Source organism: Ammospiza nelsoni, chromosome 15, assembly GCF_027579445.1.
Source record: "Ammospiza nelsoni isolate bAmmNel1 chromosome 15, bAmmNel1.pri, whole genome shotgun sequence".
Classification (NCBI taxonomy): domain Eukaryota; kingdom Metazoa; phylum Chordata; class Aves; order Passeriformes; family Passerellidae; genus Ammospiza; species Ammospiza nelsoni.
Window position 1 is genome coordinate 10862454 of NC_080647.1, and position 257269 is coordinate 11119722.

General features: G+C 42.6%; 2 protein-coding genes and 3 long non-coding RNA genes across 8 annotated transcripts; 1 reads left to right on the forward strand and 4 right to left on the reverse strand.

Moving 5' to 3' along the window:
* Positions 1–38271: 38271 nt before the first annotated feature.
* Positions 38272–41625, reverse strand: LOC132080224 (uncharacterized). 2 transcript variants are annotated; one of them, XR_009419532.1, is made up of 2 exons: positions 41452–41625; positions 38272–39164 (listed from the first exon to the last, which is right to left on the reverse strand). It is a non-coding gene; the product is annotated as an uncharacterized LOC132080224 (long non-coding RNA). The 2 variants fall into 2 exon arrangements; XR_009419533.1 differs by having other exon boundaries at positions 38272–39161; positions 41452–41599.
* A 55706-nt stretch (positions 41626–97331) lies between these two features.
* On the reverse strand, positions 97332–110100 carry LOC132080222 (uncharacterized). Its single transcript, XR_009419531.1, has 5 exons — positions 110013–110100; positions 107247–107309; positions 102685–102754; positions 98314–98415; positions 97332–97529 (listed from the first exon to the last, which is right to left on the reverse strand). It is a non-coding gene; the product is annotated as an uncharacterized LOC132080222 (long non-coding RNA).
* Positions 110101–111836: 1736 nt separating this feature from the next.
* LOC132080214 (uncharacterized) lies at positions 111837–122957 on the reverse strand. Its single transcript, XR_009419528.1, has 3 exons — positions 122773–122957; positions 122353–122675; positions 111837–112272 (listed from the first exon to the last, which is right to left on the reverse strand). It is a non-coding gene; the product is annotated as an uncharacterized LOC132080214 (long non-coding RNA).
* An 8949-nt stretch (positions 122958–131906) lies between these two features.
* SMARCA1 (SWI/SNF related, matrix associated, actin dependent regulator of chromatin, subfamily a, member 1) lies at positions 131907–164898 on the reverse strand. Its single transcript, XM_059483247.1, has 24 exons — positions 164751–164898; positions 161114–161200; positions 158705–158871; positions 157678–157778; positions 157451–157551; positions 156992–157171; positions 155528–155683; positions 155151–155282; positions 154331–154399; positions 153499–153608; positions 152630–152856; positions 151957–152078; positions 151432–151584; positions 149935–150067; positions 148833–148981; positions 148122–148241; positions 146767–146877; positions 146486–146599; positions 144514–144636; positions 142849–142981; positions 141955–142073; positions 141541–141753; positions 136760–136870; positions 131907–136053 (listed from the first exon to the last, which is right to left on the reverse strand). Exons 1-24 carry the CDS (start codon positions 164829–164831, stop codon positions 135982–135984), a joined length of 3084 nt encoding a protein of 1027 aa, XP_059339230.1. The 5' UTR covers positions 164832–164898; the 3' UTR covers positions 131907–135981.
* A 12421-nt stretch (positions 164899–177319) lies between these two features.
* GAB3 (GRB2 associated binding protein 3) lies at positions 177320–242961 on the forward strand. Of its 3 annotated transcripts, none has more exons than XM_059482964.1 (10): positions 177320–177608; positions 221583–221886; positions 228296–228512; positions 228920–229392; positions 231883–231938; positions 233116–233365; positions 234486–234567; positions 236146–236248; positions 237476–237589; positions 238599–242961. In XM_059482964.1, the coding sequence occupies exons 1-10, from the start codon at positions 177537–177539 to the stop codon at positions 238713–238715; spliced, it is 1788 nt and encodes a 595-aa protein (XP_059338947.1). In that variant the 5' UTR covers positions 177320–177536; the 3' UTR covers positions 238716–242961. The 3 variants fall into 3 exon arrangements, with proteins under 3 accessions (XP_059338947.1, XP_059338948.1, XP_059338949.1); XM_059482965.1 differs by having other exon boundaries at positions 231886–231938; XM_059482966.1 differs by lacking the exon at positions 177320–177608 and adding an exon at positions 218030–218099.
* The last annotated feature ends 14308 nt before the right edge of the window (positions 242962–257269 follow it).

The window sequence follows — 257269 nt, forward strand, 5'->3', positions numbered from 1 at the left end:
TCTCAGAAAAACTCATGTTATGTATTCCTCAACTTCACCTTTTGTCAGTGATGTGAAGCTTTATTTGCTTTCATTTGGGCCTAAGAGAAGGCACATCACTTAGAAAGAGATTGGTAAATATGTTAACAGAAAAAGAGATTAGATATTCTTTTATCAGGATTTTTCATGTATCTCATTTCTGGAATAAGGGATGTCTGAGCAGCAAGTCATAAGGGCTTGAAATTGACTTCTAATATGGATTCACAAATTTATCTTTAATATTTCATTACCACGAGTGTTGATCATTTCTGGCTCAGAAGATGGTTTTGTAGACAATCAGTCTAGTGTCTTTATGAGAAACATTATTCATAAACATATGCAAAAAGCCTGTGCTTTCATTACAGCACAAGCAGTTAACATCTATCTATGTACACCCATCTGACCTTGCAATTACTGCCATATCTGTGTGATGTATTGCAACAGAATTATTAATTCTACATCCTTACACTTTTATTCTTTGGCTTGGCAGGTCTACCAGGAAGAATAACACATATTCCATTAATAACTATTATCAGTGACATGATAGGAACCTCAATAATATGCTATTCAAAAAGTGGTATTTTGTTGGTGGACAGAGGTAAATATAAGTACCTTGAATTCTGGGGAAGTATTTTCTCAATTTCATCAAAGAAATGTTACTATATGTAAGAAACAGAGACAATGTACCCTTTTTATAAGAGGAATAAAAATTCAACGTCTAAAATAAAATCTATATCCTCTCCACAAGTTCTCATCTTTTCTCTACATATGTGAATAAAAAGCAAATGCAGTGATGAAAAAAGAGGACAGCCCATTTGTTCTGTTCTTCAAGAGATGTCAGAATTCCAGAGGTCCCCATTTTGCATTTGCTTTCCTTGGGACAAGGCAGGAGCCAGCTGAACATCCCTGCCAGCCTTGGTGACAGCAGCCAAGGGCCAACACCCTGCCTGTCCTCACCTCTGCCTCTCCCATTTCCAGCACCCCACGGGGAGGAAACATCCCTTCCTACAAAAAATGAGAAACTCAGCTTGCACAAGGTGCTTTTGGCCCAGTTTTGGGGCCTGGCAGCTGCAGCCTGCTCCTGCAGCCAGATGTGATGTGGCAGAGCTGGAGGGAAGGCTCCCAGACCCTGCTCATGTGCCATGAACAGCTTCTGCAATTACTCTAAACAGACTTGGTTTCCTCTTTGCCTTTAAGAAAATAAATAGGAAATGACATCCAATAAACAACATTAAAATATTTAGATTGCAAATCACACGCTTCAGCTTAGGAAATGGCAGATTTATGCTGCCACACAGTCTTTATTCTGCCCTTCCAGGATTATGGCATGTTTTTTTCAAATTCCATGATCCGACCTTCTCTTCCAAACACTTTGGGCTTTGAGTAAGATAAGAGCTCAGGGCTGGAAGATAAGTGTGGGAAGAAATCCAGCATGCATAGAATTAAGGCTGCACAAAGAATTACAAATTTAGATTTTCTTAGTTCTCCAATTCTTGACCTTGCAATAGAGAGCCAGATTTTTAGTGTATAACTGTGGTGAATACATCTGCGTATACGCTAATGCCATTATACACATATCTCAAATATACAGACTAATCCATTTTCTCTGTTGAAAATGTTTCTATTAGGGAATAATTCTGAAAAATCCTTTGCCCATATAAGTAATCCTAACAGAAGGATCCTCTGCAAAGACACAACTCTGCCCTGTGCACTTTAAACGGAAAATCCCTAACAAAGCATCAGTTACCCCCCAGAACAACATCTTTGCTTCACACCCTGCAGTTTGCCCCTCTTGGTTCTCATGTACACCCCTAAAGAAGACTGAATAGAGGAGCAGAGCTTCTCTTAATATGGAGGTGGAAAAGATTGATTGTTCACATTAAGGAAAAATTACTAAGGTAGGACTTGATGAAAGGAATGTAAAAAAATATTGAGCTGGGGGCTTGCAATCTACCTAAGATGCGGGGGGGAAAGGCTTTCTTCTCCCTTAAAAGTAAATTCTAATTCTTGGAGACACCCTCAGCATTACAAGCAGCACAATCTCCAGTCCATGCCTTGTACCCTGTCAGGTGCACAGGGAACTGTATCAGTACTGGGATTTTCCATTCCAGCACTAATATACGAAAGAATAGTAAGATAAACAGCTTCCTCTCCAAAACACAATAGATTATTACAGCATGTGTTCACCTACTTTTCCCTTATTCCACAAGCTCTAGGTCTCCATCACCCTCATCTGGGTGTGCAGTATGAAGGAAGCCACATCGGAACCAGAAACAGGATGAAGGAAAATGTCCAGAGAGTGGAAGGCTCAGCCTGGCTCCCTGCACTGAAAATACCCCACCCAAAGTGCCCCTGTGAGCAGGGCTCAGCAGAGAGACCCAAAGCCCAGACACTGCTCTCTGCTGCATCCCTGACAGGCACCATCACGCCTCAGTTTGGAAGATTTTGGTTGCCTAAGCTTATCAATTGAACCCACTTTAAAAAACCATTTAATGCACACAGTTAAAACAAGAGGGTTGCAATAAACACATAAAAGCAGTACTGCTCCATCAGAAGTGAAAAGGAGGAATCAGATTACACAATCATTTATTTGTAAAATTATTGCTTTGACTGAAATACAGTGAATGAATAAAACAGAATTAAACTTCAAGCACCTACCATTTAGCCACCTCCATTCTCTAATCATCTGATGTTGCTATTTATCAATGAATTTGATAAAAATTATATTGATGAATAGAAATGTGTATCTTTCCAAAGCAGATGGAATTATCCAAATAAAAATGAAGCAAAGCACCTGTGGAGGGTGGGGAGAATCACAGCAAGATCTGCAGATCACACCAATGCAACAGATAGAAGATTTTTTTGGTCCAAGCTAGAATAACTATACCCTCATTGCAAGTCAATTTTGCAGGTTTATTCCAGTTAAAGGCCTTTCCCAGAGAAAGAAGAATAGCAAAAGAAAAATAACAATCTTAAAGAATATGTATCAATATCAGTGCTTTTGCACCATGTCCTTATTAAGGAGAAAGCTTTGCAGCTTCTCCCTTGCTTGATAACTCTCACACATCTTAATACATTTTGTTCATTTGAAATAATGAGTAATTCCAGCATTACCACTTTTGAGAGGGGAAGAGAAAAACAAGCAGAAGATTAAAGTAAGAAGATCTTAAATCTAGAGCTCCAAGTCTAAAAGATAGCCTAATCTCCTTCTAAAATAATAGCTCCTTTGGCACTCTTTGGGGACATACAGGACAGGAGAATTAATTTGGAAGCTCTTTTTTATATGTGATACATGAACAAAAAAGCCTTACACATACCTTATACAGGAGTACTAGAGTTTATCCACTTTGAAATAATCCTTTCAACCCTGCAATATTTTAGTTTTTACTGATTGTTGTTTTATTCACAATACAGTGTTTAGTGCAATTAAGCAATATAGAGGAAATCCAGTTGAAGCTCAAAGGTTTATTATAACAGAAACCATATACAGTTCACCACACAGAGAATAACTGCTACAAGGTCAAGATTAAAGACACATTACCCTTTTCATATGGTATAAAATAGAGCATTTTGATATATGTTTTGCATTTTATACCTGGAGCCATAAAGAAACAGGTAGCTCTAAGCAATGGCTCTAAAGAGCATGTTTCATATCCCTAGTGCTGTCAATAGCAACAAAAAACTAATCTTCACTCAATAAATGTATCTTTTATAAGAGTGCTTCCTTTTACAATTCTAGCATAGAAACTGCAAGAAAGGAACACAAGATTAGATGAGCACAACTTGACCTAATATTGAAAAACAGATTACTGCTCTCCTATATTACAGAGGTTATAAAACCATTTATTTCTGTGTGGAACAGCTCACAAATACTAATTTCTTGCAGTAGAAACTGGGAAGACAATAAGGCATCATGCCCTTTAGTCTGAAATAATGCAGGAATGTTAGGTTCTTTTTTCTCTCTCTCAAAATGCAAAGGTGACTTACAATCTCCTGTGCCTCAGCAATAAATTGAGAAAAAAATAAAAGAGGTGGCTTGCTACCTGTACACACATAAAGTGTTCTATCATAATTAATAATGATAGTTTTATTATGGCCCATGTAGCAGCTAATCAATAGGCTTTGATACTTGCACAGTCAACAACAGCTCCTGTGTGCTTGCATAATGTTCTCAATAAAACTTGCTGCTCCAGATAATGCATTTAGTACCAATGGCCCAAAGTCAGCAGAGAAATCTGTATTTACAGTCCATACATCACTCTTCACATTTGTTCAGATTCAGGCTGAATGCTCCAGAGCACAGGGGAGAATGGCAGAAGTGTGAAAAACAAAAGGCAGTGTAAGAGGCAGGATTGAGGTAGGATTACTGGATATCTGGAGATGAGAATCACAATTCTTCTACTTCTGAACCATTTTTATCTGAGTTAGCTCCAAAGAGCTATTCCATACTACCTCAGAATGAAAAATCCAGAAAGTAATCCTACTTCTCTCATAAGGACAAGGTCACATGTAAGACTTGGAGATGTCACCCAAAGGCACCAGGAGAGAGAAGCAAGTTTCCCAAGAGCCTTGGATAATCTCTGTTTTAGCTACTGCAGGCTCATAAGAGCTAGATTTTCCTATTTTTTCAGGGCATATTTCATTCATTCTCCAATCCTTTTCTTCTCAGTAACAAGTCACTAAGTGAGTGGGTATCTTGAGAACACATTGTGCTTGAAGTTCTTCAAATTACATACAAATGCTTGATGTGCATTATCATCTTCTTCAGATCTGGGATATCTCAAATATATTGAGAAGTGACTGTGGCCTTTCATTTGGAAGAGTCAATTTGGTTTTGAAATCACAAAGAGTGAATCCTATAAACCATACAGGGAATTCTAAAATCCAAAATTTCCATCTAAGTGTCTACACTGAAGCCAACTGCTTCAGTATCTTGAGTTTTCCTGTTCCTTTGCTTTCACCTCCTTCCTCCAGAAAACACAGTGTTGCTGAACTAATTATTATCAGAAATGTAGTTAGCTACAGGACAAAATGCAGTGTTCAATGTAATATATGTGTTTAAATGCAGAACCCCATTTTTTTGCAGCTGCTGTCTTGAGACTTTTACAATTTTCTAGTATGATAGAGGCCACAAAAATGACAGTAGTGGTGATTTATGCTCAAGGTTGGAAAACAGATGCATAAGAAATTATGTTCTGGTTGGTTATGAAGAACATCTTAGGAGCAATGACTTTCACAAACCTTTTCAAATTATTCAAGGACTATGAAAGGAAATTTCCTATCCTTCCTGCTTGCTGCACTCTTCAACCCCTGTAAAACACATGATCATTTTCTTTCATTTCTACAGGAGAATACAGATTCTTCCCCCCTATTTTCTCTTACTTTTTCACTCATTCACAAGTATCTTCCACTTGGACTTTCTCCCCTGTAATTCCTTAAATATTACAATAGATATGCATTTTCTACTTCAGATGGTGTTTTCAATTTCTTACCTTTCATCTTTCTTGCCAATTCCATCTTATCTTTTAATTCTTTTATTCTATATACCATTTTATATACGTCTATATTCTTTCTGGGGTGCTTTTCTGTACCTACAATTTAAACACTATTCTGTATTTTTGTGATATTTGTACCTAAAGAAACACCCACAATCTTTTTTCCCCTCTCTCATTTCCTTCATTGCTTGTTTTACCTGGCCATTTTACTCCTGACCTCTCCATTTTCCATTCTCATCCCTTGTAATTTATGGGCTCACCCTCTACTTTGCAATTAGCCTTTGACTATTTTTTACACAGCCCCAGAAAGCACTTAGCTCTAATCTTGTTTACTCTTCCAGCCTGTTAATTCATAACCCTTTTGCATTATCCAAAACACTTATTCAAGTGAGCACCTCTTGCAGTTCCAGCACACTTGACATCTCTGGGTAGATATTCCCACAATATTTGTGATGTTGAAGGAAATTTATTACATCGGATGACTACAAGCAACTCATGTAGCCCACAAAAACTTGGGATGTGGCCGCTGAAAGTAAAAGAGTGCAGCACAAATATTTGCTAGACCAGGTCACCAATTCCACCAGCCAGGGCAAAACCGAACTCTCCTTTACCCACCTGCCAAGACATTGTGCTGACCAACCATTTGTCCACAGTCACTTTTCCTCTTTTGTTTCCCCCCCTCCACTAAAAACATCAAGTTTTCCAGACTATAAATACCCAAAGTCGGTTTCATAGGAAGACATTTCTGATCTTCATTAGAATACATATGGGAATTAAATAAATTAATATATATTTTGCTTTAGTTTCACCACTCCTTCAAGCACAAACTGGCCTTCATTAGAGTAATGAATGATGCAGCATGCCTTTTACACACCAGGGAAATTTCCTGTGCTCTAAAGACATTTTCACCCCTGCAGAGAGTCTGAACAAGATGAACAATCTTTCTGACTGACAAGAAGGATTTGACAAGAGCTCTCACCTTCTCCTCCACTACCAGCAGTGGGCAGGGTTACCTGTGCTGGGGGAAATTTCACATGGGATGCACCAGGATGGGCACAGAAATGTGGAATATTTACATTTCTGATTGTGGCCTACAAAGACTGTGCTACTGGAAATAGCTGTAAAAGTGTTTCTAGACTTTGTTTGAATTCACAGAACACCAGGAGCCATATTTCCCCAAGTTCCTTTCAGAGGGATACGCAAACCCCAGTATTGTCAGGGCACTCCTGAAGAAGCTCCTTGCTGAATTACAGTGGATAATCACACACACCTCACACTATTGACTGTAAATCACCCATGCTAAGGCAGGAGGAAATGCATAATCAATGGCAGGAAAAGCAAATTCTACACTTTAAGTTGCCTTGGTATTGACTCCAGCTTTACTGGAACCCAGACTGTGTCAGTGTGGGAGTTACTTTTGCCTTGTTAGTGTGACTATTGCCATACAGGGTTGGTGCTGTTTTCTTTAGAACAACCACCTTAACAGCAGGTGCTGGGCAAAACCCACTGCACTGCTAGAAAACAAAGATAATGGGCAAGCAGCCATGCCTGATCCTCTCCAGAGCAAGCAGAACGAGTCAAGAGCTCAAGAATCTGTCCTGTGGCATGTGACAAGGTGCCTGCAGGGCTGCTCTCATTTTGGGTAACACACTCAATGCCCAAATCCCACTGGGCGATTCTGGGGTGTGCTCGGATCCACACCAGCTGGCAGATGATGTGTAGGCACCTGGATCCTGAGCATGTCAAGCACATCCTCTCCATCATCTTTGCTAAGGGGCGTTTCACACCAACATGAGGCCTCAGGCTGCAGGCATGACAGAGATGATGCACCACAGTGGTTACAGATGCATGGATAGCCTAATAGCCAAGATGACATTTCCTTAAGATTCTCAGGGGAGGAAAAAGGCAACACTTGCTAAAGTGAGAGAAAAAGCTATTTTTCCTGCAGCACAGGAACATGGAAATCAGGTACATTTGTACTGCACTACCTCACTACCTTAAGTCCTGGACCTGCATCAAGAAGAAATATTAAATTTTATTATATTTTTAATTTTACACTTACTATTTAATCCATTTAATGGGATTTCACCCTGTGATTCCTACGTCTCTGAAGGAGGTCAGAGTAGATGATCACAGTAATGTCTTCTGGCCTGCAAATCTAGGAAATCACTGGGCCATTATAACCTCTCAAAAATATGCAATTAAGAAGTACTTTTAACACCAGCAGCTGCCTGAGATTCAAAAAGCCTCTCTGGCTTATCTGGCTTAGGAAACTAGAGGAGTGGAAAAAAAAAAAATCAAACTTAAAACTTCCACAGTTTCCCAAGACTTCTCACAATGGAGGAAAAAATCTTCATATCGGAGATGACAAAATGGTACCCACCAATGTCTCCTATATACCTATCGTCATCAATTGTAAAAAAAAAACCCACACATTGAATTCAGTTTGAGTTAAAGGCTTGTCTAAAACCATTTTGAGGAAGAATTTCTATGAATGCTAGAAGTAGAAATTGGGTTGGATTCATTTGTGGTGGTGGGAGGTAGAAAATTGGATTTATCAGGGTCTGCTGCAGTTGCCACATGCCTGAGAGGCATTTTCACATTCCTGGTGAAACACAGGCTGGAGCAGGGGTAGCAGTGAACTCTATCTAGCCCTGGACTCAGAGGAAAGGAGGGCCACATGCCCTGAGGAAAGAAAATGATGAACAAGAACAGGAATGAGTTAATTCCTCTCAAAGTAGTTAAGGAAAAGGCACAGCTGGTCTATTGTGGCCCCTTACCTGGCTGAAGCAGGATTTTACCAGTTTCAGCAAAGAGAAATGCAGGCAGATGCTGAATTAGAGACAGAGGCTGGGTGACATTTCTAGTTCAGACCCATAAGAAAACTTTGCAGACACTTGGATCTGAAAGTTATCACCACCTTATCAAAAACACAAAGCTGGACTGATCCTAGAGCTACTCTCTGACTGTCACTCTTCTCCTGAAGAAAACATCGTGTTTCACCACCACAAGTGTTTTCTGATGAAGTGAGGAAACAGCTTTCTAAAGGGCCAGTAAGTGCAATTAGCAAGGTGCATACAAAACTTCAATCACCTAAATTGGCAATGAATCTTGTGGGAGTTAATGTCATTGAGGAACACTCAGCTACTCAAGTCCAAGCTAACAGAGCCCTTTTCCATCCCAGAAACCCCACACAGCAGTTCAGCTCCTCCCAGCACTTGGTGACCACACCAGAACAAGTTGTTTGTAGGAGCTGGGTACCACTGGCATTATGGTGCTGCACTTTTCTCCAGTACACAAACATTGCTCTGTGCTACAAGGGAAACACTGCTGCTGCTGCCTTGAAGGGTTTATTTTCCACTGATTTCTAGAGGTTACAGAGCACTCCAGTATCATCCTCACACTGACAGTAACAGCTCCTCTTGCTGACCCTGCAGAGCACCAGGGTTTGATAATAATGACTTGGCTTACTTTGCAGGTGAGATTTTATTTTATATACTATACACAACCTTTAACACGCTGTACAAGGTCAAAGAAGAGGCTGCCCAGAGCAGGGAAGTCTGCAAGTAGCTCACAGCCCTTAAAAGTGGAGAGAGAGGCTGTGTCCCAGGGAGCAGGGCAGGGTCAGCATGGCTCTGAGAGGAATTACTGGCAGTTTTGTTACTGAATTCAGTCAGAGGGGGAAGGCAAAAGCATAACAAACACAGGGAAGGAAAGGAGCTGCAGAAATGAAGGACTAGTAAAGAAATCTGGAGGTGCAAAGTATGTAGGAGAAAGGCTGTAAATGCAGGTTTTCAGGAGAAATAAAAGGGTCAGAATGAAATGGAAGAAATGTTGGGAAAAAATAGAATTAACTTCTCAGCAATTACTTCTCATCCCTCATAAAAATAATATGGAGGAAAACCACATGTACAAAAGCAAATACCAGCTGAGAAAGGAGTTATGTTTCAATAAAAATGTACTGTTCAGTTCCAGTTCTGTAAAAGGAAACTGGAACTGAATATACACAGCTCCTTCTCTTTGGGTTCCTACATTTCGGAGTGAGCAGGCAAAAGGCCACCTCACCAGCACCAATATTTGCCATCAGTGTATTCCTCAAGTTGAGGCACCAGCACCCCCCATTACAGTTTGTTTTTACAAACAACAGTTTCACAAATCTCTTTGTTCTCTAGAGGAGCTGAATCAAGCTCAGAAGCACCACACATCAAATGTTTTTATCTAAATCCACTACAAACCCTCAGAATGGCTTGTGTTGGAAGGAACCTGAAAAACCACCTGGTTCCAAGCCCTTGCCATGAGCAGGAACACCTCCCAGCAGGCCAGGCTGCTCAGAACCCCCTCCAGCCTGGTCTGTGAGAGATGCTCAGAGCAGCCCTAAGAGCACACACTCTTTAAAGGCAAGGAAAAAGGGGCAGCACCACCAAAAAGAAAGAACCTGCACTATTTACCATATATTCAGATCAGTAATACATTAAAAGCCATCAAGAAGAAACCACATGCAGCTCACATGGTTTTCAATGTGGTTTTCTGTCTTCTCTTTTATTACTGTCTTGGTTTGTATAAATGGTAGACCAACTACAGAGTGAAAATTATTTTTTGGGAGACATGGGTATGACAACCATTATATGCTGTGGATTCCAAGCTTGTAAGGGGTGGTGTTATGTAGGAAATTGCTGCAATGTTAAATTTCATTGCAATCCATTTGCTGTGAATTGATGTAGCCAAATAAAATCGAAGAGTTTATTACAAGTCCTTTCATAAGAGCTACTAATTAGAACTACCATTCACTCAATTACACATAGTGGAGTTTAGGTTTAGTCTTAGATGCTTGCAGCTGAGGTAATTCACCAACTGGGGGCAGAAATTTTCCTTCCCACCTCCCATCTCAGAGCCAGTTTTTACACCATTTGAATAATGTCTGTAAAAGACAAATGAAACCCATCCCTTGAAAAACAAAGCTAGATTCCTCTACAAAACAGAGATTATTACTTGCTCCCCACAGCCTGCTGCTCTTGCACTTGATGTGAACTGAAAAGGAAGAAACATCATCTTTGAAACTCTTATTTTTCCAGCCATCTCCTCCATTTATGGTTCACTTAATGCTTTTTGTGGCATTATGTAACAGAGATGAATTACCAGTGTGGCAGCAGAACTGGTCTTCCTATATTCCCAGTATCCCAGAGAACAACAGGCCCAGGTTTTGAGAGACAACTAAAATGGGAACCAAATGATGGCTCAGGGTCACTGGTAACTCCAGCTGCAGGATTGCCAGTGAGGAATCTAAACTGAGCTACAGCAACAATGCCAGGCACTTAATCAAATTACTGCTTTGGAAAATTATTTGCTTAACACATTTGCTTCTCTCAATCATGGTGGGATATTACTTGCAAAAATGTAGCTATTATATATTTCAGGTTTTAAAAATAACTTTAGTCTTCATTTTAACAGGCTGGATCCAATTCTAACTTGCTCTTTGTAAATCTCCTCCTTTAATACAACACTAAAAATGATTGCATAATCAGGCCACTTAGTTATGATATGACCATTTGTTTACATGGCATGTTTTAATGAATCATTAATATATTCTGTGGCCACTTTAAGTAATCTGCCCTTTACTTTGGTATTTCACAATACACCCCAGGCTTAATGGCCCATTAAAAGATGCCCTGTTGAATCTTGTGGCTTAATTGATGCACTTTTGCTGTTTTGATATTATTTTCAGGAAATTTGTTTTTGTATTCAGCAAGGAAGGACAGCATTAAATTGGCAATGAGCTCAAAAGGCCATCTATTAAATGGAAACGTGGGTGTTTTCTTTATCATTTTTTCTAATCCTCCCGGTGTTCAAGATTATGGCACATTTAGATTTAAATTACCAGATTGGTTGATCACAGCAGGAAACAGAGTAAGCACATTACTTCTGTTTTGACAGAACAATATAAGATTTTTATACATTTCATTAAACAGAACTACTTAAAGAAAAAAAAAGTTTCACTGTGTAGCACCATCTTTTACTCATGAACATCCTATTGAAAATCCAATTAGTATTTTCAGAAGGAAAAGAAGTCCTGCAGTCAAACTCCATTGTCACAGCAGACATCATATATATGAAATGAAGTTCCAATATTTAATTCTTTTCCACGATCAACCTTTGCAGTGCCAAAAATTTATCATAAATTATACTTTAAATTAGGATTTTTTTTAATCTGTTTTCTAATTCATGCAGAGAAAATGGAAGTACATAAATAAGCTTAATAAGAACTCTGAAAGCATTAGCCTATCTGCAAAGAGGAGCTGGTCAGGAAAAATGCTGATGAGTGGACTTTTCCTTCATAGCAATGTTTCATTTTTAGTGATTCAAATAATACATTGTGAGACTGTATTTGTCTTTTTCACAGGGAGCAGATAACTGGGAGCACAGCAATTTCTGTTAATTTTAGCATTTTAACGGATCAGCATGCAAATGTTAATGCCAAACAGATAGGTCTTGACACTAGAAGCTAAAGGTAAAAACAATTATTTCTCTGCAAAATTGTGTAAGGAACTCTTGTTAGTATTGTTATAAATATGAATGTGATGCACAACAAGAGCAAGTGCACTGACTGGTTACAAGAGAGATAACTATAAATAAATAAATATATATATAAATAAAACATCAAAGCAAGTGGCAAGAAATTTGGAGGTGGTCAATTTTACACCTATTCCATCCAGACACAAGGAAGTCCCAGTAACTCCAGTGTGGATGGCTCCTTCCCCAAATCCTGCTGCTGTTGTTTTACCTTACATTAAGGTAATGCTGTTTGCTACCACTCACATTTAACAAACAGCAGAGAATGTGCTCCAAGAAATGTTTAGTGCAGCACAGAACTTTCTCCCTAGAGAAAAGTGTCTCATAAGGAGGTACAGCAACAGACAGTTTGGGTGCCATGGGATATTAATTCTGCCTAATGCAGGGTAAAGACCCTTAAAATTACATCATAAAATACTATGCAAATTCCTAAGGCAGAGGCAAAGATAACACAGACAATAGCAGATACTTGAAATGAAGTGACATAAGGGCACAAACACTGATTTCTATTTGTTTCCATCCCCATTTTTTTTTCTCATTCATTCCCACTGAGAAACCATTAAAAATGAAACTACAATCCAGCGATTCAGACATTTAGTCTGAGCTGATCTTAGGCTCAGACTTAATTCCCTATGTTTTACAGACTGCCTCTTGCCTGAGCAAGTCATACATTCACACTGTCCCTTGCTCCCTGTGCCCCAAAATTGGTTATTCCCACTTCTCCCTGAGAGGTGTCAGAAGCTCCAGCCCTACAGGCATGTGGAGCAGAGCTGAGGCACTCAGCAGGATTCACCATGGCAGGCAGTCTTCGCTCATTAGCTGCTTTCACCTTCTAATGCTTTCAAAGGTGATACCTCTTCTGCCAGAAATCCAGCACAGTCTAAGCATAAACTAGAAAACTATTAATGAACCTCAGCCAAATTATGTGCAGCTGACTGTGTGAGATGGGACAAATGACTGCCAGTGACACAACACAGAACTAATAAAGGAAATTTGTCACTAAATAACACCACATAGCTAAGATAATATGCTATGAAATCTGCATTCACTGGGGGGAAAAAACCGACTCAAAAAACCTACAAGAATAATTCTTTTGGCAATGGATGCCACCAAAACACACAAGTGTCACAGAATCCTGTCTAATACACACACAGTCCAAGGTAACAAGTAATGCAGCACAGCAGAGGGATTGCTAAAGCAAACAGCTGGATTTGATGGACAAGATGCTGCTGTGTGCTTTGGGATGAGGGAGGCAGCTGGGACTGTCTGCTCTGATCCAGCACAGGGTACAGGCAGCACATCTCCCAGCCCACTGTGTCACAGAATAATGCAGCTGCTTTGCTCTCCAAGGCTGTTCTGTGAAGCAAATGAAAGAAACTGGGGATTGTTGAGAGACTCATTTCAGAATCCAGCTCCCAATCTGAGCTGCAACTTTAATGCAAACACATTTTGTAACACGTGCACGGTGGCATGAGCCAGCCTGGGGACCCAGTGGCCCCTTAGAATTGTCCCAACATGCTGTAAGACAGCACAAACAGCTTCCAAGCAGTTCAATAATGTGTTCCAGTTGGAATGCCAGGAGCAGGATTGCAGGTGAGCTCTAACATGAAAAGTTAAAAGCCCCACATTGCAGTGGCCCAGCAGGACCCTAACAGAGAAATGAATTAACAGCATCTCATCCTCCTGCAGCAGCACTGCTCTCATCTCTCCAGCATCCCAGAGAACAAGGAATAAAGGGTTTGTGAGGCAACTGCAATGATAATCAAATGACAGTTCAGGATCAATGGTGACTCCAGCCTTAACAGCAGTCCTAGCAAAAAGGAAAGCAAAGGATAAAGTAGGGCCAGAGTGCAGCAGGCATCAATGACTAGAATTTGGTTTCCTAACACCTGGGGCTCTGAAAGTTCAAAAAGCCCAGGCTCAGTGGCATTTAGGCCATCCATCAAGGCAGAAATTCTTACTGAGGTCGGCTGTGATAAAAATACCAACTTCTGTGATACCAAAGTTCATTAACATCCCTTCAGTCTCGCCCTCATCTCCCCTGAGCTTCCACCACAGCCACAGCTCAGACCCTGCCTGCTGCAATCCATGCTGGCACCTGCTCTGAAACCCAGCTCACCCTCCCTGCTGAATGCACAGCTGGGATCAGCTCCTGCAGCAGCTGCATCCATCCCAGACAGCCCAGGAAAGTGCTCCCAGGGGGGGAAATAGGAATTTTTCAGCCCAGAAGCCAGCACCACAGAGGAAAGCAAACATTTTACCTAATGGGTGTATAGCATGAACTTTTCAGAATTCACACTGTAATAAAAACAAACAAAAAAAAAAGACCCCCACTTTGTTTACAGCTCCAGCTAATGAAGTGCACACAGAATACTAAACTGAAGGCACTAGACCAAAAATATTCTGCTTTCCTCTGCCCTCATGTTTCTCATTAATATGCTGTAAAAGAAAGGATAACAGCCTGAGCCTATGACACAAATTTAAATTATATATACAAAGCCAAAGAGGAAATAACATACACACTGGGCTCAGAAATTATATTCAACAGCCAGATGAAAACTTGATACAGTGAGAAAAATATACTGCCATGTGAACCACCTCCTCTCCCCAAGGATAAAACAGGACTTCAAATTGCATCTACAGCCAGCATCTATATTCACACTAAGGCACAACAGAGCAGCTAACTACCTTGTGCAACTGAAAAAGCACAAAGGAATCCATGGCTGCTCCATACTCATAATTCTCTAAATCATGTGAACCACATGAAACCACCACCAGCCTGGTGACCTGCACAAATGATCTGGACTGCGGCATTTTTTTCAGCTCAATTTTTCCACCAGTGAAACCCAAATACCTTCCCCTCTTTCTCCTATGAGAGAGGAACTGTCAACTTTCTGCCCAGGCCTGATTTAAAAACATAAATTCAATTTATATTTTTCTCCTAGCAACACACAAAAGTATCTCTCTGCTCCAACATATCCTGTCTGAATTAAAATCTTTTCAGAGATATCTACTCATTAGTTTTAGCTTAACATAGCAAGACTGCTCAAATAATTTTTTCTCTTTTCTCAGTCACTGCCAACAGTACAGTGCCACTTGTTGCAATCCATAATCTGGGATAATCTACAGTTCCCATCCTTTTCTGTCCCTAAATCCACATTATGTGTAAATCCTGCAGGTGCTCTCTACATAACAAATTCAGATCTAGCTTTTCTTATCAGATCACACTGGAAAAGCTCTCTCTGGGCTCCAAACACCTTTTCTTCTTATTAAAACAACACTGAGTATTTTTCTTGGGGTTTGACAAATGCAATTCTGTCCCTGCTCACATCCATTTGCAATATTTTTGAAATTATGATTTTACTACTCTGTCACTTTGACCACATCAGCTGTCCTCTCTGTCATCTTTGGCATCATTTTGTCCTCCTTTTATGTTCCATCAAACAAAAAGCATCTTCATTTTCTGAGCTTTGCCTTGCCTGTCCCAGCCTTGTCATCTCTCATTCTGCACTGAGAAACAGGCTGTCACTTATCTCGGGCAGTGACTTCCCCCTTCAGCATCCACTCCCTGCAAAAACACAAAAGCAGCTTCATCCTCACTGCCACTGTGTCCTTCATTGCAGGAAACAACACATACTCTGAGCATCTCCAAAGTTACTTACAGTCCCTCAAATCTCTGCACAAAGATTTCCTTTCTGACACAGCCAGGGAGTGGCCAGCCTTGGAGAGCTGAATTCCAGGGATTAGAATGCCACCTATTGCCACCACTCTGCTTTGGTGGGAGATCTTTCAGCATTTTTTGTCTCATCTGCCTGCTCAGCCTCAGTGCAGAGCACACTTCCTTCCTGCACAGCCCAGGGCTGGGCTTTGGGCACTGTGCAAAGGCAAACAGCAGTAAACAAACTGCTGCCTTGTCCCTGTGTGCTGCTGCTGGGACAGCTCCATGTGGGGCTGTGCTCAGCCCTGCGGCTGCTCCAGCCTGGCACGGACACCTGAGAGTGCCCCCAGAGCTGTCCAGGGTCCTGCAGAGTGCTGGGGGCTCAAAGGATTGGCAGATCAGCAAGTACTGACAGCTTTATAAAAGCTTTATATTGGGGAAATATCAAACACAGCAGGTCTTGGTCTTCTCTTAAGAAACACCTATGCCACAAGGTTTTATTCTGTGTCATGAGAGCTTTGCTTCCATTGGCATTCACATTCACTGAACAGAGAGAGACATAATTCTCTCAGGCTTTTCCTGGAGAAGCACAGAGATCAAAACAATTCTTATCTCATTTACTTCTCCTGTGCTTTGGAAAATGTGGAATGTGTTGGAAGATTATTTACCTGAAAGAATTTACTTGATTCGATTCTGGTGTGTTTTGTTTTCTTGACCAATCTCTGCAATCTGTGTCCTGATGGTTGGTCAGGAGACAGTCAGGAGGTTTTGTTCAGTTGAGTGCTTGTGCAGTTTCAGTTTAGATGTAGTGAAATATAGTATGAAATAATATAGTATAATAAAGTAATTAATTAGCCTTCTGATATCATGGAGTCGTCCTCATCATTCCTCCCGCCAATCAGGCAAAATTTCTGATACTTCTAAAGATCAGCAATCTGCCAAAAGGCACATCTCTGCACAAGTAATAATTTCCAGAGCAACACACTTTCCTCTAAAGTTGAAGGTCTGTATGTCTTGCAGAATCAATTCTGCAGAGGTCTCAATTTCCCATCCTTGGCAAGTGATAGATGCTCAGGTAACTTATTATACATAGGCAATACAAATAAAATGGAATTGGATTAAAAATCTAGATACAGTAATGCTAATCTGGGTTATCAATTCAGACTGAAAATAAAACATCAAGAACCAAAAAGCAGGTCTTGCATCGTGAAATGAAGACTAATACACATGCCTGAGGACTAGTAAAAACACCATTAAGATATGGACTTCCAGTGTACTGGCACCCCAAGAGAAGAGGCTAAAAGAAAAGGGGAGTTTGGATAACCTAGAAAAAGCAGAGAGAGAGAGAGAGAAATGCCATTAGAAAAGTGCAAGAAAGTTTCAGATATTAAAAAGAAGAATCCTTGGAGCACTTCAATTTTTCTTTCCTAAGAGAACACAAAATGAACCAAATCTTGGTTCATAAATCTATGTTAAAATCGCTTGACCTAATACACTGAGCTTTGATCCACTCACATCAACTTCCATCTCCAACTAATCATTGTGCTCTGGATGGGGTGGCAGCAGGACAGGTTTATCTTTCCAAAACCTATTGGACAGTAACTAATTTTAAAGATTGGTTTGCAGTTTGTAATGACATGGTTCTTGTATATGCTCTGTATAAATCAGTACAGTCTCACATGCTACACTGAACAAATCAATAAATCACTTACCAGTAACACTTGCAGACCCTTTATTATCAAGTGCCCTTTGAAACACTTCCTGCCCCTTTCACATAATATTTCCTGTCTTCAGTTGTTACTGGAAAGGTATTTTATCATTTAACTGTCTGTCTTATTGGAGACATTTTATGCTTAACTGCTTAGTTGCTCAAGATGCAGCAGACTCACATGAATGTTTTTTTCCTTCTCCTCAGTACCCTTGAAAATTCTAGTAAATTCTAAACAAACAATGAGACAGGGAAGTGAACTAGGTGAAGTCTAAGACCAGCAAAAAAATATTATGGGATTTGTCCATTAAATAAAAAAAAAACCTTATAATTCCAATGGAACTCCCTTACAACTGCTTATGACTGAAGAGCATGTGGAGAATTATCCATCTTACTTATCTGGTGAATCATTTTGAAAAAAAAAAGATTTATTTATGGTAAATTTGTGAAAATGTGGGTTTTAGCAAATAAATTATCAATTACAATCTTTTTTAATTAGTAAATCACTTACAGGTGAATTTATATACATTTGAATGCAAAATGATTCTGAGATAGTAATGAAATTGTTTGTCTTCATAAACAAAAAAGCCCTTCAAGAAAGAGGGTAAACACATTTAGATACCTGAATAGGATAGAAATGAGTTCTGTTACTTAAACAGCACAGCCATTTTATAAAGCTTTCCTTTCCCAAAACACCTTTATACAGCAACAGCCAGGTCCAGATGTCTGCTGGGGAATGAGCAGAGGGAACTGGGGAAATGAGTTTTGTTTGGATATTCTCCTTTATCAGTTTTTCTACACTCAGTTCCACACTGTGCTTCTGCTCAGCCCACACCTGGGTTCACAAAGGCCCAGAGTGGCTCAGCACAGCTGGGACAGAACCAGAGCTGCCCAGGGCACTCATCTGGGCCTGCCTGGCACAGGTAATGCCAGAGATTTTACCTGAAAACACGAGAAACAGAAATACCAAAACACAATAACCAATATAATAAAAGCATATTCTTCAGACCTGCAGGTAGTTCTGACATTCCAACACCTGTCCCAAAGGACAGTGGGTTTGAAGAGCAGCATCAGTGGATCTGTCCAGTCTGCTCTTCCCATGCAGCCAATGCAGAGCATCACATGGAGCTGTGCACTCCAAATTTCACACGTCATTAGCAGAGGGAAGGGATTTCCATCACACTCAGCAGCAAGGACTGCATGATGGATTTTGTTACAGACTTTAAACTTCCAGCAGAAGCTACAGCAGCAAATCTGAGCTGAACCTGCTCCCAAGGGAGAGCATGCTGTGTACATGTTGCAGGCATGAGAGACAGACTTTGCACAGACCTTCTTTGATCCTTCTACCAGTTAGGAATTTGGCACAATGACATTTTAAATATCCATATATTTGACCTAATGTTTCAGAAAAAGCAATAGCCATCATCTCCAAGCAAAAATATATTAACAACCTTAAAATCTATATTGTTTTAAAGTAGTTTTAGTAATACAGTTAGAAGTTTCAGCCTTTCTGGATGGCACAACTTAAAACACTGGGAAAAATGCTCAAGGCTTTGTTAGGAATCATCTCTTCCTCAACACTTTAGTAAGCTGACACACCTAACTTCTCTTCTGCAAGGTAGTCAATAACTTTTTGTAATAGAAAGCTTTACAGAACCCATAGAAATCTCCTTATGTAAAAGTGTACATATTTCTCACGTGGCACTGGATGAACTACAGTGTGCTGGGGTGTGAAAAAAGCATTCATGACAAAGATGATGTAAGAAATAATGTTAACTAGGCCTTGTCTTTTCATCTGAAGAGAGCTGTGCCTGTGTAATGGGTATAAAATGCATAAAGTTTTATAACATGTTGCCTGCTCAGAATCTCTAACACTTACAGTACATTTCCATTATTATTTGCTGTAAATTGCCTATATCTTTTACACTAAACATAAGTGCTCCCAGGCAGACAGCTAAAAGGTTTGATTTCACTTGTAGTTGACAGTATCAAAGAGAAAAAGTCTAAAACTTTGAGCTTAAAACAGAAAAGAAAAACGTAACTTTGCCAAGATGATCACTAGTGAATGAACCTTGATTTATTTTCTGTCCTATTAATGCTAATTTTGGGGATTATTTCTCTACATTATTTTTGGAAACTTTGTCCCCCTCACTCACCAGAGAGCTGGAACAGTCAGCAGCAGTTTTTAATTTGCTTCAGTTTGTCAATACAACAACTGCAGCCCTCTAGAATCAGTACCCACATACAGCACAAAGAATTTCACTGTTTTTTGTGTTATTGGCAGGCAGGGGACAGGGACCTGGCCTTGCTTCCTGCAGCTCCTGGTACTGGGTGAGCAAAATCTAGAAACCAGCCTGGTCCTGCTTTGCTGAGGAGCCCTTTTCAAAAAGAGAAAAGACAGAAAATGGAGCAACAGAGACATCGGCTTTTGCCTGGCTCATCTTCTCCATGTCACATCCTCAGGGTACACAAGTGGCCCTACCAGCTCTGTGGGATAAGCCCTGTGAACAAGGAAATTACCCCATGTACATTGATAAAACATAAAAGGTTTGTGTGAAAGCTGAGCATCCACCCTGCACTGCTGAGCTGGGGATGCTGGAGCCCACTGTGCCCTCCTTCACCACCCCATTCCACCACCTGAAAGCAGGAGGAGTGCTGCCAAAGGAAGATAAATAATTGATGCTTACATAATGAACTTATAGCAGCAATCATGTCAACAGGGAACAACTGAAGCAAGAGTTCAACAGCAAATATGCTTTTGTAATCTCCTCTTATCTGTTGTTCTCCCTCATGGGCATGACCCAGTTTGTAACAACTCCATGGAGAGGTGAGTTGGGAGATCTGCCACAGAGCTGCCTGGGAAGGCTGATGCACAGGTCTGATGAAGATTTAGGCAGTTTTGTGCCCTGCAAGGTAAAAATAAAAGTTTTTCACCAGGGGAAATGGAATAAATCTTATCAAAATGCACCAAAGCTGGGTTTATGGGACAGTTATCCCATGGCATGCTAGCCTTACCAGGCTCCCTCTGCCTTGACCCACCATTGCTGAACTCAACTCAGCAAACTAAAGATGTCCCAAGTACTGGAACTAACACGGACTCATGCAGAGATTGTTGTGCTCCTAAAGCAGCTTGCTCATCTCTGCAGACTAGAGAAAATGCCTGGCTTTTGGAGACCAAGGGAAACAATTTTCCCTGTAACTCTTGATGTTTGGTCAGTGCCACAACAGAACAGAGCACTGGATTCCCCCACATATGAGCTAAACCAGCTGTTCTGAAAACACTGCTCCTCTTTAAAAGTACAGTTCAGGGGTAATCCCAAACTTTTTTCCTTCCCCTACTGAGTAGCAAGAAGTTAGTGAAATACTTTTGGTATTTGCATTTTTGTAACTGAACTTTTTGTTCAGTCGCATGACCCAGGAGTTCCTGCTCCAAGCAGAAGGTTAGAATCTCTGTCCTGCAGAGATTAGCACCCAATTAGTAACGAAATATTGTATAAAATATGTGAAAGAAAAAAACTCTTATCTTTCCAGGTTACCCAGAAGTCACATGGGGTTTGTGGGTTTTTTATTACTTGTCTGTTGGCTGCTTAAATGCTTATCATGTGACCCCAAGGCTGACAGCATCCCCCCGTTAAAGTCTCCATGGAAATTGAAGTTATCTCATGGCACATCCTGAATAAAGGTGTTTCATGACTGTTCCTGTCTTCCCTGCTTGACTGACAATTAAAAGAGGGGTCTGTAATTGACTTGTCTTGGATTACACTCTGCAAAGACAAACAAAGCCTTGATAACAGGTGAAAATAAGTAGTTTATTCAGCTGTCTACAAGCTCCAAGAATAATAACAGCCCTTCACATCTCATGCAGGAGAGCAGTGTAACTTTGCTGAGTGTCTGCAGCAATTCAGTGCTCAGTGTCTGGAAAACTTCTAAGATACCTATAAAGGATAAAATGTGAATTACATAAACTCAAAGCCTAAGATATGAGAGCAATTTTTTGCCAAATAATCTATTCTGGCTCAGAAGAGCTGTTAGCAGGAGCAGTGAGGGGAGCCTTTGCTTTATCCATGCCACAGCAGCTCAGTCCCAGCTGGGCACTGAGGCAGAAGCACAACCAGAGGTGCCATGGGCTGCCAGGGTCCCATGTGCCCAGCTGCAGGGACACACTGCAGTGCCAATTCCCACAGCTCCTGGCCCCAATCCCAGTGACCCCAAACCAGGTGCTGACACCCCTAACTCCCTGCTGAGTGCCACTGGAGCCTATGGAACCCTGCTGTTGGCCTGAGGAGCACTCCTGCATCCTGACCTTTACATTCACAGGTAAATACATTCTTCTAATTAACAAAAAAACTGCCATTTGTATGCCTTTGCCCACTGTAGGCACTGTCTAGAAGGTGTTCTGTGATAAAAATGTATTAATTTGGCACTGGTAATTCTATTTCTAGCAGTGTCTGAACTGTTCTCTGTGACCATGTTCACAGGAGTTCTTGGATAAGGGAAGAGACAGATCTGACTCCATGTTTCAGAAGGCTGATTTATTATTTTATGATATATATTACATTAAAACTATACTAAAAGAATAGAAGAAAAGGTTTCATGAGAAGGCTAGCTAAGCTAAGACTAGAAAGCAATGAATAACAAAGGTTTGTGGCTTGGACAGAGAGCCCTAGACTGCTGGGCTGTGATTGGCCATTAATTACAAACAACTCTATAAGATCAATCACAGATGCACCTGTTGCATTCCACTGCAGCAGACAATCATTGTTCACATTTTGTTCCTGAGGCCTCTCAGCTTCTCAGGAGGAAAAATCCTAAGGAAAGGATCTTTCATGAAAAGATGTCTGTGACAGTTCTCCATGCACTATCTCCAACAGGAAGCACTGAACCAGAGTAAGCAAACACTAATATCACACCAAACTCCCCTACCCTATCACCTTGTGTGCACATGCTCTTTGACACCAGATTTGAATGTCAGGTGTGTGCTGACAGCAGAGGCAGTCCTGAAATAATATTAAAATCATGCAAGGTCTTATAGTGAGGCAGAAAGAGCCATGTGCTCGCATGTACAACTGCCACCTTTGCCAATTTTATTCCTAGATGAGTAATGCAAACAATGCAATCATAAAATATTCTTTTGGTAACTCTTTTAACATTCATATTGTGCTCATGTGCTCTAAAAACAATTTAGACCAAGCAAAAACTAGGGCGGCTTTTCTGACTCTGATATTGAATTCTCTTTCCCTCTGCTATCCCCTCCATGAATACACAGTGAGTCAATCTGGCATGTCTTGTTGGTTGAATAAGCTCTTTGATTTTTGAATTATTTTGAGATTAACTGAATTTGAAATGTGTGCTGCATGCAATGTCTTGCTGACACAAAAAGATGAGCTTTGTTATTGACAGAGAAATGTTGCAAAGCCACATTTTTCATTGCTTGTCTCTGCTGCTGAACTTGTGTTCCTGTCAGACTGCTGCCTGCCAAGACAGCAGGGGCCACCAGGTTGAAAAGTTCAATTTCCAGTATTCTCTCCTGACCTCCCTGAACTTCAGAGAGTAACAAAGCAGCCTTTTCCAGCATGATAAAAAAACCCAAATGTCTTTTGTAAATAGTAAAAGACAGTGGGCATTAAATGAGGCTGCATGAAAGCTGAATAATGCCAAGAGTGCATCACACTCAACCTGAAAAACATGTTTTGGTCAGTATGATCTGTTCTAGAATCACAAAAATGTACTGCAATTTCTACAAGTTGCCCCTGTTGGTGCTCTGAGGTGCTGTCCATCAGGAGCCCTGGTTGCCACCTGAGAACTTCCAGGCTTGGAAAGTGAGGTAAGCGCAGGACAGCAGATCTTAATTCCAATGCTAATTTCCATGCAAATTGCTCCTAGTGTAATAATTGCCACTGGAAAAACGGCATGCAAAGACTAAGAAGTTGCCAGACTGAATGCAGGAAAGGACAGAGGGCAGAGTCCCATCAGATACTCCCCCCAGCAGCCAGAGGCAGGTCCAGGAGGCTTTGCCCTTGGGAAGGAGAGCCCTGGAGCAGCTGCTTTTGTTCCACACCCTAAACACACATTGGGAACAACGTTTCTAACAACATCCTTGTTTCCTGCCTCAAAATCACCCCAATTTTCCTCCACTGTTATTCCAAGCAGCCACTAAGGGAGTGTGCTGAGTCTGCTGCCCACAGTCAGTGCTGGTGACGCTCAGCCCCTGAGTGCCACCTCGGACCCTGCCACCAAAGCCAGCCAGAGCAAGGCACTTGACTCTGTATCCCCCAGAATTCAGGCACAGAATCCCAAAAGTGACCTGAGAGGCACCAGCAAGTGCATTTCCTCTCAGCCTGAGCTGCCCAAGCTCCAAATCTGCTGGAAGGGAGGGCATGGCTCAGAGACTGGGCTGCAAACCCAGGGTGAGAGGTAAAGCTGCTGAAAGCCTGGGAGTGTTACATTGCTTGAGCAGTGTAAATTAGGGGAAATTTGCTGTTAGCCCACAGATGTAGGAATCAGAGGGAAAACAGCCTTTTATTCTCCTCTGTTTATTATTGCCTTCCTTTCATTTTGTCTGGCCAAAAGTATTTTGTGCATAGAAAATGCATTTGTACTTTTCCTACAGGTATTGCAGCACTTTACACCATCTCTTTCTTAGCCTTTGTTCTCTGTCTGACCTCAGAAACTCCTCTCATGTTTCTTCTCTCCTCCCTGCTCTCTCAATTTCTCATTTCCCTCTCCCTCCTTCATCCCCCACTTCTTCCTTTTAGCTCAAATTCCTGGTACTGAGGTTGAAAGTATCTCAAGCCATCAAGATTAATTTTCCTTTCCTATTTAGACCTGATCAGCAGGTATATCAGGTGCTTTTGAGAGGCAGGAAAAGAGCTCTTGTCCCATAGATACCTGTCCATTTCCAGAAAATCTATGGTGGTACAGTAAAAGCAGCATTACTAATATCACATTTCACTACCTTCTCTGATGGCTGGTTTAATTGAAATAAATTATGAATCCCACATGTGCCACACTAGCAGAAAGCAATAAAACACAATATTTATGAATAAAGATAGCAATTATCTTATTAAATCAGACAGTAATGCTATTCTATCAGAGGACTCTTCATCTCACATTATAATCAATATGATTATGAGTGTAAAGAAAGGGCTCTTGCCATTACTATAACTAGGTCCCATAGAGTTGAACAAATAATGAAGGATGTTCTGTAGAAAGTAAAATTTGGCAGAGTTATATCTGAGATTTTGAAACAATCTATTTGGCTTTTGAGGTAGAAAGTCTTGGATACCAAGCCAGATTTTGACATCATTGACAAAAGTATCAAGCTGCTGTAATTGTATTGACACCAGTGTTGTTATCCAAGATTGATACCAGCATGACTGGGAGCAAGATCTCAATCTTTTAAAGGCTTTTGTTTTTAAAGGCTGAAAGAACTTTATAGGACACCCAGACATTTCCATAGTTCTGTTTCTGTAGATGATAATTTTCTAGAGGTCTAGCACACAAGCTTGAGTAAAAGAGTGATCCAAAATTTATGTCTATTTCTGGGACAACTATTTTACTCATTAAAGGTAAAAATTATCCCCAAGAACATACACTTTGTGCCTCAGTTTCATTTCTATATTCAGGGACAGGTTCCACCAAGATTTTTAAAAAATATTATTCTGACAATTCAACTTTGTGCCCATCTCCTCAAGATTTAACCTGGTTTTTCAACAGATGCACCCATTTAAAGTTGCTTTATAGAGCTCTAAAGCCACAAAAATGTTATTAATGTAAGAGGTAAATGTATTTATTGAGTAATCTATATGAATTACTTCCACCAAGACACAAAAAATTAAACCTGTATGCAACACTACTGCTCTTAGTCAAAAGAAGAAAAAAGTAATTCTAGGACAAAATAATTCTTTTTGAAGCTATTTTCTCCTTATTTTCTTATGGAGGAGAAAGGAAACTTCAGTCACTGATCAAAGTAAGCATTTCTCCACATGGTCCCAGTACAGGCACTCACCTAATCAGTAAGGAAACATTTCAATTCCAAAATACTCCATGACCATAAATGAGCAAGGAGGTAACAGAGACAGCACAGAGTCCTGTGGCATGGAGGCAGGGAATGACCCTGTCCACACTCCCTTGGGCTGATGCTTTGAACATGTCTCAACAGGAGATTTGGAACAGCAGTTTCCCAAAACAAACAGCACAATTCAAGGCTTGCTGCTGATGAAGACTAACAAGGACTAGGAGGGAGGGGAAGGAGAAGGGCAGCTTTTTAAAGGGAAAGTTATTGACCCCCAGGAGGGATTTAATCATCCAACGGTTTCATTTGCAGAATTGTCATGGCTACCATGGAGCATGAGGAAAATTTTCACTCAATCATAAGTGAAACATAAGCATTGCAAGGCAGCCATTTACAAACATTTCCTGGGCCATTTACACTGGGAAACAAGCAGCTGCCTCTGCATGGGCAGCGAGAGCAGAAAAGGAGCCCAAGGAAAGGTGTCAAGGTAGTGGCACTGCAGGCTCAGCCAGCAGCCAAGGACCCTGACTGACTGGGGAAACTTCCACTCCACACGGTGTGCAAACACTCACTGCGCCCCCCTTGCTCTGCCTGCCTTTTCCAGTTTGCCAACAGCCTTATAAGCACCACTCTACATTTATTATTTTTGCCTTGTTTTCACTCTCCTCTTTGAAATCAAGGGCGTTTTGGATAACGAGATTCATGAATGTTCCCTACTATAAATTCAGCACAAGTGTTTTGACCCCAGACAGCACCTGTGATGCAGCTGGACACAGACTTCATAACAGCAGAGCCCTGAAAAATTTTCCCAGCAACTTTGAAAATTCTGGAAAAGTCCCCTGATCTCGTGCTCCATTACTTTCAAGTAACAAGCTCAGCCAAAGTTCTCTGACATCTCTTGGAGTTTTCAATTCTTTCAAATAACCTTTCACTAAATTCTGTGGGAACTTACCCAGATTTACAGCTTTAGGATTAAATCACTCAAACCTCAATAGGCTCAGTGTAAAAATGAGGTGAAACCACAATGGTTTTGAGTTCTACTTGCAATTTCAGGCTTGCTTTGAACTCAATGCACAAAGCAAAATGCACTTTAAGCCCAAGCAAGCAGTCTTTTGAAATCCTGCTCTCCTGGAGACATGGTAGACAAGCCACCTCCTCATATTACTGGGAGCTTTCTTGTGTGATAAAGGGTCAAAAGGAGGGAAAACACATTCCTGCCCTTCTGACTGATGATTTCCATGTCCCAGTTTCAAATATGTGTCCATATCCTTTCGTTAGTTTTCTCAGCCAAGCTCAAAGTTTTATCTTTCAGAAAATTTCACTTTCTACAGCCTGATGTCAAAAATAACTTATTGTGAAGTCTTGAAAGACGCACTCATTTCCTCCACTCTTGGTATCTGTTTCCTCTCTCTTTTTTAACAGCCTACAATATATCATAAATCCAAGGAACAGACTGGTCATGTTATTCATATTCCCATTAAATACTCCAGCATTCAGAAGTTCAATACACCTCTCAGCAGATGCCTACAAGCAGGGCTTAACCTACAGGTGCCAACACTTCTTTCCTTTTGCAGACACAGACAAAATAGAAATCTTTCTGCTGATTCTTTTCCACTTCCACTAATACTCCAAATTTAGCATGTATTGATCTAACCTGTCATTGATGACTTACTGACCTTGGTATTTTAGCCTAACCAAATCCTTCTCTCCCTCCCCCTCTCTCTCAAAAAATATAAAGGAGAACACAGATCAAAATTAAGGGGAATAGTAGGATATTTTCCTCTGTCTTTCTAGCCTGTAATAAGTTTTGCCATTATTTTCAGATTTTCACATCCTAAGGCATTCTCCAGATCAGCTCACAGTCCAGAATGCACAGACCAAATGCTGAAACGACAGCTATTAATAGATGTAGCTCATGATTGCAAAGGATACCACAAAACCATCCAACTGCTCAGTAAGCCAGTTAAGACACCTTTGTTTTTTTACACACACAAAAACCTGCAGGTGCCAATCTTCAGGGATCTCTTTAGAGACTGTGCTGATGTATATGAAAGAATTGGGCATTTGATGATTCATTTAAGAACAAGTTTGACAACTTTCTTGTACCAAATCTGGGTTCTTCAAACTACCTAAATCCTTTTCTTAAAATACTGGCACATTTCTGTGACTTCTGCATAAGTATGTTCTGCTTGTGAATCTGTTTGACTGTAGCTATTTTACTCTTGCTTTAACTATAAATTAGAAATGCAACCTAGGAACTGAAAATGAAGTGATACTCCCACCCTATTTCACAAAGATCACTATCAACAAGTATTTAGGCAATAATAAAGAATTCATACTTAACTCATGGCTCCATTTGTACACAAAGCAGAACAGAATTCACCTCCCTCTCCCAAAGCTATATTGAGTTTACTGTGTTAACATTACCCAAGTGCAAAGTAATTTATTATCAAAGTCTATAGATATGACTTGAAAATGAATATATCAAACCTGATCTAATTCCCCCAAATCAGTTACATGATTCCTACTGACATCAATAGCTCAAGATGGGGATCATAAAGCAAGTTGAAGAAGTCACACTTTAGACATAAAGAACAAATTTTTGTGGCCTCCCCAGGTCAGAGATAAGCCTTGCCAGTTTGAAGGTGTGCTACTGGTCTGAAGTTTGCTCAGCCATCGGTCGATTTCCATCCAAGCAACTGTAATTATTTTCTGAAACAGGTACATGATCACTAACATTTCTGATTGGAAGGCTTAGATCTGTGGAGCATCCAAGTAAAAGCCTAAAAGGGAAAAGAGTCTGCAGTTCTGCTGGTGAAGAAGTGAAAATGCTTCCACTAAATAGAGTCTCCTCTTCTCTCCCACTAAATAGTCTCTCCTCTTTTAGTGTCAGATGAGAAAAGAGCTGTTTACAGCCAAAGGAAGCACTTGATTTGGATTTCCAGGACACTTTATAGACCATACAATAGACACTGACACTGGTCACAAGACCTTATCAGAACCCAAAAGTATTTTTCTGACTGAGATGGTCACTTAACCCAGTACTAATGCTTCGTCTGGTGACAAAGAAAAAGAAATCTTGGTTCTGCTTCTCCTGCATTGGAGCTCTGCAGTGCCAGGGGAGACAAGAGCCTGACACAGCACCTGGTGAGCCTGCAATCCACCTGATGCAGAGGTCAACATGTGGGGAAAGCAGATTTTGTGTACTTTTGACATCTGAGAGTTTTGAATTTGAGCAAACTTTGGGAGAAACCTGTCCTAGACAAAATACAAAGCTCAGAGACGTTTTACTCCAGTCAGAGAAGCATAAAGTATAGAAATATCACCAGGCACATGATAATAAGTAGTCCAACATGTTCTTTTATAAATTCAAGATTTTAAATGCAAGAAAAGCAAAGTGCTATGTAAAAGGGGGTGGAAAGATCAGGCAAAAGGTGCAAGAAGGTGCTTCCATTACAGTCCCACCACAGGTGTACAACAGCAGCTGCTAATAGGAACTGTCAGGGTGTAGAAACTCCAAGTGAACAGCATCAATGCTGAGGAGGAAGCAAAAGAACAGAGAATAAGAGAAAGCACAGGTAAATAGTGGTACAAAAGTGCCATCTACACTTATAAGCAAGGACAGCACTTGAAGTTAACAAATGCATTAACATTCTCAGGAGATAAGCTGGCACACTCATAGAATTAGAGGATTTTAACATGTCTTGAGTAGCCTGTTAAAGGAGGACAGGTACTGCTCCATAAATTAAAACAGATACATTATGTGATCACATTTATTTTTATCTGAGCCTACACCTCTTGAATATTTTATCAAATTTAAAAAAAGAATACAGACATGTCCTGCAAACCCATCAATTTGTCAAGTTTAGGTTTTGAAATGCATATAAAATTTAAACCCACCGAGGATATTTTTATACCCACATAAAAAAGTTATTCTGGCAGTGTTTTGCCAATATGTCATCTATAAAGTTTTGTTTAGACTATATATATATATAATATATATATATATTTTTAATATTTTTATATATATATTATATTTATATATAAAATATATTTCATATATTTATATATAATATATTCTATATAATTCATATATATATATATATATATATATATATATATGAGGGAGGAGTTCAATATAGGGGCTAACGTTGCCTCTCTGTTGAAGAAGTTTACATCTTAGTCACATGAGGCATGCTTTAAGCATCACTCTGCTCATATTTGAGTTATAACATCTTCCATCTGAAGACAAAGGGTGACCACAAGATCACTAAACTGGACTCTTGCAACAAATTCAGCTGCAGCTGAGCTCTGCACATTCCTCTCTGGGCAGGCAAATCTCAGGGTCACTGATGGCTCACAGGGGACATGGCCACCTGCCCACCTGCCTGCTCCATCTCCCAGCACAGGCACACAGGGACTGGACAAAGCTTTCACTGGCCACATCACTCGTTCCTACAAGGCAGATGACAGCTGAAATCTCCAGCAGCCTCAGCACTACAGCTGTGCCCCCTTCTCAAGGCAGGTTTAAAGCTGGGCACTCCAGACTCGGTGCCTTCACAGCGGAAATCATCACCAGAGAAGGATGCAATCTGCCCTCCTGGCTGCTCAGCACTGCAGGTGCACCTTTCCCCATCCCACCACCTGCCTGCAAACCTCCCAGGAAGGCTCTGCACTGCTGTGAGAAAGCAGAAACATGCCAGGCATATTGACTTGACGCTGTGTCTGCATCCAGAGAAAGTGTCACAAAGCTGCGACACCTTTTCCTGTGTCCCTGTACCTGCAGCCTCAGATCTCTCACTGGGCAGAAAGCAAAGCATCATCCCTACAAAACAAAAGCCCAAAATATACAAACATGTAATAGTTGATAAAAGATAAAGGAGGCAGATGCTCCTGATGGTAACTTGGGGGGAAGGGAAGGGTGTGGAAAGGCCCAATATGATAAACTAAAGATTCCCTACTTGAATGTAAGAGACAGAAAAATTCCTGTTATGATTACTCTGATTTCATAGTCATAGAAAACAATAGCAGAAGTCCACTTTCTCTTTCAGGTAAGTACCTCTCACATGCTGCTTGGTTCTTTTCATTCCCTCACAGGTTCCATTTGATTAGTGAGAGACACCTTACAGAAAACAATTTCAAAGGCTGTACAGTGCCACACTCATTTTTCCAAATGCTGCTTTTAATGGGTTCAGCACACTCTGTGGTGTCCAAGGTTTTGTATGAAATAACCACAGAAAGTCACTGTGATACTGCTTCAATGATGAACTAACACAGATCTGATTATATGATCAGGAAAAAAAAGCTTTTATGCTTCCTCTGGGCCACGGTCTGTGCTCTGCTTGCCTTTGCTGTTGTGTGCTTTGTTCTCCTGTCTGCTTACTACCACCAAGACAGCAATTTCACAGAATCTACATGCTAGGTAACTTGGCAAGCCTACCAGACAGTGAGAACTAGCTTCATGTTACAATTTGCCTCAGGCTGGAGAGATGCATGTGAATTTAGGGCTGGATTTAGAGCTGTGTCCATGTGTCTCCATGGACTTTACATATGGAGAAAGTAAGGTTACACTTATCAGCTTCCACAGAGGTCACCTAATTCCCATGGTATTGCAGGAACTTATTGCCATCCTTCAGCACTTAAGCCTCTTTTTTATCTCCTCCTCTTGTAGCAAAGATGACATTTGACACATAAGAAAGGAAAATGTGTCTTTGTCCACAGGATAAGCGAATACATGAGATAATATATGGGAAAAGTCACAAAGTGAGAATCCTTTCAAGCTGCTCTGATTCAGTGAGCAGACCCTTTAGTTCTCTCATTAATCTATTAGTAATTGAAAATGCTACAACCAACTTAACAGCATGTGCTTTCATTAATGTAAATCACACAGATAAGTTCCTGTCCTCCCCATTCCTATAGATTTTCTGCACTAAACAGTGCCTTTCACTTCCATATATCATCCATAAATATTTTCAGATCTGGCTTTTAGAACTGCAGTACAATTTCACCTGGGCAGTTTTTATGCTCCTTCATATCTGTGGTCTGTCAAAGGGTATACATGTATTAGGCAATTAAATGTTCAATTGCAATCAGATTTGGGTGCATAAACTGACTAAATAGTTTGAAGCCTGATTTTAACTGGCCTCTAAGGATGTACTATGAATCCAAACTTTAATTCTTGAAAAGGGGACTTCTAGCCTCAAGTTAAACATATTCAATAGCCAACTTCAAGAGGACTTAATTCTGCCCCCTCCCCTGCATTCTTTGATCCCAGAGGTTGTGTTTGTGAAGCTGAATTAACAGGAGACAATTCACTGGTTTTTTCCCTTCCCCTCCAAGACTCATCATTTTTCCACAACTTAGTTCAATGTATCAGACTGACTCCTGGAAACACAAGGAAATACACAGAGAAGAGCAAGACAATCATTACAGTAATTTAGGTTCATTGCCAAAATGAATGACAAAGAATCAAGGGTAAAACTGCTTTAAATTAGAACAAAACCCAGCCCAGCATAGGGCTTTCAAGCACAGATCCACTGTACTAACAGCAGCCTGAGAGGCAGGAACACTGCAGCTCATTCCTACCAGCACTGCTTTGACTGCATGTTTCTATGGCCTCTTCCCAGCACGAAGCTCACCTGCTCTCCTGGTATAACTTTTGAGGCTGTTACAGAGGCTCCAGTGTATAAATAATAATTAACTTCTGAAAGCAGAGGCTTACAAATGGCATTGTTTGATTTGCAATACATTTCACTCAATTTTTATTCTGCACAGAGAATTCTTAAGGAGAATGCTGACAAACAAGCAGCATAAGGTCTATGTATTATTAAAATTTAAAACACATGCTGCACACACAGAATGTCAAAAGAATATGTTAATCAAGTACAAGTAAGCCAGCTTGATCAGCTTTTCTCTGTGATGGTGCAAAGCTGGGGAAGTTGCCAATAGAAGAGTTACTCTGGCTCCTTGTAACCACAGAGGATTTAGCTAAACACATTAAAGAATGCACGCACATCTACTCTTGAAACTCATGCACTTCTTACTCTGATGGATTCACGCTGCTAATTCAGAAAACAATGTAAACATTTTCAATTTTGTTTCACTGTAGTGCATTTCCAGACCTGGGACATTCAGACTGTAACCCCAAGCTATGAGAGAGGAGGGAAGAAACAAACTGATCATGAGCTATGGCTCCATGCAGAGCTCACCAAAACATATCCAGAGCAGTCTTCAAAATATCCTTAATTAATGACACTCATATCCCTCTCCTCTGTTGCTTTGGCAGGAAACAATAGGAATCAAAACACATATTGGTTCCTAAGGACTGGATTCTTATTTGAAATAATTTGAAAGAGTTTTTTTTCACCTACAACAATTGAAAGTGCAGAGTTTAAATTCAGTTTCTTTCATTCAAGCCAGAAGCAGGTTCTGGGTTTGCATTTCCTTTGCCACATTTCTAATATTTGGGTCATCACATACCTGCAGTTAAAGGTGTTTGATCACTGAAGAACAGTTTTGTCTTATAAAGTGAAAACACAAAAAAGCTTTTCCTAGGTTTCAAATGTTTTGCTCTTATAAACCCCAAGAGCTGACTATAAATAATATTCATAGCTACCTCTAGTTTCAGTCTACAATCATTCATTTGTTGGGTCTAGGGTTGGTTTTTTCATTTGCTCACCTTTTCCACTAAACAAAGAAATCTCAGATTAATAGAGGCTTAGGCCCAACTGAGAATTGGTGGATGCCACTACTGGGAGCAGCAGAGTTGTATGTCACAGGTGTGATTCCCACTGATAGCAGCTCACAGCACAAAGGCACAGACGTGGTGGCACGTGCAGTGCTCAGACACCTGTCAGAGCCAATTCCCTGCACTGCACATTCATTCTGGGACTAAATGAAAATGGAATGGAATGGAATATCATTTTTATACAAATACCATGGGGAAATCTTGTTCTGCTGAAGCTAGGCATGTTCTGTGCCATCTAACAGCAGAATTCATTGGAATTTATAAATTCACTGCAAAGCTAATTACGTTTGGGTTGGAGGGGGGAATTGGGGGGGGGGGGGGTTGTTTGGGTTTGTTTGTGGGTTTTCCCCTCCAAAGGGTGAACAATGAGCATTAAAGTACAAGGCAGGTCACTGCCCCTTCACATTCATTTACATTATATTTACAATGTGCCTCTTAGAGTGGCATTTGCTCCTTTTAATCAAGTTCTCCTATTCTAAGTGTTCATTTCTATGGACTTCATGGAATTTTTGCTAAAAGTCTTTTTTTTTTTCCCATTGGAATGATTTGCTGTGCAGAAACTGGTTTTGCTGACAGTTCCTCTTTTCACAGGAGCTCCCTTGAGTGGACTCCAGTGAGTTAGTGCTTATCCTCCTGACCTGTGGCATGGCTTGGGAAAAGATGCACAAGGAGGCACAGAGAATACTAAAAAGGTGTGATCAGCCAGTTTTACTGCATAAATCCCTTTCAGACCTCAAATATCTCACTCTGTTAACATAAACTGTGCACAAAGGGAGGCATAAAAACTTCTTCAGCAATTCAGACCTCAAATGTTACTAGTACAGGGAATTTCAACTGGCAAAATACCAAGCAGGAAAACTAATGCAAAAAGAGATTTTTATAAGGGGACTGGTGCTTCAAGCATTACTATTGCATTTCTTTAAACAGTGTTGCTTTCACTAGGACTGTAATTGCTTTTTCTATTTGAATAACTGCCAGAAAATTCTCTGTACCAATAAACTCCATTGCCAATGTGAGATTGATATTACTCTTGATAACAGCTTTAAAAAACAAACACGATTTATTCATCAAAAAATTTTGATCAATACTTCCAAAATTTATATTCAGAAGACATCTTCACTTCGCCTTTAAACAAATAATTTCATCATAACCTACACTTCTTAGTAAAACTACAATAAGTTTTCACATTATATTACAGGAGCAATGGCTATTCAGTTCTAAATAATGGCTCCTTTGCTAGACAAGTCAATGGAAATTGATTTGTTTCAGCCTCCTGTGCTCACACACACAAAGCCTGTGTACAACAACCCTATTGACTTCAGCAAACAGTATTCAACCTTCCATCCTCAAGGACTCGTGGCAAAATTTTTAAATCATTCCCCTCCTGTATTGTAGCCTTTATGGAACAAGACTGCATTTAAATGTCAGTCTCCAGCAAAAATGCTATAAAGAGAAAATTTGGTCACAGAATTGAAAATCTACTTTATATTGAAACAGCTCAGGATGGGATATAGGAATGAAGAAAATTAAGCTGCATTGAGCTTCAAAATGAAAAGCATTGACTATCCATACAGTAAAAGGAAACAGACTCCAGCACCCTCTCTACACCACAGAGTTCTGGCACACCAGCCACCCTATGGCAAGCCAGGCTGCCTGCCATAAAGCTCCCATCTGCACACCAAGTGCTCTGCATGGCACACAGGCTTTTCCAGTCCTGTGTGTGCTGGATATTTTCTCTCTTCTATAAACAAGAACATTTAAAAACAATTAAAATAAAGATTAGGGATATTAGCATGGTAGAAGCACAAAGTGCAGTATCAGAGACAAGAGACCATATGGCCCATCAAAATCTGTGCTTATAAGCCTTGGAAATACAAATCAAGCATATTCCCATCCTTTTTTCCTATTTAAATCTGATTATCAACTTTACCCCTAAATATCCAAAAGTAAATGCCACATCTTGCATATCAAGCATATCCATAAACAAAAACAACTGTGAAAAGTCCATGTATGAATGTCTTCAAGGCTGATGCTTGAACTCAGCTTCTGAGCTAGTCACCATCTCACAAAGTATTGGTTCCTACTCGTTCCACTTGCCTTTGACTTTTTATATAGCATTTACAGAGCACCTTTGGCACCTGAGAGATTGCACAGCAGCAGCTTTGTTCATGCACATCATGGCAATGTTTTCACTTACATTTCACACAATGCCAAGAATGCTGTGACTGTTCCCCAGCAATTACTCTGAAGTAATAATAAGAAGAGTTATTTATGTGATAAAAACCTCTGAAGTGGGCACTTGAATATGTTTTATGTTGGCTAACCTTCCCCAAAAGGGATGACCAGGTGATTTTTGTGTTCTTGCCCCTGTTATACCAGTGTGAATAGCACATTATTTACCAGCCCACTGAGCTAAGTGACCCAACTAAAACCTGAAGCTTTGCAGAAATCAGTCCTGTTCTATCTCTTACATCTATTTGCTGGATTTTATTTTATAAACAGGAAAGGATTTGCCATGCACGGGTAGTACAGAGCACACCATGGCATTGGTGAGGTCTTGGTAAGATTTTTTTTTTTTAAAAGAAGGGGTTAAAAGGGTTTAAATGCAAAGTTTTTTCATTGGCTGTTCATTTGTTTTCTACTGTTACTCATTCTTATGTGTGATACAATCTCATTAGCACAATTTATCTACATTCCTTATAATGAAAGAGAGATTTGAACTTGTTTACCTGATTAAGGACATAAACATCCACCATCAGTGTATCATTGGGACACACATCAGAACAGAAGCAGCATCATATACACTAAAGACATGAGCTGAGAAGCAAAAGCATTCTTTTAAAAGTAATTAGAAGACTCTGCATCACCAGAGAAACATGGCAGCAGTAAAGATACAGAAAATCTTTTTTAACTATTTCCTTTTAAAACTGAGGCTTGATTATCTTAAAGAAGAAAATATATATCATACACCCTTGTAATAGCAGGGGATTTGGCATGGACATGGTGATCAAGGAGATCCTTACCCAGTGTTTACAGGAGGGAAAGGTGTGCAGGGTAAACATGAGGCTCCTGTAGCCAAACAAGATTATCCTGTTTGGTGTGGAGTATTTGCAAGAAATAACAGTTCAAGAAAGATAAAAGCCATCTATTTGTAAGGATGAAAGCCTTCTGCTCAGGGGGAAATAAATGCTGACTACTTTCAGAAGAAAGCATGAGAGAGTTGTTATTCCCAGTGTGCTGGATGAGATTCTGAGCATGCCAGCTCTGACACAGCCGTGGCTGCCAGTTCTGAGGGGCAGCAATAGGACACATTCCATTCCACAAATGAGACTACCTTTGAGAGGGATCCCCAACAAAATGTGCCACTTCTGAAAACACAAACTGTCTCCCAAAGGTTCTGACTGTGCTGTGACAGGTTTCCTGCTAGTCCTTCAGCACTGCAGTTTCATCAGTGCAGCTCAGAAAAACTTCAGACAAGCAAAAAACTGAAAAACATGGCTCAAAGTCCTTGCTTCAGTACAGCTCTTGTAGGAAAGCCCTGGATAAAGTGAATTCTATCTGTATTCAAAAGAAAAAACCACAAACTCTCATCTGCACTGCTTCATGAAATGTCCTGAAAAATGACCAAAGGTTAAGAGTAAATAGTCTTGATCTCACTGAAGTCAAATAGTCAAGATCCCATTAACTTCCAGGGGACAAGACTCAACCCAGGAATGATTGCAAGAGGGAATAAAGGAAAAACAGCAAAAGGTGGGCCTGGCAGAAGCACACAAGCTGAAACTAGGTCCTAAGGCCATAACATGGCATCACTGTCCTATACAGAACTTCACAAAGTCTGTAAAAAACTATAACTGTGCATCACAACTTTCTTTGCCTACCTTTCTGGTGTTTGAGGCTTTTCTACCATTAGAAGTCCAGGGGAATAAAACCCTGTCTGCAATAGCTGTGAAACAAGCAACATTCAATCCTGAATCTTCTATCTCCAACCATCTCCTTGTGGACCAACAAAACTGTTTCACAGAATCATTTGCCACTGACTGTCATCTTTAGGAGAGTTCAGTACCTGGAAGCTGCAGCAGAGACTTCCCCTACTGCCTCAACACATAGTATTTCATGAAATCAACTTGAATTTATAAATTAAATATTCAGTCCTTGAGCTGGCAAGAGAAAGATTGAGACAACTGTAACTAAAAGAACGTCAATGTAGAAAATAAGTGTGAATAAACTCACTAGAAAGAAATATGTAGGAAGGAAAATCTATGTAATGAAAACGAACGTTCAATTATGCAGAGCAGACTCAAAGCTTGGTTTGGGTAGCACTGGAGTGGAGCACAGAGGGGATACAGCAAGAAACTCACATGTATGAAACCAGGCAGAGCAGGTGAATATAAATTAGTTAATTAACAGCATGAATATTAACAAGATCAGTGGTGAAATCCAAAACTGGAACTGACAATAATCAGTGGGAAAAATAATAATATTCAAGTGCATCTAAGCTTAATTTTCTTTCCTTTTCTATGGTAAAAGATAAATCTTTAAATTAATTTTAATCACAATGTCACAAGCTGAGCAGTGTGTGAGCCTTAAGAAGAGGCAGCAGCTTCTTTATAGCTGCTGCCCTGGGTCATCATGCTTGCTTATTACTTAAAACCCTAAGTTAGAATTCAGGGCACAGCAGAGTTATCAGTCCAGGGTAAGCAACAAGAGACACACCTTGATCCTAGGACATGATGAACAACCAGTGGAAATGTTATTTCTCTCATTCTCTGAGGTGTTTTTGCAGTGTGACATGAAAAGGTGCCTTGCCATTAGAGGATGCTAATATTCCAACACTCGTGAGGAACACAACATTTGTATTGGATGGTCAGGACCAAAACCAGCTCACACTTTGTACAGTTCTCAACACAAACTGCAACCCGCTGCTCTAAAAGCATGAGCCCTGCATGCCCAATGATTCCACAGAACATTCCACCAGCCTTCATCCCTTCCCACCTCACATTTCTGGTGTTGATGGATAAAACACAAACTGCCCAGCAGTAGTAACAAAGGAGTTAACAAGCCAGCCACTGAGAAAAAGAAACAAAAACCTTTTATTTTCCTCCACTTTGTCACTGTTTTGCAATTTAACATTTGCCGTGAATTAATTACTGGAAGTCTCCGTTAAGACTCTTAACATTTAGAGTGAAAGGTCAGCATAAACTCAGGGTCACTGTTTACAGTGCTCTCTGAGCAAGCAGTCTCATTGCTTGGAAGTAACCGTGACTGTTAAAAGTACAAGGCAAGTATAACGAGGAAATGAAATACAGAACTCTAAAAATATCCCTCTGATCTATGCATGTAGTGTAGTGCCTGACAAATTCAATTAAATATGTCATACATCATTCCTACAATGTTACTGATAGAGACATAGCAGTATTGAATTTTAATTATTCAGCTGGTATTGATCCCACAATAATCTGGTGAAAATCATTCCAGGTTGTCAGTACCCCTAGGAGACAACAGCTATTATCTAATTATAAATCACACTGTGCCATTTGACAAAAGGTTAGGGCTTTCTTTTTAAATATTTTTGCAGTCAGATTCTCATGTATAAATCAGAGTGACATGATTGTCTGCAAATGCTAATTATTTTCTTCCCATTGAGCATCCATTCCATTACCATGATGGACTGGTAAAAGCGAGCTCTTAGTGCGTGTAACAAATTCCCAGACACGCAGCAATGATAAAGGAATTGGGATTTCCGATTTTTATTCCACACTGACCTTGAGCAAGCAATTGCAACGCTCACAGGGTTTGCATTTCCCCCAAGGAGAAGAGTGGGACAATATTTGCAGTGCCCACTCTTGTTAAACGCTTTCAGGTCCTCAGAGGAAAGCTGCTGAGCAGCAGCAAGCTTTGCTTTTCAGCTTTCGTGGAGGCAAGAGGCAGGCTAGTGCGGTAAACAGGCATGATTCCTGCTGACAAAATTGAAACAGTAATCAATATTGATACAGTAATTAATACTTGAAAATAATGAAACAGTTAAAAGGTGTAATGCCAAGAAAGAAAGGGAGAGGAGAGGTTCGAAGCAAGAGGTAACAGTCACTAAAAATTAACAGAAAAAAGGGAAAATCTGGTTGGGTCCCAGGAAAATGCTAATTTTAAGAGATTTATTGCTTTGATGCTTAAATATAGTATTATGTTAGTTTTGGCATATTATACTAGCTTGGTGCACATGCGTAACCCAAAGGTGAATTAAAGGAAATCAAGGAAGAGGAGAGGCCTTCATCAGTGACAACCCCCAAAAAGGAGTGTGACCACCAAAGAGTGGTGGAGCATGCACAGTAAAGGTGGTGATGAGGGTGGAGGTAGAAATGTGATAAATTGAAAATGGGAGGAGATGGCATTGACACATGACATATAAGGGGGGAATCTTCACTTGGCAAGCTCGTACGTGAGGTGGCAAGGGTCCAGAACCCTGCTCTCTGTACCCCGCGGTTATCTTTTGCTTATGCGCTGTTATTGGAACCAAATTATCCCTTATTTTAATCAAATTATATTGTCAATATTTCAAGTGTATCCAATTTTATATATTTTCTAAACTATTCAATTAAAATTGCTGCTACCTCTAATATTGTTTGGTTTTTCTGATGGTGGGATAATAGGGAAAATATAACACTAGTAATGGCACAGTGTTCTCCTGCAGGAATCTGTTTCCCTCCGCACTGCACTGCCATCATCAGGGGGCTGGCTGGCTGGGCCTTCCATCAGTTTTGTGTTCCCCCTTCAGACACTGGCCTTTTATCGAAGGCCCAGAGGAGGGAGCACACATTCCCAAATCATGGAGTTATTGCTAGCAAGCAGCTTTTTGCTCTGATGGCAGCTGGCTTTTGGCTCAGCACCCCGCACTGACCATCAGCAGCAGCACAAGCAGGAAGAGCCAAGGGCAGCCAGGGCAGCTCCCCGGGGAGGGCAGGCAGGGAATCTTCACTGGCATCCAACAGCCTCTGACAGATGCTGTCCCCACAGGGTACAGCTATGCATAGGGAAAGGCGGTGATAAAAGCGCCTGATCATTGCTCCCTAAAACACAATGACTTAAACAACTGCGCTGATGGTCTGTAATAAACACACCGTTCAGTGCCCTTCTGGGACTCCCTCCTTTCCCCACACATGCCTTGAACTTTATGATACAGAAATAAGGATAAAATAAATGATCGGCGACAAATGGCCTGAACCGAGGACATCAAATCTGAAAGGGGAGGTTAAATATTCAGGAAACTGTAAATGTCCTCCTTTAGATTCCAATTTTATCTGATTTGCAAATGTCACTGCTGAGTCAAGGACAGTTTAGAGACTAAAACAATCTTTCAGCTGAAACAAGGGACATTTTGGAAAATCAGGTTCAAATGAGAAACATACACATGAAAGCCATCACTTGGCACTCACTGCAGTCTGCAGGCCCTGGGTGGGCTTTGGGACTCACTCTAATCTGTAGGACAACATTTTCACACTTGCACCAGAGACCTGCAATATTGTGATATTTCCTGCAGTTCATGGATTTCAGAGACTCTGCAGGGAGAGTCACTACAGTCCTTCATTCCCTAGCACGCCCCTGAACTCAAGGATCTCTCAGAAAAAGACAGATATTATTAGCAGCAGTTGGATTAGAACCTCACTTCTGCAGGGGTGAGGAACTGCCAGGGTCTCCCATGCATGTTATTACCAGAGACTTCTAACAATACAAGAGATTTTAGGTACTCGGTGGCCTAAGTTCTAGTTTGAAAGGAGAATTGTCATGGAATAACCCCAAGACTCTTTCATTTCATTTCACAGAAAGCAAAAACATTAGGTAGCATTAAAAGCTCCTCTAGCTAACCTTTGCAAACTCTCTTAGTACACCTAGGTGAAGTCAGGACTCTGTTCACTCCCAATTACTTATTCACTCTTCATTTTCATTCAATTACCCCAAAACTCTCCCACCTAAAGAAATTCAACAAGACACTGCCAAAAAGAGAAAATCCTCAGCACGATTCACTTAAGCTGCCACACAATTCTTAGTCACTTTCCATTCCTGAGTTAAGTTCACCTCAGCCATCTAAAATAAAAAGCTCTATGTCCTAAGCTACCATGCTTCTTTTAAAATACTTTATTTTATTACTCTTTTCCAGCCTTGTATGTGCTTTCTAGGTTCAGGCTTTGCTTTATCAGACAGCAATCTGCGACCAGTCCTTTTCCATAATTAACCTCACATATTCATAACTACCTGTAGTTTTTTCTTACTCTGGAGCATATCTTCTCATTTTGCTTCATCTCTGGAGTATTCCGTGTTGTGCCCAAAACAGAACAAATAAAAGCCCTGGGAAGCACAGAGTCCCAGCAGGGTGAACAGGTTTGTGTGGTTACTCTGTGAGCATGAATGACACAAAGCCAGGGGGACCTCCCAAAGAGACCTAAAGGAAAAAAATGCCAAGAAATGCCAGGCTCACTCTGAACCATTTCTTGCTGTTCTGGCTGCAGAAACATTTGTCTTGCATGCCACAGCTGAGTCCAACAAGTCCAAGCCCACCTACAAGTCCAGATCAGACTCGCACCCCTGTCAGCACTGACTCACAGGACACAAGTGCTGAGGCAGAAAATCATTTCCCTCCCAGCATGGCAACCCAGGGACCCAAGGAAAAGACACAAATTGTCACAACTTGCCACCCCCAAAACTGAGGTGATGCCTAGCAACAAGGGGAAAATTCTGGGAACAAAACACAGAAGAAAACCTACCTGTTAATTCTGAGGTAAACACGAAGTTGCAAAAAACCTGTATTTTAAACAATCCAAGGGGTTTTGAGAAATTGAGGAACCTGTGTGGTTTGAAAAGCTATGTGCTACAAGGCTTGAATTATCCCAGACAAATGACTACGTGTCACAGGCAGTACAAAACCCACTGACTGGGTAATGGCAGCTCACAGGTGAACAGAAAACCTGCATCTGACCAAAGGTAAAAATAAAGGCAAAATTAGAGCAGGGATGTGAGGTTTTTAGCTTGGAGAACTTTCACATGAATGCCATCCATCAAATCCCCTACTGTGCATGAACACAATATCAGACCCAGGGAAAATGTCATATTTTATCACCATTGAGGCACTTGACTTTTTTCCACATGTCTGATTGTGTGATTTCTCCCCTGAAATTCCAGCTGCTGTTCAGTCATACATCTATCAAACCTTTTAATTAAAATACCACATTCAATATTCCATAAAGTGGAGTAGCAATGTTTTAAAGATTATCTGCACAAATAGTAAACATTTCCAAATGCATATGATAATGTTTAGTGAATAAAAAATGAGAAGCCATTGGTGCTTTTGAATCCTATTGTATAATAGTAACTTGTGCATTTACTCTAAAAACGTTGCTGCTACATCTCAGAGCGCTTTTATACTCACTTGTCTTCCTAGAATGTGTGATATGCTCACTTCATAACTGTGGAGGGCTCAGGAGAAGTTGAGTGAAACACTAAGTGTGACAAACCAGAAAAGACACATCCTGGCCTTAAGCTGCAGTACTCAAACTGGTCATAAAAACCTTTACTTCCTTTTCTTTTTCATATGTGTATATACTTTTTTTCTGAAGATTTCATCATTAATAAAAAAAGCTTACTTAGAAAAAATTAATTTGTTTCAACAAAACAACCTTAACATTATGGAGATAAAATGGAAATAACCAGAAAGATATTTTCCACTGAAATAAAACACTGGTACAGAAAGTGTAGCATGGTTTGCAAACTATAACAGCATATTTCTAAACCAAACACAAATCTGAATTCTGCTCAGATCTCATATTTGCTGGTAGAATGCACGAGCTTTTTCATGATACCTGTACTATCAATTGATCTGCTTTAGAGTGGTGCATATTGAACAAGTCACAAGATCCAAACAAACCACAAAGCCCCTCTAGCAAACCAAGTGGCTTTTGATGTCCTTGTTGACAGTGTTTCATGAGAATTATGAGAAGTGCTGGAGGCTCACAATGAGAGACAAAGACAAAAGATGTGGTTGGAAGGCAATAGCTGCCCCTCCTCCTTCCTGCTGGACACACAGGAAATATTAACCAGCCAGTTAATTAACTGGCCAGCTCACACTGACTGTGAAATCATCACATTTCAATCACTGAATTAACAAGTGCTTGTTTCCTGAGAAACATCCCAGTGAATTTATTCTCTGTACCTGGTGCTGGCCAGTTCTCTCTCACTGCCACAGAGTCAAAGCTCCAGGAGGAAGATCCAACAGAATCAGGAAATACAAGCAAGGTATGAAAGAGACCATCAGGGCACAACCCCAAGCCCTTGATGCATCTTCCTGGATACTCCCCTACTTTGAACAAAAGCAAAAGCATTACTGGATGAGCACTTTGTCCCAGCTCACTGCAGGGCCATGGGGAGGTGGAGAACATTTGCTGTCTGTGCCACTGATGAGCCAGCCTCATGATCCATGATGCATCACCTCTCAGTTTGCCTCAGAAGAACAAGGATGTTGTCATGCCCAAGGTGTGCCTAGTGCTAGCAATGATGCCCCAAGAGCTTACAGAGAAACAGACTCTGGGCAGAACGCATTGCTGGCATCAGTGTCTCAGGAAAAGAGCCCACCAAGTCAAACAAAGCTGATTTCAGAAAGGCAAACGCTTAGGAATGCTCTGTGATTACAGAGCAGGTTTAAAGGCACCACCAGTTTTATCAGGCTGGGCCTTAACCAAGGGCTTTATGAATTTTCACAGAGCAAACCTGATCCTATCAGTGCAGTATGCAAACTCTGATGGCAAAATTCACCAAGCATAAAATTTCTTTCAGCTCTATTTTCTGGAGCAGAGTGGACTAACCTGTGTTGGAATTCAGATTCTTCCCACACCCTCTGACAGGCTGCTTTAGGCTCACACAGTGACACCAGCTCCTCTCTCTGAACTGTGCTGTAATTCCCATTCTACATCTAGAGCTGGATTTGGTAGTTCCAAGATCAAGTCCATAAGAAGGGACACTCAAAAATTCTCCACAGGTGAAACGCAAGGGTTGCTGCCTGAATTCCAGCAAATCACATTCTTCAGCTTCTTGCACTGATTCAGCTAAAGGAAAGCCTCACACTCCAGCTTTATTCAAAGGCTGATGGATGAAACTTTTGTAAGACTTCATAATTCCTTTCTTTTTTAGCTCACACCACCTGCCATAAGACTCATGCTGATAAATAACAGACAGAAAATAGAAATACAACAAAGGAGCCAGACAAGATCGTTGCTCTATATTCCTACAAGGAACTGGTTGTGAGCTTTGACTGACCTTCAGAGCTTCACCTGATATTTCCTAACCCAAATTATTGTATTATTGGCAGGGCTGCTTTTCTCTCTGCTGATAACTATGGATATTGCTGGGAGATTCTCCAGGACTGTCCTGTGTGCACTGGACCTGCTGCACCCAAGAATCCCTTCCCAACGCCTCAACTGGATTTGCAGAACTTTGGGTCTTTTTACTATTAAAACCTTGTTAGACCACATTGTTCAGTGGGTGAACAATGATCTTGTTTACTGTCTTGTGCTCCAAGAGTCTTCCACCACAGGACAGGATAAAAAACACACAAAAAGCAGCAATGTTGATTAGCCCAGGGTGGACAAGGACAGCAGAACCTTGACTGTGCTCAGGTGATGCTTTATGACACAGGACAGGAAAAGGAAAAAGCTCCATTTCAACCATAATGATCAGCTGCATAAATTGGCTGAGCTGTTTTCTATAAAACAACTCATTTCTGCCTCTAAGTATTTATCTATAAACAATATCAATGCCATTCATGGGGTTACTTTTCCCCTTGGCTTATGATGCTGTCACACTCCCTTGACCCACTCATGTCCTCCAGCTGACCAGTGCAGCAGCTTCTGCAGTGACCCCAATTTCTCTGCCTTCTCCTCCCAGACCCCACCCAGCTGGAACGTGGGGAAATGGCTCTGCCACTCAGCTCAGAGGTGCAGCCAGAGATCCAAGTTCCTCTGGAACCCTCCACCATTACTTTGCTCAATCTGTTTCACCCCAGGTGTGAAGAAGAATGCTCTGCATTCACATCCTTCTTCCTTTCCTGTATTGAAGGAAATGAAGCCACATCCATTCTAATTATTAGTACTATCCAAAACCTTCCCAATAACGAGGCATATGGACAGCTAAACATGCACAAACTAATCAGCTTTTGCTGCTGCCTGATAAAGTGTCACACTTATCGTGTTCCCTGATCAGCTGAGCTTATTAGTTCACTGCATATGACAGTCACAAATTTGCATCTATTATACACTGTCTGGAGATTTAAAAGCTTCCTGTTATGCAGAGATTATCCATCAATGGAGGCAATTCTTGAGGGAGAGAAAAGAATATGTTAGCTCAGTGCTAGCTTTGCTAGGAAGGCCTTGTTGGATTTATCATCTTAATCTGTTACATTGACTGAAACCATTGCAGCTGTCTTTATCCAGCTGTCTCAGAAGTGATTGGCAATGTATTAGCACTAATTTTACTAAACATTCTTCTGAATCCTTAAGAGCCTAAGTCAAATGGATCTTCTTTTTTCTTTGCTTCAGCCATTTTTCAGTATGTGCTAGTAAAATCAAAAAGGTACCTGAGCAGGTGTGCAGTACCTTTGGGTGGTATAGTGCCTGGAAATCAAAAAATATCCTGCTTCATCCTGCCCATTGGGGAGGGAGGGAGGGAGCAGAGGTGGCAGGACAGGGCAGGCTCTGGCCCCACTACAGATCATGGGAAGCCAAGACAATTTACCTTGTTTATTAACCTTCCAAAGAGAGCAGTTAGGTCTTAATTCCTTATTTACACCTTAGAGAAATGGAATAAAGGGGGAAAATTGTTTTGAAGACTTGGCTAGAGCTTCTTGGTCTCCATCTCCCCAAAACAAGAGCCTACATCATCTCTGCTCCTCCACCGCAGCCAGTGGCTCCCACTGCCCACACTTTTGGTGAAGCATCTGTCCTCTCCTCAAGCATGAACTTCTACATCCTAAGGCACAGATGTGCAATCAGTCTCCAAAAATCAATTACAGATCATCTTTATCTACTTATTCATATATATTCCAAGCAGAGGAAGTAACAATTGGAAATTGAAGCCAAATAGTTTATCTTGCAAGCATCAGGGCTAACCCACGTGGGGTTCAACACTGTTATTTTATTTTCTTGACTGTGCCAGTCTCCTCCTCATTATTACCTTCAGCCAGGAGAGGGAGAGGAGTGGGGAAGAAAGAGGCTGATACTCATTCCTGCCATGAATCAGCAAACAGCAGATAGTACATGAGCATTCAGGCTGGCATCTTCCCTAAAGAGAATAATTGTGGCAGTTTCCTTGGCCTCCTGCCACTCCTTAGTCCTGCCTGAGAGTCACTGGTGGCGTTTGTTTGCCATCCTGCCCTCCAAGCAAGCTCGGGCAGTCAGTGTAATTGTGCTCCCTAGCAGGCTGAGCAGAGGGAATTGGCTGCCCTTTGCTTTCTGCTCAGGTCAGCTAATCCTGCAGGCTGCAGAGAGGATGTCACACAGAGCTCACAGCGGGCAGGAGTGAGCACAGCACTTGTACAAACTGCCCCCAAATCCAGAGTGGGGAGAAGGAGAGCTGGATTAACAGGGCTGGGGGTGTATGAGCATCCTTCCACACCCTACAGCCATGAAAAGCACAGCTGAGGAATTAAACTCATTCTCTTGACTGCTCAGAAAGAATTGGACTACAGACCAAAAACTAAAAAATGAGATGGCAACTGGCAGTGCAATTCTCAGTTGGATGTGCAAAGACTATAAAATCCCTGTTACATTTCTCCATTTCCTTCCCATATTTCCAAGATGCTTAATCCAAACAATGTTTGAGTAAAATAGCACATAGATTGCAAAGATGACCATGCTTAAAGTGATGTCTTCCATAAATATGTTAGAGCATCTAGTGATGTTAATTCAGGCCTGTGTAACATTGGTGCTGCTGCTGAATAAACCCCTGCTTGGGGTAATCACTGTCCCTCCCTTGCTTGTTCCAGTTGCACAAATCCTGACCATCACCGAACCAAATCAAAAGCTGCAGCAATCAGAGAGCACTTCTCTCTGGCATACAGTAAGACACAGGATTTCTGCCAAAAGCATGGATTCTCCATAATGGATTTTTGATAAACAGTAACAAAAGTAAAACAGCAGAAGCATCTATTTAAGCCTCAGCAACTTAAGTCTCCAAGACTGACAAATGAAAGAAATGGAGACAGCAGCAACAACTTTGTTGTGCTAAGCTGTGTTTTAATGCTTGGCAAGAGAATCCTTTGCCAGCTCTGTCTGTCATTCATAAATGCAGAGCCATGAAACTGCTGGAGAAAGGGAAATGTTACCTGCGCTGCACAGGTGCAGCCGAGTGCTCCAGCAAATAATGCACCAAAAGGTCACTGCTGCTCATAATCCTGTTCCCACAGCTGCGCTGTGCAGCTCAGGCACTGCCATCCTTGAGCACCAGGGACTTAAGAGTCCTTGAAGAATTACTGTAATTTTTTTTTTTTTTTGTAAATCTCTTCTAAAACCCACAAACCAAGCAGGAGGAACCAGACCTGCCATATACTACCATTTTTAATGAAAACTATAAGAGATGCCATGTGAAGAAATTAATTCCCTCTAATTTAACAATTGGGAAGCTGAAACAAAAAAAAAAAAATAAAGGTTGCTTTGTGGCTGCCACCCAGGTCCAAACAGCAGCCAGTGGCCTGGTGTCTCGCCCCTCTGCTCCACCAGTTTATTGCATTGCCCCTTGAGACCAAGCAACTAAATATTTATAAGCACAGAAGCATTGAGAAGAGGAGAACATTAAAGCAAGGGAAAAAAAGAAAAAGAAAGAAACGACATCTTTTGCAAATTAGAAACAAACCACCCCTGCTGTTAAATAGTCTGTAACCAAGAGTACTGTGCCATTCTCTCAGGTCTTTTTCACCCAAACTATTTATCTCCAGGGGCTATGCAGGTTTAGAGGTTTAATTCAGTCTGTGGAGGTAACAAAAAAGATAAGCCATTCACTGAGACCATTTCCCTTCTCTGTTCATGAGACTTGAGCCAAGTTCTGCCCTGGAGAAGAGGCACCAATCCCTATTGACAGCAAAAACACAGAGATGCAAGTCCCAATTTAATTGTGACTATTTAAATCACTGCAAAATAAACTGTTTTCCCAAGGGCTTCATGAAAGAAAATGGAAGTCAAAACTATTTTTTATTCGAGTAAACAAACTGGAAGAGTAGACAATCTCGTAAATGAAAAACACTGAAAATAGCTGAAAGAATAATGCCAAGAGTTGCAAACAAGACACGCTGTAGAATGTGGAGCAGCAGCTGATTAGCAGTCCCATCTTTATTTTCTAATGGTAATTAGCAGTTTCTTAAAGGAGATGCACATGGCATTTGTTCAAACCAAGCACAGGCTCTGTTTGCTAAAGACGTGGGGCTTCCTCCTTATCTCAAACGTGTTGCAGCACCAGGATGTGCCCTTTCTTAAGGCTGTGTTCTCAAATAACTGCTGCATTTCAACACCACTGGGCTCATTCTCTGAAGTCGTTTAGAATGTCACAGAAAGGACTATTTTTTAGCATTTCAGCCGTTATCTTTTAGTACAAAGGAATGCATAATACCAAGAGTATATTTGCCAAGGAAGCTGGCTGATTTATTTGAATATTTGCACAGCTTTTGCAGCAAATCTCCTTCACTGTTTCTTCTGCATTTTCAGATCAGAGGAAAAAAACCCAAGTATTCCAGTGGCATACAAATAGAGTAAACTGTATTAGTCCCAAAGGAGTGGGGAGGAAGAAAAAGTCTACAAACAAATGCAGGAAGAACAGAAATGAACTTTTTGACTGAGCAAGGGAACAATTCCATGTAATAATGGACCTTACTGCAACAGAATTAGAACAAAGCAACACAATATAAGTTATCATGCAACTAAATTAAACATCAGCAAAAAAGTAATGACTTAATACACCTCCCTGGTGAAGAGTGAGCAGAACACTCAGATTTACAGCATGGTGTGCACTTGAGTCCATGTCTGCACAAGTCATCTTACTGCTCACATTACCAATTATCTCAAGCAATATGGTTTTTCTACCCCAAAAGGAGTTTTTGCATTTATGTTGGAAGTGTCCCTGTGCATCCAACAAACAAAAGCAGCACACGTGCACCTGTGGCTCACTATTCCTCCCAGGGCACATTTCTTTGTTGAACACAGGCATTAAACCTCCTCACTGAGGTCCTCCATTCCACAGAATGATGGAACTATTGCTGTCCAAACTCAAATACTTCAAATGGTATGGAGCTTGTGTTTGGGCAAAAGTCAAATACATAGAAAGAATTTCAGCTTGGAAAAATCCCACAGAGAATTCAATTTGGAGTTAAGTTGGGTCTAAACAAACCAAGGAATGGAACATGTTCAAGTCTCAAATTTCTTCCTCCCCCTCCCTCACCAGGCATGCATAGCCCTCACATCTCCCAAATATTTGGGAGAAGGATGAGCATGAAAGCTGAAAAGCTACCCTGATCCCCAAATTTTCGTGCAAATAAGCACAGAAGTCCAAATCATTTTCATAGGTAGACAACAGAACAGAAGTGAAAATACCAACATCATGGCAGAATAGAGCTGAAAGATGGGAGACAGAAGAACTGAATGCCTTGGAGCTATCTTTTCCACAGTCTGCTTGCAATCTGTATTACCAACTTTTCTGTTGAGACATACCAGAATTTTGCATATTGTCAGGTATTTGAGGAAGCAAAACATGTCAAAGCACATAATATCACATTCTATCTAGCAGAATGCTTTATTCTACTGGCAGAAACATGCATTTTTCCTACTTCTTAAATTGTATGTGCAGCAGGCTGATTACATGTCTAACTAAACTTTTACTTCAGGCAGATGGAAAATGCTCTGAAATCATCCATCAAAGAGATGGAGTGAAGGACAGCCAGGGCAGTGAGGGGCATCCACACGTGCAGTGTCCCCCCGATGGGAAGGGGCACTGCAGGTTTCTAGCAGTGACATTGGGGCATTGGGCAGGGACTGGTTCTGCAGCAGTGGGATACAGGTCCATGGCCCCCAGGCTCACACCTCAAGTCCTGCTGGGGCACCATTTCTTCGCTCTCCTCCAGAAAATTCCCGTTTTACCTGGTAACACAGTGATGGCCTGCAGGAACTGCAAGGATAAAATCTTCCTTTGTGCCATATTGTGGAAGAGACTCTGACAGATAAGAAACCACCACCCTTTTAAAGGTGGGGCTTTGTCGCAGACATCTTTTCATGAAAAATCCTTTTGCTAGGATTTTTCCTCCTGAGAAGCTGAGAGGCCTCAGGAACAAAATGTGAACAATGATTATCTGCTGCTGTGGAATGCAACAGGAGCATCTGTGATTGGGCAGATGTGGGTGGTTGTAATTAATGGCCAATCACAGTCAGCTGGCTGGGGCTCTGTCCAAGACAACTGTCTTTGTTATCATTCTTTCTGATTCTAATCTTAGCTTAGCTAGCCTTCTGATGAAACCTTTTCTTCTATTCTTTTAGTATAGTTTTAATGTAATATATATAATAAAATAATAAATCAAGCCTTCTGAAACATGGAGTCAGATCCTCATCTCTTCCCTCATGTGAACACTGTCACAGGGCTTAAAAAGCATCAAATCCCTCTTGAAACACTTTCTCCACAGACACTCCTGCCTGCAGGGCTCCAGCAAAACTTGTGGAGCCAGAATTCACCAGAAGCAAAGCACCACAGTGTAGAAGTAGAAAACAAATGGATTTGCTGTTTAAGTCACCTGTTAGTGACCCAGGAAGCCCATTACAATGCTGGAGGCTTTCCTTTTGACTCTAAGCAGGTGCCCTACAAACACAGCCACAAGTGAACTCGTGGATAAAATCAGGTACTGCAGCCACACACCTGAGGTCTTGGCACCAGACTTAAAATCCTGCACTTTTCCCACATTGCTTGTGCAATACTCAGAAAGAAAGACCAGGCCAGCATGGATTTCACCACAGGAAGTTTTCATTCACTATGGACTTGTCATGTTCCAAGAGCTCATAAGAAGTCACAATTAAAAGGACACCTAACTTGGCGACACGTTTCACACAGAAGCAAACTGGATACACCATCTCAGCTCTGTGCTGAAACTGTTCAAAACTAAAATAGAAACATGAGTTAACCATAAAACTTCAACCATCCTCAGGGTTAGGTGGCATCTAAGGAGACTTTCAGGTTCATAAGTTTGGCTGGGCCACCCAACCCCTCACTAAGCACCTATTCCAAACTTGGGGTCTTTCTTGTCTGTGAAAGATGGTGAGCAGAATTTGCTGTGGGGATTGGGGTGGAATATTGAAAGAACATCAGTTATAAGTACCTGTGAAATCCTGAACAATTGTTCAACAAATGTAACATTAGTGCATAGGAAAAGGTTGTGTTGGCTTAGATATAGAGTATCCTACTGGTTAAAATTATTTCTGCTTTGTGGTGTTAGAATCTCTCTGTGCAGCAGCATATGAATTTTAAGACTAATTATTTTTAATGATTGTTTGCTTCCAGACGTAATACAACTATTATTACTCTAATTACCCATTATTACTGTAACAGTAGTCAAAAATCCAGCCTTCAAAAGCCACAAACCACTTAGCAAACAAACATTCTTTTCTCACTGGGCAGTGCTTTCATTATCTTGCCCTTCATGAAATTACTTACTGCCACTGCCTCATTCTTCACAGATATATTCTGCAGAAAGGAAAAAACCCCAAACAACAGCTAATCAGAATTACAATTTCTTCCTCTGGGTTTCTACCCTAAGGACCACTGTGTAACTACCCAAACCTGCCTGCCCTTCCAGGCTGTGCTCCTGCATTATTTGCCTATGCCATACCCAAGTCACCAGAAGGGAAAGGAAAGCTGGCTCTGATGGAAGAGAAATCTCCTGCCTGTGGAGCAGAAGCAGCTGCTGGGAGAGTTCTTGGTGGGCTGTGCACAGCAGAGCCAGAGGTGCTCTCCATCCACAGCAGGACACGAGGCTGCACAAGATGCTCTGCCAGGATTGGGGGCTTAAATCCTGCTTTTATCATAGGATTAGATACTACAACCACTGTGGGCCAGCTGTTTTTTATAAAGAAAAAAGAGGCAGCACAGCACTCCTCTAGGAATACAGTTAGCATGACAAACTCATTTATTCCCAGCAGTTGTTTACCACTCTGTGCCTTTCCTACAGCAAGCGAGAAAAAACACAGGGTTTTAATGTGGAAATGGCTTAAACATTGCAGTGGAAGAGGGGGCTGGGGTCCGGATTCACCCCCCAGATATACTATAGGAATTTTTGTTTCTCTCTTGCCCCTCTGCGGGGGAAGGGTAGATATGAGTCCAATGGTGTCAGGAACCCACGTGTTAAAATGGACCCCACTAGGCCGAGGCAAAATATCCAAATATGGATAACATTGTAACTAGACCAGTGAAGAGATTTTTGCTTTTATTTCCAGCACATCAGTCTCAAAATACAAAATGGAGACATGACAGCTCACTGATCCACACCAAAAATGTCTCCTCCAGCAGGACTGATACAGAAATACATAAAATCATCTCAGTCTAGAATTCAGCCAATCAGACACTGAAAACACGTATTGACAAGCATTCTATCCAATCTTATAAAACATACGTAATCGTAGCTAAAACAAAGACTGGTTCATAAGAGACAAAGAACAAAGTTCTATTCATGCTAACCTTTAAAGATATACATTAAATAACCTTGTTGCCATCCCAAAGCCAATTCTACAGAGGCCTATTGTTGTTTGTCACGTCTACTGCTGGGGAAACTTTTCTGCTTGCATGGGAAACTTTTCTGCAATGCTAACAAAACTCCAATCTAAGGCCTACATACTTCTTTTAACCATTTCTTAAAAATCCTCTAACCTTATGGATTCCAACACCCCTCCACAGTAAGCAGAGCCACTGGTGTGCAGTGGGATAATGCGCTCATGCCAGGGTTAAACTTCATCTGTGTGAGAATTCAGAGTGGAAGAGCTGCTGACCATCATTGTCCAATGTTATCAATTTCATTGCTTTTCACCAAGGAAGGTTCCAGTCATCCTCCTTCCTGTCCAGCCAACCTGCTGGGGCCACCAGTGTGTGAGTACAGGGTTGTGGCAGGATAAAAGCACCAGTGTCCCTTGGCCATGTCCTGCCTCTCAACTCTCTGCAAGGCTCTCCCACCTGCCACCAACACTCACCCATCCTGAGGAGAGGAAATCTGGCCATGAGGAGAAAAAATCAACAACAACTCAAAATCAGGTGGCTCAGCCAGGTCAACCCTTGGCTCCAAGGCTGTCACTGCCATCCTGGAAGGGGGAGAGGGTGAAACAGTCCCTGTCCCCAGGCACAAAGGCCAGATAAATCACACACCTGAAATAGAAGTAGCAGAAACGCACCAGTAAAAAAAATTGTATTTATATCTAAGAGTAGGAATTGGTGAGTTTATTCTCATTCATTTAAAACAGCAAAATAGGTTGTCCTGATTTCCAACATTGTGTGTCCATGAGGCCCTCCTGGCTTCCCACCTGTGGCTGGAAAACCAGGTCCATGCTCAGTCTGTTGAACCTGGACCAGCACAGCAGCCCTGAGGCAGGGGGTCCTTGATGCCCACTGTTAGGGAGCCCTCGAGCCCCTTCTTGATAACTTAGCCATGATTTAATTGTTCCATTCCTTTTGTGCAAAGAATTCATGTAAATCTGCAATTTGATTTCTAAATCAAGTGTGAGCCTGGCACAAGGGGCAGCACCAGGCAAGGTGTGGCTGGAGTGTGCTCTGCTCTCTGGCCCTGCCTCAGCAGATCAGAGCAGAGCCCATTCCAGCATTCCCTGGCACTGCAGCTCCACAGCTGATGGGATCCCTCAGCACAGACTGCACTGAGTGTAACTATGGGTAAATGAGGGTTGGTTATACAGAGTGACAGGAAAACTCTTCAGTCTGGATTTGCAAGAGCAGAAGCTGCTGGGGAAGCTGAGCAGCCCCATGAGAGCAGCTGGGCAGCGCTCTGGAGGGAGCCACAGGCAGGGACACAGCCTGACAAATGGCCTGACACGTGTTCCTCTCGTGGCCTCAGAGTCCCTCAAGGGCATTTTCACCCCAAGAAATCATCCTCTCCTCTGACACACCCTTTGAGCAGTACCTACAACCCCAGGGAAGGGAAAAGTGCAGAGAAGTAATAAATTACAGCTGTACATACTAGATATGCATACACATATGTATATGGATAAATTTGTCACACAGATTTGAGCTGTTGTGAGACTATTCCCTCTAAAAATAACTGAGGCACAGGAGTTTCAGCAGTCACCTTGCTCTGGATATAGAGAAGGTGGATTTATAGAGTTGTTTTATTTTCACCATGTTTTCTCCATGTTTCATAAAGCAGAACATGGTGTAATTTATTGCTTGTCTGGCATCTTTCACACCAAAAAGATTACAAAAATGTTTCACTGCCAATTACAGTTATCCAGTCTCACTCAAAGGCAGCACAGCTAGCACTGAACTCACACAAACTCACAAGTTCATGGACAGATGAAAGATCTCAAAGCCCAGTTACTTTTCATGGACAGAATCCTAAACATCTTCCTCCTAACCATATCCTTCTTGGGAAGAAAGCTGAAAAGCTCAACAAAAATGGCTTGAAAGGAAATCTCTGAGGCAGGCTGGCTCTGCAAATACATGTAACAGAGCATTCCCAGGCATTTCATGCAGGCAGGGGGAAAAAAAGAAGAGAAAAAAAGAATATGGCAACGATGGACCAGAACAATGAGCACAGTTAGAGTCATAGGATAAGAAATACTGGCTAGGGCAACACAGCAGGGACATTTTTAAATGAGCAGGATCATTTTTATTTGACTTAGAAAAGAGAGGATACGACCATCCTCAGCCTGGTGTGGAGATATTTTTATTGCTTGACTTTTCCATGAACCTTTAAAGCTGGTATTTGGACAGTAAGGATATATTTCAGAGATGTATCAATGTGTCTATAGTGTGGCTGGCAGGGACTTGCAGCTCCTCTGTTCCAAGCCTCAGGCAATGATGTCCTGGGTGACGCGTGCCTGTGTGAGCCCTCAACATCCATCAGAGGCAGGCAGCTCACAATGCTCACGTGTGATTTCAAAATCCATGAGGTGCAGATGGCACTGAGACCTTTTTCCCCCAAATAATGGGTTATTCTTCTTCTTTTAGAAGGTGGCTGAAGCCAGACAATATATAATGTTTTGAAGTCTCAGCTTTAATTAGAGAGCTAAAGAAGCATATCTTCTTTTGTTAAAAGGACAGGCTGCATTGAATGTGGGACAATGAACCTGCTTCCAGGACAACCACCAGAGATGTTCCTGCAAGGAACTGTGGAGAAGGATGATAAAGAGCTCACTCTTCACAAACATTGCCATCTTTGCACTTTTGTGACTCATCTCCTACTGATTTTAGCACTAAGCAGAAAACTTTAAATGCAAATTTTATTTCTCATCCAGTTTTATCAAAGACAACATCCAATGTTAAATCCATAGCTGGTCAATATTTAAACACTTTAAATACTGAGGAAAAGAAGAGATGTTCATGTGGAAACTTATGGGGCTATTATCACAAAGTAAAATATTATAACACATGAAAGACAGCAGGTCTTTGGGACAGGGCTGGTTTAGTTCTCACAAGTGCTGCTGATAAGGGTTAGAGCAGATACTTCTTTATTTAATAGAGTTCCCTGCAAAAATATGCCAGTCAAATGCTGTGCCTTGCATTGAGAGATGCCCTTGCCTAGCCCTGCCAGAGAACAGAGTAAACACCATTCAGTCTTCCTTGGCTCACAGCAAACAAACCCTAAAACAATCCTAAAGGGCAAACAATCCCAGCAAGCAGCGAGATGAGGTTTGCTCTGAAACATCTGCACAAAGAGACTGCAAGCTTCTGTTTCCCTCTCTGGCAAAAAGACAACACAAGACCTGGCAAAGACCATCCCTGGTGTCCTGAGCCACAAGGATGAAATGACCCACGCTGCAAGGAAATGTAAACAAGCAAAAAGAGATGACAAAAATCTTCTGTTTCATACTGCAGCCTAAGTGTGACAGTGTTCACAGGGGTCATAGGATCAGGGAAGAGACGAAAATGTTGACTCCATGTTTCAGAAGGCTTGATTTATTATTTTATTATTATATATTACATTAAAACTATACTAAAAGAATAGAAGAAAAGGTTTCATCAGAAGGCTAGCTAATAATAGAAAGGAAAGAGTGATAACAACGGTTTGTGGCTCAGGCTCTGTGTCCAAGCCAGCTGACTGTGATTGGCCATTAATTAGAAACACCCACATGAGACCAATCACAGATGCACCTGTAGCATTCCACAGCAGCAGATAATCAATATTTACATTTTGTTCCTGAGGCACTCTCAGCTTCTCAGGAGGAAAAATCCTAAGGAAAGGATTTTTCATTAAAAGATGTCTGCGACAGCCTCAGTTTTCTTGACTACAGATTTCAGAGTAGATTTTCAAAGGCTGGTGTCTAAATGAACAAATAACCATCTTGTCAATGCAACCTCAAAGGCTGTATCTGAAAAATAACGCAGAGAGGGTTTGGCTAAGGCTAGCTTGGAAATGCAGCCTCTGGGGGATCTGCTTTTTCATGAAATTTTAAAGACACACATAAAATAGCAGTTTAGGTTGTGTGCTTATAATTATGTGGATTCAAGCAAGAGTAAAAAAAAAACACTTTTTTTGTTTAAGTAACCCATTTGTTACTTAAAAGAGTGAGCCCTGGCAATCTAGATGCTTAAAAATAGCATTAACCCAAACCTGGGCAAAAATCCTTATCTTCCACTCATCCAAGGTGTTTGCTGGTTCTTTGTCCCAGCAGTCAGCCTGCATTAACTGAAGGTGCCCTGAATTTCAGAAGAATGTTATTTTCCTTGAGTGAAACACAAAATTTTACTTAAGGATGGAAGTTTTCAGAGTTGGGCACTTAGCTTTAGGGCCAGCAGTCTCGGGTGCACTGGCTGAGGCTGGAATTTGCTGCTGGAGAATGCAGGCTGGAGTTTGAAGCAGCTGCTGGGGCCATCTCTGGGCAGAGCTGGGGGTCCCAGGTGCTACTGGAGCTGACAGCAACCAGTGTTACTCTTCCCAAAGGAATCATTCCTTACTGTGCCAGAATTCCCCACCCCTGTCCTCTCAGCAGTTTCTGTGCCCTGCAGGAACCCCTGGGCTTTGGTACCCAGAGTGATGGGCTGGGGCAGAGGGAATCTCCTAAACTGGGCCCAGACTGAATCCCAGTGACAAAACCAGCACAAATCACTCTGCCTTGAGGACAAACAGCATCACTGTCTCAGCCCAAGCATCCTCAGTATTACTTAATTCTCACAATTTCACTATTATTCACATTATTCCACCTAATCTTGTAATTATTTACCTCCAAAAACAAAACCCCAAAAAACAGCAATGAAGCTCCTCAAACAAAACCAGAATGTTTCAGTTATTCCCTTTTGCCAGTTCATACATCACATGCAGCCTTGCTTTGATTTCCCTGCCTCAAAAATCATCCAATTTACTGCAATGCTGCACAAAATAAATCATTAACTCTGTAGAGCAACAAAAGGACATTTAATGAGTCAAAGACAATATTGCATTACCAAAACAAAGATTAAAGGAACTAAATTGTTCACTTAAAGTAAGAAAGTAAGATTTGAAAGCTTTACAGAGCCCAAGAAAGAAAAAAAGCCATACATGAAGGAAATGCAATAATTCTAACCATAGAAATACAAATGTTTTTGTTAGAAAACATAACAGGGCTTTTTGAAAGAACACCACTGAATGAAAGCAAGACAAGCAAAAACTGGATGAAAGGAAGAAAGGATGAGACAGATGAAAGAAGAGATGAGAGCTGGGTGAGAAAACAGGAAGGTCATTCCTTTATCTCCACTTGCTGACTTCAGTGCTCAGAAACGAAGGCAGCAACTGCTCTTCGCAAAATTGTCTCCAAGGACTCTGGAGCCCATTTGGTGATATTTTTAAAAATAGTTGGAAGAAAAAGAAAACTACATTCTTTAATGTCACTCAGCAGTAGTTCTGCAGCTGGGGATTTCTGTTCATACAATGGTTTTAAGTTTTTTCTGCTCTAGTTATTTCATTACAACCACAGGATTTATTACATGGTAATTCCCAGAGCTCTTATAAATCTATTTGGGAATAGGAGGGGAGTTGTCTTATGATTTCAGTCTGGCAACAAATTTTCCATATAAAATTTAATCTATTGTATCTCACTTTTGTATAATCAGATCATTAAAATGCATTGCTAACATGTAAATCTGAGCTAACCTCATTACCATAATTATGCTCCATAATTATTGAATAAACAAGCATTTTAGAGTTTCTGAAGTCTGCTGAGAATGCTTTTCCAGTTTGGGAGTGGCTTTAATTATGTGCTTCCTAATCATTATAATAAACCTTGGTGGCAACCCTGCTATGTGATTGTTTTAAATGCTGCTCCTGATCTGACTGGCAAGGAGCAAAGGTTTGTGTGTTGTGAGCACATCAGGCAGATCCCTCAGTCACATCCTGCCTGCCAGCCTCCACATCAATTAGCATTATTGTTTAATTTATAGACAGGCCTTCGCTCACAAGCCTTCATGCATTTCCAGGAATTACAGGCAATGAGTCAAATTCTGCTTTACCCTCCGGAAGGAGAATTAGTGAGTGAACATCTCTGTGTGTGACATAAGTTTATTTGATGCAAAGTGTTCTGAAAAAACATGTTCGCCATAGGTTTTACACCTGCACTGCACAGATGCCCAATGAAACAGCTTTCAAATGTGCTGCCTACTGGGTATTTATTATCTTTTTATTGCCCTTTTCTTCCTTTTTTTTTTTTTAGTGGTTTGGAGGTGGTATTTTATGATAGGTAAATATTATACAATAAATGAGGCATAGGGTAAACATCAGATCCTCAGCCAACACGAGCAGCGCCACTGAAGCTAATAAACTTTTGCCAATGTATGGAAGATTCAGTCCATTACCTTGGGAAGCCATCACAAGCAGAGCCCTGCTGACTTCTACAAGCCATTTTCATCTTTAATGAGCAGCACATTGTTCTAGGACTGCCATTGTCAGAACATGCTGCCACATCTTGATCCAAACAGAAAACGGAAAATTACTGTTTTTGCAGGTCCCCAGGAAAAGAGATCCACAATCTGTGACAGATCTGACCTTAGGACAAATGACTCATAAATTATCAATAAGGTCTTGGAAACATTTGAGTGTCCCTGACCCAGAGTGATATAAGCAAAAATACCCACAATATTGACATTTTCTCCTTTTATAAGAGACTTTGTTTAGGACACCTAATTAAAGCTTGTCTATCTTTAAGAAGGTCAATAAGAGCAACTTGTACAAATTTTCAGAGTGAAAATTTTAAAAAAATGTGTTTGATGTATGCATTAGAAAAAGCAAGTGTAAAAAGTGTGGCAGGCATACTAACAAACCTGCTAGAATAGAACAAACAACAGATTAACACCACCACTACAGTTCTCCACAGCTCAACAGAAAATATAAATCACATACCCTGGCAAAGGTCTTTCCATCCAAAAAAAAACCCTCTAACAAACAAAAAAAATCTCAACCAAACAGCCCAAGAATCAGATTACTTTAGTGCTTTTTATAGAGTCCCAGGGCTCAACTGATTTTCTAATAGCAAACAGGAGAAAAAAGAGACTGAAAATGCCCCATCCCTCAGAAGGTGGCTCTCTTTCTCCAGTCCTTTATAGTAACATCTCCCAACAGCCTGTCCTGGGCACATTCAGTCTCTCAGGGCTGCTTCCCCAGAAAGTGAACTAGAAAGGAAGCTCAAATTAGATTCAGGCAGTGATGAACATTACCATTTTGGTGAGCTGAAGCTTGTCAAGCTCTCTTATCCTTTAGGTGAACATCACATTACCGGACCACAGGACAAAGATTTGATGTGAAATTACACTTCACTGTGCATTTATAGGACAGACAGACTGTTTTATCTTAGATGGGGGAAGAAAGATCAGACCTTTACAGAAAAGAAAAAAGGATTATTCACATTCACTGACAATAGCATCACCTTGTAGGCAAAGACCAGCACTTTTTTCTTCTATGTATGGATTTTGTGCCCTTCTGCACAACCTTTTTTTAAGAGCATTGGAAAGAAAAGTGACAGGAGTAAATACCAGTGAAATAAATCATTTGCTCTTAAGGAATTCAAGATATAGAACAAGAGAAAACTTAAGTGATACAAGAAATATATTCACAGAAACATGTTAACCTGGGAATTAACCACAAGGAAATAGGAAATAAGGTTAGGAAAGGTTAGGAAATAAGCCTCAAGCTAAATTTAAATACCATTTAAATCCTGTTAAATCCTGAGTCCATCCTTTCCTTACACAAGAATTTCCAGTGCAAGGAAGCCAGTAGGGGAAAAGATAAGATCAGTGCTTTGTTCAGTAGAAAATCTCAGCACAATGCAGGGCTTAGAGCCCTCACCAAGAATGACACTGACTAATAACAATAATGCTTTTCATTTCTGTAGCGCTTTTCAGTAGAGAATCTGGAACTACTTTCAACTGTCCATTTATTAAACTTTACAATTGAAATTTTGTAGATTAAAAGAAAAGGCACATAAAGATCTGGGGCTAGATTCCTGTGTGAGAAAGGCAAAACAGCATGGTAGCTTTGTGTTTTTCTGGCAAGAATGCTCTTCCTCCTATTCCCTTTTTCTGCAACCAGAATCTTGGATCTCCACCTGCATTGTGCCATGGCTCAAACAGTCTGGATTGGAGCATTTATTTCTTTGGTGGGGGGCAGAATTGGTTTCACCATCTCTCAGGTAAGCCAAACTCCCATCTCCTGTCATCTCACGCAGCCTGGGGACCCCGGGAGAGCACAGGATGGTTCCACAGTGATACAGATTTCTAAAAGAAGCAGAAGGGCCCATGACTGAGGAGACACACTTGCTGCCATTGTTCAGAGACAGGAGGTGATTCATGGGGCAAGGAAGAGCTGAGGGAGTGAGCAGGATTTCAGGATTTGCCCTCCTCGGGAAGCAGAGCCCAGATCCCTGCAAAGCTGCCTCTGTCATGGAAGCCTTTGCTGGAACTGGAGCATTCAACTTAAAAGAATAAAAAGTTAAAAAAAAAATCAAAACAAAAACAACCCTCTGTTACTTAGAGGTTCATTTTAGCTGGAATCACTGCAGACCCAGCTCCAATCCCTGCACATGATGAGAGAAGCAGCAAAGAACAGCTCAGAGCCAGCAGCCAGTGACAGCAGAGGAAGGGAACCTCCTACATCTGCATCACAGAACATACAGGGATCCTCAGAAAATGCACAACCAGCAACACATCATTGCCCAGTGCATCATCTTGGCCACAAGATCAGTGTGTTTTAGGGTGCAATTTAACAGGAAATGTAAATTAGGGAGGTGGCAGGAATGGCTCCAGCAAGGACTCGGGTGGCCTGGCTCTCCCTGTGCCTGGTGCAGATGGAGCCAGAGGAGTGGGCCCAGCTGAAGAGCTTTCTCATGCTGGGACACCAGCTTGTTTGCTCCTCCTCTGCTCAGGGAGCTTATGGACTCTTCCTTGTCTCTGGAATACTGTCCCTGTGTCCCCATGGAGCCTGAGTGTGTGACAGCTTTGGTCACAGATAAGACGTAGGCATGCAGGCAAACACTCACTATCATCTCATGAATTTCATTTTCTCAAGTGCAAACCAGGGCTGATTCATCAGTAAAACCAGACATTTCTTGAATTGCAAATCTTGTATCACTAGGTGCAGACACACCCAACCTCTGAAACAAGAGGGGCCATTCTTTCACCTGTCTCTAGAGCCAAAGATGAAGAAGAGAAGGGTCTTTGAGCAAGGGCGCTGCACAGGGTGTGAAGCCACCACAGCACCTCCCATCTCCTGTCTCTCCCTCAGCCTTCACTCACAACCAGCAGGACGGGGGACACAGCCAAGAAGCTCCATCACACCAGCTCGCAGGATTTCTAACAACCCTCCTCTGACTCCAAGCAGCAGATTGCACAAACTCAATACATGCCATGAATCACTGGGATGAGAATCCTGAGCTGGCCTCACCTTTTCTTCTGCCTTCATCTCAGGATGAAATGTGCTCTTTATATTGGATGTTTACAGCCTGACCCTGGGGTGGCACACACACACAGGGACCTTCCCACTGGCCTGGAAATTATTACAAGATGGTTCAGAGCACCAAATTTAGTTTCAAATTCTATTTCACTGGCATTTTTATTTCAGCTGAGACATCTTTTTTTGGGGAGGTAAAATAAAAAAGAAAAGGAACTGAAATAACCCTTCTGTCCCAGCTGAAACCTTCTGTTTCCTTTCTGAAATAACCCTCTGTCCCCACCTTCTTCCTTTGTGTATCTCTCAAGTGCAAAAGAGCTGTTATTCCACCCTGCACATTTATGACACTTGACTTCAGAAAAAGAACTACAAACCTCTCTTCCTGAAGCAGCACTAAAACAGTTAATTACACTAAGCTAGTTAATAGCCTTTCATCAAGGACTGGTTCTTCTGCACACACAGAGGGACAGAATCCATTTATTTTTTATGTATATTCTTTTATTTATCTCACTCCTACCAGCTGTATGATAATTTATTCTCTGACACTCTTCTTAACTCATGAGTTCATTTAAAGTGCGATAACAGAGAAAATACATTAACAGTTTGAGAGAATAAAACTTTTCTGAAAATGGAATCCAGCACTTCTACAAATACAGAATTTACACATTTGCACTTGGTTTAATTAATTTAATCTATGCAGGAATTACTCAAGCCATTCAGAGGGGCACAATGTATATGCTGCTCCCTAATTATCATCAATTTAAGCAGGACAAAGCCAGAAAACTGTCTCAATATGAGAGATGTGCTGGGACTGGCCAAGGAATGAGCAGAGAAGCCCATGGTGACAGGAGCTGCTTTGAGGTGCCTGGGATGAGGGTTCTCAAGCCAAGGCTCCACTGTAATGAAGGAATGGACCCCTCCTCCCTCCATTTATCCCGGCACACACATCCCACATTCAGCTCATGGATCAGCTGAAGGTTGAACCAGCTTGGGAAGGGTTGGCTGAGCAGTGCTGGCAGCCAGAGGAGGGCTGGGGGCAGCTTGGCAGAACCTGAGCAGCTCCCATCACCACAGCGTTACAAAACCTCCGACTGCTTTAAATCGTACATTTCTAGGATCTCAAAAGAAATAACTGGGAACCTTTTTGCCATGCCTTTCCACTGTGTGAGAGGCAAATCCTCTTCTGTTTTTTCCTGGGGAAGTGAGTTGGCAAAGGAAGCATCTCCTTTAGCCCTTTAGGGATGCTGATGGTGCTCTGCCCTCAGCAGCAGCCCCGGCCCCGGGACATTAAAATCCCGAGCTAATAGATAGAAGGGGTGGGGTTTGCTTTTTGTTTTTAACTAACAAATTTTTCTACTCCCCATTCTCCTTTTTTCCTCAGCCTCTTCTGTGTAATTAAGAGCAGTTAGAAGAGAATTAGCCAGGAGAAAGCCATCGGATTGTCAGGTAAAGCAGCCACTGGGCAGCATCACCCCCAGATCTCAGCATGAGCCCTCAGCTGCTCTTTGGAAATGGCTTTTCAGAAGAGGCAGCTCTGACAGAAGCAGCCAGGACTGGAGGGACAAGTGATGGAAATGCTGCCAAGCTGAGAACACATCACCTGTGGGGCAGCTTGTGGGACATGCAGATCAGCAAAGAAAAACATGAACCTGGAAAAGTTAGGAAAGGACACACACACCCAGAATCCATTGTAACAATCATTATTATTGATTTTGCTGCTGCCTTTAAGGGAGGCATCTATTACAGGAACCAATAGTTAATGGAATCAGAAAGAAGCACACGTGCTTTCCCATAAACACGCCAAGACAATTGCCCGTCACCACCCATCGTTACAACTTCCTGCATTCAACCACAACCTGGAAATAACATTTCAATAGTGATGCTGCTCTTAAGAAAACACGTAGGGGGAAAAGAAAAAAAAAGAATTGTCCTTATTCCATGCCTGCTCAAAACAGATGAGTTTTCACCAGGAGCATTGAATAGAAACGTTGTCTTTCCACCAAGAAGCATGGCTTGCACAGCTAATTATATGCTGTAGTCAAAACCCCAGTGGAAAATTTGGAATCCCACAATGTATAAAAGATTATTTCAGTCTTCATGTTCACCTGTCATGGCCCTGCTTATAAACTGTTAACTTGATAAAGCACTTAAAAGTCAAAAGTGTCTCATTTAAAATCAAAGATCTACCAGTCAGTATCTTGTAGCTAGAAGTTTCTCCATGCATTTTAAAAAAGAGATGCAAATCATAGAATTGAGTATACAGGGCATATTGTTTTTCTGGAAAAGAAATTTAAATTAATTTTCCTAATTTCAGAAGTGTCTGCAAAAAGTATTTTAAAAACTTGAATTCTTGTTTTCAAATTAATGTGAAACATGGGCACAAGTTTCTTCTTTCCAGGTAATATCAGTGGAGCTCAGTACTGGACTCCTAAACCTGAAAGTCACCTGCCACAACCTCGACTCAGAAAGAAGGTGAAGTGTTCAACCTGAACTCTTTCACAAAGGCTTTTAACTACAATCCTCTCAAAGTTCCTGCATACTTTTTCAAGACAAGGTTTTTGACTTCAGCTGTTACACAGTTAAACAACATAGCTACCAGTGAGCTTTTTCAGATTAGCTCTGTGTACCAGGCAGAAGATCAAGATGCAAAACCATTTTATTTGATTTACTCTGAAATCAGGCTCCTGGGGCTTTTCAGGTTACAGAGGCAATTTCTGAAGTTCTGTTTGTATGTAATATAAAATTGCTGCACTTTAGTGCAGTTCTTATTCTCCAAAATACAATGTCACAAACACAGAGCTGGTACTATCATGAAAATCAGGCGCAGTGCAGACCTATCAAGCACTACATTATACTCCATTTCAAGTAGCATTATGGCAAACCTCAAAGGAATTTTATAAAACATAATAGGCTTTTTAAAAACAAAACTTTAGAGAAAGAATATGTTTCTATTAACTAGTACTGTTCTGTTTAAAAGTTACAAAGAGATCCCACAATCTATTCCATTCTGCCAGTTCTCAGAACCACTTCCACAGAACCATTTTTTAGATCCAGAGCTAGCCAAAAACACCAGGTTTAAACATAATGTATCACCCCATTTCCACAGAGCACCTCAGTGTGTGATAGAGTTTAGGCACATTTAAGACTGCAAACCTGGGCTGTTCTGCCCATGCCATTTTATAATTTAGGAAGCAGGAAGGTGGGAAGTGGAGCTATACACATCCATATTCCATCTCTGTACTGAAGCAGAACAAGCTCAAACCCAGACCATCAGGAGACCCTATGCAAAATTCCTGTAATGTGTGCACTTGCACACGTTTTAAATCATGAGAGTCCTGATGCCATCTGTGCCAGTGCTTTGTCACGCTGCCGCTGGCTCTCTGCTCTCAGCAGCTCCCCTTATTTGTGTGCTTGTGTGGGGAACTCCAGCATGTCCTCCTGGGCAGCAGGACACAGAGTGAAGAAAGCCTTTAGCAAATCAATCCTAAAGTGATTTATTTCCAAGTGGCAGATACCAAGCAGGCAGTGTATATTTATCATTTGGACAAGGCCTTAATAAAGATAGATTTGAAGTAGAAGTCTTCCTAAGAAACAGCTTCAGCTGGAGACACATGCCAAAGCTCCCCTCACTGTTTAATTAGACTCATATGCTTCAGCTGGGCTTTAATATTCATGATGTTTGCTTTCACCTATGAATATTACAACTAGTTCTCTAAAACTACAGGTTGTCCAGTCCAAACACATTAAACCCTTATGAGATATCTATTGATTATCAGTGTTGGAAAAAGTATTGCAAATCAATATATTCTCCCTGAGACAGTAATTGACATATATTTATTACCTCAATAAAGGTATTTTAAAACATCTTGTTAAAATAACATGAGCAATACTGAGTCTTGTGAAAGGCCCAGATAAATTAGCAGTCTAGGACAGTCAGAGCATTGCTTGAAAAGAATTTCTTCTCCTCTTCACAAACTGAGCAGTGTAAAATTAGGGTGGAGGGTAGGGAAGGAGGAAGCAGAAAATACACTAAGCCTCCTTTTATCTATACCTAGATAGCCATCCATCATATAAATCATCTATTATTTACTGTATTTACAATATTTTCTGTGCTGCATGGTAGTTTCCCAGTTTCTTTGAGACTAACCTAAAGCCAACCCCATCTTCTCACACTGATGATATTTCTTTCAAGTCAGTGGGAGGACACAGGTTGCAGAAATGAGGTTGAGCTGCTCAGAGGGATTTGGACACACATTGCATCAAAATGAATGAAAAGTAAACCTTCTGCATGCCTTGAAAATCTTATTTGCTCCTCTGAACTTAATTCAGCTGTACAAGTTCTCTCTGTTCAGGGGCTCAGTAATATTTTACCTATTCCTTTATGCAGAGCTGCCAGAGCATAGTGTGCTCTGTGGCTATGTCTATTTACCTTGTGAAATACAACCACAACAAACCTGGGGCTAATGTCAAATTTCAGCTATAAATAACTCCACACTACCAACTGACTGCTCAGTGCTCCTGCCCCACAGATGTAATGTGAACCAGGCACTTTGCTCAAGCACTCTGCCATCAGCCAGGAATAACCTTTCTGAAGTCAAGGGAACTAAGTAGAATAAACCCACTTCAAGTGCAAAAACACTTCAAAAAAGACCAGGAGGGAATGTCTGATCTGTGATTTCTCAGACACCAAACCCACTATTCCACTAAAGTCAAAAATCTGCCTTAATATTTCTTCCCTCCTTTCAACAAGGGAAGGTTAGAAGAGCCTCTCTGGGGACACAACCTGCCAAGCAAGGATGCCAGGCCACTGGAAAGGAGCACAGAAATTAGCCATGTCCCTCTCCCATTCACACAATTCCTACAAACATCAACTCAATCACCCAAATGGAGAGCAGAGGCACACTGCACCAGGCAGGCACTATCCCCCACTGCTGTGGAGGGCAGGAACATCTTTATAAACTGGAAGCCATGTTAAATTCAGATAAGACTTCTTAAAAACAGACACATAAAAACATTGTTTCAAACTGTTTCTAATGAAAACTAAACTTTTTGCTGGCATCTTCTATTTTTACATGCTCTCTCCAATCATTTTTCAACTGAGAAATCCACACAAGGGCTATCCATAAATGTTCTTTGCCCCAAGAGCCTCAAACATGTTTTAACACCCTGCGTTTCAAATCAGTTATGCAAATGAACATTTCTTTGAGGTGACTGTCTGGGGACCATCTCCAGAAATCCATGTTTTCCTAAAGCTTTTAGTGCATCTCAAAGTATGACAAGTGTTAATGGCTCTGATCAATATTGTGTTGTAGCACATCTCTTAATAGAGAGGTCAGAAGAAACCAAGAAAATCTCAGAAGAAAGTGTAAGGTTAAAACACACATCTGAACCTTCTCTTGGGAAAGGGGAGGCAAAGGAAAAGACAAAGGATGAAGTTCCCTGCAAGGTAAGAAAGGAAATCAAACAGCTTTCCATATTACATATTATCACAAAGCCCACTCAGATGCACAAAAACACATCAAAAAGAATTTGTAGATAATTTAGCCAGAGCTCCTACCTGTGTGCTGCTCAGTAGTTCCCCCAAGGTGTCACAGCAGAAAAGGCTCCTAAAGTGCAGGAGGACCTGCCTTAAGTTAGGGTGGAATTTGACTAAGGACTTCCACCTGATTCTCCTGTGAGGAACACAGCTGAAAGACTTTAATGGGCCGGGCAATTTGCAATTTTGGATGATCACATGCCACCTGACAGATTTTCAGCTTTCCTTGATGCACCTGTGTTAGACAAGAATGGGAACACAGGTTTGTTAACTTAAGCTAAATGCCTCAAGGTAGAACATTTGTGAAAAGGAACTTTTAAAATGTATTTATAAAGTACATTTTATTTTTGTCCTACTTTATAAAAAAAGAAATATATATTATTGGGGCAGCACTGAAACTCTGTAGCATTTATCTCAATTTGGTAATATTAGAAATTACCTTGCCCTCACTAGGAAACGAGTGTGGAATATCAGGGGTGAGAGATCAAAAACTGCAATGTTTTATACAGAGACTTTTTAAAGTCAGCTTGTGCTAGGCATTACAAAACAGTTCTCCATTACTAAGTCTGTATCTTAAAAATGGTATACTAAGTCTGTATCTTAAAAATGGTATACCACCTGGCATACTCCATCAACACTTAGAAAACCACCAAAATGAGGCTGCACTTTACATTTAGGCAGCACATCAGTAAGGGAGGGAAGATGTCCATGTGTTAATGTAGGCAGACACATGGAAAGAGAGAGACATGAAGTAGTTTAGAGGGCATTATACAATAATTGTTGGCAAGTGTTGGCTTTTTAACAGCAATGGCTTTAGAAACTGGGCAAGAACCAATCAGCCTGCAGGTGCTGAGTGGAGAATAAATTGCTTATCTGTCCCTGCTGCTCAGTCTCAGGAGAGATGCTGCATTGTGTCATTCAGCTTGCTGATCTCTTCAGGCAGGTTTCTCCAATGGCAGAATTTTAGTGCCAAAAGTGTTGGTTGACTAATAGGGAACCATGGCTCCCCTGAATTGGTGTTTCCATATGCTGAGCACATAGGGACACCCTTGGGTAGTCACAAGGAGAGCCATTTCCTAATTAATTCATCCACACATCTCCTCTTTGGGCTACAGCTGTATACATCAGTACTGACATCAAATTGTCTGTTAACTTTATCAGAAGTATTTCCTTTCTCCAAATTTCCCAGGGGCTGTATCAATACCTCTGTCCCTAAATAAAAGTGGCAGGTGGATGTAAAGTGAGTATCAACTGACTCCCCTATTTGGCATATCTCCAGTGCAGCCAACAGTTCAAAGTGGTTATTAAAAGGTCAGAGATCATTCCAATTGACAAGGCACCAACTCCAAGTGACACTCATCCAAAAGTGCTAATGGAAATAGAGACAGAAATTGGAAAATCTGTAGGAGACATTTTGACAAGCTCAGCTGAGTAAAGACCCCTGAAGGCAGACAAAGAACTAACATATACCAGTGTTTTAAAACACCTAAAAACAAACAGGGAAATGCACAAGTACAGGTATTGCCAGACCAGTATTCAACAGCATTTTGAAAATTTTCATTGTTCAGAGTATAAAAAGGCAAGTATCTTCCATTTGATACTGCAAGCTGTGTTATGTTTTCAAGAAAATGCAAGTTTCCCTTCCTTTACCACCTCTATACTCTATGCCTTTGCACACCTTTGCTTTCTTAGTGGAAAAAAAACAAAACACAACCCTGTTAAAAGGATCACATTTAATAAAAAGGGGCTGAAAGGGAATTCTGACAGCATCAGACGTCAACAGTGGATGCCATTCCTTATATATTATTGCATTCAGAAAATCCTACAAGTTCTCAGCCAGAGAAAATTCCCTGACTTAAAATCAATACCCAGCTAAAGTCCTTTATCCTGCCAGTAATTGCTGTTTGCATGCAAAGCTGCTGCATTCCCCTTCACTGGGAAAAAAAGCTAATAGGAGCTTCCTTAGATTGGCAGAAAAACAAAGAACTGGGATGGATGTCTGCTCTTAGCACTTGTGTGCTGGGCTGCGCTGGGAGGAGGTGGTAATGGCCACATCTCTGCAAGTCAGGTGGAAACAGCTCTCAGTTTCTTCAGCGAGTGCAAATCTCAGATTGCAGAAATTGTGTCAGCCCCTGCCAGGCAATTCCTGATGTGCTGCCCAATGCTCCTGCAAGGGATGCCCGGCTGCCTTGCAGGGAGGGGACACACAATGGATGGACATGGACTCTGTGAGCTGAGAATGGAGAGTATCACAAATATCTGTTTAAAGCCAAATTCTTCTGACAAAACCTTAGCAGGCTGAAACAAAGATGTGAAAATTTCACTGGTTCTCTGACCTGTCCAGACGGCATGAATTTGGAAAAGTGGATTGGGAATTTATTGTACTCAACCATTTACCACTGTGGTGATGCGTGTTTGAGGGTAGCAGTCCTGTCTGAAATCTGAAAAAATATCCAGGTTTCCAGTTCTTGCCCCTTAGATGTCTCAGCCTCTTCCTGTTGCCATGCCTGTCCCATGCGCTGAGCCCTGTGGCACAGCTGTGGGGGTACATATGTGCACCACAGCCCCTGCAATGCACTAAATCCCATGTGCTAAAAACCCCATTTCAAAGCAGCATCCTGGTGATTAGGTGAAAACATCTGCTGCAAAGCTGCCACACAGTTCTGTGGCCTCTCTTCCCCTTCTGGCTCCCCCAGCAGAGAGCTGGCTGGGGGAGAACAAACCTGCTGTACCTGTGTTCCCATACTTGTCTAACACAGATGCATCAAGGAAAGCTGAAAAGCTGCCAGGTGGCATGTGCTCATCCAAAACTGCAAACACCACACACCTCACCAGTGGTGCAGCAAGACGTGGGCAAGATCTGTTTGCAGCTCTACACTGAGTCCTTTGCATCCATCTTTCCCATTAGACACTTTGAAATGGAGAAAGAGGGGGAAAAAAGCTGCCTGAAGAAGATCAAGGGACATTTGTTCTATGTTTGTTCTAATGAAGTGACCAAATATTCATTTGCCAGCATTATCTGGGTAGAATCAGTTTTTATCACTTGTGATGAGACAGAAGGTGAGCCATGTCATCCTGAAAGCGTCCTGGCATGGAAAGGCCATGCTCATCAAGGTCAACGTGTGCTGAAGATGAACTGACTTTTCATCCACCTCATAGCTACCTTCTTTTTTTGCAGGAACACCTGACATTGATTCTTCCTCCAACCCTACTATGCTCTTCCTTTGAAATCGACTGATTTTAGTTTAAAGGAGAGTACAAATAAAAAGCACCGAATTCCACAGATCACATGTATTCCAAAACTTCATAGGATGTGTGCTCTCTGTGTTGAAATTGCAATCTATCCTCTATAACATTTTCACCTGACCAGGTGGTAGCTGGTATTTGATCACCTCTGTTTGAAAGATTCTGCCTTTTGTTCTGTGGGGTTGCAGGGCCATTTAAGATGTATTTTCTATCCAGCCTTTCCATAACATCTGCAGAAGCAGGTAATTTCCACCAGCACCTTTAATGCCAGCACTAATCCCCCTCTTAAATGCAGAGGAAGGCAATTTAGAAGCAAGTGAAAGTACCTGGATGAATGAAGAAAGAGCATGACCCAGTGTCAAAGCCTGAATTAATCAGTGTGCCTGCATGCATGTTGTTTTATTACAGCCTGACTATTAAAAATGGGCCAGTTGATAGCCATGGTGGAATGAGAGTTTGAGAACCTCATGAGCTCTCAGTGAATCAAAATCACACAATCCTTTAAGATCCCCTTAAGAAAGGGGAAACTGGTCTGTACCTTGGTCTGGTGGGGTTATTTTACCACCCCAGAGCTCTGCCCTACCCTTGAATTCTAGCAGTGGATCTCTCCATCAGAATCATTTACCCGTGAGCAGCAGCCTCATTTCTGCCTCAGTACCAATTTTACCTGTCCCTCACACCTTGCCAGCTTGTGCCATCTCCTCTCAGCCCTCGCTCTCATGCAGTACCATCAGCAATGCCTGTCCCAGGAGAGCCTGGCAGAGCCATGGCCACCACCTGCCCAGAGCATCCTTGGCAGCTGAGAGAGCACAGGGAGAGGGGGACATGGAGCCAGGAACTCTGCACGGCTGGGCTGCAGTGTGCTGGATCCTGCTTCACAAATCCACAGCCCTGTGTGCATGTTTTCTTCTTTTTTTTTTTTGTTTTTTTAATTACTCTTGAATTTCCCGTGCCTTGAGGAGCAAAGCATTAATGGCAGTTGTTTAAATATATAATTCTCCAAGGAAGCAGAAGTCCTGCCCTGCTCTGAACTGCATTTACCTGTGCTGACCCCACCCCAGGGAGGCAGCAGAGCTGAGCAGAGTCCAGTGGACTCCACTGAGGCTGTTTCAAGCTGATGTACCCAACTGAGCTCAGAACACAGCAGTCATGAGGGCCACAGACTCTGTATCTCCTTCCATGAGCCAGTCAGACAAATATTCACAACTACACTTTTGGCAATGCTGCTTCAAAAATGTTTTATGGAATTCAAGGACCTGTAAGACCTTTGAAAAGAAGAAAAAGACCCGTGGCCTCCTCAGGAATAATCTTTATCAAAGTAATGCAAGGGCAGGCACACACATCAACAAATCTATCTGATAACTACTTCTGTGTCGTGCACTGGATTTGGAAAACTCTGAGGACTGAGAGCAGGAACAGCATTGAATAACAACAATCAGCAGAAGCTCCACAGCAACTCTCTCAGTGACTGTAGGGAAGCAGGAGAGCAGCACCCCACAACAAAACCTGGGGTGATGCTGTCCAAAGGGAGCTGTGCTCCATCCTGTTCCTGCAGCACGGGGCTGAACTTTCCTTTACTGCACAATACCACTCTGAAGTGGTGCTTCACTTAATTAAGTCAAAACTGAAACTACCATGCATATTAATGAGCACCCTAATGAGCATTAATTTTTGATGTTCCTCATTAACAAGGATTATAAACTATGACAAATTTCTGTTTGACTGAATGCCAAAATTTGGATGTGCCGAGGTTTAGAATTGTAAATCAGCCTGCTTCCCCAGGGCATTAGAGCACCAGGCAGATAGGCTCTGAGAGCTTGCATGTCAAAGAAGAAATATAAATGTCACAACAGGCTATCATCCACTGCCCTGCTACACGTGCCAGCAGAAAAGCACTTGCATCTTTCAAAGAGAGACAATTCAGATTCAAAGAATAATAAAGGAAGTACCCAATTCTCAAATGGTAAAAATGAATTATTCTTCTCTCATTGAAAGCAATGAAAATACTTTAATACTGAGGGCTGTGTATGAGCAGAGGTGAACTCACCCCTCTGAGCTGTGCTTGTGCAAACACTCAGACTTCTCTAGTGAACAGGCAGGTTTGTATCTGTTGTCATGACATTGGCATGAATAAACTAAGTAGTTTTAAAAGATTAACATATCTCAAAAAAAGTCTGGGTCTGGCTCATGCAACACAGTTACAAGAAATTCTAGAGGACAACAAACCCATATGGATATTCCAGACAGATGTTTTAGAAGTGCAAGCCGGACTCGCATAGGCTCGAAATTGCATAGGTTTGTTGTTTTTGTAGGTCCCTTCCAACTAAGGACAAGCTGTGATTCCATGGCTCTGTTCCTGTGCTAATTTTTACAAAGGCTTCAGCTGGCTGACTCAAGCAATGAGCCATGGGGCCCCATCACTGCAACACACTCTTGATGTGTCTAAGACACTTGCATTTTGTTCCTTTGAAGATAATAAATTTTTTTTCTTGTTTTTAAATTCCTACCTTGCTTTTGCTCTAATTTTATCACAACCAAGCCCCACTTTGAAGATGATAAACGTAGCACACCAAGGAAGGCTCATAACACACCAGCTGGGGCTCATCTGCACTTCTTGCCCCTCGCTGGTTCAGATGCAACAAGCTGGTGGTGTAGGAATTCTATTCTTAATGAAAAAATATCAGGAAGACAATGGCAAATGAGAAGGAAGAATGCTGCAAAGTCAGGGAGCCTGCTGTGCTGCAGTTTCACCAAAATCCTGAAGCAACTCACTGCTACACTCCACCTTACCCATCCACCACCCTACGAGTGTGTGGTCCACACTGGTACTCACGTCACAATTCTTGTAACTAAAACTGAAACTTCATAAAAAGTGACTTTTCAAAGTTATTTCTATTTCAGAGTATTACAACTGAGAAACTTTGAGATGTTTTCCTCCTTTTTTTTCCCAGTATTTTCTTCTAAGCATCACTAAAATGTGTAGCGACATTTTGTTTTGTTATAATCTGTTGTTCAGAAAGGAAATGCACCTTTTTATTAAATTTTGAAAACAATACTTTTTTCCAAAAGAATAAATTCAGTAGTGTTGATATATGCCATCCACCCCCACTTTCCCAAAAACCTACCTAAACAAACAAAAACAACACACAACTTTCAAAAACCTATTCTCCATGGGCAAGCAACTGAGGGGGTGCCTGGCAGCCACACAAGGTCACTCAATTCACCATAACAGACATGGCAAAACTCTGTGATCACTGATCTGCTGTGCTGCACCTCCTGCTGACACCCCACAAAAGCCTTTGCCTTAATTTAATTGATTTTACCCTTGATGGGCTCGAATAGATTCACTCCCCTTACTGCTCTCACTGCTGTTAATAAATTAGAAAATGGATTTTTAAAAAACCCACTACTCTTCTCTCTATACACCAGCCAGTCCTGAATTGCCATCTGATTTTCTCTGTGATTGCTGACACTTGAGACAGCAGAAATATTTCTGACACTCACACTAAACCAACCTGGATGTTTTATACCTGCTGAGAATCTTACAGCCCTGTCTCCCCAGCTGGGAAGGTGGAAATAATGCTGGCCCTTTCCAGTGATCCATGACAAATTTTCATTTCTATTTTCAGTTCACTTTCTATTGGTGTGCCTTTGATTTCTGTTTTGATGTTATTTCAAATAATCAAAATAACAAATCCAGCTTTTTACTCGCATCTTTCAAAACTATCATCAAATTACGACAGTTTCAGCATCCCAACAGGACAATTCAGAAAGACCTTCCATCAATATTTACAGAGTAGGATCTCAGTCAAAAGAAAAATGTATTAACTTAGAACTGCTGCTGAGGGCAAGAAGGTAATTGTAATTGAAATATATCAGCATCCTTATTCTTCTGTCACAGTGAATGATAACTGATAGCAGGATTTTCTAACTGTACCCCATATTAGAAGTATTGTGGAGGGGTTAATTTTTTGTTTGTTGGTTTTTTTGGTTTTTTTGTTTTGCTTTGGGGTTTTTTTGGAGCTGGGGAAAAATTTGGTCTAACTAGATTAAATGGCAAATTAAAAAACACTGAGCTAAAAGTAAACCAGTTGTCCCAGGTGAATAATGATGCTTTTGCAGTCACTCACTCCGCCCTGGAATCTGTCATTAAAAAAAGCTCACACAACCTTAGCATGTGGGAATGCAAGCAATGGGGGACATTCCTCTCAGTCATCTCCCTCCTGCACTTCTGAAAAGGATGGAAAAGGAGATCAGTAATGACAAAAATCATATTTTGGACAACATTTTTCCAACTGACCTGGAAATAGACTTTTCATGAAACAACTGATAATAGCATTTTCCCAATTTTAGTGTTTTAGACTGTGATTTAATAGAAATGCGGAGAGGTCTTGGAAAAGTCATCAACTGCTGCTCAAAAAGGCCCCTCATTTTCAGATGGATGAAATCAGAATTGGTGTATCCTGCAGCAGATGGCTATTTTATCTGATCAAGGTTTGAATTATAAAAAGTATGAGTGTGTGTGTGTTTGTGTTTATTTGTGGAAGGGGGAAGGAATGTTCTCCACTAGGAAAAATCTCTCTTCAAGACCCAGGAAATTTGCCAAACCACCATGCAATTATCAAAATTTCACTTGTGTGTATTGCTTGGGAAGTGCCACTAGACCTAATATCAAAAAAAAGAAAACAAAAAAGGCAACAGAAAAGTAATGTTTTTATCTTGATTAACAGACTTTTACTGCTCAGGACAGCTCGAATCAACTCGAATGACCTTCACCTCTGTCAGCACATATAGGAATCCAGCTCTGAACATGCTGAAATTCATCACTTCACAGATGTCAGGAATCCAGGGCAACTTGGAGAAAAAACAACCCCAAGACAAGCAAAACAACAAACCCCAAACCCCATGCCTGCACTCTGCACTCTGCACGGGCTCACACCACAAAGACTGAAATCAGCCTGGCTGCCAGAGCAGGGGTCTGCCTGCCTCTGCCGCCCTCCATGAAAGCAAACAGGGGAGGCAGCAGGACAGACAGCATCTCCTGTCACTCCATACTTCAGATCCAATCTCTGTCACGGTGGGGAACAGCAGGGGCACACATCTGCCCGTGCTGCCAGGAGAATGGGATGAGCTGACCTGCTGGGTGCCCACCAGGCCTGGGGGACAGGTCAGCAGTGTGGCACTGGCAGAGGAACCTGAGCTGCAGACAAACACAGGGAAATGCAGGGAAGTGACAGGAGTGGCCTCTGGGACAGGAGGGCAGCCTGCTCCCCCCAGGGCTGGGGCTGCAGCAGCAGCAGGAATTGCAGCAGCATCCCCAGCCCCAGGCAGAGGATGCCCTGCTGTCCTTCCCCTCTTCCTCCCTCGCAGGTTCCCGCACAGCCCAGTGCTAATGAGCAATTTAATGTCATAGATAAACTGTGCTGGCACTGTGTGGACCAAACTGGCTTTTCTTAGCCAGCAATGACGGGTTCAGTGGTGCATTCCTGACTCCCACTGAAATCTGCCACCAGGCTGCCAGGGCAAGGAGAATGGGATCAGCACCAAAAGCTATTGTCATTCTCACCTCACCCCATTTAAATACACGTTTACAGGCAGCAGCAGAGGTTGCTCTCATTGTAGTCATTGAGAGGACACAAATAAACAATAATGAATTTTGCCACAGCCCAAGTCAATAGATAAATGATTGGTATTTAGGATAGCTCTCAGAGTGATTTCCAAAAGGAGAAACCCACATTTTATACCTCCTTTTGTTCATGAACAAAAGCTATAGTGAAATTTAGCTTGGCATTGGCTGGGCTTTGTGAGTTAAAGGGATAAACTCCATTAGTTTTCTGCTGATAAAATGTTATTTCAACTCATTCTATTGTCTACTTTTCCCTTGCCAAGATCTCCAATTCTTTTTTCCCTTACTACTCCTATCTGCACTAGAGGCTACATAAAACCAAAGCTAGGCAGTGGAATATTCCCTTTATTGCCTGTTGATAAACTGGCAGTCTGCAGGGACTGCTCCACACAGCCTGTTCCATACAACAGCCCTACAAAAGTTGCTGCTGATGTGCTGCCATGACTTTGCACAGCAGAGAAATGCAAGAAATGCCCCCAAACTTGCATCTATTCCAGTTTCCAAACAGTGAGATTACCCCAGTGTAAAGAAACACCACCAGACTTTTATATAAATGTGTACTATTTGGACTGGAAGCTTTTTTCTAAGATAAAAAATAACATTTTAACAACTAAAATATTCTGTTTTAACATTTGTGACCAAACAGTTGGGCTATTACATGAGATCACTGTGAATTATCCCAAAATTCATTTATCTGGTTTCCCTCACCAAGCTGAATGAGAAGCTGAAAACTGAAGCAAACAATTATGTTTTGAAAATAGTTGCCTCAAATAGTTGTCTTTCTAAAGCAGTTCCTCAGTCCATGAAGTAGAACAAAATTAAGATCAGCATCCCTCCAACTTGGCAGATATAGTCAGATAAAACCCCCTCTCTTGCAAAAGCCTCAAAAAAAGAATATCAATTCAGAATTCTGCTATTAGAAGAGAATGCAATTTGCACCTCTGAAAACTTGATGTTACAGAAAAAATATTAGTTAAGAGTGAGACACTACTGTAAGGAAAAGAAGATAGAACAGCTAAAGTGAAGAAAGGAAAACAAAGTTTTGCAAGAATCGCTCTGAGTGCTTTTCCTTACTTAATATATTTAAGTCTACCGGTAAGTGTGCTAATGAAAAATCATTAGCTGATGATATCAGGTTACAAGACCTGATCAATACTCAGAGGAGAACTGAGTTTCACACAAGAACTACAGGATGAAAGCTGAGCACCAAGCATTTAAGAGCTACAATGGTTTTGCTGTAAAGTGGAACCAGTGGAGAGAGTTGGGAAAGGTTTGGGTGTGTGGCTACAGATGTGGCAAACACAGGGCCAGGGGGCACCAGGCACCCTCAGCAGGACACACAGGTGCCAGTGCAACTCTCCAAGCACTGAAGGAAATTCAAGGCTCAGAACAGTGATTGTTATTGCCATTACATTTGCCTTTAAAGAAAATATCTGGCAGATAAATGGTATTTTTGCCCCTAAATAAATGGGTATATATTGACCAAAAACCAACTGAAAACAAAAACTAGGTGGGAAAAGATTATCAAGAAAAGCATTCAGCAACAGGCTTTGAACAAGGGAAACAGAAAAAGAAGAAAAGCAAGCAGAAAAGGAAATAGCTTGTGTTTAATATATTTGTGAATGGCAATGCTGTGTATGAGTGAATGGAGTCACAATTCCCTGCACTGGCAGGCTGCTGGACAGGGCTCTGGGAAGCACAGCCCAGCCCAGAGCTCATGTGCTCAATTGGCAGGAGTCACCTTGAGCTGGATGATTCTGCAGGATTAAGGCCTAAGGGAATTCATCATATTTAATATTAAAGACTTTACTTTGACACAATTTCAATTGACTACAACAAATCAAAGCAAACTCTGCAATAAATGTCTTCATAATGCCTTGTGCTGTAGCTGTACTTTGAAAGTCCAAAATCAATAAAGGCAAAATGGTGACATATGTTTGTATTATTTGGAAAGCTAAATGCATGCAAGGGATCTGTCACTGCAGGATTAATAGAGTACAAGATGTTCTGTTTGTTGGGCATCTGATTGTCTGTCTCATAATATGAATTTTGAAATAGCTAGGGATTTCTGCTAGTGCATTTGCAGGTTTATGCTGAATTTCATATTAACAGTAAATCATCCTGTATGTATAGTTCTCTTTTCCAATTTTCTGCAACATAACTTCATCAATCCACACGGGGAAGAGGGCCATATGCATAATAAGTAGAAATCAGATAATAAAATATTAAGTAAGACAACGAAACAAAAACATTTGAAATATTAATACCAAGGCTCCAAAATACCCCTCATTGCTATTCAGCCTACATTTGGTGAGCACATACCTCCTACATTTGGGTGGAGGGACAGCAGCAGAGTGCCAGGTAGCCCATCCTAATGACTGCAAAATCATCTTCTGGAAATTAGGAAATCCATCGACCAATGATGTAAATGAAAGTAAGATGCATTCTGTTGTGAGGTGACAGACATTGTTTTTACTCTAGTTGGCAAAATTACCTTTGACCAAGCAATTATTCTCCACCTTAGATCCTTTCCTACACACCCATGAAGGTGGATGTATTTGTCAAGGCTGGTCCTTGGCTGTCTCTGTCTGTGCTGATGAGGAACAGAGGAATTCCTGACCCAGCGAGGTCCCCGTGGTGCTGGACGCAGCATGGCCCATCCAAGGCTGTCCTTGAGCATTCCCTTGGCTTCCAGCACTGCTTCCCAGCAGGTACTGCAGCCCAGCCTTAGACTGGAACCCCTGCTGGCACAGGAGCTCTGCACATCCCCATGCCCTCACCCAAAATCAGGGCACACACCCTCACCCTCACCTTTTTGGTACCTCCTGCAGAGCCAGAGACTGAAACTCCTGGAATTAATCCAGTCTTGGTTTCCATTTTTAAATACATCTATATTCAAAACCTATAGGCAAGAGTTTTTCAAGATCAAATGCTTTTGGTATTCCACAAAATGCAGCTCTCCCATCCCATGTGTCATGCAAATAGGCTCACGAACTGAGTAATTCTCCTCAGCTAACCAGGATCATATTTACTTAACTGATGTGAACAGACAAAGAAAAATATACCAATTGCTCGATGTGTGCAAAATTTATGGTTTGTAGCTAACATAATGTGTTTAACAATTTTATCCAAGTTTCAATCTAGGACAAAACAAATATGTTCACATAATCCCAAGCAATATTGTAGCAGTTGCCTGCAGTAAGTGATTTAAAGTTTTAATTAATCATTAAATACACTTTACACATACAGGTTTATCTTTTTAAATAAAAATATGCAAAACTTCCAGAGTCATTAACAATTTAATAAGCTGTTTAAACAAGAGAAGTCTTTGAAATGCTTGATCTGTGCCTGTGCCTTCTAAGCAATCATGCAATTATTTATCATTTTCACAAATTGCTTGTCAGCTGGACCAAAAATACATGTTCTGCAATTATCTCCATTCTGAAAAGGGTCTATGTAATCTTCATATCAATGGGTACAAGAAGTATATGGAAACAGGTTAAATATATTTTTCATTGAAAAAATATTAACTGGCCTTACCTATGTCATTAAGAGTTACAGAGAATCCAAAGAAAATGTGTTCTATTGCCAGATCACAGCACTGCAACATCTACATTTTATTGGCAAGAACATAAACACACAACAGCAATAATGACCAAGTGGAGCATCCTGGAGATGACAGCCTAAAATGAACTGTGGGACACTGCTCATGCAACTTCACGTTACCAAAAGGTGATCACATACTTCACCTGCAGCTGGAGGGTATTTACCAGGGCATCTACCAGTTTTATCTCCAACTTAGGCTCAGTTTTTGCCAGAGGAGGGTGAGTTAATAATGAGGATGACCTTCATCATCATGATGCCATTTTCAGAGCCATTTTAGCTGTCCCCTAGTTGAGCTAGAGTTGGGTTGGCATGGCATGAATTTTCTATATAAGTGAAACAGCAGATGTGCAGCTCAGGGCTCCACTCTCCTTGTCTGGGCATTAAGGAACAAAGGCAGGGGAGATTCTCTCCAACCCTAGCATAAATTCAGTCATGATTTGTCCCATCTTATGAAGTTCATGGTGATGCAGCTGATGGCAGTCCATTAAATGAGTTATCTCACACACACAAGGGAGAATCCCCCACGACCTGCAGCAGAAACTCCTGAGTGTCAGCTCTCAGCTCACCACCTTCCCAGAGTAACCTACAGCCATGAGACTGTCTGTGGCCCACAGTAAAACATCCCACCAAGAGCAACAGCAGACTGAGTGAATATTGTGACTGAAGGCACCAATTGTCATAATTTCACTCTTGGCTCTGCCTGGCATCAGGGCAGGGTCACTGTGTAAAACTGAAGCACTGAGAGGTCCAGCTGCAGCCTGGAGAGAAGAACAGCACTGGAAATTTGACCAACCACAGGACCAGCCCCATCTGTCTTCAGAATCTGAGTAAAACCATTCAAGAAATTTGCCCTGTAGCACTCCCTTGCTTCAACAGGTAACCTTTTAATATCTTCCTATTATTTCCACATGGTATTTAGCTAATAGAGGAGAAGTCTTACTGCATTTGAATGTCTAACACCAGTTTCTAAGTAGTTCTTATGAAGACAGCTGACAAGTAGCCATTACTTTACTGGTTTACACTGAGACATGCATTCTAGTTTTATTGTATTTTTAATTATTTAATTAATATTGTTAAGGAGAAGCCAAACTAGTCTAAAAGTTGGCCCCATTGATTTCAATATCTAATTCTTGCTATGATACATGAAACATCTGGTGGAAATTTCTGGATAGAGTATAGTGATTAATCTCATCCAAATTCATGGACTTCAGTACACTGCACTCACAACTTAATAATTCAGTCCAAGTTCTATTTTCTGCAATAGCTTATAGAACCTTGTTTTGTAAGCATAAAGTTTAACCATTTTTAACTGCAGAGGCAATAATGTGCTTGTCAAGACTTGCTGGTTTCTAAATACCCACACTGGCACCTCACCATGCTGAATCATTACACCTCATTCCCAAATCATCATTCCACACTCCCAGAGTCACATTGCTTTGTTTTATGTTACTGAAGTATAAGAATGCAACACAATTCACCTGTCACAGAAAAGAAACTGGAAAACAACTTTGGTTTTAAAAATGCAGGTTAGGGAAGAATCTGCACGTCTCCAATCCTGTACCTTTCAAAATGTGCAGTTTGGGATGGCTTTCTAAAATGGCTTTGACATTTTATGAACACCCACAAACAAGCATTGTGAATTATTTTGTTCATTTCACATCCAAGACTCAATGGCTTTTCAAGCATTAAAAGCATACACTGCTGCATATAAACTTGAAATAACAGAGCTTTGAACTTCTCATTGCCTGCTATTGAAATTGCAGAATTACCACAGAATTGAAAGGCTTCAGAGATCAAAAATGTTCAGTCTTAACTAGAACAGCCACTCAAACCAGAGTGACACCTGTTGACAATGTCAGTGAAACAAGGGAAAGAGCAGTAGTTCTTGTAATACAGATGCAGCAGATAATATGTTTTATTGCGTGGTGGTAACAGAACAATGGCAAGGAAACAGCTGGGGAGGGAAGCTCTGGCTAGATGGCAAAAACAGGAATTCACCAGTGGAAGAAGCAACCTGCATCAATGGACATGCAAGGAACATGGCTCTACTCCTGGGGCCACAGAAGTGTTTCAATCCTGTGATCTCTAAGTTTTTTAGCCTGGAAAAATGGCACACTGAATTCATACAATGTTAATATTTCTAATTATATGATCTTGTCATGTAATTTGACATGTAGAATCATATAAAGACATTCTCTCTAACTTACATCCTACAGGTCTCAACAGCATATTCTAGACTCAGCAGTGAATTGCTGCAATGCCAGTGGGTGAGCTGCAGGGACCAAGTGAACAATCTATAGCAAAAAAAGTGGAATAAACTGACTGTCATTAGAGACTCCATCACTAGGATCAACTGGATTCAAAGTAAAGTTTGCCTTCATGAAGCTGAAGTCTTACTTGAGTTGCAGGAAATATCATTTTCTGTTTTTGCAGATACTTTGGAAAGATCTCTGAAGACAATGTGGTGCTTAACAGAGAGGTTTGTTCTTAGTTACCTCATCTATTTTTGTTCTAATTTTATTGTAATTGATTCAGTGTTCTGGGCATTATGAACCTTGATTTTTTTTCCCTGAACAGTGTTCCAATCTCTCATTAATATCAATGAGATATGTGTATGCCTCAAAAGCCACTCAGCACTTGGCAGGATTAAGATAAAGGAGTACTGAAACAGATTTTCAAACAAGACCTGTAGCATTTAGCACTGCAGTGCCATGTTCTGTGTTATTTGCATGCCTTGCTGAACCTTAACCACAAACTTCATTGAATATGATTCCCTACAGAGGAGAATGAGTATGCACCTTACTTGTATACATCAGAATTCTGAGGCCAGCAGAGGATTTATGTTTTCTGCAGAAGCAAGGGAGATAACTCCAGCTGGGTTGGAAAGGTAAAGCTAAACCAAGAGAGACAGAAGCAAAGTACTGCATCACTAAGGCAGTGACACCCAGTGAACAGATTGAAATGGGTTAGAAAAATAAATGGAAGTCTGAAAGCGCAGTGTGGAGCTATGGATCCAGGCTCTTATAAAAGAGTTATGCCATACAAACGAAATAAAACATCATTTGACTTACATTCGTCACCATGCCATCCATTACAGTGGTGTTGCCAGACAAGAGCTAGAACAGATTTAGCCCCATGCAAGTTGTCTTCCAAGTGCTAGTACATAAATTATGATCTTCTGTCCCCATTTGAACATTCAAGTGGCACTGAAGTAGATATTTGTGCCTCACAGTCTCATTCTTCCACCAATATGCAGAAATGGGAAACCTCAGGCACCCACATTTACAAATTAGGCAAACATTATTCTGTAACAAATGACTACACACTTGGAAATTATTTTAAAGCAATCTGAAAAACAGCCTACAGGGGTTCTACAGATTTATTGCAAAACAAAAACAACATTAAACCACAAAACATAGAGAAAAAAATAACATCATTTCCCATATGTTCAATGTGTGCAATGGATATACAGCCCTTTAGGTAGCAATTGTAATAAAGAAAAGTCATCTGGGTCAAATGGCATATTCCATTTATTATTAGCATTATTTAAACTATACTTTAGGTGTACAGAGTGCTCTAAAAACAAACAAAAATCTGACAGAGCCCTTCCCTGAAAATCACACAACATGCAGCAGGCAAATCAAAGCATAATAACTTTTAAGTTTTTGCATTGAGGAAAAATGTCACAACAAAAACAGGTTTCAAAGTTTTTGGCTGTGAAGTGAAAGGCTAATTTAAGGGGTTTTTTTTCTTTTTACTACAGAAAAAGCAGCAGTCTGCATTCAGATGGGCTCCTCCACTGACACAGCTGAAGCTACAAACAGGACTATCTCTAATACTCCCAAGCAAACATAAAACAACAAGGAGCCCCATAAAACAAGAGCAAGCTCAGATCTCATTTGTTGGGTGCCAGCAGCGCACTTTATATATTTCAGAGGAGCTCACACAGAATGAAGCAGAGTTTCAAGACAAGGCTCAGATGATCCCCTGTCGTTAAACTAACACAGAGTATTTTATTAACCACCCCTGCATTTGCTACAAACCCTGTCTGGGCTGTTCCCAAAGTGCTGGCTGGCCCACAGCTGCAGAAGAGACCCATGTCCCCCGTGCTTGGCCCTGGGCTGGGGACAGAGCAGCCAAACTCCTGCTCCCAGGGAGTTTGTACACAAACGTTGGGGCTGCTCCTCATCCCAAGGGGGTCCCTGGGGCACCCCTAAGGAGCCCTCACCCTGAAGGGGGGGGCAGCAGGGCACAGAACCTCTGCAGCACAGAGGGACCAGGTGACAACAGCAGGTCTGGGGGGCTGGAGGCCTCCACGAGCGTCTTATGTTCAAACCAGATAAGAATATGCAAGGACACTGAACTGCTCAGTATCAGGGCAGGCTTTGCTGAGCCTGGCACAATAAAGCCAGACTTCTTGTCTGAGCAACAAGTAGATTCTCTTGGATGCAGATGAGCCATAAACTCCTCCAAAATACGTAAAACTAATTTCTGATGCCTCAGGGCATAGCAAGATATAAAGGAAATCCAGAATAGATGGAAGTGCTACAATTTTACTATAAGAAACAGGTCACACAGACTGCAAGGGAGGGACTTGGGAGGAATAACAGACACAGCACACTTTTCTAGATCTGTGTAACATATATTTTTATATATATATATAGCACAAAGGGGCACACTCATGTATACATACATAAAACCAAAAATTACACACTAAAGCATACCTCTCCTATTTTTTCCTTCCTCTCTCATGCTAAAACACAATGCACAAAGAAATATTTTTCATTTACAGAAGTGCCATACATAAAAATAATTAAAACATTAAATTTTTCCAAATAGATGTGATGTAATAAACAAAACTTAGCATTTAGTGAAAGGAAAAAAAAATCCCTCAGACAAACCTTACTGATATGGAGAAGACCAGCTTCCAGGCCTTCTAACTGATTTTTATGGTACCATCATACTTTTGTCCACCTCATTGTTATCCTCTCCCCAGCAGCCTCCCATTTAGTTCACACCACTGGAAACATCACCTCCAGCCATGCTCACGGGTGCTGATTTTATTTCTCTCAGTAATTTCTTTAATGTTGTGTGTGAGTACAAAACCCAGTATTTCAGCTCAGATTTACACAACAACTCTGCTATTTCCTACATGCAAGTGCATTTCTCCAAATTGGATTTCTGAATATAATGCCAGAACATTTTGCTTACAAAAAAACTTTGTTTATTAGCAACATAAAATTGTCAGTTTTTTATGCCCCACTTGTAAATACTGGGGCACATTAACATAAACTTGCCAAATGGAGGGGGGGGGGAGAGTGGGATATTTTCCTTGCAATCCTTCAGCAGGAGACCAAAAAAAAAATTAATAAAATGAAGCATGGTGGGAAGAGTTAGTCTTCATTCTTGTAATTCATCCCTGGCTGTGAGGAGGAGACATGGCCTGGAGGACATGAGTGTGGCCAGATATCCTTATTTACTGCCCTGAGCCTCGGCCGTGTTTGCCAGCTTGACTTTACAGGAGAATGTGTTGGCTCATCTTGTGAAAATATATTGTTAGGCTATATATTTTAAATGCTGTCTACCCTCCTTGTAAGATTCAAGACCTAATCAATCCTTTATGTTATAACCAGGTGTAAGTCATAAAGGGGTTGTTATTACAAAATTTTATGAAGTGAGGCGCTTAGGTACTCATGTGGCAGAGAGGTTATAACACCACTGCACCCTCATGTTTTTCAGATACTGCTGGCAAGATTTCTACCTACTGGTCAATTTTAAATATTTTCCACTAATCTGAACTCACTGGTTTCAAATTTGAGAGCTGCCCCTGCTGCTGGTTCCTTAGAGCAGAATTCTTGGGGCACAGAGGGAGCTGTGTAACGCTCCCCAGGGTGTTTCAGCTGGAGGCCAAAGCTCACTGGAGTTTGCACCTCTGGGTTTAAAACCCAAACAAATTCCCTCCTAACTGGATTTTATATGCACCTTGTGGATGTACCTATGGTGTTCAAGCTGTCCTCTCACAAATTTCCTGCAACAGTCTTTGCTCCCCTCTCCAAATTCCAGCAAGCCCTTAAGCACCTTCAGTCCCCACCTTTGGTGCTGTCTCACTCTGCTATTTTTGTCCCAGGTGATTCTGACTCCTCTGTGATTTGACAGAGCAGTTGTAACTCAAAGGATCCAGTTCCCACCCACACAAATTGAAAAAAAAAATTTAGGGCAAGACAAGATACCAGGTATCCACAGTGCTATTACTATTATCTTGATAAAATAGCAGGGACACACATTCTGCCTGTCACAATTAAGGTGATAAATGCCTGTTTCTTTGAGGCTTGTTTGGAAGTCAATTATGCAGATTATTTCTAGAATACAGACAGATGGTGTTTTCCCCCATATGAGACAATCAAGTTGAACTTTGATATGTGCATAAAAATACTGTAATTTGTCAAGCTCCAATGGGGCCATTTTATCTCAGATAGCCAAAAGACTATATGGATTTTTGTATTTGCCTCTTTTCGATTAACACGGCCTATGTTTCTTTTTATTCCAATTTTTTTTTTAATGAAAGCTTTGCTATGTTTCATCTTGAAGCCAAATATTGATCTTTCAGTTTAGTCTTCAGGTTTTGATTAACGCAGAAGGTTGCCAAGTGAACGGTTTCTTGTTTGTTTTCTGTTAATTCTTTTTTTATTATTCACTTGCTGCAGTAAATCTTGCTTTTATTGTCCAACCACTGAAAAGAAAAAATTGACTGATTTGAGTCCCTAAATAATTTACAAAGCAGAGCTTTTAGAAAAGACTGATGCAATGTTGACCTTCAATTTTTCCCCTTCTCTTGTTGACAATAGAATATTTTTGATTGACTTGAAAGGCAAAAAAGGACAAAGATTGATTTTGACATGTTAATCATGGTTTAATTTGACTAAAGCTTTAGAAAACAAGTGTTTAGAAAGATATTTTTAACAAAAGAAAAATAAGCTGTTCTAAGTGTGAGAATTATTATAAATATTTTCCTTGCTATTATCATTCTCTATCAGGCTAAATTTCATGCTCCTGTTTAAAAACTGAGTTATATTCCTTTTTTTTTATTAACAAACGTTCTGACAGTCTGAATCCCTCTTCATCAGCTCCATAATAGGTTTGCTAAGCAACAAAAACAAGTAGAAAAGCTCTGACAAATGCAGGAAAGAATAGTCTGAAACAGACTGGGAGACACAGATCCTATTTCTTGTGGAGAGTTTTTTATATCATTGTGGGCAAATCCCTTGGGCTCCCAGGGAAACACAGCCAAGGCAAAGCTCCAGCTCCATTCCAATCCAAACCAGGGGTGCCTCTGCATCCCAAGGAAAACAAGACCCCATCCAGGCTGTACAAATTAACTGATGTGCAACTCAGAACATGTGCAGCCCACCATTGATGCTGTCCCTGCCTCTCTGAGCTCAGTGCTAGAGGGGTAAGGTAAAAAACTTCTGCCTACTCAAGGAGTGTTTTGAGGTCTCTTGATAGAAACACAAGGTATTATTCTGAGAACTTTTTAGGTACTTGGCAACACCAGCATAAATAGCTGGTTAAAAAATCACGTAGTTTGGATGCAGAGAGGCATCAAGCCAACAGGTATTTATGTGGAACATTGTACCTACTTCAGCTGTCAGAGGTGGATTATCAGGGTTCACAAGGAGCCATGGATATCAGAGTCACTAAAACCCACAGCATTTCTGCAAGACACATAAACAGGCACTTCAAACACCTGCTCTCCTCAATCTACTTGCCAAAGTACCTGAATATTTTAAAAGTTTCCACTCAGCCTGAAAGAGCAATTTCAACAACTTCAGCTTTGCCAATCAGAAAGTTGCTCTCAGGATATTAATGTTACCAGCTCTGAGCCCATCCACCTTCCAAACAGCAAAATGCTGCACAGTAACCTACCAGCCATGCTGGGCTGGGCACTCAGCAGTGAACCTGTCAATATTCCAGGTATCTTTTCTGTTCTGGTGATTGTTTAATGTCACTGATATGCACTACCTTCATTAAAGATCATGCAGTTCATTAAAGACCCTCCAGATTTTCACTGGCCTCAGATTTTCACTAAGAAACCTGGATCCATATAAATAAAACATTACGTGAAAGTAATAAATATTTAGGTTTTCTCTTGCAAATGTCCTACCTCTATTGTTTTCACTCCAATAGAATATAGTACAGTAAGTGCTCATGGGTCTGGAAATGCATTGTCACAGCTGCCAGATATGCAGGTGTATGAACTCCATGTGCTAAAGGGTATAATGGTCTCCTCTCAGAATACAAATTAAATTAGGCCATTGTCCCAGTAAAGTTCTGATCATCAATATGACTATTCTGATAGCAAATATCACCATAGAAGTAGTAAAAGCTGAAGACATGCCTAACTGTTCTGGACTGGAGCCTAAATTCCATTTCCAAACAGAGTAACATATGCCTTGAATGTTAAGCTGCCCCTGAAGTCAACACTATCCTTATGGGCCATTTTGTTTCAGACTTTGAATTTTCTTAATGAAATCATAATTATAACAAAACACAATCTCTCTTCTAGTCATTAACAACTGATAATCAAAAAAAAGCCCTAAAAATGAGTAACCCTTGTGTCTTTCAAACATGAACTCCTATTACCTCCATTCTATCCAGATGTTACTGGGACTAATAATTTTTCCCATACGAATAATATGTGTGCATGGTAAGCACAAATTTATTCTAGGACTGCTTCCCTTCCTGATGTTTGATGCTCACAAGAAACTTGTACAAGTGGTGAGATCTCTGCAAAGGTCAAGAAGGCTAAATAACAGGTTATACTAAATTTGGACCGTTTATATGCAGAACTAAGCCTGAAAAACATGATCTGTATGTCTATAAAAAGAAATACACCTGATTTTATTGAAACTGTTCATAGCAAAATAGTTGCAAACAGGACATCCCAGTGGACTTAACTTCTCCAGAAAATATCATCTTTACAATTGACTGTGTCCACTTTCTTTTGCATGCCTGTTTAGCTGGATTAGAATCTCATTTATGCTATTGGGTGTTGGATCAAACATCACAAACCCTTTCAGTTCCTTTCCTTCTCTGTTTTGTCTGAAGGATAGAGTTCACCACTGTCCTGAGATAAAAATGGACTTCATGTAAGCAGCTCTTCATGCAGGCTGTTAGTGCAGGCCAGTGAGCTAACTGGGAACATTCAAACGCAGACACAGCTGCTTTCTCTGCATTAACTTGGCAAGAAACAATATTTTAAAAAAACCAAAACCCAAATGTGGAGGGTGAGAAGGACCAGAAACTTCAACAGGGCAAGGGCAGTGCAGCAGCAACAAGGCACAGCCCCTGCTTGAGGCTCCTGTTCTGCTGCCGTCCTACTGTCCTGCTCCATCCTATGTCCATCTGTCCTGCTCCATCCTCCTGCCCTTCTGACCAGACACTGAGCCCCAGTCCCTCCATGCACAAACAACATTCAACTCAGCTGGAAAAGTCCATTCCAGTCCTTCAGTGTTTCAAGGAGAGAAAGCACAAAATATGAAAGGATAAAATACATGCTAACAGAGCAATCTACAAAGTGACAAATGTAAGTTTTTAATTGGCTTTTTTAAAACACACTCATTTTTTAAAAGCACACTGTAGATGGAAGAAGATGCTAGTGACGTGCATTTTCAATAAACCAAATTAATTATCATCAAGTGAAATAATAAAAAAATTGATTAATTTTGCACATCCTTAAAACAAGTTGTTCTATTTTCAACTGTGTGTAAGTTTACAAGGACAAATCAGACCTTTGAAATGAACAATTTCATTTTCAAGGGTGTCCTTGAAAGATTGCAGCCATATATAAGTTACAGGATACAAAAAAAAAAAAAAAAAAAAGCCCTGTAAATAACAAAAACTCAGGTTGAATGTCAGAAATTGAAAACATACATGCAAGTGCTGCAAAATAAATTACTATGGTCAAAGCTGCTCCTTAGACTCAAGAGCTCTATGGCAGTGTTTTAAAGGTCAACACTGAAGGCAGTCACATTACAAATGAAGTTGAAGAATATGAAATCCAGTGTTCAAATGATTTCTTTGCCCAGGGTCCTTATTAGAAAGGTAATCTCTTTTCTATCACTGTTTAACAACATATCATTAGTCTGTGAAGTGTTTTAAAATACCTGGAGTACTAAAGATTATATTTAAAACCAATTCATTCTATTACATCCCAAACAATACATAAAAATGGGAAAGAAATTATAAAGATGTTAATTTTACTGGCAATTTTGTAGCACTGCTTGAGAGAAAGGGCAAACAGCCCTAACTCCTAAAACGACATTGCAACTACAGGCCATTATACACCATGAAAATTACCAAGTGATGATAATTTCTCTGCTGATTTTAAATAAATCTTCTTGGACTCTCGCACACTCTCCTTCCCACTCTTTTTGCTATTAAAAACTACCTGTGAAGTTCCCACCCAGGTGAATTTTTCCAAATGCCTGTAGCTCCACCGTTAGAACCATGCCTTGCATAATGGAAAGTTTACATGAAAAGTCAAGGTTTTGATGAATGTCACACTTGAAAGCCAATTAAGTGGGCTGAAAGGAAGACACAATTTCCCATTGTCTAATTGCCTCACAGCACCTTCAAGGTAATAAATTTGTCACATTGAATTATTAATGAGGAACGAATATTTGACTTGAAGCCTTGAATAGAAAGTAGTTCATTATCAGCTGGCATTGTTCTTTCCAAATAAAAGAGGGGCACTATGGGAGTTAAAGAAAGTTGTCAGAGAAATCTGTCCCTCTCATCACTGTCTCAAATCCTGAATGCACCTTTTACATCCTGCAAATGTTCCAGTGAGGGGGGAAAATTATGGTGCATTTAATTCCTAATTCTCTTTGGCCCTTGCAGCCTGACAAATAAACTTCCATCTGGATTCCCCAAAACTCACTGCATCACTTCAGACACAGAGGTTGGAAAATTTTTAGAATTGGCCACATAAAAGTACAAGGAGCACAATAAAGCAGAGGTCAGTTTTGGGTTTATGTGGCTCTTAAAGGCTTTCTGTCTTATCTCCTCTGCAAAGCATTGCTCACACACCTGCTGAGGCTGGGCAAACAGGCAGAGCAGTATATTTATCCTTAATCCACAGTTTCTAAAGCAAATATGATGCCCTTGGAAAGCATTCATTTCAGCACAGACCTTTCTGGTGGAGGAAGAGTGTCTGCTACATATCCTGGGCACAATGAGAGAAGCCACAGGAAAAATGGAATTCAGGTCCTTGGTTTGGTGTTAGGTCAAATTATGGAATTGAGCTTATTTTGGGTATATCTTGGCTTTCTCAAGAAATATCTTTCCTGCCTGGCCATGCAGTGTGTGGGACCCTGCTCTCCCAGAGCTCAGGGGGGCTGGAGGGATCCAGCACCCAGCCTTGCTGCTGTGCACTGCAGCATCCTCCACTGCACTGGGGTGCTCCAGAACTTCACTGTGGGGCACAGGAGAGCAGTGGAGAAACCAAGTGCCTGTTCCAGAGTGAAGCAGCTTTGGGCATTGACCCTTGAGAAACCAAATGCCTTTAAAAGAGCTCACAGGTGGAGCATCTTTGGGCATTAACACTTGAGAAACCAAATTCCAGAGTGGAGCAGCTTTGGGCATTGACACTGGCGTGGGGGAGGCTTGGCTGCAGTCAAGTGTAAAGACCAAATCTTGTTCTCCTTGGGCAAAAGCTAAAGTGCTGCTAAGACTCTTCTCAGATGCAACATTTGCCAGAGAGGTTTGCTGATCTAAAGAGGTGTTTGAAAGGCTTATTCCAAATAGTGGTTTGAGCCCCTAGCAAGAAATCTCTCAGACACGGCGTTTCTGGCACTCTGTCAGGACTCTGCAGAGATGAGGATGCCTTGGGGCTCCAACAGCTTTAATTTTGCAATGAATTTGACTTGGTGTCTTTCATGTGTACGCCAGAAAGGTCTGCAGTAGAAACCTTAGATGTTAATGAATAAGACAGGGAGATTTAAAGATTTGGGCATATAATTACTATAGCAACATGTGCTCTTTCTTCCACTACCCCATGAGATCTATTAGGCATGCTACAGTAAACCAAATAAATCACAGGTCACAAAACACAGCAATAAATCCTACCCATATTAAATTGCAAAGTAATTAAAACTGGTATGATATTTACATTACAAATTCACTAATAACATCAGAAAAATTCTGATTACAAGTGCATCTAAAGCAACCTCTGTAGTGTTTCTCAACTACTCCTAACAGGAAGCCCTGCTTTTTCCAGCAGGATCAGACATACAAAGGTTTTTACACTCTTCCTAAGGCTTCACAAAAGTTTCTTTCTTGGTTAGATCCCTAATACCACTGAAATACTCTTATTCTAAAAGTAAATTCTACAAGAACACACCAAAATGGGCAACTATAGCTAAGTTTTTGTAAAACACTGAATAGTACCATTCAAACTGCTTAGTGCTACCTCTACCCAGGGTCAATTCAACAAACAACAAAAAAAAAAAAAAAAAAACAAAAAAACAAACAAAAAACAACAGCAACCCAGGTGCAGCCCTCAGTGACCCAGTACAAGTACTGTTGAAGGGCCTGAGTGGAGCCTGACCTCTCATTTCCACTGTGCCTTGCAAACAGAGAATCTCAACCCCCAGAAGCCCCCAGGCCAGAATCTTTCAATACTGCTGAAACAAGAAGCAAAACAAATGAATTCCCTCATATTAAACCTGACAGCAGTGAAACATTCATTATTATCCCTGACTTAGAGGGCAAGTCAAGCCCTTCGTCATCCTGGTCCTAATACACTGCTACAGATAGCAAACAGTTTCTATCCTTTTTCAGAATAAAGCATCTGCTGCAGATCATACTCTGAAATTAAACTGTGTGGTGGATTTTATTATTCCTTTTTTTTTCCTTTTGGTCACCTGGCAGTGGTTACAGGTCCTCCTCAGGATGTGGCAATTAGACATCTTGTGCTAGACACTGGCATTGCTCAGTCCTGGGCTTGCTCTCCATGCAGTGACTCCCAGTGCATCACAAAGCCTCTATAAACAGCAGGCAACACCTCCTGGCAGCCTATGAAAAATGTCCTATTTTGAAACAATTTTGCCTCTGCGTGATGTATGTTCTGTTTTTCCTTTCCCTCGCTCTTCATTACTAAGAACATTTGCATGAAAAATAGCATCTCTCTTTTTCAAAAAGTTCACTTCTTCCTGCTGCTGCTATTATTCTCCCTGCACTTGAACTCCTAATCCACTCTTTGTGTAGCTACAGTGGAATGCTGTGAAAATGACTGTGGTACCAGCAAAAAGAATAAAATGTGGCTGCTGATGAGTTCTCAGGAGGAAGGCTGGGGGCTTATGTTGCCCTGAGTACTCAGCACAGAAACGAAATGGGCAGATGCCAACATCTAAAATTTAGGCACCTTCAGTAGCAGTTCTGTGCCTGTCAGCCCTCACAGCTGCAAGTGGGGCTGGAATTTCAGCCTGGAGCCAGAAAACCTCCCCCTCTTTCCTTCTGCTTCTCTCTCAGGGCAGCACAGAGCACCAAAGTCTCTGGAGATGCCCCTCTGAAGTCATACACAAGCAGGAACCATCACAGGTGTGTGAGACAGCCCCTGAAACACCTTTTCCTTTGCATCTCTGCTCAAACCCACTCAGCAGACTGCAGCAGAAGTGATTCCCTAACCCACCACTTTCTCTCTGCAGAGGTTACTGACACTCAGCTCTCACCCCTTTCCTCTCTGTGCCTCTCACCTGCTACCAAAGCAGTCAGTCCCTTTTTTTTTAATTCCTCAGTGGCCACAAAGATCCTCAGCACAAGGAAGTCACTTCTCCTGGCTGATCTCAGCCTGTGCTGCCAGGACTGCATCCATCAGCTGGTTCATCTCCAGCCTGTGCCTTCTCCTGGGCAGACCCCATCCCCTTGCACACTGGAATTCTGGTGCATGGATAATGCTCTGGCTTGCTCTGGCACAAAAAGCAGTGCACGTACATAATAAGCAAGGATGTAATATGGAAAGCACAGGCACATGCTCATTTCACCCATTTCCCACTGTTTTTGCTGGCCTTTAATCCCCAAACATCAAGCCAAACAATGAAATTATGTTTATGGTGACATAAGATCTATTGGACTCTGTCCATTCATTTTTCCTGCTGTAAAACTAATACGCAAAAACGTTTCTAGTTTAGAGCTGGAACATTCAACTTCCCAGGGAGAACATTTCTGCAAGAATGCAGCCAAGGAAATTTATCCCAGCAGAGAGGGAGCAAGAACCACCTACATGTGGGGAAAATGAGCCCAGAGCACTGTAAGAGGTGCACAGAGCCTGTGCTGGCCTCCCCAGGGCTGGATTTCTCCTGTCCATTCCCACAAACAGAAATAGAGCAGGTTCCTACCCAAGGGCCTGCTCAGGGCATCACTGCAGCCATCACATTGCTGCTCTCTGTTTCCTTTTCCAGGATGAAATTACTCAGATTACAATTATGGCTCCAGAAGAAAGTGAGGGGGGAAAGAAGTCAGCAAGAGCTACACATGCTGTAAATCCTCCAAAGACACCTTCAGCAGTCACACTGTGCCTTTGCATTGCTCAGCAGGAGTCAGCTGCTGTCTGCTATGTTTTCTGTCCCTCCCACCTTCTTATCAGGATTACTATAATTGTTTGATTATTCCTCTCTATACAGCGGACAAAAACATCAATCACTTTAACCAAGTGCTTTAGGAAGTTGAGTTTCACTTTCAAAAGGTGGCTATCTGCATGAAATACTTATTATTCATAATGCCTTTAAACAGAATCTATGTTTCCTAAGTGCCTGAACACTAGTTGAGAGCTCTGATGTCTTCTGGTGATCACCAATTTTATTTTTTAAACACGTGGTGGGCTGTATTCACCCAAGCACCTCTGCAAAATAGAAGAGATCCATACATGATGAATTCACAGAGCAAGACTCCTCAAATCCAGTAACAGATGAACACAGGGTAGAAAAGAGCAGCAGCTAAAAAGCCACCAGAAAAGGTGAAGTCTGCAAATGGGGAGGGAAGAAATGGCAGAAAGCCACAGGCCCACACATCTGGGTGGAAAGGAATTCACAAAACCCTCCTTGCTGTGATGAAAGCAGCTTGAATGTGGGGGTGAGACTCCAACTCTGACCATGCCTTCCCACTAGTTTTACTCTCCCTGGTTAATAATGCAATAAACACAAAGACAGAAAAAACACTTTTAGGAAAATCAATGTTTTTAAGATAAAACATCAATGTAATTCAAACAGCCCGAGTCAACTGCCTATAGTAAATTAAGTTTAAAATTTTAACAAACTGTCATGTAAAACTGGTGGTGTCTGACAAATTCAATTACAACAGTAATACATCACTCACAAAAGTATTATTGATAGTGACAGGAAGATATTGAATTTAAATTATTCATTTTTATCGATTAAACAATATCTCTTCACCAAGAATGGGGCAAACCATCTGACAAACATTCAAGATTCATACTTTAGCTCCTAAAATAAATAGCTGCTCAGTACCAGCCACAAAATCCCATCCCTACTGCCAATTCCCTGTGTCCAGGACAGTCAGGGCATTCCAGCTGAGGGCTGCACCTTTGGTACAGCCAGCCTGAACTTCATTCCTTGCCAGCAGCAGCAGCATCCCAAACAGAATGAAAGGAGTAATTGCTTTCTGAGCTCCAAGACTGAGACACACTGAGAATATTGACCCTAAGCAGCTCTAACATGTGTATTCCAAGAAAAATAATCAGCGAACTGAAAGTCAGGCTGCCTTCAATGTGCAATCCTTCCCCTCAAACTATTACCTGTGGAAAGTCCAGGGGATTGTTATTTCATTTAAGTTCCTATTTCCTTGCCCAAATTCTGTCCTTTGAGGTTTTCACTCTGATGGCACTGAACATCACACATTTAACAGGAAAATAAATCTACACCAGCAAAGCAGGTGGAAGCAAAAGAAAAAAAATATAAAACACTGAGCCCTAAACCAAGCAACAATCTCTTATGGGAAGGAGGCCTCTTGCATCCAGACATGTGCATTTAATTGCTTTTGGAGACTCTTGGCCTTGAGAGTTTTGACACATCCATAAAAGCCCAAGCTATCTCCTACTGTAAGTAAGGGAATGTCAGGCTGAGAGTTTGGATATTTTTGTGCTGCTAATATTTTATTAATACATAAAAATATTATTATGTTTAATAATAAAATATTAATATTTATTAATAAATATTAATATTTATTAATAAAGCCATTAATAAAATAAATATTATTGTTTATTGTTTAATAAATAATATTTATTTTGCACAGTCTTAAGGGCTGGAGGAAGTAAAGGAGCACGAGTGTAGATCTGGGTGATCTTCATGCACAGTCAGGGTGGCAGGGCTGGTGGATACAATCTCTAGCTCCCTGTAGGAACTCCCTCTCACATCAAAGCACGGGAAATAAACACAATTTTCCACATGAATGTACACGGTAACCCACTCAGGGACTGTGCACACCATTAACGTATACATGAATAAATGTCAAGTAAACCTTTCACCATAATGCATTTTTGGTGGATTTATAGGAGAATTTGAAGTTCTATTGCCTTCATCTATATCCAAATCCACTGACACAATGATACAGTGCTACAGTTTGGTCTGAATAATCTTATTTCTCTATATCTGACTAGTTTTCTCCTCAGAAGATTAACTTTGAATCCTCATAGCTTGAGCACTGTTATCAACATAACTAACATTGCTACTAACATAAGAATACCATAAGATTATCCAGCCATGAAAAAAAAATTTCTTCTTATTCCAGACTGGCAAAATTTGTGTGCCAGTGCCAAGGAAGTGTTTGTCGTCTCACACATGTTGGGTCTGGAGCCACAACCAGCACTGGCTGTTTGAAAAGCCCACACAGACACGGCACGTGGTGGAGCCCAAGGCAAGGGCAGTTCATCACCTGCCCCAGGACTCACAGCCCACCACAGCCAAAACAGGCCTGGGAGATCGGTTTTGCCATTAGCCAGTGGCTCTTCCTGTGTTTAATGTTAATGTTTGATTTTTAATTCCAAAGGAAGTATTCACTCCTGCTCTGGGTATTCAGGAGGGAACGGCAACGCAGTGCCACAGCTCTGTGTCAGTGAAACATTCCAGTGGGGCAGTAATACAGGTGTAGCACCATTTATTCTTTTCACCGGTCTACAGAACAAGAGAGAAGTAAATAAGATTATACTAAAGAAAATTGCTACACAATTAACAAGTAAATTTATTTAGAAAACTGGCTGATTGTTATAGGGTTTGTGGTTTTCTCGGGAAAAAAAAAGTTCCTCTCCTGCCTCCAACTGACATTTTTATTTCTTTTACATGAAGTCTTTTTTGTCTTTTGGTACAAGAAAGTTCAGCCTAATACCTGGATTATTTCTGCCTACTTGAAACAAAAAGGAATTTGTTTTATGTATTTGACCTTTGATAAACTACTATACAGCAAATCCTTTTCATTTTCCTCTCCCTGCTGAGGTGTATTTGGCCCAGTGTAAATACAGCACCTTTCAGCAGCTCTGAGAAACTTCAACAAGGGACCAAGGAAAATTAGTTTGTTCCTAGCATTATTTTGCCCTTGTTTAAAAGCCCTGTGTGATCCACCAGAAAAATACATCAAATAAAGAACCTCAATGTTTAAATGGTTCACAGCCACTCTACCAAAAGCAGTGAATCCTAGGTGTTTCAATATCTCTTAACACCTTAACATCTAATTTAAATGCCTTTTTCTTAAATGTCCTAGTTTCAGCACATTTCAGCTACTCAACAGAAATATCCTGACCCATTAAAATAAATGGAACTTCTCATTCCTAATTCCCTACTCATATTTCCCAACTCATTCCCCTCATACCAAATGCACAGTGGAAACCTATAGGAGAGGCTCTGGATCAATCCCCAAAGGTCTACAACACTGGAATAAAAACTGGACAGGATTTCTTGGTACCTTTTTAACCCAGAGGCTAGAATATTCATTTTTTCCCCTCTGCAGAAGATCTTGGCACGGAGAAGTTGCTTCAAATCAGGAGGGACATGATAAGCAGTAAAGCTAGAACACACATGAAATTAGTGTATAATAAAATAACCCTTCATCCTTACCCCAGAACCAACGAGAACATAATCATTCCTGACTATGTTCCTGTTATTATGATCATTCCTGACTCAACTTTGCCAGAATTTCATCCTCAGAAATCCTTCAGCACGTAAACTTCTTACCTAGGTAGCCTGTCCCAAGGATGTGCCAACAACTTCACCCCAGGCTGCCCAGTTCAAACACTTGGAAGTCTTGTGTCAGGCTCTAAGATTGCTTTCCTTGAGTTCTTATCCTTTCCCATTCAGTTTTTGAACCTTGAAAGTTTGTATTACCCAGCCTCTCTGAAATAGGATTTTTTTTTCAGAAATTGATGGCTTTTCATAATCAGTGGAGTCTGGACACTGAAACTTGGGAAGCAAAAATACAGACTTCTTCCAAGTGCTGACAGCATTCATTTAATTTCTTGCAGCCAGGGTGGAGAGAATAACAGTCCATTGTCCTTTAACCTCCCAGAAATGCTGCCCTGTGCCCAGCACTGCTCTGGGCTCTGCTGCAGGGCAAGGGAAGCTCCCTCAGGGTCCCTGAGCCCCCTCCCCTGCCCCAGCCGTGGTACCCTCATCCCCTGGCTCCAAGGGGAGCAGCTGCTCTGCTCCTGCCCTGCCTCCTCCTCTGAGCACACTGACCCAGAGTATTTGTCTGGTCCTGTGCTCCATCTGCTGCTCAAACATTCAATGTGGAAGAAGGCAGAGCCCCCAGACCACAGCAGAAATGCTGTTCAGGGTATGATGCTACTGCAGTTCAGCTGTGTTATCAATTTGAAATGAAAGATGCTTTGCAGGGGATTGCAGGCACTGGAGATTTAACTTCACTTACATTTGGACAAAGAAAAAAAAATTAAATTTCCTTTTACTACCTCCCAATTTTCCAGAAATTCTTTAATTCTGTGCTAGACTACATGCCATAGATTTACATTCATGGGGATATTTTTCCTCTAGTTTGGACTTATTTATTTTCTTTGTTGATTCAAGAAATGAAATGGAAGCAAAACAGGACAGAAGAGATTTGCCTTTTCCTTTCCAGAATACAATCACAGCACCCACTGATTATTGGACTTTTGGTTCAAGGTTGCTTGTGTGAGCCAACTCTCTAAATACTCTTTAGTGTTTAGAGAAAGAAGGAGCTCTGTGCATTTACCACTTTTTGTTTAATGTGATCCCAGAACAGAACACAGATGAATTTTAGCGCTTTTGGGCACATGAATTTTAGTGGGTTTGGACACATCTTCTTCTGCATGAAAGGCAGTAAAAATTCAGTCACAGCCTCATTCATCACTGGCCTGATCCAGTCTACACTGAAATCTGTGGGCACATCTCCACAAAACTGGACCATGCACCAAACAATTCTCCTCTGACCAGGTTAAAAATAACAGAGGTCTTGTATGGAGCTAGATATAAATGGATATCAGAAAATAAATCACTGCAATAAATAATTTCAAGAGAAGAAAATGGGGATTCAAGTCAAGCTCTAGATTTATAAACTATAAGGGTAAGAGACCTGGCAGCTGCAAAGAAACAAATGGGTGCGATTGACTGCTTTGTTTTGTTTGCAGATAAACTTTGCAATTGCAGCTCCAGTTAATAACCATGCAGGAATCCTTAGTTGTGAGCACAAAGAGAACAATTAAACAGCAAAACCCCAAGTTACAATGGAAGATGGAAGTTGATGCAGCAGGGCTTTGTCTTCCTCCTTCCTTTGGCAGTGCTGTCAAAGTGGCATAAAAACTCAGAAAATAAAGAATACATAACTAAAATTATGTCAGAATAAGCAAGAAGGGGAAAACTATGGGTTTACCACCAGTCTCTCTCCCTACTAATTGCTGATTTTAATAGCTTTGAGCTCCTTAGCTGGCAACACACAGCAAGGGGAGGGGAGAAAATGTTTTATTCAGTGCTCAGTAAATGTTCTGCAGCTTGGTACTGACATGGCACTCAGGACAAAAGCTCCTCCCTGTGCCATCAGGCAGCTGAACTTCCAGTCCTGCCTTGTCTGAAAAAACAAGCTTGATGCCCCTTCTCCAGTCAAATGACACATGGGTTGCTGTCACTGCTGTCAGGGCTGAGCTACAATGACAGCATCACTGCTGGTACAGCTGCAGGGAAACCGAACAGCACCAGAGAGGGAGGCTGCCGGGAAGGGGCAGCCCCCACATCATCTGCCTGGTGAGAGGAGTCATGTTTTGTGCAGGAGATATTTCCCAAAGAGCAGTGATCCTTGCAAAGTGCCCTGAGAATCACCCCTGCCTTTCTGACCAGCCTCCTTTTCATCCCACAGATACAACAAATCAACCTTCACAGCTGATGACAGGGGTTTTCCTCATCAGGCTGAGGCTCTTTCTGTCACCCTCAGCCTCAGCAGACCATCCTGCTGGTGCTGTGCTTGGACACAGCTTTGGGGTGAGGTTTCTGACTCCCCATGCTCAACCCAGCCCTGATCATGGCTGAAATGTGTGAGAGCTGCAATGTGGAAATCAGCACAGGGCACAGAGCAGAGCTCTTCACCCCAAACAAAGGCAGGGTTGTGTCCAGTAGGATCATTGGGTATCTATGCTGGTGAGCAGGTTCAGCTAAACAGAGACCATTTTACATTTTCACCTCCTTCCCAACACTCAACATTTCTCCCAGGCCATCTGAGCTCCCTTTAAGGCTTCAATTCCTCTCCCCACTGCCAGGCAATGCACTCCCATTGTTTGTGAGTTCAATCCTCCTACTTTGCAATTTTTTTAGAAGCCAAGACTGGATTACAGTTTATTTTTTTATTGTTTGTTTGCTGACCAACTGGAACTTGCCCTGTCCAGGCTCTGTGCCCCCACCCAGAGCCAGATGTGGAGCAGGCAGGGACCAGCCTCACATCTCAGCATCTCCCTGAGCTGCTGCTGCAGCAAGAGCTCCCTGTCAGAGCACCTGTCCCACCAAAGCTCATTAGGGGGAAACAAGCAAGGAGTGCTGGGGAAGGATCTTGTCATCATTAATAATGTCAGACCCTTTCCTGCCTTGTCTTTTCATGTTAAAATTTTCAGAAGAACATGGAGGAGCTACATTTGACAGGTCCTAGAGTACCTTTGACACGCTGATCAAACTTGGCACCTACTACTTTGTGTCTGGAGTAAATGATCTTTGGAGCTCATGTACACATCATGTATTAGCATATGTAGCTTTTTTTTTATCTGTTTGATATGTATTATTCTGTTTGGCTGCATATGGATACACAGCTACCTATTCCTTGGCCTATTCTGATATCCAAAGGGATTCTCAGGCAAATTCCCACCAGGCTGGCCTCAAGGATCATATTTTCTGAACTGCACAGGGTCACAGCAGTTACTCTGAGCAGCTCATCAGTCTATCAAAGCAATAGGTGACTCCTGCTAGCCAGCCACACAGACCAACTATTTTCTCTTCCCCTTCGGACAGATAAATTATTGAACATATAACATGGAAATTTTCCTTTAAATTCATTAACAGTTCCTCCACACACTACAGAAAGCTGTTATATTTCGATACCTTCCTCTCATAAGCCTCAGACTGACTTCCTCAGTCTTAAAAATGGTTTCCCAGTGGACAGCAACATGGTTATGGTGGTGTAGAATCTCCTCCTAAGCGCAGTTCCTCCCTGTGTTTTATCCCCAGGGCAGCATGAGAAGTACCAGGCTCCTGAAGGACCCCAGAAGGTTCCTACCTTTGAGATTTTTACCCCAGACTCCCTGAGAGCCACAAGAACACCCTTGCAGTTTGAAATTACACCTGTCTGGCCCCTCAGTCTCACTGAATGCAGCAGGGTGGAGACTGCAGCATGCACTGCCCCAGCTGCAAACATCTGGCTGGGAACCTGCCAGCAGCAGGTTTCTGATGGGGCACAAAGGGAGTTCTTCACCAAAAACACTGACAGCAAACCCTGCCCCACAGCTGTGAGCAATTCCAGGCAGCCCCAGGTATAACAACCTCCCTTCCCTCTCCAGGATGCTGCACTCACCCTGGCAAGCTGCTGCCCATCCCACTGCACACTAGAAACAGACTTTCTACCTGTTGTGCAGAACCTAAGAGAGAAGTTTTGTTGGCAATCTATCTCCCATTATTCCTGCTGCAGATGTAAGGAAAGGTGGCCTGGTTCATTAAATGAGCACAGTGTCAAAGGCACCAGCCCAGGCAAGGGGGGCACTGGAGAAGTTCCTGCTCCCCTGGCACTGGAAGAGCTGTGAGTGCTGATTTCCTGGTGCATTCAGTGACTCACCTGGACAAGGTTTCACTGAGTTCCTCCAGGATCTGCATTTCCTCAGCTTTGTCACTGGAGCCATCAGAACCTGCAGCACAGAGTTTTCCCTGGATGCAATTATTTACCCACAAGGAACTCATCTGAAATTTTCTCCCAGACCTAAACCAGCACCTAGCACAGCAGCTGGATTTAATCCAAAACCCAAGAACTTCCATGGCATCACCTGGGGGCTGGCAGCCCTTGCTGCCTCCCACACCCTCCTCCTCCAGCTGTCTCACCCTTGCTTGCTCTTTTAACTACCAAGAATCCCTAATTCTTGCTGCTAGCTGTCCAAAGTCTCACATGTAGAGGAATCATCTCCCCATCTTGCTTGTATTACAAAACAAATTAGAGATATTGAAGTGAAGTGTGTTAATCCTGTAATTATCATGGTTATAATGAGGCAGTTTAATGATCTTGCTAATTGTCTGTTCAGCAAGACTGGATTGGAAAACATTCCTTACCCCATCCACCCTTTTAATTGTGCTTAGATCAGATGTTTCCTGTGAGTGTAGCTAGTGTGTATCACTACCCCATCACCAAATTAATCTTTAAAACTTCCTGCAGGTCTAACCAAAGGCCAAGTATTACACTGTAAGCAATGTCTATGGGGCCACAGTCAGTAGCTACTCAGCTATATATTAATTCAGACAAGATTGCCAGAGGAAGCAAAAAGAGAAATGAAAAAAAAAAAGTCATCACAGAAAAATCTCTGTGACAACTAAAATTTTGCTTATGGATTACCTGTTAAAGGTCTTAAAATTATCAGCTGAAATAAGCTGCCTGAAAGTTGTTTCTGCCTAATCAGCTGCTTTGCTGTTTATTGTGCTGCAAGAACCCCACTCAGCCTGTGGCCAAATTCAGGTGCTGTCCCAGAAACCACCTACAATGCCCCAGAAAACTTCATTCTCCAACTCCTGCACACCTCTGAGCAGCTCAGGACCCCCTGCCTGGGTCGTCAGAGATCATTAAAAATGATCTTTACAAAAGAAAGCAATCAGGAACGGGTACACAATAAATGTTCACTGCTGCAAAAAAAATCACATGCTTCAAGCACATCAGCTTCTCTGCAGGAGTTGTCATGCATATGCTAATCCTGGAGTAAACTGCAAGTAATTCCAAGCAATGAAGCAGTCATTTAGCCCATGTTTACTGTAAGCAGCTGATACAGCCGTGCTTTCCCTGCCATGGCTTGTTCAAAACCCCACATCTCATCCTTCCAGCTCTCAAGGCTGTAAAAAAGGTGAGCTAAGTGTTCCTGCAATAGGCAAAGTTTACCAAGCACCTCAATGCAGAATTCCTGTGTTTCCCCAGCAAATGATTGCAGGGGAATTGAAAAAGAATGAAGAGTCTGTACATTTGGCCAAAAACCTCTGAGCTACAGAGGTAACTGCAGAACTCCTCCCAGGTACTAACCATCTCTCTGAGATCCCCCCCTCACCTGCTGCTGCAAAACAAAGGTAACTTGTCATCAAGCCTGGTAATAATAGTGCTGTGAGCAGCCACCCCAAGCCCAGAGGTCAGATTTAAACTGATATTAAGCCAGCAAAACTCCACCAGTCAGAAAATACAGTGATTTACAAGCAGCTGGGGCCCCGACCTCTGCACCACAGGCACACAGCCCAGCACACACAGCCCAGGCTGCCCAGCCCAGCAGAGAACAGACAGAAATCAGGAGTTATCTCTTACTGCAGCCAGATCTTAATGCTCAGCACCTACCAGATTTTGTTTCTAGTGCATTTGACACGCTAGAGAAATAATGAATAGTGATTTGAATTAATCATTGCAAGTTCCATTGTAATTAACAGCAGTGGTTAGCATGCCATATTTATGAGTACAGAAGTGATGCATGGGATCAGCCCAAAGATTTAACTGAGCCACTGTCCTGTTTCCAGCAGCTGTCAGCAGCAAATGCCTGGAAATACATTTGCAAGGGCAAGGCAGGCATGGAGCAAAGCTTTCCCTGAACATCCTTCCAACCTCCAAGGCTCACAGCTGAGACATTTCCTGAGCCAAAGCCTGCCAGGGCTGTGCATCTGAGCAGCTGGCACCCAGCAGCACCCACCAACTCCTTGTGCTCTGCAGAACATCTCTGCCTGTGCCCCAAAGGCCAAGCCCCAGAGGATACAGGCAGGTTCTGCATGTAGCACTGTTTCTTTACTTCTTTGAGACACAATTCTCACATCACTGCATGAGCTCAAGCTATCACAGGACTAGAGCACTCCTTTAACCAAGTGCTGAATGTTACTCTGCTGAGGAAAGGGCTCACAAGTGAGACAACAGCAGGTAATGCATCTACTATAGTCTAATGATTCCCCATAGCTTTAAAATTTACTGTCACTGCAGCATCTGGCCATGACAACCAGAGGGTGCAATCAGGAGAAGGTCTGTAGATAAGCATTAGATTTCATTAAAACCAACCAGCAGAGATTAAAAATGAAGACAAGAGAAGCTTATCAAGGCACAAGTCCTCCTCTCAGCCCTACCAGCTCTGCTATTAAATGTCTCTCTGTCCCCAGGGATGTGCCTGACTGGGCAGTGCTGGGTGCAGGAGCAGCAGGGAGCAGCCAGCCCAGCGCACTGCCCTGCTCCCACCCTGCAGCACACACACACAGGATGGGCCCCACATGCCAAGCAAGACCTGGGAAATAAAGCTCATTCATCAGCAATGGGAAAAATATTCCCTTGGCAGGAGAAGGAGAGGTCAGGTTACTGTGGCATCTATTAAATGAGTCTGTTTCTCAGCACTCTTCAGAAGATAGAGTGGAAACAGCAGAGTGATGACATTGGGTGGAATCACCAGCGAGATGAGAATTGAGCACCAGGGAGACAGGAAAAAACCAAGGGGATATGGCTGAACTCATTTCCCTCAGACCTACACAGACTCTTATCCTGTGCTTCACACTCCTGATGGCACAGCCATCCACAGGGGGTGAACTGCAGGGTGCTCAACTCAAAGAAAAGATATTCAATAACTTCAGACAGGGTTTGGTGTGAGCTCCAAAAGCCCCTCCAACTCAGCTGTGTGCAAGTCAGCTGGTGCACCTGGAGAAGGCAGCCTTGTGAGAAATTCTAAATAAAATACACAATGATTATCAGACACATGTTACAGCAAGGAAACCACCGGAGATGATGAAGAGTCTTGCTTTTTTTTTGGCTTTTGGTTTTGTTTTGAAACAATTTTGCAATAACCCCACTTCAAAACAAGCTGCCATATAAGTGGCAGAGTCAATATTACATTTTAAATAAAACACTCATTTCTTTCTCATTGTGCCTTCAAAATCATAAGGTCAATCAAAAGCTTCTTGATTGCAAACACCTTTCTCAGAAAACCTCAGATTAAGAGGTGTGGTGCTGGCAGCCAGGATTGTTATCAGCTTTGTATGATCCTCAGCAATACAGCCACATTACAAATGAATTTGCATACCAGAGATATTTGGGGCCAAATAAAGCAGAACTGCTCATTATTCCTGAGCTCCAAACCATCCCTCTGTCCATTCACATTCCTCTATTTATTGGTCCATCTCCAATATGAACAACTCATGAAAAGTTTGGGGTAAAAACTCAGCAAAGGTGAATTTAAGTCAGAACCAATATTTATTCCAATATTCTTCCTCAGTCCATTTCATCTACTCCCCAGCTCTCCACAATAAATCACTTGGGCTCCCCATATACTGCAGCACATCAGATCTCAACAGCATAGATCAGAATACACAGCTGTGTTTATGAGAAAGAGAAACTAATAAATGAAAAATTATGAGTGGAAATTGAATCTGCTAGACAAATGCTCAGCAATAGATTAACATATGCTGCATTTGCAAAAAAAATAATACTGTAACTCCAGCTTATATTAAATATTGAGATCACTGAGTTTTCCTCAATGTTCTGCATGTCTTGATATATTGTAAACAGCATATTTGGTTAGTTGCATATATTCATATCTCTCTAATAACTTTCAAACTCCTGGACTCCTGTCATTTGGACTTATATTTGAAGAGACACTTGAGACCTATAAAAGAAGGGGAGAGAACCCAAAACCAATACTAAAAGCAATGTGTTTTCACTGCTTTTGTCAGTGGAAATTTTCTTTTGAGCTGTATAATTGAAAAGCAATGCAGCAGCACAAAATATTACATGAGATGAGGAACATTTCAGTGACAGCCTTGCAGCCCACAAATCAAAACATAATGCATTGTTTATCACAGATAATTTCAGGCTTTCCAACCCATTTTAATCTTTTTGTTAGCTTTTAAACAAACTCTCTGTCCCAATTTTAGAGACAGGAATAAGAAAAAACATTTGCATTCTCTTCTGAAGAATATTCATTATTCAGGGTAACAGAGAGAATAAACTGCAGAATATACTACTCTGCTCATGGTAGCTACTCTTTGCATGATAAGATACAAGCCAGTGAACCATCACAACACATTTTCTTTATTTAACTTTTAGGAAGCTGTAAGCTTCTCTGTTTCTATTCCTTGGCTTTGAATTCATTCTCTGCCTTATTTTAATATTTTCTAAATTAAAAAAAAAAGCCTCACCAAAGTCAAACCTTTTTCATGCAGATGACGATGCCAGGAAATAATTCAGTAGCAGATTTATCCCTGAGAACAGAAAGACATTTTAAAAGTCATATCTCCATTTTTAATCATTTTTACTGCCTAAGAGAGAGCATTTTCTAGCGAGGTGTGTTTCCTCCTGCTTGGAGTCGCAGTCTGTGTAACATCTGAGGTGCTGAAAAATGCACAAGAAGGTCAAAAATGTGATTCTGACACCAGTTTTAATTCAGCCAAAGTCATTCAAGGGAGAAAAAATCAAAACAACTTAGTGGTCTGTAGGTAAAGAGTGGTCAAATACTGGAATCATCTACCCAGAGAGGTGGTGGAGTCACCATCCCTCGATGTGTTTAAAAAAAGACTGGATGTGGCACTTGGTGCCACGATCTAGTTGTGGTGTTAGAACATGGGTTGGACTCTATGATCTTAAAGGTCTCTTCCAACCTAGAAATCTGTGATTCTGATTAGCCCACCCCTGTGTTACCAGGATATCAATGTTGGTGACAATTCTCATTTTCCTTACACATCTATCCATAGCCTGAATATTTGCACATATGAGTGATAGCACTCAGCTCCTGAAGTCAGCAGAACTCCTCATGCTCACCCACTACAGCTGAATTAATCTCACTGCCTACTGATATCTCACTGATATCAGCTCCTCTCCTCAGGTGACCCACTTTGACCTCAATTTCCACGTTTAACAAAATCCCAGCTCCCCTCCAAAGGGACCCCCGTGTGCTGTGCCAGTCACGCCCTGCAAGGACAAGGGCCAACTAACACAGAAAGGAAAACTCTGCAAAGCCAGCTCAGTTTCCTGACACCACTCAGGTGTTGCTCATTGCAGGCACCTCCTCTAACAAGATTTGCAGTGCATTTTTTACAAGAACATTTGGTTAAATTAGTATCTGCAAACTCCAGTGCCACACATGCATAATGCAGTGTGGCAGCTCCGAAGATTTAGTGAGGCTGCACAGAGAAGCACCCACAGTGATAAATGAAAAATGCAGGTTTTCAAAATACAAACTTTATGTCTCGAGACACCTGTTACTTGCTCAGAGGATGAATGGAAAACTACCAGAAATCAGAATAGGTGTTCTCATTAGGCTGTTCATCGTTTCTTACTCTATTCTGCACTGTCAGCCAACCAGGTCTCTCTGCCTGGGCCAAAACTGTTGCTGTCCCAAATTCAGTCAGTGGGAGAAAGCCAAGCAGACAGCAAAACCTGGAACCAATCTTAACTTGGTCAAGGTGTTTGAAGGACAGCCCAGAAGGTGATAAAGGACATTAAATGTCCCAGTCACTGATGTGACACTAAGGAGAGTGCAAGGTCTAAAGGAGTAAATTGTAATCCAGTCTTAGCCTCTAAAAAATTTGCAAAGTAGGGGGATTGCATTCCCACCCTTGTGCTTCAAAGGCATGAAACACTGCTGCTGAAATGGAGAAAGGACAGTCCTGCAGCTCTTTGTAATACCTGATGTAGCAAATTTTTCAAGATGACAGAAAAGCAAAGAAAAGAGCAATGCAGGAACACAACAGGGTTTGAAGACACAGATTAACAGATTTCAATATTAATCAAGTTAAGGTAGATGCTGTTATTAGAGACTTGCCTTCAAGTTGCTTCTGTTCATGTATTTAATAATTTAGGTATTATTTTTACACATTTTCTGTACAGGAAAAAAAAAAAAGAGAAATTGATTTTCGATTTCTGAACTCTGCTCTGTCCTACTTCACTATTTCCACAGAGCTCCAGATTGAAGCTGTCTGATTAAAATGCCAAGCCGGCATTTTGGCAATGAAGAGCAATAGAAATGCACAAGCAGGAATGGTGCCTTGGTAACTCATGGCCATGATGTGATTCTAACTTGGATCCTGCTGCCAGGAGCCCCAGGGACAGCCCTGCCATGGGTGGCACCACAACACAGGCCCTGTCCACAGCCCTTTCCCTAAATCTCCCTCTCTGTTCACACAGGTGAACGTTGTTCCCTCCCACCAACTCTCTCATCCAGCTGACAACTCCCAAAAGAGGAGCATTTGAATAATCAACCAGGCATTTGCACAGCTGAAACAGCAATAAGTCAATACCAGGGTCATAAGCAACCATCCAAGTTCTTTTTTGTGATAATTTTTGCAAACATTTCTACTGGGTCTAGCAGAATGAGGCTGGGAATCATGAGTGAGCAGAGCAATTCCCACTGCAGTTGGATAAACCCTCCCTTCCCAATCTGTTACAGCTATAACAAGATATACATGGAGAAATAGTGTTGACCAAGGTGGAATAATATTTAGAGCAGAATGTCAGGTTCAGCCACAAATAGATTTGCTTGTGGAAGCAGCTGCTACATCCATTAGAATCTTTTAATAAGCTGTTATGAAGATTGACACCTTGGAAGTAATTAAGTATTCAGTATTTTTAGGTAATTACTGCAGCAATAACATCAGACATGCTCATTTTCAGAATGAGGAATTATCTGTAGCTCCCATTGCTGTGCTCCTCTTAATAAGCCATAATAGTCTGACACCAATGATTATTACTCCAGGTTTCCAAGTTTCCAAACAAACTAATAGGAGCAAAAGAAACTGTTTACAGTCCAGGGGAATCCCATGAGCTGGTTGGATGGTGTTTCTAGGGGAAAGCACACAGAAGGCATGATGCCAAGGCACTGACAAACAGCAAAAAATCCACATTAAAGCTGTTGCCATCTTACTGCAAAAGTTCCATAGTGTTGTTTCCTTATCACAAAAGTTCCATACCTTCTGGGTGTTTCTCATGGGCAGCTCCTCAGAGCACTGACTCTTTCTCCTTCACAAAGCAGCCAAGTGACTGCAGCTCCCTTCTCACCCAGCCGCCCCACTCTTTTATAGCATCTTCTTCTCATTGCTTACACCTGTGGCCTGTTAAAGTCAGGCCTGCTCCTAATCCTTGATAATTGGCCCAGCTGCAACTCCTTAGGGGTGAGATTATTTTCTATACTATCTTTATTTTCTTATATTCTATCCCACTACATAAAGCAAATACCTCTAAGTCAAGATCCTGTGTAGAAGGACAGAAAAAACAGTACAGCAATGAAAGCAGCCATGAGAAAATGATGTCTGACTAACAGCCATGCTGCAGGTTTGTTAGGACACTCACAGCGACTGATGGGGAAGGGATGTCCTCATACCTCTGACTGAGTCAGAGCTCATGGGCCACCACCCAAAACAAGGTCCCCACCTTCTCTCTTGCACTCAAACCTGACCTCAGACTTGTTCCCCAAGCCCTTTGAAGGGCACAGGCCCATCCTGGATGTGAGACACCAGGGCCTCTCCTGGTTCCACACTGACACAGCACATCTCCACAACTGCACGCAGAGCCGGACTCAGGCTCACGCTGCTTCCAGGCACCATTTCACCCGCTAACTGCAAAAATCACAAATCCAAACCTTCCCACAGGCACACTGGTTACTGTTGCTCTGAGCTGCCCAGTTAAACCCCCCAGGTTTCCTGTGAGGGGACATTAACAGGATCTCAAGATGCAGATGGGATTTCTGAGTGCAGCAAAGCTTCACTGTGCTCCCCTGCACAGTGCCTGCCTGAGCTCATTTTAAGAGCAGAGTGCCCAGGCCAGGTTTCAGTGCTGTCCCACTCCTGCCCAGTGTCACCAGTCCAGAATTCAGCAGTGCCCCTGATCCCCCAGTGCCACTGGGCTGGAATGACATCCTTCAGGCCCTGACAGGTTGAGAACAGCTGCACTCAATGAAACTGCTCTGCCATCCTAAAAGAAATTTAGATAATCAAAAAATTAAATAAAAATAAACACACATCAATTAGACAACAAGGCCAAAGTCTAGAAAATGTTACTGAGTTAAAAAAAAAAAAAAAGACTGAAGTAATAAAGGTTAAAACAAAACGGTCTTGTCGATAAAAAATACTTCAGTAGCTTTAGAACTACCTAAGAGGGGCTTTGGCCTTATCATTTTCAGTAAATCTGGAGGTTTGTTTTGTATTTTAACTTAAATGTCAAGTTATAAATGCACTTTGAACTGAAAATGCATTTTTAAAAAACCTTTTCAAAATGGGATATTCACTACAACTAACCATTTTCCCATCAACAGGCTTGGCTTTGACAGAAAAATGTCAGCATAAAACGTTCCCACAACTCCATTCTGAGCTGTGTGGCCCCTAATGAGAGGATACTCCTGGTCTGGAGTATCTGAAAACATCTCTCAGTGCCCCACCATGCCCAGACAGCTTTTCCCACAGCCTGGTCAGAGCTGATGCTGCCTCATCAGGATTTTCAGCTGCTGCCTCACTCTGCCCTCCTAGCAGAGATGCTCATCAGGAACCTGAGGGTCCCTGTGTTCAAACACAGGGATATTGTTCTTGGACAGATAAATGCAGTTATTAACCCCCACTTTGTCTTCATTTGCTCCCATCACAGCTAAGACAGAAATACCTGGCCCATGCACAGCCTCTGCCCAACCCCATTAATATGTGGTTACAAGAGCCGCCAAAGGAGAGATTAACAGCTACTCATTTATTTTAAAGCATTTCCTGGTTTGTTTTTGAAATGCACCATCTGTGCTAATGAAACCTGGCTCTTGGCTCTTTCAGGGCACAAAAGTGATTTTAAGTGCCCCGGTGGGCTGGAGCCTGGACCAGAAGCTGCAGCAGTGAGTGTCAGTAGCTGTGGCAATAGCACATCCACCTTTCCACCTGGAAAACTCATCCCAAAGCTGCCAGGAGCTGTCTGAAGGAGGCTGTGAAAAAGCAACCAGCAACATCCAGCCTCCTTCACAACTCAGACAAAATGAGGCCAAGGAGAGTTTAGCAGCCATATATCTCAAGTAATGATGGGATTCAAACAGCTGGAATGGAGGCACTCTCTCACAGATGGTTCTTGCATTTGCTTTTGTTGTGGTTTAGCCAGTAGAATTTGGGATAACTGTGTCTTCAGGATCCCCAGGCTCTAATAAAGTTGCATTTGCCATCAGCTCTGGTTTTATTTGCATTGCTACAGGAGGTACATTGGCATCTGCAAGACAAGACAGAAAGGCTCACTAAGTGGATCAAAGTGTGGATTAGGGCATAAGTTGACTCTTTAGATAAACAGACAAAACCTGCAACTAAATTGTGCTTTGAAGAGGAACTTAAAATTTTATTAAATGTGTTTGGTGCTCCCTGACTGTGTACTCAAGACAGACACCCCAGACTTTTATCCTGCTTAAGCAAGCAGTAAAGGTAGTTAAATTCCACAGCAATTCTCTCAGACCAAAGCACATTTCCACAGCAGATAACTCAGATTATGCTAACAAAGCAACGGATTCACTTTCTTCCCTCAGATGGTAATGCTGTTAAAAACACAAAGACAAGTGACAGTGTCCTGGCTAGAAAAAGCCCATCAGCTTTGTGTTATTAAATAACAATATCTCCTTCTGCTCCGAATTTCCATCATCTGGGGAGACAGAGAAGGAAGGAAAGGAGGAGGAAATGAGAGTGGGACAGAGGTGTTAACCCCTGCCTTCAAAGAATTTGTTCCATTTGGTAAAAGTGACCCAGCTCTGTTTCTAGAGATTAAAATCTGAGCCTCATATCAACAGTCTGCCTTTTCCTGAGGAATAACACAGGTTTCAACATCTCCATCTGGTGAAGTGGTACCAGTTATCATGGGAGAAAAATCACAATGTTTCATGTCCAGACCAAAAATTAGGTAAACTCTGGAAACACAAAGTTTTATTCCACATTAAATATGAAACAAACCTACTAAAAACAGAGAAGTTAAAAAAAGTTTGAATTATGCCTGAAGAGACCTTGGCCATATGTGGTGCCATATTCAGAAATTTCTTTCTAGGCTGCTGTGCCCCTGTTCCATTTGTTAAATTATTTTTATGTTAGTGAGAATGATTAGGTTTCTTGTGCAGTTATTGGGGCCCGAAAGGCACCTTTATTTACCTCATTTATCATATACAGCAGCATTCAGCTGAAGTCTAGAGGTAAACAATCTTAAACAGCAATATTCTTGCTGGAATGCAGTCATCTTGACCACAGGAGCTTTGGAAAAATGCAGATTTAAACTGTTCACATTACTTTTTTATCTGCATTTCAGTCTGAATCACTAACTTATCATCAAGCTCAGCAATAAAGAAACATGGAGAGAAGATATTAAATATTTATGCCTACAGTACCTTACAAGTTTTCATTGAAATATTAATTGTAAAACAAAAGCACAACTGTTCCAGCTACCAGGAGCAGCAAAGGCAGTACTTAAAGCCAACTAACAGTGCCATAGACAATTAAGTTTGGTGTGCTAAAAGAATTGTTAGCTCAATTTAAATTTGTCAAGGGAAAAACTTTGAAAATATATATTCAAAATGTTTGTCAGTCACTCTGCAATCGGCACCTGCTAGAACTGTTACAGGATAAACATAAACTGAGGAAATATTTGCCTGCCCTGGCTCCCCAGGTGATGCAGAGTTTCTGTCACAGGATTCCTGCAGCTTTGCTCACTCACACCAGGACTGACACCCCAGCAGAGCTGCCCTCAATGGTCACAGCAGAGCAGGAGCCGCTTCTCACCAGCCCAGGCAGCCTTTTGTCAGGCCATTTTCTTAAAAGCTGGTCTGTTCCATCAGATAATGTCTTTTACAGATATTCATTTTATTTTTTACAAGAAATAAAAGCTTGCTGCAATCTGAGAGAAATAAAATCTGGTCCTTGCTGAAAGAGCTCATAATAAAAGGCAGCCTGTGTGGGTGAGGAGGGGAGAAAGCCAGCTAAAATGGGCTGAAGAGAAAAATCAAAGACTAGTTGGGATAAATGAAGAGAAGCCTCTCCTTCACAGAGATTAAATTATTAATTATCCTGGAGAAAGGCCAGTGTTTACCTCAAACATGTTCAGTGCCTTGACAAGGGCCACCATCAGTGCTGCCTTAAAGCAGCACAGCACACATGGAGCTGCTCAGCTTATTGCATTACAGAGGATTTTAAACACTGCTGCTCCTCAAAGGCAGCGAGATGGGGTCAAGAACATAATACCCATTGCAGAGAAATCTAATTCCAAAGCTGGGAAAGTCTCTTCCCACCCCAAAATGGCTTTAGGTATTGAAATGAATCCTGTATTACAGCTAAGCTTTGGTCAAAGCAGAAATTCTGACAGATTTATTACTACCTTATCAAGTGACTTCATGGCTTCAAAAAATACATATATTCTTCTAAAATCCATTTATCTAGGCAGAACTTAATAGTTGCAAGAAGTATGCTGGTTTAATTGAAATTTGCTCCTAGCATGTTACTCCAGGGCTCTCTCCATCTGCAGCACCCCACCAAGGCGAGCGTCCTTTTATTCCTGCTGTCTATCTTCCACATTCAGAGCCCACTTAAAATCATGCTAAGGCACTTTCCTTTATGCCTTTGCATTCTCAGAAAATTGCTTTTTAACTTGGGTCAGCTTCAATTTTAACTTTATTTTTTAGGAAATGTTTTTTAATCTGCAGCAGCTCAGCATTTATATACCTCATTTTGCAGCGCTGCTGGGGAAGAAATGAAGGAAGTGGCCGGGGCCTCATCACCCCAAAGCAGTGCACTGTGTTCATCAAACGTGCTGGGAGGCTCTGGGGGAAGCAGCAAAAATGGGCTGCAGTTCTGGCTCAGCCCAGCCTGCCTCCAGCACGAGGTGAAATCCCTGCTGGGTGTCAGGACCTGCTCTGTGCTCATGGCCCCACTGGACCATCTCAAAGCATTGCACTTCTGCAAATTTGCTGATTAATGAAAAATTCTAAAAGCCCTTCCAAGAGCTAAGGACAGCCCTGGAGAAGGGTAAGCAGAAATTATCACTCAGCTAAAAGCTTTCAGTTGCATTAGCAGACATCTGGGATAAGCTGTTCAGGGCACCTCAAAATGAACCAGCAAGATACCATGGGAGACCCAGGTGAGGTGACACCAGGGATCTGGGAGCACTCACTGACAGCACAGAGAGAGAGAAACATCTGGCAGAAAGGAAACCAGAGAGAGGATCTAAATTAGAAACTAGGAAGATGTTCTGGACTGTGAGACCAAGGCTGTCCAGAGGAGCTGTGGTCACCTCACCCCTGGAAGTGTCCAAGGCCAGGCTGGATGGAGCTCTGAGCAGCCTGGGATGGTGGAAAGGGTCCCTGCCCACGGAAAGAGGCTGGACTTGGGGATCTTCTATCATTCTGTGATGATTGTAAACATTAAACTGTAAACATTAAACAAATCTTTGCCTAAATGCATATTAGTAAAGAAACTCCTAACCAATTAATGCATGTAGGCTACACACTGAGCTTGTAAAAGTTAATGAAGAAGCATTTCAAATACATATTCTGCTGGGTTTGGTTCCCATAATAAATTCTTAGTGTAGAGGGGTTGATGCTCCATATTTCCTTTAGTCCACTTGCAATCACAATGCCAAGTGCACTTATCTGAAGGACATTATTTTAATGAAGTCATTTGTGCCCTTAAAAATTAATATGTCAGAGCAGTTAAAGTCTAGTGACTGTAACCAAACCAAATAATGTATAATGGAGAGATGCAGTGAGAAAAAATACAGCCTGAAATCAAGGTTAAAGTAGTTAACCTTAGGAAAAAGAGGGAAAAGAAAAGCCAACAGCAATTATATGTCCCCTTGACACACCATAAAGAATACCATTACATTGTCATCACCCTACAGCATAGACCTGTGAATTGAGATTATTAACCATCACTGCACTGTGCACTGAAGGCACCATTAAATTTATCCTCATTCAAGGAGATAAAATAATATTCTTGTGGTCTAGAGACACTTGACTTAAGAGAAGCCCCTTTAGCAGCACAGTGCCAGAGCTTCTCAGACAGAACAGTCCTTTTGGTTGTAAAGAGTTTTGTGCAAGCCAAATACATTACAAAAATATGATGCCACATTCACTTTTTCAGTTCTTTAAGCCAAGTTACACAGAAACTGCTATTTAGTTCCATCAGTTCAGGAAAACTCTTCCCTCATTTTTGCATAAAGCCATAACAGACTGTTTTGGCAGCAGACCCTTAAATTAGACCAGCTCCAACTCAGGGCTTCTTGCCTTTAAATAATTCATCTTTTCCCACATTCAGGTGAAAGTGAACCATGTATCATCTGAAATGCCAACCATATACAAGAACACAAAGTGCACTCGTTGATGTGCCACAGCTTCATCACTTTTCCTACTGGGAGATTTTCTCCAGTGAATCTGTGATTCCCATCAGCAGTGACAGAGCTGGTCCCTGAGAAATGACAGCAAATGTTCACAGACAGAACCGAGGCCCCTTCCTTCAGCATTCCAGCAGATTCCCTGCCCTTCGGGTGGTTGGAAGGGGATCCCTAGCTAAGCATACAAGAAATTTAAACACATGAAGAGTTAACCCAAATTTCCTGATACCCAACACCCCGATCTCACTTTTAGCAAATGGACAAGATGTTTCTCTCCTGCAGAGAAAGACCATGACCACTGAGCACCGCAACCTAACACCACAGCAGCTCACTTAAACTGCTGCTCACACAGGGGCCTCCTTCATTATCAGCTGCAAACATTTCCAGACAAGAAAAGCACAATCACATTTGCAGAACCCATCACAGATATTTATGTGTTCTTCTTCTTGGCCCATGGAATTTGCTGGTTTGATAAACTCCCTTCCCTTTTTAACACAACTTAGCAGTCTCCAAGGTGCACCTCCAAACTAGATTAATGTACCTCCAGAACATTCATAAGGTAAAGAAATGTAATTTAATTTGTGATTGCATAAACCAGTCACAGAAGCCTCCCAAGAAGCCTGAGTTTTCATTTCTTTCATAGTAGACATTTAATTATATGATAATTACTTACAGCTTGCAGCTCAGCTTCTACTTTTATGAAATATAAATTGCTCTTCACTCAAAAGTGCAGGATGAGCATTTAAAAGGCTTCATTAAGGAGGTTTTAAGATTTTTTTTGACAACTTTCTTTAAGCTGTGGAAGGGAAAGCAGATGTACCTGTAAACTGAAACTTGCTTCACAGAAGAACAAAGTAGAATTGCTAATGTAATACCAGGATGGATGAGCCTTTACAAGAAAAAAATATTAACTTTTAACAAACACATTTTTTTTAAATAACAAACAAAATATTTCTGTCAAGCTGCATGATAAAAGGGACCAGAAGGGAATAAGCAGCATTGCCAGATCTCAGACATGAACAACAAGGCTCTTTATCCTAAATTTCCACAGCTTGGAAACCTGAGTTTGTGTCAGACTCATACCATTATTAAAGCAGCCCAACCAAAAACCCACCAACTCAATTGTGGCTTCCTAAAAGCTGAAAAACAGGAATAATGAAAGGAGAGAGTGGAAGACAAGAAAAATACCTTCACATGAACTTATGTATTGTAATTCTGTGATGGTTTTGACCTTGGTTTTATACCATTAGGAGATGACAGTGCCGGTAATTCTGCTCTCTCATATCTCAACAGTGCTACAAGATCAGACCTAGGAACAAAGGGATGGGGACACAAAATAACCAAAGGCTGAGGTCCTGGCTGCTGCAAAATGTTGTGCTGGTGTTCCTGCAGCTCCCTGTTGGCCACTCAGACATCCCACAGTGGTGGCAGGAGGATGCTGCTGGCTGCACAGGAACCTGACCCAGGCAGGCACTGAGCTCTGCCCCAGGGCTGTGGCTCCATCCAGGCAGGGCAGGTGAGCTGAGAAAGCGCTGAGGTGGGAGCTCCACCTCCTGAGGCTCCTACAGGCCAGTTTTTCTGATTTCAGATTAGCAGCTGGGTATGCCCATACTATTGATCCTATCTGGATTCACGAAACATGAATATACAAAATGGGACAATGAATCTGGCACACACAACCTGCCTGTAAATTCTGCTTGGCAACTTTGTCTGCCGCCCTCCAAGCCAGTACCCCAGAAGGGAAATTCTCTCTGGAGCAGAGGAACACAAAACTTGAGATTTGCCTAGAGCAGTGCACTGCTAAGGAAGCTGAGCAGATCTGAAAAACACAGAATGAAAGGCTCAGTTAAACTGCACTAAGTCTTTGTATGGACACTCTCACTCAGAATTAAAAAGTACCCCTGATTCAAGTGAGGCTTATTAATTCCCAAGAGAAAACAAAGCTTATTATGATTTTTTGTCACTTAAATTCTGAAGTAACAAGCCTACTGAGAATTTGATCATTTGGTTTAAAAAGTACTTTGGAATAATTTTCCTATGGGCTCCCATCCACAGCAGCATTTGCAGTCTGCAGTGACTTTCCAGACACTGAGCACTCACACCAACCCAGAGCCACCTCTCTGCAGCTCATGAATTCAGTTTATGGTTTTTCCTTCTTCTGGAGATGACACACCCCAAATGGTCACTCTTAATTGTGGCCATGGGCAAGCAGTGCCCCAGACCCTGTCCTTACACAGAGGCTGTGAACAGTGCCCCTAACCCCAGCTGGCTGGAGTCTGCCATGGTCCAAGGGAAAACAAAGAGCCAACACCCTACAGCAAGCTGTGCCTTGGCTGAAATGAGCAGAAAAGTTCATCTTTATTTTATATAGTTTACAAAAGGGCAGAAAATGCCACGCCATTTCATTCTGAATAGCTTCTTCCATTATCTACTGCAGCACGTAGCACTTAGCAGCTAAATAACAGCAAAGGAAGGAAATTAGGAAGTATAGAGGAGCAAAAGGAGTTGTATTTGCAGCTGAGACATGGGGAGAATTGAGAGAGGGGGAAAGGCTGCTTTGTGTAGGACTGAGCATAACTTCTGTACCCTTACACCAACACAGTCTGCTGAGGTCAGGCTCTCAAACACCTTCATATTGATCAGTAATGGCTCAACCTGTAGAAATCAGCTTAATGCTGAAACAAAAGCTACGTGGCAGCACATAAAAAATTTAAAAGCATTTTTTGAGCACAGGTGCTGAAGGAAGGTGTGCCTAGGGGCTGTCCCAAAGGCAAAAGGCCACTTAGAGTTCCTGTGAGACCTTTTGGCTACACACTTTGCCTTGAAAGGGGACAATATTTTTACAGCTGCTTTTCTGAAACTTATCTCATGTCCAGAGAGGGAGAGGAGGGTCAGGAGACAGGGAGACATCACTGCCTTCTCTGTCCTGGCCTCTCTGCACTACACCTATTTCTACACTACACCAGTAAAATCATTCACTGAAATGGTTTGAAGGCAATGGGGAAGTAAGGAGAACACCTGATTACACAGTCCCATAAAAATAAAAGGTTTCTCTTTAAAGTTCCATTAAATCTGGGTGAAATTTTGCATCTGCAACAACTGCACAATTAAGACTGCAAGAGATAAAGTTATAATTTAAACCTATAATTAAAACAAAACTTTAAAAGAGCAATCTTTTATTCTTCCAATCTGTTCTTTTAACATTTTATCAGTTTAAGGCACTTTTAAAGCCCACAGCAAGATATAACACCACACTCTTCCCAGAAAGTGAAGTAGCAGGGCCTCAGAAAACATCTGCATCAGGCAGGTGCACTTTGTGCTCCAGTGAAGAATGCCCCATTTTTCATAGTTGGATACTGCTGGGGAACCTCATTAGAAACCAAATTACTACCTGCATCAGGTTTACACTAATGTATTGACATCTACAGCACTTGTTAAATGAACCGTAAATCCAATACACTAAAGTCATTTTCAACTGAATCAAATCAGGTTTCAGTCACAAGAATTACAATTGTCATATGCTTAAAGCTTGGCACTTTCCTGGTGTCTCCAGCTAGATCATTTCAGACACAGAGAGAAAATTGTGAACCTATGAAAGAGCACAAGCTAAATTGGACTCACTGCAAGCATACTAAACGCAGGGTGAGGAGTTTAAGGATGGTAATTGACTCTAATTGACTGCTTGGTAAAGCCACCCAGGCATCCACAGGCACTCCTCACTAATCTGGTTTCAACAGATGCTATTTTCTTCTCCTTAGTTAATTTATACTTTCTTATTATAAAGCACATTGTTTGCATTTCAGAGAATATTTTCATTTTAGATCTCCACCTCCTGGTACCCTGTAAGGTTTTCTGTGTTGCTGTTTAGGTGGCCTGGAAAGGCCCAGGGATGGCCTTGGAGAGACAACGCTTCAAAGGACGAGGAGAGACTTCTGATCTTGTCTCGGTCTTGGTGTTTATTAATTGTTTATCTAAAAGATTTTCTTTCAGCCCAACAGAGGTCTGCACAGCAAGTCAGCCATGGGCACACTGCCGAAGCCCCCGGGCGGTCACTTATCTTTATTCCCTAAGTTACGTGTACAATATTTATCATTTTACTCCAATACCTTCTACCCTTATTAACCGGTGCACTTCTAGTAATAACCAATCCCAAAGTGCCACCACCACCACAGAAGATGGAGGCCAAGAAGAAGAAGAAGAAGGACAGGACACGCCCCAATTCCTCCATCTTACTTCTTTAGACCCCCCTGTACCAAAATCCTAAACCCTGTGTTTTACACTTTAACTAACTTATCCCTTCACCATTCACCCAGTGAATTCCTCCCAGTCCTCATACAGGTCTCATCTCCTGTGTAGGATCAAAATTCTGCCACCAGACACTTCTGGCAACATTCCAGGATTCCCGAGCCCCCCAAGGGTGGTCTCGGCCTCTCTGCACCTCCATCCTGAGGTGCTGAGATCCCACAGCACCCCAGTGAAGCAATGGCTTTGTGGGAGTGTGGGTCCTGCTGCAGTTCACAGGGACTGTGCACAGCCCTGTCCAAAGTTCTTTCTCTACGGGAAGAAAAATGCCTTTCAGGCCTTGGGAAGCAAATTCACATTCAGGTGTTGCCTCTTCCCTTCACGTCCACCACTGGTCGTCTTTTAATACTGATATAAAAATGCTTGACCCAAATGTGAGTGAGGACAGCATTAACCCCAAATTCCCTTTTCTCCTGGGGTTGATGATTTCTCAGGAAATCATCCAGGTCTGTCATGCAGTGCCTGACCACATGCACAGTACAAAAGGGGATCTCAGCAAAAGGACAAAACCAGCCTACTCCTGCTCCTTCCCCCTGCTCCTCCAGCCTACCTTTTCAGCTTGCTTGAACCAAGACATTTGAAAGGCTAATTCAAATTCAGTACAGCTACAAATTTGAACCAGCAGATTTGTCCAGCTTGATTTTCCTCCAGACTCTCACAGACACTTTCCCTAAGTGGCCTTAGTTCTGCTTAATTCATTTCCCAGAAACAGAAAACAGCAAAATGCAAATTAAAAAGGAAATACATATGAGCCAGCTCCTCCATCAGCATAAATCGAACCTGGTACCAGCAAATCACTCTGACACTCAGAGTCTGAGGAACCAGCTCCTAATTACGAGTTTATATAGATTACATTCATTTACTAGGCCAGACTTTAAACAATCTCTTTTGGCCTCTCACTACCTAAATCCCAGGCAGGCTCTCTGTGCAAATCCTCCTCCCTTTCCTGGGAGCAGTGCTGCCTCCATGATCTGCTCCAGCAATAAAGAGATGCCCCTTGGAAGAAGTGGCCACACAACAGAACAAAAAGCCACATTAAATTTATGCAGCCTGGAAGAAATTCTGATCAGTCAGAAATAATTGGTGACCTTCTAATACTTCAGTGGAAGGGGGGGACACCACTTGCTTCCATTCATGCACAGAGCTGAGGCTGTCCAGTTGGATGGGGCTCTCACCCCTTTGGCCACTTTCTATCCCCATTTACCATTCCCCACAGTGTTTTCAGCCTGTTCCTGGAGGGCTCCAGCAGAAATTCATCCTGCCAGTGCATTCAAGGACACACTTTTGTGGCACACTGTTACTCGCCTGATGTATTCATAGGTTGATAGTGAAAGTGAGGATCACCCACAGAGCGCACCTCATTCCCATTTTGCGGCTGAAATGCTGGATCTGCCCCTGGCACAGGGCTCCTGAGCCTCCCCCAGCTGGCAGGGAGTCAGCCTGGCCCTGCACCCAGCACACAGGCAGGCCTGGACCAGGACAAGCTGGCACAGCTCAGCACAAGGCACTGGGCCGTTTGCTATCAAGTGAAAGGTCAGCAACTCACTGCAGAAAAACCGAGAAAATGCTGGTAAATTGAGGTGAAAACGCAGCCTCAAGCAGAGTGAAGATGGTTAGAGTGAAGATCACACTTACCTTGGAACAGATTCGTTCTCAATTGCTTCTTCCTTCCAATTCTCAATTTCTTTTTTGTCCCACTCATTTTTGCAGTATATTGTTAGTTTCTTACTCCCCTGTGAACAAGCATCTTGCTCACGAGTTTCATACAGGTGCAACTCCTTTCCACTGCTTCCCTGGAGTGCTCAGTGTGGCCATCAGTAGGTGGATGAGGATGCCATGGTGCTGGCATTGATTCACCTCAGCCATTCCTGCAGTGAGCTGGGAAAGCTGCACCCTCCTCACCACATCATTGGCAACTCCCCTACACTTTAACCACGGTCATTTTATCCCCCTCCAGCCTGCAAAATAAAAGAGTAGGTGTTAATTTAGCAGCTGTAAGGTTGCTTTGCACCCTCCAGAGCCAGCTGCCATGGGAAACCTTCCCAGGATGCTCACCAGACAATAAAAACACTGGTGGGGAAACCAGGGGTAACCTGCACTGGCTGATCCAGGAGCTCTGGAGATCTCCAAAACTAAACACATGAGAAAAAATAAAGTCTGATTTCACTGTAGCTGAGTCTGTAACACGCACCCTGTGTGAACCTCATGCTCTTCAGAGGATTAGGGAACCACACAACTGCACTGGGCTTCCCTTTACGGAAGACAGAAAACCTGCAGGGCAAGCAGAGAACAGAGTCAAAGAAAAGCCTGCTCCATTGGGTAAAGGGAAAAGGGGGTCCAAATACTCCCAATGAAAGGGCAACGCCAAGAAATTGAGATTAGTTCAGAGCCAGTTACATAAGCTCAGAACAGAGTGGCTCCATGAGCCTTTAAAAACTAGTAGCAGATACAGAAATAAAAGTCAATCTTAAAATTAGTTGTAAAGGAGATACATGAAATCCCCAACATTGTAACAGGTCAGAAAGGTCCTTTCACTGTAGAGCTCTCAAAATACAACACAACAAAGTTTGCTAATGCTGAGAGAGCCAGGATCATTTTCTTGTAGCACAGTCTGTGCCCAATCATAGTGCAAACCAGACAGAGCAAGTGCACCAAGCCACATAATCATCACAGAAAGATCAAAGCACCTTCCTCAAACATCTTTGATGAAGGCCTCTGACTCTTGAATTACCTCCTATGCTTCAATTTATTATTTTTGATGACAGTATTTTGTTTTCATCCAAACTAATTATGCCCAAATCAATAGTAATGCTAGATTTGGCATCAATTATCCCTGTAGATGCTCTCAACTTAAATCATCCCTTTGCACACAGATGATTCCCTTGGCTACCTCCTGCCAGAGCATCAACACCTGAGTATTTATTTCACTCATTATTTTTATGCCCACGACTGGAATTTGATAGAAACCACAGGAATGTAAACAGCTTCCCCCTCCTGTGCTGTCCAGGCATCAGAATTTGGGCTCCCTCAGCTGAGAGCCACTGTCCAACAGCCTGCTCAGAAACTGCCCTGAAACTGAGCTGTGCCCACAAAATCTCCCTGTCACAGACCCTGCACCAGACAAGGTGTCCCAGCAGGTCACTTGTGGAGCTTTGCAAGACCAGGTCTTGATGTACCAGACCAGCATCTCTTCATTTAAATTACTGGAGAGTCAAGAGTTCAAGAAAGCTGAAAACTGTTGGTTTTTGTTTTTGTTTTTTATAACATAATGACTTAGACAGTTTTGCAGCTGCCTCTCCAGTTGTCCACTTCTCCAAGTCTTCCCTGGCCTGGAAGGGATTACTCAATTCTGAAAGAGAAGCAAAGCCCACAGTGATTGGGGTGACAGATGGATCCACCTGCTGGCATAAAATCACATTTTCTGTCTATCCCACTTCCAAATCAGAAAACAAAAGGAAAATTGCTCATTGGAAGCAAAAGACTTCTACATTATCCTTATTTATTATTTACATTATTATGTTGCCCACCTTTTTTCCTCATATAAAAATCACCTAGGTAAAAGTAGTCACTTGACTTTCACAGGAAAAAAAAACATAATAAAATAGATGCAAACATTTTTTCTGACATTCTGACTCAGAATATAAAAAGCATCCTAAATAGCCCCTCTACATCTGAAAATTCTGTCTACTCTTGAGACAAGTAGGATTAGTCTCAGTGACAGATTAATTTGCTTTTTTGGTACAGAAAAAAGTGCTCTGTGGGGTGAACACAAACACTGCAGGCTCCAGAGGAGTGCAGGAGAGCATTTCACCTCCAGGTCACTGCTCCAGGCTCCATCTGGAGGTAGGGACAGAACTTTTAATGGCTGATGCTCGATGGTCTATGTGAAATGAGTTCTGTTGTTGTGCCTTCGAGTTAACACCACTGACAGTCTCAGTGCTGAGGCAAGAGCAGTGAGCAGCAAACCCTCCTGCACCCTGAGTTTCTGTTTTCATCTTATCACAGGGGTCCCATGCTGTTGTCTCCTATCACAAAAGTTCCATACCTTCTTGGCATTCCTCATGGTCAACTCCTCAGAGCACTGACTCTTTCCTCTTCACAAAGCAGCCACTGACAGCAGCTCCCTTCTCACCCAGCCACCCCACTCTTTTATAGCATCTTCTTCTCATTGCTTACACCTGTGGCCTGTTAAAGTCAGGCCTGTTCCTAATCTTTGATAATTGGCCCAGATGCAACTCCTTAGGGGTGAGATTACTTTCCACACCATCTTTATTTTCTTATATTCTGTCCCCCTACAAGTTTCCTTGCCATGGAGGAAAGTCTGCTCCTGAGCTGGCTGTGATGCAGTTCTCCAGGAACAAAACAAAGGTTTCTTGACATTGAGACTTATTAACTCATTGTGTGTCACCAGAATTAAAATTGTTCCAAGTGAATGCTGAAGGCAGCATTTATAACCCAAAAGACCCAGTTAAAACTCAGATCTGATGCAGAGATGAATAGGCTGCTCTCCTCTAGAAGTTTCTCCTTTTCTTCCTATTTGCAGACATGTGGCTTTCTCTAAAAGGAATGTATACAGTCCCAAAGCCTAGGAGCCTGCAGTTTTGGAGCATTTCCAGAAACACATTGCACCTGGAAAGGTCTGCTGTGGGCAGATGGAAATGAGCAATAAGCCATTTTTCCTTTAGGCAATCCCACAGCACCAATAACACTGCCCAGAGGCCTCATTCCCTGCCTGATCTGCATTTTGAGGTACTTTTTCTCCTGTGACATAACACACTTAATGTCTCTTAAAAGCAAAAGGCTACTTGAGATTTCCCAAGCTGAAACACCGTTTTAGGGGCCAGAACTGGAGACATTTGGTTGCAGGGAGAGCACTGCTGCTCCAGCACTGCTGCTCTGCAGAGCCCTGCAGCAGTGACAGCACTGCAGGCACAGGGGACAGCTGCTGACAGGGAAGGGGACACAGGGAGAGGGGATCAGGGACCCTGCCAGCCTCAGGGCTCCTAAAACCACACTGCAGACACCCCTGTGATTCTCTGATTCTGTGATCCAAGGCTGTTCTGGTCGCCTCTCACAAAGAGCATCCTTCCAGGACAGCTCCAGCCACACCTCTCCCCCAGTCTGTTCATATAAGATAGGAGATGGGAAGGAAAAAAGCAGCCTTTTTCTGCAATGCACTTTTCCTGCAATGAGTAGAGGAAGCAAGAAATCAACTAATGTGTTTTCCAGATCTTGCTGTGATGCTCTCTAAAAGAAAAACAGGTTCTTGCACCAGCTACCCACCCACAACAATTTATAGCACCTGATTTGGTGGCATTAACCTGTGCACACAAAATGTGTCAGTTCTTATTATTCACTGTAAACATGTCATCAGCATGGAAATATGCTCCACAAGGCTACTGAGGCTGGTCCTGAAATTGTAAACAGCCCATTAAATGGGAGCAGTAAATACTCCAAAGTGCTGTAGATCTTGGTCAGTTAAAAAAAAGCACTAGACAGACTTTAAACCACAAAAAAATCCTTGGCTCCATCTAAATCCCCTTCTTGCAATCCAACCCAACGCTGCCCTGCAGGAAATTGAGGGGAACAAAGCCAGCAGGTAAAACCCTCACAAGGACGGGAAATCCAGGAGCACTTTCACAGCTGCTGGAGCAAACACAACAGCAATGACAAACTCCTCTGAAGGAGTGCACAGGCAGGGGATGGATGCCTGTGAGCTCACAGCCTTGCTCAGATCAAAGGTTCACCCGAGCATCTCAGCCCACAGGAGCCAGGACAGCCTGCGCTGGTGGTAATGGTGACTTTGCACACAAACACAGGCTGTGGAGGAGGCAGAAACAAGATGTGCCATCTAGCTGACAGGAATATTTTTGCTAAGACAAAAACATCTGATGGATCTGATCCTGTGTAACCTGGTCCCTAGCATGGGATCTTACCTCCCTGAGTCTCACCACCACAGAGGAAATACCTGAGCTGATTTTTGCAGGGCTGGAACTCAGCTGATCCTCACAGCAATTTACACTCGAGGATAGAAACCACACTCTTCTTTCTTTACCAAAGACCACAAAACTTCATTTACTCCCCTGATTGTGTTAACCAATATGAAACAAAGTAATTTTTAATAAAGTGTGCCATGGCAGAGAAAAATTGATACAATCACAGAGCTGCTATAATAGGATTTAATTCTGCTTCAGATGTGCTAGTTTTAATAAAAAAGGATTGAGCAAATCTAAAATAAATTACAGTGAAAGGTCAGGCTTATTGCTTGTACAGTTATGTTAACTCTTCCACAGACATTTTTACAGACTGTATTTATGAGACCTTTTGATTTTCAGAAGAGGTATAAAATACGTCTGCAATTTTCTCATTATTTGCAGCAATGTTTCTTCTACAAGTGTCATTTCTTGGTACTTCAATATAGATTTATTTAATGGACATCTATAAAAAATTATGAGTTATTTATCAGGTGGTTTTGTTGAATTAGTGAAACTGTAATTCCCAACAGAAACTTAAAACCCAACTAGAAAAAAATTTGTTAAGGGAATGATGATTTCCATTTGTGTGCCACTGACACTCATGATTTCTTATTCATTAATCATTCCACTAGCATGTCATTTATTCAATAGAAAGCAAATAAATTACTTATTTTTATATATAGCTAAGGCCCTGATGCAGTGAACTACTCAGAACAGCCATGAATTGGAAAGAACTGTAGGCACTGAATCTTATTACAAGGCTCTTATTAATATTCCAGCAGCACCTTGAGACCCCAGCCAGCATCACAGCCCACATCCTTTAGTGCTGCATCACCCAGAGATAAATCTCCATCCTACCCCTAAAGGAAATACACATTAACAGACCCCAGCAGAGGAAACAATGGAGTCTGCAGAGAAAGGAGCTTGCTGCAGTCCCAGAGGAGACAGAACAGCATGGCAGTGTCCCAGCCCAGAGCCCAGGCTCTGCTCTCCTGCATGGCCTGACACAAATCCTGCAGCTCAGCCAGGACCCAGCCAGCTGCAGTGACACCATTGCATTCTTAGCCAGGTCCATCCTTACAGGAGTCCATCCTGTGTGAGCACTGAGGTTCTCTGCTGCTTCTCAGTGCTTTTACCCAGCTTGGGTGACCATGAGACCTCACACTTGGAAAAAGAACTGTCAGTCCTACATCAATATTGATATAACATCTAGACACCATGTCAATCCTACATCAATGTTGATATAACATCTAGACACCAAAAGCTCAATTCTCTACAGCCGCAGCAGAGAGATCCTGCTGAACTGGACCAAAGAAAATATTGGAAAGAACAAGAAATCCAAGCCAGTCTTGGTATCTGTCTGTATGCACAGCTACAGGGAACCTGGGCACCAGCCCACCAGCAGTGAGCACAAAGTGGCCTGGACTGTGTCACCACATTTGAAAGTAAAATCCTGGGTCCACTGTGAAGTTCTGCTCAACACTCACACCAGTAAAGTGTCTCTCCAGCATCAGGAAACTGCACACAACACTTCTGACAGCAGCAGGATCATGAAGACCTGACACAGCAGCCAAGGACTTTCCCAGGGGATCTTGGGTTTTAAGAGTCACTTCAATTCCAAACCACTGATTTTTATGTCATTCTAATGAGATGGATGGCTACTAGGTGACTAGGGAACTGGAAGAGAGTGTTGTCTTCATTTTTCTATTTGGAAAATATAGCAAACCTTAGAGACACCTCCTCAAATCTGCCTCAGCAGCTTGAACATCTACCAAGCTGGAGCTTGGTAGATGTATCAGCTCATACACACTTTTCCTTCTGATTCCACTGACTCTGGCATGATATCTGTATCTATTTCCCCCTATATAAGCAGATAGTAAGCAGATAGGCCCTGCTCCATACAACCTGGAGTTCCTGCTGCTGTGATTGATACAAATCCTCTCATGTCCCACAGGAATGTGGCCTCCTTCTGACAAAAACCATCTATTTTGTCTTTTATTTTAATCGGTTTCCTGCCAGCTGGGGTCTGTATCCATCTGATCAAGTGAACTATGTCCTCAATCAACCCTTCTCGATTTTTTCCTCTCTATTTTTAAAAGCAACGGCCCAAGATCATGAAAGCAGTAAAAAATATTGCATTTTCTCAACTTTTAGCTAATTCCTGATGAGAAAAACATTTCTATAGCAACTTTTAGACAAAGCCCTTTAAATTAAAAATAATTTATAAATGCAGAGAAACTGGCAATGCTGCTGATCTCAGGTTGTAGGCACCTTTGTTTAACCAAGGCACCTTTGTTTAAGCAAGAGCAGAAAACTGAAGTGCATAACCCAGGACCAGGGTCTGAGCAAGGCTGTGTTGAGCACACTCATCTGCTGAATTTGACCAATTTCATTCTCATCCTGCTGCATTAATTACTGAGGAGCCCCTCAGCTCTCCTGCACACACAGGCAGGCTGGGAGCGACACACATCACTTCACCTGGCCCACAGCAGAACGGCCAGCTCTGAGCAAGGACTGATAGATACAGCCACCCCAAACTCTGGGAACAAGGCAGGAATGGCACAGCCACTCCAAACTCTCAGAACAAGTTAGAGGGCAATCAATGGTTTCATTCAGAAGATTGTACTGATTTGTATCAATAGGGTGTTATTGGCTCCATATTATTTTCAGTTTCCTCCAGTGAGGAAGATTTTCCTTCTGCCCACCTCAGTTCTACACTGAACTCTGCAAGGAGCCCTCTGTGCAGAGGCATCCATTCTGCCTGTGTACAACGTTCATGGATGGCACTGGGACCTGGCATCAGACAGCCAAACAATCCCTGCACCCCAGGCTTCTAAACAAACTTTTAAACTAGTGGCTGACAGCCAGCATTTTAAGAAAATCCTGCAGCACCCAAGAAATAAATAGACTTCCATTACTCTTGTACTTCTGATTCTGCCTCAGGTTCACTACAAAGTAACTTGCAGCTCAATAAATTTTGACATGTTTTCATGTTATAAAAACAAAGACAAAAACTTATTTATTCACTTTTTACCTCATACATCCCAAATCAATAATTGCATCTATTGATCGATGACAAATTCAAAACTTTAATTTTCATTGAGCACCATAACATAATAAGATGGCAACAACTGAATTTGTTGAAATCGATTTTCGTTTCCAACAGAAAATCTTCAGGCCCGTAGCATAATAAGATGCAGTACATGGAGCAGTTAATTACCAGTGAGTATCACAAAAAGCTAAAATTAAATTTCTTTTTGAATATTGAAAGAAAATGCTGAGTCTCCAAGGCTGACACTTAAGAAAAAGAAATTTCTTGTACCTCTTCCACATGTTCAGTCACGTAACATTAATCAACCCTTTGTAACATAAATAAGTAAAATTATTTCAGAGATATGTATGTATAGCAGCCATAAATTAATGCTGACACACTTAGGGGGTTTTAGTTTGGTTTTTTTTTAATTACAGTGACATAGTTTTAATAGTAAGTCCCTGAAGAAAAGTCCTGCTTTTTGTGGTAGACATGCCTGCCTTCAAGCAGCCATTGAATGGGCTCTAATAAAAAGCCAACACAGACCTTGCAGGCTGGCTCTGAGTGCCACAGTGCCACACTGGCTACAGCTCAGTTTAAACTTTGAGAGAGGCCTTTTAAGCTGAACATGATGCAACTTCTGGATGGGAAAACCTCCCCAGATCACCTCTTACAGGCAACTAAGCAGCCAGCCAGGCAGTTTGTATGTTTGGAAGGGAATGGCAGCTCTGAGGAGGCAGCTGGACTGCAGCCCTGTAACACAGAGAGGAAGGAATTGCACAGAGCCCCTCGGTACTGCCACAGCACAGGTCCTGCTCACAGTGCATGGAGCTTCTCCAGCTCCACGCTCCCTCCTTTCAGATCCAGCACCACCACCTGGGGTCTGAAGGGGTAACAGCAGGGGAGCAGTGCAGGAGGAAAGGCAGAGAGCAAAGCCAGCAGTGCCCTCCCCAGCTGTGGGGCACAGGGACAGGGACAGTGCCTCCCGACCTGCACTCAGCAGCAAGTTACAGTGGCTGTACTTTCCATTTACTAGCAATAAAGATAGATAGATTTAGCCATCAATCTCCAGTTAATTACACACAGATTTTCCCAGCCCAGCTCTTACCCCTGCCCAGCACAGCCAATTTTTCCAGGATTCAGCCTTTTTGCTCCCCATTTCAAATGTTGGATGGGGAACCTGCTGTGAGAGCAAGGCTTGCACAGGGATGGGACACTGTGCCAAGACACCCCATCTGTTAGTCTGGACAGCTTTCTAAGGAGCCATGAAAACATGAAAATACCCATGATAACTGACCCATCAGGATTTGAAATAAGCCCTAGAAGCAAAAGCTTAGTCCCAGCTAAGAGCACATCATATACCTGTGCAAATTCCTGCTCCTGACTTCACCCCCCTTCCATTCTAACGCCAGTCAGGACTTAAAGCAGGTTATAACAACAACTGGCAACCTCTTGTCTTGCTATCTCCACATAGCAAAGCTATCTGGAAGAACTGTAGCTCTTGGAGTGAATCCAAACATTGTTCAGGCTGCTACTGAGGACCAGGTAAGGCGGAACCTCACATCTTTTCCCAGTTCCTCCATCCTGGTCTAGGTGCCTCACCTGAAAAAGAGTGAGGTCTATCAAAAGTTCATTGCGGAGCAGACAGAACTGCTATCAGCCAAAACCAGAGAAACTGTTCCTCCAGTCTGTCCTTTTTTTTTTTTTTTTTTTTTAGGTTATCCTGAGGAAAAAGAACTGCGCAGTCATTTAGGGGATGCACCTCCCCAAGCACAGCATCTAGCAAGGCTACTAGTGATCAAGTGCAACAAAATTCATGGCTCCTACCACTGAGTCAGCTGGACTTAAGCTCCAATGCATTTCATTTTAGGAACACACCAGAGGGATGAAAGAAAAGGGAACCAGCAATACACTTTAATATAGGATCAACACACATTGTGTAAAACTGTACTGAGACAACGCAGGCAAGGCTGTCACAAAAACATAGGCACTGCTAGTATAGTTTTAGATTACAAAAAAATATAATTTGAAAGCAGATGTGGAACAGCCACACACCTCCTTACATTCAGCCACCGTGGCCTGAAGGGTATGGGAGGCACAAGAGCAACAAAACCAAATCAAACTATCCTGAAAGTATCCAAGAAACAGACCCCTGTGTACCAGAATGACCAGAAGACATCAGGTTCATATTAACTTTTATTTCCATGTATGTACAACTTAAGAAACAAATCCCAGATTGAAAAAGTTCAGAAGTCATCTTGAACAACACAACACTGACATACCTTTGAGGCAGCAAATATTACTCCTATTAAGGCTCTCATGAAATGATGGATACCATGCAAATGCAATTAAAGAGTACATTACATTTCAAAATATGCAAACTAAGTTCAACTGTAAGTCTTTCAGAAAAAGAACATATCAAACATTAGAACTATGAGCCACAAACATATTTACATACATGCTTGGAGTATGTGTGAACCAGATAAAATTAAGTAAAATATAACAATTGTCAACCTCTCTTTAGTCAGATCAGAACTACAGTTGGTGATCAATCCCTTCCAGCAGCACAAGTGCCAATGTGTGCACCAACCTCAGCATTTTGCACTCACATAAACTGGTACTGACTGCAAAACTCCACCTTTTTTCAACCTGTGCTTTGGCATTTATTTCTCCTCACTGAAAGCACTTAATCCCCCCACTGAGCAGGAGGCATGTACAGAGTGCCTGTAACACAGCAGCACCTGCAGGCACTGCACAACCAAGTTACTTCCATTGATGCCAAACTAACTTTTGCTTTTATATATCCTTCATATAGCTACAAAGCTACAAATATATATGAAGAATATATAAAAGCAAAAATCAGTTTGGCAACACCATCAGGCACTTAGATTCTGATTCATTTCTGTATACTCCTTGCTCATCATTTCAAAGAGTGATAGGTGCTTTTTTTTAAACCCTAACCAGCATTAGCACTAAATCAAACAGCAATGCTAATCTACAAGAAAAACGTTTCTTACTTAATATTTTAGTATAGTAACACCACTTGTGCAAACCAGCATCTAAAGATGGTCTAATATTACCAGCAAGAAGACAGTTCATTTCTTCTCTGTGCCATTGTAACAAACTGAAATTAAACACAATCAAGGTGGCTAGCAGCATTGATTTTTTGGTGTCATCACTAACATAAATCAAAAATAAAAGGACTAATAAGTTGGAAGTGATGAATATGTGAAAAGGAAACCACCACAATTGCTGTGACCTCTCCCAGGATGTTATGTGCACTGCTGGGGAGTCAAAGGTGCTAAGTGACTTTCTTCAAGCCTGATGTTTACACAATCAAATTTTATTTGTCCACTGAAAAGGAACTAAATTAGCTTTCAAAATGTTTTATCTCACAGCATTTTTGGCAACTCTAAAATTGCCTAAAGGCTCAAACTTTTCGGAAGTTTTCTGTCACATTACATTCAGCACTTACTAATTTCTTGCAAACACTATTACCTCGCCTAAGAAAATAGCAGTTACAAGTAGAAAGATTCTTTCATTTCTGTCACCTAATTTTGAGTCACAGCAGCATATAATTTAAGATACTGCTAGGCACACACTGTGTGGGTATTGGCAACTGGAAGAATGAAAAAGGGAAGAGAAAGATCCATTTTCCTTTAATCCCAACCAGCAGCTGTTAGCAATTTTCCTTAGTTATCACTGTAGGACATGATGGATGGGAAGGCTCAATCTGCTAGGAACTGGTGTACAGTGTCCAAATGCTCTCAAGGACTGTTGTTCAACAGCACATTCAGTTTAACTGGGGACTACAGACTGCAAGAGGTAACAGAGAGCTCCTGGGAGAATCTATCATTCTTCAGAGAAGCTGTCTGATCAAGGGGTAACACCTGAAAGAACCATTGCATGATCTTTTGCTATATGGTTTGTGCATCAAGTCATTGAGAAGAAAGAACATTAACTCAAGTGGTAACTCAAACCAAAAAATCTGCATAAAACAACATGTTGAGATATTACCATTTTAAGACTCCATACACTTTGCAACACAGAGAAACTGGATACACAAAAACATGCAAGTCAAACAAAGCTAATCTACAATAAACAAAACCAGAATACACTTATTTCAAGACTTAAAACATTAAAATATTCATCCAATGCTAAATAGGAGCAATAGAATAAGCTCTAGACCTAGCCATGTAATTCCATAAACATTTCAATTGGCTCTTTCAGCCTTTATTCCCCATCTCTTTTAACCTGTTTTTATCATTTCAGGCCACAAACTTAGTAAATGGCACATGAGCCAAAATTCAGATGCAAATAAGGCATCTTCCTCTCTCTATTAATGGCAATGTCCCAGGATTTGTGGTTATATATGCATATAGCTGCATAGCCTTTTCCATAATTCCATGGGATGTCCTCCTCCCAAGGATAAAGCAGGATGTTAACTGCTCCAATAGCACATTCTGAGGAGGGATGCTTCTTCCTGAGCACACCTATCCCACCTGGGCTGCACACTCATTTAAGAGCATGCTCTGACTCCTGTGACCAATCTCCTGCCTGGAAGTTGTGCCCCATCATTATCAGATGTACCTCTCCACTCATCAGATGAAGTTCAGACAAATACCAAGTCTTAAAAATATAAACCCAGTGAAATAAAGAATGTGGTCCCTGGCCGAAAGCTACATTCCAAAATACAGAATCTAATCTTTTGAATTAACTTTTGAAATGCTCAACCAATCATCACAGCCATTTTGCCTCAAACCTTTAACAGACACTATGAAAAAAGCTGGAAAAACCTCATCAAACTTAGAGATACTAATCCCAAAAAACTTCAAAGACATACCAATATATTTTAAATGACATAGAAGAATATGGGCAAAGCTCAAGAACTTTATAAAGTCCTATGTTTTACAAACACAGAAGAAGGTAGCCAATGCAAAGCACAAAATACAAAGAGTAAAGAGGTTTCTTTATCTAAAAACACCTCAAACCACTGAAGGAAGCAAACTGCACTAGAAGAAGTTTACAAGTTGTCTTCAAGGGAAGTACCATGTAAAGCACACTGCATTAATCTAGACCTGACATTATGAGGGCATGTCTCACTGTAGCAAGGCCTGTACTAAACACCAGATCAGAGACAGAACATTAAAGTAAAACATAGATGTCACAGCCACTGTTCTACTGATCTGGGAAAGGCAGACTCCAAAGTGAGCAGGAACTGTGAACCTGCTTAATAAAGGCCATTCTTGCAAAGTCAAAAAATCATACATCCAACACTTTCATCCCTTCATTAAAATAGAAATACTAAAAAGGAGCACTCCATAACATATCCCCATTGCTTCTGACTGACATGTTGAATAAAAGGTAAAAGAAGAACTTCAGCAGAGATAATTAGAGCAACGAAGATCTTTCAGCACAGGGCAGCAGAGCTGAGGAGCCTGCCAACCAGAGAGTGAACTATTTTGTTTGCTACTTGAACAGCCAGAAGCTGTGAGATGACTACTTCCTTTTATGAGGCATAGAAAAGTTTTCATCTAGAGGCCATTGTGAGAAACACCTCACCCTGTGTTTAAGCAAGTAGCCCAGCAGAAATCACTGATAAAGAAAAACAAAAAGTGTGTATTTGCTGGGTTTCCTTCTGAATATTTCAGAGAAAATGTCCTTTTAATGCAGAGAGCAAACAAGGATGTCAGTCTAATTAGAATTTGTTCTGTCATGCTCCTGATCCTGTCTAAGTACTCCTCTGAAAAAAATCTGATTGATGATGAAGGCACAATTATACAAACCTTAACATTCTGTCTAAATGCAGCTATGCAAAAAAGGGAGAGAGGATAGGGAAAACAAAGGTGAAGTATATTTCTCTTCAAATAATTAAGTCAGTTTATTTTCCAACGCCATATAAATTTAAAATATGAAACAACAATAATACAGCTATAGAATTTAGGTTTTTTTCAAAGCAGCAGCATATAAAACATATAAAAGCTAAAACCTCAGCACAAGCTTCAAAAAATCAAGGACAGTGAATTTTGCGAAAGACATGAAATTCACAAAATACAGTACACAAAAATACTGGAATGCGTAAGATATAAAGCTACACATTTTAGGTAAAGAAAGGCATTGTAAAGGATACAAAATCTGCAAAATTAAAGCATGGGACTTGGGGAAGAGTACCATGAATACAAAGAAGCTGGCAATTAATACACATAGATGGAGTGAAGAAAGTGGCAGTTTCATATTTAGCATGTTCAGTTTTCAGGTTCATGACTTCACTTTCTTAGCATCTTTTTTTCCAGAGTTCTCAGCAGCCAAATCTGCTTTTCTCTTCTGTGACTAAAGAGAAAAAATAAATACAAATTTTACAAGATAGTGGCATTACAAACAAAAAACTTAAATACATAACTAATTATTCAGGGGGGAATGTACGACCCCAATGCATTCTAGATTTCAGTTCACTTTTGTAGGATACAATGGAAAGGCAAACATTAATCCCTGACATAGACACTTAATTCTCCTACCCTTTTTATATCCTTAAAATCATTACATGGTCTCAGTGGTGCAGGCACCACACACAGCCTGAATTGGATAAAAAAATCAGGACCTTGTCTCACACACAATTCTGTTCTAACGATGACAATCCTTCAAAATAAAAGAAGCACTTTCATTTCTTCTTCCAGCAACTACTATGTAGGGGAGGGAAAAATCTCAGAGAAGAAATTGAAGCAACATGTGATATACATAAGTAGGCAGAAAGTAGGCAGGGCAGCTTTCTAAAAAAAGTCTTCCTCTGCTGCTTAAACAAAAGACTTCTCAAAAAAAAAAAACAAAAAAAACCCAAAAAAGTCAAATCCTATGCATTGGGAATACCTACCTAAGCAAATCCAGGAGAGATGTGAACAGACAAATATTTCAGTTTAATCTCTCACCTCATGGTTTCTACTAATGCAATCAGTGCCTACATTTATCTTTTACATTTTTTAAAAAAATATATAATTGAATTCTACCCCACTGGAAGTAAAGTAAGTGCTGCTAAACATACCGCTGTAACTTTGGCTCCTCTTTTCTTCTTTTCAGCTCTTTCTTTTTCCTCAATTTCCATATTTTCTTTTTCTATTAATGATATGAGAGTATTGCAGCGTCTCTGAAACTCCTAAGGAAAGAGAACACATCAAATTTTTAAGCAAATTATACAACTTCTCTTGCTTACATAACTATGTTCAAAATCCATTCACTTCAAAGCACTTACATTTTCCTAAAGTATTCAATAATACTGATCATTAGCTTGGTTACTATTATCTGTCTTTCCTTCAGTGCAACCTTTAGAAACAGAAAAGGATTTACTGTCCTCCTGACAAGGAGTTTTCAGGATTCTGTCTTCCAAACTGACATTCCAAAGACTGATGTGATCTTTCATCTTGGTTAATGAAGCAAATTACAGCCTACCAGCACAGTATGCCAGATTTTAGGAAAGAGGTCTTCAAATATATCTTTAAAGCAGAGAAAAAAGGAAGCAAAGCTATCTTAAGCAACACTTTTCTGTGGCACACAGACTAGGGAGGTTTTTTTTTGTGAAGAGACACAGTAGAGCTGCAAATTGGCCAAAAATCTATTCAGTCTTAAATTGTAAACTCACTGTTGTATTTTTATTCAAACAGGATCCTAAATGCTCTAAATGCTTTTAGCATCAAGACTTGCAAGCCATCAGGACTAAATGCCATCAGCTTGTTTACACATTAAGAAGTGTTTCCAATACAACTCAAAATATCTGCATTGCAGTTACTAACGGCTGGCTAGCTTAATACAACTCACTCGACTTGGACAGTTTCTTGTACCCCATTTAAAAGATCCCTTACAAAACACCTAACAGTGCCTATTTTTATTATAATTATTCAGTATGTTCTATGTATTATTGAGAACATGATTCCATGGGTTTTTCTTTCCAACTCAAAGCAGGAAGCCCTCTTCTGAGGGAAAAAAAATCCCAAAAAATATGTCTCATCTCTGCTAAACTCAGTGAAGACATTTTTAGAACATAGGCTATCCTAGAATTGACTAGAAGCACGTATCTTAACCTACAATGGGTCCATTTGCAATGAAGGGAACAGGTGACCTTTTTGCCCACAAAGTAGTCTCTATTTTCTCAGCATCTGTAAGCTGGATATTGCTTCAGCCATCATAGTCCATCATGGATAAGGCAGCCTTGGTGCTTTCCTGATCTGAACCTTCCCAAACAGGCAGGCATGGGACTCATCTTTGAGACATTCAAACCCTCCAGCTTAACCAGTTTTTAAGTTCTACAGCTTCCACAGATTCCTCTCCAAAGGATGCTCCACCGCCTTGGGCAAAAGCAATGCCGTTCAGAATGGACACAAAGAATCCTACCACCACTTGAATTCTTTTTATCAGACACACACGCATAAAAATCCTCAGGACATTTTTCTTTACAAGTCCCCTCCAGAAATGTTCCAGTGTCATGCTTGTAGCTTCACCAACAGAGTAGTGGAATAAGTCACTTTTATCACATCCCTGTAGCAATAACCCCACACCCTAAAGTAAAGGTTAAATCATGAATTAGGGCGCCATGCTTGTGCCCTGTTATGTGACAGTCCTTCTGGAGCTAAAATAATCTCACTTCAATCATTAAACTCCCTCAAATTCTACCCAAACAACAAGGTTTAGATAAAAAAAGCAACAACTCAGAGCAAACTTGAGTTCAAGCCATCCCAATATACACTGCAACCCCGAACAGAACAACAGAGTGCCTCTGTCCCAAAAAGCAAATAAACAGAGATGAAAAAAGACCAAAACAGAACAATGACTGTCAACATGCCACAAGTATTTTACATCACTTAAATTTGTGAATATTGCACTCAGACTTAGGAGCTGAGGTAAAGAGTGATGACAAGCTGCTTCACCATCATAATCTGGATTTTTTCTAGCATATGAGAAATGGGATTGTGTTAAACTCAAGACAAGCAACTAACCTGAGACAACTAAGAAATAACCTTGATCCACTTGCCTAAAGCACTCAAAGATCCTCCTCTTTCCTGGGGACAAATGCTTGCATAAATATATATATTTATAAACTGTTCAGGTTCATGGTTAGACTTTCCAGATGGACTACTGCTCCAAAGCATCTGCTGTGGACAGAGGATGGACTCAAAAACAATTTTCTCTGGAGAATCACAGAATCAGATGACAGCAAGATGTGACATGCACACAGGTTTCTTGTACATCTACCATGAAAAATAATCTGAATGATAAATCCTGCACTAAGCTATTGAAATTTCAATATGGACTGCTGCATTCCATTTTAGTACTACAAAAACACACTTACTTAAAATGCCTTGCACTTTCAGAGATGACTTTGTATTCTGTGTGGCTTGATACTTTTCTCTTTTGGATGGAAAGAGAGAAGATACACTTTGTTCACCCCCTCACAGCTCTAAAGACCTGGATTGCAATAAATAAGATGGGAGCACTGAACCATTGCCTTCTGCATGACTGGAGGCAGAGATGCTGCCTTGGGAGCAAAGGCAGCCCTCAGCTCTGTCCACAGGCCTGGGTATTTACCAAGAAGCCATTTCTCTTATGCTGGGCAGTGTTTGCAGAAAGCTAAAAGAGAATATCCATAATTTATGACTTCAGAGAACAGATACATGCTTCACTACTGCCATGATATTTTGCATTCTTCCTGCATGGACAAATTTTTTTAAAAAACAAACAAACAAATCTGTGCTCAATACTGAAAGCAAAAAACAAATTGCAATCTTAGGCGTTCATGGTATCTTTAAGAATTTACATTTTGGGTAAACCATTTGATTTTGAAATAATTTAATGAAGCAGAATTTGCTTTTCGAAATCTTCAGGAGAACAAACAGAAATAGTAAGATGGAAGATAAATTAGCTATTTTTGTGGAATTCAAGAGACATCTAGTGGTTAGAACACAGAGCTTTCACAAAGAGCCTGCTAAGCCCTTTTCTGAATTATGCTGCCCTTTTTATCTTGTTTCATATGAGTTTAAATGATCACATGTGAATTTCAGCATTTCAGGAAGCCTTCTCCACTTTCACTTATTTACTCCTCTATAAATATTTGTATTTATACTTCATTCATTGTTATTATCATGTGATTTTCCAGCACATTTCTTCACCAAAAAAAATAAATAAAAATCACCAAACTAGTGCAAAATGGACCCATAGAAATTACAGCCTCCACAAATCTCAGGACATTAGAATATATCAGCTATATTACTCAAATGTACAGAGCATGGTAATTCAGAATATTTCAGAAAATTAAATGCACATTGAAAGTGAAAGATGGTTTTAAGTTTGTATTTCCATAATCTTTTTCAACCATGTAGTAGCAGAAAAACTAAAATTATTAAGGGACAGAGTTTTAAAAGGAAACCTAAGCCAAAAGATTCACTATATTCCCAGTGTCTCAGTTTCAGCATTGAGACACCACAGAACATATTTCTACACTTGAGCAAATGATTTCTATCCCCTTTAAAAAAAGGGTATACTGAACATAAGGATTTGCAAGACTTAAATTGAATATTTAACTCTACCCCTGACAACCATATATCAACTAATATTAAACACTGAGCTACATTTTTAATTTCTAGTACCCATTTCTGTGATTTATTTAAATGGATTCCTGCACAGACAACTTAAAGAAACTTCTTAATGTGCTAAATACTGCAGGCTTCTCTCTTTATAGACATAATGTTAAAATGCAGTATTTCTTCAAAAAGACATTTTATTAAGAAACACTTGAAATTCTTTTCAATGAAGGGCTAACTGCTGCACTAATCAGAAACACTTCAACTGCTGAAATATCAAGTAAAAAGTGTATTGCATAATTATAAGTAGTGCTGGGAAAAGCAAATATACCCACCTGTTCAAATACATATTTTAAATATTTTATTTTATGTTTTATTTATTCTTAGTACAGCACGCAGAACTCTGAAAGAACATTCTTTCAGACAAACAAATTCTGAGGTCAGGAAATGAAGACAAACAACAAGTAGAAGGAATTGAGCAAAAATTTTGGGGCAAATCCAACAGTTTTTTTCTCGCTGAAAGAGTCCCATACTCTGATGTTGGTACCTACATACCTTAATATTTGCAACCACCAAAGCTTCTGTTACCGTTATCAATTCCTGCTTAATACCTAAATTAAAAATGAATGGCTCTGCTCTAAAATTATGAGTGCTAGTCTACTTGCTATTAACCTTGTATTATATTCTCTAAACACAAACAAAATTTTCAGTAAAGTATACCTAAAGAAATTTAAGCACTTCCAGGGGATAATCCACATTCACAAACTACAAAGTGCATTTTAAACCTATTGCTGCAATTATTAATATCTATGTGAATCACTAACTTTCCTCATGCTGTTAGACATTAAATACTGCATTAGAAAAGCTGCTCCCTTCTCCAAGTGTATTATTCAGATGTCTTCAGACTTTAATGTTATGCAACAACTCTAAAAGAGTCATATTTTAAGAGACATTGTTCGGTAAAACACTCAGTTTGCAATAAAAGTAACAAGGATATTTGTAAGTCTAGTCTACCTCTGCCTTAATGCCTTGGGGTAACATGGGACTCAGTCTGGCAGGTTTTCTAATCTGTGTTTCAGTTGTATTGCATTTTTTCTGTACTAAGACAAAAGGTTACTATAAAAAAAAACAGAAATGAAAATCACACCTAAAGTTGTTCTTTCAGCACTTGTTTCCTAAACAAATTTTATGTGGTGGTGCTTTGAAAAGCACAAGGTGCCTCATGCCATGCCCAGTCCCTGTAAGTGGTACCCACCATGGCAGTTCTGGATTTGATGAACCAGTCGAACCGGAACTGAGGCGCGTTGCGCACGCACTGCCGCAGCTCCTCGTACACGTTCTCCTTGTCAAAGCCCATCTTGTGTAACATGCAGATCAAAAACCTGTCTTCCTCCTCTGTGTAATTCTTCCCTTTGTTTGTTCCATACTGAATACGCAGCTGATGAAAAGGTGCTTTGTACCTTGCAATCTGAATGCAAAACAAAAGTAAGGATTAATAAACGTACAATGCTACATCAAGGAATCATTACATGATACTGCAGATCACTGAGAGGTGGTATACTACCTATGCTGCATAGCAAGACAGAACACTCATCCCCCAATTATTCCTTTTCTGAAAGAATTTTTGGAAGAAGTCAGCTGCAGAAAACAAAAAACCTGGAATAATTACTTTGGCATCAAGGGCTTTCTTGATACTGATCCTCCGCTGAATTCTGGCTTCTCCTCGTTCAATCTGAGCCATAATCCTCTCAATGTCCTGTAGCTCATTACAACGCTCCCAGAAAACAGCTAAAAACACAAAACAAAATTGTTGAATATAATCTTTTCCTCTGCTATTATGACTTCACTGTTAAGATACTTGGGCAAAAAAAAAAAAAATTTAGCCTGTGGTTCCATTAATCTTAAACAATGAGCTAATGCTCTCCAGCTTACTGTGCTAGCCAAAAAATAAGCTTGCACTGACTCTTTATTCAGAATCCTTAAAAGTTAACTGTAAGTAAAGGCTTAGTAAAAATTCTAACAAAATTTACATGCAACATAATCAATTGTAAAATAATTTCAACACTGAAGGGAACTCTTGTGGAGCTCTTCCTCTTTAACTACAGGAAACAACATTGCAAAGTTGATTTTATGAAGGTGTTTAGTAAAATTACATCCAAGGCTGAAAGAGGAAGGAATCTCAAAAGCACTGTGTAAACACAAAAGACAAAGATACAGTGTAAAAGGTAAAATAGCAGAGATACAGCATAAAGAATCACACTGGCACTATAAGGCAAATTCACAATTTCACAAATCCATGTTGTCAGTGAGAATTAACTATGTCAAATTCTAAATCTTGACTAAGGAGGGCTAAAGGCAGCTGCAGGTGTTAGTTATGTGCTACAAAACCAACCTTTTATAGAATTTAGTCTTCTGAAAAAAAACCCAAGTTGCATACTTTAACAAAAAAAAAATTCTTAAATGCATCTAAATTCTCTACCTTGTAAATTTAAAAGAACATGTGGCAAAAATAATGATAATACTCTGGTATTAGGAAATAAATACATTTCAAAATATCACCAACCTGAGTATTCAATGACCTCCTCAGGTGACTTTCCTTCCACCTCACGGGCAATATTGTCTATATCATCACGGCCATATTTCTCATTAGCTTTAATAAACTGGTTAAAATCTCTTTTATTCCAGTTTGTAAAACCCTGTAAGCAACAAGAGATTAAGAAGGCATTATCAGGTCAGAGGAAAGCATTTTCCAAAATTGTGATTTATTTATGTACCATTTGCTCCTCTGCAATATCACATAATTACAGTGGCTAATGGTCCTTCAGGATTTCCATAGACTTGTGTTATCCAGGCTTATTACTGAACCTATAACAGTTATTTTTGGGCATGACTCCACATGCATTAATAACAGCTTTTTATCCTTTCTTTTTAAAGTTTTTGTGATACTTCTCCAAAGAAACAAGCTCAGTGACAGCTGCACTCCTGCAGATACAAGCACCACACTTCAGAGCAGTACAAGGTACAGCAATGCCTGTGTCATCACAAGTTCTTAGAGCAGTGCAAGTATCTAAAGCAAGAGCTCCTACTTCAGACGTTTACAAACCTGGAACCAGGCAAACAGCTGGATGAAAGCATAAGTATGTCAAGAAAAGATCTCTAGTCCAAAAAGATGCAATCAAATGGAAACTCTAAAGCACTGTCAAAGAGAGAATTTGTTATGTACCAAAGAAATCAATCCAAAACTGAACAAGCGAGATGCAATGCACAAAAATATTATCCAAGAAAGAGACATTACAATTTAAAGACATGGAAAGCAGAAAATGACAAGAACAAACAAGACAATCACATGCCTGGGCAATAATCTGTAGTGCACAGAGTTTCTTTCATCACAGAAATGTATCTACAAGGAACTTTGTCAGTTCAGCTAAATAAGCTCAGTCCACAATTAGCATGTCCAGAGTGAGTCTAACATACACAATACAACTATTTATTTTTAATCATTAACAGCAGTACTGATATGCATATCAGCACCAGCTGAAATATTTCCTCTGCTATACATAAGTGAAATTAATAGTGAAATTGTGACTTTGGAATTTTCTTCCAAAGTACACCAATTCCCAATTTTTCTATAGAAAATTTTCTGAATCAAAAAGTCCTGTTACTTTGAACACACCTTTGTCTTTAACAATCAGCTTTTAATAAGCCCAGTCAGCAGGATAATCTGTCAAAAGGTCAAGAAACTAGTCAGTGACAGAAATTCAGTCCCAGAATAAAAAGAACATGCCTAACAACTTGACTGGGACAAAAATTAATGGATGTGATATGCCTTAGGCACCTGCATAAATACCATGTATGTTGACATAGGGTTGTCCTGATTCAAACCCTTTTTGATTTAAAATCAACATTTAAAATCAACACAGAAGCTTTATGCCTGTACAAGGAACCCACTGATTGGATTTCTGCACATGTTGCTGGATAGTGCACCTACTATCCAAGCTGTTGCCTCAGAAATGTTCAAGGACTTTCAAGGAAACAGTAGATTACTAAAATGTAAACTTGTTCAAGGACAGGAAAGGTCCCTTAAAGCAAAACCAATCAAAATCATTACTTGTTCTATGCTTTCTTCTTTCAATAACATCAGCAGAGCTTTCCTGTGTGTATTTACCATTACTTATATTCCATACTAGCAAAAACATAGGATGAAATACTTCAGCTGATTTTATTTTACCTGTGTTAGAAGCTTTTCTTTCTCTTCACTTTCCTCAGTATTCAGAGGCATAGACTCATCTATCTTCTTTTGTTCCTCCTTTTGTACCTGAGCTGCATTTGGAAGGTCAGGATTCCTGGGGACCTAAAATCAGGGGTTTCAAAAAGCAGTAGTGCAGCAATGTTATTTCAAAGACTGCATTTTAAAAGCACTCATCTGTACAAAATGTGTTCTACCTAGATTCAGATCTTACTGCTTAAACCCCACCTCCCAAAAACAGGACCTGCTTTAAGTTCTAAGTTCGTTATGCCCTGAACCCACCACTCCTGCACACAATGACCTCAGGATACTGTGAGAGGCTGAGCTGTCACAGCTCACTGATTCCAGTGGTACTTGTCACCAGCAAAGCACCTGCTTTCCTACATTCATTGGTTTACAATGTTTTATAACTACAGTGAAACACTAAGTTCTGCCAGGTTTACTGTAAAGCCATGCACACTGCCCAAGTAAGGACCAGACACAACCTGATGTAAACAAGAACCAGCAACATTTTATCTGTCCCTCTCCACACTGATCAATTCAGTATTTGTGACCTTGGAACTGTACTCCAATTTCACTGCACAAAACAGCAAACAAGCCAGAAACAGTATCCAGTAAGGGTTTAGTAGACCTTACTTATTCCTGCAGCAAAAGGCAGTGGAAGATAAGAACTGTTAAGCTGCTTTTAATACATAAGAAATCTTCTTGACTTTACTGGTTTAAATTAAGACTGACACATAAAGCTTGGTCTCTGCCTATTGGTCATCTTCTCATACTGTTCATGGCTGTTTTCAGTATTTATTATAAACTCTCTTCAGTTTATATGAAATGGAAGTTATACTTCCATTTCACAGCTAAACAAATTTAATTATATTTATCACTTTCTCCACTAGTAAACAGTCATAGTAACCTTTTAAGATAACAACTACTTATGTTCAAACTTTCCAGGCTGACAGGTTTCATAACTGGTCTGAAACACCTCTTTTTACATGCATATTGTCAACACTAGCAATTCTCTCATCATTCTTTGTTGGAGCATTAATTGAATAAATTCTTTACCTAAACTAACTGCATACTCATCTTAATTCTATCCTGACATCCCCATGAAATTCTTTTGGCTGCAAACAGGATTCTAAAAAAAACTTTCTGCCTTTTCTTAAAAAAACCATTTTACTAATATTAATTCTACTCTCACCAATTTTCTATCTGTTGCTTTGTATGACAATTTTATGTCCTCCAACACATTTTTTAGATTATATTTTTTTCTTGCTGTGACCTGTCAGAAAACTTGAGGCTTTTTAAAGACATGTCTGGCTGGAAGTAGAGAATCCATTTGGTTTACTCAATCAATACTGGTCCAAGTGAGGCTAACAGAATGTGTTCACTGCTTGTCCAGTAATGTCAGCAGGGAAAAGAGAGAAATTAAGCTAAGGCACAGTACAAAAAAAAAAAAAATAGGGGAAAAATCTAGAAATCTGTTGTCTGGTTTCCTTTTTGTAGAAGTAATATATTCAGACTTCTCCACACCTTTAAACTTTTTATATCCCACCCAAATCCAAGGAAAACTGATGTAATTTGAATTACCTTCATATCAACACAAAGATATACAAAAAAAACCATCATACTTGGGAAGGTGATTTTATATTAGCCAATTGTCCTTACCTTAGACCACACCTTTGGTTTTGAGAATATGAAGCATGAGAACCATCTTTCCTTTTTCTACTCTATGTCATCATTAGGAATCCACCACAAAACACAAAGCTACACAGATACAGAATTTATTGTGAAGGAAAGAACAACAGATTATCTTTTCTGCTCCTCAGTAGAACAGAAACAGAAGAAGAGAAGCTTTAAGCCATTTCTTTCACAATAACTTGACAAGTCAAGACTGCAACAAATTTGCAAAATGGAATGCAAATACATTTCATTGATCTGAAAAGAAAAAATGCATTACCTTATATCCTATAGTTTTACGGTAATACAGAATTTCTTTTTCCAGAAGTTCAAATAACCGTGGTGGGAAAAACTGAAAATCCTGAATATTTGGTTGTTTTGGAGGTCGTGGAGCCTTCAAAAATACACAGATAAATCAACATTATAGAAGCTTAACTTTTCTACAAGTAAACTACCAAAAATCAGCAGCAGTGGCAACCAGGGGTAGAGCCAGGGATGCAGCATGGGAGAGGAGGAGCAAAAGAACCACATAAAACCCTTCCACACTTGCCAGCTCCTTACCTTTGGGACTTTTGGTTCACTGACACGTAGGGCCTCTCTGAAATAAGCATCCACTGCATAATTGGCTTTGCGTTCCCTTTTTGGAGGCTCAATCCATTCCATCATGCTCAGCTACAGAACAGACCAAAAAGCTACTCAAGTAACTGTTTGCTTCCCTAAAGTCACAAGAATAATGACTAATATGGCACTACAAACAGGAATGTATTTCTGCACAGCAAATCTAATGATTGTGCTCAGTAATTTGGATACTACAATAGAGCTCAAAAATCAGCTAGAAATTATAGCTGATTATAACAAATATTTAAGCACTTAGAAGATAATACACAAGTAAGGCAGTGCAGTGGCAAGAAGAGATTCTTTTACAGTATTCTAAGTATTCCAGACCCTGAGTAGGGTTATGATTCCATCTACCAAAACACAACAGAAGGGCTGAGGACTTGGGCTCTGAATTGTCTAATTTCTTGTGATATGAATAAATTGCTTCTTCTCTAAATATCACAATGAATAACCTCTATAAAGGCTACAACACAGACAAAAAATCCATTAGCAATCAATTAATCTAAAATCCTAATGTTATTTCATACTATGCAGTATTTAACTCACTTCTTGTAATGAAATTATCAACACAAAGAATTTTCTGCCTATATCCACACACTGCACTATATTCTCATCAAAAGTTATTTTTCTAAATGTTTTTTTCAAAATCAATAAAAACCTGAGTTAGAAGGGCATTTTGTAGTTAACAAGTAAGATGTCACACATCTGATTGGAGCTTAAGGATATATTCACTATACATCTGGTACAAAACAGAGATGCAAAGGGAACACTGTGGGACTGAGCAATACCTCTTTGTATGGATGATCCTTGTATTATTAGGTAAAATCAATGTACAAACTAAAACCTTGTTGAGGGCTAGGTTTCTTTTCCATTCCAAGGGAGGCTCATGCCTTCTTTAGCAGACACTTGTCTTTCAAACTAAGACAAATCTTCACTGCAAAAGCAGACTCAAGTCCAAGATCCACATAAAAAATTATTACCAGGCCTGTTTTTTCACCTTAGTTATGTGACAGCAAAATAATACTGACTGCAGCAGTATAGCAGCATGCAGCTCATTGGTTTTGTTGCAGAAGAGATAACATCTGAGCAATGTTATCGGATTTTGCCATGAAAAAAACAGTGGGGCTCAAAGCAGTTTAACAAAAATTCAGAATATTAATGCTTGGGCAGAGCCAAGTGAATTTTTTAATAGTTCCTTACTTCTCTAGAATCTAGAAACCTCCATAGTCATAACATTTATAGTATGGCTTTTATGTTAGCACCTTTAAAATGAAGTCTTAAATGCTACAAAAAATTACCTTCTGTTTTTCTCTGTAATCTTCACCTTCAAAGTTGTATAAGCTCATCTCTGTGTCCATAGTGAAATTTCGTAGGGAGCTCTCTCCCATTTTCTGCAATCGTTCATTCATTTCAGCTGTCTAAAGTGAGAGGCAGACATTTTTAGGCTCACTCAAGCTATTTAATCTTTTCTGAAAAAAAACAGCTTTCATCATTACTACAAGATACTCAATATCTTTTTCTGATTTTAACTTTTACTTACGCTTTGTTCTAAAGAGAGATACCCATTGTCCTTTCCAATTTAGAGTAATTTGACTTCAAGACTCTCCATTAAACAAAATTTATTAGGCTGGGATGTAGTCCTACAACTGTAGAATTTAACTTTAAAATTTAAATTAAATTTATGCCCATCTCCTTGGAGCTGAAATGGCAGTTCATTTTTTCATACAGCTATCTATTACCTAATGAAGTTCCATAAAGACTTTGTGTCTGTCAGAATTATTGGCATTAAATTTACATTTTTTTTAAAAGACCACAAAATAGGCAGTGCTTAAGACAGGATGCACACAGCATAAACTTTGAAAATAATTACAATCACTAACTCTACTTCTTCAAAAATTTCATAATATTTAAAATCCACAAATAGTAAAGTAATAATAGATTTATGTCATCAGATCTCATTCCCTTTTGTGCATAGGTATTTTGAATTCCATATGAAAAGGTTCTCTAACCTTCTTTTCACCTCTTTCTAAAATGGTGGTTATATCTTCTTCTGTCAGCTCACTGTCTTTGGAAGCAAACACGTGCGTGGCCCCGTGCCGGATCATCTGCAGCATTTCATCTTTTGCCAGTTTGTTGGACTGCTGGTCTATGAGCCTTCCTACAATCACAAGGAATATGCTGGAAGTTAGAATGTGGGAGTTCTAGTAGGACCAGGCAAGCAGTGCATTTTTTTACTTCACTGACAGAACAAGAAAGGAAAAACAGAACAACCATACAGAAAAAATACATTTCGCTCAAGATGAGAATAAACAGAAGTCAGGAACTTTGGGGAAAATTGAAAAAAACAACTTTGACTCAAGCCATAACAAAAAACATTTCACATTCAGATAATCTGAATTTTACACGTAAGATCTTATTCTTACAAAGTTATCTGAACTTTTAAGGTCACAATCTTATCTCAAGATGAAAAATTAAGAAGTATTCTATAACCACTAAGAAGTGCTTGACATTTTCAACATTTACATCACTGATTTCAACCCAATTTTCTCATTATTCTTCCCAAAATTTAATTGCTGTCCCAAAATTTCTCTTAAGCTATCCGCGTCTCTTCTCATGCTATCACAATTTTGACCATCATCCTTTCACTAGCCCACCCTGTAGTAAATACAAACAAGCCTAAAAACTTAGCTTGAGTACCTTAGTTTTGACAAACTATTCCTCTAAGTGCTTCCAAACAAAAATACACAAAGGTGTTTTATTTTTCAGTTAACTCTTATATGGTAAGAAGCATATGTATATCATTATTTCAACTGCCATGGAATATACCTGATTTTCATTTTTTTTCTTTCTAACACATCCCAAAACTAAATAACATCTACTCAGCTGTAGTTTACTGTCCTCATTTAGACTCTTTGTCTACATTAATCAGGAAAACAATTTTAAAATAATTCAGCTGAACAAGTGAATACCTTGCACATGAGGATGATTTAGTGCACTGCTATTATACACAAGGCCTGCTTTCACTAACACTGTACATTTGTACAGTTATTTAACCATACTTAAAGGGACTGAACAATTCTGTTGCAGACAAACATACATAGCAGTTGATACCTTGTTGTATAACTATAGAGTCCAGTCTCAGTTTTATTTCAGCTCTTTCTACAATCCTCTCTTCAACAGTATTATCAGTGATAAGTCGGAACACCCGTACTGGTTTCTTTTGACCAATACGATGCGCACGGTCCTAACAAACATAAATCAATGAGTGTTCAGCAACAAGAACTCACAAGCAATAGACAGTTAGCTTGCAGAAACAGCAGCCTCAAACTGGTATTGTACTTCTTGGTCCCTTGCCTATTCAAAAGCACAGATCACTGTAAAACCAGTATTCTAATATTTATTTATACCTGGCTATTACATTTCTGAGTCATTCCACAGTAATAAATGCCTCTCCCTCAATGTAAATGAAGATAACTGAATGTCTGTCAGACTGCAGCTGGGAAGTGGACATACAACAGTACATACATGCATACACTTGTACTGCTTTCAAATGAATTCTCTCACTTGACACAGGTATTGACATTCTGCATCCCTGGCCTGAGCACATTAATTCCATGTGCAGAGTTCCTGCAGTCACAGCTCCAACACTGCGCTTGTAAGCCAAGCAAACCAGGTTTATGACTGACACACTACACTCATTTGTGACAAAGCTTGTATTTATCCCCTCTGAAAAACATGTCCTTTTAAATTAAAAAAAAAAAAGTTAAAACAGCTGTCCTTCAAGCTGTGGGTACCACAGGATTTTCTCTTTAAACAGGAGTTGTTAAATCTTTTACTCTCCTGTATAATATTAATTTCTTCCTGAAAACCCCACTGAAGTTCACAAACCACACTTACAGTCTCCAGGAATTTGGTCAACTATTGGCAGTCAACATGCATATCTAAAGCATGAGCTATTGATATTAAATATTTGATGTGTTGACGTGCATTAAAAGAAAATTAAAAATTACAAACCACTGAACAAATACCCACCCTACTAATCGTTCAAGGAGGATCACATGAGTTTTATTCCACATGAAACAAACTACAGACTATTTTTTTTACATTCAGTACTGAGAAAGAGAAGATTGAAATAGGTTTAACCCAAAGGTAACTTCCCCCTCCCAGCATCACCACCAAATGCCTTTAGGCTTATGCAGAAACAAACAGTAAAACCATAAACTTCCAAAATGACAGAAATATAAAGCTGCATGCTTTTAGTTATCTGTTATAATTTTGAAAACAGTACTCTATTATTCGACTGTTCTCTCCTGAAAAGACAGAATTAAGAATAATGCTATAGTTCTATTAACAATATTGATACAGTATTTTGATAGAAGTAATCTCTCATTATGAAAATAATTAAGACAAATATTTACAGGCAAAAATCTACAATTTCCTCCACAAATTCTGTTCATGCCCTTTTATCCAACTCCTTTGTTTCTTGGTATTGCCTTGCGTAAACAAAAAATAAAGAAAAGTAATAAAAGTGCAAGTTCTGAAAACAGTTATACAAAATAGAATATTGACAACTTAAACAAACAAATGTGTATTAGAGAGTTAACTCACCATGGCTTGCAGATCTACTTGAGGGTTCCAATCTGAATCATAGAGAATAACCACATCAGCAGTTGCCAAATTAATTCCAAGACCTCCAGCTCTGGTACTCAGCATGAAAATGAATTTACTGCTGTTAGGAGCATTAAATGTGTCAATTGCTTCCTGAAAGAAAAAAAAAAAGGTGTCACTAAAGTATCAGATCTTTCAAACAAGTTTCCAGTATGTTGGTGGCTTTCCAATTAAATTCCGTCTAAATTTACACCGTTTTCATAGAAAAAAGAATTTTATCAAAGTAAGAAATGTATGTCTGGACAGGTGAGAAAATCTGTACTGACTCCATAATATACTGTATTTTTCATTTATGGATCAAATGAAACATACTGTTAGTCTAGCAGAAACATTCCCTTAGCAGCCTTTTAAAAACTGTACCATTTCTGCTTTACTTTGAACAATGATGTGGCTACATACATGTATGTAAATAATAACTTATTAACCTAACCAAAGGCTTTTCTTGTTTGCATACAACTTTCCCACCTCTCTCTCCTCATGTGGTGTCTGCCCATCAAGCCTGCAGTACTCATAACCACGCCACATGCAATAGTCTTCCAAAATATCCAGCAAACGAGTCATCTGACTGAAGAGCAGAACTCTGGAACCTGACAGAACACAGAAGGTTTTGATATTCATTTTATGTTTTCACATTGATCTGATCACAGAGCTACTCCAGAGCATGACTGAGAATTTATGTGAAATATTCTGTACTATGCCTAAATTAAATAAGTCTTTCTTCTCAAGTTATTTTTCTGGTAGTGATTAAACCACTCAAGAATATTACTTGATAAATTATAGAGGAGAAATGCACAACCAAAAAAGCAGAACACTTAAATCCATTGTAAGGGAATCTGGTGCAGGCTGATGCACATAGATGAAATAATCCTATCATCAGAAATTTTCTTACAGAAAGGAGAAGGGAGGCTCTACTTTTCCTTTCCTTCTGCTTCTCCATATTTTTAGTCTTATTTATCATTCCAGTAAGATTTCTTTCCCTTCATGTCTTACGATCTACAGAAAATTAATTTTCAACAAAAACCTCAGAGAAAGTGATGAATGCATTCACTGCAGGAGAGGCTAAACCTGTGCTGTTTTTGAAAGATACTTTAACTGAGAAAGAGAATTCAGATCACTGCTGTCCACAAACAGTACTCACCCTGCTCTCTGAGTTTTGCCAGCAGCTTATCCAGAACTAACATTTTGCCACTGTTGGTGATGAGATGAGTGTCAGTGGTGTAAGGAGGGCCAGGCTCAGCACCATCAAACAGGTAAGGGTGGTTACAGCACTTCCGCAGCTGCATCAGAATGTTCAGCAGGCGCATCTTATCCATCTTGCCAGCTGAGTTCAGGATATCAATGTCTTTCATCAGGATCCTGGTGTACCTGAGGTTTTAAGGGCAGTTTTGAACAATTTTCTGGTTTTTAATTCAATGAATGAATGAAACCCTGCAATTATGACCACTCTTATTTATGAGGGAGTTGGCTTTGTTTCTATAACAATGAGCTATATTACTATGAAACATCTCACTGATAATACAGATTTCCAAATTCATAGCTAAATACAAAAGGCAATCTCTCTGTGAGTGACAATGATCTGCCCTGGATTATTTTACACTTCCATTTTAGTAGTATAACGTGGATTAAAAATATTACTTATTTGACAGAAACTGCTACACTGACCTGGCGTCTCATGTCTCTTCCGGGTAGTTCCTCAGGGTTCTCTTCTAATTTCAGGTTAAGACTTTTTGGTGCATACATACTTGGATCAAAGGAGGAAGCTCAGGAGGCATTTGTTCTTTCACATAAACTTAAGGAAGGAAAAATTTTTCTCCTTTCTTCCTCCCAGCTCTTTTCATTACCCTTCCTGAGCTCTCTGAAACTTGTGCATTTTTTACAAAAGCCCTAAGACAGCTATAAATAAGTTTCTCTGACTGTCTCAACATGCAAATGTAAGGAAAAAAGTATCAGTGTGAAGAGCTATAGTGTTTATCAGAAAAGAAGCTTACTTTGATGTAAATAACTCACCATTCTCTCTGCATTTTGCTGAGCCCAAGATAAATTTTTACTTCCTTCTTTGGAGGCAAACTCTTTTCTACTTCACCTTTTATACGACGTAAGAGAAATGGCTTCAAAACCTACACAAATTAAGATGCTTTACATAGATAAATGTGTAAAATTGACTGTCACAAATACAAAACTAACAGATTCAATTATCTGATATTTATCCAGAACTAACCAGTATCTATTGCTGTCATGGTGACTCTATGAGAAAAATTCTGCAAAACAAAGTTGTCCAGCAATGACTAAACTCACACATGTGTATCCCTATATAAGGATTGCCGGAATCATCCCAGTTGTTATCTTAAGAAGGGGCAAAACTCTTAAGTTTATAAAATATAATCCTTTTTAACATAAGCTCTGTTTCATTTCCACTAGCAGGGACAAAACACACCAATATTTCAAGTATAAGCAATGCATGTTGTAGGTTCTCTGACCTCTTCTGCCACTGCAAAAAATGTCTTATCTCATGCACAGTAAAACAAAGGTAAAGGCATTACTCAGATTAGCATGACATGTACCAGTGTACTATTCACAATAATAAATGGTTTAAAAATATCTCAAAATTCTTCATTTTCACATCTTATGTTCAGATTTTGTCTGCTTCAAACAGTAACACACAAAAAGTACTACCTACGACAGGAAGTTTAATTAATGAAAATTCTGATAGGCATTCCTGTAACTAAAGACCTTCATGTTCATTTTTTTCAACTTTGAGATGAAGGGGAAACTAATCTGGTTTTCTTCTTTACAGTGTGCATGCTAATGATGACATGTGATTACAGCTTTAATTACTTACAGCATGAAGTCTTTCTACAAGTTTCTGATCACCGAGACAATTTTTAGTGTCAAACCACGAGTCAAAATCCTGGGATGAGAAACAGCACAATTGGTAAGAACAGTTTATCATCTGCACTTTTAACAGACACCTATTGACTCTCTTTCATTCCAGATGAGAGTGGCATAAATCTGGAGACAAATTACCTCTGTGAAAGAAAAACCAGTCTGCAATTCTGTGCCATCTCCCTGGTACGTTGTAACATTTGAGTCAAGTGCATCACTCTGCAGACAAAATACCACTACCCTCTGCTTAATATACAACAACTTTCCATGCTCATCACTGCAGTGCCCAAGGGCTTCCCTTTAGTGCTTATGTGATGATGGGGCAAAAAGTTTAAAAATCCCAACTTAAATCCTTAAGAAAATTAGATGGACAGCAGAGCAAAAATAACATAAGTAAGTAATACAAGCACAAAGAAACATTAACAGTAAAAGAGAAGAAAGATTACTCAAGTTCTAAATTTAAAAAAAAAGGCTTATGTCTATTTGGATGCTTCATATTCTTGCTACCTCATTGCTTTCTCAAATTCTGCATAATTCTTGATCTATTTAAGATATTGCATTTGCTGTTAATGGTCTGAGGCCTCATCCACACCAGCAGAATGCACTGTTTTAACTAGGCAGAGCAAGAAAAGCAGTCTACAGTAAGCCACAGAGCTTTCCCTTAACCTGGGTCATGCACAATGTCCATCTCCTCCCTAGTCTGGTCATTCTTCTCTTCTACTGACAGCAGCCTGGGAATCAAAATAACAACACTGTACCTCCAAACATCAACTTACATCTGCAGAATTGAAGACATCAGGTAAAAGGAAATTGAGTAATGCCCATAGCTCATGGAGGTTATTCTGTAAAGGAGTTCCTGTAAGCAGCAATCGATTTGTTGTCTTGAACTCACGTACAATCTCTGACAGCTGGAAACACAACATAGTTATCAACTTCATCTACACTAAAGCACAGTCAATCAGTTTTTGAAACCTAAAACAATGTCAGTTAAACTTAAAGACAGTGAGCTACCTATGAAATTCCCATTTACCTCCCAATAGCTTATTGTTTCTATTTAAAAAAAACACCACAGCTAACACTTGAAATCTGCTCAAATCAGATGCATCTTTTTGTATTGAACTAACTTCCAAGTATCAAACAATTTCAAATTTACCTTAGACTTCTCATTCTTTATTCTGTGGGCTTCATCGATTACCAGGTACCTCCAGTTAAATTTCTTGAAGACTGATTTCTCTTTAATTACCATTTCATATGATGTAACACAAACATCCCATTCACCAGGCATCATAACATCACGGATAAATGCAGCCTGGAGCAGAAGAACTGGATTAGTAAGCATTGATAACTATGAACAATTTTTATGGCATTCAGGGAATGTTGTCTCCACCACCATCACTGATGCACTAAACTAGCACACAAAGTTCATCTGAAACATCTTCTCAGTAACTGAAAGTCACTGTAACAAAAGCCTTCAATCCTTTGTACTTCAAGCACAGAGAAATCTGGAGTTAAGTAAAACACAAATTAGTTTCTACTCAAAATTAGCTACTTGCTCTTCAGCATCATTTTTCTGTAATTCAAATAGAGTACATACAACCAAAAGGGGGAAAAACCATCTGAATTAATTTGTCCAAAGACACAATTCACAGAAGTGTATCAAACCAACTTACATAGTCCACTCCCGACTATCTTCTCTCTTTCCCAGATAGCTCCCTCCTCTGTCCCATCTCTGTTTTCCAAGGCCCATATCAAAGGACATAAATCATTTCATATGAAAGAAAATCATCCCATAGGAAAACCATGCAGACAGGTCTCCCCCGGTACACCTGAAGCCATTTCCTCTTGTCCTATCACCTACAAAAACAATTTCCCTCAGCTGCCCCTCCTAATATCTGTTCCCTCTTCTGAACACACTCCAGCACCTCAATGTCACAGCATCCAGTACAGGGGACAGTCACTGCCCTGGTCCTGCTGGCCACACCATGGCTGGTACACACCAGGATGCCACTTGCCTTCCTGGCCCCACTGCCAGCTCCTATTCCCTTCCTAGAACCTTTCTACCCTCAAGCAGTAACAGCCATGCAATCCAAATGAGCAGCTACAGAATTCAGAGAAACATCCAGCTCATTCATCCCCTTCAGTTAGAAAAACATTCCGTATCTATTTTAAGGCCTTCACAATGAAAGCTGAAAAGCTCTACAGCAGAATCCTAGTTACAAGGCCAGGCAGGCTTATAAAATACAAGAGTGGGAAAAGTCACCTGAAAAAAAGTGAAGGGAGAAGTAACAAAGTGAGTGCAATAAAGAAAAATGAGTACACACTGTCACATTACAAATATGGAAGAGAGATAAAAAATAGGTGCAAAAGTCAAAGAGAAAGACAACAGAAAACCAGACAACTCAAAGGGCTGTACCCAGATCCCAGTCTATTATTTCATCTACTGATTTTCAGTTTTTCCTCCTAGTCACAAGCATAACATTTTGTACTTTCAACATTAATGCAGTAAAGATTACTAAAATATACTGTAATTAAGGAAATAGCTTAGGGAGAATTCCACATACCCAACTGATATTTTTTGCTAAATAATGCATAAATTTCTGAAATGTGAAGCACTTACTCTGGCATCTTTATCTCCAATAAGGCAAACAGCACGTAAGGATGGAACCCAGCGCTTGAATTCATTCATCCAGTTATGCAAAGTTGATTTTGGAACCAGGACCATGTGTGGCCCAGGAATGTTCCTGTAATGCTTCAGATAGCCCAATAAAGCTATTGTCTGCAGAGTCTTACCAAGCCCCTGCATTGACAAAGAGGGAGGAAAGAAACTTGCTGAAGTGAAATAACACAGAGAAATACTTTCAAACCATTTTCTTACTATATAATTCTGCCATTTGTTTAAAGCAAACTATACAAAAAATGTTGCAGTAGAATTTCTTACATTACAATTTCAGATTTGAAAAACCAGACTGCTGTAGAATGAAGCATACTACTGCATGTACACAAAATACTATAAGCACTTCAATGTTGTATTTCGTTCAATAATTACTACAAAAAAATCCAAAAGATTACTGCTTACCATTTCATCTGCCAGAATGCCATTAACTCCATTTTCATACAATGAGATCATCCAGTTCAAACCTCTAACCTGATAATCTCTCAGTGTTCCTCCTTTCACATCTGTAAATGTAAGATTCCTCTAAGTAGAAAAATACTAATTCGAAGTGGAAAATTCCAACTGCAATCTGCTCAGATTTTCATTACATGAACTCAATCAGAGAACTGAGCTGTTATCACCATGCTTACATGAAGGGGACTCCTCAAACCGAATGCACACGTTGGAGCTTTTCCGGCTCTCGGACAAGAGCTCCTCATCCTCCTCCTGCTCCGTGCGCCTGTGGCGGTACCTGAGGAAACAGCCCAACACTGACGTGTGAACAAACCACTTCAAAACACTGCTACAAACTCCAAATCACAACAGAACCTCACACTGACACACAGTGTGAACGTTCTGGCATCCTGACCCAACTCTCATTCTGTTAGAATGTAATTCCTCAGGAGTCATTCCAGCTTGAATTAGAACTGCTGATATGAATCCCTCTCTTTCAGAGCCACGGCTATTATCTGACAATATCATGAGTTCTCTGAGGCACTTTTTAATGAGCAACACAGATATACAAGACACATCAGTGGTGGCCTTAGACTCAATTACTTGATATTTACAAAGTTCAGAAAAATCACATATTCGCATTTTTAAATAATTAAAATTTCTAAAATAGAATGTAATTTTGCAAGCATTACAAAAAAACAGTTGTTTGTTATTTAAGACCTCTCAGAGGCACTACAGGCAGGCTCTGCTGCAATACCAACACAGACAGACCAGTGGGGAGAGCCAGTTGGTGCTGAGGATCCAACATCCCCACTACATGGGTACTGCCTTGTCACAACCTGGTCTAGCCCCACCCTGGTCCCACTGACTGGTGCACGACCAGCTGGGTCACATCAGGTGGATTTCTGATGCCCCTTCTGCATCATGCAAAAGAAATTCAATTTGTGTGCTCCAAACTCACCCCACAATACAGACCAAAGCATTTTACGTGGCAAGAATCAGGCAACTTGCTTTAAGAGTGCATTTCTGATCCAAGGTCACACTTATGTTAATGGAGCTGATGCTTTCAAACTAATCAGCATTTAAAGAAATTGATACCCTACTAATAGGAAACTGTCTGCATTTACTGAAAGTACAATTTCTATCTACAATCTCTAAACAAATTATGTTAAAAGTCAAAGTTGTTTGAACATGTAAGAAGTCTGAAATAAAAATAAAACATACTCCCCAGCTGAAATCAAACTCTGTTTTTCATCTTTCTTCAACCGTGGCCGTCCCAGCTTGACTTTCAGTGGAGATGTTGGTGATTTTTGTGCTGCAGGTTGAATAAAATGTGCAAAAAGTTCTGTCTGCTTCAGGAGGAACTCAAACCTCTTCGCTCGATCTGCTTTCTAGTTTCCAAAGTGGAGAAGAGAATAAAAAAAGAAGTAATACGTTTTTACAAAAACGTATTTTTGTTAAGAAACAGAATTCAGACACTCATGAGAACAACTTATATGAGAAAAGACTGATCTGTTAGACGACTCAGAGGGCTACAAGCATTGTGAAACAGAGCTGGAGCTGCTTCATGGCACACCAGCAGTCGTGAAGGGATGCTTTAATCTTTGTCTACAAAAGATAAAGACAAAACTAAAGTTATGACTTGCAGGAAGGGATGAAATCCTAACCTTGCTCGTCAGGGGCAGAACTTTCAACAGCTTTGAGGCTATCAGGATTTGATCAAAGACAACAATGTAGTAGCTCTGCTTTTAGAATTATTCCTGAAGTAATGGTTGAACTGCTTTCACTCAGGATTGTGAATTTTGCTGTCAGATTTCAAATTTTGAGCATTTCAGTTTTGCCATCTCAATGGGGCACACACACATCACTATGTCACACAGCAAAACAGGGCCTTCCTTCCTTATACTTAGAAGATAAGATGTTACATCATTTTAAATAAAAATATGAAAAAATGCAAATTCTATCTGAGAGAATGCAACTGTTATCAGCTTGTCTATGAGAAATCTAAGCACCATGTAACACTGTACCATGTAAGGCAATGTCCATGTGACCTCATTGACATATCATGATATCAAGGATAGAAGTGAATCCGTAGTTCGGTATCGTTTCCAAGGAATACCCGGCCCCAGAACGCCTTCCTGCAGGTCCCTTACAACAACAAAGTCTCCCCCAAGAGCAGGATCGGCACCCAAAGGGCAGCAGAGCGCTCCGGGCGTGCAATGCACGATGGCGCCACACGAGGGCACCGCGTTCCTTTAACAGCTCCACCGAGATCTTGGAAAAAATTACTGCTTTCCCCTTGCATTATTATCGGACCGTTTCTGCAAATAACTTGACAACCGAATACAATGTAAATAAAAAGTAAAACCTTTATGAAAAAGAAATTATAGAAGGGGGAAGTAGCGGCATTGATGTTTATGATCATCGGAATAAAAACAAATCCATTCAGAGGATTCACAGTTTACAAACAAAGCATGATCGTTTTGGCAAAATAATCGCTGTTGGTAACGACCTATATTGAATAAACAATATCATTTCCTGCCTGCAATATCATAGCCTTAGCATAAACAGTATGTCTTGATAAAACAGTAAAAGTCTAGCTCACAACTGCACAATTGATAAAAGGTAGATTTTTTGGTATCTAATCCCCTTTGCCTCTTAGGACAACTCAACTAACACTGGAACTTAGAGAAGTTGTAAAGTCAAGTATTATTGTGAAACAAGTTTAGCTGTTTACTCAATTCATTCTCAAAGAACAGATTCACTGTGGCTCTTCAGCTATAAATTAGGTGTTCATACATGTAGGCATCAATTCTTCTATGTCTAACAGTTATATTCTTCCCTGACTTCTGTGATATTGAGTCCTTTCAGATTCTACTGTAATTACTTTACATCCATTTAACATTAAAGCCTTTAAAAACAATGCAAGACAAAGGTACCAGCTTAAACCAAGAAGTTACTACAAATGTCATCCAAGGAGTCATTATAATGTCCTGCAGGTTTTTGCCTCTTTGTACCACAGAAGTTACCCTGTCACATCTCCTCTCCAGCATTACAAGTTCCCAGCACTGGTGTCATGGACAAATCCTCTTTTGCATTGTTATGGCACACATATTATGGGACATTTAAATATTTAAAGCCTTGTTTTTATATGAGAGAAACTGGCAGCTTCAATTATTTCAATTAAGTAAGAAGTAGCTTAAGGATGCCTCTGACATGACCCAAGGAGTCACCAAATAAAACTGACAGAGACAATTCAAAACAAAATGGGGAGAGCTGTAAATATAAAATGTCATTGAACAGTAACTCCTTACCACAGATGGGTGTGGATAACTAAAAAAGAAACCACAATACCAAAAATCCACTGACAACTATGAGTATAAAAACCACAGGGTACAACTCCAAAAACCATGCAGACAAAAACACTTGGAAGAATGGGACAGCATTTAACAGAACCACCACTGCCTGACCTGTCAGTCACTGTGAGACACAACATGGACACGTAAATTAATCTTGATTTGGTTTTTTTCTGACACATCCAGGCTGCAGTAACTCCTCGTAACTGTGCTGATCCTGCTCCAACGACCAAGTGCCATAAAAAGCTGCAGTACATTTTCTCATGAAAGCACTTACCATCTTCTCTTCATATTCTGGGTCAACTTCTTTTTCAGGTCTCGCTGCTTTTGGAGGAAGTTTGAGTTGGAATGGGGGATCATTTTTCTGGAATTCAGAAGTTAGACATTTAATAAATACCGTTTATTTACTTTTTTAGCAAAATGCATCAAACTGAGCAGACCTAAAATCTGCAAGACAAGCATGCTACTTTTTAAAAATAATTATTTCAAAATAAAATGAGTGCATTAATCATATCACTTCACCTAAAGCAAAACTTCATGTCCACAATGAAACTGAAGAACCTCATATTCATCTCTACACACAGGATCCAAATTGAAAGAAATTACTGAAAGAACATTAATCTTTCACAGAGATTTCACTGTAAATGCATAATTAAGTTTAATACTTTGAAAAGATATTTTTAAAAAAATAACAGTTTTGATTTCTAAATGCCAGATTCCTAATTCTAAGTTGCTGACACTTGCATTTTGGTTGGGTTTTGTCTGTTTCCACTTCTAGATGAATAGTCACAAGTTCAATTGGAAACAGCTTAACTACAAACCTAGGAAGATACACAGCCAACCAATTCAATCCATGCAGCAACAATCCCCTGGTACACTCTCAGACAGCAGAACCACCTTATTTACTATATATGAAAGAAATCTAAGGAATTGTAACTAATTGTAACTTTTGTAGTTTATGAGATTCATACCTGTCTTCAATTGAGAAGCTCAAAGCAGGTTTTCCACAACTATATTGGTAAAATGATGAAGTGGTAGATTTTTTTCCCCCCTAACTAAGGAAAACTTTCCTAATTGGTCTTTGAAATATGCCAATAAAAAATAAACCTATTTTGAGATGCTTTAAATTCTAAAAATGTTTTTGAAAAGCTCTGAATAAACTGGAAGGATCTACAAGAGTGCATGTCTGCATAAAACATAACAGAGCAGAGCATAAATCTGCTTTAAGTATCAGACTACTATTAAATACATTAAAATAATAATTACTCTAAACTATTCAGGGTCCAATAGCAAAACCAGGCCAAAATGGTACTAAATATTTGAAAATCTGTCAAGCAACATTGCATTTAAATTTCAGAACTTTTACTGATAAATACACATGCAAATGGGAGGAATATTTCCTGAAGTCACAGATTTCTGTTTCAGGTTTGGCCCAAAGCCATAATTCTCTGCAGAGGTGAACAGTACTTAGTGTATAATGAAGCTGCTTGAGAGCTTAATGATTTTATGAATGCTTCAGCTCACCTGTGCAAGGCCAAATGTTGCCAATAGGTAATTGAGAAATATTAGAAATATTCTATTCACTTAAATGTTCTTCAGTCACACAGATAATCAGCTCATCTCAGAAAGCAAAGTTACTCCAACATGCCACAGAGGGGTGATGCAGATGTGGATATTCACACCTCCATTGCATTACTAAACAACACACACTCCAAAAAGAGAGGCTGACACTGCTAATATCAGGTCCAGTCCTCCAACTGAAGTGTCAAATTATTCCTTAAATGAAAACAAATTGACAGTAGGCCATTTCAGGCATCTCCCTCACCTGCCCTAGAAATAAATTAGATAGATGTGTCACTGGAAAAAAGCTGTCTGTCTGTCTACCAGATGTAAGTATTAAGTTTATTCAAGCAGAACAACTCAATATTATGAGAATCCCTTAAAGCTGACAGTTTCCCAAGTAAATTGCAGTGCAATATTACCTTTCTAAGCCCCAAGGCAGACAGCTGCAATGCCAGTTCTGTTCTTACTCAGATTATCCCAGAGGAATAAAACTTATGGTGGCATACAAACCAAATTTATTCCAAAATAAGTATTTCTGAATAACACACTGAGTTAAAACAGTAAATGAGCTGACCTATTACTGCAGCCACAGCACAATAAAACCACAGTGTACACCTTACCCTCAAAGAGAAAACACTGTCCCTACCCCCCAAGTTCTTATTGCAATGTTTCTGTTGAATATTGATGGACAGGCATCATACCCAGGCTTGCTTCTGCATAAGGCTCTGAATTACAAAACTCTACACCTTGACAATTACTAGATTTTGGTATGAGTAAGAATACTTCCCCCTAACAACTGGCCCGTGTAGCTTTATACAACACAGAGACATAAAATATTCCACAAAGTCTGAGAGTTTTTCCCTAGAAACTTTACACAACAGATCTTCATCAGGTAGAGGGCTGGCTTGTCAGGAACCAGGACAGCAGAAGCCTCAGTGCAATTCACCACCACAAAAGTAGTTTCATTTTTAGCTCAGGAAACTCACCAGTAACAATGTGTCTCTACTCTAAAACCTATTTCCATTATAAACAGTCCCCTGAACACTGCTGTCATTTAAACACCTTACAACATCCACACAGCACTTTCAAAAAATCCTGAGTATTCCAAAGATACAAAATACTCCCCTTAAAATCTCTAATACTAAGCTACCCTAAACAGAGTTCCTAAATTCAGGCTGAGAGATTTCTATCCAGAAAGTTTAACAGTCCCAACATGAGGAGGCCCCAGGAGCACCTAAATAAACAACTGGCAACAAGAACTGCTGCTGCTTTAGCTGACTTTACCCTTGCAATTTGTGCTACTGAAAACTCTGAGCAGATGCACTACGAATAATTAGGATTCCTTCTGTGTTCAACTCACATACACAAGGTGGAAATACATTTCCAAATAGCCAATAAGGCAGTTTTGGTAGTACAACAAAGACTATTTATGAAGTAAAACACTTGACAGGGGAGCAGAGCACAACAGGTTGCAGGCCTGCCACTGTTATGCAGAGGCTGTGACTGTACAGTTGACATGCATAAAATTTTGCAGAGTAAGTTGGATACAATAGAGAAATAGCGCTTAAACATTTACTCTTGAGTAACCAAAGTGTCCCATAACTGTTTGTATACATAATAAAATAAAGCTTCAAACATTCCTTACAGCAAAATGGACTGTCAGTAACTGGGATAAAACACCTGAATGTACTCTTATCAGTAGTTCCACCATTTTCTCCAGTATCATAAACACATGATGTACGGTCCTCATTCCGCTAAGTTTTTCCTAAGATTCATTCCTCGGGTTAAACCTTGTTCTGTTTCCAAGGATACCTGAATACGTCACTTTCTACAAGCCTTGTGTCTTTCTTCCAAAAACCTAAGGAGAGGCGGCCGGCAGCCATACGCGCTGTCTCGAGGGGTGCATTCCGCACCAGGGCACCATTCCAGCTGGGCAGGGGCAGCCGCAGGCCCTGACCCCTCGGGGTGCCCTCCCGCCATTCCCTCCCGGGCCCTCGGAGCTCCGGGACAGCTCTCCCCGGGGGCGGGAAAGGCAACAACAGGGCGAGGGGCTCCGGCAGCCGGACCCCGCAGGCCGCGGGGCTGCAGGGGCTCCGCACGGGCCCCACGGCCCCAGCCCCGGGCTGCAGAGCCGGGCCGGGGGCACGGCAGGGCGGCGGGAACGGCCGGGGCGATGCCGCAGGGCGGGCTCGGGGCCGGGGGTGTGCCCGGCACGCAGGGCGCCCGCGGGCCGCGGCGGAGGGGCCCGGGCGGCCTCAGGGCCGGGGCGGCGCGGGCCGAACAGGGGCTGCAGGAGGGGGCGACCGGGGCAGGCTGCACCACCCGCAGGGCCCCCCGGGGCGGAGCGGTACCTCCTCGGGGCCGGGCTCCGGCGCGGCGGCCGTGGCGGAGGACGTGGAGGCGCGGGGCTCCTCGCCCGGGCCCGGCTCCATGTTGAGTTCGGCGGGCGCCGGGGGGGCGGGGGCGGCCCCACCGCCCCTCGCGCCGCGCGGCCCCGCCCCTCCGACCGGCCCGCGCCGCGCCGCTCTCGCGATAACTGCGCGGGGCCGGTGCTGCTGGGCCGGCCCGCCCGGGGGACGCCGCGGGTCCCTCAGGGCTGACGGCGCCTCCGCCCGCATTGGGGCCCCATGGACCTTAAAGATCCACTTGTTCCACCCACCGGCCAGGGACAGGGACACTGCACTGTCCCAGAGTGCTCCAAGCTCCATCCAGCCTGGCCTTGGACACTTCCCGGTGTGAAAAACTCCAGTCACTTGTTCTTAAAATTCTAAAAGTTTAATAGTAATAAAATGGTTATAAAAATAGTAATACAATTAGAGTAATAATAATTTGGACAAATTGAATTAGAACAATATGAGACAATAAAGACAAAGAGTTACAGTCTGGGTACCTTTTTCTGAGCAGCACGAACCCGCAAAAGGACACCCGTTAACAAAGGATTAACCCTTAAAAGCAATAGCCTGTTGCACATTCATACACCTCGAACATGATGCATAAATTCCATTCAAATACAGGATTCTGTCTGGTCATCGTCAACTTCTTCCTCTGAATCCTAAGAGCAGCTTCGAGGAGGGAAGAAGTTCCTTTCTTCTGATAAGAGGGCAATAAATTCTTTTTCTCTGAAAGATTTAGGTGTCCTGTGGCTTCTATCTCGCTGCAAGTCCTTTCTTTAAAAAAAAGTATTCTACATAGCATAGTTTCTATTTTAACATTTTTTTTATAACCTAAAACTATATTTAACACACTACTTAAGAGAATTAATGCAGCATTACTTTCTTACACAACACGTATAATATTCATTTTAATATTTGCAAAAAGCCAATCATAAAATACATGCATTTTTCACACAGGGATCCAGGGGCAGCCAGAGCTTCTCTGGGAAACCTGTGCCAGTGCCTCATCACCCTCACATTAAAGAATTTCTTACTAATAATTAATCCAAATCTTTTCTTGTAGTTTAAAACAGTTCCCCTTTGTCCTATCTGCCCATGTAAAAGTTGCTCTCCCCACGTTATGAGCCCCTTGCAGAACTGAAAGCCTTCAGTGAGATGTCCCCAGAGCCTCCCATTCAGGAGCAGCGCCATCCCAGTCTGTCCCCACGGCGAGCAGACGTGCTCCAGCCTCCTGCCCTTCTCCTATGGAATCGCTCCAATATGTCCCATGTCCCTCTGGGGACCCCAGAGCTGGGTGGGGATGTCACCAGAGCCGGGATCCCGTCCCTCTCCCTGCTGCCCTCGGTGCTTTGGGTTCATCCCAGCAGCTCCAAACCCTGCTGCAAATGGCAAGTGTGCTTTCCTAAACCGCCCCAGAGAAAAAATCATTTGTTCATGTCTGCAGGTCTAAGAGGTACCAGTGGAGCTCACAAAGCAAAAAACGGCTTACAGGAAATACAGCAATTTCAAATTCAGCAGTGTTTGTGTATTTCTTTTGAAATTTGCGATAATGAAGTCACTCAATGCACATATTGCACTGTCCAGGCAAGACATTCAGATTTTCAGCCACTAGGCTTTAATTCTGCTCATACTGCTAAAGAATCCCAAAACAGTCCTTGAGCTGGTAGACTTAAAAAACATAGTTCCAAATCAGCCATGTTGCCTGGTGATTACTTACAAAGGCAGTAGCATGAACCTCTTGTCCAGTGGCAGCAATGAAACCTCAGCCCAGTGATCAGAATGAGCAAAAAATGCTACTTCAGTCCAGTGAAAAGCTCAGTAACTATCATCAAAATCTTTTTGCATAACTCAACAACTAAGCTGAGCAAATGGGTTATTGCAGATCTCATATGCTGCATTTAGAAAAACTTCTGAGACCTCTATTCCATCTATGCATTGGTTCCAATGAAGTGCCAGTAACATATGTCTGAACTGTTTCCATGACTGCCTGATTACTCTGAAATTCAGTATCTACTTTATGGCCCATCATAGATGATCTAAGCTCCAAACTCCCCTTTTTCATGTTGTGAAACAGCTGCAAAGCAGTAACAGTCCTAGTCCAAATTATTTAGCACGTTCTGTGTATGCTACATCATCCACAAAAAAGCAAGGCCCATAGCATCTGCAGTAGCCCTTGCACATGATTTATTTTTAAAAGCTTTGGGAAGCATATTTTTCATAAAGCAATCGAGAACAGTGATGTGACTGGTTTTGAAAGAGTACTCCAAATAGCTTTTCCAAGCAGCGCTCTGTAGAAAATGAAGTTTACCGTTAGCTATGAGAAAGTCTCTAAGGTGGGAAAATTCCAGTCCATGACGTGGTTGTTCTTAACCTTCAGAGCAAATAGCACTCTAACCACTTTTAATATCTGCCTTGCCTTCTCCACTTTCAAATGCCTGAAGCTTCTGTTTATGCAGAACACTCTCGTGTTTGTCACAGCTTGTTTTTTCGTTGGAATTCACAGGAACATTGCATGCTGTACAAAACAATCGAGCTGCTGCTTTTATGAAAGATCTCTTTTGGCTATTTTTTGCTTGTGTGCTTCACATTTACATTTGACACTTTGCAAAGATGTTCTTAGCTGCTTCTCAGACTATGCTGTGTACTCCTTGTGGATCTGCAGGAGTGGCTGAAAAAATCACTTAGTCACACAACAGTGTTATCATGTGATAATCTAATAAATTGTTTTTAAAAAGTAGGAAGTGCTTTTTTTGTACTTACTTTGTATACTAGATTTTTGTAATCATATTTGAAAAATTCTACCAAATATATCTTTTTTTTTTAATGTGTTGGGAAGAAAGGGGCTAGTTGTCCTGTTAACAATGTAGATTTAGCTCTTAGCTCCTTGTTTTCCCAGATTTTTACTCTGTATTTTACAGAGTGTTAGATATAATCACCAGAGCTGAACATGTGGTCTCCTACACCCCAGTTTATCAGGACTCCTCTGCCCATCTCAGAAAGATGCACTTAACATACTGTACGATGAGAATTATGTTTCCTTGTCAGATTTAAACAGAGAAATTGCAGGCTCACTGTTACCCACTTGTACATTTTAAACACTGCTGAAATATCTAAAGAGCTGATAAGATACAGATCCAGTGACATTTTTTTCTACTATCCAGGTAATTCCATAAGATTTTAAAATTTTGGAAATTATTACTCAACCTTTTCCAAACTGTAGCAGTTTTCATTTCTCTAGCACAGATATAACTGGGTTTGGGTAACTTCTTAAATAAATCTTAATATTCTGTGGAATTGCTTTCTAGGCCAAGTTGCTGTACAAGCCCTTTTGTGTGAGCTGACAAATGCTGGACCTGTAACCCAGCAGGCTGCTGAATTCATGAGAACAAATAAACTCAACACAGCAAGAATCTGCGAAATCCATGCAAGGCCACTGCTAGCAACAGGTTTGTAACTCAGACCACAGCTGAAGAGCAGTGGCTATGGCTGCTAACTAGAAAGGGCGTGAGAGGATTATGGAGGCACCTGATGAAAAAAGAGGAGCCTTCAAAGACCTTCTGAGCCCCTTGGTAAGCAGCTGGCGCTGTCACACCGACCAAGGAACTCAGTATTGGTGAAAGGGAACCACGTGAACGCACCGTGGGGATGGTGATCTGCTGCTAGCAGTAAAACATTGATTCTGTAGAAAGCAACAGCTCAAATAATAAAATGTGTCTTAGATATCAGTTGCGATGCGAGTCTTTGCTGGCCTGACAGTCCCATTTCCAAGTGGCAGTGCCGCTGTCCCGTGCCACCAGGTGGCAACACCGACCTGTGCTCAGCTGCGGCAGTCCTGGCCAGGGCATCCGGCAGCCTGGGGACTGCTTGGTGTGAATGCTGCTCAGTCTTCAAACTATTCTGATCAAGAACAGGAGAAAAATAACAAAAATTACTTCGTAATAATTAAAATTACTTTTACTTGCTGTTGTTTAATTACCTCTGTAACTGTATCACGTACATATAGCACTTTCCCATAGAATGGCAAAAGGGTTTTGTCAAGAAGGGCCTTGGGAAGGTTGTATCCTGTTACTTTGGGATCTGTTCGCTCCCACATGCACATTCAGGAGGTTCTCCATTGAATGCCACAGTCCAAAATCCACTTCTAGGACCCTGGTTGTTTCTGGCTTAATCCTACCAGCAATTAACCTTAACCACAACTGTGCAATGCATGTTACTGTAGGCAATAAACAGCTTTATAATTCAGCTTTATATATAAACAGCAGGACCTGGAAGTACCACAGCTATCTCTGGGCATTTGCAAGTTGACTTGAATAGTTGCCACCTTTATCTCCGTGCCTACATCAGCCTCCAAGTGTGATCAACCACAGTAACCACGTTACCCTGACTGCAGCAGTGCTACTGGCTTGCTTAAAATGCTTATATCAAGTGTTGCTATTTTAATATTGCTGCTAGTAACAGGCTATTTCTCTACAAGTAACCTTGACTATGTCCAGTAGCACAGTTCTATGCATTCTTGCACTCACCTGTTTCATTCAGTTCCTTATTTCACAGGTTCCCTCCCAAGTTTACCAACTTCAGGGTTCCAGATTATTTTCTTGTTCACAGGATTAGAAAGAAGACTAGGACTCCTCCTCTATAGCTTATAAAGAAGGTTCTTCTCAAGCGTGCTCTTGGTTTATGTGCCACTCCTTTGTAAGCCAGCTTTTGCTGAAGATGCCATTTCCAGGGTGTCCATGGCTGCAGGGCTTTGCAGCAGCTGAGAGGTGAGAGCAGTGCAGTTCATGGCCACAAACAAATGCTCCCTGATTCTGCATCAGTAACAGGCAACAATGTGCCCTCATAGACTTGGCATTGAGTATTCTTGTAGAAAAGGGTTTGCATGTTTTTGTTGTAGTTGCTTGGAGGTTTTGTGAGAGGGGTTTTTTTTTCCTTGTTTTTTTCCTTCTCTTGTTTGTTTGTTGGGTTTTGTTGTGGTGCAGGCTTCATATCAACACATCAATTTTCTGTATCAAGCTTTCATTTCACCCAACAGAGAGTCTCCGGTGTTGCCAACAGGGTTTGCAAATGCAAGACCACATTCAGCATTGGGAGCTATAACAAAATAGCTAATGTGTCCTTTGTATCTGGTTCAAAGTGTTGATAGCTGTACAAATACTCTTTGTTTTTACAACTTGATCCCAATATTGCATTTTTAATCCAAGCTTTAGTAGCCAGAGCTTTATTGTGGTACGCAGTTTTTTACTTAATTTCTTTTTTTTTTTGGCTGTGTGTTCATTGTCGCACGGGGAGAGCCAGGAGCTCTCACAGTTTGTGTTCCTGACCCCTTGCACTGTTGCTGTGTTTCTGCAGGTGAGCAGTGGGTTAGTTCAAGATTGTAAAAAACAAAATTGATCCTAACAAAGAGAGTTACTATTTTTTCCTCAGATCAGCCCAGCAAAACAACTCCACTGCCCACGCACACAGGGGCTAGTGCCAATACAGCAGCAAAACAGATCTACAGCGAGATGAAGGGTGGGATTGCAGCCACACTAATTTGTATCAGTTTAAGCTATCATAACCAGGATTTAATAAACAGCTTTACAACTGTGTATTCTGTCCTGAATGCCAGATTTTGCCCACCTACAAACAATTATGTCATCCAGATATAACAATGATTGGTGATTCCTTTGGAGGTCACAAAATATTTCCTGCCGTAATAAGCTACTACTTTGCCAAAATCTGAGCACTGTCTCAAGAAGACAGTCCCTGACCAGAAGAGCACTTTAAAAGAGATTTTAGGTCAAAGCAAAAGCTGTCAAAAGTTTCCTCCAACTGCAATGAAGGTGAAGCATAATTTGCTACTCCCTGCAATGGCATCTTTTTTTCCCAAACTTATGCAGTCATTTTGCAATATTGAAAACCTATAAAAACAAACTGCTCTTAACAAAGACAGAGCATTATAAAATTTGGAATATTTGTGAGAATCCAGTGAGCAGGCTGGTGCAGTACAGCCTTTAACTCTCTTAAATGTTGGTTAAGATTCTTTCTTCACAAAGAATTCTCTTACTTCTTTGCCCAAAACAAATTATCTCTCTCTTAACCAAAAGCCTGTGGGTTTGATTTCACACAGATTATTTGTAAACTTAACAGTTCTTGTTTAGAGGTTTTAGCATGCACCAGGATTTCCTTTGAATACAGGAAATGCACAAAATGATGCTGCAAAACTGCCTGCCAAACCTTGCAAACATGGCAGATCCATTCCTTAAGCCAAAAGCCATCACTTCAGTTACCACAGGCTTTACCCTGCTGTGAAAATTCTTGTAGTCTTGTCCTTTATATCTATTTTTACTTGTAAACATCTACACACTGTGAAAAACTAGACTGAAGCTATTCTATTTTCCAGAGTAATATCCATTTCTGCTAAGGGGTCTGTTAGACAAACATATTTTATCATAGTCCACATAGGATATGTGTCTGCTTTTCCCCTTGCTGTCATTTTTCTTTTGGTTTTTTCTGCTGCTATTTTGCTTCCCTGACTGCCTAGGCCTTCTTTCTTCCTCATCCTGTACTGATTCTTCCTTTTTTGTAACACTCTCAAACACACAGCTGCCATCAAAACAATCCCTCCTTTCCTGCATTTGCATTCTTCACACTGAGCAACTTTTACACATAGAGTTCAGAAATCTGGTCTGCTTGCTGTATTTTGGTGCTTTGCTTTATGCTCTATTTGCTGTATTTTGTTCTATTCAATCATAATTAAACATCGTTAATTGCCTAGAGAGGGAAGGTGTTTCACCCACAGTTCTGCCATCAGCATGAAGATTTCTCCCAAGGGTAACAGGTAGGGTTCCTATTTATTCTCAGGCATTTTTGGGCACTCTAGAGAACAGAGGCAGGCCGCGTCCTCTGTTAATTCTCCTGAGTTCATTTTCTCATCATTCCAGATTGTTCTCTGGTCTCAGCAGGACTATTTGGGCAAAGCTGAGACCCATCCTCCAGCTCATGGTGAGTCTTCCACATTTATGAGTCTGAAAATAGCTAGACAGATATTTTTTCATCCAAACATAAAACTACAGACTTTTTTTTCCATCTGTTTCTTCAGGCCTACCTGGCATCCTTCTTTAAGCTTCCCATCCAAACTTCAGGCTGCTCCAGGTAGTCTGGAGTAAACTGGTCTCTGCAAATCCTCACTTTCAGGGTATTAAAATTCAAATAATGACTTGCTATTTCTGATCTGGAAGAGGCATATCATAATCTTGATGTCAAATAGATTATTTCGGATTCCTTTAATAAAGTAAAAAAAGTAAACTCCTTCAAATTGCTATGTAAAGTAGACCTCATGTGTGAGCTGAGTACTGATCATTGTTGCAGATGTAAAATGAAGTCGATTTTTCTTAACTCATGAAAGTTATTAGAACAATTGTAATAGAAATTTTGGATATTTAAAAAAACTTTTGTACCTCCTCCCTCAATTGCAAGGATTATTTGCTGACCTAGAGGGGCCAGTAATATCATTACCCCATGAGGAAATCCTCAGAAAATGTTTGCTAGTGATTCACATGTGGAAAGGAACTGCCATTACTTACTTCATCACCTGTGTAGATATCATAAAATTGATTACTAGTCTGCAAAGAGAAGCTGAAAATTAGCAAATACACAATTTTTAGTGCCTGCTTTTGTGGATGACAGAGAAGAGAGAAACCTCTCATCTGTCAGAAGAGCTGGGGCAGAGGTTTGAACCAAAGTGAACCTGTTTGTTGCCATTCCCACTTCAGAAAAAGTTTAACATTTGTAAATAAATTCACTATTCAGCAGAACTCCATTCTTCCACCAGCTACTTTCCTAAACAGGGACTTTGCTATGAGTTGCTGGATATCTGCTGCTGTTTCACAGAGGAGATTAGTGCCAGAGGGCGTTGGTCTGTTTTCTGAAAGGGACTGACAGAGTTCTCCCTATGTGTCATGAGAGCTTTTGGTAAAATTAGATTCTGCCCTGTCCACAACAATAAAGGCTGTCCCCACACACAGCTTACACAGTTCAGAGCTTCCTGGAGCAAAACCACAGCAACGTTCATCTGCTGTCTTTTTTCTTTTCACAATGGCCCCTGCTCCCAAATCAGGTGTCTGCCCATGGAGTGCCGCTGCCACCAAGGTCCTGGGGATGACAGAGCCCAAACCAGGCAGAATGTATTCATCAATCAAACTGCGCAGTGCAGACAGGTCAGCACCACCCTGGGCCTGTGGGCAGTTCTGGTAGTTAATTGTTTAAACAACAGCAATAAATCGTGACTCTGAGCGTCTGAGTGCATTCCTCCTTTAGACCTGATTTGTATGGTGAGGACAGGCTGTTGAAAGGAAGAGCAGGGGCTGAATTATCCCGTGACTTTGCTAAATTTGTCCTTGTGAATGGAGAGAGAGAGAGAGTGAAATGCTTGTCTGCAGGGGGGAGTGGAGTGGTAGCTGTCAGGAGCAGCTGGAACATATATACTGTGTCATGGCTTTTTGTGGCACTGGGCTCCTCTGCTTGCTGAGAGAACGCTGCAGAGGCATGTTAGCATTCTGCTGAGTAAGTGTGCTGCGAGTTCCGTGTGTAAACAGGGATCAGTTGCTAGCTGAGAGGAAAAGGCTGTTCTCCCAGGGCTGTGGCTGTCTCTTGCATGCACCTCAACCTTCTCAAAGCCTGCGTGGTGTTGTAAATTAAATGTGAGGCTAGATTCTCAGAAAACTATCTGCTTGTGGAAATGTCAGTTGAGATAACTCTGGCATCTCTTTCTCCTTTTATATCTATAAATTTGTGAATTAAATAAATCCTTCTGATTTTTTTCCATCCTCTCCATCCTGATTATCCATTTGTGCACAAGGAAATAAGAGCTATCACTACTCTCAAAATTAATGATAACAGCACCAGTTGCTGTGCAACATAGAAATGGATAAGCTTAAATAGCAGACTTAACTTCTATCAGTGGTCTGTCAAGTCATGAAGGAGATTCCCATCAATGCAAGTAGCCATTTTGTTATCTTCTGCTTTATTAGTGTCGTTTTCCTCTGAAACATCAGTAGCCTAAGTTAGGAAATGAAAGGAGCACACCAGTACTGCCGTGGCAAGCAGAGAATTCTCTCAGGGATCTGGCTGATGTGAATTGCACACACATCCAGGGTCAAACTGATCTTTGCCAGTGGCACATAGAGGTGAGTCTGGGGAGGGCAGTGTTGGTTTGTGTGGCAAGGTTCTGACAGCAGAGGGGCTGCAGGGGTGGCACCTGTGAGACGCTGGCAGGTGCTCCCTCCATGTCCAACAGAGCCATGACCAGCTGGCTCCAAGACAGACATGCCACTGGCCAAGGCCAAGCTGATCCATGACAGTGTAGCACCTCTGGATAATGTCCTTAGGAAAGGGAAAACAACCTGTTCAGCAGTAGAAGAGAGGATTGAGAACTTTCCATTCTATTTCCAACATCAGTTCACCCTCTACATATGTTTTCAAATGTCAGATTTTTAAAACAAAGACCCTGTTATTCACCATCATGATGATGGATTTAATAAAATAATTTTATTATTTAAATGTGGCTGAAAAAATTGTGCATGGATCAGGAGTGAAAGTGAAATTCTTCTTCCATCAGGATGAGAAACCATTAATTTTTAAGCCTGTTATTGTCAAACACATGCGTGAGTGATACATTATCAGCACAATGAATGTTGTCAGTGTAAGAAAATAACTTTATTTGCTCTTTTAATGTTTGGAGCTCAAATACCAAGAAGGCAACAGCAGCTTTCATAACAAACATGTTAACCCCCACATGCTCTGCTTAATTATGGCTTCCTGTATTTCTCCTCAGGCTACTGGCATCATAAGTAAGCTGGCACAAATTTTATTTATTCTGAGTGTGCTGAGTGCAAGTGGCCAGGCAGGTGCTTCACAGGCAGCTGAGCCATTCCAGCAGTTGAGAGGACAGGAGGCTGTGACAGAGGAGTGACACATGGAGCAGAGAACAGAATCACTGCACCCCTCCCTGTCACCATGGCTACCACTCAGCAGGCGCATTTTGGGCACAAGTGCCAATTTAAGCAACTGCTGATTTCTTCTTATTGCCCCTGCATCACCCCCTCCCTTGATAAGGTACGTGCTATTGCAGGCCACAGCGTTTATCAGATCAGGAAACTAGTCCTGATACAGCTGGAAAATAATCTCTCTCCTTTTTTTGACTCATTCTTTTCCAAACAGTCGGGTTTGTGATTCAGCTCCTCATGCAGACACAGAAATGCACCATGTCTGTGCAGTGCAGCTGATGGCAGAAGTGCAGGGACAAGGACTGCTGGTCATTTCAGCAGCATTGTCACTGACCACAGCAAAGACAGAGCCACGCTCTCCTTAGGGCTCTGGTCTGCTATTCAATGTTTGAATTCATTTGGTAGCCCAGGCTCCTTTTTCCCCTGTCCTGTCCCCTCCCCATTCCCTCTGCTGCCTTTCTGCAAGTGGTTATGCAGCTGCACAAGGGAAGCCATCTGTCTGAAGCATGATCCAGTAAAAAATGGATATTGCTAGGATAGTGCAGGAATAACACACGAAGTGTATCCCAACTCATTTTATTTTGACATTTGGACGTTTTAAAGCCTTTAGTTCTAGGCTACTGTATCTGTCAGGGTGACACAGGCAAGTCACATACGGAAGGAAAGTGTGACTTTCTTTCCCTAAATAAGTTCCATGGCTGGATATATCTCTCCAAGAAGTGTTGCAAAACCTTGTTCACAAACCTGCTATTAAACATGTGAAGTTGTTAAAACATCACTGTGGATAATGGATAAATGGAGCGGAGTGAAGGTGGTAGTAGAATAGAAGGTTTGGAATCGAATAATACTGCAAGACTGCATGAAAGCCATTCTCAAACAAAAACATATCCAAAAAAGTCAGAGCACATTTGAAATATGTTTGTAGTTTATTCATAGCAGTTTTCATTTACTGTAGGATTCAAGACCAGTGATAATGTAAAGCACTAGCAACATGAATCTATGAGTTTGTGCAGAATTATTTATATTTTTATGTGAATTTACATAGAGCCTATATTTATACAGTTATGTCATTCGTAGTACATATTATATTAAATATAATAAATACATATTGCAATCACCTTTTTGCATAAAAGCTTGAAAAACACATTTCTAGTTCGTGAGATTCAAGAAGTGACGCTGCAAGCTGTTGTCAGCCTGCCCTGCCAAAGAGCCCCAGCAGAGACATGAAAAATTCTGTGAAAAGATTAAACTCTGCCATGGGCGTGCTGGTGCTGATCACACCTTGCAGAGCCAGGCTGCTCTGTGAGCGCTGTGCCTGGCCAGGGCCACGAGACACTCCTCTAAGTAACAGACTCGTGAGGAACCACTGCGTCCTCTTTAAATCAGTCAGAGTTTAAAAAGTCTTCCGAAAAATGAGCGCAGATTGCCCTGTCCTTGAAAAGGCAAGAGTTTCCCACCCTGGAAAGAGGCACAGACTACAAGGATATCAGCAATATTATGCACTCTGTGGGCGTATTTTTTAGTTGTGACAGTGGAGTGGCAGTCTCCTTGAAGTCACTTTCTGAAAAAGTATGTTTCTAAAAAATCTGTGATGATGAGAGCAGAAAAATCAAGTTTATTCCTATTAAACTCGTACAGGGGGCTAAATGCTACTGGAAACAGCACTAAATCCACCGACTAACGGAGCTTGTTAGACGTCGGGAGCTGTAGTGGAGTTTTCAGTGGGGACTGGCCCTGGTTTTGCCTCCTGCTGCGGCCACAGCCCTTCTCGTGCCGGGTCCCTACGGGGACCTCCGCGGTCTCCGCTGCCTCCGGCGCTGCCACGGCTCCGCCGCGGGGCTCCGGGCAGGGACAGGGGCCATCCCGGGCTCGGGGCAGGGACAGGGGGCATCCCGGGCTCGGGGCAGGGACAGGGGGCATCCCGGGCTCGGGGCAGGGACAGGGGCCATCCCGGGGCTCCGGGCCGGGACAGGGGGCATCCCGGGCTCGGGGCAGGGACAGGGGGCACCCGCGGGGCTCCGGGCAGGGACAGGGGGCATCCCGGGCTCCGGGCAGGGACAGGGGGCATCCCGGGGCTCCGGGCCGGGCTGGCCGGGGCGATGCGGGCCGGGTGCGGGAGCCGCCCGCTGCCGCTGCCGCTGCCGGGGGTGTCGCAGGCGGCGGCGGCGAGCCCCGGGCGCCCATCACGTGCTCGGTGTGTTGCATTGTGCTGGCGGCGGAGGGAGGGCTGGCCGTGTCAGTGATCAATGTCATGACTTCTTCCGCGGGCTGGAGCAGCGGCAGAGCGCAGCTGAAGGAAGCTGATTGCTGCGGTGCGAACTGGCTGGGAACAATACACACACACACACACACACACACACACACACACACAGCCGCACGGACGGACGGACACACGCCCGCACAGAGCGGCGCACACTCGGGCGGACACGGCACGCACACGGGCACCGCCGGGCACACGCGTCCGCACACACACACACTCACACACAACACACATCCCAGCAAACACACACTCATACATCCCAGCAAACACACACACACACACACTCACATCCCAGCAAACACACACACACACTCACATCCCAGCAAACACACACACACACTCACATCCCAGCAAACGCACACACTCGTATCCCAGCACACAGACGCGCGGACGGACGGGCGGACGGACGGACGGACACACAGCCGCCCATAACAAGCACACACGCACTGGCAGCCCGCACCCTGGCTCCCGCTCCGCCGCTCCGCGCCCGGGGGGAAGATGAGCTCGGGGGACGTGGTTTGCACTGGCTGGCTCATCAAATCACCCCCCGAGAAGAAACTCAAGAGATACGTAAGTGCAGAGGCTTTGCTGATTTTTTTTTTTTTTTCTCGCTAAAGGGATTTCGGCATGTGCTCGCTGTCTGACTCTTCCTTTGAAATCTCTCGCCCGTTTCGGCTTCGCCTTGGACCAAAACAAAAAGAATTCCAAGTCCATGCGCTGATGGAGTATTTTAGTTTCCACCGACATTCTTGTGCCCTCTGGAATTAACCTTTCCCGACTCGTAAGATTACAGCACTTCAGCTGTTATGCAACATATTTTAGGTTAAAAACCACATTTCGGTTTCAGTTAACGTTGCCGTAACTAACAGAATTCTTGTAATAGAATTTCAGATGTCACTTTTCCAGGGACGGACAAGAACATCCTAAAAGGAAAGGGAGAAAAAAAACCAAACCCCAACAGCCAAAATTCTAGTAATTGACATTCTGAGGCTTGGTTTTGTTAAGATGTCATAATCCTATGACACTTGCTAAAGGCAATACATGCAATAGTTTTATTTACCAATGTCAGATGCAGCTGTTAGCAGAAAGCTTCAGAAAGCTTTTTGGTCTGTGATAAAGAGGTGCTGGAAGATGCTGTGCTGTAAAGTTCCTGATAGCTGAAAGGTGAAGGGGGCTGGGGAGAAGAAGCGAGCCCTGCATGGAGATCTGCAACTGCACTATGGGCCCCTTGTTTCATTCTCTATCTGCTTGCCTGTTTGTCTGGGAAAAAAAAAAAAAAAAAGAAAAAAGGATGTGTGTTGCAAACATAGGAAACTGTCTCATTGCAGGGGTGCGAGGAAAGCACTCCGGGTAGGAATAAATGACCCTTTAAAATTTTCTTGGGACAGCATTAACAATATAAGCCCCTCATGGGCCATTTTGCATGTTCATCTGTGATGGTTCTTCATCAGGCATGTTGTTATGGTCTGCTGTGACACTTCTGGAGCCGGTAATACCCGTTTGAGTCATGCCCTTGTAACCTGACTTCCCCCGGAGCTCGGCTCCGTACTCGAAGGATGCCCCTGGCCGTGGCTCTGGCGCTCCAGCCCTGGGCACAGCTTACATCATTTGTCGTATTCACTTCTGTTTATCAGCATTTTCTCTGGAGTGCTGATCTTAGCTTTTCCCGGTAATGTGAGGCAGAACTGTCTTCACAGTGGAAGAATATGGTGGATATAATTTGGTAGTGTGTTTTTTCTTTGGCTAAAAACTAGCAGAAAGGATAATTACTGATATTGGGATTATTTTTAACTTATTCTTAGCCAGAGTTTCTTCCTGTAGGCCACAGTATTGCATTGAAGTGGCTGAATATTTGCTTTGTTCAGTTAGCATTTTCCAATTCTAAAATAACCACGGTGATGTGTCTCATGGGAGCTGCAAATAAATTATGGGCATCTCATTTTTGCTACATTTTGTAACGAGTGTACTAATAGCACTGTATGGCAGGCACAGTGTAAGAGCCACTGATTCACCCAGCTGGTATCATTAGTAACTCTGTCAGTGAAGCTATTTTTGATGACTCAATATTCATAAAAGGGCAAAGTAGAGAAAACAGAATGTGATAAAGCTGGGATTTGAAAGCCCCCATTTATACAGTGAAGATAATAGTCACAACAGGGGCTCTGATCAGCTCACAAGGCTACTTGCAGTCTGCTCTGCTCAGATTTTGCACTACAAAACCAGGGGAAATGCGGTCTATATTATTCTCCAAACACCATTAGATTAGCCAGATCTCTGCAGATTAAGCTTTGTTTTCTGGTTAGGAGGATAAGGTAGTCCTTTGTCCATAATAAAGCAGAAAGAAATCTGGTGCAAGTACAGCAAAGCTTAATATCCTTTCTCACATGACTGGTTACACAGTGGATGCTACAAACCAAATGGAAATTATCTCTCACCTGCTGTAAACCAATTCTCCCCTATTTTTGTAGAGTTTCACCATCATGGCAGCTCGTGCATCTTGCACTGGGGCAGCAGATAGCTCGGGCTGAGCCACGGTGACTGCTTAAAAACAACGGAGCTTTAAAACAATGCCCGTTTAAAGTGACTTCACTGGGTGTCAAGTGTCAGCCGCTTGCAGGAGAACGGTGTTGGCTCTGGCCCTGCACTGGCAGCACGCACAAATCCCCGCGCCCAGCACCGCCCTTGGTGAGGCTCGCAGGGAGCTCCGGGTGCCAGGCTGGCCCGCTGCTCTGGCACCGCCGCACGCTGCCCAGCTCATCTGCTCTCACCGGGCTGCCTCCCGGCTTACACCTTCCTGAGTTCAGCATCCGGCCTTTGTAAGGGCTGACCTGAGGGTACAGTATTTTACACACAGATAAATTCTTAATCCTTCATCCTTTACATCTATCACTAAGAAAATCCATTTAATTTCAGTGGAATATGTGGTTAAAAAGATCAGAAAAAGCAATGAATTCAGGTTGGGGGACTGGGAACTGCAATAGTTCCCGCTGAAGCCACTGGGAATACCTGCAGTGTTTATAAAATTAAACAAATTATTCTTTCCAAGACTGGAGCCTAAAGACCAAAGTATACCTTCATTTATATTTGTTGTTGTCTGGTGAAAGTAATTAGGTTTTCTACGCATAAACAAGTCAGAATTTGCCTCTGGGTAAGCAGAACATTATTTTCAAAACTTTGAAAGTGAAAAGCAGGTGTTAAGAGTCTATATTTTTCCTGCAATGTCTTACAAAGCCGATGCTCTTAGTAACACTATTCTTAGAAGTGTCTTATCATTCCCTAACAAAGGCTGCTCTCTTGCATGTGCAGGAAACGAACATGAGATTAATTACCCTAGTGTGAGTTTCTGTAAAAACAGAGAGCTTAATGCTAAACACAAAGAATTCGTTAGGAAGCACAGGGAGCCTTGCTACATCAGGCAGATACTCTAATAGTGAGCTACATCAGGCAAATTCTCTAATAGTGATTTAATGGCATGGGCAATGCTTTTCTCTCAATCTGATACTTGAACCATGAAACCACCACGTCAGCCTGTCTATCGAGGCTGTTGTGCAAGGAGTCTCCCAGGAAAGTATTTGGTGTGTGTTGCAGTCCTTTGTCCTCTGAGTGTGACCCAAAGGCTGTGCTGCTTTCATTTCCCCACCTGGTTCCAGCTTTTCTCACCCACCAGGTCTGCGTGGGCCTGAGGGGTGCCAGGGAGCAGCCAGAGCTGGGGGAAGCTGGCTATGGGGCAGGAGACAGAGGAAGGAGCTGCTGACAAAAACTAAGAAGTGGTGGTGATGGAGGTGAAGTCCATCCTGCTCTAGACCAAAAATGTTAAGTATCAGTCATAGTTTGGTGTTCAGCCCCACAGGAGGAAAAGCCACTGAAGATTTTTGCTGTTGATGTTAGTGGATCAGTGAATACCAGCCTCTGCAGGAAATTAGGTGTAATGGGGGAATCTGCTTCAAATGTGATGGGTTTCACAGCTCCTTACATTGGTGCTGAGTACATCCATCCCAGTTCTGTATTGTCAGCATTGAATAGCTGGCTCCTTAACAGTTTTCATGTGGAAATTTATCTGATCACTGACTGTTATTATTTGTTGTTTATTTATTGGAGGAGGTGGAAGGAAGGAATGGTTTCATGGCCTTGGAAACAAAGGACTTGTCACAGCCAGTGCAAAAAGTCACAATGAAAGGAAAAACAACATAGAAGAAGGCCCAGAGAATGTCTAATGAAATAAGAGACCAGTGCTATTGAGAAGACACATTGCTCAGGTGCTGACAAGAAGAAGGAGATGGGAATTTTAACACACAACTAATTGCAGCCTCTCCTCAAATCGCTGTCCCATTGTCACACTGGCAGTGTGGAACAGCAGCAGTAGCTCCTCTGAATGCCCTGCCAGTGTTTACTTGCTGTTGGTGTTGTGTGGTTTGCAGTAGTAAAGGGCCATATCCAGATGTTTGCTTGTTGTGAGTCACTGCAGCTCCATTTGAGTTAACGCTGTGCAGCTGTACCCCAGCTGAAGAGCTATTTTTAATCTTCAGCACTATACAAGTTGATGAGGGAAGACCACTTGCTCAAAAAAGGGCAAGTTTCCCACTTTACTTGAGTGACTGATTTCTTCAAACATTGTTGAAAATCAAAATTCCTTGTCAGCATCTCTAGAACAAGAGTCCCAAATGGAGCCCATGTTGGAAAATGCAGCCTTGCACTTCCCACCACGCTTCTTCCTGGAGTGTCTGGTCTGCGAAGACAAATAGAGGTGTAAATTATTGTACCCTATGGCAGAAGCTGGTGGGGCAGAGCTGTTTGCTGCTCTGTGTGTGTGTGGGGCAGCAGTGCTGCCAGAAGGACAGAGCAGAGCCCAGCCCAGCGCCTCTGACCGTTGGGGGATCTGCCAGGGCCCAACCGCAGCACACCAGGGCTGGGGCTCCAGGAGATAAGAGAATCTAGGCAACTTCTCCATTTTTAGCTGAAGTTCTGGTATTTATCAGGAGAACAAACAGGAAGTTACTAAGAAGAAAAAGTAAAGTAGAATTATGGAAGAGTTTGCTCATGTAATGGGAACAGGAGTCGCAGAGCACAGCGAAGGGCGGGTGGGATGGAGAGCATCTGCTCTCTGATCCAGCACTGGGCTGCTGTCACCACAGGACACTGCCACCCTCCCCTGAAAGAAATCCCCAAGTGCTTTGTGAGGTCAAGTACTTCTGCTGCTTTGGGGTTTGGGGGAAGTTTCTGAAAAATATTCTCAAGAAGAAACCCAAATTTATTTTTTATCCTTAAGTCTTTTAATTCCCAGATGCTCCTTACAAAGCCTCACCTCTTGAGTCCTGTCCCTTTTGAAGAGAGAATTCTGACCACCTTTCATACTTTCCTGAATAAATATCCTGAGCTCCCTGAGTTGCTCTGACCAATTTGCGCGGGTTTTGTAACCGTGGTTCACAGGCTGGGTGGAAGTTGGAGTCACGTGGGTGCAGAAAGTTGTCAGAGCCTTTCAGCTCATTCCAGTTGTAAGCTTTGTGCCTATATTTTTTCCTGTTATTACTTCATTTTAAAATCCAGTGTATATTCTAACTGGTTTGCATATTAAAAAATAACTGAATTTTGAGAAGCTCCTGTGTGGCAGTCTACACGTTCCCTTCTCTGTGAAATCCTGCACAAATTGATCTCACTGGTAAAACAACAGCAGAATATTTATGTTAGGGAGGAGTTTCCATCACTGGAATTAAACATTTGTAATTAGCTATGTGCAAATCAGACCTTGTTCTGGTAGGTTAAATGTGGTGTTTATTTTACACCGTTTTCTTCCCTTTTAACGATGTTTTGATAGTTTAAGTGCAATGCTTAATGAGATAGGTTGACTTCTAAGAAAGAAATAATTTCTAAAAAACACTGCTGTTCTTGGCAACCTGTGTATCAGAATAATTTCCCTTGAACTATTTATTTGGGTGGAGCCATAATAGTCCTGAAGCCCCAGTTTAATCTTTGACTACATGTTTTCAGTGCACAGGAATGTCCAGCTATTGGTTTCTATTCAAAACAGAAACCCTCAAGTTATCAGGTCTTTGCATTCAAAAATAGTGCCTTAAAAAAACATGCTAGTTTGAAATAGAGAAGGAAATGTTAACTCCAGTGGTGATGAAATGAGTGATGCAGTCAAACATGGCTCAGAGGAAAATGCATTACAAGTCATACTTTGGTGAAGTCTTTGTTGTAGTATGTCACCTATGGAAATATGGATAAACACATTACTTCTACCAATGATGCATTAAAATGCTACGAATATTTGTTATGAAAATTTGATAGGTTTTTAGGGTAAGGGACAAGGTTATTCCTAAAATGTTACTTGTTGGAAAAACAGTAATTTTATTTGCTTTTCTGTCCTTTTCATTTGATTTGGAAATGAATTAGCAATGTGATAAGACAAGGAAAAAATGCTGGTCTTGAAATAAAATTTGCATGTCAAAACATTACATGCAGCCAGATAAAATAATACATTTTCTTCTCTCTCATGCAGTTGTTAAATAAAATGCAATACTTTAACTTTTTTTTCTGCTTTACAATAATATCCTTGACTTGCTTCAGTTTGTGTTGCATCAGGAAAATAAACAAACAAACACATAGCCATGCAAAACTCAATTCTAGAATCTGCTGCAGCTTGGTATTTGTTCAAAACAGACCAAAACTGATGCCTAGTCTTTGTGCCAGAAAAACACTCCCTTTCTGAGGCTAATTCATTCATAGCTTTGTAATTGTTAGAATGAGACAACTGTTCTTGGAGATTTTGTTATTCCCTTCCCTCCTGATGCCAAAAACCCCACCTGACCTCTGCAGTCAAAACTGCATTGTAGCTTTCCACAAAAGCCCTGAACAGCACATTTCAGCTATCCAGGATCCCTTTTCATAGAGCATTTCACAGAAGGGCAGTAAAGTGTTGTTATTAGTATGAATTTGAAATTACTTAAATGAGAGTGTTAATTTAAACTGAACTTAGATTGTCATATGAAATTTTTTGGCTCATTTTTGACAACGCTTTTTTTAAAGGACAATGCTTTATGTGAGGCCCGTTAGTGATAAATATTCATCCTGTGACTCCCAAGTCTTGAGACCGTGGGTTATGTATTCATATTTCTGTTGGACAGAATAATGGCCATGAGGGGACCCTTTCTGACTCTGCTACTGCTGTAATGTCAGCAGAGCACACAGTTTGTGAGCAGTCTGTTTTCACGTACCAGATTGCAAACTGTTTGCAGAAGTTCAAGGATTTTACAGTTGTGGAGCCATTTTTTTCAAGCTGACACGAACTGGTCGTGCCAAGGAGAAGCCAATAGTTCAGAGCAAGCATGAGCTGTGTTTTGCTTGCAGAATTTACAAACAGAGCAGTAAAGCCATGAGCTTTACCAAAGTTCTTCCTGGGTTTGGGAGCACTGGGAAAGCAGCCTTGGGTGCCTTCCCAAATGCACCAAAAGTAAAGTAAAGTAAAAAGTAGCCAAGTAGCAAAGGAAAGCTGCACTTCCAGGGGCTGTTGCTGTCCCACAGAAAAGCCCCCAGCACTCGGAGGTGACTGAGCTGATCAGATCACTGAGGGAGGAGAGGAAGCATCCCAAGAGATGGCAGCTGAGTTTACAGTAGCAGTGAGGAAACAGTTTCAGGAGAAGTGATAATGCTCCTTCGCCAAGTGTTCGCTGCTGTTCCAGCTACATCATCTGGGTTGTTTACTAATATTTATAGTGGAAGCTTTGCAAGCTTAAGAAGTTTTATTTTTAATAAGTTCAACATTTTGAACCCATCCTAAGAAAATAATTGCATTCTCACTGAGGCTTTAGGTTTAAAAATAAGAAGCACTCAAGTAGCTCAGGGAATTGGGTTTTTTGGCATTTTCAAGTGCTTTGCTCCCACTGTAAAAAGGTTTGAAGCTGAAAATGGGACTGGTACTCCCATCATTCCTGTTACTGTTACACTTTATACTTTTTCAAATATTCCTTTTTGACAGATAACTGAGTGTCACACCAGCCTTGAGCTATGGATTATAAAATAATGGTGAACTGTTTTTGAAAAGTGATGGAAAACCACCAGCTAAACCCCATCATTATTTCAGAATCCTCCCCAAACTCCTGCTTTCATCTGCTCTGAGCCCAATAAATAGTCAAGCTGGAACATCATTAAGACAAAGAGAAAGGTTAGAGGACAATTAGATTGGCATAGGAAGAACAGGCTTTGTGGTGGTGACACTGCTTTGGTTCCCCTGTGCATCCTTTTCCTTTGAGTTTGTAGATTGGAAGCTTAATAACTCTGGTATTTAAAGTAAAAAAAATGCATTTATTGAAGTGTTACTAGACTGCAATGCTTTAACAGTTTTAATATGTTCATATGTTCTTTTTTTTGCTTTGCTTTTTCTTCAAATTCACAACTGAAAGTACTGTTGCTATGTTACTGTAATGGTGTGTAGGCTGCTAAATAAATAGAGGGAGTTTAGTCCACGCCAGAAATAGAAAGCCAGGTCAAAGGTGACATTTGGGACATGTTGAAAAAAAAGGAGAGAATATATAATTATTTATTTCCTTCCTATGATTCTCTTCAGTCTCATTAACCCTAGACTACTCAGAAGGAAATTACAGCAGAATTTCTGAGCATGTCAGAGTATAAAAAATGACACCTTGGGAGTTGGAAATCTTTTGGCTTTGTTCTTTGCAAGATCAAATTTGTGCAGTATAACAGTGGCACCTCACACTGCTGTGAATTGGGCAGGAACTTGGAGGTATCAAAGGACCCAGGGACTGCTGAAAATTCACTCTGCAAAGGTGCACACAGAAGGGAAAACCTGTCAGAGGGAGCAAGCTTTGAGGGGAAAAAACCCCAGGAAATGGGAATCCATTGTCCTTTCTGGGGTAGTCTGGCAGGTTCCCAAAGCCAGATACACAAAATGTGCTCGGGCTCTCTGTGAGCAGCCCCAGGTGCCTGCACCTCTCTGTGAGCCTGGCTTGTGAACCTGCACAAGAACCAGGGGCATTCCATCCTGCTCTGCTGCCCCTGTGTGTCTCTGCTCTCCCTGGGCACCAGGAGCTCAGTTCCAGCCCCAGGGGCTGATTTAGGGAATGGGGCACTGCATTTCATCCTGCTCTGCTTTCTCTGTGTGCCCCTGCTGTCCCTGAGCTCTGCAGACCTTGGGGTGTGTCTGACTTTTCCTGTCAGAAAACGAGAGTTCAGGATCCATCAGGGTTGTTTGTTTACTTTCATCACAAGCTTGCTGCTGCAATTGGCTGTTTTCTACCACAACCAGTATTCAGCCTCACTCTGAGAGGGTGTTAGAAGCTTTCTTGTCCCCTGTGGAGTTCAGACCTTCATTTGGACTCTGTCAAATCCTCCACCCTTGCCAGAGACTGCATTTATCTCAAACCCTAAAGTGCAATTACTATGATTTATCTTTCTTTGGAGTGAATAAGATTTTACCAGGCATTTTCTCCACAGAAGCCTGCAGCTGGGAGAAGAGCAACCTACAGCCTGTCCTTTCCAGGGCTGTGTTGCAGATGCTCAGTAAACTGCCCAGTTTTAACCAGCAACAGCAGCATTGCTAAGTGGAGTGAAGGATGAATTATGCCCTCTGCAGTTCTGTTACGCTGTCCTCCTAAGGAAACTATTTGCCTTTCATGATATTTCCAGGTCCTTGAAATTATTTTCTAAAACTTGTAAGAAAAGTTGTTTTTCTGGTTGGTAGATTAAAGCAGTTACCCATTGGAGCAGTCCAGGTGGGCTGCAGGGTGTTTGTGCTCTTTGTTAAACTGGATGCCAAGGCAGGAGCTGGCAGACATGGGCAGCTCTCAGACAAGCTGTAGTTAGCTGGATGAAGATTCAGCATATTTATCTGCATTGCTGCTCTCAGTCAGTACAAATCCCCTCCCTGTGGCACTTACCTTGTCGTGGCTCAGAGATGCTCCAGTGCAAGCTGCCATTAGAGAACAGCAGCACAAGTTTGGGAGGTGAAGAGTGAAGGGAACTTGAGTGAAGCTGCAGCTGTGCAGTCCTTCCCAGAGCACAGGATGGAGAGGGCACTCCTGGAGATGCTCCCCAGTGACAGGTCCGAGGAATGATGAGGCTGTAGCTCAGCAGCCTCAGCTCTGTGAGCACATCAGCAGTGCTGGCTCCAGTTCTGATATGCTCAGAACCCACTGTGCACCCACAGACAGGTTTCTGTTTGACTTGGTTCTGGGGTTCACTGGATCTGGAAGTGGAGCTGGGATCTCTGTATGAGCATATTGTTAGAGGTTTTAGTTCAGAGACTGGGGTGTTTTAAAGAAAGCAGGTATTTTATGTGTCATCTATGCATGTGAATAAAAGATAAGGAGCAGAGGAAAGCATTCAGATGTAAAACCTTATACCATTAATGGACATAAAGCCTAAGGTCAGTTTGTTGTAGGGCAGCTGGTCACTTCTGACTTCCAGCTCGGGTTGTTGCAGTCAGAGTCAGTTTGGAGTGGAAACATGGTTGTGCAGAATCACTCCAGGTTTAGTTCATGGTGCACAATCTTCGTGGCTCCTTGCTGGGATAACAAGAAGAGGCACGGCACATGAGCCTGCACAGAACAGCAGCAAGGAAATGTGGTGCTGTAGCCCAACTGAGTCTGTACCATCTAGCAGGAAACTTCTCCCTTCCAGAGTCAAGTGCACCCATTACAAACAGAAAGGCCAAGTAAATACTGGCTTTAATAACTGCTGAAATCAGGCAGGTGCAGAGTCAGACTGGAGGGCTGGATTTCATTTGCCTTTATGAGTTTGCATGAATCTGCTTGGAACACCTTTTTGTCCTCTCTGAAAAGGTTTCATGTGCAAAGTACTTAGACTCATCAGAAAAAAAACCCTTGAAATAGAAATGGTACCTCATGTTCTTTAGCAAAACAGGAGCTTAGAGAGAAAACAGAAGCTAGAAAATGTAGTCTCAAATTCTGACCCATTATGACTGTATTTATGGGGAACATTTAAATGATTGGAACTGTTTTCCTACATATTCCTTACTAGCAACAACAGTACCTTGTGGCTGGTGATGTCTCATCACCTTTAAACACTGAACTGGAATGTCAGGTTGAGCTCAAGGTTTTTCTCTTTAGCTTTTCTGTGAATTGGCTGAATGCAGATCAAGCACAGAGCCATGGTCCTCAGCAGCAAGGGAGTGGGAAAAGAAAAGCAGGCAGGAGGATTTTGCATCCCAGTGGATACCCCAAGATCTGCCATTATTATCAGAGCTCCTGGTAGCTGCAGTGACACTGGGAGACATGGTGTGTGCTATGGGAACTGCAGCATTTACCAGCTGGTGATGGGAAACAGGAGGCAGTGAATGGATATGAATATGCTCAAATGCACGGTTTCAGTTAATTTTGTGTAACATTCTCACTCACACCATTTTCCACAAAAAGATATTTCAGCCAGATAGAGTTATGGTGAGAAATAAAAGCAGAGTTGCAGAGAAATTGGTAACTTCTTAAAAAGAGTGAACTCACTGAAAAAAAAAAAAAATCTCACTTTCTATTTGAGAGATTAAATCTATGCATGGTGCAGCCATTTTTGCTTTGCCTGGCATAAGATTTGCATGATTCATGGCCAGCAGCAGACCATGCCACCATCCCCAGTTGAGGACCCAGAAACACAGAATGCAAAAGCAGATGCTGACTGCTGGCTGGGGATTCCCGCCCATCTCTGAACTGATGACCCTGTTTGATGGGGCAGCACACAGAGTGCAGGCAGGTGCCTGTAATGCTTCTCCCCAACTCAGGGGGTTGATCTGAGGGTGAGAGACAATGCAAAAGCTGCCAGACACCTCCTGTCCTTGCAGCCAGTCCAGCTGATGAGCATGGATGATGTAATGGATCAGGAGAAGAAGGTTTGCAGTGAGGAGGGTGTAAGATTGGAAAGGCTGCACATAGGAAGGAGGAGTTGCAGTCCTAATTTGAGTGCAGGCAGCTCAGCAGATGGCCCAGCAGACGAGTTGCTATGCACCACAGTGTGTGTGAGAACACAGAATCACAGAGTGCCTTGGGTTGGAAGGGACCTACCTTAAAGATCATCCCAGCCCCCTGCCAGGATGCCACCCACTAGATCAGCTTGCTCAGGGCCCCATCCAACCTGGCCTTGAACACTTCCAGAGGAGAGGCAGCCACAGCTCTCTGAGCTCTCTGTTCCAGTGCCTCACACCCTCTGAGTGAAGAACTTCTTCCTGACATCTGATGATAACAGGAGAGTGGTGGTGAGGCACAGAGCCCTGCCCTGTGTCTGTACAGGTACCATCAGTGCCACATTCCTTACCCCAGCTGTGCCCTGCATCCCCATCAGGGTGCTTTCCTGCCTTGCACACTGTAATTCATTTTGCTGTTCTGCATTACAGCCATTTCCTCCACCAGGCTTTGTCTTCCCTCTCCAAAGGGAGCAGAGCCCACCTCCAGCAGTGCAGGTCCTTGCAGTCACAGTGACACCAAAGTGACACCAAAGTGACATTACTGACTGCTCCTGCCTCAGGCAGCAGCTCTCTGGCTGAGCTGGGGGAGGAAAACCTCGTGCTTTGGGCCACACAACAGCCTTGCTGGAATGTTTTGGGGTTATTTCCTACAATTCCTATTCTTCCAGCAGTGAAATCTAGTGGCCAGAGATAGTGAAATATTTCATGTGCATCCTATGTGGCTTGCACCTTCCCCAACAATTTCAACTCTTCGGGAGTTTTAGGAAAAAACTTCAGAAAATCTTGAAAAATCTCTAAATCTCTTTGTTTAAGAGCTGGACAATTTGCAACTGACTTTCTCCAGCGGATCTGTTTTGCTGCTTGCTGTTTGAGTCCTTAGGGCTCGGTTTGCAAATCACCCAAGCACTGGTTTGCAAATCACCCAAGCACTTATGGCTGGATCCAGGAAAAAGCATCTTTACCCTTAATAGCTTAGAATGGCCATTGACACCTCACAGTGACGTTGTGGTGCCACTCAGCACACCAGTGTGAGAGGCTTCTTTTTTTCCAGGCCGTTAATTCAGAGCAGTATATTCCTGTGGGAAATGCCAGTAATCCATGTTTAGCGATACAGCAAAAATCTGCTTCAGTAACCAGTTTATGTGGAACATTGATGAAATGATGGCCACTGACTTGTTCCAAGAAGCTCCATTTCCAATGAAATCTGCAGGAAACCCACAGAGATGTATGGTGATGCATGGATTCAGTCACTATAATTAGGCTGATAAACATCTCCGATATTCTTGGGGTGAGCTGCATCTCTTTCCCTTCACTGTTTCTGGAGCAATATAAACTAAATTTGGAACAATGTTCTTTTTATCAATATCAGAGTGTTCCCATGGCTTACTCATGGCAGCAGATGCAGCTCAGCTATGCCAGTAAAAATGCAGACAGCCCTTTGATTCCAGCAGCAGCAGCACAAGCAGGGGTAATCCTTGCTCTCCCACACTCTGCCCTGTCAGATTCCTTTTGCTATCTCCAAGTCTTAAGAGCATAGTTCAGGTTTTGTGTCTCCTTTGCCCTTGCTGTATTTACTCAAATGGCAAACAAAATTAATCCCTCCTATTTTTACTATGGTCCCCTGGAGTCTGCACTAAGACTTCTCCATTTTCTCAGCTCATCCAAGGGTACTGTTGGCCCATCATTGGGACAGTAATTTTGGGAGTCCCAGTGAAAATTCTTTGAACCAGGTTGTGGACTAGGTTGCATGGTTGAGGATATTTCTTTACTAGACCTGTAGAGAGTGTTTAGCAAGGAGAATGTTCTGATTTTCCATAATTAAATTCAGTATATATAGAAGCCAATCAACAACAAAAAATCCAGGTCTCTATTCACTGCTTGTACATTCAAACTCCCTGAAGCATCTCTCAGGATAAGGACTCTGAGATAAAGTGGAAAGTTTTAAACTAGCAAAGGGGAAAATTAAACGTTATTATCATCTGTCCTATTGCAAAGAAGCAGAAGGATGTTTAAAACTTTGCTATGCTGGGTCTTGGTTTGTTTGTTTGTTTTTTTTAACAAAAATTACTTTTGGTGACATTGTACATGCTTATAATAGAACAGTTGAATAAGAAAAAGTGAAATCCACTATGAGTTTTGCATAGCTTTTTTGTTCATAACATGCTTGTGCAGTAGAGTAATCAGAATACAATAATAAAACTCTGTTTTTTCCATGCTTGAACATCAGTGGCTGTCTGGAAACCTGTGTGTTTGTTATATTCTCTCAGATCCAGTCCAGAGCTGGCTCTCTTGTCCAGGGGCTGTTTCAAATAGGAATGGTGGAAGCAGGCCTGGCATGTTTCTGCTGAAGACCTTGGAGCAGCCTCCAGAGCAGCAAAGGGAGATGCCCAAGTGCTGGAAAACATCTCAGCCTTTTGTGGAAGGATCTTGTAGGAAGCACAAACTGTTGGTGGCAAGGGCTGTGCCAGTGCAGATGCCCTTTCTGCCTGCAGCAACTTACCTGAAAAACTCTGTCTCAAACCTCCACTTATCACTGTGCTGGTGCAGAGTGTTGCCTCTTCTGTTCCCAGTAAAGGTCTGAGGCTCTGGAACAGGCTACAGGCACTCTGTCAGTCAGCAAATAGCAGAGCCCTAGGGCACGGACTCCACATCAGGGGACAGGGAAACAGGGACACTTCCAATGGCTGTGGGTATTCCAGCTGTTAAAAATAAACACTGACTTGACAAACTCCTAACCAAACACCTGTTATGTCAGAAGGGAACTCTGACTTAACAATAACACTCAGCTTCCAAGGTCAGGGTATAATGCTGGGGAGATCTCAGCTGAGTGGAAAGAAGAGCCCAGGTAGTTACCTAAATCCAGGAGCCTTTGGCAACTTTGGTCCCTGTTCTTTTGAAACCCATGTCTCACAATGTTATACATTTGACTTACTATTATTATTGTGTTTGCTTGGGTTTTTGGTGAAAACACCAATAATTAGTAATTTAGTTCCATGGAATGAGTGCAACATTGTGTGTGCAGTGCATTGAGTGATTTCAGTCCTGAGCCTGTAATTGCTCTTTCCTGTATATAACACTGTTGGGGAAAATTCTCAGTTTCACCGTGTCAAGCCCTTAATGAATCAAGGACCAAGCCAGAAGCAGAGAACTCTGGAGAAGATTGTCAGGCATGGGAAGTCTCTGGTAGTAAATCTCTGTGGGAACAGTGCCCAGCTGCAGTTGGGGCACTTCCCTTCCAGTTACAGCTCCCATGGCAGTAAAAGCAGAACTGGTGCTTTTTGCCTGTGCAGAGGCAAGGCAGAGGCACCAGTCCGTGCTCAGGCACAATCCATGCTCAGCTCTGTCTGGCACAGGACTCTGGAGCTGTCGGGATGGAGGCAGCACCTTTGTGGTGTGCAAAAATAAACCCCAAAAGAGTGTGGCACTCAGTGCAGCCCAGGACCTGAGTGTCTCTTCAGAGGCCCTTGGCTCTCCTGCCTTTGACTCTCTGCAGCCACCTCCACCTCTCCCACATCCCTCCTTTGGTTAATCCTCAGCATCCCTGCAGATGCTGCCCTGGCCCCCTTGGGTGGCTGTGCCCTCATAAAGTGAAGTAGCCACAGGCTTAGGAAATGGCAAACCAACAATAAGATCTCTCCTTGCTGCTTCTGTCCCCTGAATGGCAGCTGCTTTAATCAGGGGCTGTTCGGGGGGTATTGGAACATGTTTGTATTCCTGTGAGTGGAGCTGTGGTCCTGGAGCTCTGGAGGGGCTGAGCTGTCTCTCTCAGAGGGTTTTTCTGACACACAGAGCACGTGACATCAGTCACATAATGCTGTGAGAGAAGGGTTTCTACCTCAGAGCTGAAGCAATGTGTGAAATTAATCAGAGGTGTATGTCATGGGTTCTGATTTAAATGTGGATTAGAAAGCACGCAAGCAACAGTCTGTCTCTAGAGACATTGGTTCTTTGCAGCAAAAGAATGAAAGTGAAAATATCCTGAAAAACACTAAAGAATGCTATGGCCTGCAAAAATACCAATTTTTCAAACTGGATGCAAAAAGTGGTGCACGGAATGGGCATGGGATGATTTCAGTGCTTCATTCATCTTCAGCTTTAGTTGTACATTCTGGGCCTGAGTTTGCATGTGATTTTGTACCCAAGAAAAGCTTTCATTTTCCTTTTCAATTGTCAAATAGGAACAAACACAAAATCTGACATGGAGAAGGAGCCTTGGATTAAACAAACACAAAGTCCTAATCCATCTGGATTCAAGGCAATTGGATTATTCTGCCTAATTTTTGTAAAAATTTACATAAATCATTGTGGAGAGGAGACTGAGGTTACAGGACCAATATTAGTATTCAAAGAGATAGACAGGAATGTCCTATGGCATGTTTAAAATATTTATTTTGGATTTATTGAAAGATGACTACTCAAATACCCCAAATTCCTAGATAGGCTTAAAATTCCATTTTCTTTTTTTTTTCCAATAAAACATTGTTTAAATTATGTATATTATAATCTCATGAGAATAGCAATGCAATAATATTAGTAAGCGTCATAATTCCCATTTTAAGTAATAAGAAACTCACAGAATAAAATATGGACATCTGTGATGGGTTTAAAAATTAATTCAAACAGTCAGTATGACTAGAAGCTCTTTAAGTGCCAATTATCGTTGCAGAAGTATTCTTTTTATCTGTGGGTCATCATTTCCAAGAAACAAGTGAAAAATGTAAACACTTCCAAGCATTTGTCCCTTTAGGCACAGGGTGTATTAAAAAACAACAACAAAAAATACTTCAGGGACTGAAAAGAAATGCTGGCCAGGGCATTTTGAAACCAATAACAAATAACTTGGTGAACAAGCAAGAAGAAAAAAACTTGCAAATGGTTTTATTTCCTGATTCATGGAAGTTCTCCATTCAGTGAGTTTTAAAATTAAGTTCCCTTTAAGGTTAAGGAAAGTAATTGGAAACCCTCTTCTGTAGCAGAATTCAAAGCAGGAGATGGTTGTGGTAATTACTGGCAAGCAAATAGTAAATAGTCTCAGAGGTGAGAAACCACAGAGCTGGAAATTGTGCCTCTGCTAAGCCTGATCAGATTCTGGGCTTAATTACACCACATGAATAAATCATTGGAAGACAGCTCAAACTTTTTTTCAGAAGAGAAAAGGATAATGCAAATTCTTACTGGTGCAAAGCAGGGTGCAAAAAGAGCATGGTATCATGAGTCTGCTGCATTATTGGTTTAGAGGGGCCCTTTTGAGTAATACAGGCACAAACATCCCATTGCTCCCAGGCTAGCTTGTATAAGTCATTTAGGCATCTAAATCCAATTTGTTTCCTATGTGGGTTCTTTGATGGTGGTTTGATTCACAGTAAAAAGGTAGTAGGAGTATCAAAGACAGTCTGAGTGTCCATGCTGAGAGGGTGAAAGAGAATCAGCTTCACACAGTCTTTCATTGATATGAACATTAAATAATGGCACAGGCACTGTTCCATCTGAAACAAGGAGCACATTGGAATTCCATAAAAGTCATCAGGGTTGATTTTTCTTGAAAATCTCCTGGAACCCAGCTGAGCAAATACGATAAGCTTGGAGCTGCCTGGCAAAAGCAATGCTTTGTGTTTCTCCTCAAGTCTTCATCTGTCCAACCTCTCCTCTGATTGCACACAGAAAATAGCTATGGCAGCACCACAGGGAGGGCCAAAGTCAGAGCAAAATTCTTTGGGTTGTATTTAGCACACACCATGCCCATCAGAAACCACCAATTTCAGACAGTGTTGAGTGTGAAATCAGAAAGTGGCCACTGTCTGAAATTTTTCTGTCTGTTGCAATCCTTGAAATTTCCCCAAGAAAATACAGTTTGCTGGGCAAGGAGTAGTGTCATCAAAATCTTCCTTGCCTTCTTTGGAAGCTTTTTCAGTATTCCTCTACATCTTACAGTCAGCCCATCAGCTTTCTGGGGTTAGATTGCTTTTCAACAAATTTCCCTAGTTTGAGACAAATTTCCCTGGTTGAGACATCACATTGTGTTGCTTATCTTTACCATGCACAGGACACATGACTTTGTGTGTGTCTGATTATTCTTGTAACCTGCTGAAGTCAGAAAATAACTTTTTCTCCTTGTTTCTCTAAGGCCAAGACACCACTCCTAATTTTCCTGTGTGATACTGTTTTCTCTCTTTATGGTCTCCCCTCTGAATCAGAGTCTTTACAAATTGGAGAGGCATTTCCCTTGGCCTGTCCCTGGAAAACAGCTCCCTGGCATTCTGCAATGGCTTTTAACACAAACATCAAAACAGCATCACTATATGATTCTTCCTGGGCATTGTAAAGTAATTTAAAAAATGTATTTTCTGCTGAGAAAAGGCATTTCTATCTGCAGAAGGACCAGATCAATCACAAAACCACCATTTCTGGGCCAGTGCCCTCAGAATGGGCACATTTCTGCTACAGCCACTCTTAACTCTGCGGCTGAAAAATCTCTGCAATGTTGGGGTTTGGAATCCATTCACTTCTGGCTGGTTTGGCATCTCTGCTAGTGTAACACAGATCTTTGTCCTCACTAGGTGGTATTCTACCTCCCAGCAGGCTGAATTTAAATCTAGCAATTAGCCTTAGCTGTGAGTCCCCACATCAGCAGCAGGCAGCCTGGTGCAGCACACACCATGCATGGTTCTTGCTGCACTGGACCCTCACAAGGAACATTCACAGTCTGGAAAACGTGGTGAGAAAGAGTCATAAGTGAAGGAGAAGAGTAGGAGTAATTCCGCATTCAGTTCTAAATTTGTGTCAAGTGTGGGATGAGGTTTAAAATAAGAAAAGATAATAGTTGGGGTTCTGTTGTTTCTTTCCACCTCTTAGTAAAGTCATTTTTGATCCTACTCTTTGCTGCTTTAAGGACATAAAATCAAGCGATTGATCTTAGCTGAAGTGTTTCATGAGTTAAAATTAAACTTGAAAGTTGGCAGGAGGTGTTACTTGCGCTTGCATTTATTTCTAAGGTTTTTTTCTCATGTCTGACCAGAAAAAGGTAACATGCCAATGTCTCTTAGTGGTTTAAACAAATAAGCACGAGGTCTAAAAAAAGGAAAGCAGTTAGTGCTTTCTGTGTACAACCACTGCTTTCAGAAGTCTCTTTTATATCTGCTGCCTGTGAGTATGACTCCAGTTTTACTCAACAATATTGTGCATTGTTGGGGTAGGAGGGATCAGGGGAAGGGATTTACTAGCTTGGTTTTCTCCTTGGAGGGAACTCCTGCAGTATTCCTGCCTGGAAACCAGGAATGACATGGGGAATGGCACAAGAGTAAGCCTTCTCTTTCCCTATAGAATTCAGAAGATTTGTTATTCAGAAAGTCAGTTGATCCACAGTAGAAAGCTGTAAAGGCTGCACAGTGCCCATCCCTGAATGCTCCCTGTTTTACAGGGTCCTTTCTGTGCTCTTCCCTGCACTGTTGCTGTGGACAGCGCCCAGGCAACAAGGGCAACACCTTAAAAAAAAAAACAAAAGCAACTCTTTAACTCTTTTCTCACTCAGAACCACCCTTTTGGGGTATCATGTGCAAGAATTATCTCAGCCTACACAGGATTTCTCTCCTCTGTGCAACTCTGGCTTCATGTTTGTAGACAGTATTTTGCACTTGTGTATTTTAATGAAATCCAGAAGAAGAAACAAAAATTCATTATATTTTCCTTTTTAGTGTATTAGGGTTTGGGTTGTTTTTTTTTTTCAAACCTTGAGATTTTGGATTTAATTTAATTTAGATCTTGTTCAGTTAAGATGAGGCCCACAGCTTTAGAGAACTGGGAGCTGTCTGCAACTTAGCTTGGCTGTTCCTGTTACACATTTTATTGCATCTTGCTCTGCTGGAAGGTGTGATGCTTCCAGACTGGTGGTTTCTTTCTCGTGGTTTACTGGTGAATCATAAAGGTCTTGCTCCATTGTATTCTGATCTTTTTTATTTACTGATAATACACACTCATGGCCCTCTAGTTTAGCAAAATTGATTTTATAGAAAATAAATAGAAGAACAACTGAAGGATCATTGTTTATCTTTAAAATTTATTATCTGATATATTTGCTTGTTATTTGTGATTGATTTGGTTTCTTACATTGCACTTTAGCTTTTGGATTATGTACTTGAAAAGTGTTTGGCTACTGAGCCATCTGTCTTTGCAATATCCTAAATAATCAAATTATCCTAAATAATCAAAATAGTAAATTTTGACTTGTTTTAGAGAGGGAGAGGACTTGAAGGAACCCATTGTGGTGAAGCAGTAATGTAGCCTTGCATCAGCAAATGTATTTTCGTTAAAAATAAAATGTGACATTTTTGAGATGCAAGGTAATTAATTTAACTACATTATGGCTTCTTCTAGAAGGCCCTACCCCTTCCAACATGAAGCTGCAAATGACTGACACAGCTGAGAGTGAGCTGACCACTGTTGCAGGAGTAGCAAGAACTGAAAGTGTAAAGGAGGCCTAGAGCTTGAACCGTCTTTCTTCTGACTTCAGAGCTCTGATCCTCAGAGCTCTCTGAAACGTACAGATTATGAATACCCAGGAGAGGAAAGATCATTCATTCAGTCCATCAGCCTCCAGTGGATTTACAAAGCGTGTCTGATGAAGTTCTGTGCAGCACCCACCTCTCTGCATCTCCCCTGGAGGGGGTGAGCAGTCACAGCATCTCTGCTGAGCTTGGCTGGCTGAGCACCCTGGGCTGGCTGGGAAATGAACTGCCCTGCTGTCCAGCTTCAATTCCTTTTCATAACTATAGGTAAAAAATAAGTGTGTGATTCAGACTTTGGCTTCAGCTGACCCACGGGTCGAGCTGCTGTTGTTTGTTTTTGTAATTACTATAGTTACCCTGGAGCTCTCTGGGCATTCAGGTATTTTAACTGCCAAAAGCCAGAAATAACTAGTTGGAATAAAAGTGTTAATAGTCTGATGGCTGTGTGTGAGTCACAGCCACGGTGGCCTTTAGACAAAAGAGAGATTGCTCTGAGTGCAGCACCAGAGAAAGCCCTTCCTCTCTGCAGCCTTACACACTCACTGCAGGTCAAACTTAAACTTCCTTACTCACAGCACAAACAGCTCTTCCATTTACACAGTTTGACCTCCCACAGGCCAAGCTCCCTTAACACAGAATCATTTAGGTTGGATAAAAACCCTCAAAATCATGGAGTCCAACCAGTTAACCAGCACTGCCAAGCCCACCACTAAACCATGGCTCCAAGTACCACATCTGCATGTCCTTTAAATACCTCCAGGGATGGTGACTCCACCACTTCCAAATAATTAAGGAATCATTGCAGGACTTGAAGAAGCAAACTCTGCCTCACTCTCTCTGCTGAACCAGGGGAAGACTACCCATGCAGAAAGAGGTTAATTGTGCTGCTGGTTTCGTATGGCACATTTGCAAATCAAAATTATTAGATGTCAAACATTCAACATCCCAGAAGATTTCCATGTCCCTCTCATGCACATGTTCATGTTCATGGTGCTTGCTGGCCTCTTGGTGCATGGCTTTTGCTTTAGAAGAGGAAGTGTCCCTTCAGTTTCCTACCATACCAATGTGTATGTGTAAAAATACATACTGTGCATAGCATTCTTCTGAAAAAAATGTTCACTTTCTCTGAAGCAAGAAGATGGTTAAATAGGAGTATTTCCCTTAGTCAAAAATGTTCACTTTCTCTGAAGCAAGAAGATGGTTAAATAGGAGTATTTCCCTTAGTCAGAGTCAAAATTCTCCTTTAATCTTGCCAGATGCTGCTCACACTTTGGGTAGTGAAAATGGCAGGGAAAACTTGGACAATAGTAAAAAAATAATCAGGCTCAATTCCTTAAATTTCAGTTTAAATGAGGTCAAAACTATTCCTGAGCTTGCTGTGAAGCATGTGCTTAAGAGCTTTCTGGAACTGGGACCTAAGCTTGAAGAGCAAATTATTTGGTCATGAATGATTGGACATTTTTTGGTACCCTCAGGAAACAGCCTTTGACAGAAGAGTTTCTGTCAGGCTGAATTTCAGAAGTTTTCTTTTGGACATGAGAGGTAGAGACTCCTCTAACTGTGCTGAGTTCTCTGGAGTTTCAGGATCTGTGCGGAGTGTTTGTTTGCTCTGTGCTCACACAGCCTTTATCTCACATCACTTTTTATGGGATTCACTTAGCAAAACCAGCCACTGTGAAGTTCACAGTTCTGCTTCCAGCTCCTGCCACCATTGTTGAAGTGAGGGGAGAACGACCATCCTATCAACTCATCGAACTCAAGTTTATTGATCTATCAGCCAGTTTAAATAATAGTGTTAATGAACTTCATGCATATTCCAAAATCCAGGTTTATGATAGGCTAACAGAGAAAACTCTAACCACTCCTTTTGTTTTACAATACCGTTGATTGTTTACACAAAATAAAACCAGTGTTCCCACTGTGATATGAACGGTTCCCAAAACTTCCACATCTGTTCCCAGGGTGCCATCTTTTCCCAGAGAGGGTGTTTCACTTGTTATGGGAAGACTGCCTGAGAACCTTACTGTTTATACAATGATGCCCGAGAGAGTCTAATTGTTTATAGAAGTCAGGCTGGGAACTGCTTTGGAACTGCTTCACAGCTACCTGTTACTTTTCTCTCAATTGCATGGCTTCATGGCCTTTTTCTTCAAGCCATGCCTGAACTAAACTCTCCACACACCATCCCTGCTCTGCAGGCAGGGCAGATCTGTGGAGTTTGGGTGTCAGAAGTGACAATACAGCAGCACAGCTTCCTGCTCCTGGAACTGGGTCAGACAATGACAGCAAGGGGTTGGTGAAGAATGAACCTTCACCAATCTTCAAGACTGGGACAGGAAGTTCTTGTCTCTGTAGCCAACCTGCCTTTTGCAGAGAATTTCAGAAACTTTATGAGAATGCACACAGACTTTCAGGATGATGTAACATCTTTGCTGATGTGCAGTTTTGATGTTGCTGTGAGGGAGCCCCTGGGTTTGTGTGGTAGGGCACAGTGTGTATCAGGATTGATGTCACTGGCCCAAGAGCAGTGGATGGAAAAACACTGGCATGCTTTGTGATGGGTAATGAAACTGTAAGGGAAAAGATCTGCAGCCTGAAGGAGTCTGAGTAACAGGTATTCTCTTCTGGGTTTTCTTTTCCTGGTGTAGTAGAGAAAAGCCTGAGCTTACAGGGAGCTGATCTGCAGTGTTTTACATCTTGTTGTGGTGGTGTTTATTTGGGTTTTTTTGTTGTTGTTTTGGTCATGGTAAGCTCTCACACTTACACTCCATTCGTTGTGCCTGGTAGACTCCCTGAGTGCTGACCTACTTCACAGGTGCTCACCAAAGTGTGAGCTCCTGCATGAGTACATACCTGGTCCTTTTAGGTGGTATCAGCCATATCTGCATGTTTGCTCTTAGATCAAACTCTGTCTGGGTTTGAGTTGTGGCTGTAGCCATAGCTCAGAGTCTGTGAACACTGAGAGCCCAGGGAAATCCCACGTGCATGAGAAGCTCCAAAGACTCTGTTAATGTGCATTATTCTCAGAGTCCTTGGGAAAACACCTGGTAGCTGCCTGCTGTACCACAAGTAAAATACCTGAGTTCAGTTGTTGGAAATAAGGTGTGGTGAGAAAGATTAATGACTTAGCCCTCGGATACCTTTTAATGTGTGGGTTAACAGAGGCCCTGTGTTGTGACAGTCCATCACTGTCTTTTTGACCTACATGACTGTGGCAGGAAAAGAGGATTGCATGCAGCACCATTGATCACAGGCTGCAAGTTCTGTTCAGTCTGAGAGCACTAGTAGTTTTAATTTCAACAGCTCCCCCTCATGATACTTCCCCAGTCTAGTCCAGTCATCCTGAGGATATTTCTCTATAAAGAGCATTAATTCACATAGTGTTAACACAGATTTTTATGATATTAAATAAGAAGGTATAAATCTTTGAATTGAATTGGGATTTCTTGGTCTCTTTTTTTGCCACAGGTACTTCTCCTTTTATTTCCTTGAAATACAGTTTCATTAGCTGATGTGCAGTGATTTACCATTAAGTGAAGTTTTTAGGATAAATGTGGTGCTTAATTTCTGCTAACAGGCATAGTTTATATCCATCCATAAATATCAAGGCATTGCTGTAGCTTAATATACAATTACTCATGTTCTTTATGTTACAATTTTTTTGTTAAAGAGGTATCACTGTGAAAAGTTTGCTCTCCCCCAGCAAGGATTATTTTATGTGACTTGAAGCAAGTTGCATTTGAATAGAATTGGAAAAATATACAAAAGCGTTTAAACACTTTTAAAAGGGTTTTAAATTAATGAATTATATTAAATTACCTAGGCGGGTTTTCTTTGTTAATTTTTCACTGTTTGGGTTGCAAATTTCTTTTTATAAAAACTTATTCAAAATTCCAGTTTGTTTGACACTTCCTATGTAGAAAGCAGTAAGTGAAATATATGTTGGAGCCAGAATTTGATGCAAGCAGATAAACAGTGCAGTCCAGCACTGCTTCCTTCTGCTGCTGGCTGTGCACTGAGGCTCACAGGCTCAAGGGTTGCTCTCTTACTGTATTTTACAATTACATTATAAATCACATTTGCTGATACGTATCACTAACACCCTGAATTCCCCTGAGGCTGAAAACCTGTGAATGGTGTCTTTGCACAGAAGTGTTAAGTGTGTTGAACTTCTGTGTTAGGACTTGTTTGCAACAGAAACGTGACTTGGCTTTGGGACAACTCTGCTTTTGCTGGGCAGGAAGATCCAAATTTTTATTTCTTACTCATTATGAAACTCACTGGTGCTGGGAACAGCACAGCTCCAGCTCCAGCTGCAGCCCTGGGAGAGCTGTTTTCCCTGTCCTGTCCAAGCCGTGCCAGGGAGGGAGGCTCACACCTCCAGCAAGGTGACCCAGCCCGGAGGGGAAGGGGCTGATGGCTGGGCTGGGCTGGACATAGCCTGAGTGTTCCTTGGAGTGTGCCAGGGGATCTCCAGCTGGCACTGCCAGTGGCCAGAAGAGTACAGAATTACCATTTTCATTCAAGGATCCTGCCCACCAGGTGCTTTATCTTCAGTTGTTCAAAGGAATATCAGTATCCTACTCCAGACTTCAAGAAAGGAGAGTCAGAGGCAGCCAAGCTGTGAGTGAGTCACACAGGAATACACTAGCACACATCTTGTACATAGTGATTTTGAGTACTGATGAGTAAAATACAAGAAACAACTAAAGGCTTGCTTAGAAAAGGCTTTGTTTGAAGTACATTTCCTTAATTCTTTGGGAGATCCCAACAGATCTGTTTAATGTTGTGCTGAAAGCGTCTAATCTGTCAATGTCACCTGTAAAGGCTGCTAAAAGTCAATTTAAGATGGAACAAAAGAGATGCAGAAAGGCATCAAAAGATGCAGGGAAAAAACGATGCAGCTCAGCCTCAGTGGCTGCCCAGTGTCACTGGCTGTGCTGGAGCAGGGGCAGAGGAATGGCTGAGGAGGAGGGGGAGGCTTGCACAGCCATTGCCTGCTCTCATCATCCCAAAGGATCAATTTTCAGACCATTACCTACTTTCCCACACACGCAGACACACACACATCACTGATCCAGAGAGGATTTATAAGTTACCATCTGAGGAATCACTATGAAAACACAGACACCATTTGCTTCAGGGTTGTTTGTGGTTCTCCAGTAATGGCTAATGCCAGAAACAGCCCCAGCCCAGTTGTCCTACTGGGGACAATGTATAATGCTCTCAGCTTATTTTTCTCTAAGGCCCAGCTGTGTCTTTGGGCTCCTTTAAATCTGTCTCCAGCTCAGTGAGAGCAGAGGCTCTCTCCGTTCTGAGCCAGCCCGACAGACACAGCTATCTAGCGAGCCAGACTAGCCCTCTCCAGCACAATCGCAGGAAGTTATTCCAAGCCTCAGACAAATCCCATTTCTATCTCTGGAAGAGTAAAAGGTCAAAAAACACGAGGCTGTAGCTGTGCCAGCAGCAGCAGCCCCAGCCCACGGCGGGGCTGAGCAGAGGGGACGCGGGCCCAGCGGCTGCTCCCACTGAGCTCTGCCTCCTGCCAGGACCAGGGGCTGCTGCCCGTGTGCCTCCAGGAGCCCCTCCAGGGCTCTGAAAAGGCTTCAGGGGCTGTATCGTTCCACCAGCAACCCCAGGAGAGGGAAGAAAATGCGTAAGGACCGGGTTACCAAAGCAGACTTTCCCTGGGAGTCAGCGGAGCTCTCTGGTCCCGCCTACCATATTACTGTTGGCCTCCAGCCACATCCCCATCCTCTCCCAGCAGTAGGCAGCTTAATTAGCACAGCTCCTGATTAGCTCTTGCCCTCTGCTTGCAGTGCACTAGCAAAACAGGAGGTTTCTAGGGCTCTCTGCAGTTCTTTAGCAGCAGCCAGAGGTGCCAGCTGTGAGCTGCCCAGGCCAGCTGTGCCCGTCACACCCTGCTTTGGGCACTGTGCTGTTGCACTGGCAGCTCCTGCAATGGCAGCAGGGATGTGAGGCATTGTCTGTCATCATTCCTCACTGTCCTCATAGGATTTCAGTAACGGCCTCTTCCCTCCTGTTGCTTTGCTGGCTTTTCTGCTTGGCTTCAGCTGAGGAGACACCTCCTAACAATGCACACAATGGCCAGCCCAGGGCCGATGATTCAGAGTGTGATGGGGCTACTCCACCCCTAGCAAAAACTAGGTCTCATTTTGAGAAGCCCTTGCTGGAGGAGCTGTGCCTTCCTCATGCTGGGAGCAGGGGTTTATGCTCAGCTTTCTGCAGGTTGTGCTGTGTGGGAGCTGCTGGGGGTGAAGCTGCTCCTCTGTGACATCCTCCCCTCCATTCTCTGTATGGTCCCCACAGTTCTTTTTTAATTTGTCCTTCTTCCTTCAGCTTTCCTGCTCCTCCCATTCCTGCCTTTCCAATCTTCTTGCCCATTGGGAATCCCCTACTCTCTCTTTCTAGCTCTCACTTTACCTCTGCCTTTGAAAACACGTATTATTCTGTAGTCTTGCTTTGCTCCTAGAACATAAACACCCTTGAAGTGACCTCTCTAAAGAAAGCCTGCATCCCTTCTCCCATCACTACCTACAAGCACCAACAGGCCTGTTGATACCCACATGCTGTCACTCCTAAAATAACATCAGGCAGGAGCCTAAATGGCAGAGCTAGGGAGCAGAACATTGCCTGCTAAAACAGAAGTGGATTTGAGACCTGTTATAAAAAGAATAATCTGCATGGCTCCCAAGCACCATATTTCAGCTGAAGACTGAGTTTCCACAGGGAAATTCTGCTTTGCTTTTGTCTAACAGGCTGAGCACTGTAGCTCCAGTGCAGAGTCAAGGATGTTGCACATGGTTTCTTTGTTGTGATGTGTCTGTCTCCACACCCTCCCTAAGATAAATGCTCTGAGCAGGGCTTTCCTGGCCAGTGAGGGCACTGACTGTGCAGGATTTGCACTCTTTGATACGAGCTGAAAGCGCATTGCTGGGCACAAACCTTCAGGTATTTAACCATTCTGTGGCTGGGGCATCATTGGTGAGAGGAAGAGGAGAACTCAGCAGTGACTGGGAGTGCAGTGTCCTCAACGCAGGAGGAGAGCCCTGTGGATCAACTCTGCTTGCACATTCAGCTGATCTATGGAGAGCTTTGAATTTTTATGAGCCTGCATTTTGGTTGGAGCAGATCTTAGTGAGTAATGCTGTCTTGGCATTTCTGCTGCTGGTTTCTCTGTCTTCATTAATCTTTCCTATAGGATTAGAAGCAACAAAACCCACTTCAAAACTGAAAATTATTTCAAAATTCAGCAGAGGAACTCCAAGGCAGCTGGAATTTCACTTCAGCTCCTATTTTGCAATTCAAGTTGACAGCATTCAAGCAGTTCAAGTATTAGCATCAGCCACACTTGCATTTGCTTCCTTCAGAAGCATGTGCAAGCACTGCAGACTAGGCAGATGGCTGTACACTTTTGGCTTTGAAGATCTATAGAATTTGGGCTGGCTGAGGTATGGTTTTAAAGCCAATTGACCAGCTCTTCCCATCAGAGGAAAGCAGAACACACCTTGGTCATGGCCAAGGGGACATGGGCCTTTCATCCCAGCACAGCAGCCTGGCCTCACCAGCTGGTTGGGGTGGCACCATCCTGGGCAGCCTCACTGCAGCCTCCTGGGGCTGAGTCACATGGGGTTCAGATGCCCTGGGTGTGCTTCAGGGTCGCCCCAGACATCAGGACACAGGGGGGACAAGTGCACAGGTGTTTCCCTCAGGGCAGAAGGTGTGTAGGTGACCGTGCACAAAGGTGGTGGCACTGTCCTGCCATGACTGGCTGGGAGGGCACAGCTCACACTAAAGGGAGGCAGGGGAACCAGCAGGAAAGGGGATGGCCAAGGAGTTTGTGCAGTTCTTCATATTCCCCATTTGCCTGCATCCCTGGCATAGGAGAGGGTGTCTGGGTGAGGCATGACAGACCTTACAGCCCTTACCCTTCATGGGATGCAGCAGCCTGGGTATGAAGGATCCCTCATTCTTTAGCTGCAGACACCAGGAGGGCACAAGAAAGCTCTCCCTGAAGCACATCCCATCTGTCTGTGTTTTTCCCCAGTGCCTGTTCAAACAGCACCAGCAGCAGAGGCAGTGGCACAGGAGCAATCCAGCCTCGATGCCTTCTCCTCCTTCCTGGTCCCTTCTCTGGCTGCTGCCAGGGAGCCCTGGGGAGAGAAAGCAGCCAGCAGCATGCACAGAGCAAATGATGCATCACAGTCTGCATCCACATCCTTACTGCTCCCTGGTGACCTCATTTTCTGGGTGTAGCTCAGAGTGTATAAACCACACACACACAAAAAAAAAAAAAAAAAAAAAAAAAAAAAAAAGAGGATAGGGAAGGGAGGAGAAGAGATAGAGAAGAAGTTGCAGAAAAGCAGAAATAAATGCTGTATTTTTGAAAATGCCTGTGGAAAAACCCAGCTGGCTCATTGTCCTCACTTTTGTAACAGTAACATTGATCCTATTTCACCATCCCACAAGCACATATTCTTGATAACTTTACTGTTTAAAAAAGACCTAGATCCAGATAGGCTGCACAATATCACTGCCTTCAACCACGTTTACCAGTTTACATTACTAAGAATCTGGATTTTGGTGTTTCATAGATTAGTGTGCTGACAGGTTGAAAAATGATAGAAAGGGAGCTATTACCCTTCTCCCACATTGCTCATATTTAAGACATTGCTGAGCACATTAATTGCACGTTGTTCCCAATACATCAAGCTGAACTTTCATTTCTGAAATCTGTCTTTACTCCCAAACTGTTCCACTATTTGTGGAGTTTGGCAGTGAGTTTTACTCTTGCTGTACTCACAAAAAAATCTGCATTACAAATCCCTGTCAACTGACTGAACATAACCCCAAAGAGAAGGCACCTGCTCAGGAAAGCTGGCTTGTCCTCTTGCAAGCTGCATCTTCATCAGCTTGCAGCAATGAACCCTTCTGGGTGTGAAATCCATGAAGTTCTGCAGAAATTAGCACTTTTATTTTTTACTCTTTCTCTCTCTTCTGTCAGGGGGGTGTTGCTCTCCCTGGCATCAGCAGCCCTGCCAGGATTCCACATGTGGGACCTGGCCTTTCCCAGCACAGGGAGGACCTGAGGAGCAGCTCCACTCTGCCCTTCCCTTGCCCATGGTGCTCACCCAGGGCAGAGCAGGCAGTGGGGGGCAGAGGTGGGTGCCCAGCCAGGCAGGGCAGTCTTTGCATTACCCCTCATCCTTTCAGTGCCACAATGAGTCTGAGCCTTCTGCACCACAGGGACAGCAGGGCAGTGCCCAGTGCTGGCTTAGGCACATTGCTGAGTGGCACCAGTCTGCTGCCCACGGGCCAGCAGGAGGAAGCTGGTTTGGGGCATCCTGAAGTTTCTGCCTGCATGTGTACTGTGTGGTCTGAGATCCTCAGTGTCCAGGCAAAGCTGGGTTCAGCAAGTCTGGGGCATTTCCTATGAAATAAATCATGGTCCATAGTTGTTTTAATGGTGCTGTGATCAGAGTGCAAGCCTGTAAATACGCTGGGATGCCAGAATTCAGAGTGTTAAAGTGTGCAGCATGCCAGAAGTAATTGTTTTCCTTCTGCAGCCTGTTGTATTCAGATGTTGAGGAAATGATTTAATATTTCTGAACATGTTGTGATTTCATCATTTGGTTCAGCAAGGGAAGTTTGAGAAGTCATGGAAATGAAGATAAACTTTACATATGCTCTTAGGACCCTATTTGCCATGCAGAGTTTTTTCAATATACAGAGCTATAGCATATGCCCACCCTGGCCACATTCACCTCTCCACATCCAGGCAAAAGCTGCAGCAGTAACAGGGGCTAAAAAAGCTTAACCTACATGTGATTTGCAATGGGGAGAACTAGTCTCAGGATGTGAGAAGAGAAAGGGCTGATGAAGAGGATGCTTCCTCATGAGGGTAAAAAGAGATGCAGACACTGATCTCCTGTCTGGTGACCAGTAAGAGAACCAAAGAACAACGTGAAGCTGTGTCTGGGTAGGTTTAGGTTGGATATCAGGAACACCTTCTTCACCCAGAGGGCGGCTGGGCACTGGACCAGGCTCCCTGGGGAAGTGCTCACAGCACCAAGGCTGCCAGAGCTCAGGAACTGTTGGGACAATGCTCTCAGGCACACGGTGGCTCTTGGGGATGGTGCTGTGCAGGGCCAGGAGCTGGACTCACTGACCCTGTGGGCGTTGTGTGGATCTGGGAGCAGCACAGCTCAGGAGCCAGGTGCAATCCACAGTCCAGGTTTGTGCCCTGCTGCTCATTCCCAGCTCCACCGGAGCATTCTGCTCCACGGGCTGCTGTGAAGAAGGCAGAGCCCTGAGGCAAGCAGCACAGGCCTACAGAATTTCACAGGCAGCAGCAGTGCCTTCCCAGAGCTGAGCAGTTATCTCCTGAGCAAGGGAAGTTTACACAAGCCATGTTTGCATGCTCGAGCTGACTTTAACCAGCTGACTTTGTGAAACACACCTAAAACATAAAGGAAAGCTGAGCTCACAGGGTGCTATTTCTTCAAACCCTTCGTCCTGAAACCCCTTTCCTTGGATGACACGCAGGGCCCAACATAACAGAAAAAGTACTGACAACTCAGAGAGAATTCTTAAACAAAAAAAAAAAAAAAAAGAAAACCTGGCAAAAGGAGCATTGTTTATATGTTTCCTAACATTTATGCATTTTAAAATAAAAAATGACAACCAGTGAATGCTGTACATTATGAGCCATGTGACTGATGACCACTTTTGCACAAACTAAGGAGAACAAAAAAATAAGTCTAAAAATATTTAAAAACTAGCTCTGCCTCCTGTCAAGTATAAAGCAGAGACTATTTTAAGACAGCTTTTAAAGAAGTAAACCCAGGTCTGGAGATGTAACACTGCCTAGAGAATAACTAAAGGTTAAGCATCACAATTTAGTTGATGAGAAGACAGGTGAAAACTGCAGAAGTGCAATCAAAATAGAATTATAAATTCCCTAACGTAGCTGGCTTTCTAATAATGTACTTTGAAATGAACAAATTGGTGCAAAAAACAGCTATTGAGCACTTTCAGCTACCTTCAGTGTTTTGAGGTTCAACTCAATTCACTTTAAAGGAAGCATGGGCCACCTAAACATAGCCCCTTTCAGAAACATCAGCACTTGCATATATGCAATGTAGAGACTTCACCCAGCACATTCCACCGTCTGTTTTGGTTTACGCCTTGCCCACACACTTGGTGTGCTCTTAAATACAATTATAATATTTACTAAATAGGTCTGACAAATAACTCTTAGTTTATAATCTGGTTTGTTTTCTGTAAATATTCACCGAGGGAATCTGGCCAGTGATGACTGGCTTTGGCTGAGCATCTGAATCACACAGCACTGCTTCCAGTTGGAGGCTGCAGAGACCTGATTGCTCAAACCACATTTCTGGGACACATACAGACCCTTCCAAACTTCACTTTATTTCACCATAACTCGTTTGTTTTCTGGTTGCATTCCAGCAGCTCTCCCAGTGCACCAGACACCCTCTGCTCCTGCAGGAGCCCTGGCAGCCCATCGTGGTGCCTGGCTTGCCACTCTGCCTGTGTGGCTGTAAGAGCTGGGTGTTTGTGTTGCACAAAGCCTGCCCTGACCAGGTATGGCCAGGGTAAAACCTGTGGGGGCAGCCTGCCTTCCCCCTCACAGGGGCTTTTACCATGCCTGAAGTCACCAGCAGATATTTGCTCTTTGGCTGGAGAAAAATCAGTTTTGGGCAGCCTGTGCGCAACCCACAAAACCCAGGCTAGAGCCACGAAGGGAGAGTTCATCCTCTGATGTGGTTGGTAGAAATGCTCCTCGTAAGTCCAGAGGCAGATTTCCTTTATTCAGATAATTTTTTCATATCATGTTTCCATTTATGGGAATCTCTGAATTTCTCAAAGCTTCCTGTCAAGAGGAGGACCTGGCCCCCTCGGAGCAAACGGGAGCTTTGCCATTTGCATCAGTGCAGTTTAAATGTCACTGCAAAGGCCGGGTGGTTCCCACGGGACTGATTGCAGGCCAATACACAGATCCCAGAGGAGATCTCTGAGTCAGTGTACCTTGGAGCCTGCAATTAAATCAGTGCCCTGCTCCTCATGCCTAAAACCAGAGCTCATCTGGATACTATATAGCTGCTCTTGTGAGATTGGACCTATTCCTATTTTTCTTTCTATCTCTGTCCATATGTGCAGAAAGGTTGATTCTTATTTTCAACAAAAGTGACCTGCTCTCCACAGCAAGTCCTCCCACACATGTGTGCCTCCTCCCTGTTTTGCTGCCTGCCTCCCTCACACTTCCTTTCTCCAGGCAATTTTAGGAGTGAAATGAAGTGCAAAGGTCAAAGTCTTTGCAGCCGTGAAGTCAATAAGGATGTAAAAAAGAGCAGCCCAGATTTGTCCTGAAGGGGATGTGGAGGATACAGCTCTTTACTCCATGTGCACCCGGATCAGCTGAGCAGGACACTGAACGTGGGGGCATTTCCTGAACCTCATTGTTATGATCAGGCAAAAGTGCTACAGCCTAAACATTTGCAGCTTTTATTCTGCTCCTGCTGGCTACTCTGCTTTCCTTCATTAGGTCTGACAGATTTGCTGAACACTTAAAAAAAAAAAAAAAAAAAAAAAAAAAGTGGTGTTGTTGTCCCTTACTAAAAGAGTCACTTTGCCCAATTTCCTGTTTATGCTGGAGCTGCAGCATCATGTGAGCACAGACAGTTGTAGATAGGCTGGCGACTGTTGCTGACCTCACACCACATGTTCAGTTAACAAGGTGAAACAGCAAAATTTGCTCTGTTTGTGTAAAGAATACTGAGAAAACCGCCAATTCCAAGTAAAACAGAGGGAGAGGGACTCCCGATAGCCTGAGGCAGGGCGCAGTCTCCAGGCAGTTTTTTCTGCTCTTTAACTGCTTTGCACATCTGTATTCACACTGTGCTGCGAGTGACAAGAAAGGGGATTAGCCCCTACTCCTTTCCTTAGCGAAGCAGGTTTGGAGTCCTTCCATAAAAGCTATTAGTTTAGCAAATTTGCTCAAAATTAGTCCAAACTTCAGTCCCTTTGGTATATGCATTTTCCTATACTCGTTTCCAAAAATGACTGAAGACTCCTGTGGCTTAGTTATTATTCAGTTCTTCAGCAGATGCTTATATCCGGCATTTGTATTTCAGAGCTGTTGTTTCTTAAACAACCTGGAGCAACCTATTTTTCATTAAGATCTCAAAGATCCGTGCAGTCTTCCAAAAATACTTTAAGACTGCGCAAGACTTTTGGATTAAAGCCATTCTAAGAAATCAGAATTTACTTCTATTCAAGATTTCATCTTATTCCTTAAGTTAGTATTAAAGAATTTATTGTGAACAAGCCAGGGGGATCTTAAGAGTTTCCAGACCATTTTACACAAGTACTTTTAATGTAAAAGTAGGAATTCCTATCAGGCAGCTTAAAGCTTCAGCAGCATTTTTTCCACTTAGAGAAAACAAAGTTAATGGTTAAATCCAGGAAGACCTGTCAGTGTATTTTTTCCTTTCTCTCTGTTTTCAGCTTGTATCTGTAAAAGATCCAATCCTGCATCCTGAGAAATCCAAATTTTGTTTTTTAACTGACCAGAGGAGTGGCACCAAGCCAGACCAGCAGTTCTGTGTCCACCAACCTCTGCCACCTTATCAGCTAATGAAGGGTTTCAGATGCAAAAGTGTCCCTGCAGATTGGCTGAGGCTGAACACACAGATGGGAGTGCATCCCTGTGGGTGTGTGGAGAAGCAGTCCGAGTGTCAGGAGCACAGCACAACTTCAGAGGCAGGTGTATCCTGTGACAGGTGAACACATCTCAACATATGGAGGCTGTAACCATGATGTACTGGTTGTCAAGTGCTTTAGGATTCAAAGGTGAAAAAAAGCACTCCAGAAACTTAAACTGCATTCAGGATGATAACAATGTTATTTTAAATGCTACGTACAAACATGCTGTGAGGGAATATGGAACTAAAATTCTTGGCTAGCAGGCGAGGCTGTAAACATCCTCATGTAAAGAGTCCTGCCTGTAAGTCTTCACTGTCAGGGAGCTTAAATGCTTGCAGAAATGTGGCAGCAGTCAGAAGGTGTCGTTTGAGGGGCAGCTTAAAGGAATTAGTGTGTCACAGTGCCAGTACTTGGGAAGGAAAATTGCCCTGGAGGAGCAGAGGGCTCTGGGTGGGAGGAGGTCCTTGAATAGCAATAATCACTGCAGTGCTGTCTTCTGCTGCTGGGAACTCTGCTCTGAGCTCTGACCTATTTTACATCCCCACTAAAAGTGAAAAGGGAAGACAAAATGAAACAGAAGATATGAGGCTGCTCATGAGGGTGCTCATGATGTGAGTCAAATCCAGCCCTGGTGCCCAGTACTTTGGTACCTCCTGCCTGGCATCACAGCATGCAGGGATACAGGTGGGACAGGCTCCATGTGCCTGCTCAGGCAAGGTCAGCTGGCCAAAATCAGCTCCCCTCCACCCAGGACTTGTGTTCACCCATTGCATCCTCTTGATGAGAGCTGGTGGTCCACTAGAAGTGCTGGCAGCCCAGATGGAAGGTGGCCATCCTGGGGCCAAGGCTGTTCCCAGACCTGTGCAGATATCACACCACGGCTGCTTTTCTTTTCCTTAGCCTGATTTTCCATCAGTTCTGCAGATCACTTTGGGCACAGCTTTACAGTGATGCTGAGTCACAAAAATTCCAGTTGTTTCCTGAAAGCGAGTGAGATTGTTTTTACCATCTTGTTAGTCCCAGGGAGCCACAGCCAAGTGCAGCTGGGGAGTTACTTCATTTTTTTGTCTCTTCCTGGTGCCCCACAGATGCTGTCAGGTTTGTTGGCTGGCCCTGGTCCCTCGGTGCTCCTGACAAAGCCCCCTTGGCCACAAGCCTGTCCCTGGGAGGTGCAGCCCTTGGGGCACAGCCCCTGGGGTGGCAGGCAGCACTAATTTCATATTGATTGATCCTTATACTTTCTGCACATGAGCGCAAAGAGGCCTGCATGTATTTGCAGGGCAACTGTTCACAAGGAAAGCCCCAAGCTTTCAACACCACTGCTGTCAAAATAGAGGTGAGATGCCCTGGGCTGGCAGTGGGGCGGGCACTCATTGGCTCCATGCCTGTTACAGGATGTCACTGCTAAAGAAATGCATTGGAAATTGATTGCCCTCCTGCCACCACTCCTCAGGCGTTGTGCTGCTGTGTGTTTCACAGGCAAGGCTTTATCTGCCTAAAGCCATCTCCATAGCCTGGGACAGTGGTGGGCAGTGAGCTCTGTCAAGTGATGGGGTGACAGTGAGGTCCTGCCTGCCCTGCAGGCTCAGGACAGGACCCTGTGAGGCCATTTGACGTGTATCAGGGTGAGGTGGAGCTGTGTGGTTTTCCGCTGTGGCAGTGTTTGTTGTAGCCGGGATCAGTCAGTGAGCTCTTCCCCACAGCAAGATCTTGTGGGATAAGATAGTCCATCATCATCCTCCCCGGTGAACTCCAGGGACCCATGTGGGCAGCACAACCACAACACCCACATTTTCTCTCTGTGGGAGAGCCCCTTGACACCACCCACCAGGAGCCATGGGGAAAGCAAGGAGGGCACAGCACTGCTGATCCTCTGCAGCCCACACAGTCCTGTGAGCAATTCCTATCTGCATGAGGAGCAGAGGGATGCTGTGCCACCCTGCCAGTGTCCTCAGGGAAAACCTCTCATCAACATGACTGTCAGGAGCACAGTTCTTTATTGCCCTTACTAAATGATAGGGCACATTAGTGAAAAAGATTATATTTCTTTGTCCAAATGTCTGGCTCCTTTCTCCCTCCCCAAAATGAAGCGGTTTCATTATTGATTTTACCTTCAGAACTTTTCTTATCTTCTGCAAATATTTTAAGAACATAAAATTCCCAAGTTTTTGGGTCCCTATGACTTTGACCCTCCATGCCCAAACAAACCCATTAGAGTAACAAAGAATCTTCATGTTTATTAAATAGCAGCGACGCACTCAGATACAGATGTTTGTTTATGTAAGCACCATAAATATTATGGATTAGGATGTAGAGCAGGCAATGGCAATGTGTCTAGGTTAGCAGGCAACATATGACTGCGGGATTTTGTTCTACTTTTTTTAAAATGTGTGTCATCTTTTCTTCATAAACCACAGATTCCTTCATGTAAAGAAACAGAAACAAAGGACATGTCTCTGCTTCTACAGGATGTCCTCTGAGGTGCTTTATTACAAAGCTCTCGTTGCACTTAAAGTGCAGGAAATTTTCTGACTGGTGTTTTTAGTCAATTAACATAGCTGTATCACCTTGAAAGGAAGAAGGTGTTTCCCCCTGTACTACGTACCCATCACATCTCCTCTGAGGGTTCACGGTGACTTTCTTGAAACAGGGTTCATTTAGAGTGATTCTGAAACTAAACAGTCAGAACGTGGCAGATGGAAATCCATTGTGAGGCTGCAGCCTGTCCTGAGCTCGCTGTGGGACAGCCCTTTGCACAGGGTGAGCCAGAGCATTTGTGCCAGTCTCTGTGGAAAGTTGTTTTATATGGAAACACTGCTTAGCTCTGAGCTTTTTCCCACCAGAGCTGAGCCCCAGCCTTGAGAAAGCAGAGGTGCAGTGGGCATGAACAGGCAGGGAGAGGGAGAGGGAGAGCCAATGCCTTTCCAGCACAATTGAGAATGCCCTCAACTTCCAGGCACCCAAGCCAAGGGAGAAAAATTACTTCAAAAAATATCTTATTTTGTTCTCTAGGTTAAATAGAATTACGTGCCCGTGGAGGCAGAGGAAGGGCCTAAGGGAGGAGTATCCCTCTCTGAAATTGAGTATTTATTGATTTTTCTTTCCCAGTCATAAACCATGAGTTTCAGCCTCTCACTACTGAAGACATTTGTGAAAGCTGAGTGGAAAATACAAGAGACAAAATCCAAGAGAAGCATTAAACCAGTAAGTGATGGGCAGTGAGCTCATCTGCTCCCAGAGTGCTCCACAGGGACAGACTGGAAGGGACAAGCAGGCAGCCTCATCAGCAAGAGATTAATTATGCAGAGCTGATAGGTGCTGCAGACCAACAGCCACAGCTGAAATAGCAAAACCAGAACTCCAGTTGGGGGACAGGCTGGGTGGTTTAAGTGTGGGGGTCTTTTTCATCTGCTTTCTGAGAGTGAATAAATCAAGGGTTAAAGCCAAGCACTGCAGGCTGCCAAGGTGTGAGCCCTTCTGCAAGGGTCCCACATTCTGAGGAGCATGTGCTGCATGGAACTGGCCCTTTGCTCTGCAAAGAGTGGCACAAAGAGCTCCCAAAATGTCTTCTTTGAACACAAGGATGTTTGCTGGGAGCTGGTCCCAACTCCTTGCCAGTGCACAGATTCCTCTTGCAGGACCCTGCTCTGCAGGCAGGGAACCTCTGTTAACATACATGGTCTCAGTGGGCTTAGAATCAGCTCCTTACAAACCTGACTACATATGAATTTTAACTTCCTCTTTTGGGCTTTTTATAGGAAATGCTATAAAGTTCCGCTTAACTTCTTTTTTCCACAGGAATATGTTTAAAAACTGTTCTTTAAAAAAGACAAGCTGTGAAAACTTGTCTCGAGTGCTGGCACTCCCATGGGACTATCATCCTGCAGCTCTGCTAGTTCTCTTGCCCCAAGGGTGGTGGCTTAGTCTGTGGGCCCACAGGAGGAGCACTGTGCACTGAAGCTCCCAGCCCTCACCCAGCTGTGGGAGAGAAGCCATGCCAAACCCTTCTCTGGTGGGATTTGCTGCTTTCCCCTCTCCAAGGGATTTTGCAGGATGAGAGCAGCTCCCAATACTCAAACCTTTTGCAGTCGTTCCTATCAGAGAGTCTCAAACTCTTCTTTGAGTACCAGAGGCCCTGCAGCAGGCATGGGGATCAGCACACGTCCTGTGCCACGTCCTTGCAGCCTGTCCTGGCTGCAAGGGCACCAGGCAGGCAAGGAACCAGCACACAGCCACCTTCTTTCTGCTTCACCCTGACATCCCCTTTGCTGCATTCTGTAAAATGAAGATTTATCCTCATGGGGGAGTTGTAAGCATTAATATAGCTGGTCAAGAATTTCACATTTGGTTTGTTGGTTGTTCTGTGTTTTGTTGTTAAAACCAGAAAAAAATCAAAACTCACAGGGCAAATTAGATTTCAGGCCAATTTACCTCACTGAGCTTGTATGTCCTCTAATAAATTATTTAGATCTCAAATACTGGATATGTTGTACAAACAAATGAGAACATGGTCTTCAGGCAGAAGGTAAGTGATGAAGGTCCTTGGATAAACCTTTTCAGCTTTCATTCTGCCCTGTTCAGTAGCCAGCTGTTTTTCAGCTCAGAACAGGTTTGCCCATGGCTTTTGGCAGACAGTGCTGAGGTAGAGCAAATGCTCACATGGAAGAGCAGCCCTCTAAACCTCACACCACTCATGCAGCAGAAGCAGATGTCAGATTGTGGAAGGAGCAATCTCTTTCTTGGAAACCCTACTGAAGTGGAAACAGAGCTGTTCCTCTTTCTTTTAGATGTGACTCTGGTATTCCCAAAGTCAAAAATTCAGGAGCAAGATGAAAACACTGATAGCTTGTGTTACACAAAGGAATGTGCTGGCAGCCAACCAATGCTGCTGCAAATTCTTTCTTTCTTTTGGCATTGAACTGTTTCACTTACGAAGGGCAGATGAAAATTGTTCTAGATTGATGTTGGCTCTTGTCTGATGGTAGTTGTGTTTCTCTGATACAGCCTTCTCTCTAGTGCCCACAGGGCTTTTGAGGAGGTGTAAACTTCTAATCTTCCTATCACTCCTTCATCAAGAAAATAATGATTTCAGGAGGCCCAAAAATAAATGTAATAGTTTGGATGGAATAGCCTGGATGCCTAGAACCTTTTCATGGTGTAACTGAGGAGCCTAAGCTGAATGCCAGGAATCAGTACCTATTGAAGTAAGTGCTTCATCTCAGCCATGGGAGTGCAGTCTTTCACCTTAAATTGATCCACATTCTCTTGTAAATTTGGCAGCGTGTGCAGCTCTAGACTAAATATTGGCAGATACTATTGGCTCTGACCAGCTGAAATAAATCCCTCCTCACCACAGCCCAGCCACCCTGGCCCTGCTGCCTCCTTGGGTGTCCCCACTGGCCTCAAGCCACTGCAGGTGCTCGCAGGGTCTCTCTTAGCCTGGTACCAACACCCTCAGCAGACACAGGGAAAGGAGGAGGCAGCCTTGTGGCTGGAAAATGGTAAAAAGGAAACTAATGAGGATGTACAGCTGTGTAAAACCCACCCTGCTCTGCCCTGGGGCTGGGGACTGGAGACAGGGACAAGGACTGTGAGGGGCCAGGCAGCCTCTGCACCAGGATGTGTGAGCTGCTGAGGCCCTGAGAGATGAAACTGCTGCTGCTGACTTGTCTGGCCAGGGCTTGTCTCTGCTGAGCTCCCAGTGACCCCAGTGTGCTGCATCCCCTACCCTGGGGAAAGGAGGTGTACAGCAGATTGCAGGCAAATGCAGGAAAATGAGGAGAGGATATTTGACTCAGGGATAAGAGCCTCCTGCTGAAAGTGTGCCAGAACAAAAACCCCTGCTTTGCCTATGCCACAGAACAGGGCAAGTCCTGTGTATTGGCAATGGCAAGCCTGCTCCTGTCCAAAACCCCTGTGCACTGTCACTCAGCATTGTAGGATAAGCAAAAGGGTTTTGGAGTCAACATTTTATGAGTAAAGGCACATACTGGGGAAAGTTTCAGAATGGAAATTAATCTGAGGAGGCAGTGATGGGACTGGGTAGGTCAAATATGAGAGGATGTGTAAAAGATGGTCCTTCAACCCTACCCACGCAGGTAACTGTGTCATGTCAGAAGCTGATGCCACTTTTTCCTTAGAAAGTGGAGGACAGAAAAAGAGAGCTGGGGGGTGTGCAAATGCAGTTTGATGGTACAATGAAGCTGACGTTAAGAGCAAGCACACAGGGAAGAGGTGTTCTCATCTCCTCCCACCCATCTGCGCCCTCCCTGGTGCTGGGTGCCTGTGTCCAGCCAAGGCTGTGGGCTAGCAGCACTCCCCATTTCCCAGTGTTGGGTGAGGCAGTGTCTGCTGCTTTTGCTCCCTCAGACAACTCTTTGGCGTCAGGCATAGAACATCTCTGGCACATGGCAGCAGGTGAGCTCAGGTGGTTCCAGCAGACTCCCCATTGTCCCACGTACTGCCACTCTGCCATAGCACCTGATTTGAAGAAGGCTTGAGTGCTTGAAAGTGTGCAAATATTGATTCACCTGCGCTGCTGGCTCAGGCTGCCATCCCTCTCTGCCTCTCCCTGCCCTGTGCTCCAGGCTCAGCAGTGGTTGGCAGTACAGCCAATATTTGCTTTGCTCCCTGTAGTGGGATAGAATATAAGAAAATAAAGATAGTGTAGAAAGTAATCTTACCCCTAAGGAGTTGCAGCTGGGTCAATTATCAAAGATTAGGAACAGGCCTGACTTTAACAGGCCACAGCTGTAACCAGTGAGAAGAAGAGTGCTATAAAAGAGTTGGGTGGCCCCTTGAGAAGGGAACAGCATCAGTTGGCTGCTTTGTGAAGAGGACTGAGTCAGTGCTCTGAGGAGATGCCCATGAGAAAACATCAAGAAGGTATGGAACTTTTGCAAGGAGACAACAGCATGGAGCCCCTGTGATAAGATGACAACAGGTCCCTGTAGCTCCATGAGGCTAAGAGCGCATCAATGTTTGGGACACTCCATGGTGCCACCCAAGGCTGTTGACTTGCCTGAGCTTGTGGTCCCACCAAAGGGCAGTTCCTCTGTCTCACTGTGCCCCTTCTTTCCTGCATGTGTCTGTGTCACCCCACAAGAACAATCTGTTTGTTTTTCAGCTGCCCAGGGCGGCCTGGCTGCCTGGGCCCCACCGCTGGCCTGGGGAAGGTGCTGAGGCCGCCCTGTGGGAGAGGAGCGGGGCCCACCCTGCCTGAGGGCTGCAGATCTGGGCAGCCATCTGCCATTGTTTCCCCTCAGTCCTGCTCTCACGGCTGCTCAGCTGTGATAGCTGCTGTTCTCTCCCAGAGACCCAGCCCTGCTCTCCTTTCCCATCATGAGCTCTCTGATAGGGCACCTCTCCATGTCCAGCCTGGCAGGGCCAGCCCCATGACAGAACTGCTCAGGCTGTGTCCCCAGGTTAGCAGGCAGCTCCTCGGGGACAGATCCAAGCATGGCCCCTCACACAGACCCCAGCCAGCCTTGCCTCCTCATGGAGGCACCATGGGCTTTCCCTCCAAGCACAGCAGCAGCTTTCTCTGTTCTCTCACCAGCTGCCTGGGTTGTGCTAAAGGCAGCCTACACACTCCTTTAGAATCATGAAAACCAAAGTGCTTGGAAGTGAAATCAGGTACTGGGCTGTCCTGCCTTGGGGTGTTGTAGCAGCCAGCAGCAGGGAGCCCTGAGCTCCCACCTTTCCCCAGCTGCCAGTTGGGTGCCTGGCAGCAGCTGCTCTCCCATCCCCTCCTCAGCTTGCTCAGATGCAGGGGATTTCTATCCCATTTCCATCAGCAGGAGGCAGGTGTATTTAAGCTGCAAGGCTGGCAGCTTTGGGAGGGAAAAAAAAGTATAGGAGGTGTTTTGTGGTAAAGCTGGTGGGGGTTTTCACCTTACTGCCTTAGCAGTCTGCTTCTCTGGGAAGCAGTTCTTGTTTGTCTCACATCTTCTGAAACTTTTCCCTGTGGTTGTTTAGGGTGAGGGTGTGTAAGGAGATGTGACCTTTCTGTCCTGAGCCATCTGTGGGGAGTGCATTGAGCCTGTGCAGGACTTGGATTTCGGGTGACAGAGATTTGGGCTCCTTTTGGTACCATACGTGAGGTACCTGCTGGCCTCTGTTCCAATGTGGTATCTGGCTAGTCTAGAAAGTTCCTTCTCCATTAAACATTTTTCTTTTCTTTCTATTTCATTTTTCTCTTTTTTCCCTGTTTTCCACAAAATTATGCTTGCCTAAGATGTGTCAGTTACCTGTTGTCTCTAACTACTTCCAGCAGAGAACAAATAATTTTCAAACTTTACTGGGTCAGTGGGGGCAAGACTTAATTTTCTTTGTGCCATACACTTTGCACCTCATCTTTTTCCTCTTTATTCCTGATGTGATGCCCCAGTCTGTATGCTCCTCCCATACACAAGCTTGCAAGAGCTTTTCCCGTGATATTTCATTCTCTGTTCTCTGTATTTGAAGAATCATTTGCTTTCAAAAGAGATTGAGGTAATGCCAGGCTGAACAGAATTATTAAGATAAATTTTTGGGTGACTATTGACAGCTGTGAAAAGCTGGCTGCACTGCAAAAAACCAAAATAAATGATTTGGAGTACAAAAAGAAATGTTTTTTCCTGACATAACAATTGTTAATATTCCTTTGTTGCTATTTTTTACTATCACCATGCCTATGGGAACCTGGCATGAGCAAAAACTGTAGTGCCTAGATTATCTTAAACTGTGCAAGTGAAAACTCTTACATCTTACTGAAAGCAGCCTGAACTCAGGGATTTTGTCTTAAAATTGTATGGTTGCCGGTCTTTAAACTGACAGATCCACTCTTTGCAAAATGAGTGTGATTTTTAAACTACCACCCAGATTTACATCATTGTGACAAAGTCCTTTCACGGCGTTCTTGGGTAAGTTTCGGGTAGGGAGGTTGTGGTAGGGGTTGTCCAAATGTTCCTTTCAATGAACTTTAACTGCAGTGAAGGCAGGTGGAGCAGCCGGGGTCTGTGCAGTTGTTGGAGGTCCCTGGGCAGTGTATGAGTCCCTGCACATTCCCCAGGTTTCCATCAGAGCTGGGGCAGCTGCAGCCTGAGCTTTGGCTGCTCCCTGGCCTGGCTGGTTTGGGCATGACATATCCAACAATTTTTATGGAGTTTGGCAGGGGCAAATGTCCTGATGTCTTATTTTGGCTTTTCCCTGTGGGACAGAGATCAGGATTGATTTCTTCTGGCCCAGAGTAGGTGTTGGTGATAGCTGTAATCAACACAGAGGTGCTTACACTGTTGATGAACAAAAGCAGCTGCTGGATAAAAAAAGGGGAAAGTATATTAATTTGTGCCTAGAAACAGGCATGTAGCTTTATAGAGTGATGCTGCAGGACTTCATTTAAGCCTCTATGGGGCCCATACATTCAGTCACAAGTGTCAGAAAACATCAGTGCTTGCCAGGTTTGCTTCAGCTTGACAGTGCATGGGTAAATAATTGTCCTTTTGTAAGATGCTGAAGCTTTCTGTTTTTAGCACTACAACTCGCTCAGGGGTTTGTTCTGGGCTTTCAGAAGTAATTGGCAGCTCATAAACAGCTTTGTAACAGCACTGAAAACCATAGGAGGGAAGCTGCACAGGGTATCTGGAGCTCTGGGCTTTGCTGGGCAAAAGGCACTTGTTTCCAGGAATGTGCAGTTCTTGGTATTTTTGTTTTACAAAAAAAAACCTCTCTTCTGTGGATGAGATGATGTATTGGATCATTTTGACTGCATCATATTGGTGGGGTGAGGGGAAGGGAAAATGTTGTTCTTGACCTCCCAGGGACAGCCCTCTGCCTGTTCTCCAATCTCCAATGCAAGCTGATAGCAAGTGCATCAAATAAAAATTGTAATTTGGCAAGCTTATCAGAACAAATATAAAACCTGAAAGAAAATAAGCATGGAGCAGAAGTCCTGTAAGGAGCAGCTAAAGGAACTCAGGTTGTTCAGCCTGGAGAAGAGAGGCCTGAGAGAGGATCTTACTGCTCTATAACTGCCTGAAAGAAGGTGGGGGTCAGACTCTTCTCCCAGGTAATGAGCAGCAGGACAAGACAAAACATCCTCAGGTTGTTTCAGGGAGGTTTATTTTGGACATGAGGAAAAATTTCTTCACTGAAAAGGTGGTTAAGCATTGGAACAGGCTGCCCAGGGGATTGGTGGAGTCACCATCCCTGGAATTCTGGAACACGCATGCAGGTGTGGTGTTCAGCAGCATGGTTTAGTGACGGGCTTGGCAGCGCTGGGTTGATGCCTGGGTTCCATGAGCTGAGGGGCCCTGTGAAGCCCTGCAGGTGCTGTGTGGGGTGGCTGCTGCAGTGGAGTTTGGCTCTGAAGCTGTTTTGCCCCCGCAGGCCTGGCGGAAGCGCTGGTTTGTGCTGCGCAGGGGCCGCATGAGCGGCAACCCCGACGTGCTGGAGTACTACAGGAACAGCCACTCCAGGAAGCCCATCCGCACCATCGACCTCAATGAGTGCCAGGTGCTCAAGCACTCGGGGCCCAACTTCATCAGGAAGGAGTTCCAGAACAACTTTGTCTTCATCGTGAGGACCACCTACCGCACCTTCTACCTGGTAGCCAAGACCGAGGAGGAGATGCAGATCTGGGTGCGCAACATCAGCCAGATCTGTAACTTTGGACATCTGGAAGATGGCACAGGTAGGGTCACGCTCATCTTGGAGGCTGGGAGAATGCCCGGGGGTGACAGGATGGACCTTGCTGTCAGGCTGGGCTGGACTGGTTCCTGTAGCTCCACGCAGACTGAGATGCTGCTAAACCCTGATCTGATTCTCAGGGACTGCACTGCTGCTGAGTGGAAATACTCACTGGCTGCTTGGGCTCACTTTGATGAAGCAATTCTTCCTTAATAAGAAAAGGTGCTGTTTATGTGAAAAGCTGACTTAGTCTTATCTTCTGGGGCCATTTATTTCATTACATGTCCTGTATTTATTTAGTTAGGCATAATGTAAGACACCTGTTCCAGGAAAGCATCCTGCAGAACTCCCATTTTCTCAGGCTTTTCTGGGTGTGGAATGTGCACAGACTTGGGTGTACATGCCTGCACATAAATCAATGACAGAAATACTAAGCTGCCTTAGTCTGTTAATAAGAGAAAACAAAGAAAAGGCAGAGGATAGGAGTGTTAGAAGTGTGTGTAAAGACTTAAGAGATGGTCCTGCCAGTGAAGCATCAAGGCAGCTCTTTTGCCAGGCCCTACACCTGTATATACTCAGCAGAGTGAATTTCTTGAAAAGCTGCCAAGAATTAACCACTCCAAGATGGATGTAGCCAGTAATTAAAGCAGGGACCTGTACTATCATTAACTTACCTTTTAAATGAGACAATCAGGCTCAGATAACAGCAATCTGTCTTTCCCTTGACAATTCCAAGGGGCAGATAGAGCAGCAATTTGAGAGTTGCAGAGGAAGTGAGTCAGAATGAAGCCTTCAATGTGGTAAAAGGCAGTGCAGGAGTAGAAGAGGGGGCCATGGAGGGACACAAGCCCTGGGGCAGTGATGTGTTCGTGGGTATCATGTGTGGCCAGGCAGCTCATCCTTCCATGGTCTTTGTGCTGCTGGTGTCTGCAAGTGCTGCATGGCCACACCATTACCAAGAAACTTGATAAGAAACAAAAGGCTATGGGAAAGGTTTTATTTTAATCTATCATGGTTCCTGGCATTGCTTAGCTGCCTTTTGAACAGTGTCTTCTGAGGGGAATGGGAGTGGCAAGAACACTGCAGTGGTCCTGTAACAAATGTGATGTCTGTTCGTTTCCCATTCACTTCAGAAACCACCATGAAAACTTGCTGACAGATTATGTGTCAGTACAAGCTGCCCATGAATACAAATTTCAAAGTAGCTCTGGTAGGGATTGGAGTCTGCTGCCCTTTGGAGGCTGGATGGAATTAGGGATATTCAGTAACCACCTTCCTACTGTTCTGCCTTTGTTGATGCTGAGTTGTTGCTCTTGGGTTGTTATTGCTGGTGCAGGTTTATTTGAGATACAAGTTTACCAGTTACTCTGAAATAAAGGTAAACCCTTCTATGCAAAAGAGAAAAATAATTTTTGTTTCTAAATGTGTAGGCAGCCTTCTCTTGGGCACTTTGTGAGGATGTCCATGGGGGATGTGATCTGTGGCAGAGGAGCTGAGACAGTGGCTGTCCCAGACAGATGCATTTACACTGAGAAATGCCTTCTCTGTTTTGCTGGTGCCATGCACTATTGCTTGTAAGACTTGCACATGGACAACACTTATATTACACATTGGTGTTTCTCCCTGAGCAAAGATTGCCATTGTGGGCACTGATGGATGAGAAATGACAGCTCTTGCAGCAGCAGCTGGGAAAGCTGACACTCCAAGGCAGATATCACCCCCCCAGAAGTTCAGCACTGCCGAGCATTTGCCTTGGTTCAGTACAAAGTCTGGCACTTGAACTTGCAGCCCTCATCAGGGGTGGTGTGAGCTAAGCCTCCAGACATGCACTTACTGTGTCTCTAATGCCAAATAGCTCCTAAGAGCTTCTATTTATCCTGCCAGTGAGCTCAGGTCTGGGGTGTATCCAGGTCAGGCTGCCAAGCACATCCAGATCCTCTGATTTAAATCTGCACAGCTCCAAAAATTGCACATCACATTTCAAAGAGTTGCTAATTGCTTCAGCTTTTCAGGATCTCCTAAATTCTCCAAAAGCCTGTAGGTTTAAACAAATTACCCTTTAAAATTAACATTAGAAAAGAAAAGCCCTATTAAATGCCACATGCTTTTTAAACTTAAATGCTTCTGCTTTAAAAAATACTAGTCCCTGCTATGAGTCATATCACTCTTAATCTGTGCATGGCTGAAAATTTGCTGTGACTGAGGCCAAAACACAATCTGCTGCTTTCTCTGCCTAACGCCCAAAGTGTAGCCACAGGTTTATGCAGTGACTCAGCTTTAAGGGCTGTCCTGTTGTTCCCAGTTAGTCCCTTCCAGCAGCAGAGGATGGACAGCCAGGTCCCCACGCCAGAGGTGTTGGCAGCCAGATGCAGAGTGAAGTTACAAAAGCTCCTGTGAGCACAGCTCTGTAGTCAACAAGAGAGGGGACAGCTGGGAGGCAGAGATGACATGGCAGCTCCAGGCAGATGTCAGGAAGCACCTGGGAGGGCGGCTGTCAGGAAGGACTTGCCAGCAGCACTCACACACTGCTGCCACCAGAAAGTGCTGCTGGCTGTGCTGAGAATCACAGGGAGCTGGCAGCTTTGGGGAGTCAGCTGGAGCAGAGAGGAAGAGGCCTTGCTCCTGGTTTTCCCACTCTATCTCAGCAAAATCCTGCTTCCATCTTTGGTGGAACCTCCCAATAGAGCCATCATTCCCCAGGGATCAAATGAAGTGGCTGTAGGACAGAAGTGGCACAGTTTATACCATGTGCAAGCTGAAGTGTGAGTAATTGACACAATCCAATGTGCCACCTTTTCATTGGAGAAACTAGTGGGAAGGTGTTTAAGCAGTTTCATTAGGAAGCCTTACTGTTATTATTTCTACCTTGGCACGTCAGTGCAGCCTTGGGGGTGGTTCATGTCAGAAGAACACCCCTGTTCCACCATGTCCTTGCATGGCTGTTGCACCACAGCAATTCTTGGGGAGGGGTCTGGGGTCCGTAGCAGAAGGGAAAAGCCCTCTGATTCTCCAAGCCATGGCCCTTCATTGATGGGAGAGGTCACTGTGGAAGATGCTGTGCAGCCTCTGTGGGGGCTTTCTCCATACCTGCAGGGCAGAAATGTTTGGTGTTAGTAGCCACCAAAGCAGTTATTTTGGCAGCTGGAGCCTCTTGCTGTCTCTCTGGCAAAGGGGATGGCAGGCACCAAACCTATTTTCTGTCTTCTCACTGTTGAAAGTAGCCATGCATAATTTATTCTGCCCAGCTGCTGTGGTAGTTTTAATGCACACGATTTGGTTTCCAGCAGAGCTGGCAGGGACAGGAACAGTCTGTGAGGAGCTGGCTGCAGGTCCCTGAGCCCCTGAAGGTCAGGAAAGGGCAGGTCTGTGCTGTCCCCACCCCTCCCTCCTGCTCGCAACCGTTGCCATGTGGTCTGCAGCTCACAGCCTTTCCTGATGGGATAATCCATGGCTAAACCCTGTGAGTACCAGATGGAGTTCAGGCCTGTTCCTTCTCTGTGTTAATAACTCAGAATGTCATTAATTTCTTTCTTATGCGTTGTGGCAGTTTTAGTTGTTGGTTTGTTGGGGTTTTTTTAAATGTAGTCAGATGGTGAAGTGAACATGCTTTTCTGAGATCCCATGGGAGTTAGCCCAGTGTGTGTTTGATCATTGTCAGCTTGCAAGACAGCTCCGAGTCCTAGATTGAAAAGCAGAGTTACTGTCTGAGCCAGCATGATGAACAAAAGTTATTTTTCAGATGGGCAGGCTGCAACCCTCAGCTCTGCTTTGCAAATGTGAAGCCCTGTAAAAGCCAGATGATCACTGATGAAACACTGCTGCTATAAGCACCTGCTCAAAATTAAAGCAAATCCTTTGCTTACACTTGAATTTAAGCCTATTCTTACATGCTTTGCTGACCTGAGGCCCACCACTGCCCAGATCTCTTAAGCTAACTGGGGGAAGCAGGAGGAGTCAGGAGTGGGAGATGGGAAGGAAAGAAGCAGCTCCCTCCCAGGTTGAAAGGGATGAGATGTAGGATGGTGCAGGGAGGGAAGATCAGCTGTTTTATTCTTCTTCTGCTATCAGGAAGATGTGAGGGGTGAAGCCTGCTGTGGCTGGTGTGGGATCCTGCATCACTGGAATCACAACTATCCCCATTTGGAAGGGACCTGCAAGGATCACCAAGCCAAACTCCTGGCCCTGTACAGGATGGCCCCAAGAATTGCACCGTGTGCCTGAGAGGGTTTAGTTTGTGTTTAGTCATGTGCTGTCTAACCACCCAAGCCTTGGCAGTCCTCTCCATGCCCCTGGTCTGCTTGCATGTATACCCAGGTCCAGGTTTAGAGCAAATTTGGGGAAGAATCCCCCAAAGGAGCTCCGGTGGGAAAAGCAGATCCAATCGGCCCCTCCCCCCTACTGGTCTGGGAGGAAAAATTACCTCCTTGGACAAAGGTGGAAAAAAAACTGTTTATTAAACAATAAGACCAAAACAATATCAAAAGAATGAGACCCCTTGCCACTCTAAAAGAGATGACAAACTGAGAAAACCCTGGGTTCAAGCAACAGCTCACTCAGTCTCTGATCAGTCCCTCAGGTGCTGGAATTGTCGCAGGCCCGGCCCGGCCCGGTGGGCCACAGCTGCAGCTGCCGGTGCTCTCCTGGGTGTTCAGTCCAGAGCAGTTTCAAGAGGTCCAAAGAAAAAGGAAAAAAAAAACAGTCCAGGGAACTTCTTTGCCTCAGCTAGCTAACACTAACTAAAAAGCAAAAGAAGAGCTCTCTGCCCCGCTGTCTGTCCGCAGACAACACAGTCCAGAAGGAGTGAGTGCAGTGTCTGAAAACAAACTGCGCACTTCTTCTCTCCCCCCCTTCACTCTCTGTAACACTCTTAAAGGTACAAAACTTATATTATAATTCAACATAAACAGAATGAGACGATTGGGGGTAAAAGCATCATATAGTCAACCCAGGACAACCCAGCACCTCCCAGGCTGAGAAGTGACTACAGCAGCCTAGTGCAGTGCCAAGGCTAGTGCCTCTGTTGAGGTTGGGACTAGATTGGACCTGCTGGAGGGTCTTAGGACCTCATCACACAGTGCAGGATCTGGGGCACAGGACCACATGCAGCTGATCAGGGACTGGTTCCCAGCATTTCCATCAAGTTCTGGATATCAGCATTACAGAAATCTGCCATCTTGCTGCGCGTTGAAGGCATGTTAATTCTCAGTGTGGTTTTATCAGCAGTTCCTGGTTTCTTGTGTTTGTTTCTGCTGTGGGGCTTTTCATTTTGGAGAAGGGTTTGGCAGCTTTGCCTCAGGCAGTGTCTGAGCCAGAGAGATGGGCATCCACTGCCAAGCCCTGCAGGTGCCAGGGACCCAGTGAGCACTGCCCCATCCCCACACAGCTCTGGTGAAGGAACTGCCATGCAGCAACCTGAAACTTAGAGAAATCACATTCCCTAACTGAGGACTTGTGCTCTTGGTGCCACTGTTTGAGCTTGCTGCCAGGAGCAGCTACTTTTGGGGAGCTGCTCTGTAAAGACACCCTTCCCACCCCACAGCTGCCCCTTGTGAGAGGTCTGGATTGCACTTGATTTTTGAGTTGGAATGCCCCAAAAGCTTTGTTTAGCTTGACTCTGTGTGGCTCAGCCACTGCAGGGACAGAGGCCAGGAGAGGAACACAACCAGACTTCTCTGCTGCCAGGCAGTGCTCAGGCCAGATGGGCATCACAGCCACAGGCTACCACTGATGGTGTTCTTGGTGGTGTGAGCAGGCAGCCAGCTCTGGGCCAGCCCCACTGCCCTCAGCCCAGACACCCTCCTGTCCCACTGCCATCCTACTCTGTGCTGGGCACACTGGAGTGTTATGCCCAGAGAAGGTGGCACTGAGCTTGGGCTACCTGTACCTTGTGACCTCCAGAAAAGTAGTGTCACTTTTCTCAGGAGAGAAACTCTTGTGGTCTGGTGGCCAGCTGAGAGAGGCATAATAAGCTTGCAGACAAGTTCAGAGCTTGTCTGGCTACTCCATGGGCTGGAAAGCTCAACTTTGTCTACTGAGATCTAGCAAGTGGCAAGAAACCAATCCCTTTCCTTGTCACCATTAATTTGAAGTGTTGGAGATGAATAATTAATTATTTGCATTAGATACTAAAAAACCACTTGATGAAACAGGTGGCTGTGCCTCAGCTCTTTCTTCAGCAGAGTCTGTTCCTCATTGCTGGCTGCAGAAGGGAGAGGGGGACCCCAGAGCAAGCAGCCTGCAGGACTTTGACAGCCTGGGCAGGGGGAGCAAAATCAGGATCCCCTGTACCCAGAGCCAGTGTTTGCCTTGACTCTCTGCTGCTCTGGCGTAAAACATCCCTGGTGCAAAGCAAGGTGGTGACAGCCAGGGCAGTCAGAGCCATCTCTCAGCCGGGCCATCTGTGTCCATTGCAGGTTCTGTGGAGAGCCTGTCTCACACGACCTCGTCCCCACAGCCCTCTCCAGCTGCCTCCACGCACGCGTCCCGCATCGCCGACCCCTCCTTCTCAGTGGAGCCCGCTGCTGCTGCCGACGCTGCCGCCGAGGAGACCCCCAGCGAGTCGGGCTCAGTCTTCCTCCCTGACTACCTCTTCCTGTCCAACTGCGAGTCGGGCAAGCTCAGCCACAACAGGTGAGTCTGGGCTCTGCCACGTGTGTTGGGCTGGAGCCCCCCTCTGTCTGTCCAGGCATGAAGCACAGCCCCAGGGAGCCCTGCCACTCAGGGCTGGCTTCCAAACACAACAGGGGACCACCAGCCTAATCCAATTTACGGAGTGCTTTTCATAGCACAGATTAGTGATTGAGCATCATGTGTTGGTGCTGTCCCTTTCCAAGGTGGGTGGCTGAGGATCTGACACACAGCCTCCCCCCAGATACCTGCTGTTGCCTAAGGTGCTCCACAAAGCACCCCAGCCTCCAGTGCAGCTCAGAGGGAAGGGACAGATATTGTCCCAAACTGTGTAGGTTGAGTGTTGTTTGCTGTGTTCTTACAGCCAGGAGAAAAGGAAAGCTCAGATCCTGACCTCTGTCTCCTTGCAGGTGTGACAGCTGGTCAAATTCAGACAGATCTCTGGAGCAAACATCATCAGATGATGTTTTTGTTGACTCCTTGCAATCCCAGCCCTCCCTGTACCTTGTACAGCCAACCAGCGCCGGTGCCGTGCAGCAGGTCGGAGCCGCAGTGGCAAATCCCAGCGTGGTGTCCAGGAGCACAGACATTAGTGGGCCATGCAGTGACTTTTCCTCCTCTTCCCCGCTGCTGGGGACGCCGCTGAGCCCTGAGTTTCAGGCTGACAAGAGCCAGAAGGCGCTGCCCTTCGGGGTGACGCAGCTGGACGTGCTGTCCAACACGCCGCCGCCGCGGCCGCCCAAGCCCACGCACTTCTCCGACAGGAGGGGAGAGGAGCTGGGGGCCCTGCAGAACGGCCACGCGGGCATCTGCCGGGCCCAGGTGGCTGTGGTGCCCAGAAGGATCTCCTTGTCCAGCTTGGACAACATGAGGAACTGGAAAGGTGAGTGCACTTCCAAGAGGCAGCAAAGCAGCACCAGTGTGATGGAGCTGCCCACATGCACAGAGTGGTTTTGACTTCCTGTTGTGCCTCTCTGTTCTCCCCTCTGTGAAATCTTACACCACCCAATGTAACACCAAGTGCTGCTTTCAAATGAACTGGCAAGCAGGATTCAGTCCCTTAGGTTTGCTCCTGCTGTGTAGAAGCCTCTCAGTATGTGTGCAGATGGGCAGCAGTTTGGCTCTGATTCCTTCAGGGTGCCTCCTGCCTTGCTAATTTTCCCCCTTCCTCCTCAGAAGAGAAAGCAGTAGAAAAACCAAAATGAGAAGTCAGCCACTGAGTTGGGCAGTGCCAATCTCTGTTTATACAGGTCAAAATGTGGGAAATGCCTCTGGAGCTGTGCTGCTTTGCTGCACACAGTCTGTTCTGTGAGAGCTGCGTGTCTTTTCACAGCTTAGAGTAAAGACCAGGAAGTCAGGGAGACACTGGGGATGGGATGTAATCCTGGCTGAACCAGGGACTCTGCCTGTCCTTGAACAAATCCCACTCTGTCCTTGCACTTCAGGCTGGGCAGTCTGAAAACCTGCTGCTACAGAGCAAGGCAAGGCTGCAAAGCAAACTCCACTCTGAGCTGAGCTGGCTTTTCCACTTGCTCCTGAAACACCTTCATCACAAACAGGAGCAACAACCAAAACCCAGAACATCATGGTGTCAAAAATCAGCATATGCAGTATGAGAAAACTATTACATGGAGCCACAGGACAGAGGGAGGCAGCTGGAATACCTGGTTGGAAATCATCAAGTATATTGTAGTGATGTGAAAACCTTCATTTTTGATGAGGAAAAAAGTGTAGGTTTTTAAGGGCAAGCATCCTTTAGACTCCTGCAGTTTCAATGACCAGACAATGTGTGGGGCTGTTAGATCTTGCTCTTAAAGCTCAGAAGCTAAAGCAAGGAGATCTCTGCTCAGTCTGTCAGTGTACAGACAATTCTTGGAAGGTTTCTGGAGAAACACCCATCAGTGGAATTGCTGTTCTTAATTATCAGCTACATTTGGTTTCTCCCTGAGAGGTGCTGCTCTTGCTTCTGCACGTGTGCTGCTCCAACACAGCTGGTTCATGATCCTCCAACCTAATTTACACCAAAATGTCTCTAAGAGGATTAAGTGGCCAAATGTCATGTTGTGCTGCTGTGCTGCAGGGTTGTCTCTGCCTGATGGGGGCAGCAATGAATTAATAAGTGCTGCCACTTTTTCTTACCCTAAGTGTAGCTGAAGCCATTTGAAGGCTTAAACTCTGAATTAAAATGTGTTTAACAAGAAAGATCAGAAAAATAAAGAGGGAGAAAGCAGCAGTTCCTCACCAGCTTCCTCAGTGAGTGCACTCAAGTTATTAACTTATTTTTTTGCCCTGCTAACCTGCAAAAGGTGCACAGATGCAATTAGCCCAGGGAGAAAGCAGCATGAGCTAGTGGAAGTGCCATAAAGGAGGATAAGCTGTGAGGCACCTGTATCCTGGTACCTGCCACGGCCTCAATGTCTTTTTGCCAAAATAAATAACTGTAGCTGTCCCAGGACAGTGACTGTGTCTCTCTGAAGATGTATCTGCACGAACAGAATTGCTTTGTTCTTGTTTAGCCCTTTTGGCTGGTACCACAAAAATGCCCCCAGTTGCAGTACTGACATCTCTGCCATAAGAGCAGGGAATGGATTAACATGGTTGCAGGGATTTGAGGCATTCTCACAGAAAAGCCATTTTCTGCACAGAAAGCCCCTTTTCAGGAAAGGATGGTGGTTATAAGCATCTCCCACAGCTGAACTTCTATGTGCTGAATGCTGGATTTTTTAACGTTTTTGGCTTTTGCTTGGAAAATAAAATTGGCCTATACCAAGGCCCACCTGCACAAGAGACTGGTGACTGTCTCCATGATCTGGCTGCTCATTCCCCATCACCTTGAGCCCCTTGCACCACATCAGCACTTCTGGATGAAAAAACAAAGAATTTTTCTCCTACCATTAAGTTCCCCCACACACCACTTTCTGTACAATAACAATTGCTTCCCTGGCACCTTAAAAGGCTCCAAAATAAATATCCAAGAAATAATATCTATAATAGCCCCTTTTCATATAATTTCCCCAGTTTGACAGATGGGAAAACAGAGAACAAATAGAGCAGGAGCTGCATTTAAATCTTTGCTTGCTTGCTTGCTCCCACACCAGCCTTTTTCCCCAACTGTTTGTGTTACAGGAGGCATAAGTTTCAGCTGGATTATACATGAACAGGTTCCTTGGTTTCATACTTAAAATAATGTAATCACTCTTGAAATGCTGCTGAGTTGGATCTCATCTTAAGTGTCATTGTATTTCCTCATTTAGGAGTTATGGAATCTTTATAAAACTCCAATTATTTTAGAGCCATATGTTTTACTCCAGAATTATCTCTGTAAGGTTGCACTGCCTTATCCCATTTTTAATCACTTTTTTTTTCCTCACAGCAGACATGGAAGGCAGTTCCCTAAGAAGTCGAGATAAGAGGCTTAGCTTGAATTTGGTAAGTACTCTGTTTGCACAAATTTAAAACACTGGCAGAAACTTCCCAGTGAATCATTTCACATCCTGATACTCAATCATTCCTCTCCTCTGCTCAGCAGAAGAATTTAAGAAATGGAAAAAGTGCCTAGCTATGGGCAACTTCAGTGCTGGCTGCTCTGTGGCTTCAGTCAGCCTTTGAGAGAAGAGGGAGGGAGAGGCCTCAATCCTGAGCACCCCATTTTTAAAGCAGATGAAGCTGGGTCTGTTATGACAAGAGTTCCCAGTAGCTTCATGAATTAAACTGTTGACCAAGAGCACCAGGGCAAATGGCTTATTCCTTGAAAAAGGGGTCTAAAGAAGACTATCACCCCATGGTCCTGAGGGATATCTCTTCTTTAGGACATTGGAAAATGTCTGCTGTCACAGTGCCTGTGGTTGAAGGCTCTGTCAGTCCACAGCTTCCTGCCTCAGCCTGTGACAGACACAGTTCTAAACAGCACCATCTCACATCACATAGCCAGTCTTCCGCCTGGGGCTGGATCTTGTCTTCTGTGGCAGATCCTTTGCTGGTGGTGGGCAACTTATATTTTTCTCCTTTTTGAAAGCTTGCAAGGATTGTAATCACTCCCTCTCACCACTCAGCCAGCGCTAACGTGCACAAAGTGATTTCCTAATGCTAATTCTCAGTGATCAGAAGCGAGTTGTAGGTCTGTGTGTGCTCTCTCAGGTTCCACATTTGCCAGAGTCTAGTTCATCAGGTTTGTCCTTTCAGACTTTTTTTGTCAGGATCAGGAATCTTGCCTCTCACAGTAGTAATTCTGACCTCATTTTATAGGTCAGAATTACTGCTGTGAGAGGCAAGTGCAGCCTCACTGAAGCTGGCTGATTTCACCAATAAAGTCCCCAGTCAGTTTGATCCTAGCTTCCAGCAGTGACTCGTGAAGCTCAGCGTGGACTGCTCCAGAGCTGGAGGGTTCACCTGAACTCACACGTGTGTGTCTTGTCCATCAGAGCAGTGCTGGGCTCAGCTCAGGTGTGTCCTCCAGAGCTGGAGGGTTCACCTGAACTCACGCGTTTGTCTCTTATCCCATCAGGGCAGAGCTGGGCTCAGCTCAGGTGTGTTCCCAGCAGCTCCCGGCTGGGAGGTGCCTGGGCTGTGCATTAATGGAGCCCTCTCTCTGTTCCCTGCCCTGCAGCCGTGCCGCTTCTCCCCGCTGTGCTCGGCCGACAGCTCTGAGGACAGCTACGTGCCCATGCGCCCCAGCACGTCGCCCTCTGCGCCCGCCTCCGACTGCTCCCCCGACGGCTACATCCCCATGAGCCCCGGCTCCGCCACCTTCACCTTCCCCGTGGTCAGCACTGAAAAACTCACCAGCCCCTTGCCCGAGCTCCCCTCCGACGTGGAGCCCCCTCCGGTGAACCGGGACCTCAAGCCTCGGAGGAAGTGTAAGCCCTGACCTCAAGTGCAAAGCCTGGGGGTCCTGCTGGTGGGGACATGGGTGACCTCCTCTGACAGTGTCTGAAAGCAATTCTCCCTCCAGAGGATGGGTTGAAATGCTGCACGGTCACTTCCAGCACTGTAGCCGGGGATGTGCCTGCAGGGAGGTTTGTGAGTGAGGAAGAGCTTCCACGGCTGCTTCTGCAGTCCCAGCCCAGGAGGCTGTGTGAGAACAGTGCCTGGCTCTCACTGTGACTGCAAACAGCCAAGGGGACCTAGCCTGGGAGAGACAGCAGGCTAAATCCTGCCACTCTGAGGCACATGTACTCCTGTCTCACCAGCTCACCAACCTGCCAGGAATGGGACATCCAAACACTCAAGTACTCAAACTTGATGTGTTGGCTGTGGTTAAACCTCTCTTGGGTAGGCACAGCTGTCTTAGTTTAATCAGGAATTTTCTGCAGATGCTTTTGCTGATGGTAATTTTCCACTCCTGTTTTCATGGCATGTCCAAAATCTGGGTTGCACTTCTAGAGAATATACTGGGGACAAAATTCAGATTTCAAGTGGCGAAATTGCCTAAACATAGCCTACAATAAAGCTCTTGGGGTTTCAGAACTACATAGTTACTCAGAAATTGGTTCAGGCAGTGCTGTTGTAAAGTGGGGGCAGACATTTAGACCATTGCCATGAGGAAAAGGAAACTCATACTTTCCTTAAAGGATCTTGAAAATGGTGGGCACGTGTACATTGAGTGGTGACAGGGATGGTCCTGATCTCCATGTGTTGGACCTTTTTGTTTAGAACACAATCCAAAACCTGTTATAACCTGTAGGCTGAACCAGCCTCTCCCAGGCAGCATATACAGAGCATATTTGGGGCAAGTGTATGTATCCCGCGTGGCATTTGGTCTCTTTATGCCCACTATATTTATTCTGTTATTTTAGCGTGATTGGAGGACTTTGCTTTCCAGCACTGACCAAAGAGGTCATTTGTTACTGATTTACTTCTTGGTTATGTTCTGTGAAATACTCTGTTAGTTTCTTTCTGTTAATACAAAACTGCATTTTTCTGAACAGTCTGTATACTTTTCATTGAAAACATAGTTCCTTTTGTTCTTTCTTACAGCACGACCACCTCCTTTGGACTTGAGGAATCTCTCCACGATCCGGGAGCACGCTGCTGTGACCAGGATGTGGACTGTGCCTTAGTAAGTCAACAAGAAACCTGCCATTCCAATCTTCTGAGCATTAGCATGGAGTAGAGTTAAAAATAACTTATCCCATCCCACAATAAAGATTCCTGGCAAAGTCCACAAACAGAAGTTCCCCAAGGTTCCTTGCAGTATCCCCCAGGCATTTGCTGTCTCTGAAAAGCAGGGCTCCCTTTCACAGTGGGCAGCTCCAGAGAATTCAGTGTCATGATTTGAAGGTTCCTTTTAACCTGGAGCTGGTCTGCACTCTGGTGTGGCTGCTACAATGGCTAAAAGCTTGGCATGCCTAAACTATGATCGAGCCATTTTTGCTTCTTAAAATTAATACAGCAAAGTAGAACCAGATCAGATAAAGAGCTCCCTGAATTGTAGACTGGGTGTAGAATTCTGCACTGCCACACAGCAGTCCGGACTTGAACTTTTGGCATGACTTTTTGTCACTAGAAATTAGTTGTTGGTAAAACAAATGCCTTTGATCCCAAAGTCCAGGTAGTATGACCAGATGATACTGTTGGGCTCCAAGGGCAGCAGAACACCCATCTTCAGGGAACTTGTGAGCAGGAGAGGCCTTCAGCCTGCTGGCTGGGAGGTCTTGGCACAAAAAAAAAGGCAGCTGTACTGAAGTGTGCATGCAAAAGCCGTAAATTCCCACCAACCTCCTCTGCACACCCTGGGCACTCCAGAAAATGTGGGGGTTTGCTGGCATGAGTGCCAGACATGGTATTTCCACTCCCCCATTTCAGGTTGTCACATGAAGGGCAAAAGAGACACAAGATGAGCACTTTGTCAGTTGCAGAGCCCTCTCTCACATCCAGCCCAAGGCTGATTAAGCCCCTTGGCACTGCCTGTTAGGGAAAGCCAATACCCTGCCTCCCCAGCACCCCTGCCAGGGCACTGAGGTTAATCAGTGCTGACACAGAGCAGAGTCCTGAAGGATAATGAGCTTAGAGTGAGTTTGCATGTTTTACACTAACAAAAATAAAAAAGTTATGCCAGAAACTAATACAGCAAAAGGAATTATGCTACTCATGCACAGAGAGGCCATCTAATTTCCTATTAACCAAGCCCATTGTGCTTGCCTGTGGTAATTTATTCACCATGCACCTCTGAGAGAATTGTGTTCATGGGAGAGATTTCCTTGTGCAAGAGCTGAGTCACAGCCCTCTCCACAGCACGGGTGGCAGGCATTGACGCTGCGTGCAAAGCCAGACCCAGTTCCTTTGCAGACTGATGAATTCACATCAGTCCCCAAAATGTGGATACCTGCACAGCCCCCATCATCACCCAAATGAATGATAGCTCTGTGCCCCTTGGTAGAGAATTGCTTCAATGTTTTATGGTTTCTGTTGTACCAGATAGCAAACTTTCATAAATCCCAGAGGAAAAAAATCAACAAAATCCGTCAGCAATATAGCACACTATTTCTAGAACTAAGAAGTGGCTTTGGACATCCTCTCCACAAAGGCTGCAGCCTTAGTGTGAGTTTATTCACCATATGGACTGTGTCAGGCTTTGGCTTCATTTCAGTGCATCTGTAAGATGCTTCCTTAACCTCTCCTGTGTTTTTCTTCATAGCAATCGAATGAGCTTTATCTCACCAGAAAGAGACAGTATTAATTCAGCAAGAATATTTGCCAATTCAGTTTCCGGAGAAGAGGAAGAAAGTTACATTCATATGGTAATGTCATTTTCACACAGCCATCCTTTGCTTTATGCTGCTCTCTCACATTGATGGAGAATGCAGAAGTTTGTTTTCTAAGAAAAAAATGTTGAGGAGGTTTGTCCTTTGCCTTCTGGTTTGTTTCTTTTTTTTTTCAAATGATGAAATGGTTTTAAACCAAAGACACTGGGACCAATTTACAGAGAGATAAGGGAAGCCCTTTTCCTGCTCTGCAGAACTCAGCTGTTCGCCCACGAATGTTGCTGAACAGTTCCAAGAGATCACAGGGATCAGCCATATTTACATGAGAACTCATTAAGACAAAAGAAAATTAAATCTTTTCACCTCTTAAAAGTGTGCCTTGCAAAATCTCCTAGGAAATAACAGAAAGCCGTTAGTGCACTTCCTAAAGAAACACACAAATATTGTGCAGAAACAGAACTCCCATTAAAGTCTCATTGCTTCTGCTTTGGCTGGTGGCACTAACCCCACTTCCCATCCCATGAAAGAAGAACATCTGGCTTTGTGGCTTCCTTTTTTTTTTCATTTAGTCTTTAGCCATTCTGCAAAAGATCAGAATCTTGTTTTACTTTGAATTTTAGGTGGAAATAGATCTCAAATCCATTAATCTGAGCCAATGTCTACAGATCTGCTCCACAGCCAAAGCCCAATACCTATAAAAATATATTGCAAAACTGACCACAGTCGCCATAAATCATAGTTTCAAATTTTAACCCACATCTCTACCAGACTCAAATCTGCTCAAGAGGGCAGTTCCAGTTGTAACCATTCCCTATTTGGTTTTTCTAGTCTAGAAAAACCTGACATATGTTTGTGATTTTATGAGAATAATTTTCAGTTTCTAGATTTGAACTGAATTTTCACCATTTCTTCAAATTCATTGAATGATGATGTTTAAGTGGGCAACCCTGCAAATCTGAGCATTCTGAGGGCTTGGATTGAGAAGCTGAACACAAGTCCTTGATAAAATTGAGTGTAAATCAGTCTGTTTTGGTTTTTTTGCCAGAATTATCAGGAGAAAAATGTTCTCATAATTTCTTTATCCCACAATTATCAGTGTTATGCTGTGGTTAGTAACCAAATGCACCTTTGGCTTAGACAGAGGGCCCTGACTGTTCTCATTCACATTCTGCCAGGTGAATCTCCCAGCTCCCAGCTGTGATCCTGTTTCCTTCTAGAATCATGTGTTTTAGAGCATTAAACGTTTTTCTTTTTTCCTGACAGGAACACAGACAGGCCACCTCTCCATACAGTGGTGCTTTTCCATGGACAAGGAAATCTAACCTTGATTACTTAGCACTGGATTTTAACTCTGCTTCCCCATCCCCTGTGCAGAAGGTAGGAGTCATCTGAAAAACCCCACAGCCTCCTGCCTTTTTGTCTGCTGGGAGGAAATCCAGACCCAGGGTTGCATTCTGCTAGGTGCCCTGAGTGCCATGATGAAGCCAGCCCTGTTTCCAGCTGACTGTATTTGTGTCAGGCCCAAGGTTAATACGATAAAAGCACGGTGAGGGTGCTGAGGTGTCCTTAGTGACTCAGAGGGATGCTGCTAACACAAGCTCAGCACAGGATATGAGGATGATATGAGACTGCTCTGGGAAGTGCAGCCATGAGGGCTTGTGGGCCAGCAGGTTGATGCTTGCAGGATCTCTGCATGCTCCGTCATTTTCATCAAGTCTCCACAAAGCCTTTCCTGCTATTTTTCCCAAAAATCTCTTTGCAGTAACAAGTTTGCAGCCCACAATAAATTCATGGGGTAAAACTGTACCATCTCTTATTATCTGGCAAAATGTGCATCTTTATTCTTGCATCACCAAGACCATTTCAATTTCTTTTGCAATACTGAGAAAATGTGTTCCTTGTTCCAAAGAACTTCTAAGCTGCCCAAGTGGTGGGTAGGTATGACTACAAAGCAATGAATTGTTGTCAGTTGGGATCATTTTATGTCCTATGTATCATTTTGCCCATCAGCCCATACTCCCAGATGCAAAAGACTCATGACTCTTAAGCTTTCTTATTTAAACCCTCCCTGTATCTGAAATCAGTTAGGTTATCCCTGCAGCAGCATCACTCAGATGAGGAGAGAATGATTATCTGCAGGGAAATAGCCAGTACAGCATGTTTCCCTCACTTGCTGGGCTGAGTGACAGGGTGACAGATGGATGATTGTAGCTAAAGCAGGCTGTAAAGCAATGCTTTTGTCAGCTGATGTCACTGTGAGCTTCACGGTGAAGGGAAGCAGTCAAGGAACGAGGGAAAGGGAAAACAGAAAATCAAGCTAAGTTTTACTAGCACCCCTTTTCAACGTGAAAATTAAAACATTGTTTTTTTCTTCTCTGTCCCATAGAAACCTTTCCTGTCTGAGGAGCAGAGAGTGGACTATGTCCAGGTAGATGAACAGAAGACTCAAGCTTTACAGAACACTAAGCAGGAATGGACAGATGAACGACAATCAAAAGTATAAAGGAAGAAGATTTCTTGATGGGATCTGGAGGGGTTTTTTTTGCACTGGAACCACAATGTTAATGAAGCAGCTATCACAGGAGAGCTCAAAGGCAGAGAGTTGTAGGATGCTTACAGTCTGTAGAGGCATTTTTACTGGAAACCTTTGATTTCAGCTGGAAGAAGGATGTTGAGTGAGTGAGTGGTTCACTGATGACTGAAGCAATGCATTAGCCTTTTACTGCCCTTACCAGTGTGCTCCATGGTACCATTTTCTGGCATGATTCTGCAACGAGTCATACACTTAATGTTAACAAATCCACTACAAGTTGTATTAATCTAGTTCCTCCTGCCTTCTCCTTCTGTGCATAATTCCTAGTTGCTAAAGCTATTTTTTGATATTCCTACAAATGCTGCAGGTGCTCAGAGTGCTTTTGTGGCAACAGGCATCTGACAGGTTTTGGTGACTAATCAACTAAGGGCTAAAATACTGAAACAATAATAAGAACTTTTGGACTATATAGTGCTTAAGCAAAGAGAATTTTGAAAAATATTTTCCCCTGGGTTTAAAAGGTCTGGCTGTGAGCTGAAGCTGTCAGAACTCAAAACAGAACTATGTGTCCATGCCACTGGAATGCATGGTCTTTGACCCTCTGGATGGTGGTCACTGTACTCAGCTTCTTCCCTCCATTGTGGCTCATACCTGTCACTTTTCTGTCTGATTCCTACTGATGTTTCCTCCCCTGTCTTGGGAAGTGTCTTCAGCACAGCACAGCTGCTCTTCTTGTAGGAGGCTGCAGCCACACAGCTCTTGGCTGGCCAAAAAATAGAAAGAGAAGCTGTGAGCCTGTTTCTGCAAGCCTTGAGAGAACTGGCAAAGGATCAAGACTGCTTTCATCTGAACAGCAGAAGGAATGCCATTGGAATGCTGGTAGCAGTCGTCAATCTGATTGTTTCACTAGACCCACCCCAAAATAAAAAAGAGCATTAGGAAGTGCAGCGTGCTCTGGGAGGCCAGGAGCCTGCCAAAACAGGACAACAATGTGCTCACACAGCACGAGGACCTCTGGGCTCAGGAAGCTTATCTACCTTGGGACTTGTTACAGGCACTATCTCAGGATGACATGTGTGTATAGTTTATAAGATATTTAACTTTAAATGCTTGGCTGTGGTCTTTATTTTACAGTGGCACACAGCCATGGAAGTGGGCAGTGGTGCTGAGTGACCCACACTGGGTTTGGTCTCACAGGCTTTGCTCCTGTAGGTGAGTCCCAGTAGCCATAAGAGGTCTGATCCTGTCATCAGGGACAGACAGACAGGACCCTTACAAAGGATTTCTTCTTTGACAGTGCCAATTCCCTGGCCTCCCTTCATGTGCCTGTTGTTACCACTCAGTTCATTGCTGTAACCTGACATCCTAAAAATTCTAATCTACAAACAGAGGTCATAGAAATGCCATTGCAGAAACCACTGGCATGTCAAGGCTCCTCCTCAGCTTGTTCCTTACCCCTTGTGTGCTCCCATCACTCAGGCACTCTGGGAGGCCATCGCTCATCCTGTGGCAGAGGCAACATGGCTAACAGAAACACAGTTTTCCTCCTACCTCAAGAGAGCTGAAGGGCTTTGCATGTCTCACTGCTTGTTTAGCCCAGCCCCTGGGGATCTGTGCTGACCAGGATCTCACTGGGTTACCCTGCAAGAACAAGGGTCACCAGCACCTTCACTGACTGGGGCAAACGGGGCACCCAGGCCTGCAGGGTGATGTGTCCTGGACTAGACCTGCTGCTTGGAAATTGGGGTTATCCTGCAGGTAGCTGACCTGCTGGTCCTTCCTGCCCTGCTCCTCTCCCCCCTCACCAAAGCTCTCAAATTGAAGTTGATGTTCATAAAAATTTTGAAAATAATTCCGACTTTTCCACATGCACCTTGTCTGTCTGGTGTGAAATTTAGTTTGTTAACACCCAGCTGTTTTGTCCTCTAACTGACTTAGCAGAGCTGGGAGCACCCATGCCCTGGGATATTGTGACAGGGGAGAAGAAGTGTGATATGCATCTGCACAGAGGTGTCAGAGAGAGGGAAGCAGGGAAGGGCTATGGATACTGAGACCTTTGCCTTTCTGCTCAAAAGAATTGCCTTTCTTTCAAAGTGTACAAATAACATGTGTCACTGAAAGCTCTTGGTATGTGCTGATGCACTGGAAGGGTTAAAAGACCAGCTAAAAGGCATTTTAAATTACAGACAGACAACCTCCACAAAGGGTGAGTGAAGTTATGTTCTGCTGCTGCAGATCCCAGGTTGTGGAGCGATGGCAGAGCAGCCTCTGATGTAGATCAGAATCACAGATCAGCTCGTGTTTGACTGGAGTGTTTCCTTTCATGCTGTCAGAAAATCTTCTCAAGTGGAAAAACACCAAGTTATTTGAGACAACTGACTCACTTGTTATTCTAGTTTATTGTAAAAATATTTAAACTTCAACAAACCTGGCTAACAGATCATTCAGAAGTTTAGAGAAGAAAGAGCTGTATCTGGATTTCTACTCCCCTAAAAGGACATAAGCGTATAGCTTGGCAGGGACTGTCCTTAGAGGAGAATGGCCCCTTTCAACTTCCTGTGTCCCCTGCTTGCCCTCACAACACTCTTATCTTGATCAAATGCTGCTCACTGGTTTCTAACTTTTACTTTTAACTTAGAGCTAAGTTTGAGGGTCTATTCTGATTTTTCATGTAACATCCTTTTTACCAGCTGCTGCAGGCCCATGGCATACATTCTTGTGCGGGTACAACACATGAAACAGGAGCAATTAAAAAATACTGGGGGATAAAATTTAAAAGCAGAGCAGTCCTTCTCAAAGGCTTTTTTTTCCTTTTATTTTGGTCAAATTCCACAATACTTCAAAGAGGGTTAAGAGGAGCAGGATGATGGGAAGATGGCAAAGCCAAATCCACTGTGGCCACCTCACCACTAAGGATTTGAGTGTGAGGGAAGCTGCAGCAGCCATGACTGACAAACCTGTGGGCCAGTACCTATAAGAGCAAACTGCTGGCAGTAGAGGAGTGTTACAGAGCAAAAAGGAGTTGCTGTTCAGTTAAGGCTGTTCTTAACTCCTAATCCCTTGGCCAAGAAGGAAAGAAAATGTGAAAACTGAGTCACCTTTTGACACTGTCACGACTGAAAATATAGCCCAGATTGGAGCCCTTGGTTAGTACTGGCTCTGGGGCCAGCCAGGCACACTCCTGATGATGTTCTCTTTTTGCCATGGGTCTGTTACTTGCGTGTGTTTTTTCCAAAAGTGTGGTGAGAGCTGATGCAGAGAGATGCTCTGCACCTGAATGAGCACAGAGTGGCCAGTGGTCCTTAGCAAACTCTGCTGAGGGAATTGGCACTGCCCAGCCCAGGTATTGTAGTGCCTTTTCCAGCACTGCTGGGGCCTCTCATTAAAATAGGGAGAGCACTAAATGAGCAGAGCTGTTTTGGTTTAATTGGAAATGTCACCTTGTGGAGTTGCTGGATGATACTTGGTTGCAGGATGACATGGAAAACAACCAAGCTCAATGGTTTGAGTCCTGTGGTTATTGTTGGGTTCCCCCCACTGATGTGTTTAATATGGCCTTACTCTCTCCTTCAGTGACTGCACATTTGACCAAGGCATAGCAGATCCACAACTCATTTGCTTTTTGGACATTTCTAATTCCTTTATGACAGGAGGCAGCATTAATTTCCTTACTGGCAGAAATGAACACTTAACCTGAGAAATGCCAGCAGCCATGTAACTGGAGCAAGGTGTTTTCAGCCTGCTCACTTTGCCACTGGTAGCACCTGCTTTCTTCATTGTCACTAACTACATCCTAGATGTAGGTTTTGGAGTTGCATTCACTTGCAGTAAGTAGTTCAGTAATTCAAAGACCACCAGATGCTGTGATGAGAACGAAGTACAGGGCAATGCCTTCCCTTTGTCCCCCTGTTCTGCAAAACTTGCTCAGGTTTAAAAAAAAATGAAAGCCACCAAAATAGCAGACATTTGCCATGTCAAAGCCAGGATATTTTTTGTTTTCAAATAAAAAGAAACTTTTTCTTGTGCAAATGAAGCATTATACTTTCTTTGTATTTGTAAATCTGTGGGGAAGCATTAAACAGTCATCTCTGTTACGAAGGGACAAGTCATTGCTAGAGGGAAGGGGCTCACCTTCCTCATGTTTCATTGTAATGTTTGGTGTATATATTTGCACATTAAACTGTATCTTTTTTCTAATAAATTAATATAAAAGGTAGCTGTGATCTTTAATTATTTTGGTATGTGAAAGTGCTCATGGGATAAGCTCCTACATCTTTCATTTCATGCTGTTTCCGTTTTTAAATTCTCCTATTAGGCAGTGACTTGTTCATATAAAATATTTGGATGCAAGTTGAAACAAATTGGCAAACAAATGTCATGTGCCTGTGTATCAGGGAGATTACATGCAGAGTAACAAAGAACTGTGAAGTTGTGGCTTGGGCTGATGTCTGTGTCCTCCTGGGACAGGGAGAGCTGCAGTCCCCCAGTCACAGCCAAGGGGCAGGAAGGGGCCACAGCTCCTGAACAACCATGTAGAGCACAAGCACAAATTTATTCAGCACATGCTCCAGGCTTGGATTCAAAGGCTGGTTGTTATTTAACCTGGTCTTTTAATTGCTCTGTGCTGAGCAGTGTAGTTGCTGGTAATACAATTTCCACATGCAGCAAGCTGGGAATGTGGGTGTGCACATCCTGGGAATTGGAAGGTGAAAAAAGGCAGTCCATGGGAGCAGAGCCGAGCAAGCCTTGCTGCTAACAAGCCAGGTAGTTTGGAAATAGTTTATTTATTGCTTCAGGCAAGTGCCACTTTTGGATCTGCACGCTTTGTAATCTGGCTAGAGGCACAGCGTGGGGATGGAGTGAGGTGGAGGGCTTGGAGAGCCCTGGTGGAAACTTGGCTGCTCAGCTCAAGACACACAGACACGTGTGGCTCAGATAAGCCCTCGCCTGCAGCCTTGATAGAAGGGAACTCCGTGACATTTTGTGTTTGGTCTTCCAGGGAGGGTAGGTCAGACAAATAAAAGGTCAGATAAAGTCTGACTGATGTTTCACAGCTCCTCCATGTGCTCTGCCCAGCAGAAATGCCACCAGCCCTTTCACCAGGGAGCACTTCCCAGAAAAGAGCTCCCTCAATGCCTCTCCTCCCAGAGCCTCGGAGAGAAACAACTGTGGCAAAAAACACCTGCATCAGTCCTGCCACCATGGGGGGAGCCAGGAAGCTCTCACACTTCCACACCTCCATGCAAAGTACCTTACCGATTGGATAATAATAACAATAATGTGAAAAAACTGACAGCAAAATGTCTGGATATGTAAGCACTTGGCTCTGTAGAGGCTGGCCTCTCTAGTTACATCTGCAATTTCAAACCACATCCAATATTTCCCTGAAGCAAAAAGCCACAGAGCAGTCAGCCAGGTAGCAAATCCAGGTTATTTTCGTGGGGTGTGAAAAACAGACCTCTTCAAAAAGGCACTAATTCCCCATCATAGAATCAGAGAATATACCTTGAGTTGGAAAAGACCCACAACAAACACTGGGGTCTAGCTCCAGGTCCTGCACAGCACAGCCCCAAGGATCACATCGTGGGCCTGAGAGCATTGTCCAAACTCCTTGTGAGCTCTGGCAGGCTGAGTGCTGTGACCACTTCCTTACAGAGGCTGTTCCAGTGCTCACCCTCTGGCTGAGGAACCTTTTTCTCATATCCAATCTCTCAGCCCTGCACGTTTTGTCTCCTCAACTGTTCTGGTTAAAGTACAATTGCTTTGGTCTTTTTTAGCCAGAGATGCCCAGGAGAGCATCTGCCTTAGAAACAGGGTTCCTTCCTAGTCCTTGGGCTCTGTATCAGCTCAACACAACAGTGGTGATAGCTCATTTCTCTCCAGGAGATCTCCATGATTTTTGGCAACAGAGCCGTACTTTACTTCCAATTTTTCATGTGGCTTTTGCAGGACAGTGACCTCCCCCAGCCCGTGGCAGTAGCAGAAACAACACTGAATTTGTGGGTTCTTAGTCCTCCACTTTTGCTAGCAACTTATGCAGGCTTCACACTGTGTTTTGACAGGTCTTAAGATCTGCATTTCCCCATCAAACAGCATCCAAAGCTTCTCTTCCAGTTGTTTAGGGCACAGAGTGCAGAGGGACTCAGCTATTGGGTTATACATATTAATGGGAGCACACTGGCAGCCAGGGGTACCACATCCAGCACAAACAAAGGATGCACTGGCAGAGGCTCAGCCCATTCCCACCTGGGGAGCTGATCCCAGGCCCTGTTGTAATGCAGGAGGGAGCAGGGAGCAGCCCAACCTTTCATTCACTGTCCTGTTTTGTTCTACTTTGATTTTCCTTTCACATCCAATTTTAGCATAAGCTCATTGTTAAACAACCCCAGCATCCTGCTCTGACAGCTTTGGGATCTTGGCATATCCATCACTGTGTAAGAGCCTGAAAACCCTTGCTCTCTGGTGGGCTCACACTCAGGGCCATAAAGCTTGGGGCAATTTGAGGGGGTGTTTTCATGTCATGGGTTTGTGGTGGTTGTTGCAGTTCAGTTTGCTCCTTCGTTCAGAAATTCCATTCTTTGTCAGGGGCTCAGCTTCTTGGAAGTGCCTCTGACTGCTGCTATCTTCACATGGCTGGCTTTGCTGCTGCTGCTGTCATTTCTTAGCATCCTTCCCAGCATGGGCAGCATGGGGGAGACCTGCTCTGTATTTTCCCCCAGAAGGGGAAACCCACAGCCCCCTCCCATGAAGCATCCTTTATGCTTCTGTCACTCTGCCAGCATCTTGGTTTTCTCTGGGAAGCCACAGAGTGTTTTGTAGAGTTACACAACAGCGTAAAGGACAAGGCATCAAATAGAGGCAGCACTGGCAGGTGTCTGCAAGCACTTGAGGAGGTGCCAGAAGGCAAACAGAGCTTTTTCCTTTAAATTTCCAGATCAAAATTCAGGACAAGCTTTAAATGCAACCTTTTATACAGCCTGAAAGTGATAATTCCTCTACAGAAAGACATGGAGGACTGAGCAACACAGGAATTCATTAAATCTCCAAGGTCTCCAAAACTCTTCCTTGTTTCTGTTTAGCATTAATGTGGCTTTCAGGAAGCAGCCAGGCCTATCAGGCAAAGGGAGGCAAAGTTTACAGGAGGAGTGCCAGTGGGGCTTGTGTGCCCCTACTGCAGTGGCATCCAGCTGATTTCCCTGCCACCAGCCCCAGTTTGAAGCTGTTCCCCTTCCCACCTGAGCTGCCCGAGGTCATGCCCAGCCAGGGATGTGACACGCTGTGCCCAGGGGCAGGCAGCCCCAGGAGGGACACACTGACCCTCTCCTGACTCCTCCTGCTGCTGCTTCCCCTGACAAACAGCCTCACACCCACAGGGCTGTGCCCAGGCCCCTCGGGGCCCCAAAAATCCAGAGACTGAGAGATTTGCCCTTGGCCACAGGAGCAGGTGACTCAGTCATATCTTAGGGTATGTTCATTTAGACTATGATGAAATTATTTTAAAGTACTGAGCAAGCCCAGTGTACTGACCCTGGCAAATGAAGTTCCCCCAGAATGGTAAGGGCTTCCCAGAGGAAAATTTATCTGGCTTTTGGTGTAAATTTCATGCATGAAGACGAGGCAGGCAGCAGGACAGCAAGGCAGGCTGTTTACAGTTCAAAACAATAGATGTCTTTTTTTAAAGTGTTTTTAAAATAAAAAAAAACCAGAAGATTCATCATTTCTTTGGTTTAACTTCCTCCACAGTTAGTCAGAAATCATCAGGAAATGGCACCGAAGGAAATCCGTCCCGTTCTGCCTGCTCAGCACAAGGATTGTGCTTACCCCAGGACAGGGGGGCTCTGCCCTTCAGAGCTGAGCAACTCACAGAAACAGCTCAGCAGGGAACTTGCAGGACATGTAAAGACAAAATGACAGGGAGAAAAAATAAAGATGGGTTTCCACAATCAACACAGCCAGAATCTGACTTTTGCATCAAATTAAAATTTGTAATAGCCAGAAATGTCAGTAATTCTTTTTTCCATGTTTATATATGGGGCGGGGGGAAACCCAAGATGAATGGCCCTTAGCTATTGACATTATTTGTCTTCCCAGAGTCCAAAACCATCTCAGCCACCACTGGTGGCTATTGCTTAAGCAGAGAGTGGGGGAGCTCATCACCATGGCTGGTTATGAGAAAAAAGCAATCACAGCACAAAGTCTATTCCATGGCTGCTGAAAGTCTTTGCCAGCACCAAGTGCTTTCTTCCACCAAAGCATGTTCCTTTTTTCCTCCCCTCTGCTGTTGGGGCGATGGCCACCAGCCCACACATGATGTGAACAGCAGATAAGGATTCTCTCTAGACCTTTTGAAGGACAGATATTTGCATACTTTCCGAGCCAAAATAAAAGGTGATGGTTTGGGATGTGGAAGTTTTGTTCCCCTGAGCTCCTACCCACTGGAGCCTTGGGCAAAGCTGAGGGGAAATCCAGGAGTCAGGCCCTCAAGTTAAATCAATTCACCTGGATTTCTTCTCATAAAGGGCATTTTTCATCAACTGCTTGGTAACAAAATCAGTCAGCATGCTGTTTTGGCTGATGTTAAATTGGCTGTAGAATCACTACTGCCCTTGCCTGTTCCCAGCCCCACAGTGTCCACCACCAAGGTCCATGATGTCCAGGCTGCTTCTACCAAGGCTGAGCAAACCAACCTGGATTTATCAAAGCCAGAATTTCTGGTATGGGTTGTTGTTTGTGCCGCCAAACAGGGCAGAGCTCAAGGACACCCTTCAGGCAGGGCTCACCTCCTCCTCCCCATGTCTCAGGCTGTCAGACACCTTCCTTATGTGCTTCTTCTTCACTTCACAGCCCATCTGAAAGACTCCCAGCCCTGAGGGGCTGCCAGTGGAACAGTACATGCTGGAACTGAAAAGCAAGCAGACCTCTATCTGTATAAAAGATTTTTATCTCTGTAATGTGTATCTATATATAGCTTGAGGACACATCTATGTATATAGTCTCAAGAAGCAGAAGGCATCTGTCTCTTACACTGGGACACAGAGGCATGTGGGGGCTGGCCTGGAGCTGCACTGCTCCTCAGGGAAGAGCAGAGTTTCCATTTCTGTGTCTGCCTGGCTGCCCAGGGCCTGCTCTGCCGTACCTTGGAGGCCCTGCCCACCCCAGCAGCTCTCTGTGCTGCCTGGAAAGGGACAGGAAAATGCTACTTTTCCCTGTCACCTCCCCCGTGCAGAGCTGCCTGGGGGCAGTGTGACCACCAGCAGCAGCTTGGGCAGTGACAGGAATGGTGCAGAACTCCAGCCATGGTGACTTCACTTTTCAGCTGCATTTATTGCCATGGGAAATGTGCTCTCTCTGCTCTCAGTGCTTGTGGGTCTGAGCCCATGCTGTGGCTCCTGGGGTCAGGCTTTTAAGGAACAATTAAGACTAATAAGGTGCAGCCACCTGCAACAATTCTGCTCCTGATCAGCTCAGTGAGGGATGGCTACAGCCAGGTTCACTCCTGGCAGTCCCCAGGCTGTCTGTGAGATCCATTGCAATACTGGTCATGGGTTTTGGTTTGCTAGAAGTGGCCACTACTGCAGAACTGGGATGGCACCAACTCTGCAGCTCCTCAGTACCAGTGCTGCTGTCACAGGGTCCTGGAACACAGCAAGGCAGAGGTGTGAGCACTGCATGAGCTGGAAATGCCTTGGTACAAACATCTCCCCTGCAGTGTCCTGGGCTCCTTGTCCCAGGGAGATAACCAGCAGTATCAGGCTGTGCCCAGGCAGAGCAGGGTGCACCAGCCACGGGTGGGACCTGCCAACACCCAGAGCCTTTAAGGTGGAAGGGCCCCAAGCTGCACCATGGCTGTCCACTCCATGACAGTTTTATATGCAGGAATCTTTGCAGTCCCTGTTTTTGTAATTTTTGCCATGTTTTACCTTCTGAAGCAGGCAGAAAACTGTCCATGTTAATGTAGTTGCCTTTACCTTCTGGCATGGGCACTTCTGTGGTTCTCCAAACACCCCATGGTGGGTGGTGTTCCTAGGCCAGACTCAGAGATATCCAACCCCAGGAACACCCACCACAGTTAATCCTGGTCTGAAGTTGGCCCATTGCCCCCCACTCCAAACCCACAACCTCCAGGGCTGGGTGGCACCCTGGTGAAGGATGGCCCAGCTGATGGTGTTTGCAATGAACACTCTTTCTGGCTCTCACAGACCCAGGCCCTTCTCACTTGGTGCCCTAAGAAGAAAGTGATGCCATTTCCTTCATGTGCTCAATTCACAGGCAGCCCTGCTGTGGCCACACTGCCATTACCAGTTCTCAAGTGAGGTTTTGCTGCTTCCCCCATGCAGGGACACAGAAACTACCATCACCTTCTCTGTGCACCTTCTGCTGGGTGCAGAAAGACTCTGCATGACACTGCAGAGCCCAGTGCCTGCGGCTGCACTGCCCTGAAACACCAACCCCACCACTGTGTGAGGAATGGGAGGCTCATCCATCACTAAGATGCTGTGTGTGCTTGCATACTAAACCCCACACTTGCATCCATCACAGAAAAACCTGCCAGAAGTGGGGATTCATGAGGGTTTGCCAGTGCTCCCTTTCTGGTTTTGCTGATTAATTTTATACACAGAAGGAGAATTCTTGCAGAAAACAAGACTGGGGTTGCGCTGTGATATTTAAGGGGGTGGGGATGATGAAACCCAGGGGAAGAGGGGAAATTGTTGAATAGGCATGATGGTGTAGTTGGAAACCAAGCAAATGGCTTTTCAGCAAACAAATGTTTCTGTCCTTGCCTGCACACTCAGCCTGCACAACCTTAATACTTCAAAAAACAATAGGAGCCAAAGCAACTGATTGTAATGCAAAGGCCACTTCATAGCTGTGGAAGTAATAGCAACAGGCAGCTAATAAACATTTTCATTTTAGCTGATCACAAAGAAAGGTGAAATAAACGCATGCTTGCTGAGAGCAAAGCACATGCACAGGCTTGTGCTGTTAACATGTCAGTGTTCCACACTTTGGAAATGTGCATGAAATTTGGCCACAGGGCTTTCAGCAGCAACCAGAGCATCCTTGTGCCAGCTGCCCATGGAGCACAGGGCACTGTCCTGTGCTCAGCATTCCTGTGCCCTGAAACATGTCCAGCCCTTGATATTTTTTCCCCTCCCAGGCAATGTGGTGGATAACAAAACTTCACCTCCCTAGCAATGCTACCTAGTGAAACCAGCTATTTTATAGCTGATACTTGGTACACCCATTCTCACCTCTGGGATGATGATGGCTGGTTTAAAAAGAAGGGAAGAGCACAGAAAGGAACATGGCACTCTCTGCTTGGCTGATTTTCTAAAAATACCATGCTCAGCTCTCTCATCTGCACGCTCAGCACAGCAGCTTCTCCCAACCCTGCCAGGCTGATGGGATCTGATTTTCAACATTTTCCTGGAAGATCACACTCCATCCATCCTCTCCCCAGTAATTCTTGAGCCCACTGCCCACCTTATTTTCAAAGAAGTAAATGTCTTGCTTGCAAATTTTGTGAGAGCAGGTAATCAGGCTGAAAAATCCCAAAAGAGAATTAATTAAACCCTGAAAAAAACCTTGATTGGGAGTCAGTGGCTATTAGAGATCAGAAAATCCACTCTTCACTTAAGGTTTCTCTCTCATGTGGATTCACTGGTGCTTAGTAAAGCATCAACTTCCATTTGAGTTTTTCCTGTGGTTAGAACATTTGCAGTGTGTGGCTTTCTCTGATGTCTTTTAAGCAACAGAGTTGTGCTGCAGCCTTGGAGAACTCAGTCTGCCAGTTGCCCAGCATAAACCCATAGAAAATGATCCCTTCATTTATTTATTAGTTCTGTGGCACATGGGGCTGCTTGGTGGATGCAGCATTTCCACAAAAATGGAATTTTTTAGCAAAAGGACAAGTGGCAAAAGCAGGTTGTGTTCAGTAGGAGCCACTCCATCTGACAGTACCTGCTGCAACACCCGCTCAGGCTCCCTCCTCCACTGTGACCAACCTCTCATTGTCCCTAGAGCCTCTCAGTTACCTCTGTGAACACCCAGTTTTGGTTAAATTCTTAGTGCTTGTGCTAAATTCTAAACTCAAGTATCTTTATTTGGTTTATTTCAGTTTGTATAAAAAAATTAGTCCCCCATTCAAAAAAAATCCATCTCTTGGACAATTTTGAAACCACCATGTTTCAATGTCATTTGACTTAGTGCTCTTTCTATCAGCAAGGTATTGCAAACAAGCATCTCAATTTCAAAATACCTTTAATTCTACTGTTGGCATCTAATTCTGTGTCTCCCTTTCAGGATCAGCTTCTCAGAGGCTTGTGAGCACTCAGTAACACAGTGAGATGCCTTGATGGCATCTCACAAGTGCCTAAGCTCATTTGTCCAAGCCTTTTCTGGTTTGTTCAGGGGTTTTTTTTTGCAACTCTAGATAAAAGGTATGTGCTGCCCTTATCTTCCATTTCACTGACACACTTAAGGAACTGAAATGGAAGATTTTCCTTTATAAGCATCTGCAGCTTTGTCCCTCCTTATTCCTGCTTAGCCAAATGTCTACTTTTTATTGTGTCTTTTTTTTTTGTTCTCATCTATTTCTTTGGTATGAAACTAATGCCTGATGGGCTGTAATTTCCAGGAGTGCTTTAAACTGATTTTAAGACAAGATTGATTTCCATTGGCAGTGTTATATTTTTTTGGAGGCTGTGCTGCTAGCTCCTTCCTCTGTTGCCATGGCACAGCCCCCCCCATACACACACCCAGATCCTTTTTCCCCAAGCCAGGTATGCTCCTTTTCCTTGACAGGGATGGAAACATTGGGAATCTGCTTTGGTCCACAATTTGTATAATTTGATTAGGCTGATGATTTTAGCTTTGTTGCCTCTGCAGGTTTTATTTGGTCTATAGTTAAAATGATGAGGGTAAGGGAATGGCTCTCCTGGTCCTGACCAAGGGCTCTCCAAGGTGCAATCTCTGAGGTTTCCAAAACAGCTCCAGCACCTGCATCACACCTTGTCTTATTACACTGAGTCCCCTCTCACAGACAGGCCCCTGGAATGAACCCCAAGGTGATGGAAACAATGAATGAATACACTGGTTATCTGTCAACCAAACCCTCTGAAGTGTTTGGAGCAGGGCAGCCATGCCATTTCCTCAGGTGACAATTACACCTCCTCAAGTGTCTGCTAACACCAGCAGTGACTGTCTGTATCAGAATTGCTCAGTGTACACATACACACAGATACCCACACACACACACATATGGTTCTGGAAAATAAACAAGGTTTGTCCTGGGACAGTCACAAAACCAAAACTGAGCCCTCCCCCCTTAAACCAAGACTAATCTTCCAAGCCTAAACCTAGATCCTGAATTTGTATGAGATACAGTACTCAGTTCCTGCTTTCAAAACCCTTCTCATAAACCTACTCAGGAAATAACAGACCAAACCAGGAATAATTCTGTTACACCAATTGCATCATATTGTAGTATTTATTTTGTTTTCCCTTTTTAAATAACATTGAATTGTAATGTTAAACAGAGAAGTCAGGCAAAGGAGATTTCCATGAACCTTGGTCAATTGCTCAGTAGACAGAACCAAAACAGCTTCTTCACCAAAGAGAAACTCTTTCACAGGGAAGTACTTCAGAAATAAATCAGAAATCTTCTCAATCTGTTGTTATTGACAGCCATACACCTGCAAAGAACACGAGGAGCCTAAGGGCAGGAACAGCAACCAGCTGCTGCAATGGGAGCCACGGGAGTTCTGCCTTTCTGCCTCCCAGCACTTTTTGCAACTGTGGCATAACTACAGATTAGTTTTTCCTTCCCTTTCTTTCTTTCCCTCTTTCTTTTCTCTCTTCTCTATATAAAGCCAGCAATTTAAAAGTTCAAACTTCACCAGCAGTCAAGTTTGAGAGGCAGAAGTTGGAGACAGCTCCCAAGTCCTGCCCCAGTCACTGCTGCTCAGCAGGGGCTGAATGGGAGGGACAGAGGAAGTGAGACCTTCCTCCCTCATGTGACAGGAGAGGTGACACCCAGTCTGTGGCTTTAGCACTCCTACACTGTTCAGCATAAATGTCATGTCTGCAGGGTGTTTGGAAAGGGGGCTTAAAGGCCCAGGTTTTGTGTACAATTTTTGCATCTTGTGGGCTCCAAAACCAGCCCTGAGACAAACCTGGTCACTACTCAGGGTCTCTTGAGATGAAATCCTGGAGGAAGGAGCTTAGGATCTGATTTTCTTACATTCTGTAGTTTTGCAAGGTTTGAATGAATCCAGCTATAGAAGGTCCCAGTTCTGGAGCTCAATTTCTTATCAATACTTTACAACTCAGAGAGAGGGAAACCAAGATCATTAAAAGAGACTGGCAGAATATGGTACCTATAAATCCAAGCTGGACAACAGTGGGTGGAGTTTTTCCTGTCATGTCTCTGTTCAGGTAAGAATTAATTAACTAACATGGAAACTCCTTCTGGTATTAGGCTTTTTAGATAATGCTGATGCCTTGTTTCTCTCCCAGAAACCTCCTCATCCAATTTTAACCACACCTGGCAGCAGTAAAGATCCCCAAACCACTCTGCTTTGGCAAAGCTCATGGAAAACTGGGAGTCAAGAAGAAATCTTGGTGCCCCTGTATGGAGAAAGGCTGGGACAAGGATTGACTCATTGTTCATGACTGGAGTCTGGATCAGGAAATCAGCCCCAAGCCCCATCTCAGCCGACTGGAATCCATCTCTGCTGCTGCCATGGTTTGTTTCCTTCCCTTGCAGGCAGTGTGGAATCGAGCTATTGAGGTGTTTCTCAGACACTTCAGTGCCTGAACTGTGAAAGAAGCAGCCTTGTTTACAGCTCACTCCTCCATGCAGATGTCTTACTGGCCACCAGGAAAAATGCTAATGACAGCATTTTAACTCTCCTGGGTTTAAACTGGCATTGAACAAGCCTGAATAAATTTAGATTTTATGATTTCAGGTCACAATCACAGTATTAAAAAAAAAAATTAGTTGTGATTTTTATCTCAACTCTATCAGCAAAACAACAGCCTCCAGTAAGGCAGGTTGTGCTCTATTTTGGATTCAGTGCTACTGAGCAGATGGTATTTATTGACAAACCTGCTGCTAAACTGTTTGCTGTAGGTAGAGTCAGCCCACAGCACACTCACTACTCATTGGTAAAATACTCATTTCCCTGGAAAACCATCTGAGTCATTCAGCCATGGCAGGAGCCCAGAACCATCCATTCCCTCCACTGCCACTATCCCCAAGCACTATTTATATGCATCCAAGCCTGGACCACATTTCCTGTCTGATGCCTTCATTACCTGCCCTATAGTAAACAGAAGGCAGCAAAATGAATGAGATGTAAATTGTACACATAATTTCCACTTTTCATCTGAACTAAAGCATAGGTACAGGAGAGTGGCCATGAGCAAGGCTTTTTGCATTAGCCTGGCAGACATCAGGGCCTGAAGGGCAGGTTCTTCCTCCAAGTAATAAGGGGCAGGACAAGAGGAAATGGCCTCAAGTTGTGCCAGAGGAGGTTCAGGTTTGATATTAGGAAAAATTTATTTACCAAAAGGGTTGTCAAGCATTGGAACAGGTTGCCCAGGGCCCTGATGGAGGCACCATTCCTGGAGATATTTTAAAGCTGTGTAGATGTGGTACTTGGAGACATGGTTTAATGGTGGCTGTGGCAATACTGGGTTAATGACTGGACTTAATGATCTTAAAGGTAATTTCCAACCTAAATGATTCTGTGATTCTACCTGCAGCCATCCAGGGGGTGCACAGGATGGCCTGAACCCAGGGCAAGGCAATGCACTGACTGAAGAGGGACATTTGAACTCAGATTTGGGCCTGACCAGCACATGGAGTAAAGACAGAACCACGGCTAAGGAAAACACTCAACTCAGGCACTTTTATGTGGGATTTAGGCTTTCTGAAACAGAACAATAAGTGAGTCCCTGCTGGGGAAGGAGGTAGTACAGAATGGCTGCTGTGCTTCAGCTCACACCCTCCTTTATTGCAAAAGAACTTCCCTGTTTAGACAGGCCCAAAGAGATGTAGACATTTGTAATGTGTATTTAATCTTTCCATCGCTTCTTTTCTTACTGTTTTGATGTTCCCTCAGGCTTTGAAGATTCAAGATCCCTTTTTTCCTCAGAAACTACAAGCCTTAAAACAAAAATAAGGCAGCTAGAAATTGCCTGCTGCTAGTGAGACTGAAGAGGTTGTAACTTTTCCCAGCACAGGAAATGTTCAATAATTTAATATCAGTGACCATGTATTAATGCATTTATGCCCTTAGGTCTGTAGAAATCCTTCATTCATGACATTACACACCCCAGTTCATTCACTAATATTTGTTCAGTGTTATTGTGCTTTTCAATGGTATCAAAAGAGACATCTCTGCTGCTGACCCTGCTCCCCTTTGTTGTTCTCTTTACATTTATTGGGTCTGGCTGGAATGGAGTTGATGTTCCCCACAGCATCATCATAGGCTTGTGCTTTAATTTTTTCCCCATCCCTCCAGCTGAATACACATATGGGCTCATGATCAAAGAGGGGACCTGACCATGGAGACCATCACACTGGTCATTCATGGATGTGCAATGTGCTGCAATCAAGTTAAATCCCCCTGGCAGAGAGGGTGGTGGCTGGGTTTTGATATGGCAGGTCCTGGCAATGTTCTGGACTGTTCTGGACACTGCCATGAAGATGCCAAGGTGAGCACTACATACTGACTACAGTGGGAGCAACCACCAGGAATGAACTGGGTTGAAAAAGAGGAGTTTCACAAGGCATTGAGTGACTGCAAGCTGGTGTTGGTGCCCAAGAACTTCACACTGTTCTTGGGCTCAAACTATAGCCTGCTTTTATGAACATTTGGAGGAGTAGAGGACAGAATGGGAGTGCCTGTTAATGACAGTAGTTAATGAGAATGTATAAACTTTTGTGCTGGGTACAAAGATGGTTTAAGTACGCAGCATAAGTTGGTAAGAAGATATTTCAGTAGTCCTTGTTCCCTGCCATGGTCAATAAGGAATATGCTGAACCACCTAAGAAACACCTTCTATATAGTACAAATATTATGAAAAGACAAAAGTTTTTTGTACTAGTGAAATACAAAGTACTGTGAGTGCAAGTGTTTCCTGCTTTAGTGCTTTTATACATGTACTGCAATAGCAAACGGTTGGTGTTGTGGCAGTCTACCCACATATTTATGGTGGATTTCACTTTAGGGATAATTTAAGCAATACAGTTTTAATCAGCACCCTAAAATATGAGTTGACTGTCAGAAGCTGCTAGATTTTTGTTTATAACACTCATAACTGCCTACTTTTTACTCTCCTTACTTTTTGTATTTTTACTTCAAAGTAAAAATAACTATTGCTGTGTTCTGTCTTCTGTTTGTATGAGTGTTCACACTTATATTAGTGTACTATACATGCAGAAATTAAAAAAATACTCCTGTGTGGAATGGCCTGGGAAATGTTTGCTCTGACTGAGTAGTAGTGATGCTGCATTCTTTTGTCACAGTTCTGGGTCTGGCTGGGATGGATTTTCCTCACAGGGTTGTGCTGGGTATCAGTAGCTGGAAAGGTTTTGAGAACCCACCAGTGGTTTGGCTACATGTGAGTAGTGCTCCATGGCATCCAGGCTGTGGCTTCATGTCTTCTCCCAAGCCACAAGTGACAGGACAAGAGCAATTAGCCTTCAGTTGTGCCAGGGGAGGTTTAGATTGGATAGTATGAAAAATTTCTTCACCAAAAGGGTTGTCAAGCCCAGGAACAGGCTCCACAGGACAGTGGTGGAGTCACCAGCCCTGGAGGAATTTAAGAGCCAAGTAAATGTGGCACTGCTTGGCAACAGAGGTCTTTTCCAGCGTACAGTCCCCCTTGAAACAGGCTCAGCATGGGAGGTTGGGCTCTTTTTTTTTTTTTTTTTTTTTTTCCAGACGTTGCTTCTGAAAGTAAAGTCCACAAGAGAAAGGAAAACTCATCACCACAAAAACTACTGTAACTGCGTCTAGCAGGTGTCCCTGCCCATGGCAGGTAGGTGGAACTAGACCATCCCTGAGCTGCCTTCCACCCCGAATCGTTGTGATCTGTGATAAAAATCTCATTTCGATCATTCCCCCCGGCCCCCGCTCCGTGCCGGTGCTTGTCCCGCCGCCCCGGCCGTGAGGGCCCGTCCGTCCTTCACAGCCACCCACGAACAAAGGGCCGGCGGGCAATTCCCCGAAAGGAGGCTCAGCCAGCCGGGGAGTGGCCTCGTCCCCCACGCAGATAGTGACAGAAACAGAGATCACAGTCTCCAGCTGTACCGGGGGAGGTTTAGGTTGGGCATTGGGAGGAATTTCTTCACAGAAAAGGTGATTAGACACTGAAATGAGCTGCCCAGGGACGTGTTGGAGTCACCGACCCCGAGGTGTTTAAGAAAAGACTCAGTGCCCTGGTGTGGTTGACACGGTGGTGTTGGGTCACAGCCTGGGATCAATGATCGCACAGGTCTTTTCCATCCAAGC

Excerpts from the sequence above, each read along its gene's own strand:
- SMARCA1 (XM_059483247.1), bottom strand. The coding sequence starts at position 164,831 with ATGGAGCCGGGCCCGGGCGAGGAGCCCCGCGCCTCCACGTCCTCCGCC. Across the intron at positions 148,242-148,832 it reads TAGAAAGAGGTGAAAAGAAG|ACAGCTGAAATGAATGAACG; the intron begins GTTAGAGAACCT and ends CTCTCACTTTAG. Across the intron at positions 141,754-141,954 it reads AGAAAGCCCTTGATGCCAAA|ATTGCAAGGTACAAAGCACC; the intron begins GTAATTATTCCA and ends TTTTGCATTCAG.
- GAB3 (XM_059482964.1), top strand. The coding sequence starts at position 177,537 with ATGAGCTCGGGGGACGTGGTTTGCACTGGCTGGCTCATCAAATCACCC. Across the intron at positions 234,568-236,145 it reads AGGATGTGGACTGTGCCTTA|CAATCGAATGAGCTTTATCT; the intron begins GTAAGTCAACAA and ends TTTTCTTCATAG. Across the intron at positions 237,590-238,598 it reads CCCCATCCCCTGTGCAGAAG|AAACCTTTCCTGTCTGAGGA; the intron begins GTAGGAGTCATC and ends TCTGTCCCATAG.